Here is a 267762-nt window from a genome sequence, read left to right on the forward strand (position 1 = left end):
TCTCACCAAAAGCAAGTTTGCCTGGTCGCTCGTGTGTTTGGTGATGAAATGGCCGTTTGCTCCTAACGCCGACTCAGAGCGGCTCGTCTTGGCTTTACGCGGTTTTTATTACCGTTTTCCACCAGAAACGGTTACGTACCATCAGGCCCTTTTTCTAAAACCTGCATTCCTAAGGTTTCAAGAGTTGGGTAGAAAATGTCACGTCAGAAGATTATTGATCCCCGATTGGCTAAGGGGGACTCCATTAGAATAATCCAATCCATCATTTATAAAAACAGCACATTTGGGCCGTTTAAGGGCAGAATGTGTCCTTTTAGATTTGACTTTCTTTAAAAACGGTTTCTGTTAGCTCAGGCGATTTAGCACCAACAAATATTTACTGCTTGATCCTGTTTTTGTCTTCGGTTGATGTGTTGAAAGCGCATCCTGTCATGATCATTTTGTCGTCAACAGTGCTTCTACTCTTGTATTTTTGACGTGTAATCTGGCAGCATACGTGTCAGATTGTAGGATTTTCGACTTCCAGCACCAACTCACTGACTGTCGTCATGATTTTGGTAACAACTCGTGACGACTAGTTAGCCTCGGGTTGGATCACTCTAAACTCATTACAGATTGTTTCAAAAAAGATTGAGAGTGGTGAAAAGTCTTAATTGTGAATAATAATTTTAAAAATCTTAGTTTTCTTAGTTGTTTTTTTTTGTTTTGTTTACCCACAAAATATTGCTAAACTCTCATCTCATGTCTGGAAGCATCGCTGCTTCGCTGCAAGAGAGACGGAGGAAGACAGGATTGATCCAAAGATAGAAGAGACGACATGCAGCTGGGGGACAGCTGGTCAGCTGCGTTTTCGCCACTGCTACGGTGTGGAGCGCTGCCCTGAGGACAGCTACCTCACTCTACACACACACACACACACACACACACACACACACACTGCATTTATAGCAACTTCTTAAAACGCCTGGAGTTGTTGAATCCATTGTTTGAATGATACTTATGTGACTAGATTGCTTTCTCCCATTGGCTCATGCATATCTTTACATACATTCCTGACTATCCATGTAGGTTTCTCTTTCCACAGTAGAGGAGGTTGTTTGGAAATGAATAAAAGTTAACTGGAGAGACAACAGAAATGACCACATGTGTACAGGGATTAAAAAAAAAAACAGATGGCAGGGCGGAGAACAGGAATAAAACTGGGACTAAAGACGGAGAACAGGGAGGTCCACCGAGTCCCACTTAATTATGCAGAGGAAGGCGTTTGGTCGTCGACACGCCGGTAAAAGAATATTTAATTTCTCCTGGAAACTGGATCCAATAAATTAGATTTAAACCGATGCACACCTATGCATTTTGTTTTCGTTATTGAAACGGATATCGCTGATGTGTCGGTGAACTCTGGCTCTCTGTGACCTTGAGATCAAGGCAGCTCCGTCCATCGTCTGCAGCGGGGATGATGCCTACCTCCAGCGGTCATTGGACAAGAGTCGGGGTGCAGCCTGGACAGGCTACCAGTCCACTACAGGGCAACACAGAGACACACAGGACAGACAGCCATGCACGCACACGCACACACACACACACACACACACACACAAACGCACACACACACACACACACACACACACACACACACCTAAAAACAACTTAGAGACACCAAATAACTTCACTGTAGGCTGAAGAACCCAAACATGCACAGTGAGAACAGCTAACTCCATGCAGAAAGACCCCAGGCCAGGATTTGACACAAAGAACTTACTTTGCTCCAGTAAATAAAAAAAATATAAACACAAATGTTTAAATTGAATGAAATTTCCTTTCACTTCATTAAATTAATCATTTATTGTGGCCTCTTATTGAGCACATCTGACCATCAGATCTGCTTTTATGTGAAAATATTTTAACTGTCAGCCTGTAAAGATGCTCCATTGTGATGCTTGAGGCCAGAGAGGGGATTATTACTCAGAATGTGTCTTTTCCATACGCATAAAACAAAACGGTTCTAACAGTGACATGGACGTCGGATTTCATGCACCAGATTCATTATTTGCTTTAGATACATGCGCATATTTTAATCCCCGTCTTAATGTGCAAACGTCAGCATGCTAGTAAAAAAAAATGGCGAGCTAAACGGGGTGAAGCAAGAAACATAAATGAATCGGTGCATTGTTTTTCAGGCTATATTCTATCCATAAAACATTCTCGGCACATTAATGCGTCTCCGGCTCTGTAAGGCGTCAGTTGTTCCAAACGGGTTAACCCTCAAAGAGAAGCGAGCGATCTGAGCGAAAAGGGAGGACGACTTTTCCTCTGAGCGTCTGCTTCTTCTCCTGCTGGAGGTCTTTTTCTGAATAAACGGGAGGGTTTGCCTTTGCGGGGCGAGGTTTTGTGCGGCCAAATCTGCGAGAAAGCACAAGTGGAAGCAAAAGGAAGCAGAGGGGAAAGGGTTAGAAGCAAACAGGGGCAAAGGGAAAGGTGCAGAAAGGATGAACAGCGGTGGAATCGAAACAGGAGAAGGAGCGCCGGGGGAGCCTGCAGAACGAGTGTAAAGGGAAAAGACGTGCTATGAGCTGGAGGAGTGTGTGTGTGTGTGTGTGTGTGTGTGTCAGAGAGACTATTTGTTTACATCTCTGCATCCCTGATTTCCGTGGATTGTTATCACAGTGCCACATGGGGCCAGTGCCAATTATATCCGTACTGAGCTCGTCAGTCACGCGCCAGAGACAGACGGAGTGGAAACAGGAAATGGATGGTTAGGGATTCATTAACGTGGGTGTCTTTATTAATATCACAATAAAAACAAAGTCGAGTCGGTGTCGGCTTTGAATGGATCCCTCGGTGAGCGGCTCTTCTGCCGCCCCACCAACCAATTATAATACATTAAATGATGCCGGGTCCTGCCAAAAACATGTAACCTAGCAACAGGCGAGGGACGCCCGCTCAAAACTCCAGAGTGACGACGCCTCTCTCACTCCACATGCATGAAAACGATAAAAAAAACTTCAAAACACAACCCGACAGATGAGTTGTATTTCATATAGACTCATGTCGCCCTGGGCGACTGCCCATATCCCAGGCAAGAAGAGGAGAGGGAAGATGATTTTTTTGAGGTACCGAACCCCCCAGTTTCATATTCGCATTCACCGAACCCCCCCCCCGACCCCCCTCGACACAGAAAATAATTTGTGGTATTCTCATTTATTAATGTAATTATATTAGTTGTGTTACCACCCCCACGCCACTAGAGGCAGTACCAACCCTGAAAAGATGTGACTAAGGAGCAGATTTAGACTATAGAATTCGGTAAAAACGGTGAGTTTTGCTGAAGTAATTAAAGACACAAGTTCAAATTCATGCTGAGAGTGGAACTTCTTCAATCAGTGCTCCTCCGCAGCACTGATTGGCTCAGCAATGTAACGTGATCCTTTGCAGCAAGTGATGGCAAAGCGGGGCATCATCACGACTTTACACAGTGTGTCTTTACCTCCGCGGCAGAGGCTCCGCCGAACCCCTGAGACCGACTCATCGAACCCAGGTTAAGAACCACTGGTCTAAATACTGAGGCAGGATTAAACACAGCGCCAACCAAAGAAAAGAACACAAAATGGTTTCCCTACGCTCAGCAGCAGGTATAGGTACAGTTTATTAAAGCAATAGAAAACGTGTTCCAGAAGTTATTTTAGGTAACGGCCCATTCAAATATCGCAAAAATAAAGCAAAGTTAGGAAACCATGTTTTGTTTTCCCTTTGCTTCAAAACTAATGCAAGAAAGAAAAACAAATCACTTTGAGAGGATGCTGATTGGCCCGTCACGATAACAAACGTTGCTGGATGATAAGTTATCACGATAAACGATAAGATTGTTTTTATGAAACCATTTTCAAGTAGTAATAATGCAGGAACACATTCTTCCAGATCAGTAAACTTTATATTTTACTGCACATTTAACACTGGAACCAGAAGACATTTTAAATGTCCAAAATAAACAAACGAAACAGAAACAACATATGAAATGAATCATGAAGTAAACAAAACCGTCCTTCAAAATAAGGGCTGGTCGAGACCAAATCACCAGACTGAAGACTTTTATCATCCAGTTTTTAGCAGGAAGAGAAAAATGATAAATTTATGCAAGTGAAAATGATTGAGTTTGTTTTAATTTATCATGCGATTAACTGATTTATTGATTATTGTGACAGGTCTAGATGTTCAGTTTCTGTTTCTTCTTCTCAGTCAGTGTTTGTTTTATTTATGTGTAATATATAACGCTTTGGTGTTTTTTTCCTCACACTGAAGTGCACTGAGCTGTGAGACGCAGGTAAAATACGGTAAGCTGGAAAACGCATCAGCAGCTCCTGAGCTTGAATTCGAGGTAAATCAACCGTCTGCTGCAGGTGTTTTGCATGTCACTGCTTAGCTTTTTAGAAGTGATAGAAAAACAGCTCAGGGAATCTCTCTTTCATTACTCTGACATTCAGTAAATAATTATTTGAAGGCTAAATGTGTGTCGCTTATTATGGCTAACACTGGGTTTTGATTTCATGAATATCCTACAAGGTTATTTTATTTGTTTTAGAGTTTTATATCAGATATTTTTAGTATTTTTCCCGTACCAAAACATCAAGTGGATTGGGAAACTCTCTTCTACTGCTGGGCAACATGTTCAGTATAAATCTGGCTGGTAATTCAGTCGTCCAGAAACTTCACTGATCGATCTGTAATCCTCATCTCAGCCCCGTCCTCCTCTGGTCTCTCTCATTAGCTGCAGTTCTTCTCTGATCTCGGCTCGTGTTTCTTTTCAGCTTCCTCACTGTTTTTTTTTTTTCTTTCTTTAAAGGCAGACGTCTGTAGTTGCGGAAATGCCGACGTCTATCGTAAGCTCGTTCGACGAACCAAAACTCTGACGCTTTCATTTCAGCTTCTCTTGCTCTGACCTTCTGAAAGTCGACCGAGTCACCAAGGGAAAACATCCAAAATAATCTTACTAATAAGTCAGGACTGTGGCAGATTACAGCAACAATGGACATCCGATATAATTACAATGAGAGCGAAGAACAAAACAGAGTTGGCCAGCTAAGCTGGGATTGGTTGACTGGAAATGTTTGTTCATATCAAAATGTAAACACATTGGCAGACGGATCTCATTGTTCTGGTCTGTGATACACCGTCACTCCTGTGGTTTCCCTCTTTTTACAGTTTCTTTCACATCAAATGATCTCAGGAGAAATTTCCTGCTCATGTTCAACGTATTTAAATAATCAGTGACTCTTTAAACTTGCCAAGATGAAATCCAAATATCTGCTGATGTCTAAACACAAGAAGCAAACGCAGCTTTTCTCAAGTTCTTGTCCGTGGCAAAACAAAATAAGAACAAAAAAAAAATGGTCCAATTAGATTTAAGAAATGGTGAAAGTCTGCATATGGTTGATGTGCTGCGCACCAATCCTGTGGCGCACTTCCTCCTCGGCGGATCTGAGATGAGCAGCGGCTGGGCTGTTTTTAAATAAAAACCAACACTCCTTCACGACTCGTTTTGGATAATGGTGCGATGAAGCTTCTTAAGGTTTTCTCCATGAAGTATCAGAAGGCCGAAACAGAATTGAGAAGGTTTTTGTTGTAATTTAGATTCACTTTTATTTTAATCAGACTACAGAACATGTGTCCGAAACTTAAGGTGTTTGTTTCTCATTGGATTTCCAAACTATGCTCTGGCTTTTTACGCTGTTATTGTAGAAACGACTTCTTCCTTTCTGAGTGGCGAACACTTTGCCTCTTTCATTGTCATATTCAGACATGCTTTGAGCCCCGAAGATTTTGCTTTCCTCAGTTTTATTTGGTACGATTCTGTTCCAGTTGCACAACAGGAGAAACTTTAAGCTGTTGAAAGTCACACTTGACCAGAGTTAGAAATGGCTGACGAACTTGTGGATGGACGTTTTGCGAACATCCTCCCCGTCATCTATACTTGCTGCCATGTTTAATGTGGCATGAAGCTTTATCATAATTGGAGGGGAAAAAGCAAGAGAGAAACCCATCCATCTCCAACCAATCAGGGTGTGAATGTCGGCTCATCGGATGCAAAAAAACGGCCAGAAAGTCCACAAGTGGTGGTTTGAGAAGCTTTTGAACCATCCTGCCGGCAGCTCATGCATATGAAGCACTCGCATCCTGGCAGCTCTCTGGTGGCGCTATAGCAACAGAGTCAGGAGGACGGCAGCGCTGGGGTACCGTCGCTGTTGGTACAATGTTGTCGATGGTGCTGTGAAGAGCGCAAATCTCTGTCCTCTGCTGTTTATAAAGTGAAGCTCATTCAGAGGACACCTATGTAACTCATAGAGGACCTCAGAGCATTTACACACGAAGAGCAAAGACGCTTGTTTGAAAAAATAATAAATATAAGTATAATTTGAATATGCTCTATTTGAAATGCCTTTTAAATATGTCATCAAGTGGATATACTTATTAAAATTATATTAGAAATTAAAATAAATAAATTTTCAAAAACATGCTTTGAATACTATTTTTAAGAAGTGTATTTTGGTATATGTTCTAAAAGTCTATATATATTTTTGTAAAATATGCTTTAAATTCTAATATAATTTTATAACCACGATCCCAAACCGCAGTGTGTGTCAGAGTCTTGTTTCCTTCCGACGAAAACCTTAAAGAGTACACAACGCAGAGTCCAGGGAACAACGAGGACTCGACTCTCACAGCCAAGGGTTACATCTTTGGTGCCGTGACCCGGATCGTGGTGCTTCAAGATCACCGAGGCAACAACGCCAGCAGCCCCGTTACTCAACGGATTCGTCCTGGTAGTTTGCAATCTGAGTTAACGTGTGAAGCTAAAGCTGCAACTTATTTTAGTGTCAGTTTTATTGTAAAAAAAAAAAAAAAAAAAGGTTCGTGAACTACATTTTGTTTGAAATATTTATTATATTGTGATTATATCCTTCTTTTGTGTATGTAATCAGAATTTTGGGAGTGCGTGAAGATAACTGTTATTTATTTACCTTTGATTCTTCATAGCAACAAATATAGATAATTTCATTTTGTTTGTAATATTTATTGTTATTCTATTTTAATAATTTATATAAGTTTAACTGGAATTTTGGGAGTGATTTAACATAACTGTGCCAAACAATTTATTTATTTAATTATTATTTTTTCATTTACAATTAAACATAAAAAAGGGAGAGTTACACATACAAACATACATTTTATTTTATTTGGCTGTCTACCTTAGAGAAATAGATTTGTGAAAATAATGAATAACTATTCAGTTACCCCAATGAGGCAAATGCCCTCTGCAGCAACATCTGGCCACCTACTTACCTCTGAACCAGTACTGAGCCACAGGTCCGACTCCTCGGGGGTGCCACACACCTACCTACCTGGAGGGGGAACAACAGCTGATGCCAGCAACCAACCACCAGAAGTGAGGCCAAAGTCATCCAACCAACCCACAGGGTTTCATGATCAGCAGCAACAGTACACCCCAGCTCCCCACCGCCATGATGGAGAAGTGCACACACAGCACACCCCCGCAACCCCAATTCTGACACCCTATATGGATCAGTATACTTCTACACCTTGGATTGGCATGCATATGTCTGCAGTTTCACTACCACCTCAGACTATGACAGGGAGCCAAATTATGCAGCAGCCTACTGCTCCAACCATCTATCCACAGCCAGCAGAGCTTTATCAGCCAGTGAGCCAGCACCCCCCTAGTTATGCTGGCTCTCCCACTGTGCCCCAAGCTCCACTGTATTCATTGGCCAGTGGTCCCTGGGGTGTTCCTCCAAATAAGCCCAACCCTCAGTTTATGAATCACGCAGCTCACAACCATAGAGATCCATTCTATGGACACAGCCGGGCTGCGTACGGCGGATTCCTGCAGACCCACCAGGTGAAAAGTGTTCCTGTGTTCACCGGTAATGCTGACAGTAGGATGCTGGTGGAGGATTGGATTCGGGACATGCAATATCTCCTGGAAGCTATTGAGCTCCCACCACACCTGCGGTTTTCCACTGTGGTGCGTCACCTGAGTGGCGAGGCCAGGAAATTGGTCCTGAACCTACCTCTATATGACCAAACCCCTGAGAGGGCTTTTGAAGAACTGAGGGCTGAGTATGGGGACACACAGAGCTCCCTAGATCCACTGGCTGACTTCTACGAGCGGAGCCAAAGACCAGGGGAGTCAGCCTGCTCATATGCTATATCGCTGGAAGCTAATCTGAGAGCGGTAGAGGACAGCCAAAGAGGAGGCAAGCCATTCCCAGACCGGGACTGCAAACTCACTCGGCAGTTTTTAAGGGGTCTTAATGATGAGGAGGTGTACATGAGAATCGCTCCACTTAAGCCCAGGCTCTTAAGCTTCAGAGAACTGCAGGCTGAGCTCAGAGACATGACCAAAGAAACTAAAAAGTTCCAGTCATTCCACAAATCAAAGCGGGCTCACACCCAGATCCAGACTGCATCAGGCAGCAGCCCATCTGTGTATGTGGAGAAGACCACCCATGCAACAGAGTTGTCAGAGCTCACAGAACTGGTTAAAAAGTTAGCTCTTTGCCAAGCAGAGCAGATGACCAAATTGACCAACCTTGAATCAAGAGTTACTGCTCCATTGCCTGTCCCAACACCACAAGTCCAGGTACCCATAGGGCCTCCAATCCGAGCCCAAATCTCAACTGTGACATGCGACAGATGTGGTAAACAAGGGCACATAGCCAGAGTCTGCAGAGCAGTGTTACCAGACCCCAGTCAAGTGAATGGGAACAACCCCCACCCAGCTCAGCCTTTAACCGGATAGAGCCTGTGGTCACCGGGGCAACCATGGGCAAGCAGTCAGACCCCCAGCCACAAGACATAAAGATGACTGATGGAGGAGAGAGCACTCCACTAGTGGGCCCTAGAAACGAAGGTGAGGTGGAAATCAGTGGAATGAAGTCCAGAGCGCTCATTGACTCTGGCTCTCAGGTAACCACTATTACCCACAGCTACTGGTGCAGCCACCCCATCCTTCAAAAACAGAAGTTACAGCCCTCTCAGATACCTATAGAAGGTGCAGCCGGTCAGAGTGTAACCCATCATGGTGTTCTACGCATTAACTTGAAAGTGTTGGAAAAAGAGTTTAAGAATGTGCCAGCTTTTGTGGTTGAGGATTCAGAATATCGCCTGTCTGTCCCTCTGCTGATAGGAACTAATATTCTCCGCGCCTCCAGAACCCATCTCCAAGCAACATATGGCCAACAATTTCTCCAGCATGTCAGAGAGAGTCACCCAGAATGGTACACTTCTCTCCTGGAGGTGAGTGACACAGAACAGTATAATGTGGAGGACAGAGTGGGTCCAGCTGTGTATACAGGCCACAAAATACATATTCCTGGGGGAAAAGAAATGGATCTAATGTGCAAGGTGACTGCCGGCCCGAAGAGAAGAACCTATACAGCACTGATTGAGAGCCACCACTCCCTGAAGCTTCCTCAAGACCTTCTGGTTGCCAAGGTCCTTGCTAATGTGAAAAGAGGATGCACCCCTGTCAGAGTGATGAACCTGTCTCAACATCCAGTCACTATCAAGCCAAACACACACCTAGCAAATGTGTCCCTAGTGGATGGTGTTGTGGATTTCTCAGACAAAAAGCAGGGCCAAAGCCATGAACGCAGGTCCAAAGACACATGTCTGAGTCTGACACAGGTAATATCGAGTTGTTGTGTTGACCTGAGTAAAGCTGCGGTCGAGGACGAGGACCAGCGCTCCACTCTTCAAAAGCTGGTAGAGAGGAATGTTGATGTATTCTCCCAACATCCTCTAGATTATGGTCACACAAAGACGGTGCAACATGAAATTCCACTAGTAGACTCTAAGCCATTCAGGCTCCCCTACCGCAAGATTCCCCCATCACAGTGGCAAGATGTCAGGAAGATGTTAATCGAGATGGAGGTGGCAGGTGTAATAAGGCCCAGTAGGAGTCCTTATGCTTCACCCGTAGTGGTGGTCACAAAGAAAGATGGCTCACTACGGTTGTGTATTGATTACCGTAAACTGAACTCCTGCAGCACAAGAGATGCATTTCCCCTACCAAGAATAGAAGAGGCTCTGGAAGCATTGGGTCAGGCCAAGTTTTTCTCTACGCTTGACCTCACTTCAGGCTATTGGCAGGTGGAGGTGGCAGAGCAGGACAAACACAAAACAGCATTCAGTACACCAATGGGTCTGTATGAGGCCAACCGAATGCCTTTTGGGTTGCAGAATGCTCCATCAACCTTTCAGAGGCTCATGACTTGCTGTTTTGGAGACCTGAACTTCACCCATCTTCTAATATATCTGGATGACCTTATCATCTTTTCTAAAACCTTTGATGAGCATCTAAACAGACTGCAGTTGGTGTTTGATCGGCTCCGGGAACACGGTCTAAAACTTAAACCCTCTAAGTGCCAGCTGATGAGAAAAGAAGTGCACTACCTAGGTCATCTGGTATCTGCTGAGGGAATCCGGACTGACCCAGAGAAGATTCGCAGAGTGAAAGACTGGACCAGACCAACAAACCGCAGGGAGGTGCTGCAATTTCTGGGGTTTGCTGGCTACTACAGGCGGTATGTCAGTGGGTACTCTGTCCTAGCAGCTCCCTTATATAGGCTCACAGGTGGTGATCCGAGGATGAAGAAAAGAAGGGGGAAAAAAGGCCTGGCTTCTGACCCACCATTCTTATGGACGGAGGAATGTGAGGAGGCATTCCTGGCCTTAAAGCACAGACTTACGACTGCGCCAGTGTTGGGTTACCCGGACTACAACCTACCGTTTCTGCTTCAGACAGATGCATCAGGGGAAGGACTAGGCGCTGTCTTGGTCCAGGTTCAAGATGGCATAGAGAGAGTCATAGCCTTCGCCAGCCGAGGGTTGAGTCCAGCAGAGGCAAGGTATCCCGCCCACAAGCTAGAGTTCCTTGCCCTGAAGTGGGCGGTAACAGACAAATTCTATGACCATCTCTATGGGCGCAAGTTCTCTGTCCAGACAGACAATAACCCCCTCAAGTACATCATGAGCTCTGCAAAGTTGGATGCCACAGGGCAGCGGTGGGTCTCCCGTTTGGCTGCTTTTGACTTTGATGTCCAGTACCGGAGAGGACAAAGCAATGCGAACGCTGACGCCCTCTCCCGTATGTCCAATCAGGAGGTCACAGAGACTCTGCACTCATGTCCTCTGCGGGTGAGCACCAAAAAGCCCGAACAGGGTGCAGATCAGTCCATACAAGACCCAGACAACTCCTCAAACCAGAACACAGTGGTCTCAGCAAACTTGGACTCAGAATCACCCGGATCTAGTGAGCCATACAGAGACATGGGAATGGAGTCACTTCCCGCCATGACAAAGCAAGAGATCCGCGCAGGACAAAAAGAGGATCCTGTTATTGGACCTGTCTGGCATTATAAAAGTCGGAATGTGAAACCCAGTCGCAGTGAGAGGGACAGTGGTGGCCGACAGGTCTGTCTTCTCCTGAAAGAGTGGAAGAGGCTAGTGATCAGAGATGGTATTATGTACCGTCGCAGCCGTGATCATCAAAGAGGAGTGGTGGAACAGCTAGTGCTACCAGAGAAGCTGCGTGAGGGAGTTATGAAGGCTCTTCACAATGACTCCGGACACTTGGGCTTTGAGAGAACAGTTCAGCTGTTAAGAGAGAGATTTCATTGGCCTCAAATGTTCCAAGAAATTAAGAACTGGTGTGAGCAGTGTGAGAGATGCTGCCTCAGGAAAACACCAACTTCGGGAGTCAAGGCTCCATTGGTCAGTGTTCACAGTAATGCCCCCATGGAACTAGTGTGCGTAGACTTTTTAACTTTGAAGAAGTTTTGAGAAGTCAAAAGGTGGAATGGAGAATGTCCTTGTGGTCACGGATCATTTCTCACGCTACGCACAGGCATATCCCACTAAAGATCAAAAGGCCAACACTGTAGCCAGAGTGCTGTGGAGAAACTTTTTCTGCCGGTTTGGGCTTCCTGCTAAGTTGCACACTGACCAGGGGCGCAACTTCGAAAGTGCTGTAGTGAAGGAGCTATGCAAATGTATGGGCATCACTAAAACCCATACAACCCCCTACCACCCACAGGGCAATGGCATCACTGAGCGGTTCAACCGCACGCTCATGAATATGCTAGGAACATTAGAGCCACATCTGAAACCCCGGTGGCACGAGCACTTAGATGCAGTGACACATGCATATAACTGTTCACGGCATGACTCTACCGGGTATACGCCATACTTTTTGATGTTTGGCAGACATCCAAGACTCCCAGTTGACATCATCTTTGGGCTCCAGACTGCTAATGAACCAGGAGAATACAGTGCATATGTGCAGAGACTTCATGACTGTCTGTCACAGGCATACGCCCAAGCAAACCAGACCTCTCACCAAGCCAAAAGTCAACAGAAAAAGTACTATGACCAGAAGGCAAAAGGTCAGATTTTCAACCAAGGGGACAGAGTCCTAGTCAAAGTCTGCCATGTTGAGGGACGCCAAAAACTAGGGGACAAGTGGGAGTCGCAACCTTACATTGTGGTGAAAAAGCAACCCAATATACCTGTGTATGTGGTGCAACCAGAAAACGGCGATACTGAAAGAGTGGTCCACCAGAACCTGTTGACACAATGTATGTTCCTCCCAATAGACCAGGAAGAGGCAGGCACAGCAGAGGAGATCATGGAGAACACAGGGGCTATGACAGGACCAGCCTCTGGAGTGACTATGCAGGGGATGGAGGATGCAGAGCCCGAAAAGTTGGAGGAACATGTGGAGGAAGTTGCAAGCGAGACAACAAATAAACAGGTTGAGCAGCCTGAAATGGAAGGAGTGAACATGCCAAATAGAAAATCTAAAGGATGGACAGAACATGCAACAGATGGGGGCATCATTTCAGCCCCTGGACACAGTGCTCAGAGAAGGAACATGCAGAGGAATCGGCACCCCCCAAACAGATTGTCCTGTGAGTCAGAAGTAGTGGAAAGTGAAGACACTCAACAGAAGATAAAGAGAGGAAGGAAGCTGTGGGAGAAAGCTAAAGCAAAAAAAAAAAAGAAGCAATAAACACTTAGAAAATTCCACTTAATGGAGCACATGGCAGCAATTGACACACCACACAGCCTATTTATTTATTTATTTATTTATTTATTTATTTATTTATTCATTCATTCATTTGTTCATTCGTTGTTGTTTTGTATTTAGTCTGATGACTGGGACGCCATCAATTAAACAAGGGGTGAATGTAGGGAAGTGCTTGAATGTGTCGGCGCATGTCAGTGTTGGATTTGCTCTTTGTGTTGTGGAGCTTTGTGGAGTATGTCCTCTGAAGGACACCGTACTTGGCATTCGTTAGTGTGCGCTGGTAATACAACGGCCAGTTTCTGCTCTGCATTCTAAAGGTAGGCAATACTGACCGCCAGCTCCTCAATGTAACAAAATGTTACTTTTAATGTTCAGCTAGTTAGTTTTGTATCATTGTTAGCTTTGTATCATTTTGTCTTCTTTTCTTCTTTTTTATATATATATTCTGCATCTGTAAATCAAAAAAAAATAACTGCGTGAATGAAAGTTGACAAGCAGTTTCTGCTCTGCATTCTAAAGGGCGAAGCCGCATCGCTGTCAGGTGGTCCGAATAAACGGTCACAACCACGATCCCAAACCGCAGTGTGTGTCAGAGTCTTGTTTCCTTCCGACGAAAACCTTAAAGAGTACACAACGCAGAGTCCAGGGAACAACGAGGACTCGACTCTCACAGCCAAGGGTTACATATACTTTAGATAATCCTTTTAAAAATAGACTTTGCATGTATTTGTAAATATATTACAAACATACACAAACAATACTTTTCTGAAGTTGTACTCTGGGGTAATATTTTTAAATGGCTTCCATGTATATTTTAGTAAAGCTTAATAAATATCAAAATAAATACATTTCAATAATATTTGAAGGTACTTCGTAAATGGTGTCTAAGTATATTTCAATGAAACATTCTCCGTGTTCACATACGCTAACAAAGTAATATAATCGATAATCTTCTAATATTTTGTTAAAGTGGCAACAAAAAAAATCAAACAATCCTTATAAGTATCCTGATGATCGTCTGTCTTCAAGTACGCTAAGATTTGACACATTTAACATATTTATTTTTCATAAGGGTGTGTCGTTGTGTGTGTGCGGGTTTGTGCATCGATCCGGCGCCGTACGGCGGGTTTTCTCGCAGTCATTTGAAGGACGCCGGAGCCCGCTTTGTGGCTTCACCCGCCAACCAGTCGTGACTCCCCAGCTACACAAACATGCACAAAAAGCTGCAGCAGCAGCATCATCATCATCTTTCACGCTGTGTGCTGTGAGAGCAGATCATTCATAAACTGCAGCACAATGGAGACAAATGGGAGTAAAGCGTTGGTCTGCTCTTCATTGGCCAGATAACAGTTTGTTGTGCATTAAAATGTCAAGAGATGTTAAGGGGGGGGGGGCTTTTGTTACGTCTGTCAGCTTCCGCCTGCAGGCATCCGGTGGGGTCGGCTGTTATAGAGCGACACATTTTCACACATTTGACTTTAAAATGTATTTCAGTGGGTGAGCTGTGGCATGAGGGCTGACCGATTCTAAACGTTAATGTGCAAAATAATTTCCTTTTGCATCTAAAACGCATAAGATCAGCTTTCCCAGCCGTTTCAGTACAGGAATAAGTGGCACGTCAGACACAGAAGGCTCTCGTTCCCCGAAAAGAGAATTTATTTTATGGAAAGCTTTGAGGAACGAGCCACTTCAAAGACAAAATGTGGTTTTTATTGCGTGTCGATGTGTTTGAGCCACTGCTGGAGCTCTGATAGGTGCGGCGTGTGGTCATACATTAAATAAGAAGGATTAGCCGCGACTGCTGCAGGACCGCTGATGGTGATACTGTTATGGATCCACTAAGAGGGATCCGGATGGATTTCAGCTATTCTGTTATAAAAGTGTGACCCCTTTCAGGGAGGAATCGACGGCTTCCTGATTAATGCAATAGGTCAAAGGTAGCACTGGGGCTATAGGAACAGTCAGACGGACAGACAATAACTTAGTAAGACATTAAAATCTTCAACAAGTTGAGGGGTTTTACAGACCATGTGACTGATGATGAGAATCCACAGTGATCTCTGTCTGCAAATCGTTTTAGAAATGTGAAAAAAAAATCAATGTTATGAGCGTCGTAGCGTAGAAGCGTCATATCTACATTGTGTAAAAATGCCAATGCTGCGACGTTTATGTAACTGCTATTTAAACATCAACGCTACTTAATCTTGTGCAACTCTAAGCAGACACTCAGTCTCCGCTGAAGAAGATTAACTCACCACAGGATGTCAAATGGTTGAAACAGCTGGTGCAGCAGCGCTGCAATTGGTTTCTGATAAATAATGCTAAAAATGAACACATAAAATGATGATAAGATGATGAGAAACACGTAAGGGTTGTGACTGACGATGGAGGTTCATCGAAAACCTAGATTTCAATCAAGCCGTCTTTATTTGTCAAATGAAACCTAACTGAGATGATGAGAGTCTCATTGTCCACAAAGAAGACGGAGCAGAAAATGTTTAGTTTGTGCAACTAAAGCTGAACATACAGGAACTCTACAAAGTATTGACTCGACGACTAAATGCAAACATGAAGGTTTCTGGTTTTTATTTGTGAAACAATTTGAGTACCGTCACATAATTTGACTCAATCTTATAGCTACAGAGCGTTTTAAGGAAGGAGAGAGAAAAAAAAAACAAGGTCCGTGGAGTATTAAGATGCGAGATATGTTTTTATATGACTGATTCATATTAGCAGGACTATGCAAATAATACATAATGGAGGAGGATAAGCTTTAATAAAAAAAAAATCATGTCTCTGAAAGTTGCTCCCACAGAGAGCTTAAACTGATGCGGTTATCACTAAAGACACAGCGGCTGAGCCTGAGCCGCTCTGTGTGTGTGTGTGTGTGTGTGTGTGTGTGTGTGTGTGTGTGTGTGTGTGTGTGTGTGTGTGTGTGTGTGTGTCCGACCGAGCAAAGCAAAACAATGCTGTTATGCATCTGATTAAAATCCTCCTCACAACAAAAAGCTGGAGCTCTTAGAAAGCAGCAGGGGAGGTCGGGGGCACACACACACACACACACACACACACACACACAGAGAAATGAGAAGGGAGAGCACGAGCACACACCTTCCAGAGAACAAAAAAAGTCTTCATCGTGCACGTAAAAATGACAACCCACTTGAGTGACTCATACCCTCTCCTTTAGGTGCAACTCACACACACACGCACGCACACACGCACGCACGGTGCCACGGCACATCAAGTCAAAGTTAGAGAGCGTGTTTAACCTAATCACACTCAGCCATGCGTGATCCTCAGAGGGGGGGAGTCAGGTCTGTTATGACAGCCGATGCGCTGTGTGACGGCCGAGGGGGGTTCAGAGAGCGCCGACCAGCAGCCTGCTTCCAGGGAGCGCGCAGACGGACCACTGTTGCTTCACATCCGCGTCACGGCCGAGAGACGGACATGCGGGGACGGACGGGAGGAAAGGCGACCCGCAGTCAAACCCAACAAGTGACTAATTGTGCGGTTCGTTTCGGTATCGCTGGTACGGCGGGGGAGACGGGGCACGGAGGCGCAGCGGCGGTTCTGTCGGATCCGATCCGCACCATGCGAGAAGTCTCCGAGACGTGCTTTGTGATTCATTGTTTACCTGTGGGGAGGTAACAGTAGTAAGATGGCTGTCTGAATGAGTCTGCGTGAGGCCTCGGCTAATAATGCCACAGGACAGATTCCCACAGTAACAACAACAACAAAAAACAGCTGGACTCAAACACCAACGCTGACTCATTTTGATTATTCAGCCTTCCCACAAAAATAATACAGCGGGAAAACAAAGCCGTGGAAACGGAGGACCAGGAAGGACTTCAGACTTCACTTTACCCTCCTTTTTTAAATCAAAAATTTGTTTTTCACAAAAAATTGGACATATGAACCATCTTATTACTGAACAAACAATGGCAAAAAGAACTGCTCTGTCTATCGATATGATACTAATGCTGCTTTTTTGGCCTGTTACAGATATTTACTGATATTATGGATATTATAAATATTTCACTACCCTGTCACACCTTGAAAAAAATGACCACAATGCTAACTTCTCTGCCTTGGCCCCCCCACAATCCTGCACTGGATCGCTATTACATGACCAGTGATGTCCAGAAACAAACGGCAACAAGGTGGAAATAAGTGTCAGTTGTTCATAATGTCCCATTTGTATTTGTCGGCCGATACGATATGTTAAAAATGTACTAATATCGGCCGACGTTATCGCGCATCCCTACTAACATTCACACTCCTTGCAATGTTTCACATTTTATTTAATTAGCTACCTCTAAATTAAGACCTAAACATACAAAAACAAGGCTGGGCAAGAAGAGCATTATTCAGGAAAGCCTCCAGAGTTGTCATGGCAACTCTGGACGATGTGCAGACGTCGACAGCTCAGGTGGAAGAATCGGTTGGGATGCATGTGGAGGAACTGTTTAGTTGTCGGCTGCATCGTGCTGTGGGGATGTTTTCTTCACAGCGAACGTTTCAGCAGGTCAGAACTGTACGCCGCACTGTTCAGATTTTTTAGGTAAACTTTGAAATGCAGCCACTTACTAACGATAAAGAACGTTTTTACAACCGACTTACTGCTGTGAATTTGGTGAACTGGTTGCTGTGGGAAGCAACCAGCTCGTTCTTTTTTCTTTTTCTTTCCCACATGAACTTGAGACAAAGTTCAAAGTCACAAAAAACTGATTGGCGAACTCCCCTGAAGTCTTAATTCTGACTTTAGAAAGTTAAAGGTTTCTTTTCATCCCTGAAAGCAGTCGTGTATTTACTCCCACAAGTAGGATCCAGTCCTAAAAGGCCTTCACACTTTTACCTGGAACACAGTGAGATGAGACTCTGTAGGAAAAGAAGCTAAAGCAGCTTAGTGTGTCAACAGAACTGATTAGGTTTTTTCCATCAGCCACCATAAAGTGTGTGTATATGTAAAGAAGCAGGTTTATGTATTAAAGAGCAGAAATGATCAAACAGTCGATTAACAGCTCAGATCTTTGGGTTTGAACTCCACGAATCTTGAATATTGTCGAGAAACAAAGCACGGCAGTGGCAGCATCATGCTGTGGAGATGAGGAAGCTGATCAGAAATGAGGGGAGGTTATATAGAGCAGCTTAAACAACCAGAGCTAATATGGACATCTGGTTATGATGTGAGAAAATGAGCAGTACTCTATTTACTACTCTAAGCCTCTCAACTGAACCCCAATTTTAAAACCTTAAAAGCTTGTAAATGCAAATTAATCCTCTTTGTCACTGACACACACGTTGTCTGGTGAGCTTTTGTCTTCTGAAATAACTGATTTATAATTTCAATTATAAACAATGCAATTTTTAATCTCAGTGTGTATTTTTATCATAGTCTGTATCTTTATTTTTTAACAGATCCAGTGGTTTTGAGAAGACTCCTTAAGCCGTAAGCAATAAACTAATTAGTTTTAACTCAGTTTAGATTTTTTTTCCCCCATTTTTAGCTGTATTAATGTTAAAGTTTTTGGAGGTGCAGTGGATCTTTAGGGATTTTACATTGAAAATGGCAGCGTGCTCGATCTGTGTCGCAAACCCAAAAGGAAGAATGAATCGAAACAAATTTTTAAGTTGAAAGTTTAAACATTTTGTAATAAAAAAAAGCAATTGGACTGGTAGAAATGAGTTGTTTTTTCTCTCTCTCATCTTTGCTGCTCCTGCATCGACTCCCCCTTCGTCTCCGTCCAGCAGTGTCGGCTCTCCGGGTTCAGCCGTGTGTCAGCCGCGCGGCGGTCGTTCCATCAGCCGGTGAAACCAGCAGAAGCTGAGCTTCACAGCACACGTGTATATCTGCGCGAGCCAGACAAGGTGACACACGTGGGACAAAGTGAAGCCATGAAGCATCGCCGGGCTGCCGTGACAGATATTTCTCATCCACCACCTGCAGGAGCGCAGATATTCCCACCCCGCTGCTTCCTGTCAGTGTCACAGACACACGTTCAGGCATTAACCGCGCCGTCCGTTCAGGGAGATTAGGTAGCGCTCGTTTTTTTTTTTTTTTTCCTAATCTCTGTGAATCTACGAAGATTTGACATTTCAAGAAGGAGTTTGCGTCGTTTTTGGAAGGCCTCGCATCTCTAAAAACTCTCTTAAAAAGCTCAAAATCCCTCGGGTCGCGTTTGGACATCTTAGTTTAAACATTCAGGGACAAAGAAAATATATAATATAGCTTTTCAGTAGACCTGAAAGAGAATCAGTAACCAGTGTGTGTGTGTGGTGGGAGAAAGTGTGTAGTGGAAGCCCAGCTTACTGTAGATTTGGGAACCAATTTTATTATTATTATTATTATTATTCATACTGTTGTACACCTGCCAACATGAAAGCGAGTTTGAGAAAAATAAATTCAGAAAGTGATTTCAGCCTTCCAGGCTCCTCAGGTCTTCTGGTTCTGGTCTGAAACCAAACATGGAGGAGCAGCTTTCAGCTTCTATGCACCACAAACCTGGAACAAACTTACAGAAAACACACTGAGATTAAAGATGCTGAAACACTGAGTTCCTTTAAATCAAGGCTTTATAAAAGAAAACCCACCACCACCTTTTTAGCATTTGACTAGCAGCAAGTTGAACGTTAATCAACAATTGACAACATGTCATCTTTATTGCCTCTTTTTTAACTGGAGGACGTGACGTTTCCACGGCGTAAAGCACTTTGAGCTGCCTTGTTGCTAAAATGTGCCACGCAACTAAATTTGACTTAATTTGAATAAAAAGCTGGTATTTAATTTCTGACATCATAAATTATGGTCAGGTTCGGGAATCGAACCTGACGTCACAGGTTCGATTCCCGAACCCGACGACCTTCACTGCATGTCTTCCCTCACTCTCTTTACCTACTTTCCTGTCTTAGCACTTTCAAATAAAGGACACTAGAGCCAAAAAAAAGGTTAAAAAGTTGCTAAAAGGTGTCAGAGATCACAAAGAGAGAGAGAGAGAAGAAAAAAGCACAATAATATGCAGGAAGAAAATGAGCCAATCAGACGGAGCGAATGGACCTGCATGGAGAGAACTCCTCTGAGATCAGACTGAGCGTTGACACGGCCATCACAATGCATCATGGTGGGGATCAAACAGAGGCCAGCGATGGCCTCAGCGCATGAGCCGACGCCCGAGGGAGAAAACCGAGGAAGAGGAGGGGAGAGCGCCCTCCACTTAACCAAAAATGTCCAGTCGCAGGCTGTCGTTCTCAAAGTCACTCGCCGTCTCAAAGCGTCGTCGGACAGAGGTGGAGGTGTGGTGGGGAAAACGGGAGAGGACAAGAAAATAGGAGCCAAAAATATTTCAAATGAGTGTCTGTGAGTACACAAAGCATATGTGTGACAGATGGAGGCAATAGGGCGGCGATGAGGTGAGAAACAAGATGGGATTCAGAGGAGGGAGAGAAAGAGACTCAACAGAAAGAGGGGAGGAAAACGAGGCGAGGCGAGGGATCCGACCAGGATTAGGACGTCTGGACTTGTCCCCAATAAAAAGCTCCCCGTCCTCGCCTGGTGTGTGCTGCGTTTTGTTTTGTCAGTGTGTCAAATGTCACTGGACAGCTTACATGTGCCGGCCGGCTGCAGACTAAGAGAAATGTCAACCATGGTAAAAGCGCTGACGTACTTAACTACGTGTGTGTGCTATATTAAGCAGCTTGTGTTTGTCGGTGCAGAAGACGCTCAGTGGCAGCGCTCAAGGAATATGGCACCAAATTGTAGCATAATTAGATATCGCGTTTACCTGCTGTTCATTACATGCCGTCAAATGTCAGCAGAATCAGCAAAACTATGGAGAAGCAGAGTAAGGTCGGTAAAAAGCAGAAGAGGTCTAAAGTTCTACATTTTGGGTTTAAACTCAGATTTAGATTGTGTCGGTAAAATGAGTCTGAAATCGTCTCCACCATGAACAGGAGCCGTCGTGCCACGCTTTTAAAACCGTTAACTATCATTTTAATAGTATGTCTAAAACTCTGGCTATACGGAGCATCTTGTAACTCTTCATTACCCCTCCCCTGCTTGTTGCTGAGCGGTGTCTGTCAGTCTAAAAGACGTCTGGGAGAAGGCTGCAAAGCTTCTTTTCTTTTTTCACAGAGATAAATTTGGCTGCTGGGAGATATTTCCTCTCGCAAAGCCAAACGCGACGCATCAACCTTCAGCGGCTGGCTACCGAAGCAGACAGCCTGACTAATTGACCAGTTTGTACATCTGACTATGTGCTACTATGTAGGTCAGGTATAAAATGCTACATTTAGCAAGTGTTTATTGTTGCTTTGTGAGAGATGAGGTCATTGTAATAACTAGACGTAATCTAGAAACGTAATCAATAGGTTTTATTAGTTTTGCTGGTAAACTAAATGTAATTAGATTTTTTTTTTTGATTGTTTTTGCGATAGGGTTCCATTTGACTGCTTATCAACCGAGTTCATGACATCTTGGTTTTTCTCGTTTTCTACTCTCGTTTGTCTTCCTCTATTAAAAACTTAAACTAACTACTATTTATTCACATTAATACTTTAAACTCTAAAGAAGTTGTATATATTTAAAAATCCTAGAAATAACTCATAGAGCATTTGAACAAAAGTCCTCCGTCTGGAATTGAGAAATTATTTTAAGTCAAGAGAGTAAACATAGTTTAGAAGGTTTGTGCCTTTTTTGGCGAGCTTTAAATGTAAAATTATAAAAGTTTATACAGTTATGTAGTTTGTATGTATTTACATGCATATTTAAATATAAATCTGTGTATGTGTAATTATGTATATAAACAGAATATATTTCAACACTGTAGGCTGCTGAGTCTGAATAGGAATTGACTTTGGCTTCAGCTTATTCCTTCTTTTGGGGGGTAAATTATTGGTCTCTAAAGTAGTGCTTTGTTGTTGTTGTTTTTTTTGTGATATTGCGAATTTACCAAAACAAAGTCAATCTGAACCTAAGCAACATGTTGGACTGCGCCAGCGAACGTCCGTGAAGGCTCGACGGCGTTTGGGTCGTGTGAGCGGAATAAATAATCAATCCGCTGCGTTTGCTTTGGGGATTTCTTTGTAATTGAGTCAAACGACCGCGTGAATCGTTTCGTGAATCGTTTCCGCATCAGAGTTCCCGCCTCGCGGCTCCAGAGCAGGTTCACCTTTTGCTGCTCGTCTGTCTCGTGCGACGGCGGTGAGGCGGCGTGCTGGAGCTGGTCCGACGCTCTCTAAGGAATCTGAAACGTGACGCAGCTTTTACTGATAATCTAACCTGATTCTGTTGTGTTTGAGCACACACCTGTGTGTGAATTACCAAAAGCTTAAACTAAGACAAACAGGAAGACAAATCTTTTTTTTTTCTTTTATTGCACTATGGTGATCTTTAGAAACAGCCAGTGTTTGTTTAAGCCCAGCTCAGGGTGTGTGAGTGTGTTTTATAGCAGACCCTGAGGCGGTGCGCTTCACCCGCTCCATCAGCATCTGAATCACACGCTGAAAATATCAAAAACATGACCTTGGTTTGTACAGGCACGACCCTGCTGTGTCGGACACCTAGTTATTTAGATGCTCCTTTGTTTCAGGAAAAAAAAAAAGACAATAAAGAAACAATTTCTTTATTTTCACATAAGGAGACTAGAGAGCCATTGATTTTTTTTTTTTTTTTACCCTCCAATCACTTAACCTTGCTGAGAAACTGTCTGTAGCGCTGAGGAGTCATTGAACTGAGAGCAACTGAACAAAACGTATGCAGATCTTGATGGTGAAGAGCAAAGAAAGCCTTAAACTGCGACGGCGATGGTCATCGGCGGAGACAAACGTTCATTCGTTTGTAATTTTAACGGTTTTTCTGATTGATGAAATATTTCATCGTGCCACTGAGCTGGAGGACTGCCAAGCCTCGGGTTGTTAATTACACCTCTACCGCAGTCACAAAACGTCTTCAAGGAAAGAACGTGATGCAGATAAATCACACATTTATATTTTATCTGCAGGTTTTCTATGTGGTTTAAGTCTCAGGTCTTGAAGGACCTTCTTAAAATGTTGATTTGGGTCCTGAGAAGCATTTCTGTGTTGATTTAACTCTGTGTTTAATGTTTTGTTTGGGTAGAAACCAATAGACTTTGATTTATATCAAAGCGTTCATGAAGTCATGCAATAGAGCGCTAAAACCTTCTTCCTGTCTCTGATTGGTTGTTTCTGACCGGGAACGGTGCATTTTCTACAGGTAGCAATAGCATCTCAATGAGGAAATGCAGGATTTTGGTTTTTACACAGAAAATAAAAACATAATTTTCATAAAAGCAAAACAAAGTAAATAAGTTTATTTTTACATACACACAGAGTATTATTCATCCTCTTCTGTTGTCTGAAAACCCAACATGCAGTGAAATTGTTCTCTCTTGTTGCTAATGGGAGTCAGTCTGGTCCCTGAGTGAAACTATTAGCTGCTGTTAGCTGAACCAATTGGGATTTGGGTCATTTCCAGATCCAGAGGTTCAGAGGTAAACAGAAGAGATGCAGCAAGTAGCAATGTTTGGTCTGTTTCTTTTTGTTGTTTTTTTGTTCGGCATACTCCAGTCAGATTGTTTATTTACCACAGAGGCGTCCCATGTAGAACTGTGGCTCCGTTTCATTTGGCTCTAAGTTTAAGGTTGTCCTTCAAACTGATTTTCTTCCACCAGTTCCACGTAGCTCCATCCGTCTTGCTATCCGATTGGCTTACCTGAAATACAGCATGCCCTCAGCATCATACTGCCACCACCACGTCTCAAGGCTCATCTGACCAGAGAACCTTCTTCCAGAGGTTTGCTGTAGCTTGTGGAGACGCAGCAAACCGGATTTCGACTCCCTGTTAGCAGTTTATTCTTTTGGCCACTTTTCAGTGAAAGATGAGATTTATTTTTGTGGAAGAAAAAAAAAACCTTCAAAAAAATCAAAAATGTTTTATTTCCCTTCTCCTTCACATTTAAGCAGTATTCTTCCAATGAAATACATTCTAATTGGAATATGACAAAATATGAAAATTTCTAGCATTATAAACACTTTACAAGACATCAAACCCTCAATGCTAACGGTGTGCGGTGCTGCATGTTTAGGTACAGATTCAGTACCATGTAGACACACGATCCACATCACCGAATACCGATACTGATACAATACTTTTTATATAAGTTTGATATATAATCAAACTTCTGACATTTACATGTTTTTGTTCAAATCTAGGACAGAATTTGGACAAAGTTTATTGATGTCTGTAAAGTATTTTAGTAACACATTAAAATGGCATCTGTGTGTTTTTCCTAAACAAAAATGAAAAATAAAAATTATTTGGGAGCAAATCAAAACAATTTTTTGAGGAAGAGAAACTGTAAAGGAATACAAAAATAAGAGAATTTCAAGAGGTAACCTGAGGTATCAATCGCTAGTATCGATCCGATACCGACTTGGTATCGATATCAGCGTTTTTGGATTAATCCGCCTACCTCTACTCAACGTGCTGATGGTTATATGCACAGTAAAATCCAAAAATATGACTGCCGTCCATTCAAACACAGAAGCACTCGGAGATTTCATTAAATGGGGAAGTCGTACAAAAAAAAAAAAGGAAATAAAATAAGAGCAAACCGTGTCAGCGGTCTGTAATATTTTTAGTATGGCGGCCTACATTTCACACTACCTAAAAGATGACAGTGTATGGACAGAGGGGATGTGTAATTATTCAGAGCCAGACCTTTACGTGCTCTCATGCCCGCTCTCCTTGCCTATCTCTGTCTTCCTGCCCTCCCTCTCTAAGGGAGACAGACAGGGGATCCAGCTGCAGGAGCATGACAGATCCACAAATCACTGCCTTGGGGGAGCAAAGAAGGGGGTCGAGACAAATATTGCAGGAGGATGAGAAAGAGGAGGAGGAGGAGGGAGAGGAGAGGAGATGAGAAACTGATGGGCAACATGAGCAGATTAGTAAATAACAAGACAGTGTGGAGTGAAAAATAATTAGCGGCATCTCCAAAGCGTTTGGAGGAGAAGAACGACAAAGTGTGCTGTCCAGCTTTTTGAACTGATGGGAGGAGGATTAAATGAGAATAAGAAACCACTTAAAGACATGAAAAACAGAGAGAACAGATTGTTTCTCTGCAAGAGAAGACAGCAGCTGGATGCAGTGATGTAGTTTTCTGTTCCTTTGTCACCCTCGTGTCAGCCATTTTTTTTCCCCCTACCAAGCCATCTGCTTCCTCCTCAGTGCAGAGCTCCTCGCCATCTCTTCATCTCTCCATCGCTCCCCACTAAGTCGCTCCGTTTCATGTGTTGTTTACTACTTTATATAATCCCCGCCCACCTCCACATCAATCTACACTTTGTTCCCCCCCATCCTATCCTTCTGCAGAGCACCTTAGCAGCCAATTAGCAGCAGGCATGCACTGTCATCGCCCCTCACCTGCTTCCCCCAGGTGGCCTTAGAAGTGCCGGGCCGTGCTAATCGGATGTTGGTCGAAACATTCAAACATGGAGAAGGGCGGGAGGTGGTGGTGCAGGTTGGGACTATACAGGGGCATTTGAAGGTCAGTGCGCCCTCATGCACCTGGAGTGGCGGAGTTGTGCACGGTCTGCTGGATGGTGTGTGTGGCGCAGCATCAATCACTGTTAGACATGGTGGGTGGGCACAGCAACAAGAGATCCGTGCTTTATGAAGCACGGAGAGGAGTCAAACTAAAGAGATGAAGGAAGACAGGGTTGGGAGCAGCTGCATGAATGTCAAAGGCTGTGAGAGGGAGCGTACAGTGCACAAGTACATGTGGCCCTTCTTCACCTTATCGTCAAGTTATGACTACAGATTGCGTTTTTTAGGACGCAATCTGACGGACCCAAGGGAGTGTGAGTGAAGAAAAATGACGTGTGGTTTTCAAGATTCACACATCTAGAAACCAGGGCTGTGCCTGATCGCCGATTACCAATGCCAGTTTTTGTCTGAAATGTTGCTCAATATATCAAGAAAGTTGCTGAATTGGCAACAATAGGATGACTGTTGTTAACTGTAGATGTGTAGACATGACCTGGTCGGCCGGCTTGTCAGTCAAACCTCTCACACGAGAAAACAAAAGCATAGTGGTTGATTTTTAGACGTTTGCCAAGGTTGATGACATCGGTGGATAAAATCAGCTTCACTTGTAAAAATCGTCCGATCATTGATCTCCCAAAATGAACGTAATCGGCACCAATAAATCGACTGGCTGATAAATCGGTGCACCCCTACTAGAAACTGATATTTTTGCAAAAATAACTCAAGCTTGGTCATGCCAGCTGTTTGGACTTTAACTGGGCCATTCTAGAAGATTAATGTTCTTATCTTAAAGTTTTCTTCCATCTCTCCATCAACTCTCTGCAGTTTTGCTGTCCCTGTCGAAGGAAAGGTGAAACGGATTGAGGCCTCTCTTTCACGTATGCATGAAGAACGCCTACATTGTTAGAAAACAAATTCTTTAGACCAGCAAAATACTGGGTTTATGATTCAGCTTTGCATGTGACAAAAGGCTTTGAATTTCACAAATTGGTCACACAAAACAAAACGATGCTCTTTTGACTCGCTGGCCGTCTATCCTGATAAAGAGATGAAGAGTCGAGTTAATTCAAGAACTTTATTAACCATCTAAACATTTCAAACATCGTTTTTGGCTCAACTTGCAAATCACTACAGCTGTTTTCATTTCATACTACAGCCGCAGTATTATGAGATACTCCAGGCTTCTAATGTTCCATGTTTAGCATACAGTACATCAATGATCTCAAAGCCTCGTCTGTGGAAGATTTTTTTTTTTTTTTAAATCTTGTGATTTAGCAGTTAGAAACAAGGAACACGTCACAGCCCATTTTTACCCCTCGTGGCGCCGACGTTCCCGAGAGGCTGCAGACCGCGCCCTCCCCTCAACCACAGCCACACAGTTAATATTCTTGATCAGTTGCCCCTTGCCAAGTGTTGTAATGGGAGCCATTTAGTGAAGGACAATGCCGGCTGCAGAGGTTTTATGATGCTACATGAAGTCAGCAGGCTGAGTGATTCCATTGCCGTCGCCTGGAGAATACGGATGAGGTCATTCCCACACAGGCACAGACACAAGGCCGTACCTCTGCACTAAGAAAACTTAAGCAATGGCCTTGGACGCCCTAGCATAAGCGGTGATGTATGTAAAAGAGCCAAACACACACACACACACACACACACACACCTAGAGACGTTAGCGCAGCAGCGTTGCATGACATGTAACCAATGAAATGAAGTGACAGCCCTGCTGCAAAAAGCACCAACTCTATGTAAGGAGGAGCAGCACAAGTACTTGATGCTTATGCATTTGCTAGCAGTCCTTATATAATAACAGGTTTATGTAACTGTGTTTAATGCTAATGTTCTCCTACAGAGAAACTCCTAATGACATTGTTCCTGTAATCCTGCTCCTACCTGATCCAGTTGGCTCCTGCTGGAATTGGGACCGGCTACGAATGATCCCATCTTACGATGGTTTCACTGATTCAGTGTCTTTTTTCAGTCTCACATGTAATGGCTTAAAAGGGAAGCCGGTCTAATATTTTAGGAGCGCAGCTTTAATCTTGTTCTTGGTTTCATTCGGTGTGAGTGCGATTATGCGGCTGCAGTGTCGGTTCCAGTTGCTGGATCGTGTTTAAGCTGCCGTTGCCGTCCTCCTCAACGTAGATTTTATTTGCTTAGCAGGCTTTGTTAGTTAAGCAAAACCACGGACAAGGCGCCGGAATATAGATCCAGACAGTTTAAGTCTCTTGCTTTTGATTAGAGAAATAGCTGTGACAGAATTTCGACCCGTCACTTAGAGGACCTTCTTTCTCAGATGTGCTGTGCCGTTAAAATTGACTTGTTGAACTGAACTCTGGTGCGGTTTAAATGCATATGTGAATGCAAAGTGCACCAGAGACCGCTCCAAAATACAACCGAAACAAACGCCCAAACCTAACAAACACAAATTATACCTTAAAATACTTTTATACGCACTGTAGAAACCGTATTATCAATACCAAAGAAGCTAACATCCAAAGTCTTCCTTGTCTCTACTCATACAGTAATAGCCAATCAGCATCAAGGAAAATTAGTAGTGCTCTTGGATTGGCTACTTTGCAAAAGCAACATGCAAAGTACCATTATGTCTTGGTTTCAGCTGCCAAAACTGCTTATTCTTTAGAAAAAAATTCAAAATGCTGTATGGAAAACGTCCAATAGGCAGGTTAGAATATTCTACGCTGATTAAATGATTTAAAACACAGTTCTATTTATTTTATTTTTCCACAAAATGCTGCCTAAACCTTGTATCGTCTCAAAATTAGAACCATGTTGTTCAATGACCTGGATGTACCGTTCGCACTCTACTGTAGAGACAGGGTCAGTTTCAGAGGTCGGTTCCAGTCGCTATCTGTTAGTAATGTATCATCAGGTATCACACTGTGTCTGTGTGTAAGTGTGTGTTTTTAGATATGTCTAAAACCAACACAAAAAATGTCTGGTTATTAGTTCCTGGACAGGTGTATTTTTCTGTCCCCTCAGCGACTCATGCTCATTATAAATGAAGCATCCATTTGTGTGATGAGTGGATCTGTGTGCAAATGTATTTAGCAATGCCTTGTTTTTTCCATTTAGAGGGAAGTATTACAAATAGATAACTGGGTTCATTGTAAACATAACCCCACACGTGGAACTACTGCTGTCGTTATCCATCGCACATCAAATTAGACCAACCAGAGGATTACTCTTGTGTAATAATGTCCTTGAGTATGTACACACACACACACACACACACACACACACACACACACACACACACACACACACACACACACACACACACACAGCAAATACTTGACTCTGCTTTGTATTGCTTTCATATCAAGCTTCAGACTCCCAACTTCTCTCTCCCAAAATCTTTTGCATCAGGCTTAAAACTTACTAGGTCATCACATCTCTTTCCTTCCTTTTCCTCCCTTTGAGTCATCCGAGCTCTTTCTTCTCCATTTCTTCTCTTCCTCTCCCCTCGTTCCTTCTTTATTGCGCTGCATCAAAGGTCCTTCCGCTAATATTTCACTGAGTAGCTAATATGCGTAGCCTCTGCCCTTTTCCTTTACTCTGCATGCATACATAAATAATTAAGTTAATGCGCGACGCTCCTCCGTCACACAACCTGGCGAAGCAGGCGTGTGTGTTTTTCTCTGTCCTTGCCCACGCGTGCATCCCCTCCTTTTTTAACCTTCACCTACGAGCAATACTCAAAAGTTGATTGGCTTCGCAAACCTTCGCAGATCTCCTTTCATTATTAAAAAAAAATGTAAAAAATAAAATAAAATTTAAAAAAATCACCCCTCTAAAAACGACGGATCTCTGCTCATTAAGAATTCATCATTCCTGCAAACTGATAAACTACTAATGAACCACAAATGAAGCTTCCCTCTCATTAATCAGCCTGCAGATAATTAAATTACCACTTTTGTTGATCCTTCCAAGGTGTTTAAATCAGTCTGAGATAGTGTTGCCGTGCTGACAGAGACATTTTTCCCCCCTACTCTTCTTAATTGGAGCAACAAAACAGGCCTGAGATCTCGTTTGCAAAGATCGTGCTTTATGCTAAAAAAGGGCAAAAGGACAACTCTGTTTTTATCGGCTACGATCACACTGCAGGTCTTGATGCTCAATTCATTCTTAAAGTTTATTCAGCAATTGGGAGCTGATAGGAATGTCACAAAATCATACCAAGACGAGAAAGAACGCACGACTAATAGCAAGGTCGTTGTGAGGAGCACTGACCGCCACTTCTACAGAGAGGTCTGTTTGGATCTGTTGTCGGAGCCAAAAGTGGTGTGATGCGTTTCAGTGGAGCAGGCTGCTTTCTTAAATTCATAATGATGATTTTCAGTCACTGTTGACGTCCAGATTCACCATATCTGGCTTCTTCTGATGCAGAATCATGACGCGCCTCACGTCAACGGCGTAAACGTTGGGTTAATCGCGACACTGTTCAGACTGCAGACGCTTTAGAAAACTATCTGATTTAGTACCAAATACGGAAGTGGCTCAAGTCGGATTTTTTGGGGGGATGAAAAGATCAGGATTGTGTCATTTAGACTACCTGGAAATGTGTCAAATCTGGGCAAAAACACTCGGATTTGGGTCGCGTTCGCCTGCTGTGTGCCGTTTAAAGATTTGGACCGTGAGTCAACATGTGTAATTGCCGGAGGGTTAAATCAGTCGGCAGAAATGTTTGATCATTCTTTCTTGCTAAATTGCTCAAACTCTGTCAAATTGGATGAGGAATAAATGAAAATATCAGCCACAGATTGTCAGTTGAATTTATGTCTGCGAAGCCCCTATAGTCGTATTTAAGCCAATGTTTTAGAAACTTTAGGACTGATGCTAGATTTGACTCATTCAGGTGAGAGAGGATACTTAGAGAAATGGTGAAGAGTTTCACCTTCTCAGATTAGACACCAGATGTGATGTAACTGGTCGCGGGCCGTTCCTGCAGCGGGCGCCGAGCAAATGCTCGGAGATTAGTAAATGCAAATGGAAGAAGCCCCGGGAGCTGCTTGGCTCAGCCGCTGTGATGAAAGGGCATGTTCGGCTCTCGGATGAGTTTAATAATTCACCGGTTCTCCGAGTTTGGAAGGAAAGAGTATACCTGTACCGCATATGTACTCACACAGACCAACACAAACATTTAGCGCCAGGCAGGTTGCTCTGAATCATTTAAAGAAAACGAGAAGCTTGTCTGGTGGGAATTTGCAGAGATTTAAAGAGTGACGGGAGTTACACGGTTTTAATTGGGTTACTTATGTTTTCTCCATGCATTATCTAAATATCTACAAATTGTCGTAGGTCATTTTTGCTTAAATGGAACAACGAGGAAGCCTTTTAAAAATACGTCAAAACTTAGCGGGCATAAAGTTATTACTTATCGTGTGTGACTTCATTTCTGTTTGAAAAATCAGTGCCAAGTCTAAAGATCCATTAAAACCCAGTGCAGTACGGCCATATTTAAGCACTTTGTGCCAGATTTGTTCCACCCGACCCTGATGATGGAGTCTGGCCTCCAAATGGCTCCAGATTAGCAAGAGCTAAATAGAAGACAAAAAAACTGCATTTATTCAATCATAATATATAAACAAATGGAAACCATGTGCAAAACTCTCACAGCTTGCCTGGTTTGTTACTCTAAATTTAATTAGTGCTGGGCACAAATAAGACTTGCTGAATGCTAACATCTGGTTCCACTGACGAGATTGCCTTCCTTCAGGGCAAATTGTTTGCTGTGTGTGTGTGTGTGTGTGTGTGTGTGTGTGTGTGTGTGTGTGTGTGTGTGTGTGTGTGTGTGTGTGTGTGTGTGTGTGTGTAACATGTTAGTTTTCCAGTTTCACCACACACTCTATAGGTCCAGACTTTGACTGGGCCGTTCTAATGCTTCAATCAAAACCATTCCACAGTACCTCTGGCCTCATGTTGTCCTCACATTGTAACCTCGCCACAGCCTCTGATCAAACTCATCTTCCTTTTGGGCCAAGTCAAGGTCATGAATGCTCTTAAAGGGCCGGTTGCAGCAGAATGTGTTGATAAAACCTGTTAAAATGTAAATAGAATATTGAACATCTTTTCAGGATTTTGTGATTGTTTGCAATAAAAAAGTGTCTGTGGTAGTAATTTTGAAATATTTACACTTATGTATGACGATAAATGCGACTTTTTGATACTCGCCATATCATTTTTATGGATTATAACCTGACATAAAGTACGGCTGAGTAGAAGAAATACTGCCATCTGCAGGTGGGAGTAAACAGTCTCTTAGAGCCAGTGTTTTTTGCCATTTTTGTGAAAAATCTGTAATAAACTCACAATTATGCAGTAGTGTGAAAAAGTTCAGCGATTTGTTGATTTTGCGTGAATTTCCACAATAATTCACAAGAAACTGGAGGGACTAATTGATGCAGTTTGGCAGTGAACAGATAAAAACTGCGTTGAATTGATTGATAAAATAATATTTAAGCACACTGTTATCTTGACGGTTATATTTATGTCTCCCATTAGAGAGTATAGAGGGCCACATAGAAGGCTGTGGTGGGCCAGATTTGGCCCCCAGACCTTGAGTTTGACAAATGTGCTCTAACAGGTTTTCTTCCAGTATTATTATTTAGTATTTAGTTCTTCCTATGAACTTTGACCTGCTTCCCTGAAACCTCTGCTACTGTAACAAAAACCACAGAAGAGAATCCAGAGTAAACAGGCGGGATGAATTCACTGCAAGTCAAAGTGGTGGTGCAGTCGATATGCTAACTAGCATGAGAAATGCTAACTAGCATGAGACATCAGTTAGCAACGTTTACCAACTCTAGAGAAGAAATAGCTCATAAAAAAACAAATAAGTGAATCATAACTTGTATATCTTTGCACTAAACTTAGTTAAAACTTCCTCATTTTAGTTAAAACTCCTAAAAATTTGCGCTTTGAGAAAGGAGTAATTCACATTAAATCTAAGCTAGCTCCTTTAGCAGCTAATTATCCAAACCCTGCTATCCCCTGTAGAGAGTATTAGGATCTTTCATCTTGTTGGGTTTTCTTTACATAACCATTATGTAAAAAAAAAAAAAAAAAAAAAAAGGCAACTCTTTTTAGTGCAGAGTAAACCAGAAGTAAACGGAGAGCAGCAGCAAACTTAAAAAGTGCCAGCTGCTATTCTAATAATAAATCTAAGAGGTGCTTTTTTTTTATGAGCGCAAGAGTTGCAAAATCTTCCCCTTTTAACGTCGCTCTGTTTTACATCCCTCCCTTCATCTCTGTGATTCCGCCGTTTATTATTCCGTTTCTCCTTCATTTGGAGCTCAGCGTGCGCTGCTCAGCCGTCTACCCAGTGGGAGTAAAAACCACTGCCCAGTTTTTACTGCTAGCTGACTGAGGGCATGCGTGAGTGCGCCTGCACGGCGGTTCACTGCATTGTGTGGAAGTGCTGACTAGCAGGACTCTGTTTGAAATGTGTGGGATAGAGACAGAAAATAATGGCCTATTTGGGAGCTTAGCCTTCATTTACTCAGCAAATGGAGAGAGAGAGAGAGAGAGAGAGAAAGAAAGAGAGAAAGAGAAGAATGGAGACGGTGTGAGAAAGAGATTGCGGCGTAAAACTCCGTGCTCTGACATGCCATTTAGCACCAGTAAGGCCGATTCATTAGAGCATGTAAATAACCGGAGCTTCGAATTATACCAGCTGACAAAAACAATTGCAGACCAAGTTAAGCACCCAGAACAAATTGTCCAATTCTCGCGTAATTTGGTAAACACAGAGATAACCAATTGGCATGTAAATGCTTGAATTTGTAAGGAGAAAGTGGTGGGGAGTCGATGTTGCAGAGGAGAATTCAATAATTAAAGCACAAAGGAGGCTTCATATTTGCGTCGCAGAGGGAATGAAGTTATATAAAATGTTTGTGTCATGAATATGAACAGCTACGGTTGAATGCAGAAGTTGTGAAACACCAAACAAAAAGACACACACACCTTGTTTTTCCTCATTGTTTGAATCAGGCCAACCTTTAAGGTCAGTTAGAATTACTAAAATGATTTATTTGGGTTTTTTTAATGAAGTGTTGGAACACTGGAGCATGAGAGCGCACACATGTGCTTTAGAGATGTCAGAGTTTGAGAAGAATACCACACACACACGCACACACACGCACACACGCGCACACACACACACACACACACACTTCGCTTCACGAGTCAGCAACAGATGGCCCCTTTTCCATTCACAAAGAGAATTATAAGATGAGTTGCAGGAATAAATAGGTGAGCAGGAACAGATAAAAAGAGGCAGATCAGAGGCAATGCAGAAATCTGTTCATTCTTTGTGGGTCTCTGCTTGATTTGGAAAAGGAGGACGTTTTCTTTAGACAAACTTCAAACTTGTAGTGCTTTGAAATAACCATAAAGACATAAAAAAAAAAGGAACAGGTCCATATGTTTCAGTCATGCCGCCCACACTGCAGAAGCTGCCTTATGCAATAAATAATCAAAGAAAGATTTGGACAATGTTTTTGTTTACCAACGTTTCTATTTCTGGTCGTTTTATCAACAGAAAGCAGGCTCAGATTAGTCAATTTATGCATTTATAAAATATTTTCTGGCGACACCCTGTGAGAAAGGCACATTTAAAATCCATGTTTTTTCTCCTTACAAATTTCATTTGATGCATATTTGAGATAAAAACCTCAAGTAACAGCAAATCAACAATTTCTAGGATAAAATGAAATCCAAGACAGCTAAAACCAGATTTCTGCAAAGGTCAACAATCGTTCACAAGAAGTCGTACACAATTTTATTTATTAGAGGAAAAATCTTCGCCCCCTGTGAAGAAGTGATGCCAACCATAATTAATGGTTTATTTGTGATTTTATAGATTAATTTCCTTCACCACACTGAGGCCTGATCGCTCCCTGCATCCAGAACCAAAGTGAATTTGACTAAAAAATCTCAACATATTATTCCGAACTGAACTCTGGCTTTACTCATCATTTTATGTGGAAAGGTAAAAAAAAAAAAAACTACATAAGTCCGTGAGCTAACAAGGGACAACCCTAACATATGAATGACATCACAGTGCATCAGGTTTCCCAAATTGTCAATAAATTACAGTCTTTCATGATCTGAAATCGTCCAGTTCTACAGGTGTCTGCAGTGCAAAACACCAGGATGCAACAGAAATAGCAAACCAACACCTTACTCAAACTTTCTGATTTTTCACCCAGTTTAACATCTAACTTCTCGTAACAAGTTGCATTATTCGTTAAAGTTAACAGCTTACACTCTTGAGGATTTGTTTTGGATTTCAAGAGGATTTGAGGCCCCTCGCCTCCACCTTCTTCAAATCAGACTAAATTGGTGTCAAACATTTGTGCAGCAAAAAGTTTTGTTTGTGCTGCTTTCATTTTAAAGATATCAAGAAATGTTTCCAGAGGTCATGAAAGGTCAACCAGTCCCCCTTCACCTTCTTCAAATCAGACAAAATTGGTGTCAATCAATTTGACTATGTTTGTGCCGGTTTGCTCTGCAATTTTTTTTTTTTGTTTGTGCTGCTTTGGCTTTGAAGATATGGATGAAATTTCAAAGGTCGTTTTGATTTTGTAAAAAGTGTGGAGGCTGGTTGACCTTTTGACCTTCAAACTTTCATTCATATCTTCAAAGCCAAAGCGGCGCAAACAAAAATGTCGAGTTGATCGACACCAATCTTGTCTGATTTGAAGAAGGAGTTGGGTTGTGGGGTGACCTTTCATGACCTCTGGAAACATTTCTTAATAACTTTAAATTGAAAATGTGTGCTGCAGAAACGTTTTGTCTGATTTGAATTTGAACTTCACTCAAGTCTTCAGGTCTTATTACGTGGGATATTATAATTTTATATAAGTAAATATTTTGAGCTGTAATAATTATTTCACAGAGATTTAGTTAATATTTGTTTCAAAAACTGTTTACATCTCATGAGAAGCAGAAGACGTTTGGTTCGCTAAGGAGGGAGGTTTTTCTTTCCGAGAAAGATTTGTTTTTCTTCCCTTTGCTTCCACACCGTCGTGAATCATAACCGTTACATTTGATTTGTTCACCAAAGTTCATCTCGATAATTGATCTGGCTCCTTCTCGTTCTTGGATTCGACTAAAATTACGACGTACACGGCAAGCAGAGTGCAGTTTATAAATCAAGCTGTTCATCTTGTAAAGAGACAAAATAATCCGTAAGAAGGAAAGAAAGAAAGAAAAAAAGAAAGGAAGAAAGAAGAGAAAGAAAGAAAGTAGAGCTATAAGGGAACTCCATACTTTGTTTTTCTTCTCAAGTCAGAAACAGGTTGCATTTCACAGAGTACTCAATGCATTAAACAACACCGCACTATTTTTTTCCTTCTCTGCGACTCCTACCTCTTTGCATCTATTTTCCTTTCTACCTCTTTTTATCTCTGTGTACTTGTGTGTGTGTGACTGCAGTCATGTCAGAGTAAGGCTGGCTGAAGCCCTTACAGCAGTCAGCCTCTTTGATGTTGAGCCCTGCCGAATTAGGCCATCACCCAGCGGTGCTCTGCTGACTGCCTGCACCCACACACTGTCTCTCGCACACAAACACACACACACACACATAAACAAGGTACACACATACCAACCAAAACAAATGCATCCTGGCAGGAAAGCACGCACATGGAAAATATAAAGTTTCTGTGCCGCCGCTCGCACAGGACACACGCTCGGCAAAGCCTGGGATGATGCGCTCAGAAATCAACGTCCACAAACATTTCATCACTCTCAACCAACGCTTCACACCCGCTTCTCCTGCGCGCGTCTCTTTAATAAACATAAATGTAAATCCTCACGAGCGCCTCCCCTCTGAGGCTTCTGCACAATGGCGCGTCGAAGAAACAACGCGCACACCGACGGACGCGCGTGGAGGTGAAATGTAGGACAATCGGAGGGAATTTATTCAGAATCTCAGGAGTACAGGCGAGGATGCGTTCCCTTTTTGGGAATTGGCCGCCTTGGAAAGCTTCCCGAACCGGCATGTCGTACTGTATGTACAAAGCGCCATTTTTGCTGGCTGTCACCCTCCGTTGTTTACCGGAGAGTTGGAGTAAAAAGCAAAAGGAAGGAAGTCTGTTGGTGGATAAATAGGTAAAAAGACAGCAATATGTTCTGTAAGGAATCCCAGTGAAAGTATCTTAGCAAAAAGCACAAAACAGAAATAAAAACCCATTTAAAGGCAAAACAAGGCAGATATTTTTAAACACATTTCACATTTATCACATTGCAGCCAGACGCTTTGACCAATTTTGATGTTACATCATGTGATGGATCAGAAGTGAGAGGAAAATGACGATGGCAAAACCTGCAGAGATGTTCACTGAAACCAACAGGCCGGGCAAGGAAGCAGCCAAGAGGCTGATGGTTACTCTGGAGGAGCTGCACCGCTGAAAAGACAGTTATGTAACCATGAGTCTCACAGTGTGGAGGTGCTTTTCTTCTCTGAGAGTTGATGGGAAGAAATCCTGGGAAAAAAATAACCTTGAGATTGGGGTAACGGTTCACCTTCAAGCAGGATAGCAACCCTAATCATCTGGTTAGCATTACAATGGAGTAGATAAAAGAATTATTTGTGTTAGAATGGCCTAATTAAAGTCTAAATCCAATCATGAATCTGTGGCACTATATCCAGCTTGTAGAGACAAACTGACAGACAAATTATGTAAGAAAGCAGGAATATTTTGGAGTCAAACTCCAGGCTGTCATCAAGGAATCCGCATGAAATAAAGAAACTGCATCGACGTTTTAACTTGTGATTATGCAAAAATAATTCAGCCTTGTTGCAATTTTTTTTTTTAACTCCCAACCATAAGTCCTGGCAAATGGGAGTGAAATAAACTGAGCTATAAGAAACATGCCATGTGACAGCTGTTGAACTCAACATTGCAACCCCTCCGTCTATCCACTCCACTTCCTTTTTAAGCGTTTCCTTGACATGCTACGAACGTCAAATGTCTGCAGTGACAACATCAGACGTTAGGAGGGGCTGAAACTCAAGAAGCTTGAGAGATCAATCAATCAATCAAAGTTTATTTGTATAGCACATTTCAGCAGCAAGGCATTTCAAAGTGCTTTACCCATAGCCTTTTTTTTTTTTTTTTTTATCAGTCATTATAAAGCTAGTCATTGTTCTAAATTAAAATGAAATAAAAGATGTATCATACAAATGCCGAATTTGCTGTTCTGCTAAATATGTTTTATTTGTTTTGTTTTGCCCTCCTGAATGAGGAGTCTGGAAATCCCATTTAGCAGAGAAAGATAAGGCTGGTCTGCGCATTACGACATCTATGCTGTAATAAACAAACTCTCTCTCTGGCAGCCTGGAACAGCCCTCTGGTCAAACTGGAGACCAGCCAAGGACCTTTCCATCAATTCACTGCTGGTTTTTTTTTTTATTCTTTCTTTCTCTCTGTCTATCTGCGCTTTTAGTTTTCTGTTTTTCAACTCCCTCTGTCTATTTCTCTCTCTCCATCCACTTAATTATTTCCACTGTTGCCTCTCCAGTATAAGGACGTGGTGCGGGACGGCCTGAGGAGCTGAAACTACTACTTACATGTTACGCAATCGCCACAGAATAGAGTAAAGCGCCACCAATGCTACCTTAGCTCGGAGAAAGTTGCCCAACTTCACGTTTCTGTCCGAGTGAGGAGAGCAGGTGCTTGTCGCAGAAGACAAAAGCCGTCTCGGTCCCACGGCGACACGCGGATACAATTGCATCACGCAGCCGGGCCTCCCCTGCACGCCGCGCCACACACGGCGCGCCGCGTCGCTGCTGCATATCAATTACACGGGGAAGTGAAGATCTATTTCTAATTCAATCAGTCAGCACTGGTGTCACATTCCTCGCTCTCTGGCTTTCTCCCTGCCTCTCCGAAACCATTTCCCGACTCGCCCGATTCTCCGCCGAAGCGTTTCGGTTGAGAGCGCTTGTTTGTGCGCCAGAGTCTGAGTCTGCAACGCCATAGCCTGCTGGGAACAGATTTATTTACGTGTAATTGTTGTGGAGATGACATGAGAGAGAAGTCTGGAGGCAGTTTAAGGTTAAAGTTAAAGACTCGGTGGTCTTCTTTTGTTCAACATCTCAAACATGTAGCATTCTAGGCTTTGGTTTACTTAACACTACTGGCTTTGGGTTTAAGTTTAATCCAATGAATTAGGATTTTTAATTTATGTTCATTAGAGAAACACTTGGTCAAAAACAAAAAAAAAAAAACTGTCACTGCGGTGGTTGGTTTTTGCAAACATTAGTAAATAGCAAATAGCAGCAGGCAGGTCAAAACAGTTTGTGTCCAGGATTTTAGTTACCCTTTTCCTGACCTTAGACCTGGACAAGTGGTGGATGGTCAGCTGTGACGATCCTCTCTGTATCCTATATATCTGCTATTAAGTAGGACTGTTGTAAAAGAATATTTTAGTACTCTATTTTTACGATTAATCGAGTAATCAGATCTCCGTCTCTCTTTGCTCTTATGCTGCTGGCACTGAGCAACAACTCGTAGGCGGAAGTGAGCGCGATACCAAACACAAATAATGATTCGCTAAATAATAAAACATAATTTTACGAAGCTTCGAGGGAGATAAATTTTCCTCGAGGAATTTTAACAATTGAGGTATTTGAATCATTCCAGGAATCGTTACAGCCCTACTACCAAGTATAGAATAATTCATTACCTGGATTATAGAACAAGTTATATTCAGGTTCAAATGAATTTGTTTTATTCATTTTCTATACATTCAGAATCTCGCCTGTCAAGGGGTATTTTTTCTTTTCACCGATTCTTGTTTGCAGTCTCACTCTTTCTTTAATCACCTTTCACATCAATTTTCATCAACCTGAATTTACTTTCACTTAAGTTTACCTGTGGATACAAAAAAATGTTTATAATACCTGCTGCACTCTCTAGGTTTTTTCTTTGCATTCTTGGTTTGATGCAAACTTGATTTTTCCCTTTTTTTTTTTTTTTTATAAAAATCCTCAGCAGTGCTTTGAGGTCATGATGTACCAGCTTCTTTCTTTACTTTTCCCAAAGCTCTTGCTTCCTTGTGAGAAAATGACTCACTCTATTTTCTCTCTCTCTCCGTCTGTCTCTCTTTTAGATCACAACCACTTGAACAATGCAGCTCTATCCCCGCTGGGACCGGCCATGGCCTTGTCTCACCCTCACAACAACCTGGGAATCGGCTTCAATAAGTACACCTCGCTCAAGGCCGTAGGTGAGTTGACCTCCGCAGAAACACCGACGAGCATCCGCTCCGACTGCACTGAAGGCAGCAAATCTTTCCATCTGCACCATTTGGATACATTTGTGAATGCTAACGAATGCAGCTACTGATGTAAGATGGAACAAGGAATGCAGAAAAGGTGGGACGGAGTGAAAAGCTGAGAAAGGGGAAGCCTCCTTTACGGTAACAGGTGTCATCATGGGTCATCATTCATTTCTGAAGGCTCAGTCTGATGCCTGACTTTCATATTGCAAAGGATTATTGCAGTCATGATGTGAATATTAAGACTGAATTCACCCGTTCACAAGAAAAAAATATCCCAGCGTCCTGGTTTTATTACCTGCCTGGTTTTAAATACACATTAATTCCACCTGCTGGAGTTTATTCTAGCTGTTTCCTACAAAACAACAGTGGAGAGCTATTAAATATCACAATTCTTGTGCGTCACGCCAAACACTGCCACCTGCTGGTCAACAAGTGGAAGCAAAAAAAAAAACAGGTTTCAAAAGTCAAGTCAAAAATGTCTCCAGCAGCTCGAGGACATTTAGGATAAAAACTCTACTGGTAAAATATATATTGGTGACATCAATCATTGTTTTGTTTTAAGGGAAATGCAGCCGGTTGAGGCTGAACTACGCAGGCGCAATGCTACTTGAGACGCTATTGGCTGATGTTTGAAAACCAGCCAATCCGGGCGCGACATTCATTTTCCTTGTTGCCGATTGGCTACACCCCAAAGAGCAGAGATCACTGTTAGCTTTTACATGGGACAGTGTATCGATGTATTTAAGGTTTATTTAGGGTTTGAGGCTGTTGTGCAACAATTCGTTGTATCCTTCCTGCCCACAGCTATCGGCATCCACAGCGAGGTCTGTATTTAAAGTTCTGATTTAAGTTGTACATATTCTACTAATATGTGTATGTATTTTATTTAACATTTAAGATTTAGGTTTATTTACCTCCTAGCTTGACTGAGAGATCTGTTGTAAAATTAAACATAAAGCGAATCCTCAAAAATACAACTTGCCTCCTAATTTGTCTAAACAGAGCGCGAAGCTAAAATATCAGTTTAAAAAAAAAATCTAAAATAGGAACATTTAGAAGTACAACCAGTTTCCAAAATTTCACGTCTGTAGCTTCACCCAGATTACGCTTTTGCAGTGAAAGTTAAAAAATGTTATCGGTTCTTACACGTGTTTGACGGATCGGACCTCAACTCTGCCCAACATCAACATGAACACAACCTCCACTCACACCCACTCGATACATGAAACCTTTTTCATACATTTCATGTGTGCATATAGAAAAAAAAAACACTCTTCATCTGGTCACTGCAGACAGAGGAGGGCGTCGTGACAAAGATGGGGAAGGACAGCCTGACACATGTATGTGTGCTGCTCAACATGAGAGCAGCAGAGAAACACATGAGCTGCAGAACCCAGCGAGTCGGGGACAACGTGGTTTTGAAGGGCAAACTGATATAACTCGCTACAGAGATTTAACAGAAGTAAGAATAACACAGAAGTGCAATTAAAGCAGCAAGTAGGAAGAAGGGAAGGGGAAGAAAGACTGAGCGGCGGCTGAGGAGAAAACAGAGACGCTCCCGACTCATTATTCTGCTCTGAGTGAAAAACAAAGGCTGATTGCAGCTGCAGCAGAGAACCAACCACTCCAAAATGAGCGTCAGACACATTTCACCCCAAAACACTTCAAAGTAACAAATCCCTCACACACCGAGGTGCAATATGCTCCGTTCTCGCTCTCTCAATTTCTAAGTGCTGAGCTCAGTCTGAGGACTTGCATGCTCCTCCGTTTGCTACCTGCTCTTAGCAGAACAATGTTACAAATATAAGGACAGACAGCACTGTGAGGTTTTTTTATTATTGTTTTCTAAGCCTTATGCATTACTTTGTACATATTTTTTTCCAATATTCATCTCATCAAGAATACAGAAATTTTTAAAGAATGAAACATATCCATCCCAGTAGATGATGGTCTACGCATTTTAATTCATTTTAGCACCGTTCATAATGTTGTACTTCCCATTTAGCAAGAGGAGTCCAGAGTTGGATTTAGGATCATTTTCTATCCATTACATTTGCTTGTCATGGTTTCCAGTGGAGATGATCTGACATGTCACAGCTACAGTTCATTAGATACATTGTGTATATTTCATACACAAATATGGAACCTGTAAAATACAAATTGGATGGATGAATGCCTTTTGAATTTTGACAAAAGGAGAAGTTAGTTTAGCTAAATATTCACGCTAGTGCCAACTTAGTCACTTTGTCATCTTTTTGATTTAATTTTTACTTGTCCACAAAAACATTTCCATCATAAATAATTCAAGTGTGAAATAAATGGAAAAAATTTTGCCCATGAAGTTTTATATTAAACCAGATTTTAGCTAAATGTTTAGGAAAACTATACTTGAAACTGTTTTTGTTTTAATAGATAAAGTTTTCACAAATCAAAAAGTGTGTTTTAAAACCAGTCTAAATATTTTTTTTTCAGTACAAATGAGTTATAAACCAGATGTTGTTAGCATTGTTAGCAGGCGATGCTAACAATGCTAGCCTAGCTATGAACAGTAGCTGACAGGAGCGTTAACATAACCAAAAGGAAATCTTTATTAGTCCATCTCCGTCTTAATAAACTAACAACTTCCTTGAATACTTCAAAATAAGAGTCTCAGACATAGCTTCATGTTGTAAAGCTTGAAACATTCACCTTTATATCCCAGATTTAATTGTGTTCATCCCCGAGCAATGTATTTTACATTCAGTCAAGAAGATTGTTTCTGAAATTATACAGTTTTTGTTGTTGTTTTTGTTTGTTTTTTTTTAAGATAATGTAAACTGAGTTTATTAACTTTGAAAAGAAAACATAATTATGATTTTATACACATTTTATTTAGAAGTTGAAGGCCAACATTTTGCACTCTTCTCAATGATCAATGAAAACTATTTTGTCGAGGCTGGGAGTTTCTCCTTTCATTCACCCTGATTCAAATTCTCTATCAGATTCAAGTCATGACTCCTGCATGACCCCAAAACGTAAAAATTACTTCTGTTAAAGAAAATTATTTTAAACCCAAATCTGCCTGAATGTCCAACCAAATTTATATGCCGATGAGAATTTTGCTTATATTTCTATTGGTCGATACAAATCAACTTTAAATATGCTTTTTGAACTGTTCAGTTTATTCTAAAAACAACTTTTTTCTTTTTCTTTTTTCACTTTTTTCAACATAATAGAAAATAAAGGAATTGATCAATATCTTTTAAACAGCCAAACTGACCGGCATTTTTCTCCGAATTTTCCGTTGCTGCTGTTCTTCCCCCCCCCCCCCCAATAAAAAACTGTCAGCAAATTACAGCGATAAGAAGCAGCAAATACTCCCCATTCATCTTTTCACACCTGCTTATCGGCTCCCTCACTGGGTAATAAACAAGCCACTGGGTCCAGAGATCCTCACTGTGCACACAAAGTCACGGCTAGGGCACAAAACAGTCTGGATGGGAGAGCCGACCGTTTGCCAGGTGAAACAGCAGGTCCTGTGGACTCAGCTCTTTTGAAATCTTTTTTAATAAAACACGGTTGGCCGGCGGCAGCGCAGATTAATCCTAATCAGAGTTGAGAGAAAGCAGGCTTCAAGATACGTTAACCCAGATTTAATTTTTAGGCAGAGAGCTTTGTTGACGATAATCTGGAGGTAAATCAGAAGGCCTCGCAAAATAAATTTGGTGTCAGGCATCTGTGAGGATAAAAGACAGAAGGAGAGTTTGGCCTGGTGTTTGGTCGCGCCACGGCCAAATATCACTTTAATGCTACTTCGATTAACATGCAAAGTCCTTGAGAAGTTAATGCATCAGTGGCAGAAAAAAAACCCCTTTTCTTCCAAAAGTGGTCCATCAGCTCCTACAATGTGGAACAGCTCACTCAACCTCTCAGCTGGAGAGAAAACTCGGCAGCAGCATGAAGCTCAGTGGACTCCTTCCCATAAGTATTCATGAGAAGCGTGACTATGCTTTCCAGGTCTTGGCGATAAAGACGTCTGTTTAAAATCGAAACTCTCTCAACTGTGATTTACCGCTCAGGCGCATTACAGTCCTTTAATGATAAGTTTTGATAAAACAGATTACAATTAAATTTAGCTTTTTAGAGCTAAATTTAAAGCATATCCGCAAATAGAAGGATTAGGAATCATACCAGGACGTTGTGTGACAACGAAGCTTTGCCAGAAGGAAACCACGGGACCTTGGCACAAGCAAATTTAATATACCTATGTTAATTAAAGAAGTAAGACGAGAACAGGTGTGCTGGCAGCCAGAAAATGTAGGATAACGGGTTGCAGAGGAAGTGAGAGGGTAGAATCCAAACACCAACGTAGCGTATAGAGACCATAGCTGTGGGATCAACATGTTTGTTTTTATTAATGCCGTGACTCTATACACGTGCAGAAACGGTTTGAGATATGCTGACGTGTTATGGATCAGACTTCTGTAAGGAAAGAAGCGATTGCTGAATAACGGGTCCTGTTGCAGTTTGAAGCCTCTTGAGTTCCCACAGGAAGTGTTTTTTTTTGTTGTTTTTTTTGTTTCTGCCTCGGGTCCTGAGAAACTTTGGTTTCAAAAGGAACCAGAAATCATTCAACACATTGTCGGTGAGAATGGTGGGGGAAGTTTTTTTTTTTTTTTTAATGTATCTTTGATTAGTGATTTTTATTCTTTCTTCTTCAACTTTGCATTTCTTCTTGACCTGTGCAGCACTTTGGCTGCCTTTGGTTTTTTAAAGTTCTTCGTGAATGAACGAGTAAATCGAATGTAGCAAGCTTTTTTAAAAAACTTTTTGGAAACAATCTGTAATAGGCTTCTAAAAATCTATATATTAACAGGGAAAGTATGCAGAACAGACACTGTAAACAAACATCTGCCGAGTAATAATCACATCCTGCATACAGAAAATGATTTGAACATAAAGTGAAGTCGTTCTACATGGCGTTACCGCAATGTTATTAATTAGCATTTTACAGATGAGGCACTCTTAGAATAGCTCCTTTAGCATAATGTACCGCATTACAATTAGTCCAAACCGGAGCGTGTTGTAAAACTCTGAAATTCCTTCTGCGGCTCCAGCTAATGCATGTATAATGCAGTGGCTCAGACTAAACCCTGGGGCATTGTTTGAGGCTGCCACTGGAAAGAGAGCAGTAGCTGGTGTTTAAGACGAGCAGAAAATATGTGAAACACGACGTTGAAAAAACAAAAACAGATTCGGGAGAAAGGATGACCAGATGGGAGATTCTGTGAACTGAAGAGGACGTTGAGTAATCCTGTCACAGCGAATCGTGCCGTCAGTTCTCTGCCTGGTGACAACATGTGTGGAAACACTTAAGTGGACAGCAACAGCAGTTGTTGTTTGAAGGAAGGGTGTGTTTAATTCATTATCCCTGTGTGTCCCAGATTTTCCAACAGCAGCGCGCTGCCAGTTCACCTTCAACAGGAACCGCAGCAGTTCGCAGCTCTGCTCACACAGATTAAACGTGAAATCATTCATTTTTCACCAGCTGAACACGAAGCCGTGCATCAATCGGCAGGACCGATCTCATCTAGCCTTTGGCAGCTTATTTGCAATCTGTTCAGTTTTCTTGTAGAAACTTTATTGTAACTTAGTTTTGTTTTCATCAGGGCTTCCCTAGTTTACAACAATATATATATATATATATATATATATATATATATATATATATATATATATATATATGTGTGTGTGTCTATCCTGCTTCAACTGCCACAAAGAAAAATTGAGTCTCAAATTTTGATTGAGAATTTGCTTACTGAGATTATGTTTTTATTTGTGACTACTTTAACTACGACTACGAGGTTTGTGCTTGATAAAATTCTGATTCTTGACTTAATTACGACAACATCTGTGCTGTTTCGATACTTAAATCTATTACGGTCAGAAGTTACAGGAAACACTGCCACTCGTTGTTTGTCTCTTTCGGGAAGAAAGTAGGGCGATCTGCAACAGGACATTTCATTCTACCCATACACGACTTTCATGTTTTGTGCCCACATGATTTAAAGTGATCTATATTCTACTAGTCTGTTCTAAGGAAATGTGGTTATGAGACTCCAATAAATCATATCTGTCAGCAGGAGGTTGCTTAGAGTAGTTCTGTTTTGATCATGGCATCATAATCTGTAATATTTCAGAGAAAGTAAGTGGCCACAATGGGGTTGAGGTGAAAGGATAGAAATATGGTGTAACATAAAGAATTAAGATAGTCATAAATCCAGCTATATCTAAGATTTGACCATTTGTCCTTTGATATAATGGCAAACTGTCGAAGTTACACCTCAGCTCTTTGCCAATGACTGCTGGACCAGCCCCCTCTGTGACTCTGAGCAGACAAACGGATACAGACAATGGATGGATGAATCGATTGACTTGACCGATTTATTATCAAGTCAGTTGTCTGTCTTCTCAACTAATACACAAAGACTTAAGAACGTGGTTAATGAAGGGGTTTGTTTGTGGATACAAAATGGAAGTAGGAAAGGAAATGGCGATTCACTAATTGATCAGTTGATGACCCTCTAGAGAAGGGTCTCTGTACCTTCATCCATTTATTATTCTGCATCAGTAATCATACTAAATACAACCAAAGTCTTTATTTTGTTCTTTTTCCCGTTTTCCCATCATGCAGACACAGGTGTGAGAGACTACTACAAGAGCTACCCAATGGTAGATTACACCCACCGCCAATCCCCTCCGACCTTCCAGCCAATCAACTTCCACCCCAAGGACAAGCCCTTCCTGCCGCCTCCCGACGTCCACGCACCTCTCGCCATCACCATCAACGCCTCCCAGATGCCCAAGCCCAAGATCTCCAAGACCAACACGCACCCGCTCACCTCCAGCTCGGCCTTCAAAGCGTGGGACCCGAGCAAGAGCCACATCCCGCACCCGACGGCAACCCACATGGGCATCAGCGCGCAGCAGCAGCAGCAGCACCACCCCATCCAGCAGCAGCACCACCAGACGCTGCACCAGCAGAACAGTCGGCGCCAGGCCTACTCCAACAAGAGGCAGTTCAGCATCGAGACGTTGCCCGAGCTCTTCTCGCAGCCGCTGGGCTACGGCCACTCGCCGCACATGCACCCCAAGCACAAGGGACTGGCCACCAACAGCAAGACGGAGGTGACGGTGTGAGCGAACAAAGAAACGGGAGTCGAGGGGAAGCGCTCTGATATCCTTTATATCCACAGCTACCATGTTGCGTAGCGAGCAAATATCACATCTGGGATTTTTATGAACTGCAGTTTCCTCAACATTTTTAACTGGAACAAAAATAACAGCGTGTGTGTGTGTGTGCGCGCGGCATTTGTATGTTTCTGAGACCACCGGATCAAAACCCCAACGGATGAGCCGTGAAGGTGACGTAGCAGCAGGTGTCAACTGTGACCCTTTGAGCCTGGCAGCTTTTCTAAATAATTGAGTGGCCTCTTGGTGTGTTGACACACCTCTCTGTATTATCTCCCTCTTGCAACTTTGCCACATTCTGCTCCACTCTGTAGCCGCTCTGCACCACGTCCAAGTGTCCAGATTCCACTCAGAGACTTTTCTTACCCTTAAACCCAAAGTCCAGACTCCGAGGCTATGAGAGAAGCCAGCAGGGAGATGTTTTTTCCTTTTTTTTATCCCCCTGAAAGTTTGGCTTCTCATCAGCTGAAACAATATCATTGGGTTGTCAGCTCTCATTGCCCTCCAGTCTTTTTAAGAGTGAGATATCAGCCTTGCAATTCATACCAGAGAGGAGGGCAGGAGACGGGAGTGGGGGTGGGTGGGAGGCATTCATCTCAATCCAGAGGCAAACGTGATGAGAAGGAATCCAAACTGCGTGCAGACCCACACATGCAAAACGTGCACACGCTCGTCAGATTTTACCGAGAGTCTCTGGCGATGTCAGGAAGCCCGCAGACTCCGCATCTATTCCCCCGGAGACAAACAGAAACACAATTTTCTCTCAAAACTCTGAATTCTCCTAGACTTGTGAAATGAATCAGTGAGCTGTCTCATTGGGAGCTAGAGCTTGATGATGTTTATAGCTGCAAAAGAAGCGACTGATGCTTTAAAATGGGACAGAAAAGTCCAATTTGTCCAGCCAGATCACTGTGAAGAGGAGCTTCACAAACGCGCCAGAGAATCCGTCAACTGTATATCTGGTGTTTCTATTTGGGTTGAGTACATTCTCTAAGATTCCCCTTGCTATTTTCATCTCCATATAGATAAAGTGCTTTGTAAAAAAGTATCTGTACCCCTTGTAGTCACACAAAAGTTATTGTGTCAACAATTGCTAGAGAATAAATGAGACCAAGGAGCACAATATCCCAAGTTTTTAGCTTAAGTGGATGCAGCTGTCGACCAAAACTAAAAGACTAAGTAGGAAGAACATTAATCGAGAGAAGTGAACAAAGAGGTCCAGGATAATCCTGAGGGATATACAGAAATACCCAGAAAATCTGTAAACAGGAATACTAAATTCAGCCTCTATGGAGGAGTTGCAGGTAGAAAGTTATTCTTTAAAGAAAACTTTAAATTTGAAATTTGCCTCAAGCCATTTAGGCAAAACAAATCTAGTTAGATGCTGCAAAAGTCTAGGATTCAAAGTTCACCTTCGAGCTTTAAAACTCTTAACATACAGCCAGAGACACAATGATGATATGAAACAAAACATATTTGTGTATTAGAATGGTCCAGTCAATGTAAAGATCTAAATCCAATTCAAACTTTACCACCAAACTGATTTTTAAAGTCGCCCTCTGTCCAATTTGACTCGGCTAGAGCTATTTAGCAAAGAACGGTCAAACATTTCAGTCTCTAGAAACACAAAGGGGTAGAGTCACCGCTCCAGAAAGAGCACATCAAGATTTCTGATTGGAGCATTACAAAATGTAGAATAGCTCAAGGGGTGCGAGTATGTTTTTGCAAGGTTCTGTATGCATACCTCCTTCCTTCTTAACAACATGGAGTGTTTCTGGGTGTAAGGAGAGAAAGCGCCAGAGAACAAGAGCAGCTTCTCCTGGATGGAGCCGTTTGATGCGAGTGTTTAGTGCTGCTGCTTGCGCTGCAGTTTGCTTCACTCCCTCTTAATGAAGTATCTCAGCACTACATGTGAGTGACTGCTAGCACTTAAACAAATCACTAATGTAATTCATGCCTCGGATGCACACAGCTTACACATCAAGAGAGCTTGCTTGGTCTGAGGCCATGCTTTCATCCAAATGGGGGAAAAACAAAATGAGAAAGTTCCTCCCCCTCCCCCTGCAATTTAGATGTTCGGATTTACGGTTTTCTAATGTGACCTAAAATCTTTTGTTTTTGTGTTGACGCCTTAGTCGTCATACTGGCAGGATTTAAGGAATGCAACATCGAGCAAGACTTGCCTCAATGTTCTGTTAGGTGGAAATCCTTCGTAACATCGTCTTTCGTCCAAAATCTTCATTTCATTTTTGTTGAGCACGCAGCACATTCACATTCTCAACACGTCGCATGCGGACGCTTGATCACAGGCCTACCGTGTAACATTTGATGGCCCCAGATATCCCCTAGGGCCGCTCTTCAGTGTGCAGGGTAGTGATTTACACCAGCAGCTCTCTGAATGAGAACAGTTAATCTGATTGTCGGGATGCTGCAGAGGCAACAGAAAGCACGGAGACCCTTCTTTGGTTAGAAGATTTGATAGTAAGACTATCTACGACTATCAATTATCCAATCAATGCTTGTTCACCTTGTTCTCCGTTTGACTTGTCAAGCATTGCAGTCGGCTGTAATAAAACCATTTTAAATACAGAGCCCCTCGCATTTATTGGCGTCTCTGGTAAAAAATTTATTTCAAGATTTCATGTGGAAAAAGTGTATAAGACCCTTTAATCTGGGTACATTTATTCAGCGAAGAAAAAATGTCAAGAACAAAATCGACAGTGGCCCTAAAAATCCCTTCAAACGAAGCACCAGTTTAATGTTAGGAAGCATCTCTGCCATTTTTGGCATTATGGATACATATTAATCTAACACAATGATTATGAGATCTAAAATTTCTACAGTATGTTTTTTGAGGGGCAACATACACTGCCACCATTTGACATACAATTCATTTCCATGAACAAACCCAAACTGGCAGAATTTGGCCTGAATTTAATGCTCCAGCAAACCTCTTGCACCTGTTGGACTTCTTTAGCCTTTATGTCCTAAATTTAAAATCTCCGCCTGGACATTTTTGCTTATTTTAATTATACGCAGTTCCTTACATGTCCTGTGAGTAAATATATATTTGCCTATTTATCCACAACAACTGGAACTTTGAATATCTAGCAAGTTATTTTCGCAATTTACCGTCTATTAAAATTAATTTCACTCCCTGCTACGTTGGGGCTGAAGTTACCGTAATAATCCGAGATCCGCTGGAAAGCGCAACGTCTCCCCTTTCAGAAACCGTTGGAATTTTTCAGACTGCGCAACGTGTGGCGGAAAAACGGTACTGCATATTTGGCTGGACCGTCGGTGCTCCGTTTAGGACTTAGACGGTTAATTCAGGATGTCGCCTGTGATTAAAAACTCTCCACAGGTGAAAACCAGACCCATCTATTGATGTTCAAACACAGTGTTCTTGATGTTATATGCACCTACTAAAAGCCCTAACAACTTAAAATTGCTTTTACTGCTCTAAGGTAGTTACTGGCTATTTACAAGTACTTCCACTGCTTAAAAATACTGAAGAATGTCCTTCTGATGACTACCTATACAAGTACCTTTTGAATTTGCTTTTTAGAGAATTGGTCCAGCAATGACTCCTCCTCAAACCAATATTCCTAAAAAATAAATTTAAAAAAATGCAATTTTAAAATTTTTTTACAACTCAAGTCCCACTTACTGATTGAATTCACCTTCAGTTGTTATCACGAGGACACCAGATATGCCGCAGTGGATAAGTCTGGCACATGCTTCGGCACATCAGGCATCAAACTGCACCACTTACCATAGTCACACACTATTTAGCTCTTTTTTTTTTATCTTTCCCTCTCTTCTCTCTTTTCGTCATTCCGTCTGCCTCTCTCCCACGCCTTCCCCCCCCTCCCGGCAGACTTTCTTCTGCCGCCCGAACCCCTCCCTCTGTGCATCCATATCCATGAAAGGCTGAGTGATGGGTACCAAGAGCTTGTCTGGTGTTTGGTGCCCACCGCTTCGAGCCGCTATGAACCACGAGAATCTCCCTGGGTCCTCCTCGTGTGCAGCTGACTGTGTGTTGGGAGTCGGCCATGATAGACGACGGTGTCATGGAAAGCGTAGCGGGCTCCAGATCCGCTCCCCACTGAGCAGTCAGACACAAACATGATTAGGCTTGCACAAATGCAGACTGCAACATGAATTTGCAACGTTGTTTTTCGCATCTGGACATTCCGAGAGTGAGCCAAACATTCATCTGGGTGGAAAAATTCCACTCAGACAAATAAGCTAGTTTGCATCTAAAATTTTATTGCGATGCAAATGAACACATCCAGATAAAATGAGCAATGAAGGAAAACTTTAACAAGTGAGAATTAATTAGCAATATAACGCACGCTCCAACTGCTGCAGTGACTTCTCCACTTTACCTCTCCAAGATGTAAAAAACCTGTTAGGCAAGCTGCTGGAGTGCCGCTCGGCGCCCGCTGGCACGCCTTTGTAATAAGGGATCAGCTAAGAATGGGGGGATCATGAATACAAAAGCACCAACGGGATATGCATGGTGTGAATATGCATCAAACGCATCTGTGCTTGTGCTCGCTTCGGCTCTGCGGCGCATTTAATGTGCCGGTTTCTCCTCCGTGGCATCCCTCTTTCCTTTTGACTTTTAGTCCCAGGAGGTGCAAACACTTTTAGTGGGTCACTTCATGTGAAAAAGCTTTTTGGCCTTTAAAACCCCGACTGAGCTGCCACAAATCACTGCTAATGCATTAGAGGAACGGCTCACAAACCTTTAATGACGAGTACCATCTCAGTATTAAGGTTCTGAAGCATCGCCATGTTGACAGACATCATAAAACATTAAAATAAATGGACATTTTGAATTGAAGAACAAGAGGTAAATATACTAATCTTATTCACCGTATGCTTGACTGAAGGATTCAAGTCTGTGTAAGAATAACAGATGAGATACAAATGATTTGTAAGCTTTGTATTAACACTAGCACTGGCTACTAGTTAGCCACCCGTGATGCTAACATTAGCATCCTCTTTGTAGCATCACATTTGCGGTAAACTAAAGGGGGATGCTTCACCGTTTTTAAATAGTCGGGACTGCATCATCGCTAGTTTAAGTTCTTACCCCTAGATCAGGGGCGTCAAACTCATTTTCATTTTGGGCCATGTCAAAAATCTGAATGTTCTTAAAGGGCCGGTTGTGACGGAAGATATTGATAAGACCAGTTTAAGTGTTAAAATATCAATAAATAGCTGTTCCTCAAGGATTTTGAGATTGTTTTAGTGTATTTTTTGCAATCAAAATTAAAGATTTTGTGCCACCAATCTAGAAATGTTTGTAAGGAATTTTTAAGATATTCACTCTAATGTATGATGTTAAATGTGACTTTTTATTCTATCAATTACGGACTATAAAATCAAGTAAGACAGAGGCAGCAGTCACTTAAACTCAATGTGACCAATTTTGAGAAAATTTGCAGTAAAATCCGAAAAAAATGTAGAGATTTTTTGATTTTGTGTGAATTTTGCAGATTTGTGAAAAACTGGAAGGACTTATTGATGTAATTTGGAGTCCAGAGGGACACATAAAAAGCTATGGTGGGCCAGATTTGGCCCCCGGGCCTTGAGTTTGACACCTGTGCCCTAGATAATATAATAGATGATTCTAAACTGAGCAGAAAAACCTTCTTTTTTTTTTTCTAAAAAATACCAAAGGGACAGTTTTTCTTTTCTCTTTTTTTTTTTACTGAATTTGAATTTGAATCAAGTGACAGAGATACACCAGCCTAAAATATCACATGGACTACTCTGACGTCGACTAGAGTATCCTTCATAGAGTAGACCAAAAGTATTGCCACAGTGTTGTTTTGCTTTCTACATCCCCAACAGCATTGTGTATCATCACCCTGGTCGTCATGGGATTGTCAGCCAGCGGTACCTGCACCGTGCTCAAGACAATCCAGAATTTTTTCATGTTGTTTCATGATAGTGGTCTGATCCGCGAAACGCTAGCAAAACAGCTTCGTCCCAGTTTATGTTCAAAAAACCTTTGAAGACTCAGGACTTTAGAGAGCGTCTCCTGCCCTGCCCCGTCTTTCTGCACCTCTCTCTGACAGAATCTGACAAGTGGTCTTCCTTCTAAGTAGCTTATCGGTAGCTTTGATATTAACTGGATTGCCATTGTTTGTAAGTTGCTTTGGATAAAAGCATCTGCCAAATGCAAAGACATGGATTGTTGCCTTCCCTCAGAATTTGCACTAATTTTGCATGTTCAGTCTTTAAAATATTCTCGCCATCCTTCTCCCTTGTTGTGTTTTCTGTTTAAAGACATGTACGCACACGCCTTGTCATTTTAGCTTAGCTTAGCTTTTAATCAGCATGGAAATGGTAATATCAAAATTTCCCAAAGAGAGGGTACCTAGGTATCACCCATAGTATTTGTAGCAAAGTCTGAAAACCTTGGCATTAGAAGTTGCAAAAAACAAAAAAATTTGCATAAGGACAGCAAGTAAACAAGCAATACGAATCGGTAAAGCAGTAACAAGCAATCACCACTCTTCAACCTCTCCTCAACTTTTTGCCCACTTAGATCCCTTCTTAGAGTTTAGGAGCTTATGCCAATGAGTGTGTGGAGCTTAAACAGAGGGGAGCACTGAGCAGAAGAGGAGACTCTACAGAGGGCCTGAGAGGACACAGTCTGGAGTGAAAAAGATGATCTGGCTTGCACGGACACAGCAGATACAGCATTGGCTGTTTTTTTTTTTATCCAGATTTGTCTGCAGAGTCGTGAAGCATTCATCCTGGGTTCTATCTCTTTGATGTATTCGAGCAGTCAGCTTTATAAAAGGATTCTGCCGCCGCGGCTGCAAAGAGAAGTGGCTCTGTACTCTGATCTGCAAATGTTCACAGCAGGATCTGGACCCCCTCGTTATTCTCGTCATACTCTGACAGACCTCAAGCGCTGCGATCTCAGAACGAGCAAACAGCGCAGGATGGTGCGACGCCGGCTCCAGGATTTACAATCAGAGGAGAGAGAAACAAGTCCTTCAGGACAAACAGAGCCTGAGGATAAGCTACCAGCAAAGTCACAGACACAACTTTTCTACATTTTTCTTGGCGCACTTTTGTCGCACGGATTAGCCGACGGTGCGAGCGCCAGCTGACTTTAACTTCTTCCTGCACTTTGGGATATGTTGCTTCCAAGGTGCCAGAATCCCAAGAAATGATCATTCTGACATACTGGAGAGAAACTGACACATTTTAGTGTTGATTTCCCTGTGGTCCAAAAGCTCTGGATTTTTTTTTTTTTTTAATAATAATAATTGTTTTGTGTGCGTTCGTGTGTGTGTGTGTGTCTTCAATTCAGGCTGGACGTCTTTGACTACCTTCAGGCAAAGACTAAATTAAAAAACAGCTGGTGAAGCTAAGTTAATTGGACTGGAAAAAGCCTCTGATGAGCCACAGTTTTGCCTCTGATGTGAACAATGTACAACACTCGCGCACAAGCACTCATGCACGTACAGACAAAGAACTCACATCTACATACAAAGACCACAGTTTTGTGGAATGAAACAGGACCAAAAGCCTTGAATCAGGGGAAACTGAGTACACCTAACTGATGCTTTAACATCCAAAACAGTGGGAATGCTGAGACTGTTTTGGATCGTCAGCTTAGCGTGAGTTTACTCAATCTCTCCTGATGAATGACAGACTATGGCGCCGCTCGCTCACCCACGAGCAAACTGACTGTTGTTTCTGAACGTTCCTCTCCAAAAAATACACAACGCAAGTATTCTACCCAAGGTTATGTGAATGCAACCTGGTAGACATACTTGGGCATCCATGATCCTTAGCAATATGTAGACTATTGTGTACTGTTCAGTTGTTTCCTTGTCCTCTGTCAGTTTTCGTACGGTGTTTTTTCCAGGACTGAGCTCCTGTTAGAAGCATTAAGACGTTAATTTGACCTATATAGAATCGACGAAGCGCTTCCAGATTTTAGACTCATGGCTGCACACCCTCCTAGATCTAAGCACCCCACCCGTCATACGTCACACAATATAACTCCAAAGGTCACAGATAATCTTTTGAATTTCATTCTATGTCATGTATACGGTACAAAGCTCGTGATCTTTGTGAGTTACATTGTTTGGTATAAACATGCACTTGTGTATTTATTGTTAAAGATATTGCATTGTATCTAAGTGCTTTGCCAACACGTTAGCTGAAAAAAAAAGGGAAGACTGAATTATTTCTTGTACAGCTTTTTGCACCTCTGGAAAACTGAAGAAGAAAATAAAGTCATGCTTTGTTTCATGATCATTTGTACTGGGCGGCAATAGGCTGCTTTGGACTGCTATGTACTACTTGTGTATATATATATATATGAATGCCGTACCATTTGTCTGCTGTGAAAGTTATGACTACTCAGCTTATATAAGGGCTTTTTATAGATTTAAAACCAGACAGGCATCACTCTCTGTAACTCAAAATATTCTCTGGAGGTTTTTTTTGTTTTGTTTTGTTTGTTTTTAGAAATGAAGGGATATGAACAAAAATTTTCATGCATACAAAAATGCTGTATAAATAAAATTTTCAACTGACTTACTGAGGTGTTTTTAGGTACTCATGTTATATTTGCCCATGTGTCATGTTTGAATAAATCGTACAAGAAACACCGTATCGATCATACTTGCGTGGAGTACTGCGGCTGCTTCTTTCAAACCATGAGATTTTTGAAATAGACCAAGTGGATACTGTTTTAAAGGAGGGTTATTATGTAAAATCACATTTTTTTGGAGCTTTGCATCATCTTACAATGTTATTGCCTCATCGAAACATACCTGGAGTGTTGCTTTGATTCTTTTGTGCATGTTTGAGAAATGCTTGAGTCTCTCGTGGCAACCATTCAGCAGTGCCTAAACGCCCATTAGTGGTTCTGATGTCAGCCATGTTCTGGGATTAGATAAAAGTCTGAGGTCCCTGACTCAAAGGTTTAGGTTTAAAAGCTTCAATGTGTTGTACACTTAAATAAAAAATACTATTTAGTAATCCCATATATCATATAGAGCCCTTTTAGAAATATCAATAGATGGATATGTCGACAGTCTTCTGGCTGCAGAGTGAATGCTACTTGTTCGTACCACCTTCTTTAAGTGAGAATTTTAGTATTGAAAAGGAGAAGACACAACACAACTATCTAGTATGTTTTGCACAAACCTCTAAAGTGGTAGAAGTTGTGTCTGAATGTTGTTGCATTAATGGGTGAGGCGAAAACTGAGGGTTTTGCAGAAGAGCAATACAGGCATAGGCTTTTTAAATTGCACTATCATCGCTGGAAGGGTAGTTTTTTAGCCTATTTTACCACCATTTCACAACCTAGTAAAGCCATAGAGTTGACAGCCGAAGCTGTCCCCCACCTTTTCCCTCAGCAGTCTATATTCAGATTGAGCAGCTCCAAAGCTGGCAAGGTTATGAATATAGGATCATTTTGAGACCTATTAAATAACTTCTAACCTTGTAAATTTAAATACAGTGGAGATAAAGGCACACATTTTAGCGGCACGCCCGAGTCCCAACATGGTTTATTCATATTGCACAGTACAATGATTGAGTAGAAACTTTAGATCTGAACATATTGGTATCAGCAGACATTTAAATTCAGATTTAATTTATTTCATGATCAGATAGGAGCATCTCCACCAGTAAACATAAATATTCTTGGCCTGTGGAAAATGTTAATTGACAGTTTTCAGGACTCCTCTCAGACATCAGACGTCGAATGAGTCTCTTTTTTGGTGAGATGCTGAAGTTAAATAAAAATTTCTCCATTACGTGGCTTAATGAAAACCAATCTCGCTGAGGACCATTTCACTGTCTTTTTGATTCATTTTTTTAAATTAAAGTATTACGAGCATGATTGACTGTCATTGATGAAAGTCATAAGGAAGATCCATCCTTTGACAAGAGCGAGGTGCATTGTGGGAAGTCCTGTAATGTGGGGATTCAGATGCCTGTAATGATGTCCTCCGTCAATCATGCAGAAAAGACCTCCGGCAGGAAATTTTACACTTTTGAGGTAGTCAGGTTTGATCATCTTCTTTTTTATCAGGGCTGTACCACAGACCAGAGGACTGCCTGAACTATCCAGCTAAGCTACTAGAGCTTTGGTCTGTGTATATTTTCCTTCAGCAGGTGATTTTCTTTCTAAACTTTATAGTTTATCTGATTGTGCTGGTTATCATGTAGCAGGTCTCAGGTGTGAGACCAGTCGGAGATTAAGGTTATGATGAAATTGACAAGTGGTGTGCTCTCTCCTTCTTCTCTAGCCTGTCTGATTTACTAACACAAACATGTTTCATTCTGTTCATTTAACAATGAGTCTTCAGTTATTAAACATTTTCCAGTTACAATCCAAGGTCACAACAAAAATAGTTCCCTTTTCATAGTTAAAATGCTTAAGGGGTAATATTTTTCAAGTATACACATGATAAAATGTACATATCTCAATCATGGTTCTTGTTGTTTTAACAAACATTTCTAGTCACACAGACTGAACATAAATGGCTGTTTGATATATTGCCCTTAGTCACAATGTTGACACAATGGGAAACCCATATAAGAGTGACTTATGTAGCAGACTAGCACACTTATTTAAGCTAACTTTAACATGGAGTCAACTTAGTAATTGCACAATAACCAATATAGATGAACGATTTATCAAGTGAGCGATAAAAGAAATCAGGATGAAGTAAAACCTTGTGCACCTACAGTGCTAGCATAGTTAGCAATGTTAGCATACGCACTCAAAACAACAGCATTCTGTGCACAATGCATCCAAGGTCAATAAAGCCCCGAAAAACACCATTTCACAAACAAACCGTAGGTTAGTAGACACTTTAAGATCACACAGAAGTTGTAAATATTTAAGTTAAATAATTCACTAACCTGTAAAGAACAGGGAAAACGATGAAATCGACATCTGCTTCTTCTCAAGCCAGTCTAAGGGGATACTGTCTTCGCACACCTTAGAGCGCCGGCGTGATGCCCCCTAGTGGCAATATTTAATTACACCGCAATTAATGTCCTACTTTTTCCACTGGGAAATTCACAGTAGTTTACTTTATTATTATAAGGAGTGTTAAGCCAACCAAAATAAGAAAATACCCTAAACAAAATGTGACAAACATTTAAGGGTACCACAATCACTCGACATATACAATACGTTTCGCCTCGTGACCTTAGACACAAATCCCGTATAGACCATCGACAGCTCTCCAAAGATGAACCATACTGGGCTTTTCTGTGTGCATTCTGTGTGTTCTGGCAGGTCTGTGGGCATCATCTCCAGCTGCCACTGATGTCACAGTTCATCTGTGTGTCTCCAGGGTTTGGACCAAATCCATCATGGAGAGCAAAAAGCCAAATGCCACAAACCATGTCCACAATAATTCTCTCTCCATCGCTCCATCGCTGTTCCTCTCCAACACATCAGCCACCGCAGGGTCCGGTACCAGTGAATAAATGTTTTTATTCAGGTCAGAGGACTCTGGAATTTTGTTTTACCGTCATGTACTCAGTCATCCTGCTAATTCTCGCACTGGGACTGCTGTGCTGTTGCAGCAGAAGCGGGAACTCCCAGTGACCTACAGCAGACATTTCCACCAGCCCCAGTGGGAAAACCGCATTGAGCAATCTCCCAGTGAGGCGTGACACCGAGGCACACACCCGGCATACATATAGAAAGGATTCAGCTATAATTGATTTCCTTTTGCAATTGCGATTTCTGCTGTTTTTTCCACGGGACACTGTCAAGGTAGATTGTGAAGGTAGGCATAAGATACTCTTGTGACAATATAAAAGTTGTTTTGTTGTTTGTTTTTTCAAAAAGGGGTGCCAGCCAGGTATCCCAATGAGGATTTGCAAAGTTATTTTACTTTCATATTCATACAAAGTACAAAATATTACATTCATTGGGTAATCATGCTTTGGATTATGTAAATGTTTTAGTGCTCATGTTTTAGCAAACTGAAGAATACTATCAACGACTGGCAGGATGGGGGGAACTTTAAAGAGGACTGTTGTTGACGTTCAAATATCCAAATAGATTTATCTATGATGAGGTCTTTGTTTTATTTTGCTTAGGAAAAGTTTCCAGATCTGGCTAATGGAGTTTTTGAACAGGCGTTATCTTTCGTCCAATTGCTACACCCATTTACCACAACACTGCCATCCTTATCTTCCAACCTAAGCCAATGGACAATGTACTCTAACCAAGCAATGCCATCTTTGTCAACCTAGACACCGCTGACCCAACATCTCCCTTAGTGCTGTCAACCACGCCTGGCACCTCAGAAGCATCAACTTCATTCTCCTCCCAGGAACCCGTGTCCCAGCCCACCACTCAAGTACCACCAATTTTGTTGTCTTCTGAAGTTTCTTTGGTTGCAACCTCAGGGCTGCCCCTCTGCTCCCACTCTAACTGGACTCCACAAGGGATGATCATCGAGGGCCAAACACCAGCTTCTCCATTTACTAAGCAACCTATAATTATCCTGGAAGACGAAGAAGAGCCCGAGTCTCCACAACGTCCACTGGAGTTGCCTTTGGATGAGTGAGTCAAAAATACATATTCTGGCTTATGTTATTAGTTTTGACATTAGTTTTGATCCACCAGCAAAACTGGGTGTAGTTTTTGTGGATGAAGAGGAGAACGCTGAAGGGGCAGTTAGTGAAGGTGGTCTCACATGAGAGTATCTAAAACTGTTGATGTTCATTTCTTACAGGTTTGTGAAAGGTTTCAGGACTCTTGACTCGCTGGATGAGATTCAGAAAAGCCCTGCACTCTTTCATGACTTGTCTTTTTAGAGAAACTGCTGTTGGGACGGGACTTGTGCACACTTTTCGAAGTGTATTTTTTTGTGCAAGGCAGCAAACAAAAGAACCAGAGCATCTCAAACCATATGCTATTGGAGAGACTGATTGGTCGATACTGAAGGAACATTTATTGTGATACTAGAAGTACAACTGGTATTGGTTAAACATTAAGTGAGCTCAGAGGAAAATCAGGCGTGATCAGGGATGTGTCTGAAGGTGTGGCAGAACGAGACGCTTTCTGCCACACCGAGAATGGAAAATTGTGGAAGCAGCTCTATGCAATGAAGCGGATTGTCACAGGCTGACTTCCTTTAAAAGAAGTTGTTCAAACGTGCTACATCTTGTTTTAAAGGTTAGGCATGAATCATTCATCACATAAGACATCCTCTGAATAATATAAACAGATTTATGATCTCCACAGTCCCCATCTGCTCTACAGAGTATTGCTTTGTCTGTCAGACTATTGTTTTGGCAAAGTGCATGACCTTATAGCTCGTATTGATGCTTTGTCCTTTCATCAGATTCATTCCCTCTCACAACAAAGCCCACACTGTGCATCAAACACCGGCAAGAGGAAAGAAGATGAAACAGGCACTTTGGGGGATTAAATGTCTGGAGAAAAATATTTCCAGACCTCAACAGTGAACCAAAACTGACACAATCTAATAGATAATTTGTAATATATTTTTTAAAGTAAGGTTGTAAGAAATACAAGAATTATGTACAATTATACAGATATTCCAATAATTTATTGAATAAACAAATAATTTAAAGTCAGAATAATTAAATAACATAATTCTTTTCTTATATTGAAGTCATATTAAATTGGTTAAATGTTCAATCATTTAATTTTTCTTTGCTTGTCAAACAGACTCTAGCCTCCGACTGGTTTACGTGTGCATTTTGTACAGCACTTTGTCACACCTAGTGTTGTTTTAAATATATTAGTATAGCGGTAGTAAAATGGCAACTCAGCTGTTGATGAGCACTGAAAACACATTTATGATATAGAAGAAATACAAATAAAACAGCCACATGTCAATTTTCCTTAAATGCTTATTCCTTATTCACTTTTTTCATACTTTGAAAAACGATGGGTGCTTTGAATTGTAGCACTTTTGCCTCAGTGGTTTTGCTGCGTATAATAAATTTATTTATCTAATCCATCCTTCCAAGTGAGTTCAGGTGACAGATCTGCAGTTGAGTTGCTGTGCAGGTTAAACAATCAGATGTCAGAGTCAATTTGTCACGATTTACTTCATGTGAAACTATTGCACAGGAAATATGAAATACTTGAATAAATGGTGAAATAGATATGAGTTTTAAGTGGTAATGAAATCAAACTTAGCCAGGTTTGTGAATTTGTTTGAGATTCAAATTCACAAACTGGCACATGTTGGTTATTTGAACACAACACAACACATTTTTTCATGGAAAAAACTGGGTTTTCTCCCAGGTATGTTGTCTTATAAGTAAATTGTAAGTATGCAGAACTTGGCAGATAGCAAATTATAAAATAGCCACTTGAAACTTCACAGCAAAATAAGTAAACAAAAAAAAGGACATTTTGAAGTTGCTTCAAGAAATTTGCAAGGTTGTCCCCCTTAGACAGCTCTCAAACTGTCCCAACCTTCAAGGACATAGCGTTCCTTTAAATGCAGTGAAAATATAAACACATTTTTTGGACATAAAACAGTGTGCTTGTTTTCAATAGAAGTTTAGCTCACATATTATATATCCCAGCTCTGTAAACTCAGCTTTTTTCTATCTTTTTTTTTTTTTTGGTTTAGAGTCCAAATAGTGTCAGGAACAAAACTGTGCTTCCATCTTGTTTTCTGAAAAAGCTATTAGTTAATGCAATCACAAAGTGCCTGTGTTTGCTGACTAGATAGAGTAGAACACCCCTATTTATTTCCCCTCTGTCGATAGGTACTTACATAGATGGCCCTATAAAGATACACTGAGCAGAAGGCGGATCTGGAGCTAATTTTGTTCCAGACGGTGGGTCTGGTGAAACGTCCTCAATCCATCCATCACTCCTCCCATTTCGATGTGGATGGAGCGCTTGCATTTTACCAGCCCACCTTTATGCCTCCCACCCAGAAAAGGGATTTCAACCAGCACCTGACAAAGCCCGATAAGACAACAGCTGCCACTCATTGCAGAAGATAATCACAGACTGAGTGAAGCGAAAGTGAAAAAAGGGGGAAAAAAAAAAAAAAACACCACCAAAAGGCAAAAACAGACGCAGAGGAGGCGAGAGGAGGAGGGAAAAGTGCTGGAAACACTCCCTCTCTGAAGAAATACTGTCAAAAGGAGAATAATCAGAAGAATGAAGCTGTGCCAGATAATACCCAGAGAAGAATGAGGGGGGGACAATAGACGTCTGACAGAAAAGGGAGATGACATTTCAAGCTGCATGAGGAAAGGGAGACCGATGCTCCGCTGCAGACCAATTAGAATACAACGTTAGATGTGGGAAGAGGAAATAAGAGGATGTGCTAAAGGAAAAAAAAAAGAGATGGCTGGAAGTCTGGTGCTGCGGGAGACGGCCAGGCACAAAGCGTGAACCGAGTGGAGGAGGTTGAGCCAGCGAATGCAGCGGTCCGCTGGGGAGCTCACAGCAGGAAGCGGAGCTGTGGAGAGCAGGGAAAGTGCTGAGTCGGATGGTTCAGCAGGCAAACGGCTCGCCAAATATGAGTGGATTTATTTCCCAACATGAGAATCTGAAACACTATAACTTTACCCTTTCTTCGTGTTATCGCTTTATCACTTCAGGGCGTTTCATTGCGATTCTGGACGTCGTTTCAGAAATCAACACAAAGTAGAACCCAACTCTGAAGGCGAAAAAGAAAACATTTTGGAAGTAAAAACTAAAATCTAAAAGAGTATGACATGCATTTATGATCAGCACATACCCAAAAGGATGTTTAGTCCCAATTCCAAAGGTTTAGCACGCAAACCTCCATGAAATACTTTGACGTTTGCGGTTGAAACAACAAAATGTGTGGCCTAATGTTGGCGTCCACATTCAGATTCTTCTCCAAGGAGCTGAAAAATATTGAAATACTCTTCTTATTGAATGGATTTTTATAGTGAAACTACTCCCACTTATCCTGTTATGTAAAATTAGACATAAACGTGTCAAACTATCCATTATGAGTCATTAAATTAACTGGCACAAAGTGGGGAAGCAGTTACTTTCCTATAGGCATAAATCTTTTCTCACTCTCTATTACTGTGGGGATCATTTTTTATAAAAGTGGTAAAAAAAAATTGTCTAAAATCACAGCAAAGTAGGTTTTTCTTCACCAGCTATTCAGATTTAAATTAAAAAAACAACAACACAGCTCTCCAATAAATTTAGTATTATCTTTATGCAGAAACTGCATAATTTCAGTTTATTTTAACTATTTTATTTGGATTTTGGATTTCATGGTTTTGTTTGTCCAGGTGTGATATATTTTTTTCCCTGAATTATCTTGCTGAAATGCCTATTATGTGAGTTATAGCAGGACTTAGCACATAAATAAGCAGCTCAAACTGGAAATGATAAAAGTAATTAGAGTATCTCTCTCCCTCTTGCTCTGCAATCAAAACAACTCTTTCCACACAGCTCAGACAGCCCATTCACTCACACACACACTCACACACACACGTAGATCCATCTGCAGCTCTGCAGGCCTGGCCATCAACAGCTCCATCAATCTGGTCATGTCTGCAACCAGCTGTCAGCACACAGTCTAGAGGGTAACAAGCTGGCAAAATAGGTTTAGGTGTGTGTGGGCGGAGGTGTGTATAACTGTAAATCTGTTGCACAATTAACATGTAGCAGCTGGCAAATCAAAAATGATAATAGATTAATGAAATGCTAGAAAACGGATCACTTCTTGCAGTGTCATGACAGCGTATTTTTCTTCTCACAGATGTGTAAATATCAAAATACAAAAATCGAATAAAGGCGCTGCCGGATTGGCTGCTGTCCAAACGCCAACCAACAGCGGGTCAGGTGGCACCGCGCCCAGATATTTCAGCAAATAAACAAACTAAAACAGGACCCTGATTGGCTTACAATGGTGGTTAAATGTGGTGCGCTGAGCTCGGAGTAGGTTGTGGATGCACGCACACCTCCAAGTTGGACATACGCAACAACCCGCGTCAAAAGAAGACCCAGGAATGTTGTTCAGGCTGCAGTTCAAATGCAAAACGTATTAATGATACTTTCAAATAGATGCTTTGAAAGTATCATGTGGAGGAGAGCAAAGAGGAAGAGAAGGAAAGAGAATATAATGTTAGTATGATAATTCTTTAACCCTTTCTTGTACAGTGGTCACTACAGTGGACAGCTACCTAAAAGCCATTTTTTTGTGGATTTTTATGTTATAAATGCACACAGACCACGAAGTGGACACTAATGCATCATAAAATACACTATCAACTACTGGCCATCAGCTGCAAATGCCAGAAATTTTTTTTTGTTAAATCCAATATGGCCGACAGACAAAAAAAGCATGCCGACCGACCCGGTCCCTCCTACTGTAGACGACTCTAGAAGGTAAAAAAAAAATTGTGACATCAGATAACCCCTAAAGAACAAAACTACTGATGTATTTTTCAAATAACAACTTTGTATTTGGAGAAAATTACAATTGATCACATAAAAAAAATAAATACAAATTTTTTTACAATTTTTTTTCCTACCATTTTTTATGCCTTAAGAAAATAAAAAAAAATGTGGAAAAAAATCCTGACACAAAGGATCATAATTCATGCATGAAAGGGTTAAAAGCCAACATTAAAAAAGACTTCAGGTTCACAGTTTCAAAGCAACTTCTGACTTCTTTAGACCGAATCCTCCAAGAGAACTAAGGCTGAAGCTGCTGTTGGAGGCGCTGAAACCTCCACCCAAATACAGTGTGAAAAGCGCCTGAACAAGTGGGATTATTTGAGAAGCTGGTGCTTCTTTTTGTGTGAATACAACTTTAAAACTAGTGAGTTGAAGTTTGGATGCTGGAGTTTAAACTTCTCCCAGAAAATGCCGTCTTATCTGACTCTGCGCCATCCGACTAGAGCTGTCTTCTATCTCCACCTCTGATGTCATGTCTAACAGGAAGTTCCAGACAGACAGATCAGTAACTTGATTTAGTCGCTCTGATCAGACTCAACTGGTGCTGCTGTCTGAACCAATATAGCACACTGACTCTCCCCCTCAAGCCAAAGCAAACCAATCCCCAGCTTATTTAGACTTATTTAGATTTTGCTAATTTTTTTTTTTTTTTGGAGGGGAGGAAGTTGAAAAGAGGCAGAGGGAGACGGAGGGATCTTTAGAATGAAGAGAAATAGTCAGAACGAAGGCAAGAGTCTGGAGAAATCCGACACGGTAAGTGAGATGGATAGACGAGGAATAAAGGTAGAGGAGCAAGATCAGGTGAAAGATTGAGAAGGAGAACGAAGGCGGTGTCCCATAGAGATCACGGCACTTTGAGATGGATGTCCTCAATCAATCTGCAGCGTCCACTGCTTCATAAACTCAATTAAAGCGGAAGCCTCCCCGGGAGGGAACACTCCCATGCTCCATCTATCCATCTAAATCTCATTCTCCATCGCTTCCGCTGTTATCTGGCAGGAAATCTACTGCCTGGTGCCACTAGTTTTCTGCTGGTTGCCTCTTCAGCGGGTGCGCCCTGCCTCAGTAGTCGCAGGCAATATAACAAAAGGAAATTAGAAAACATCAGTGCCACTCATCTATCACTGGCCCAGTGTCCTCCGTCAACCTCGTTTATCAGAAGTTTGTGTAACTCAGCTTTCTTTGCATATGCACCTCTGCCATTAAAAAAAGAAATCTGATTTACTTTTTTTTTTTTTCAAATGTCGGCTTAAGATTCAATACGAGCAAAAAAAAAAAAAAAGAGCTAATCAATGCATCCTCTTAAAAAGGGAAGGGGTAGAAGGTGGGGAGGTAGGCGGCCGCCGCACATAAATCCTGATGGATTGTCTGGTCACCCAGAATAAAATTGATTAGACATAAGAAGAATTATGGGGATGGGGTGCATTCATGATGATTCTGTGTGTGGCAGCAACATACTAAAATCAGCTGAGAATCAAACGTAGAGTGGATTTATGCGCTTCTGTTTTGTGCTCTTTTAAATTAACTCTTCGGACGTAACGTGTTTGATTTCCAATCGCTAACTGAGGCAGTGAACCATTCATCGTGAACCGATGCAGGCCATTCTCTCTGTCGGCTGAAGATAAATCACAATCCACAGTCTGAAGCGGGTTTTTTCCCCTCCTCTCATACCTTTTAACTGTATTTCCTTTGAGGTTTCCTGAGTGTGTTTTCTTCACATTCAGTCTGAGGTGACCTACTGGGAGTCTGCTGTTTACATGCTGGAGCTCGGTAGAGACTCTCCTCATATACTGCATTAAATTCTTTCTTTTTTTTATGTCTTTCTTTGCTATGCTTTGTTTCCCGTTGCTCCTATATAGCCAATTATTTTCCACAAATATTTCAACAAGCATCCACTGACAAAAGCCTTTATTTATTCAATGTAATGAATCATAATGGTTTGAACAAATTCATTCAGATTAAATTTAGGTCACGATGTAATTTTTTTTGTCATTGAGTGCTAGTGATGGCTGTGGCGTTGTTAGACTAAAACAATGTCTTTGAAAACTATTCACAGCCCTTGATTGTTTTCTCACTTTGAGACACTGCAGTCTCAAAGATTTTTATGTTTTTAATGGGGATTCCATGTGACATTATCAACACAAAGTATTGTATAGTTGTGGAGTGAAAGGAAAAAAATATTTTTCTGAACAATTTTTACAACAGAAAATCTACAAAGTGTGGTTTGCATTTTTATTCTGCCCCCGTAAGTTCATAACATTCATTGCAATTATATCTGCAAGTCTTTTGATTTATGTTTTTACTATCTTTATATATCTACAACCTGCAGTGTTTAATCGTTTTTCTATGTTAAAAAAAAAGCTCTAGTTCTTTTAAGTTGGATGGAGAGCATCTTTGAACTTACAGTTTAATGTCTTACTACATATTCAAATTGGATTAAGACAGAAAATTTCACCCTTACTCGTTTATATGGGCAAGTACTGATACCACTATGATACCGGTAAAAAATAAAAAAAAAAAAAAAAAAAAAGCTTGCTTGGAGAAAATAAATATTATCGTTATATGCTAATTTCATGGCGTAAATAGGTCACACCGCCATCACGCATGCAGCAATATTCAAGTTGTAAAAGGGGAGGCAAACATGGCTGAACGTCATAAAAAACAAAGCAGCAGCTGCTCAACTGGCTTACAGTCTGGACTGGACGGAATTTCGCAGAATTAGCTGCTATGTGCGATAAGGTAAAGATAATACAGTAGCTTCTGTAGTGTTTTGGCTGCTGCGGCTCCCGTACCCGTCGTTACCTGGTTACACGGAATAGACCCTTTTCACAGTGACGTCAGACAATGGCCGCCATAACTCAAACCTGGGTATCTTTACTTCCGGTGTGATTTTGCCTTGGGAACCAAGCTGAAAAATTCCCGCATTCTCATAATCTTAAGGATATAATAAAAGGTAAGTTTAATAATAACAGCATTTAAGTGTTAGATAGCTGTTATTAATCATTGTAAAATCACCATTCTCTATCTGTGTATAAAATAAACAGCCTCAGATCGGAGAGTAAACCACCTAGCAGCAGCTTTAGCCACATTTAGGAAAAAATATACTGTCAGTGCTGTAACGTTTAGAGGTTCACTTTCTGTATTTTATAAAACAGTGTTTACGTGTTAGATAACCGTTATTAGTCATTGTCAATTTACCATTCTCCAACTGTATTCAAAGGAACCAGCCTCCGATCATGAGTAAACCAGCTAGCAGCAGCTTTAGCCAGTTAGGAAACATATACACCGCCGCCTGTCAGTGATGTAACGTTTAGAGGTTCATTTTCTGTATTAATGGAAAATAAAGGACATAAAAATAACTTTAATCTGATTACTGGGTTTGAAATACGAGCTCGTTAGATTATTCGTTACCGGAAAAAGTGGTCCGATTAGAGGAAGGCATTACAAAGCAGCGGCGGCACCGGACATCTCTGCTTATAACAAACAAACCCCTATTTTATGGGATGAGTGGCAACTCCAGTCTATAATTTAAAAATCTGATCAAGATTAGAGCCTAAAACGTTATAGTTCAAAAACAGTAAAAAGTTCTGGTTAAGGAACAGTTATGTCACGTAGTTAGCTACCTAACAAAATTCACTAATGCTAAGCTAACGGTTATGCAAAACAAAAATACCTACCTTCATAGTCAAACAGGTATTGTTCGGTGAAGAATTTCTAGCCTTTGTCTAATTTAGATTTTGTTGTCAGAGAAAATTGGTTTGCAAATCGTGATCTATCTTCAAATCTTATTTTAGGCAAATGTTTTAGAGACTGTGTAAACTCCATGCTTCGGTGTTCTGTCTGATCAACATATGCTGTCAGATATATACATATATATATATATAAATATCTAAATCTCTCTTTCTATATATATGTCTCTATATAGATATATATGTGTCCATTTTACATATATATATATGAAATAGACAACTTTATCGTTACTTACTATGTACACCGGAACTAAGGATACACAGCTTCGAGCCAAAACGGAGGTTGTGTGACGTCATGTGAAAAGGGTCTATTCAGCTCTGCGTCAGCTCGCCGCCAATTTCAACAGAAAAAATTAACCGATCAACCCGAGGGAAAAAACTTTGTGAAACACCAACGTCTTCCCCCCAAAAAACTAAATAACTCGAAGCTTCATGAAAGTCCCAGAACCACTGAGATATATGCAGCAAGAGAAATATATCCTGACCGTTTTGTCAGCAACCGGTTGCCAGGAGACGCAAAGATATGAGGCTAGAACAAGCTAGCTGCAGGCTAGTCACGTCCGCTAACTCTTGAAGCTAAAACTTAATTTACTGTTAGCAGGGTTTTTATGTGACATATTTTGTGTTGAGCATTTTTAAAATGGGAATTTCCTTTTAAAAATATTTTTTAAAACACCTGTACTTTTGTAGATAATGTTTGCGTTTAAAAAAAAAAAACATGAGGGGAAAACACTTTTTAACATCTTGTAAAACTAATGTTTTGTTGAACCACAACTTTTTGTTTTGCTGTTGTTGTCTTTACCACTTACCTTATGTGGAGGCTGTGTCCCATACTTCATATTTGGCACCAGTAAGAATATATTTTTGAGTCGTTTTCGGTCGTAAAAATGGGGATTAGCAGTAGTCCTCCTGTCAACAGATTCCACCATCTAAACTCTGGATCTCAGCAGCTCGTCAGTATTTGGCTTCTCCTGTAATCAATACTCCATCCGTCAGTTTTAGTAGACACCCAAAACTGATAGAGTTGGGTGTCCAAATCTGTCTGTTTTGGGTGCTATATAGTATATAAGCCCCCTATTAGCATCGGGGGTAATAATTTTCTGTTATTAAAACAGTGCTATTAGAACCAATGTATTATTTCCTTTGTTTTATTTTTTAAAAGTTTCACTTTCCTGTGACAAAGTTAACCAGTACTATGTATTTTACAGCACAGCACAAATCATTGTTGCGCAAACGCATATTAATCGTGATTAAACTCTGCCACTCTTCATCTCTGCTTTCTCAGAGTCACTTTGAATTAATATAGCACCATTAAAACCTCTCTCCATAGCTGGAGCAGCAATTTTTACACTCAATTACCACCATTTATCTGACTCATCTAACACTTTTATGTTGCTTATTCACAATAACTAACCTGCTCTCTGCAGTGATTTAATCAAACAGCTCCAACATAAAGAGCAAAGTGACTGACTGATTGACTGCACACGTAAAAGATCAAATGATCTCTGTGCTGTGCGATCTGATAATACTTAAGGTAAGTAAAATGAAAACACACAAAGTTCTTCAGGCTTAAGCAGAGCAATAAAGAAAATACATAAGCAAAGCATAAACCTTGCTATTTAAGTTCTTTCCACAGATCAACTAACGTATAATGATATGATGATCACCCTACACACAAGACATTCCACTCAAGAGACGCTGGAGACCGAAAATATAAATAAATAGACGTGTGTGTAAGACGGCAAGGGATGAAACTCGGCACATATGTTAACATCGCTGCCACACTCTTGGTATTTCAAATAAATATTTCATTAAAGCTACCTGCGTAAATGAAAAAAAGTAAATGCACATTATAATATTTTACCTTTTATGCTTTATTCATTCATCTCAATCCCCAACCACAAATCACTATGCATTCAACAATCAATCAATGATTATTATTGAATATCTCCCTCATGAGAAATCAGAGACCTAAATTATAGAAATGAGTGCTGAGTTTCTCAGCACCAATGCTAATGCAGCTGTAGGCACTTATTTATTAATGTTGACAGTGCAGTTTGTTTCTTTGGCAGAGGGCAATTGCAAAAATCAAACTCATGAATCTAGCTTTTGCTTGTATTTTGTCATGAATTTATCAGCATGACGGGATGATCTTGATCTGAGGCAAAAGGGCAATAAAGCAGGATGGCAGCATAATTATTCTTCAAATGCCCTGAAGAAATACAAACTTTTCTTCTCTACTAGGTTCTGGTACACTAGGTGCCGAATTTCTAAGCAGCAATTTCCGCACATGATGAAAGTGAAAAGCAAACATCCAAAAACTACAAAGACTGTAGAGACCCAGAATCCAAGTTGTTTGAGGTCCAATGATGATTTCAGCAGGAGGGTTAAAAACTGCTGTTGGTCCACCTTGTTTTATCAAAGTTAACCAGGAAATTGTATTACTGCCACACTGCCAAAAGTACAGGTACAGAAGTCTGATATATTGACCATGACAATGGTCAATATATCAGTATATAGGATTTCAACTGTCTTTATAGGATTTCAACTGTCTTTGAAATCCTAAAGACAGTTCCAGACAAACATGGGGGCTTGAAAATGAACTTCAGGGTTATTCTCCTGAGCAAACAACTGCTTGTTTAGACGTACACATTGTAGGATTAGTAGTTGACTACGTTATCATCCAGGATGGAAAGGAAATGATCTATGGCGTGTATTGGTGAAAGTATTTCCCATAATGCTCATGATGAATGAAAAATATGGAGACTGAGTTGAAAGAAGGTAAAGAATCACTGCGAGGAAATTTTTACTTTCCCACCTTTCCCATCAATTGGCCAGCAAACTATACTGAGCTAAACCCATAAAGAACTTCGAGAACATTGTAAAGAGTGTTGAGAACGAGAATCTCAATCGATGAATCATAATTTGTATTGACACACAGAGCATAAAATCAGCCAAGAAAAGCATTCAGACTTTACTTATTTTATTAACTTTCAGCGCTGAAAGGAGACGCTTTACCATTACATCCGAGAAGAGTTTCTAAAAAAGTCTGTGCAGCGTCTGAGGAGGAGGAGGAGGCTAGCTGATTATATGGACTGAAGACACTCCCTGAAATCACACCATGTCTCTGTGGCCTGATAAGTTTCTGTTTCTCGTGAGAAATGGACCTTGGTGTCTAACAGAATCAAAAATGTAACTCTTTACTATGGGCCCTTTGTCTAACAGCATGTGACTCTTTCTCGGCCTTGGTAAAGCATCTCAACAAGAGGAAAATGAGAGACACCAGACCTGACAATGTAGACAAGGTCTGATGGACGCTTTATCTGTTTTTGACCAATGGATAGTCACTACAAGCTCATAAATCAGGGCTTCTGATGCACCAATCTCATGGATGATGGTGTAACTAATAAATGGGTTCCTGTTTTGCAAGATAGCAAACTGTCTTTCAAAGTTCTAGCTTATAAAGATTCAAGCTTTAAGCAAGGAAGCAGCCACCAGTTCGCTTTATCCAATAATGTATATCCACAACAACTCAAATAATATAAAGTTCTACAGCTGGGAAAATGTTGATTAAACAGAAATCATAATTTTACTGTGCTTCATGTGAAATACATTTATTCCCCCCTCAATCTTGGTGTCAGAGCTGGGATGGTTCATGTTAATGCCAACGACAACTGGTAATAGACCAGCTACCCCAGCAACGTCTTAGAGAGGGATTTCTCCCAGTGGTCCACAATCATCAGTGTTACCGTACCACAAAGCCAGGCAAGAAATACAGTGAAATATATTTAATTAAATTCTTTTTTCTTTTTTTTTTTAACCCAGGAGTCTTGAAATCCTAAAGACAGTTCCAGACAAACATGGGGGCTTGAAATGAACTTCAGGGTTATTCTCCTGAGCAAACAACTGCTTGTTTAGACGTACACATTGTAGGATTAGTAGTTGACTACGTTATCATCCAGGATGGAAAGGAAATGATCTATGGCGTGTATTGGTGAAAGTATTTCCCATAATGCTCATAATGAATGAAAAATATGGAGACTGAGTTGAAAGAAGGTGAAGAATCACTGCGAGGAAATTTTTACCTTCCCACCTGCGATAGCTCAGAATTTCAGCAGAATGGAGCAATCTTTTAACCAATTTATTCAACTCTTCATTCTGTGTATTTGCAAAGAGACTCTTTCACTCGTCCCTCCCTGCAGATGTCGTTCTCCTTCTGCGCGCCAGAGTGTGCGGTCGGATAAACCGAGAGGCTGAGTGGATGTTGTTTTTTGAGGTCGGGTTGAGAGGATCTGACTGCTGCAACGAGCCGAGTTGGGCTCCAATTAAAACAACAACACTTGACAGCTGCGGAATACAAAGTCGGAGATACTTGCAGCTCACGGTGTCGCCGTATCAGATTCTCTTTGTTTTTCTTTTCCCCACACCCCACCCCTTGTCTCTCTGCAAGAAGAAGAAGAAGAAGAAGCGTGAAATCATGCAGGTTGTTTACGGCTCCAAAACGGTATGACGAATAGCAGCGGAGAATGCCGCAAAACGATGAATAAGCGTGAAAAATGTGCAGAACAATAGAAAGGGGGTCGGCGATGGGTTGGAAGCACAGTGCAAAGATCTGGATCTCTTCTATACTTGATGTGTTTATTTATGTATGTGAGTATCCGTCCCCCTAGGTCTGTTTCCCTGTGTGTTCTGTTTGTGTCCCCGTCCTCGTTCTCTTGACTCATCTCTAGTTTTTTTTTTTTTCTTCTTCTTCTGTGTGCCTCTGTATCTTTTGCTCAGTGTGTTGTCACTGAGTCGCTCAAGGCTTTTTCAGCTCATAAGTAAAATCAACTGCTCAGCAAAGGCTCAGCTCTTTGTAGTTCCCTGGCTCTTTGCTCGCATCTGAGAAGATATGCAAACTTCTCATGCACCCAGCTGCTAAATTTATCCACTTGAAACAACTGCGCTACAGTTTTGGCTGTTATTACGCTATCGGAGCCGTTTCCAACCCCACTGCAGTGAACAAAGATTGCTAGGTTGTAGATTGGTGTCAAGCACGAAAGGGGGTCTCATGTAGGTTTTTGTCAGCAGGGTCCTCAGCTCACGCCAACTTCACCGGCGATAAACTTTCTTAACGCAAAGCGGTTTTTGTGAAACGTATATGATACAAACCGAACGAGTGTGTTTCTGATTTCATTTCAACTTTACACTCACTGTCTGCTTTTTAAGACACGCTTGGCTTAAACCCGTTTTTGCCTTCAGAAGGACCTTAATTTTTTTGTTTAGTCGGCTTTAGTTCGTTTGCGTATAAAGTTTTGTTCAATTGGGGAGGTATGAATGCGTAATTGAACTCTGACGCAGGTGTAAACTGCATAAAAGCCTAAGTCTCGGTTTGGTTGAAGTGAACTCTAGTGCGGTCCTGAATGCACATGTGAATGCAAAGCAGACTGGAGGTCGCTCCAAAAGCAGGAAGCGGACTATAAGTGCTGGGCCTTCTGGGTAAGTACAAACAAAACAAATGCACGACTTTAGCACCTGCAGGAGAAAACAAAAATCCCACGACCGCTAAAATCAAAGTTTTGTTCACATTTTGTAAAGGAGGAAGTTGAGCTCAGTGACTTCTTCAGAGGTTTCTGTGCCGTTTTCTTCAGTGGTTCTTGGTGCAGCGCCACCACAGGCGAGTGGCTCAAGGACTTGGAGTCATTTTACATGGTTAAGTGTGAAAGCGAACCACATCAGCTGAACATGTAACAAATGTGGCCCCAATCAAACTTAGCATACCGTACTAGCAGGAGTGAAAACACCCATGGATTCAACAAAGTGTCGTAAACATCTGCAGTTACCTGTCATGGTAACTGCAGAATTGTTGCCTGAACACCAACAATGCGAATGTCCGATTCCACCAAATGCCAGATATTCTGTTCTGGATGGATTTGGTGACTGTGGACGAAGCAGATGTACAGTTACAGTATTGTCAACACATATTTTTATTTTTAGAGTATTTTTTTTATTTTAAAGAAATGGGATGTCATATTAACAGTCAGAGAAAATAAAAAGTCAAAAGTGCCAACTTTAAGAACTCTGATCAATTTTTAGAGAAACAATATATTGTACATGAACTAAATTAGGGGTTATAAACTGAGACTTTAGGAGTAAATCTAACTAATATGCAGATAGGAATTTAAAAAAAAATCTTTTTAAACTTCTGTTGACACTGGCAGTTCTTTTCTGCCTTTTCATATTTGTTTATGTTGGCAGACTAACACCATATATTTAATTTCCCCTTGGGCTCCATAAAGTATTTTTATGGACTAAAACAGCTACATGTTTATGGATCACAAAAGTAGCTTTGGATCAACATGAATGAGAAACTGATTACAGAATAAACTCCAGCTCAGTTTTAGAGTGAATTTTTCACTCCTAAGATCAGCGCCAAAATGTTTTTGACTGCTTTTGGTATTACAACCTCTCCCTGAGGCAGAACGTCTTGCCTTTTCCACGCCGGTTTCAAATGCCGTGTTGACTAACTGATATCTGCTGGGACGTTCGGGGCCTTTTCATCGTCTGGTACGATGAGTAATCGTGCCAGTGGGAGAGTTGTTTACGTGGAGAAGCAGCCAATTGAGTTTGCCAGCCCCGACTATTGCGCGGGAGAAAAACCCGAAACCCCAAAGGAGTTGAAGAGAAGATATAGGGCAAGACCAAAACAGAGTTTATGGATGGGAAAGTGTCAATGTGGGATCTCTTGCATTGTGTGAAATAATGAGGGGTTATTCCAATACCATTTAACTGTTTACAGCTCTCTCTTGGCCACCCAGTTCAGCTATGAACTGGGTGAACTGGGCTATGAACTGGGTGGCCCAGTTCATAGCTGAACACCCAGTTCAGCTATGAACTGGGTGGCCATGCATGATCACAATTCATGCATGAATTATGATCCTTTATGTCAGGATTTTTTTTCCATTTTTTTAAATTTTCTTAAGGCATAAGAAAAGGTAGGGAAAAAATTGTAAAAAAATTATTATTTTTTTTTTTGATTACATTTTTTTTAGGTTATCAATTGTTATTTTCTCCAAATACAAAGTTGTTATTTGAAAAAATACATCAGTAGTATTGTTCTTTAGGGTTATCTGATGTCACAATATTTTTTTTTACCTGTAAGAGTCGTCTACAATAGAAGGAGGGACCGGGTCGGTCAGCCATATTGGATTTAACAAAAATAATTTCTTGCATTTGCAGCTGATGGCCAATAGTTGATAGTGTATTTTATGATGCATTAGCGTCCACTTCAGTGGTCTGTGTGCATTTATAACATACAAATCCACAAGAAGCAAAAGAAAATGGCTTTTAAATAGCTGTCCACTGCAGTGACCACTGTGCATGAAAGGATTAATTTACATTAGTCAAACAGTGATTAATAAGTTAAGTTTAGTGCCAGATAAAAAGTACCTTATTAACTGCCTTCTAGCCACTTATTGCTTCTACATAAAGCTCAACCAACTAATTTATAAACTGGGTATAAATCCTAACATGAGTCCTGTCTTTAAATGTTAGCAAATTGTTTATTCCTAGTTTGAAGTGGTGAATGATATAAGATTTGTTTGAGTAAAAAACAGCCTAAATGGGGTAATATGTTGTCATTTTTACAAAATGTGTCATCAGCAGTAAAAGAAAGTTTTAGGAAACTGGTGTAGAAGATTAGGGCAGACTGGATATCGTTAGAGATCTATAGTAATTATGTAAAGTGTCAGTGAGTGTGTGTGTTGCTGTGAATAAATAAATAAGAGCGTCCCTGTGGAATAGTCCTGGTCCAAATCTGACTGCCTGGATTGACATCAGTAGTCAGAGCACACTCCATTAGTTGTTGTTTCTAAGCACGCTTTTTAAAAACCTTGTCTACAATAAGAAGCTGGAGTGGAAATCCATACTTGTACTTTAATCATCATTTTACAGGTATCGTCAGTGAAATATCTTCAGTTTCTTTTTTAGAATACATATTTTTTGTCATCAGTGGCATTGGATCAGTTTTATAACCAAGCATCCCATAAATACTGCTTAACAGTTTATTTTGTGATAAATTATTTTTGTTTATAAAATCTGGAAGTAAATAATTATTACGTTAGTCATGGATTTATGGCTTGTGTTTTGTCCTTACAGTCACTCCGTATAACTTATTAAGGACATAAAACTACATTTCCTTAACGTACACCAGGAGTAGATGGTAAGAAAATACATTTACTTGATGAGGTATGAAACTTACCCCGGACTGCCGGAACAAAACAGCCTTGCGGCAGATGTCTCCTTTTCATAATCAAAACGAGTTGAGAATGAAGGGACTGAAACTGTCGATGTGAAAAAAAATAAAATGAAAAATGCTGTAAAGAAACACGACCTATTTCTAAATCCTTTAAAGCAAAAACCACCTTGATTCCTGCAAAGGATGAATACTGCAACTTACCGCCTAAGAGCATTTGACTCTGACTTTTGAGAATTTGCATTTCTGGTTCAGAAAAATGACCTTGGGTTGACATTGAAGCAGTCTCCTACTGAAAAGGGGCACAATAACTTTTCCACTCGTCCTCTTTTTCTGTGGACTCTTTCACTCTAATGTTTGTAAATCTCCAAACGTGACAATTTTAAGCATATCGTTTGAAATTATTTCCAAATCCTTTAAATTTGTCTTTTCCCCCTCTTGTCTTCTCCACCGTTCTAATGCATTAGATTTTTGTTTCGTAGACTCCTTTAACCTTCCAACCTGACAGCTAAAGTCACTGTTGGAATCTTTTCCTAAAGGTCAAACAACACAGCTTGCCTAAACAGTCAGATAACGCACTTTTAATCTTTGGGGCGTGTGGACAGGAACTGCAAAGGACCCACCTATCAGTGTCTCACTTTGGCCTCCTCTTTTTAAAACTCTGGCCATCTGGGGAAATCATGCCTTTGGAGAGTTTCCACAACTCAACTGCATGTCTATGAAAGTGGACAAACCCCTCTGTCACGGTTTGTGTGCATCTGTGTTGGTGTGGCGTCTCCATCATTTGGGACACTGAATTAAAAATCATCTTCCAGAAACACAAGCAATTTTGTCTTTTCCTTAAAATCTCAGGATAGATTATCTGTCTGTGCATGTGGGAGGTTCAGCAGGAGTTATGGTTTACATCCCTACTATTTTTAACTCGCAGAAGAGGATGTGTGACCATCTGTGTTGGTGTTTTTTGACTTCTAAAATCAAATTATGCTCACAGTTGAAATAGATAAGCTTCTGGTACAGATTTAAAGTAGGAAAACCGTCCTGTCATTTCTGGTGTTAGCTAAAAATGCTAACAATGTAAGCTAGCATTTTCTTAGCTAATTAATATTTCAAACTCTGGTACAAAATGCAGACCTTCTGAAATTCATGTTAGTTTTGAACAAAAACATATTATATCCCTATGATAACTCAGTTTAATATATTATGTTGTGTATTTATGTATGTAAAATCAAAGTGGTAGCATAATGCTACATGGCTCTTCGCTTTATTGATGATTCATTCAATTATTCTGCTACTCTTAGACATACTGACCACAACAGAGGAAAAACAAATCACCAAATCTTATCCGCAAAGGCTTATATGGACAACTTTATTTGTAATCTTAGTTGTGGGAATAGCATGTTTATCTCAAAGTAGTGCGTATATCACCAAGTACAGTTAGCTTCAGTGAGATGTTTGGATTCTATTCAAACCAGTGAAATAAATTTTTAGCCGAAATTAGATTTATTTCACAGGACATTTTAACCAGAGGGCTCCACGTTGGCACAAACGGTACTACTGTTGCCTTGAATCCGGCCCGCAGTCGTTCTGCCTGGAACGACGATCAAAAACAGCTGAGTGGATTTTAAGCTGTTGTGATTACTAACTAGGAAGAGCTCTGTCGTATCTGTGTTCCAGTTTTTTGTTTTTTTTTTCACTTTGGCCTCGTGTTCCCGGAGGAGCACATCATCTTTTAACAGAACAATTTCTACTGTCAGAGCACTTCTTCTCTTAACAAACAAAGCCTCTTCGCAGCTAACTCTCCTGTGTGTACTCCTTGTCATGCATTCACACCATTTTACCAGGTCTGAAATGTGCTCTTACAGTTTTTATCCGCACAAAGAGATCTTTTCAGACCCACTCAACAGCATCCATGTCAGACAGAGGACATGGTGACAGAATCTGCTACCAGAACCTTTGCTAAAGGAATATGGTAGGCTTTATGAAAGCTGGGAAGTAAAAAACAAAAAAAAGAAAAGACAGCTGTTGTAAATGGGATATGTCATATTTTTGTTGAAGGCACGTAGAAGGTAACTAGGAATAATCATAATATCCTGATTATATTGGAAAAAGAAAAAGAAGTAAAATGAATTAATAAATATAGTATTGCATTTATTGTGTCATATCGTATTGTTTATCAGTTATCGTGATAAATTTCCTGAGTTTTTATTCATTGTTGACTTTGTCAGTTTCAATTAACAATGTTCAACCCCCCGCCCCAAAAAAACATTTTCATATTCTCCAGATTCATCATTTTACTATTTTCTTCACTGTTTGTTGTCTGTAAGCATCAGTAAATACCAACACATTGGAAAATGCAGCTACTATGCGCAGATTAGTGATATAAATGGGAATGTTTTTCAGTAGAATTTGTGTCTGTGGGGCTATAATAGCTGTGACACACAATCTAAAAAAAAAATGTAATACCATATTTTCCAGACTATAGAGCGCATCTTATTATAAGCCACATCTACAGTTTTTTTTTGTGTTTTTTTTAAGTGGCTTATAGTCTGAAAAATACGTTAAATAGCTTGTATCGTCACTTTCATTAACATAATAGTACCGCCAAATATTGTGACAAACTTCCAAGTCCATGTTGCCAACCCTACTGTTGCACCTTTGAGATAAACTTTTGATTGACCAGTTGAGGTCAAGCATTGCACCAGTCCAGCGCACAAAGAGCTCTTCTACGCAGGAAGATTTCCAGGTACATGCAAGTCCTCTCCAGCGCACACACTTTCATCCAGATGGCGCAAGCCAAGGTCAGGCCACGCATGTGGAAATAGTGAGTGATGTGGCAGAAGTTCTTGAAGACAGTTCACATGTCTCTGTGTATTTATGCATCCGTGTATTTTATGCAAGGACGTGACGCGTGTCCCGACTCAGTCGCGCGGTGCAGAGGTACGGCTGACCCGGACAGCTGGTGGTTCGTCCCTAGCTGGTTACCCGTGGAGGCAGATGACAAGTTGGGATGTAGAAGGGGAAAAAAGGCAGGAAGGCGTGCAGAGGTGTTCAATGAAAGGGCTGGGTGAAACAGAATGAGTAATACAACCGGGGAATTTTCTTTTCTTTTCCTAAACATTGAAGCAAAATGAAAATGTGGATAAAAATTATGCTACTACAATAGTTCTTGTGCAGAACTGACACCAAAATAGAATAGAAAACCAAACACAGTGTTTGTTCACATAACAAGAGGAGCGAGGACGAATCACATTACGCATATCTAAAAGTTCAGATTATTAAGTGTGCCATTACGTTGTACTGGGATGCAAGAGGTGGGATTTGTTCTTTAAATGTTCTTTGTATTTTTTGAATTTTCGCCAGAGAAACTCAGTGTAGTTAGTATGATATGAATATGATCACAGGTAAAGAAGTCGGACGTGAAAATAAATTTGAGGAGGTTTGAAAAGCAAGAGAGCTGGCGGCTTATATATATTTATATATACATAAAAAAAACACAGGCAATCAAGAATGCCAAGAAAAAGAAGAGAAGGGAGCAAATCAGTCAAAGAGGAAAGGAATGGCATGATATTCAGGGGGAAAAGCAGGAAAGAGATGAAGGGGGGAAGAAATAGAAGCATGCTTGGCGAGACTGAGGCAAGAGAGGCTGAATGGCAAAGAAGATTTATATGGGAAGGCAAAAGATCTAAATGGAGATGAGCTGTCGAGAGAAAAGAAGAGATAAAAAGCAAAAAGCCTACTGCAACAAATTGACACTCATTCAAACTGACGCAGCAGAGATAAGTCCATGTCGGAGCAAGCATGACTGGACAAGAATAATCATCACACTTACTGATGTAGCTTCGAACATTTAGCCAGACTCCTCTGAGACCGAACCTAATTAGATGTAGAGACAAGCATTGTGACAGCACAAGAAAGAGCCTGTTACACACGGTGTGTGTGTGTGTGTGTGTGTGTGTGTGTGTGTGTGTGTGTGTGTGTGTTTCTACGTAATATTTGGACAATTATGTTTCTCTCTCTCGACAAAGTGCGTGCCCAGAAATCTGGTTTAGCTCTGGATAATTTATTAGGGTTATGCAATTCCCAACCATTTGACTGGTTTATTTCAACCTGCTACGCTTCAGATTTAGACTTCCACAGTCACCTCGAAGTGAACTTGACCCACATCCTGCGCAAAGTTAATTATTCCTTTCTTAAAACGACGGGGCAAGCTTCGATAACGGTACATTGATCTGTTAATTACAGATTTAAACGCTAAATGACAAGGAAGCTGTTCCATGAATAAACCTTTCAGGAGAGTTCACGTTAGGTCCTTTCCTGGAAACAATGTCCTTTCTTTTCTTTATCTAATAATCTCTAGTGTTCATTAAAACTCCCGTGACACAAGCAGAAACAAAACTTATTTTTGAATCTTATATTCGGATTAGTTTGCTACTTGAAACCATTTTAATGTGAGGTGACTCTGGATATACCAGTACATGAAATTAACATTTATCAACATATCGAATTAGTTACATGCAATTCAGAAATAACGGTATTATTAAACACACAAAGGCACAAAGATTGGCTGCATTGCTTATTATTTATAAGTCAAAAGACCAACAACTTAAAACCAACAATAAAACAGTAAAGTCTTTTTTGACTTCACTGGTGTTTTTGCTTCGTGGTTTTGCCGCCTCGGTCTCTTTTTCGGCTGGAGTAAGTGTCACTTTGGCTCCAACAGCGATTCTGTTTTCCCATATGTCGCTCCCTCCCTCCACCCCCCCAAAAAAAGAAGAGTTTTACTGAGTGATGCTGAGCATGTCAAGAGGTGTGGAAGAAAGACTAAAACAAAGATCTTTCCTGGTACTTTACACGAAAATACAGAATAAAATCTGTACTTCTTGAGGTCTACGTTGCTTTATATACACGGTTTAAACTCATAGAGAGAAGGGATGCAAAAAAAAAAAATCTATTACTGTATCTCCAGGCAGCAGTACATTTTATTTTATTTTATTTCCCTTTGGGATGAATAAAGTATTCTTGAATTTGAGCTTTGTGCCTTTAAGGTGCGGCTCAGAGCTTGCCAGTCTTGTGCTCACGGTTCCTATTATGTTGAGAGTAAAGTCTCCTCGCAGTGTTTGGCAGTATGTTTTGGGCCAGACGTTTCTCAATAGCGTTGAATATAATCCTGTTTCTATGTCTGTAATTGAGGTTCTTGAAAATCTGTTATTCACTTAAAACCTCAACATGCGCTTAAGTTGCCACCTCAACTGCCCCCTAAAGCTACCAGAGCTCTTCACTGTGCAAACCGGTTTATTTTAATGAACTAGAGTGTGAAATGAACTGTAGAGTTGCAAAGGCTAAACGAAACAAAGAAGTCACCCCTACGCGTCACTGCAGCATGCGTCTTCACAGCAGGACAATGCAGGTCCAATGGTCGCGGCTCTGACCCGGCCTGACGGTGTTCTCGAAAGAGGAGAGAGCGGCAACGTTTGTCAAGTCCTGCAAGGACAACCATGACTTTCCGGCTAGGTGAGTTAAATCGACTTCGTCACCTGGAGAAAGGACAATGTAGGCTGTATGCATTATTTCCTTCCTTCTTTTTGGGATGGATCAGATTGTCCATATCTGTTTTTTTTAATTCTATGATGGGAAATCTACCATTTCTAAAGTATGCCTAGTGCAAAATCTAAATACTCATGTTATTTATTTGTAGCAATGATAGATATAAATCCTGTTATGTCAGAAAGTTTGTTTGTTTATTTCACCTTATACTGCAGTTTTGTGATTTTAAATCTGAAAATTATAAATATGTTTTATGGGCTTTCTTTTCTTATAAATCAGAAAGTCGGTTTTGGCGCTTTTTTATTTTGCTGCTTGTTTGCAGGTGGGCGGTTTCTGGGGAAATTATAAAAGTGAAACTACTGCCAGGCAAATTTTAGCCTTGGATTCCCTGAAGAGGTTTATTGTGTCCTACTAATAACAGTGTATGTAAAGGGGATAATAAGAATTGTTAAAGCTCAATACCCATTTTAATAATCAGACTTACAGGTGCTGGTCATAAAATTAGAATATTGTGATAAAGTTCATTATTTTCCATAATGTCATGATAAAAATTAAATTGTCATATATTTTAGATTCATTGCACACCAACTGAAATATTTCAGGTCTTTTATTGTTTTAATTTTGATGATTTTGGCAAACAGCTCATGAAAACCCAAAATCCCTGTCTCAAAAAATTAGAATATTATGAAAAGGTTCTCTGAACGAGCAATAAAAATAATCATCTGAATCAACAAAGTAACTCTAAACACCTGAAAAAGATTCCTGAGGCCTTTAAAAACTCCCAGCCTGGTTCGTTACTCAAAACCGCAATCATGGGTCAGACTGCTGACCTGACTGCTGTCCAGAAGGCCATCACTGACATCCTCAAGCAAGAGGGTGAGAAACAGAAAGAAATTTCTGAACGAATCGGCTGTTTGCAGAGTGTTATATCAAGGCACCTCAGTGGGAAGTCAGTAGGAAGGAAAAAGTGTGGCAGAAAACGCTGCACAACGAGAAGAGGTGACCGGACCCTGAGGAAGATTGTGGAGAAGGGCCGATTCCAGACCAAATTAAATTTTCATCTCCATAAAACTTTTCAGCAGATGGAAGCATGAAGTGCTCCAAAATCTTCTGATAGCGGCTGCATTGATCCTGCCCTTGATAAAACCCAGTGGACCAACACCAGCAGCTGACATGGCACCCAGACCATCACTGACTGTGGGTACTTGACACTGGACTTCTGGCATTTTGGCATTTCCTTCTCCCCAGTCTTCCTCCAGAGTCTGGCACTTTGATTTCCGAATGACATGCAAAGTTTGCTTTCATCCGAAAAAAGTACTTTGGACCACTGAACAACAGTGGTCCAAAGTGCTGCTTCTCTGTAGCCCAGGTCAGGCGCTTCTGCCGCTGTTTCTGGTTCAAAAGTGGCTTGACCTTTGACCTGGGGAATGCGGCACCTGTAGCTCATTTCCTGCACACGCCTGTGCACAGTGGCTCTGGATGTTTCTACTCCAGACTCAGTCCACTGCTTCCCCCAAGGTCTTGAATCGGCCCTTCTCCACAATCTCCCTCAGGGTCCGGTCACCTCTTCTCGTTGTGCAGCGTTTTCTGCCACACTTTTTCCTTCCTACTGACTTCCCACTGAGGTGCCTTGATATAACACTCTGCAAACAGCCGATTCGTTCAGAAATTTCTATCTGTTTCTCACCCTCTTGCTTGAGGATGTCAGTGATGGCCTTCTGGACAGCAGTCAGGTCAGCAGTCTGACCCATGATTGCGGTTTTGAGTAACGAACCAGGCTGGGAGTTTTTAAAGGCCTCAGGAATCTTTTTCAGGTGTTTAGAGTTACTTTGTTGATTCAGATGATTATTTTTATTGCTCGTTCAGAGAACCTTTTCATAATATTCTAATTTTTTGAGACAGGGATTTTGGGTTTTCATGAGCTGTTTGCCAAAATCATCAAAATTAAAACAATAAAAGACCTGAAATATTTCAGTTGGTGTGCAATGAATCTAAAATATATGACAATTTAATTTTTATCATGACATTATGGAAAATAATGAACTTTATCACAATATTCTAATTTTATGACCAGCACCTGTATATGACAGAAATACAAAATTACCTCAGTGGATAGAAGAATGGAAATTAAAAGGAAAGTCAAAAGGAGAAATCGTGCTTCACCGGTTGCATTTTCTCTTCTTAATAATAACAATAATTTCATTTTACACTTAAAGTCCTGATTAATCAATAAGTCAATTGTTCTCTACAGAGCACTTGGCTTTATGACTGCAGGTTTTCTGGTGCTCCTAAGGGCCAGATCTTCTAGTTGTAAGGCTCTATTTTAACCTGTGATGAAGTCTATGGCTTTTCCTGTCTTTACTTTTTTCTCCTACTGCTCTCCATGCATATATTATTAGCAGTTCCTCCTCAAATTAAAAGTATACTCTCTTTGTTTTGTGTTTGCATCGAAAGTAGGCTTACTGTTCATCTTTCCTGTATGAATCCATTGGCATGGCTGTCACTGCCTTTAGCTTTATGTCCCACTGGATGTCCTCCTGTCCCAGTAGTTCTGTGTTTTCCTTCTGTCTTTCCTTCCTGTCCACTCACACACTGTTGCACACACACCACTCATCCTCAACCAGGTTGTGTTCATGAGTTCGTCCTATTAAAAGAGAGTGGCTCCTCTCAAACAATGGCCAATGTTTGCCAATCAGAGCCAGGGGAAGTGTCATAGCGCTGTCAATCAAGCTTATGTATGCGCTGCTAAATATGCTAATGGTGGAGAAATAACTCCACCATTAGCATCATTTTATATCCGCGGTCATCGGTGGCTATGCTAAATAGCCTGAGCATTTATGACAGGCTCTGATGGCAGGTTGGAGCGTAGCAGAGACCACAAGCAGTGCATTTCTGCACTTAGTGCCGAGTCAGTGACACCTTCAACAAATAGGTAAAATACATATTTTGATCAAATATACATGCTGCAGCATGAAGTCCTATAAAATTTCATTAATTGTGAACCAGTGCTAAATAAATGGAATAAGTTGAAACAGAACTTTTGTTTTTGTTGTTTTGTTTTGTTTTTATTTGAAGGAGATGAAGTGGAGTGAGCTGGATTCCATCTCTGTAGGGGTGACACCTGAACCAGTGCAGGTTCATTAAATCTCCCCTCAGGTCCACAAACAGCCCCAGTCTCTGAACTGCAGAAGAAACTCTCCTGTGTGCAGCTCCTCGCATTTCAGCATCAGGCTCCACTAATGGCTCCTTCCCCACACCACAGCAGGTTAGAGAGACAGTAGAAAGACGAGGCTATGCTTCACTGAATTTCCCCAAGAGAAATAAAGCGTTTTGTGAAAGCGAGAGCCATTGGTAATATAGCTCTTAGGATTGTCTGTTTAACCTAAAAAAAATCTTTCGGTCTGTATTTTGTGGGACACCTTGCAGCAGCTTGGCGTTATTAACTGAACTGTAGGTGAACCCTGCCACCTGGTGGACAGATAAAACATTGACAATTAACAACACAGGTGGGCTAGAAAATCTTTCATTTTCCAACACCTGATGTGAAATAATCTCAACATTTGTGTGTGTATTCATGAACCTCCTCTATGCATGCATGACAACATGAAGTAGCCTAAACAAACTCAATGATTTGATTTGAAGACATTCAACATCTACCAAGCTATGAAGCTATTTGTAACACAAAGAAACAAACAAAGGATTTGGAGAGGCCTAGTCAAAGTTATGACCTAAATCGTATTGATATGTTGTGCTATAATCTTATAATCTTCTGTTGTGGCTAAAATTAAAAGTCTGGCAAAGAAAAACGGGCTGAATTTTCTCCACAGTGAGGTAAAATGTTTATTGGTACACACAAAGAAAATATGCATTCTTTCATTTGAACAGATTATCTTAATTCATCAAAGTACTCGTGAGTCTGCGTTTAAAGCCTACTGAGAATCGCTGGATTTGACAAGAAACACCACAGAAGGAGTTTCAACGACTTTAATTCACAGATAGATTTACAAAGAAATACCAAGGAAAAAACAAAAACCCACATTACACAAACAATACAAAGTGCAGAAATATATAACACTGTTTTGTTCTTAAATAAATCGGTAAACAATACCTATAAATATCTGGTGCAATCTGCAGTTTCACAGGACGGCTAGCAGCAAGCAACGACGTACACCGGCGCGATAAAGGGCGACTTGTTCAGTGATACATTTCAGCGGTCGGGTTGGTGTGTCAGTGAGCTGGAGAGAAGGTGGGGAACTCTCAAGTTCTCCTGGAGCATTTGCGTCCTGATGCAGGAGAGCGAGACTAAGAATGGCCGACCCCAGTGGCTGCTGGGAAAGCGAGGGTGGAAGGTTTGTTTATTGCACGAGAACATGAAGCTTAATGCTGGTTTAGACCCTCGGAGATTCTTACTTCTCGATACTGTGCTCGTAGTTTGTGTTCGTGCAGAAAAACGTTCTGAAAAGACCCTAAAGCCTGCCGTTTAATTAGTGTACTGTGCCCCTCCCGCACTAATTGGCACCCCTGCTAAGGATATTTAAAAAGCCTTGAAACGAATTAATCTTTCATCGCAGGAGAATAATTTTACACCCTTTAGTTTTAGTATGTTTATTCAGTGTAGAACATTTAGAAATATCCCTTAGCTATCTGTAGATCAGGAACTTTGACCACCACAACATCCTGTTTGCCTAGTGGTGAAAACATGACATGACAAAAGGCCAAATTCTCTTCAAAATGGGAACGGCAAGAGAGCAGGTTTAAGTAAGGCAGATCTTGGAAAGTTGGTAAATAGCAGAGTTTAGGTTGTCTCTGCTAAAGCAATAATTAAAAAGGTAAAAGCAACTGGATGAAGATTTGCCATAGTGCACAGTAAGAAATATGGTAAGGGAGTTAAAAGAAAGCCACGTTTCCTTAGCAACCATAAGTCGTGATCTACATGCCAGTCACCTTGGAGGCATCCCAGGAAAAGAGCTTCCAACCTTTACAAACTTAAACATGTGGAGTTTGCTTGACACTGTGGCGAATTTATCAAGAGTTGTGTCTTCGGTTCAGATGGGATTGTGATTAAAGATTAAACGATGAAGACAAAAACTCCTGGCGGATGAATATTTGGATAAGCACTGCATGCCGACTGTGGTGCAATGTGTCGGACTATAGGAGAATCTGAAATATCAGAAGAAGTGACTTTTTTTGGCAGAAAACTGAAATTGAACTAACGTTGGGTAGTTGTGCAGAAGGATGATGAAGAGAATTTGGCCACAGAAACGGTTGATGGGACACAAAACTATCTTTCTTCCAAGGCCGTCTCAGCCTTGAGACTTAAATCCTGTAAAATAAAAACAAAAAACAGAATTGTGGGGTGATGGAACCCTGTCCAATTACCCAAAAGGGGTTCTTCAAAACATCCGGGTCAAGAGTGGCTAACGCTAAAAACACTCCTAATTCCCAATCGATTTCTCAAATTCTTTTGCGTTTCAGAATATTTCTGCTTCGATAAAAGATTAATTTACTTCCAGTCATTTTACCCGGGGTAGCAGTAAGTGTGTGGACGGGAGCTGTGTTGTACTCAAAGCGGTGCATCATGTGTGTTGTACAATAAGATTGTAGAGGGTGTTGCTTTGTGCACTAGATGTGTAATTCATATTATTACATCCTATTTGTTATATAGACACTATGTCAACTTTAAACAGCCTTATGGAGGCTGAGAGTCTAGTTAGGCAGAGGGGGATGAAGGCACAGAGGTGTGCTGGAGTTCAAACACACTCTGGTGGCTGTTAAAGGACTCAAGCAGGTTATTGTTGTATGGTTGAGGGAGCAGGATGCAATTTTAAAGAAAACTCTTCATGTACTGAACACAAACAAAATGGAAAAATATGGAGTAATTTCTATAGAGGAAAATGTTTAAGTTATTCTTATTCCTCAACAACATATTGTGCGTCAACAAAATGAAAATATAAATCAAAACAGATTACAGACACATATAAAAAGAATGTTGATTGGACATAAACTAAAGGCTAACAAACATGAACAAGGTGCAAATATAGAAATGTGACCGACTTAAAGTCAGGATGACTTTACCAAATATGAATACGTTTAAAGAATAAACTCCAGCGATGAATAACATAGTCAAGTGTAATTTAACACTTAATTTTCAATGGAAAATTTTGTTTCAGAGTAAAACCTTCAGGGATTTTGATTAATTTATCCATTACAAAGTGGAATTTAGCTCCTTATTTACATCACATGAAGACTTTATTATGTTATTCTTCATCTTATACTGAGAGTAAATATCAGAATCTGTTTCCTACATTAACTGATTAAATATACATTCTCATTTTTTTCTCATTTTCACATCAGACAATGATAACTTAGGCGAATTTTAAAAAATGTACAGTTTCCAAATGAAGATTGTGTTTATTGAGGGGAAGAAACAAAAAAGGTTATCCAAACCAAGTTGGTTGTATGTGAAAATTGAACTGCATTGATTAAATGCTGTGTTTTTGTTTGTTTCAATTTCACAAATCGCACAAAGACCAAAAACAAGATGCGTCGCCTCTACTGTCAAATCACTGGCATGCTGTAAAATCTCTCGGATGTGAAAAATATTTCCCCCTTAAGTCGGTGGTCACTTATTATGCAGAACGAATGAGAAACAAAGACGGGAAACAAAAGAGTTAAAAGAGATCAGCAACACTGAAAGAGACCTGCAGAACACCGGGCGGCTCCGTCGGGCGGTCAGATGTTTCTCCCACCGTTGATGACGTTGCCTCCGGGCGGGGCGATGTGGATGGAGTCGAGGATCGGTCGAAGGATTTGGCCGAACGGTCTGGAGGATGGGACAAAAGAGATTTTATTTGAAATAATAAAAAACAAACTACATATCAATGACTCCATCACAGAAATTAAACTTTATAATTCACGGTTCATCAGACCAGAAGCCATTTAAATGTGTTGTGATTAAGTTGAAGTAAATTTTAAGAAATGCAGACCCTCCGTTTACTGATTTTAAGTGACGGAGAGTCGAGAAAGAGAGAAATAAATAGAAAGTGTTTGGATTTCAACCCATAACTCATATTATTTCACAACAGTCACAACCTGAGACACTATAAATTGACTAAAATCTGAGATTTTTTTATTTTTTACATTTACACGTTTGATTATTAAAAACTGCATTTATGTGTCCTAAATGAACATTTACCACACACACTCACTCACTGACTCATTATCTACACTGCTTATTTCTGCAGGGTCAAAGGGCGGCTGGTCTCTGTCTACAGGACCATAAAGAACGTGGACACATCATGCAAAAACAATCTGTGCTTGGAATCGAACCAGGGATCCAACTTCCAAGTTGATTCAATTTCGGCTTTTGGGAAATGAATGCCGCAACATTTACGAAAACATTACCAATGGAAATCCCTAAATATACACATGACATGTTTACTTTCCTCACCTTTAAAGGCACTGAAAGTGGAATTGAGCTCCTTATTTACGTCATTTTAAAAATATTCTAACCTGGGTGAGTTGATTTTATTAACGTTTTAGAATAAACTCTCTATACTCGGCTTATCTGAATCGTGTTTGTTCGCATGCTGTCTTTTGTTAAACAAAAAATACCAATTGCTCCTGTTCTATAATTTAAAGTGGATGAAAAAGGTCTTAACAGATTTAAACAAGTTGCAAATGACTAATAATTAATTATCTTATACACATTTTACATATCCTAACTTTCCTAAAATAATGGCCCAAGTCATTGTTTCTTGCCAAAAGTAATTTTGGCAACAACAAAAATCACCACTTTTTTTTCTTTCTTTTTTTTTTTTTTTTTACAAAAGATGTCTTAGGCAAAAAGAATAAAAAATTCAGCAAGCTACTATCTTAGGAAGGTGACAATATACAATGTGTGTTACATATAAATAGTAACATATAATTGTCTTTTTTTTTTATCCCTGTAAGAGAAGCTCTGGGTCCTGTCTGTAGCTGGAAGCAGATCACACCGAATCTGTGGTAAAACTTGTGTCTCAGCTGTGACTGGCCTTGTGACCGAACCAAAACTCCCCTCAAGCCACCGTGTCATTCCAGGAGAATAAACCAGGTCTGTTTATCGTAACTCTAAACCAGTTTCTGTGGAAGCCGGTCACTCACGTGGAGAGGACCTCCGACGGCAGGTCTGTGATGTACGACGGGATGGTCCTGCCAGTCAGGAACTGGGCCACCTCGTTGGTGAACGTGTTGCAGTTGTGCTCGAACAGACGATACCTGTCGCCTCTGAACAAACAAGCAAGAGAAGGTTTGAGATTCATCATCTTGACGCTGAAGTCACGACTGGACCGGGAATAGCTTCGCTGCAAAAGAGGACAAGACGGCCCCCAGGACCTGTATGTTGTTTCTCCCAGAGAGGAGAGGTAGTCCATGAAGATCTCCTCCGTCACTTCGGTCTCGCCCAGCTCCACCACCGTGTCTGGAGGCCCCAGCATCGTCCCTCCCTGACATAAACCACACAGAGAAAAGCGTTTTGAAACTGAAATGCCGCGGGAACAACACCCCGCTCATTTAGTTCTTTTTTTTCCTTCAGGGCAAAACTAAAAGCTACAACTTTGTTGGATGTGGAAACTCATCAATAATTAGCTGCAGCGAGGAAGACGGTACTTATCACAACCATAAACATAAACAACTGTAAAGGGTTAATATCGTATGTGAACAGGATTTTTTTTCTCGTTCATTTCGCTTTGGTCTCGTCTTTCGGCGCTCTTTTAAATGTTGCCATTGAATTTTATGCATCTACTTTTTTTTTTTAAACTTTTTTTATAACTAATGTCATTATCAGCTTCAATCATGTTTTCCATGTGACGTCTATGAAAGTTTAATTATATTAGTGGCATTTAGACTCTGCATGGTCATTAAAAAAAAAACACAATAAAGTATTCTGATTACAGCTACATTTTTTGTGAAATATTTTTAAAAAGCTGTCAAAAAGTAGCTTTTTTCCAATTCATAGAAAAAGCAGAATATTTACAGATTTAATCTCAAGAAAAACACATTAACTGAGTGAAAAACGGTAAAACAAAAACCAAGAGAATTTTTAAATTTTTTTTTATCTCATTGTGATGGTGAGAAAAACTAAAACAATACACAGGCAAGCAAGAGGTCGCGGCATTTGTTTCAAAACAAACAAAACAGTTATGCAAAATTACACTTAAAATTTTGATGTTCAAGTTTAAAATCTGCATTTAAACATAAACTATTGCATTTCCAAATCTTAATACGTAAGCCATCTTCTGTCTTCCATGTGTACACAGGGACTAGTATTGTTGCCTAGCGCCATTTATTTGCTTCATGGGTAAAAACCCTTCAAATAATTTCAGCTGCAAAAATAATAAAAAGAAATTAGAATTCAGTGGGGAAAATTAGAAATGTATACTTATTTACTTATTTTATAATAGTTAATAATTAAATTCTTAAGGAATTAAATTATTTCTTTTATTTTCTCTTAGCTTTTCTTTAAAATTAGAAAGACAAGAGAACATGCCATTTTGGAAAAGCAGATGTGTGTTGGTCTTCATTAGTCAGAAAATTAGACACTTGTTCCTATCGACAGTGAGAGCAGTAATTTGAAAGTTTATGATAAGCCAAGCTGTGAACAGAAAGGGCTCAGGTTTATCTTGCCACCGCATACAGGGAGCAGGGTGACTAAAAGGGAGGGTAAAAAGTCTCTGAAGCTCCCTGTTAGGAGCTGCAAATCTATCTTACCGGTGAACAGCTGGAGATGCCCTCCCCTCCAAAGAAGAACTCATCACCATATGCCACTATAGCTGTGTGCCTGCGAGAAAAAAGCCAAAGTAAATCCAAGTTACAGACTGCAGAAACGTTGTAGCAAGCTATACAGATTTTGCAATGCTCTTTAAGTTACTGCCCTACATGTTGTAGTTGTATTTCAGAGCATACAGTATTCCTACGGTTCAGGAAGTCAGACTCACCATATACCATCCAGCTGTTTACCTGCAACAAGGAGATGATTAGTGACGATAGGAGACAGCATTTTAACTGGTTCTGAAGAGCCCGTTTAAACCAATGACATCCCTGTTCCCATGATATAATGTACAACTACTAACAGTCAGGATTTTAATAAACTGGGAAAATAGTAATTAGACCTGTAAAGTTAAAATATATTATTCACATATTGTCCCCTTTCGGCCATTCTGCAACCGCTATTTTTTTTATTACAATTATTTAATACCAACTTACCTAACATGATAGGACTAAGGCTGCGAGCCATTCCTCTTGACAGGTCGTAGATATACAGTTGAACATTGTACCGAGGTATATTTTTATCCATTACTTCAACTCTAAATTATCTGGTTTTTTATCTCGGTTAGCTGAACTGCAGACCCTTAAACGGTACAGATGAAGGGGAGGAGTTAACAGAAGGGTGATGTCATTACGTCTGCTGACTTCCGCTTTTGTTACTTTCAAAATAAAACTAACCTCTACAGAGAAAGAGGAAACGTTACATCAAGATTAGTTTTTAAAAGAGCATGTAGTTTTACGTTGAAGGTCAATGACACATTTTTCTGTTTTACTTTAACTGTTTTTGTGACTTCACACTATTTTAAGCCTAACAACGATTTGGGCTCGAAGATTGTCATATGATAGTAAATAATAATAATCATTTTAAAAATCGATATTCTCAGCTGACAAATGGTGGCTTTTATCTAAATTGTCTTAATTAAATCACTGCTTAAAAAGGATAGAAAATGCAATCTTATTTTAGATTAAAAAAAACAACAACTAATATTTGTGTAAAAGAAATTATTTTCTAAAACAATATGCTGTTGTTGTTTCATCTTAATCATTGTTAAACTTGTCATTGCGGTGTTATGTGATAGATCATCACATATGGTTGCATGATTTTGAAGTAGAAGAAAAAGGATAAATCGATGGTGGAAGGTGAACCCTGCTCCAATCTTCCAATCAACTCTGACTGGCTTCCATGTCCCTGATAAAGAAAAGTCAACAGTATGATGCTGCCACCACTATGTGTTTCTTGAGCTGTGAATCTCTGCAGCTCCTCTAGGGCTACTATGCTTTTGCTAGGCTTTTGGTAGTTTCTCTAATTAATTCTGTACTTTCCTTACCTATCTATTTTAACAACTTTCTCCAAAAATCATGTATGTCTTTCTTAAAAATTAAAGTAAATACAAAACCCCCAGTTGTGACAGTTGTCTGAAATGCAACAGCAGATGATACTACTTTTTTGTTGCTTATATTTTTATCTTGTTCATTTCATTTTCTATAAAAGTTGCTCCTGGTTTAGTTACAGTCATTTATGATAGATTAGTATTTGGGTAATACTCAACATGAAATATAACATAACATAATTCAACTGTATGGCTTTACAACTTTATGCCTGACCTATTTGCTGTGCTTCTTGATTATTAGCTTTGTGGAATAACATTTGTCACTTATTAAGTAACACACGTAGACCCAATTTTCTAATTGCATTATGAAGTCAACAGGCTGTTTTAATTTAGTTAATTTAATTTTAATTAAATTTAGTATTATACTAAATTGCGTTGGGAGTGGGGAGTGGCCCGCTTTTCATATTTTTTTTTTTATTATTTATTTTTGATGGGGGTTTTTGTGAGAAGAATGCGTAATGTTAGCTGTCCACCATTGGGGGGCGCATCCACGTCTTCTACCGCAATTTGCAATCCACAACATCCTGAACCAGAGGGGGGCAGTAATGTGCTCGAACGTGCGGTGTTCAGACGTTGTCAAAACCAGAAAGAAGAACAGCCACAACCCTCCTTCCTTTCGGACCAAAATAGACAGTTAAGGGTGGAGGAGCTGACATCAACTAGTCAGAAATGGCTGCCACCGGAGTTCTTCCCTTCATTAGGGGGGTAGACCTCAGTGGAAACGACTTTAAAGTAAGAATTTTTGGTTGACTTTGGCTAGTTTTATACCAGTGTTTGTTTACCCGCTGCTTTAGCTGAAGCTAATTCAAGTGTGAGAATCGGCAACAAATGGCTGAAACAGAGGCGTAGCTTAACATTAGGAGCATTGGGCGTTAGCCAGTTGTCAAAATGACAAAGTAGCATTCATGTCCGCTACTGTTGACCTCTTTATTTTTCCCTGCTAAATTGTACTTTGAAGGAAAAAATAGTGAAGAGCTTTCTCTTAAGTTTGTCACTTATTCAACAATTAAGTATAGTTTGGGTCAAAGTAGCCACTTCCACCTGCTAATTTAGCTTTACTTTTAGCTAACTTTAGCTGTGTTGCTTCAGGGTTGCTTGTAACGCGTCCATACGTTTTTTTTACTGTTTTCACAATGCAGGCCAGATATGGACTGATGCTGCAGGTTTAGATAACATAGTGCAGTTTATTGAACTTTGTCAGAGCATGTTGAGGGATTGAAATCAACCAGTGTTGTCATGACTACCGTATGTCCTGACAGCCTTTGTTTGCTCAATGATTGGCCAAAATGTCATAACTTGACCTCATTCTGTGTATTAATTAATTGAGAGAGATCGTATTGATGACAGCAACAACAACTGCAATCAGGCGGTTTCTACATCTGGTACTGACTATTTCCATCGCAGCAGTGAGATTTTGACCCACTAATTCAGGCACATTTAAGGGTTTTTGAGCTTGAACGCTCAGTTTCAGGTCATTCAACAGCATCTAGTCAAATCTGGACTTTGACTAGGTCACGCTAAGGCTCTCATTCTTTCAAGCCATTGAGAGGTGGGCTTGTAGAGAACCTCTCCTAGACAAGGAGAGGGAATTTATCAGCTGCACTGTGGAGTGATTTGAAGTCCAGTGGTACCACAGGGACAACAAAAGTTGCAGGACACAGACCCTTAAGGCAATACGGGTCTGCGTTGCCTCCACAATAATTTGTGCATGTGTGGCATAAATCAGACAGTAAAAAAAGATACAACTTTTGAAAGTACTGCGCTCAGACGAGGCCAAGTTTGATCTCCTTGGTATCAATCTAAATAGTTTGGAAGAAGAGAAAGAGCTTCATTTCCCAGAGTCAAACAAGGGAGTAGAAATTTCATGCCCTGGGGAAATGTAAATAATGTCTTGGCATCCCTGAACCAGAAGCCTGAAGTCGGGTCATGCATGGGTCATGATGAAGAACGAACCAGCCTCCAGAACTCAGAGCTGTGGGAAATCTCAGCAGTGGGCTGAAGATTTAAACTGAGAAACCTAAACTCCGTCTGAGACGCGTTACCTCTCGCTGCTGTACTGGCAATTACTTCCTGAAAATGCAAATCTATTAATTGTATGTAATAGGCTTTATTTCAGATTTTGCTTAGTCATTAAAATAATAAAGTCACTATTAAAACAAAAACGCAGTTCATTTCCTTGCAAGTAAGCCAGGTTACATTATCTGTGTTCTCCTGCTTCTCTGTAACAGACTATAAATACACTCCACAGATTAACAGTGTTTATTTTTGGGTTAAATCATGCAGTTATTGTTTCAACGATACACAGATCTGACCTCGGTAACATCAAGAAGTCGTCACAGATTAAACCAGGTGTTCAACTTGCTGCTTTCATTCATTCTGTCTGATCAGGATTGAAAAAGTTTCTCTGGCCTTATAGAAACTTCCACTCCATATCTCCAGTTCGGGTTATTGTTTTGAAGTCGGTGCTTGTCTTAATTGTGTTTCCAGAGTTTTTCTCCCTAATTATCCTCCCATCTCTCTCTGTTTGCGTCTGTCCCTGCAGGGAGGATACTTCCCCGAACACGTCAAGTGTATGAGCAGCCTGCGATGGCTGAAGCTGAACAGGACGGGACTTTGTTACCTCCCAGAGGAGCTGGCTTCTCTCCAGAAGCTGGTGAGTTATTGCAACTGATTTCGTTTAATCACCCCCAAAGCGTTTATATTTATAGCATTTTTTTTTTTTTTTTCATGCGGTATCACCGTGTAGAAACTATGATCTCTCGGTCTTTCAGTTGAGGGCAGAGTAACAGGTTTTTGCTGAGACATGAAGTGTATTTCCTAGTGTAGAGATTTTCCACTCAGTTGGAAAATCACTACACTAGATTATTTGCAGCCTCGTCTTTGGGAAACAAAGGGCTTGTGGGTTAAGAAGTTACTTATTTGTACTAAATGGATTGTTTTCCCCCCAAAAAGAAGTGACAAATTAAAAAAATGATTAACCACCTTTTTAACAGAATTGCTCATTGTTTTAGAACAATTTCATCTTGTTTTTATTTTATTGTTCAAAGCTCAGCTGAAACAACTGGGAGCTCCTTCCTCCCACTTTAAAAGCTTTTGCCCTTGTAGCTTAATGCAGTTATTTTATTCCTAATGTGCGCTGTGAGTGTTTCTGGAGGGACGCTGTATTAAACCTTTAATGCCTCGTGTTCAGTGAAGAGCGCCTGAGTGCTCTACCGATCCGGTTAGACGGACAGGTTCATTTTTCTTCCTGATCAAAGCGTTGACGTCAGTTTCCATGTTGCTCGATCGAAAGTCTTTGCAGTCCTCGACATTGATCACATTGTGTCTCGTTGTAACCAAAGAACAGGAATCATTTCTCTTGAACACACAGCCTCTTCTGGAGGCTTATAGCTCCTCAAATGAAATATGTATTTAAATGTTTGGTTCTTGACTGCTGCAACGTCCATGTTCTATCATAGTGGATCTTAAGAAAGAATTAAATCTCATATGTATCTGGCATTTTGTAAACATGCCAGAGACATTTCATTGCATACATTCAGAAAATCCTAAAAACTTTTTTTCTGTTTAACAGAAACAATCCCTGGATTTCTGAGACGGTTTAGTTTTGTCATTGTTTAGTTAAAAATATCTCTATATTTAACTGTCATAACTGTTTAGTTACATCTCAGCATATTGAGGTGCAATTAATCAAATTTGTGTTTATTTAGATTTTTGAAAAAGGTCAAATTTTTTATAAAATACTAAACTTCCCTTCTTCTGTTGCTCTCAGGATATGTAAACACAAATAGCAGAAGTCTTTGTAAAACTCTAAATGTTGTGAAATTTGTAATCAGATGATTTTGAAGGAGCCTTAAGAGAGGACAGATTGATGTAACGTGGCCCACTCTGCCTGGAAACATGTTTGAGCTGCTTTTATTCAAAAATAATATCATCTTTGTAAAAAACTAAAGGCAAGATTTTTAAGCAGAGCATTCCAAACAAACAAACAAAAAAAGATAAATGTTTATTTTTGCTAGGCATTATATGCTGTGATGTTTTTTTTTCAGCCTTCTGATTAGACACTTTAAATTTACTGCAATCAGAACGAAAAGGACAAAAGTCTGTGAATAAAATGAGTTTTCATACTAAATGAGTTGTTGTGACAAATAATCACGATTTTGTCTTTGACCAGGATCATGTTTTATTAGCTTCAAAAATTAATAGTTTTCAAAGACAGTCCATGTTTATTCCCTTGAGAAAGTAGACCCTTACATTCACAGATTTCTACATGTTTGATTAAACTCAAAAGAATAAAACATCTCAGCTTTATCCTCCCTGTCTCTCTTCCGTCAAAAGGACCTTCTCACATCCATATTGGCTATTGCTAATTTTGTAAATGACGAGCCCGATCAGCGCACATCAGAGACGCTTTCGGCTGCAGAGGGGAACCTTTGGGCTGAGCCGACCTCTTGTGTACATAAAGAACTATTTATTAACGAGTGCAACCGTTTTATCTCCATTCTTCAGGAACATCTTTCAGTGAGTCACAACAGCCTGACCACCTTACATGGAGAACTTTCCAGCTTACCAAACCTGCGGGTAAACACACACACACACACACACACACACACACACACACACACCTTACTGTAGAAATGAGTCTTGTGCATCTCGTCCCTGTTCAGGCCGTGGTGGCCAGAGCCAACAGCCTGAAGAACTCTGGAGTCCCAGATGACATCTTTCAGCTTGAGGACCTCTCCGTCCTGGTGCGAAACCATCACCTGTTAAACACGTTATTGGTTAGTTAACATGTACGAGTGAAAATATCACTTCTTTTTTTTTTTTTTCTTTTTTTTTTTTGCAGGATCTGAGCTACAACCAGCTGACGGAGATCCCCAGGGACCTAGAGAACAGCAGGAACATGCTGGTGTTGAATCTGAGCCACAACAGCATCGACTCCATCCCCAACCAGCTGTTCATCAACCTCACCGACCTGCTGTACCTGGACCTGAGTGACAACAAGCTGGACAGCCTGCCGCCCCAGATGAGGCGCCTGGTGCACCTCCAGACGCTTATTCTGAACAACAACCCGCTCATGCACGCCCAGCTGCGGTAAAACACACACACACACACCTTTATTTCTCTTCAGTGTGTGTGTGTGTGGAGCTTTTTCAGCTAAACTGGAAGCTGGCCTGTTGTGTGTGTTTCTGAGCAGCCAGCTGCCGGCCATGGTGGCGTTGCAGACGCTTCACCTGAGGAACACGCAGAGAACGCAGAGCAACATGCCCACCAGTTTGGAGGGACTGACTAATTTGGCAGGTAACGAAGCTTTTCTGGACTTGGTGTTTTACCCCGGGTTGTTTCAGCTGCAGGAACTGGGAGGGGGGGCAAAATCAGATCTCCAGGGTAGAATCTAGGAAACAACCTGGTAGGGAGGTGGTAGTTTTGATGGAAGGCTGCTGAGCATTCCCTACTGGTTGAATCTTAGTTTAAACTCTTATCTAGTTCCTTCTAGCTTTAGAAGATAGAAGTAAATTAGTATTTTTGATTGCAGCATTTCAACTAGAGGTGCAGCTTTCTGGCTGACGACTGATCTATAGAAAACCTGACCTGTATATTCTGATTTTGGTCGATATCAAATGCCAAATGCAGTACTCTAATTTAAACCTTGTTTCTTCATGTCTGATTCTAGTGACTTCTATTGCTTGCAGTAAAATAGATTGAGTTAACTGCACAGGAAGATTTAGATAAATTAATTTAATGAAACCTGAATGTTCCCTTTAATCATCTGTGGAAGTGGAGAGAGGAAACAGTCATGATAAATAAACATTTTTGGGGGGATTTAAAGTGTTGTGCCACCAGATATTTTATGAGCTTAACTTTTCAGATTTAGGAGGCAGTTTACTCCTGTTTCAGAGTGTTGCCATTTTGAAGTTATTTCTGGTGTTCCTGCAACAAATCCATGAGCTTCCGTATTTTGTTTCTTATGTTATCTAAAAGCTCCATCTTTACATCCGTCGTCACTCTTTAGATTCAGTTCACGTTCGGAAACATTTTATTGCTCCCAAAGGCAAATCAGGCTGTCCATAAGATTCGGCTTTCCCTCTTTTTCCTGCTTCCTTCCTGAAAAACACAAAATAAAGTCAGGAAATGTAAAAAAAAAAAAAAAAAAAAAGACAAAAAACACACTAAAAAAAACCCTGAAACTAGTTTTAGTTCTGTGACAGTTACCAGTTTCCTTTAGGTTTACTGAGACTCTGCACAGAAAACACCGCAAAGACCCTGGGAGGAAAAACGTTCCGGGTCGCGTTCTGGATGAGCAACCTCAGACATCACACTCGTACCGTCGGGTAAATGTTTGCCGTCTTTCTCGCCTTCGTCCGTCCAGACGTGGACCTGTCCTGCAACGACCTGACCCGGGTCCCGGAGTGCCTGTATTCCCTGAGCAGCCTGAAGAGGCTCAACCTGAGCAGCAACCAGATCTCTGAGCTGTCGCTGTGCATCGACCAGTGGACCCAGCTGGAGACGCTGAACCTGAGCCGAAACCAGCTCACCTCGCTGCCCGTGAGAACCGACGCTACCTCGTGTTATTTTTGTTTGTTTGTTTTTTTACAGTCCAGAGCGCAAACCGCACGGTGGTGAAACGCTTGCTTATGTGTCTCCCATCAGTCTGCCATCTGCAAGCTGTCCAAGCTGAAGAAGCTGTACGTGAATTCGAACAAACTGGACTTCGACGGGCTTCCGCCAGGCGTGAGCAAACTCTGCAGCCTGACGGAGTTCATGGCTGCCAACAACAACCTAGAGCTCATTCCAGAGGGCCTCTGCAGGTGCGCCGCAGACGCAGACGTGGTGTCGTCTCAGAAATGTTGCAACGCTCTCTGAATGTTTGGTTTCGTGTCGTTTAGGTGCGACAAATTGAAGAAGTTGGTGCTGAACAAGAACCGGCTGGTGACGCTGCCGGAAACCATCCACTTCTTAACCGAGTTGGAGGTACAACGTTGTTACAAACGGCCACATTAATGGTGTTTCTGTCACTTTTGACCACATTAATGTGGGTTTGATACGAAGTGCCTCTTTATAAATGCTTTTTTAGGACTGGGGAAAGCAAGAAGTAAACCAGATAAATGGAGCTGACTAATAAATTTGGACGTTGTGGTTGTAAACCAACTTCTGTCAATTAAAACAGGGAAATTCATTGTTTAATTTAACTTTCTATATTTAGTGAGGAAATCTGTTTTTATGACTTGTTTTTTTAACACCTGTTCTGTTATTAGTGTGTAGAACCTCATTTTGCATATTGCTTCATAGCAATATGTTTGCAAAAAACAATATAAAACCGATCATCCTTTATCTTCTTTCTTTATATATATATATATATATATATATATATATATATATATATATATATATATATATATATATATATATATGCTAGTTTTCTCTTTAATTTAATGCAAACGCTGCAAAAAAATTTCAATATCTGAATTTTTCAGGTTTTTTTTCCTTTCCTCTCACAAATTATTCAGTTCTCCGTTCAAGATGCCTTTATTTTAGAGCATTTTACTCACGTTTACCGCAAAACGAGACCAAATCTCAGTCCCGGCGGTGAGACATTTCTCTTGCCGTAGGTCTTGGACGTGCGGGAGAACCCCAACCTGGTGATGCCGCCAAAGCCGGCGGACCGAGCAGCAGAGTGGTACAACATCGACTTCTCCCTCCAGAACCAGCTGCGTCTGGCCGGAGCTTCTCCTGCCGTCGTAGCTGCTGCAGGTGGAGGTGCGTGACTTAGTCTCTGCCTCAAACTTTAACAAAGTTTGTAGGGTTTTTTTTGTTTGTTTTTTTTTTTAAACCTTAAAGCTGTTTATGTGTTGGAAATCTTCCATTTGTATCCGTTTGTCTTCAGGCGCTAGCCCCAGAGATCCCCTGGCGAGGAAGATGAGGCTGAGGAGGAAGAAAGACTCGTCGCAGGACGATCAGGCGAAGCAGGTCCTGAAAGGCATGAGCGACGTCGCTCAGGAGAAGAAGAACATGGAGGTATGAAAAACCGTCAGACGACTGCGTCTGTGAAAAACAAAACCTTCACCTCATTCTGAGTTGCAAGTTAAGGTGAATATTAATAAACTAGAATATTGTTTAAAAGTTAATTTCAGTAATTCGATTTACAAAGCAAAACACGTTTAGAGTCAGATCGCACAGTGGTGTATTTCAAATGTTTACCCCTGTTAATTTAGATAATTATAACCAAAAAGTTCAGTTTCTCGGCATATTAAAATATATATTGCATTAACTTTTATTTTTAATTTTTTTGCACAATTAAGATGAGTGACATTGTAATTTATTGATATAGGTCTGCATGTTTTTCTTAGTTTGAACCGTTCTGTAGTTTTACTGTTTTCGGTTTGAAGGTTTGCAAACTGAAAAATTTAAACCCGTTTTTTCTGTTTATAAAAAGTTTTATTTGATCGACAGCACTGACTTCTTAACGTACATTACCGTACACAAAAAAGGGTTTCTATTATCATTTTAACATATTATTAGTACTGTTAATTCATTGCGTACATGTTTGACAAAAAAAACAAACAAACAAACATGCTTATAAAGAAATCTATGTATTTCGTAGGAAAACGGGGACTTGAAATATGGCGACCTAAAAGTCCGCCGCTGGGACAAGAGCCTGGAGAAACCTCAGCTGGATTACTCCGAGTTCTTCCTGGAAGACGTGGGACAGGTGAGGTTTATTTTTGTTTTTAGAAAATGGCCCCAAACAAAAGCTGCAGGTGAGGAAAAAAAGGATTCTTTCAGCTGCGCTTTGTGTAATAAACTTCCTTTTCTGTTTCGTCTTCCCCAGATTCCCGGAGTGACTGTGTATCAGATCGAGAACTTCGTTCCCCTCCAGGTGGACGAAGCTTTCCACGGCAAGTTCTACGAGGCGGACTGCTACATCGTCCTCAAGGTGACCGTTGGCGCCTGTCGTCCCGTTAGAAAGGAAGACGAACGGCTTGAACTTCTGTGTGACGTTTTCTCCTCCTGCGGACGCAGACCATCCTGGACGACAACGGAGCATTGAACTGGCAGATCTACTACTGGATCGGTCAGGAGGCGACGCTGGACAAGAAGGCCGGCTCGGCCATCCACGCCGTCAACCTGAGGAACTTCCTGGGAGCCGAGTGCAGGACCATCCGAGAGGAGATGGGAGACGAGAGCGAGGAGTTCAGCGCGGTACGTAGAACCCGAAAGCCGACGCGAGCGCATTTAACCTGAAAGCACGCGGCTAACCCGTTAGCGTAGCCGCTACGTGCTGTTGAGATGATTCCTGTTGGGTGCAGGTATTTAACAATGAGATCTCCTACATCGAGGGAGGAACAGCCAGTGGGTTTTACACTGTGGAGGACACACACTACACCACCAGGTGGGTCTGAAGCTCCTTTTTTTTAAAAAATTCTTTTAGTTTTACATTTTATTGGCAACTCTTTAGAAAACAAATCACTCAGAAAGCTCTGAGTTTCTAACCAGTAGATGTGAGATGAAGAGCTGTTCAGTCTGATGTTCTTTGCCCTGATGTTTAATCTCTCGTCTTTTTGTCAGGTTGTATCGAGTTTACGGCAAAAAGAACATCAAACTGGAGTCGGTGCCGGCGAAGGGCTCCTCGCTCGACCCTCGGTGAGAGACACATCGTCGTTATCATTTCAAAACAAACGCAAACTGATGGCAGAGGGAACTTTTTAAACGGCTTTTACCTCTTCAGTTAGTCATTGGCAACAGGAGGGAGGCCAGGGGGAAGCAGTTTTGTAGTTTTCTTCCTGCATTGACAGCATCCACACCGAAGAGTGTTACGCCCCCACCTGAAACTCTTAATTTCTGTTTTTGCAGTTTTGTGTTCCTGCTGGACACGGGGCTGGAGATCTTCATCTGGAGAGGAGCCAACGCCACGCTCGGCGGCACCACGAAGGCCAGGTGAGATAACGAGTCAGAAGAGGGTAACGCACGAGGGAGAAAAAAAAAGTAGTTCTGTGTACCAACGCAAAGATTTGTGATGCTGAAATCCGCCAGGCTGTTTGCTGAAAAGATCAACAAGAACGAGCGGAAAGGGAAGGCGGAGATCGTGACCCTGATGCAGAACCAGGAGCCTCCGGGGTTCTGGGAGGCGCTGGGAGGACAACCGGAGGAGATCAAGAAACACGTCCCAGACGATTTCTCCCCCATCAGACCCAAACTGTACAAAGTAACTGATTCAGTCGCCTCCAAACTCAGGAAATGTTTTATTTTTTTTTAGTGTGGGTAGCGTAGCTTCAACAGACTCCTCTCTCCTGCAGGTCGGCCTTGGTCTCGGCTACCTGGAGCTGCCTCAGATTAACTACAAGCTGTCTGTGGAGCACAAAGATCACAAGATCAAGCTGGACACCCTGCCTGAGCTCAGACTGGTGGGTTCGTCTGCCGGCTCAGCGGAGGTGAAGGAGGAGAACAGACCCGGCCTGCAAATAACAAACTTTGCCCTCCGGCTCAGGTTCAGTCCCTGCTGGACACGAAAGGCGTTTACATCCTGGACTGCTGGTCGGACGTCTTCATCTGGATCGGCAGGAAGTCTCCGCGTCTGGTCCGAGCCGCCGCCCTGAAGCTGGGCCAGGAGCTCTGCTCCATGCTGCACAGACCCAAACACGCCTGCGTGACTCGCAACCTGGAGGGCGCCGAGTGCCAGGTGAACGTCTGCCTGATTGTTTCTGACCATTTGGTTTCGGGCCGGGCAATGCAGCTTAGAAATAAAATGTCCAGTTTTTATTTAGTTTTATTCCATTACCGGTTTTAATCTTTGTTTTTTTGGGGGGTTTCTTTTCTTAAAAAAAAAAAAAAAAAGAGGAAATTGGCTTTTATTTAACTCATTCCTTCTGGGAGTTGTACGACGGAGTATCAGTGTTACAAGAATATTTGTTTAGTTACGAGAATATTGTCATATTAGCAGAAAAAAAAGACAAATTTACCAGGAAAAAAACGACTTAAAATTGCAAGAAGAAAGTTTTATTGAGAAAAAAAAGCTTTTATTAGAGCCATCAGGACCTGACGTCAGCAGCTTAGTTGTTTCTTTTAAACAGACAGTTGTTTGCACAACTGTTTCAAAGTTCCTCTACTGATAATAATTTGATTCTAAAGTATTTATATTAAGTATTTTCTGTAAAATTTCACAAGATTGTTAGCATTCCTCATTTTTGTATGTTGGAGTTCTCCTAAAATATCCTTATTCTTGTATTATTTTGATTCCGTCATACCACTGTATTTTTTATATTATTATAACTTCATTCTCCTAATAAAAAACTAAATAAAAACCTTAACCTGAGCTCAATACTCCATTGTGGAGTTGACATGAATTCAAAGTCCAAATAAAAAGAAGCTGTAACAAGCGTGCCAAACAAGATGGCCGCCTTGGGCATGTTGAAATTACCCTGAACTAAGGAAACGCATTGGTAGAAAAAAAATAATAATTCAGATCTTTCAAAAATGTGATTAATCACCCAGCCCTGAATTAATTATTAATGTGACTTTCAACCCTTCATGTGTTTTAATTCTCCTCCTCCTCGTTAAGGTGTTTAAATCTAAGTTTAAGAACTGGGACGACGTTTTGAAGGTGGACTACACCAGAGCCGCTGAGACTGTGCAGCAAAATGATAACCTGCAGGGCAAAGTGAGACATCGCTTTTTTAAAATTTTATTTCAATACAGACAAGACACGATTTCTAACGCGTTTCCTCTCAGGTGAAGAAGGACGCGGAGCAGAAGGACCAGATGAAGGCTGACCTCACGGCGCTGTTCCTCCCCCGGCAGCCCGCCATGCCCCTCACCGAGGTAAACGCCGCGCCGTTGCCAGGCTGCCGCCCTGTGACCGCTGTGTAAAGATGACGGCTACGAGCTCCTCCCGTTTCTAGGCGGAGCAGCTGATGGAGGAGTGGAACGAGGATCTGGACGGCATGGAGGGCTTCGTCCTGGAGGGGAAGAAGTTCACCCGCCTTCCCGAGGAGGAGTTCGGACACTTCTACACCCAGGACTGCTACGTCTTCCTGTGCAGGTAGGCCACCCTCATCTGCTTTGTCATTCCCGCGTCGCTCTGATCCAGGCGTGTCAAACTCGTTTTCGTTTTGGGCCAAATCAAGATCCTGAATATTCTTAAAGGGCCGGTCGTGGCCAGAACTTATTGATAAAACCCGTCAACAAACTGTTATTGACAAGTATCTGTTTTTGCAGTTTAAGTAGTTCCTAAAATTTTACATCTTTCCATGTTGTTCGGATTTTGCCATTTTTTAATTGTTATTTTGGGAGGGCAATAAAATCACACATTTTGTAGAGCTGATTTAGAAATAGTTTCAAGGAATTTTGCAATATCCTCCTGACTACCAGTAGTTCATTTTTGTCCTCTGTAGAGGACATTTCTAAACTTGAATATCTCCCACCACCTGCATTCTACTGAATTAATTCCTTTTGGTATCTGGAGAGGACATTTAGGGCTTTTCAATGATACTACATATGAAGGGGTGGGACTTTTTTTCATATCTTTTTCTAATACATAAAATTTGTGTTCATCAGTAATAACACATTCTATGGGACGAGACAAAGTAAGTGCATAAAACCTTTTATTACCTTACGAAGAATGTGGGATTTAAAAAAAATGGTGATTGGACAATTTTTTTTTCCTGGTAGTCAGGAGGATATTTAAGTTTATGGGTGACATAAATTGTGACTTACTTAACCAATCACGGACTAATGACTTGACATCAAATAAGCCTGAGGCAGCTGTGTTGTAAAAGTACAAAATACTGCCACCTACAGGTGGGACTTGGTGGTCAGTTAAACCCAATGCTTTTGACCATTTTTGTGGAAAATTTGCAGTTATGCAAAGTGAGAAAAAATGTGGGAATCTGCAGTTTTTTTTCTTTTTTCTTTTTATGTGAATTTCCACAACCACAGGAAACTGGGAGGACTGGTTGATATAATTTGGCACCTGGACTCTTGAGGGCCACACAAGAAGCTACGGCGGGCCAGATTTGGTGCCCCGGACCTCGAGTTTGACCCGTGTGCTCTAATCTGACCGGTCTGTTTCAGATACTGGGTTCCCGTGGAGTACGAGGACGAGGACGAGGAGAAAGAGAAGAAGGGCGGAGAGGCCGGCAGAGGAGGAGGAGGAGGCAAGGGGGACGAGGATGAGGAGGACAAACAGCCTGAGGAAGACTTCCAGTGCGTGGTGTACTTCTGGCAGGGCCGGCAGGCGTCCAACATGGGCTGGCTCACCTTCACCTTCTCCCTGCAGAAGAAGTTTGAGAGTCTGTTCCCTGGGAAACTCAAGGCAAGACGGACCGGACGATCCCAGTTTGGTTCTGGTTCTGGTTCTGGTTCCAATCCGGGCTCTGAGCTCTCGTCTTGTTCTCGCGGTTCTAGGTGGTGCGTATGACCCAGCAGCAGGAGAACCTCAAATTCCTGTCGCACTTCAAGAGGAAGTTCATCATCCACAAAGGGAAGCGGAAACAGAACACCGACTCGGTCCAGCCGTCCCTCTATCACATCCGCACCAACGGCAGCGCACTCTGCACCAGGTGCGCTTCCATCGCCTGTTGGCTTCCTGTTTGGTTGTTTCTTTACCCCTTTTTTTTTTACATGTTTGTTTTCCTCTCCGTCGCTCAGGACCATCCAGATCGGTACCGACTCCAGCAATCTCAACTCTGAGTTCTGCTTCATACTCAAGGTTTGGATTAAAAAAAGAAAAAGTTTGATTCCAGTTGAAGTTGACAGAAACTGAATGAGGTTTTTCTTCAGGTGCCATTCGAAAGCACGGATAACCAGGGCATCGTTTACACCTGGGTGGGCCGGGCAGCCGACCCCGACGAGGCCAAGCTGGCCGAGGACATCATGAACTCCATGTTTGACGACACCTACAGCAAACAGGTTAAACAGAGGCTCCATGTCTGTTAGATGTTGTAATTTATGTATTTAAGTGGCATTCACTGAGCGAACATTTTCAGCCTACGTCTTTATAGGGTTCCTGGATTCAAAGTGTTTTCAAAGTCTGGAATAAGAAAATGATTTGATTATTATTTTCCCTGGTTATGGTGTTCTAGAGTTATTGGGCTTCCTTAAATTCTTGTGAGCTAATGTGAAATGTGTGTTGTTGCAACAGGTGGGAAGATACGTATCGCTTGCATATTCAAAAAAAAAAAAAATCACCCGTCTGTCTGTCCTTTTGATTTTTTCCCATCCTTACAGTTTAAGACGTAAAAGAAAGGGAACACATAATTTTATACTTCCACCTACCTCCTTTTCAAACAAATGGTTATAAAAAAATATATATATGATGATATGTGAATGTGAATATGGTTGAAATAAATAAATAAAAAAAACCTAAAAACACATTTTATTAACTTCCTCTATCAGCTATAATAAGTTTGCATTTAATATTTAGATGAATTACTTATGCATTTTATTAAACATTTATTTATTTCATGGTACATATAATTCATCGTTTAATGATTTAGATAATGTTGTCACTTATGGCCCTCCGTACTTTATAGAAAGCATGAAAACCTTGTCTTTACAGTCTTTTATGTGATGGCCTGTTTTTGTATTTGTTAATTAAAATGTTTAAATTTGTCGATTTAAAAACCACAAAATCATCTGGTAGGTAATCAACGAGGGCGAGGAGCCGGAGAACTTCTTCTGGGTCGGGATCGGATCTCAGAAAGAGTACGACGAAGACGCAGAGTACATGAAGTACGCCCGGCTCTTCAGGTGAGAGCGCCGCCGCAGCCGTGTCGCTTCCTCTACAGTCAAACAGGAACCTCTCCGTGATCACTGACCTATTCTACGGCTTTTCTCGTCCCAGGTGCTCGAACGAGAAGGGTTATTTCTCCGTGTCGGAGAAATGCTCCGACTTCTGCCAGGACGACCTGGCCGACGACGACATCATGCTGCTGGACAACGGCAAGGAGGTGAGCGAGCTCAGTCAGCCCTCAACGCAGCGTCATTGGATCCATTGCTCCCGACTGTTCCTTCAGCATGTTTGGGTTTTTCCTTCCTCTGCAGGTTTACATGTGGGTCGGCACTCAGACCAGCCAGGTGGAGATAAAACTGAGTCTGAAAGCCTGTCAGGTGAGCAGCAGCTTCCTGGATCCGCCAGCTTTTTCACAAACTTTAATGTTTTCTAGTTTTAATTAGGGCTTTAGCGAATATCGTGTATCAATATTCGTGTATCGCAGAATATCGATACACAATATTCTGCTCGTAATACTATTTATATATATATATCACGATATTCAACAAACGATACTACTCGATACGGTCCAATACAGAGTAATTTTAGTGGCATTTTGACTGTTCCATAGACTTTTATTGAATTAATTGAACTGATGGAGTAATAAATGTTGTTTTTGTTATACATTTGCTTTGTTGTGTATTTGGTTATGTAGAAAAGGAACCTTTTTTGTCTTATTAGATTACATTAGATATTGGATAATGTAATCTATTTCATTTCATTATTTAATTGCAACTAGTTGTTTCATTACATGTCATTTTTAATGTACATGTGCAACTGGGTAAAAAATGTCATGTGTGATAGCTGTCATTTAATTAATGTGGATTTGACATAAAAAAAATCGATGAATATTGTAGTATCGATATAATTACACAGCCTTACTTTTAATTTAAATGACCTTGGAACTCATGTAACCTGATATTTTTACCTGATTTCTTAGAGTCTGTAAACGTTTCTCCTGCTCTCCAGGTTTACATCCAGCACATGCGGGCCAAAGACTCGGAGTATCCGCGCAAGCTGCGCCTGGTGCGGAAGGGAAACGAGCCTCACTGCTTCACCCGCTGCTTCCACGCCTGGGGGCCCTTCAAAACCCCCCCCTCATAGGCCGAACACACACACGCATCCACCCAGCCAATCCGCTGCCACGTAGGGGTTTTGTTTAAACCTGTAATCTGAGGTTCCTGTTTTTCCCTCCATCCTGCAGCCAAAACCCACCAGGATTTTAACCCAACGTCCCCAAATCTTCCAGAAAAAAATCCTGGATGCTTAAAGTCTGAGAATGATGGCAAAAATAATGCAATTTTTTTTTCTATGAACTTCTATTTACACAAGCTTGAATTTTACTGTTAAATAAGAGAATTATCTTTTAAAATGTACAGAGGATTTATGAAATCTAAGGGAAGGTTTTTCACCTGACATATCGTCTCTTATTGTGCTGCTTTCACTGGTTTTCAGGGGGACAAGGTGCCGTTCGCTCAGCTTACCCAAGCAGTTTTGAGGCACACATTTAGTTTTTTGTTGATATTTTTCAACTTTGAGGGATTAAACAGGAAATTGAGGAATGTCAGCCTAATTACTTATTACATGTTTTTACGCTTCCCCCGCCCCTTTCACTTTAAAGCGCTCTTCTCTTTAGTTTTGTCACTTTTCTCGTATTAATTTCCCACTGATGCTGAATGCAAAACAGCTCTTTGCTGTGGGTGATTTTGTTTCTTGCTGTTTAGTTGTGAAAATCTAGTTTTACATCTATTTGGCCAAAGACGTTTTCTAGAGGTCAGACTGCAAGATTACGTTTTTTTTTTTTGTTTGTTTTTTCTTGTTTCAATGTGCAATCAGTAGAGCCTGGGACAGGCTGAAACTAAATAACCTTACTGTATTCTTCTGTTGGAGGCGTTTTACAGCAACCAGGCTCAGATCTTCAGAAGACCAGAGTGTTTTCATCATATCACGCGTGTCTCCATGTAAAGAGGGACTTCTGGCTCCATGGAGTCGAATCAAGTTCACCAGATGACTGTAGTTTATCTTGTGATCATGTGACCTGTGTAGAGTGCAGGTATTGGTCCGGGGAAGGGATCAGCTGACTGCAATATGTCTCATACTTTATATTTTTATGAGGTGATTTATATGCCTGTTGGCGTGTGATTCCTGCACATATCCGTGTCTCTAAATGCGCGCGCACACGCTCCTGATGCCACCTGCAGATGCTTTATTTATGTATTTTATATAAAATAAAAACATCACATCAACTTTGTGTTTCTGGTTCTTGTTTAGCATCGAGTTAGAATACAGACCAGGCTGTAATTTTCGTTCTTAAATCTTAAAAATTTGTTTTGACACTCAGAACAGATCCTGCAGCGACCAATACAATCTCAGCATCTGTTTGTTTTAAATCATTTTTAAGGGTTGTAATAAACTTTGTTCAAGCTATCAAAAAAGCTATGCAAAATTACATTATGTATCTGAAAAAAAATATTGTGTGGGCAAAAAATCCTGTAATCCTGTAGTTGCACATATGTGCAACTTCAGTTAAAATTGGTCTTATAGGTGTCCCTGTATCATCCTGAAGTCAGAGAAGTACCTGGTAAGGTATTGTTTATGTAATCTGAAAGATTTTTTTGCATGTCAAATGTCAGCAATTTTGATTGAGGTAGCACATATGTGGTTTACTGAATTTTTTGCCAACATAATGTTTTAATTTATTTTCAGATACATGATTTCCTTTAGTGTTAAATATCTGTGTCATTCCCTAGACCTTTCAAAATGAAACTAAATTGCACAATAAAAATGCATAAACAAATATCAATCGTCCTAACTAAATTTTATAAAATACAAACCATCTTACAATGCCAATCAATTAACACAAAGTTTTACATTTTTAAAGCCGCAGGAGAGAAACATGAATCAAACATAAACCAGAAGTCCGCTTTTATTTTGAAAAGCCTGCCTGGGGTCCAATCAGAAACTGAAATTTTAAGTTAACTTCCGTTGCAATCTAACTCTCAGTACGTGCAAGAGGGTTTGACTGCGAATGTGAGAGGGTTTGATAGTTTGATAGTACGTGTAAGAGAGTTTGTAGGTTTTGGCCTATGGGGCCTCTCATATATGTTTAGCTCTGTTGTTCCTGCCTGTGGTTCTACTGCTGTAGAGATTGAAGCCAGGTTGAAATCAACCAATCAGAGCCAGGAGGCGTGTCTTAGAACCGTCAACGCTTCTGCACACGCTGTTTAATGAGCCAATGGCAGGGAAGCAAATTACCGTTACAGAAAAACTATTTGTCGTCATCAGTGGCTATGCTAACTAGCTTGATATAAGGCTCTAATTAGAGCTTGGACACCCTCTAGTGGTTAGACACAGCCAGAAAGGCTCTATTGAGCCAATTTACTTTGTAGAAATTGTATTTAAGATAATTTTACCGGTAAAAGTACATTCAGACAGGAACGGTTTTAAAGGAAGAATGAACTCCATTTTGAAGTGACTGCTCTTACACGGTGCGACTCTGCTCCCTGTACAAATTCATGGCAGAACCAATCTGTTCAATGATGAACATGTGTAATCTGAGCGTCTCTCAATTTAGCATGTTCGCAGTTATAAATTATGAACAAACGGAGGGTTTCAGAGTAAATACATTTTATTAACATTCACAATTGTTCATCAACCAAAATGCTAAACAGCTTCATTAATTCCTACAAATGGAACTGAACAACTCTTCTCCTTGGCGGGATTAAAATGCTAAACTGTGCTGCATGTAGCATGAAAGGGTTAATGACATGTCCCCTTCAGGACACACACAAAAAAGAAAAACAAAATAAAAAAACACAAAGGTGATTCAATGAGCCTACCAGCTGAGCTACATTAGTGAAGTTGTACTCCAAGCCCTTTTGTTTGTTTTTAGGGCTCTGACCTTGTTGACCCCCAGAGAGTCTGTAAAACTTTAAAAGGGTTTAAAAACACTGCAGATGGAAGCTCACTGGCTAAATGACCCACAATGCACCATTTTACACTTTACAAACTTATTGAACCACTTACATTTCCCTCATCTTTCTCCAAATTTTATTCCTATGCATTTTATTTAAATCCCAGTTTTCAACTTGACCAGATGATCAAAAGTCGAACTTTATTTGCTACGTAAACGGTAAACATCATCTTGTGCTGGTTCCCAATAATTCCTCCAGGTGGTTCCCTTTTAAATCACAGTGTGTGATATTCCTCTTTACCCCCCAAACTATTTGTTATTAAAATATCTAGACTTTTCTCATATAAGCATAAAAACATTCAATAGAGCAACAATCTTAACTGTATAAAACACCTACATTGTTCCAGTACTCGTTTCTTCAATGCCAACATAAACTTTCTCACATCCTGGATAGCCAAAAAAAAAAAAAAAAAATCAGCAGTTCTCGTTGGAATCCAGAAGAATGGAGATGCTACAACTTTCCCCCCCCACAAAAAAATACTTCATTTACCATTTTTTGTTTTAAATTTTTTTTTACCACACTTAAAACCTTGAACCTTCTGTTTTACTGCGATTCCATTCCATTGAGTGGCACGTTTAGCGACGGAGCACCGCGTCCGGCTCCAACCGTGCAGAAACCTCACAGAGTTAGCCGAGTCGCATTCAGAGCGCAGAGGAGGAGGACGTGTCCGTCCGTGATGCTGCCTATGCTGGGCCTTCTGTGTCTGCATGTGTGGAGCAGGGCACTGTCACGTTTCCAAAGTGGTTATGGGTAAGCAGTTTGTTCGTCCAGCAGGAGGAATCTACAAGACTTCCTTCCCTGCTTGTACCAGGTCAGTAAGGGATGGAGGGAGAGATCCTCGGTGGCTCCATGGCAGATGTTTGTGGTCCAGCACTGAAATCCAGAGGAAACCACTCGAGTTGCTCCAGGAAGCTCTTCAACGAAACCAGAGAGAAATCATGAGTGAACATCAACGGGCTGAAGAAAAGACGTCGCTGACAGAAACAGATTCGTGACACTTCAGAAGAGACGGCGGTGTCATTGTTCACCTACTTAAAGACAAAATGGCTGCTCAAAACCAGCTTGTGACCAGCTTTACTCTGACACCCCTAAATAAAGTGCAACTCAGAAGACGTCCAACTAGTTAACACAGTCCATCCGTTTCCTGGAGGAAAACCTGAAGGGGGCAGCAAAGACTTGAGGAAGAGCTTCAACATATGGCAGGATGGGCAACCCGAATAATACAGCTGCAGTAGAACGGTTTAGATAAGATATGTTTGTGCATTAGAGTGGCCTAGTCAAAGTACAGACGTAAAAACAACCCATTAGGGAGGTGAGGCACTTAAATCTTTTTGTTTTCCATCAAATCCAACATGGAGAAATGGGCAAAGCTAATAGACTCATGTCCCAAATGACTACAATTGCATCAGTGTTTTGTTTCAGTGAAGGATTGAATCAGGGAGGCTGATAACACATGCACACCACACATTTCAGATTTCTATTTGTTGGGGGGGAGGGGAGTAAAAAAGTGTTTTTGGAGGTTGACAATCTTTAAAACATGAGGCAATAAAAATACTTTCAAAAAACATTCAGTTTAGAATGCCTCTGCGGTGTGTGAGCTTCTAGTCTGACCACAAGGAGGCAGTAGAGAGCCAAAAATAAAGATGAGATCAAGACATTTCTTATGACTACAAAACCATATTTACTTAAATGTCTAACTTCTTGTAATGCGGGCAGTTTATTTTGTCTATGTCTGTCTTAAAACACACTGCTGGATGGAAATGTGGGAACGTGTGTGTGTGTGTGTGAGCCTCTGAGCGAACCGCTGACGGCGCCTGCCTGGATGGAAACGCAGCGCAGGAATGCGGCGCCCAGACAGAACCGCTCTTTGAAGCTCGACCACACCGGACCGGCTCAATCACAAACAGGTGCGTGCGCAAAGAAAACCCCTCCAGTCTGACGCGTCCGTCAACGAAAGCCAATCTGCGGCTTCAGTTTTTGTAAGCAGCAGCTGCTCCTCACCTCCTCAGTTGATGAGGATGCCAGCGGAGCGTCCCTCCTCCTCCTTCATGTTCCTCAGGTTGTTCTCGGCCTCGTCCACGGTCCTGAAACACAAGGCGCTCCCGATTGGTTTGGGGCCTCCCGAAGAAACGCGAGCGGAGACTTGTGGTGCGGCGCTTACGTTAGGAAGTCCCTGACGTCCTCCACGGTGATCTCCCCGGTGGTGTCCAGGGTGAGGTCGGCGCAGCTGAGAGGGGAGTCCAGCGGCGTCTCCAGGATGGGAGAAGACAGGGTGCAGGGAGACGCCTCCGTTCGCCCTGAGAGGGAGGAATCCGCAGATCGTAAATGATTCACTTTGCACCCGGGCTGCTGATCGTGGTGTGTGGCAGGGAGACACATGCTTGGTGTAAAGATGCGTTTCCGTTGCAAATGTGGGCTAAATTCTGTGATATTCTGCTAAAGTCGGGGGGGAGGGAGGAAAAAATCTATTTCACAATTAAAATCGCATATTAAGTTAAAAAAAAAAAAAAAAAAAACAAAAAAACATGCAGCGCCATCATTCTCCTACCACTTCCTGTTGTCTTCATCTTTTCTGCCAGTAGTAACATCTGGTTGTTGATCACATGACGAGTGTGATGTGAAAAAAGCGTTTCCCTTGCAGCGCTGCGAAACGTACTAGTTTCTATAAAGCTAAAAACACACTTCATCCTAGCGCAAAAACTAACTTTATATCGAAAACAAGCATTTTTTTAAAAATTTCATTTGCCATGTTTTCATTAAGCAAATTTATTGTCGAAATGTCAAATTGCGCAATTTTAAATTTAATAGAAATGCAGCTAAAGACGCAATCTGAAAGTTGCTGAGTGATGCTAAACCAGACTGAGCTTAACTTTTCAAACTTCTAGTTGGTCTTCATTTTAAGGTAACATGACTAATATTTCATTTGCAAAACAAACACAAACAAAACAAAAACCGACCTCTGCTACTCTGCTAAAAGCTTATAAACTTCTAAGTTTGAACTTTAAAAAATAAAATCATCCTAAAAGTTCCATCTTTCATTATTCTCTCATTTAGAAACAAGAAAATAATTGTAGTCATCATAATTGACCTAAACAGTTTTTTTATACATCTCTTGTAAAAATTTAGCTTCAGCTGCATGTTTAAAAACAAATAAGTTATGTGTTGCATTTAGTTTGTTATAGTGCTGCACTTTAAAGCAGCTATGTTTTAAAATAAACCCATCTATTTCTAAAGCATTAATTACAATGATGAATATTGGCTAAATGGCTAAAAATATCACTACACTCAAGCATTTGGAAAGCTGGCTCATATAAAAATGTCAACATTTAAAAACTGCTGTAAAACTGCCAAATAACCAGAAAGTGCAGGGTAAAAAACAGAAAATAAAAGAAACTGAGCCGTTTCCACAACAACCGGTGCTCCCTGCCAGAGATGGGAGAGGCAACTGGGGCATGCTCAATGGTTGCCATGGAGACTGGACAGGACAAGCTTCCCGTCGCCCCCCCTGAGAGGCATGGTCAGGGTTTTGGAGGCTTCAGAGAGTTGTTTAAAAATAAAAACGTTATAATAGATAGGGAAGAGCGAGGGGGCGGGAAGAGAACAAGAGAGGGTGCGATCAGACGTACCCTCAGCCTGACCCGTTTGGTTTCTGTGGGTCCCGTTGGCCTGCGGGTGCATTGTTGTACCATCGCTGTGGAGACACACACACACACACACATATAACACTTAGTTTGGCAGCTAATACAGTAGTAAAGCTCAGTGAGAGTTTAGTTTTTATTTGGTTGTGAAGCATAAGGAGAACAGCAGGCTTAGTAGATTTTACTGACGCCAAAACTATTAGAGATCAACAGCAGCAAAAAGACGTTTCTGAAAGGATCATGTCGTTAACCTTCACATGGAGTTTTATTTTCATGAGGACAGAGTCATTTTCAAACAGCGCCTGCTTGTTCTGACTCTGGTCTGAAAGTTGAAAAACACAGAAAAGAAAATAAACACTTTTCAGCGTCGCTGATCGAGTCTCTACATTGCAAAACGAGTTTTGTGATCGGCCTGGATAAGACCCGTCAACATGTAATTAATCCTCTAGACGAACAGAAGTAAACACTCTCAGTCCTCAGAAGAACACGGATTCATCCAGAACCCAAAGCAAGCGACTCGGCCTCAAAGTTGGGAAAGAAGATCGGTTTCTGTTGTGTAACTCGTGTTAATTACAGTTTTTATCGTTTGGGAAGTGAGCAAAGTAATTGTTTCTGTTTTGCAAGAGGAATTCGTCTTCACTGCTGCTGAACGCATGACTTCAGCCGCTCAGCAGCCTGAATATGAGAAACTCAGTAACTCTCCACCACAAGGAGCATTGGCAACCATTAGTGGTTCATATCTTTAGATATCATAAAGAAAGACTCTGGTTTCTGTTTGTATTGTAGAGACTGACAGAGCAGAGACCTTAGAATATTTAGAAGAAAAAGCAAAAGATGTTAAACACCAACTGACCTGCTGCTGCCTTCGACTCGAGTTTCAGTTTTGAACTCTTGACTACTGACAGTGACTTTCAGCCTACTTGAATCTTCTGGTTATGAATAATGATTCATATTTGGAGAAGAGCCGATTTACTGTCATCACAAAACAAACAGTTCCATTTTTAACCTCTTTAGCCTCTTACACGACGCTGTGAGCACAGATTAGAAGAACAGAGCTGTAGAAAGCAGGTCATTACGATTACACAGCATATTTGCTATAACACGTTAAGCCTTCCTGTTATCTGCTGGAAGTCATGCACTCTCTCTCTCAACTTAAATAAATAGAAAGAATAACAGAATTTAGCTGGTAGCACTTGTGAAGCATTCAATGACTGGATAAAAGTCAGACTTTTCCCAGTTTTAGATGAGTTGGCCTGTGACTGGAGTCAGTTAGGTTGATTTCCTGGTGATCAGATCAGATATTGATTTTAGCTGTGGGACTCAAAATTTTTAATCGAGTTCAGTTTCAGCGTCTGTAAATAAGCGCATTTTAATCAAAAAACATACATCGGCAAAAACATTTTCAATTCAAAAATCCTTTTTGCTGCCAAAGTGTTGAATAAATAGAAATATGAGATAAACAACAAATATATTTACTGATTTTAGTCTCATTCAGATTAGTGCAAAGTGCTTTCAAGTGTTTCAGGAATCCAGGATCATTCATGGATCTTCTTTGAAATAAATAAATAAATAAATAAAACACAAACACTGCGGACGCTGATAACTGCAACATGTTTAGCATTAAGTTGGTATTTCAGGCTATAATAGCTACTCTATTAGACCAACTCCTTCTGCCACAACAATAGTCGTTTCCAGCATCTCGTTAGTTTTTGTCATTTCTGATCCGTCCAAATATATGAAGAATTATTCCAGTAGATAATTAAATGTTTCCTGTATTATAGAGTAAAAGTTTAAGAACTGAAAGCTTCAAAGTTGCACGTTTTCAGAGTGCGTTACCTGGTAGCTGTGGGCTCTAGTGGTCGGTCCAGCTGCACAGAGCAGAGCGGTTCTGTTAGAACCTTGGCAGAAAGGGAAAACCTTTCATATTCTGAAGGGGAGATCAGGTAAAACCCTGCGGAAAACAACAAAACGCACATCAACCTTTGGGGATGGAGGAGGATTCGGCCAGACCGAATCGCTTTCTGTGCCTCTCGGATGTAAACGCGTCTGATTGTTAACCGGCGAAGGATTTTTTTCGGAGCCTCACCCTGCCCGTTTTTGGTGAAGACACAGGACGCAATGCCACTGATGTCCTCCTTGCGGATGCAGTCGTATCGCACCTGGACACACGCAACGCACAATTAGAAGCACACGGTGAAATCTCCTTGGGCGGGACGCGTCGTCCTGCTCCTACCTGAGGTCGGAGGGCGGGTATGGTGAAGATGTGCATGTCTCCGAGGTTGGTGAGGCAGACGAGTGTGTGTTCGCTGTAGTCTTCCTGAGCAGCAGAGTGGAAGAGAACCAAGGCCACTTTCCTCACCCGGCAGCCTTCGTGAGCCGTCAACTTGAACTTGGTCTTGGCGCTCACTTTGGGGAGCGAGAACACCTGCGGGAGGAGGACGGTTAAAAACTGCAACCTTGGGAGCGATGAACGAGAACGAAAGCTCAACTCGTCTTTCTGGCTGCACCTTGAGCTGCTCCTCCGAGGCGATGAGGACAGAGTGAGCGTTGGTCATGTCCGGAGCGATGGCGAGGTCCTGTGAGGCTTCGTACGGATCCGGTAGCGGTTTCCCTCGCCCGTCCAGGATGCTGATGGACACCACGGGCGCTCTGTGCATCAGCTGGATCTCCTTACCCAGCACCGCCTCCACGCACGTGCCGCCCTCGTTCGCTCCACCCCGCTCACACGCGCGGCCCGATCCCACGCCGGGGACCTCCAGAGCGTAGGCGTACACACTGCCCGAGTTGGTGCCGGCCCAAAGCGTGGGGCCATGGTGTGTACCTGACACACACACACACACACACACACACACCGGGTTGAGAGTGAAACATCGAAATACAGTGAAATTAAAAACCATTCCTACCCCAAAAACCTTTGTCATGTTAACAATGATCAACAACACAAAAATGTTAAATGACGCATCGACAATTTGCATCAAGATTTGAAAACTTGCTGCTCACAATCACTCTTCTTCCAATCAGACTCAGCTTGAGCAATTTTGCAACAAAGCGAGAATAAAAGTTTCCGTTTTAAAGACGCGCAAAACTTGTGGCAACAAACCCCAAGAGTCTTGTTGCTGCAAATCCAGCAAAAGTTGGTTCTACTGGTATTTATACTTTTAAATTTCAGTAAAACGTCGAGGTTTTGATGGGATGAAACGTGAGGAAAATCAAAGGATGAGGACTTTCCGAGACGCTCGTCAACCAAATGCAGAAAAATAAATGCTGAAACTATATTTTTAGAGTAAGCAGGACAAACCGTCACGCAGAAATGTGTCAGCGAAGCAGAGACATCTGACCACTCCTGACAATGAGTCGTCCGCTGACCGAGGCTCGATCCGTCGCTGCACAGGAGCCACTTCCTCCTGCTCTGCCAAAGCCGCGTTGGCCTCCTGAACCTGCGGCAGAGACGTCGTTAGCGCTCTGCAGAGCCCGGCTCGGTCCACACGTCACAGGAGGGACGCGTCTCACCTTGCTGGTTGGGGTGGTGATGGCTCGTTTCTTTCCAGACACCCTGCTCTTACGGATGCGTCTGAAGCTTTGTCGAAGGGATTTCTTTAAGGACTTGACCCTGGACAGCGGACCCTCCATCGCCAGCGAGTCGTTAGGATGCAGGGTGCACCTGAGAGAAAGTGGGGAGCAGACTTCGATTAAATTATTCAATATTTACAAATCAAACAACAAAATGAGAGACGTAGACTGAGCTGTTTATGCAAGGATTTGTACATTTGTACATCTTAAAAGTACGCTTTCCAACTTTTCTAGCAGCACACTGGAGATAAAAACAATACAAATGGACAAAAAGAGTTTAAATTCACTAGAATGATATTTTTTACTGTTCTGAATAATGCATTGCTATAGTATTCGACGTTCTACAACAGTGACAAGGTAATATAAAACAGAACAAAATTTAAAACGTCTCACACACACAATACACACCCGACTGGTCTGAGAACAAAACAAAAACTCTCACAACGTCGATAACGTTGCTTAATGTAAAAATATAAGTAAACCTTTATTTCAATTACACAGATCAATTCAGGTCATTGAGCCATTAGGAATAATAAATAATCAAAAGAATCCAAACAAGTCATGTGAACATAAATAACCTTCCTGCTCAGATTAAATCCTAAAAGCTTTCTGGTATTTAGTAAATAGAAATGATTTTGGTTATAATAAAAAAAAGTCTCTTCTGGTTTCAACGTAACTTTTTCCAAAGCTGCTCAGTTTAAATTTCAAGCACCTCCGATGACTTTATACAGAAATCACCTTGCCGAAATTCAAGCACTTTCAAGGACTTCAAGCGCCATCATGATCCCCCAAACGTCGCCTTCCTCACCTCGCCAGCACCGTGTTTCGCCGGTGGTAGTCGAACAGGCCGAACCCGTGACTCGTCCCGAAGGCGATCAGGTTCCACTCCGTGTGCAGCGCCACCGCCGTGACCGACGCGGGCGGCAGGCACTGGACCAGCACCTGCGGCTGGAAGCCCGGCGGGAAGGGTGCGGGTTTGAGGCGCGCCTCCAGCCTGTCGTGGCCCTTCCAGGTGAAGCCCTCCCTGTCCTGCAGCAGGTCCACCACCGACACGTCCACCGAGTGGTCCGACGGCTCGTCGTTGAGGGCCAGGACGATCACCTGTGGAGGGACGGTTTCATCGTTTCAGGGCAAACGGTTTGCTCTGCGTGACGTCAACATGTCCCGCGAGACGCACTTTCAATTAGTCTAAGCTGCATTTTCAAGGTTTTCCTTTGAGGTTCGACGTTTTTTACTCATTTTCTAATTGTCGTTTTGCTCCGGAGCACAAAGGATAAAAGCTTTGAAGGTACAATAAAAGGTAATGTGATGGCTCCACGTTTATCCAGCCTCCCGGCGGTCGGAGCATCACAGCAGATAAACTGGCATTTCCATCATGCTAAGTGTCCTCTTGTAGAGAGGCCTGCAGGGTCTGGTTGAAATTCAGCAACTCCATTAGCTGGAAACACGAGTTTAACCCGTCGGACATGACAAAAACTGACGGCCAGGTCTCGCTCCATCAGTGTTTTCCTTTGCTTCCACTTAGTTCCTTCTGTGAGAAGGGGAGCGAAGGAAAACACTTCCAGATGACAATGACGCAGGACGTCGACATTTTTTCCAGCTTTGAAAATAGATGCGACAAACTTAGCAAATATGAAGCCACAGGGAATGCGTGTTGTAAACAAAGCAAACAGTGTGAGACTTTTCTTTTCAAAAAGTGTCAAACATTAGGAGACTCTCTAAGTGAAGCTGATGTTGTAGTTACAGAGTACTGAACGTGCTCTGCTGAAAACTACATTTACTTATTTTGGTTGTTTTATTTTGTTTTGCCATAGAAAGAGTTGGACAGGTGGGGTGAGGAAGCGGATGCTCACCTGGCCGGCTGTTCCGGCCACCACCAGCTTGCTGCTGTATTTGCACAGGCTGATTTTCTGGATGCCGAGTCTGGGATCGTCGCTGTACGGGTCGAAGCAGCCCACCTGCACAGGCAAAAAGGAAGGTTACAGTCATTCATTCCTGGAAAAAAAACAACAAAAAACACTATAGATCATTTTTAGGGCTGCAACTAATTATTTTATTAATCCCTCGATTATTCTGATTAATGGTTTTTTTTAATGGCACGTTCTACAGATTTTACATTTAACCACTTAAGCCCTTTTTATGCAGAATTTCAGGATGCAAATATACAAATAATCCAATTACTTTCAGAAAAAAATAACATTTTATTGCATAAATTGCTTTCAGTGAAGCTAAAACCACTTGAGGAGTTTTGACTGGAACATATTTACAGACAAAGGTGTTTTCATCTTAAATGCAAAATATATATATTCTTTCTACAGTCTTGGCTTAATTACTGATCTGAAGATGGTCATTTTTTTCCATATTGTCTTTTTTTAAGTCTGTTAACTTCAGTTAACTATTAATAATTTACTAAATTAGTTGACAATTATTTCAATAACTGATTAATCGCAATTAATCCGATTAATCATTTCAGCCCCGTCGTTTTTTAATAGTGGCTTACTGCCATCTAACAATTTGTGACACACAATCTTGAAATTAGCATGGGGAAATCGAGGACTTCTGACACAAACTAGGACAAGAACCGAGTCGTCTCGATCCGATTTCGGCTGCAACCTGAACCTCCTTCCTTCCTCGTTTATTAGCAGCCCCTCCACCCTTAAACATGCACATTAATCTGTCGCTCTCCCACATAGAGACGGCAGGAATTCCTGCAGAATCTGGCACACATGGAGGCAGAGTCTCTGCAAAACAAAATGCTGGAGAAGCTGAACGCAAACACACGTAGACATGCACACAAGAACGGAGGGAGAGAGAAGAGAGAGAGAGAGAGAGAGAGAGAGAGAGAGAGAGAGAGAGAGAGAGAGAGAGAAAAAGAGAGAGAGAGAGAGAGACCATAGGTCTGGTTTTCATTACAGCTGAGAAAAGAGGGAAGGTCTCTTCATCCCATATGAGGGCCACATTCCTCAACATGCAGCTCTGTTACCATGAGACCCAAGAGGAAAAATGCGAGTGTAGCGAGAGAGTTGGAAAGACGAAACAATGCAAAAGGGAAAAAAGAAACAAAAATCTTTCTTTAAAGTGTTCAAGCTTGTATTTTTGCCGTCTTCTGAACTCATCTTCGTTTCACCTGACGTGAGCTAATCCTGCTGACACACTGATACTCGCTCGTGTGGCGACTCATCTCCAAATCCTTTACTTCCCGACTGCTGAAATTACTCACACTCCAAAAACAAGTCAGCTTATTTAAACCACAATCAGATGTTCAAAGCCAAAGTTTTAACTACAAGCGCTGGCATCAAAACGCATGAAAAGCATCCGATGGGAAAACGAGGCCACAGACGTTCAGGGACCGAATTGGTTCCCACAGCTGGTAAAACCGAACCCTGGAGAGAACCCGGAGTCGTCCTTTCGGTCAGTACCTTCCTGAAAGGCGGCCATTCCTCCTCCTGCTGCATGTCGGGGTCATTGCTGGGGTCTGGCGGCTCGTCGCAGTCGGTGTGGAAGACGTTGGCCGTGCCGAGCTTGTAGAGCGGCGTGAGGGCGACGCCTGACGCGTCCCAGAAGCGCACCGTCCCGTCCTCGTGCCTGGAAACGTCAGAGGAAAAAAAAAATCAGAGAAAAACAAAGTCGTGACTGATGAGTGTAGCTCAGCACATCAGAGGGGGGATTTTTCTAAAATAAAACACAATTTCCATCTCTTTTATTTTCTCTTTTTTTAAGATGAAAATGTTTCAAATGTTTCGTCTTTGATCTTTTTGTGGCGGCAGCTTTTCTAGATGAATTTCGCATTTTATTTCTTTGTTTTTCCCCAAATAGAAATGCACATTTCCAGCATAGAGACTGAATCTTCTAGTGTCCATTTGTAAAAAAACAAAAAACAAACCCTCCAAGATATTAGAAGACCTTACGATGCTGATAAATGTTGGGTAAATATTATAATGATAATATCCTCTCTCTCCCTCTCCTCTGATATCTGCTTCCATTTGCAGCTGAGGCATCGTCTACCTGGATAAATATTATACTAGCATTAAAAATACAAGTTTATAACACTTTGAATACATCAGAAAACAACTACCGAACTCCAACAATCCTAATATTGCATAAACAATATATTCACAACATGCTTGGGAGCCTTTAATTTGTAGCTTAACTAAAATAGTAGCACCGACACAAAGAATCGCAAGAGTGCAAAATATTCAACTAAATTTCATATTCAATCTGCTCAGTTTTTACTTTCTTAATGGGCGATTTGTGAAGCTAGTGCATGGAACATGTTAAAAGTCAAAAATCCAGGGCGTACGGGCTGGTTATCAGTCTCAATTATTAGTAAAGCTGTAAAGCTGCAGTTTGAAAACCACTGAAATATCCCGTCGTTCCTGTGGTTTGGTTCAAAGTCCTTCCACTGAGACGCGGTAGAAAGAGCGAGCCAGAGTGGCCGGGGCTTTCCCCGACTTTTACAGGGCGAAAGTAACGCTGCCTTTCTGTCTGTTCTGCTGCTGTGCACTGCCAGACAGCTGGCTGAAACGAAGCTGTTACCAGAAAACACAAACTGCCATGGACTGCCAAGTCGACGCATCAGACCTCAAAATTAAAACAATACATTTCACAGATAAAATGAAAGCAGAAATCTGTTTTTGTGTTGAATGGCAGCAGAAATGCCGCTTCACACTCTGGTTTCTGATTAAATCGATCATTCCATGAAAATCTAAAACCAGATCAAGTCTAACTCCTGGCAGGGTTAGCCGTCCTGACAGTCGGATCGGCTTGTCGGATCCAGTCCGAGGTTCCGGCTGCTCTTGTGGTTGTTCCTCCTCTTGAGCGTCAGAAATGGCGTGGAAAACATGCTCCTCTTTATGCTGCGTGTAAAACTGAGGTTTAGTAAGTGTGTTAAAGCACCAACCCGGTCAAAAGCAGCTCTTGCTGTTTGGGTGGAGGCGCCAGATTCTTTCCTCCACATATGGGCCAGCTCTGCACAAACAGGGGAGAAAAAAAAAGAAAAGAAAAGGAGTTGGGGCAAATTAGGACCCTAAAAAAAGCAGCAGTAATTGTTTGCTTACTAAATTGCCCCGAACAAATAAATGCTTCTGCTTTGTTTTCCCCGTCGTCGTGACGTCAGCTCGAACGTTTACTGCGGTGAACATATTCTCCGCTCTTCTGCTGCCTCCAGTCTCTCTGGTTTTGCCGCACGCAGAACCAACAAAGAGCAGCGATTTGCGAACGCAGCAGCGGCAGCTGTTTGTGTCCGTCTGCGCGAGTCTAATCTGCCACCCATCAAACAGATGATCCAAGCTAAAAGACGGACGGCTAACACCTGCTGTTTAAGGTAGGGACTAGGCCTATTGCAATAAATCAGTTAATCACTCAATAATTTACATTTGCATGATTTGTTTTCATCTTTTCTCTCTGGTTCTACCAAAAACTGGATGATAAAAGTCTTCAGTCTGGCGCTTCGGTCTGAACTAGTCGCTTGTTTGAAGGACAATCTGCATAATTCATTTTATTTGTAGTTTCTGTTTTGTTTATTTTATCCCAGTAAAACATTCATTAGGATTTAATTGATGAATGAGTTCTTGCATTACTATACCATTACCAGTATATTACTCGAAAATAGCCTCAAAACAACATTACTGTTTATCGCAATAACTTCTGGAACAATTTGTCGTCTAGCAACATTTGTTATCGCGACAGGCCGACTAAGAACGCATCGTGTTTGTTTCCTCTTCTTAAATCAGAACTTTAACTCAACCAGCTTAACTTTTACGGGTTTTAATGTGATCCATCACATTAAAACCCCTGAAGAAACAAGGTTTCTCTCTATTCAGATTTCTTTTAAACTTTAAAATAAATCCCAACAGAGAGTTAACCACGCTCCATTCCAACATGTCGGGTTAAGCCGTTTACCTCGGATTCCCACAAAATGATTATCCGGATTACACATCTAACCCACTTTAAAAACCAACCCTGGTGTTTACAGCGACTTGCCAACAGATAAATCTTCCTTTAAGCCTGCGGGGTTTGAAGAAAAGGCCTTTTTCCTCCGCCAGCGGCTCCTCACCATGTGTGTGTGCTGCCGGCTCCGCTGCGCCTTGCCCGCGTTGATTAACCTCTCCCAGAGTTTAGGAGGCACGCTGGAGATGTGGCAGGAGCAGGTGATGGCTGACGAGTGGAGGGGAGCGAGGTAGGGCGTGGGCAGGGTGGGCCACCCCGGGGTCTGCAGGTCGATCACAACCAGCTCCTCTTCCAGCAGCACCACTAAAGCCGACGGGTCGTCGAACTCTGGGAGGGGGGAGAGGAAAAACTGATTGAAGAGGGAAAGGGAATAAAACACATCTTAATAAAATAGAATAGAAAAGTGATCCTGTGTGTGTGTGTGTGTGTGTGTGTGTGTGTATGTGTGTGTGTGTGTGTGTGTGTGTGTGTGTGGTGAAGCATGAAGCACTAATGGCAGCTGCACTTCACGCCTTAATCTTCCTCCAAACTCTAATGGCCTTGCTTCACCAGGTTACACCAACTGCTAGTACATGTTTTGTTTTTATTAAAATAAACCTTTTCCTTCCACTAAACTTTCCATCAATATGTTTGTATCCAGAACTCGAAACAGTTTCTGTACAAATAAAACTGTTGTAGCTTATGGAAGGTGTTAACGACCGTCTGGTGAATTTTTTTTTTCTTTGCCTGGCCTTAGATGATATTTTGATTTTCTGAGAAAATTCACGTAATTTTTTTAAATTAATAAAATATCATTCCGTTTATAAATAATACTGGGTTACAAAAAAATATATTTTTTTTGGAAGTTGTCTATGTTTTTCCAACTGAATTAGGACGATTTTACAATCTAAAGATGACATTTTTCTCAATCAGTTTTATATTTTAATTTGATTCAGGGAAATCCGATCTTCTGACTAAATTGGTTACATTTTTGTGACATTATCAGCTCATTTCCGTTAACATTACTCATCCAAAATGGAAAAAAAAATGTTTCCTAACAAAGTGTATTAATGAAATGTTACAATCTTGGATTTCTGTAAGTCGAATAATAAACACTGATGGGGGTTAGTGCATGCAAATTGAACATTGCGTCTTCATTGTGTAAAATTCTCCGTCTCTTTTCTGTCCTGATGGAGTTTCTCCTCCTGCTCATCACTCACTGATCCCAGATTCTCAGGAAACCGATCCAGATGCGAGAACAAGTCCTGCATTTTGATGTTCATGTTGCGTTAGTTCAGAAAGTTGACCCAATTGAGCAAAACCATTGTTATTTTTGGATTCAGCTCCTCAAAATGACCCTAAAACCCCTGAAACAATTTTTTTCTGAAGTGTAAAATGAGAGCTTCACTTTTAAAATCAGTGAATAAATCCAAGTAGATGGCATTGTAAATTCTCTAATGAGGGTGGGAGCGTCACCTCTGTCCGGCTCCATGTTGTGGATGGTGAAGAAGTCGATGACTCGGGATGTGAAGTCCAGAGTGACGTGCTCTTTGTCCTGCTGGATGGTCAGACAGTGGCGGTCGCCGTAGCTGGCTCTGGGCATCCCCCCGCTGTACAGCAGCACCGGAGAACTGAGACACAAAACTGTAGCGATTACCAGGCTGACTGTCGTTTTACTACAAGTTACTCTCAGGACGGGAGAAGATAAACAGAGACCATCAGGAAAGTAGAGTTTTGATGCATTTCCATGGTCCTGAAGGGCAATATTGCTCACAGTGAAGTTGTGATGACTGGAGCAATTTGACTGTGGATAAATTTACTTCAAAAAGATCCATGGGTTTCAACTCCCTTTTACAAACAAAAAGGGTTTCTGTAATTTCACCCGATTGTTTCAATTAGAAGCCGTTTTGTTTCAAGTACAAAAATCCCTGACCACAAAGCAGACGTTAAAACGCCGACTCTTTGTGCTCCGTTATGGCAGAAATGTGAGACGGTTTCGACATCAAACAAATCAGCTAAAACTAAAACACTCACCCCGTCTGTGAAGTCCTCCAGAGGATTTTGTTGATGGCTTTGCAAGGAAACGGACCTGTGAGGAAAACGCTGCAACTGTGAGAATGCAAACTAAAATCCCTCATCTTTTAGTCCAAACAACAGAAAAATCTCATTTAAATCTAAAACTTCCGCAAAACACGACTGAACTAACAAATGACGTAGCCGCCGCCGCGTCTCTGTATACATTTCTCACCATACGGGATGGTGGATGACGCTGGCTGATGAGTGCAAGCGTTGCCACTGGTAACGGGCCACACAGCGTATCCTCCATCGTTATGGGAACTGACGAAGAGGCTTCCAGAGCGTTCCCACACCAGGCTCTCCAGCTGCTGCAGGAAGGTCACCACAACCACCAGACATGAACACACAGGGAGGAAAAATAATAATGATGATGATGATGATAATGTGACCCAGCTTTGAGCTTTAAGTACCTGCTTGCCGAGGAACAGCTGGTCAGCGTGGCGAGTGCCCAGATCCCACAGGACCACCAAGCCGCGGCTGTAGCCAATCAGAATCTTCCCTGGCTGCTGAGGATGCTCTTGGAGGGATTCAACTGGACCCAACGACTTCCCACATCTGTACTCATCTGGCAGGCTGTGCAGGGAAAAGAAAAAAAAAGGAAAACATCTGTTAACTTTTGCCAGAAAACGATGGGCTTTGAAAGCTGCTCAGGAAATGATGAACTCTGATTACTTAAGCAACCCGTTTAATGTGACCCCTCAATTATAATGTACATTATAATAACCTGGTTTGACTAGGCAGCAAGTGTGTACATATCCACAAACATATGAGGGAAACTATATGTACATTTCAGGATGAAATATTTATATTAGTACTTGGACAAATTGAAGCTTGTATCATCTTTAAAGGCCCAAACATAATGTAAATAAATAATTAAAAGATCCAAATTACCATGACATCCATGATCAAAACAGGATGCAGCAACAACTCTACAGAAAGGGAAAGATTATAGAGTATAAACTCTTAGAGGTGATGAAAACAGCAGAGCTTCTCACTTTACTCCAATTTCCACAAAACAGTTCAAACTCGTGTGAAATGATCAAAGAGCAGAAGCCATCTGTGAGAGACGAGGCTACAACGCAGCCTGTCAACATCGAGATGAAGCAGAGTTGCAGCTTGTGGATCAGACAGACATTCCTCTGAGGCAGCGGAGGAATGTGGAGCAGGACACACCCTCGAGATGTCAGAGGATTCCCTCGGCCAAGGAAAAAGATAGAAGAAGAAGGAAGAGGGAAAAAAGCAGCAGAGAGGGGAAGAAAACCAAACCACTGAGGTTTTCTGGACTCTTCAGTATTGATGAAGCGAAGCCAGCCCGTCCACTCCTCCACCCACACACACACACACACACACACACACACACACACACACACACACAGAGACAAAACATCTGACTGCTGGGATGGAGCTTGCCGAGGAAGATCCTCTCCGCACGCAGAGAGGCAGAAACATTCCTAACAAAACATGCCATTGTCTCCGCCTGTGTGCTCACTAGTATTTTTAGGGAATCCAGCATCCTGTTGCAGAATCCTGGTGATGCGCCATAGACCTGTGTGCGCGCGTGTGTGTGTACGTGTGCGTTTGGATATTCAGCTGAAACACTTCCCCGACCGGAACACCGAGTTTTGGCAGCTGGTACAAAGCATCACTGTCTGAAATCTCCATTCGTTTGCACTTCACACACACACACACACACACACACACACACACACACACACACACACACACACACACAGCTTATCAAGGCCTTCATTACGCCTCAGTCCTGCTGGCTCCTCTCTGCCAGCCTACGTTAATGAGGGATGGCAAAGCAACAATTTTTTAAAAAGGTATCCTAAACTATTTTATTACCGTTGGACGTCATCGACAAACCAAAACCCGATTCTGACAGAGAAAACATCTGTACTCATCCACACGCTCATCTGTTAGCATACGACAACAAATTACAATTTTTTTTTTTTTTTTACATTTTTGGTCAAATAAGGTAAAAACAAGTTTAAAAAAAGGAAGAATGTCTGTCTGTGCTCCGTCAAACCTCTTAAACCTGACCTGACTGCTGCTGCGAGGAACAACACTGATATTTGGATCAGCAGGTGTGTGTGTGTGTGTGTGTGTGTGTGTGTGTGTGTGTGTGTGTGTGTGTGTGTGTGAGACCAGCTCAGCTGGACACGAGCAAAGGAGACTGAACCGTTTAGAGTTTAACAGAAACCATACTGTGATAGACAATGAGGGAAAACAAGGACAGATTGGATAGGATGTTTTAACAGCTAAATATTACTTTGGTTTTCTGCAATGTCAAGAAATTAAGCCTCACTTAGAGGCATGTAAAGAAAACAAATAAGAATGTCACTGAAATAAACATTTCAGCCATTTATTTAATAAAATTATAAATGTGGCAGACGGTTCAGACTACTGGACTCAATCTTATGAATAAAATGTTTAGTGGAAGGAAAAGCAACAGAAACATGAGGAGCTCAACCTTAAAGAGCTACTTCACATGTATTCAGGACACTAGCTACAATGCCACGTTTGTTTTATTAAACCATCTTCAGAGATGTCAAAAGAAGAAATGACTGGATTGTTGCTCAGTGGTTCAAGGTTTCCTTTTCTGTTAAAATTTTATTTTAAATTCATGCAAAAGGAGCCCAACCAAGTATTGAGTGCATGCACTATACAGAACATGGACATACTTTTCAGTATGCTCATATTTCTATATTATATTAGCAGAAGTAAACACTGTGCGTGTACAATAATCTAGAAACTACACATTCCACTTTTTAAATTCACTTTAGTCATATTCTAATGTAGAATAATGCAGCCGACACTCATGTTTTCCTTCAAACCTAAATCTGGACATCAATACATCTTTTTGTATTGAGCTTCATTTATGAACAGAACCTGCTTCTCATTTCTCAGACTGTCTCACCTCTGGGTGACCTGGTCCTGCAGCAGCGTCTGGCTCTCCCTTAACTCGAGGCGGGGCAACTCCACAAAGTAAACGCCCCCTCCTTCTGTTCCGACGCAGAGCAGGTCACATGACTTCAGCAAGAGGAGGACAGTCACATGCGTAGCGCTGACATAGAGAGCAAACAGATATTAAAAATTATAAAGCTTAGACATTCATAAGCTACAGTCCTCCATGGTTTTTCTCCTCCTACCTGCAGCTCTCAATCCCAGGCCTTCCAGGCAGAGTGTAATTATCCACGTGTTTAAGACAGACTCCGCCCTCTTTCTTTGCCCCGCCCACTTCTCTGTGGGGCCCCACCACCAGTTCCCAAAGGTGAATCGTGTTGTCATCCAGCAGCGACAGGAGACGACCCTAAGACACAGAAATAACGCCATGAAATTCATTTGAAAGAAGAATATTACAAACAGAAAGCAAGATGATGCTTTTGTTGTTTGTTTTTTTCCTCCAACGCTCACCTGACCAGGTAGGAAGTGGATCTGAGTTACAGCGGTGGTGTCTTTGTGCAGCCCTGTGAACTCGACTCCAGGAGCCCCGTAGCTGAAAGGTTCTGGTCAAGGAAATCCACAACTCAGGAAGCATTTCTGTGTTTATTTACTTACAATAATTAAAACTAAAAAGCTGCTATTCTGGTGTCTTGAAATGACACTAGAAGCTTGAACATAGCAAGGTAGAAGAAGAAAAAAAAGACAACAAGTCTCTTAATATTAGATGCTTAGATTAATATTAATATAAAAATAGTGATTACAAAAATCGAGTCATGGTGTTGAGTCAACTTCAACCTTTTTGAGCTAATTCTGTTTTAACCAACATCCTGTGAGTATCATGTAAACGGACTGAAATTAGATGAAGTTTCTCTGTCACTACCAGGCATTCAAGTTTTCTTTACCCATAAAAAGCTCACAATTTTTTTACACAAACATACAAATCAGGAGGTCAAATGGAAAATATTCAGCACAATAAACAGTTCAACAGACACGGACTTTGGCTGATTTTAATTCTATTTTAAGTCCATGTTTCAAGAAGAAATTTAATGTTATGCAACTACTAAAACTATAATGTGATCAATAAGCTATAAAGTTTTAGCAGAAATAATATCCTTCTTTTAATGTAAGCAAGAAGATCATATTTTATATTTTAGTTTATTAAGATTTTCTTCTTTTAAATATGATTCTGTAGGACAAGTCATTTTTCTTAATACCTGTGCGTAATCCAATCAAATTAGCCAAAATGCCAAGTTGCCTGAACTTGTGATGGATTGTTTTAAAAGTTGTGTTCAATAGAAAACTCATAATTTTACGTGGTAGGTAGGAAGTTTCAACTGCATGCAGAAATGTATTGAAATGTGTGCAGAAACTGAGGGAATAAGTTTGTAAGCATAAAGTTTAGCACCTACATTTTTGTTCATTTCTGTTTAAACACTGCACATTTTCTTTTCCGTTCAGTTAAATCTCAATGCATCACAGTGCACGACATTGCCAATGACGATCAGACATTTAACATGATGGCAATTATCCGTGTTTATAATTCAAGTCATTGTGATGACATCTCACACAAAGCTGAGCTCGTAAAAGTTACAAAAAGAAAACAACATGTAAAAATCTGGATCTAAATGGATTTGACATTTAAAGCCTTCGATAGAGAACATTACCAAGGTCACGAACTGCACATTCCCCTACGCAGTTCATTAATATAATTATACTCTCCACATAATTTCTATGCGTGAAAAATATCTGGAAACATTCTCAAGGCTCCTTAAAAACAAAAATAGAAACAAAATAAACCAACCACACACTGAAGGTTACAATCCTAACCTGTAAACTCGAAGTGCCTCAGTGCCATAGCAGGGGAGAAAGTGGAGCACTATAAACAAAGATCATAGCAATTATCAGCACTAGATGACGCACACGCCTGAACCCACTCGTCTGTACGTTTGAGAGTGTGTGTAATTAACAGGGATTTTAACAGTCCTCTTTTTCTTAGCGTACTAAATAAAGCAGAGTTGATCAACTTGGGACGACACTTAAAAACTAGAGCTGCACACTTTGAGAGACGTGTGCAGCTCTCGTACTTAAACACTCGGACCCAATGCTTACACAAGCCTGTGGGAATCCAAGCAAGCACAAGTTGCTCATTTTTGTTTTTGCACACAATCATATTGCTGTTTACAAGCCGTTCTGAATCGTTTAGGAAAAAGGCGATGTATTATTAAGAGTCCGTCTTTTCTGCTCCTATTCTGTGCGTTCGGATGGAAATCAACCTCCATTTTCCTCGTTAGTTCCCCTTCTTCCCTCCATTTTGTGTGATACCCATAAGCTAAAAGCTGTTGCCACCATTCCCCAGTGTTTTAACTCTGACCTTACTACTACTCTCTTACCGCTTTCTAGTCAAAAGAGAGTAGTAACCCCTTAGTTTCCACCTCATCTCCGCCGGCTTGGTCTTCTTTTACTTTTAAATTAAATCCCCACCTATTTCGCCGCAACCCGCTGCTGATCCCCTGGAGGCCGATGAGAGTGTTATACTGGGATTCCTGAGTGTTGTCACTTCCTGGCTCTGCGTTTTATTCACCACAACAACACATGCCTCAAACAGCTGGAAGTCGAGGTGTCGGAGGAACGTTTGGGTCACGAACCACAGCTCCAGACAAAAAAAAGAAACACCAAAGGGCGGCTGATGGAGATCAGCAATTAGTTCACAAGAGACTTACGGCAGACTGGACCATTCAAAGTCCAGATTCAGCTCAAATCAGACTCTGTAAGACTTGAAAAGTAAATATCATTAGGGACTGTCCATTCAAACACACACAGCTTGAGCTAATTTGTCAGTAAAATCTGCAAAGCTAATAAAGACAAATCACAAAAATAACCAGCAGCTATAACTGCGGCAAAAGACTTAGACTCACTTTATTGTCATTGCACAAAGACACGACTGTGAATTTGGAAAAGAAATGTCGTTGCTAGGCTACTGGAGTACAAATAATAATGAAAAACTATCAGTGTCACAATAAATTTCGACTCTGAAAACAGTTGCCAGAGTTTTTACATTTGTAATTGTTAACAAAAACGGTATACTTTCACTTGCTCCAGTACATGAAATGCATTGAAATGGTCAAAGGGGATACTTTAACGAGACGCTGTATTTCCACAAGTGGCAAAAGTCCCACCGTCTGGCCTTCATAACCATCTTAGAAACCGAGAGAAACTGCTTCAAAAGGTTCATCCTGTGAAGATATGTTTTTAAAATATCCCCCGTCTATTCATTTTAGTCAAACCACTTCATATCAGCTGGAATCAATGAATGAGATACTCGTATTTGCGGCATGCCAACAAGAACAAAGCAAAAACCAAGAAAGTTGACGGTTTATTTATTTTTTTTATTTATCGGATAGCTTGACAGAAAGCAGATGGTCTTCAGTGGTTGGTTTGTACTGCAGCAAAGTTATGTTGGCCACAGCTCACTCATCACAAATCTATACAGCTCCCAGCACACATCAGACTGGAATGAAGGCAGGGGGCGGGGGAGAGAGGACCACTAATGACTATTTGAGAGTCTGTCACAGCCTTGACTTTTAGCCGACCTGTGGCACCTCTGGCAGGACCGAGACTGCCAGGATCTCCGCTACCAATCGTCTTCATACCTTACAAAAAAATAAAAATAACCCCTCTGGGAGGGAGGTGGCGGTAAAGATAATGAGATATTTTTACTGCCAGTCAGAGAAACATGAAAGCTGAAGTGTGACACATGATTCACGACTCTGGGACACGCACGCACGCACGCTCTCCATCGGTTTCCTGGTTGCATTGTGTCAGAGAACAGCTGGTGGAGGGATTCCAGCCATGATGTCAGCACTTCCTCACAACGATTAGGCCTCTGATGCTCTAACACCTCATTAAATGTCTCAGTTTGTCTGATTTAAGCTCCTTCCCCCACCAAGAGCTGTGCTTATTGGTCAGCATTACAAATCCTCGCTGCTGACACTTCGCCTCCGTTTGTCATCTTGATGCAATCTAGGTTTACAAATTAGACTAGTCTCCACAAATCTATGATCAATTATTCCATCTGAAATATTTGGCTTTGGGCTAAAATATAGGTCATGTTTTTCTGATAAGACAATTAAAATCATTAATTATCTATATTAGAATATTTTAGCAATAAAAAAACAATTGAAAGTTGAGGCATTTCACAGAAATCCAAACAAACAAGTGTCAAATTACAAATAGAGAATGATACAAACACCTAGAAATAACCTAAACTAGTTGGACATTCAATTGGCTGCATTAAGATTTAAGATTATTATGTACCCAATGTGACAAGGAACCCTGCAACACATGAGTCAACAATACAGTCTCTCCCATTCAGACTCCAAACTTTATCCCTATGCAAACACGCCACTGACACAGTGAGTGCCCTAATCCGTCACCCAGACCTAACCAGGTCTTAATCCGCACTCCTTACCCTCGACTTATCCAGAAACTATTAAAACTAGGTGCTAAAATGTAAACAAATCACTTTGAGCCATTAGGGAGCAGAATTATGATGAGATATATGTATATATTTATCTTAAAAACAAACAAAGACAAGTGCAGTTGGCCTGGTGATGCAGAGAGAGAGCAGGGATAAAGCGATTTCACGGTCTGAATACAGACAAACAGAGGGCATTGTCCCCCTTTTGGACTCTCAGCCAACACCCTCGAACACACACAGAAATGTGGTGGAATACCGAGATGGACAGGAAGAGAGGAAGAGGACAACCCCCCGGGACCTAAGAGTCAGTGTACAAGCTGACCACACACAGAAGGACAATTTAGCTTCAAGGGAGTGTGGAGAAGAGTTTCAGGGGCGTCTGGAAAGTTTAACTGGTTTGTTCAAAGTTCCTTAGAAAACAAAAGAGTCATGTCTGTCAGACCGGCCAAACAACTACACCCACCAAACAAACCCATCTCTTCTGGAGATTTCGTTAAACAAGCAAAACTTTTATCAGCTTTATGAAAAGGACTACAGATGCATTACAAAGACATTTGTGAAGCATTTTCCCTAAAGCTACACGCATTTTTCTAACATTGAACGCACTACAAACTGCAAACAGTAAACACAGATTTAGGTAAAATGTTCAAATTGTTTAAAAAGAAAAGTGGAGATGCTGCAGCAGGGTGGTGGTAAAGCACTAAGTACTCGACGAGGCTGTCACAGGTTCGAGTCCCAGCCTGATAACGGCTGCCGCATGTCTCCCCTCTCTCATTACCTACTTTCCTGTCTGACCACTCTCAAATAGGATGCTAGAGCCAATAAAACCTTCAAAATAAAAAGTAAAACCAGTCTCACGGTACGGTGGATCCCCACTTAGTTCAGTATTCGTTGAGTCACATATTCACGGATTTTTCTCTGAGGCGCAACTCCAAATTATTGACGAACAAACCAACTAATCATTCTTTTTTTTTTTCATACAATCCTTCTCAAATATATATAAAAAAAATGCTTTTTATAAATATATCAAACACAACATAAAAGAAATGTTGGCGTTTGAAATTGGGTCTCTGTCTCTTTAAAACGTTCCTACTCTTTCCAACACTCTGCCTTCAACATATCACAGCGTTCCTCCTTATGTTATGTTGTTCATGAGGGAAAAACATGACATAATATAAAGAATAAGTTTTAAAATGAACATTATTTACCCTACTAATAATCTGATTAAAAGCTAAATTTCATCAAACAGTGAAACATAAAAAAAGCCACATCGTCAATGAAACCTAGAAAGCAAACTGCAGGTTCCTTCATGAGCGAAAAGAAAAAGGTAGACATCAAGCTAGCAGCCATAAGCATCCACATTTCTCCACTTCACGTTTTCCCGTTTGATTGTTTTCGGATGCTTTGATTTGTCAGGTCAGATAAATGTTTTCTTTTTCACGCAACAACTCACTCATTCAGCGGCACAGCAACTGGGTTCAAATCGGGGGAGATCACACATCCCCTCTTCTGTAAAAGCAGGCCCCTCCAGCCGGCTGCCAAGTGTTTGTACGTGTGCAGCCATTTATTTATGAGGGCTTGTGGGTTAGGAGCCCGACACAAACCAAATACACAGAATGTGCAAAAGGTTACGACACAAACGCTTGGGAAAGATCAGGATTTCAAGAGTCTTTGTATTACGAGGAATGTAAATTAGGCAAGGGGCCGAGTGGCAGAGACAAAAAGTGAAATATTAAGAGCTAAACTGCAACAAAAACAAACTTGAGTTTGTAGAAAGTAAGAACAAGAAACAACAAAAGGGTTAAGGCTGGGACTACTCAAGACCACATAAAAACATTTACACCATTATTGCAGCACACTTCTATTATTTCCTCAGCAAATTACAGAGCATAAAAATTATGGTGCAATGTATTGAAAAACAATTAACTAGAACATTTTGGTGTTCATTCTGCAAATCTGTCATTGCAGCAGAAAATTAATGTTCTTTAATCTCACACTCATGTCCGTTTGTTGATTGTCCATACAAACCAAAAAATAACAAATAAATAAAAATGACTACAAATGAAATTACTAAAATTAGCCCTTTTTCCACTAGAGTGCCTGACTCCACTTTCAGAGTTTTTCTTTAGGCACTTAACTCATTTTTTTTTCCATCTACATCGCCTGGGTTCCCCAAACACTGAGTGTACTTCAATTTACATTTATATGGGGTATGGGAACAGTCTTAGCTCTACCACAACAGCTAATTTCTTCAGTCGTCCTTATTTTTGCTCTTGGGGGAACAGCCAATCAGTGCCAAGAAAAATAAATGCAGCTCCTGGATTGGCTGCTTTGCAATGGAAGTCAATGACAACATTTCAGAAAGAGCAAGAGCCAAGAAAACCTAAACACTGATGGCCTCAAATCTATCCAAAAGTTAAAAAAGAAAAAAACAAAACACAACATTTTGAGTTTTGGGAACACATTAAGTGGACTGACGAGACAAAAGTAAAAGTTTTTGGAAGGTCCAGTTGCATCCCACCAAGGCAGCAAGGCATTTCAGAAAAAGTATTAAACCATCCAACATGCTGGACGTGCTTTCCTACTTCAGGAACTGGACGACTTCCCCTAATCGATGACACCATCAAGTCTGGTCTTTAACAGGAAATTCTGAGGTAGAATATCCACTCATAAGTTTCTGGTCTCAATGACTTCATTTCTACCGCTGAACGGATTTGGACAGCTTTTGTGAGCGTCCAGATTGACATGAAGCTGCATGAACTCAAACAGGAAGTTGATGCATGAAAACTGTCCAGTGAGGCTGAATTAAAACAAAAACAATGGACTAAAATTCCTCCATTGATATAGAAAATGTATTGCCAGTCATCACGCTTCATGACAAATGTATTCGTCAAGAGCCAGTTATGAGTACAGGAGAATATCACTTTGCACGCAGAGCCAGGTTTGTTACCACAGAAACCTTTTCTTTAACTTTCACTTCTTCATAAAAGTCCCAATCGTCCACTTGGTTCACCATAGTTACTGTAACCTACAGTAAACCAACAATCAAAGGAACTCAGTACTACACCATAAAGTTGCTATTAGTGACCAGCAGAATATACTAGAGGAAATTCATTCACCAAATATTGAACACATCAACTTAGCACATGTACTAATGTTTTCTTGAATTTTAACAGGTTAAATAAAGAAAGAAACAAAAGAAGAAACCTACTGGAAGAATAAACTAAGGCCTAAAACTAAAACAGCTGAACTAAGAAAACGGGAAGAAGACTGTACTTTTTCCATTGAACATTAGTCGGCTGCATGACGTTGCATGAATCATAGTCTGAAAGCACTCCTTTTCTTGGAAATTTTGGTATTTAAACACAAACCGTTTCAGATCAACAAACCGTGGTGTTCTGACCATGGTTTGTTGCTCCCTGTCACAGTAAAAGTGGAAACAGGACACATTAGTAGAAGAGAAACAAAGTTACAATTTGGAACAAATACATTTCACCAAGTTGGACAATTAAGATTCAGTACACGCAACGACAAAATGGGCCGATCACAAACAGCTGCGTACGACCGGAAAGATAACAGAAAGCACCGTCAACCACAGCAATCTCTAAACAGCATGCACCAAAGCTCTGCTGCATGCACGTAAATATTAGCTCATGTTTGGCTGATACTGAGGATTTACGGCCACAGTTTCAGTCTGATTCACCAAGAGCTGAACTTGTATCATGTGATCATTTTTAACCTAAAAAAAGAAAAAGAGCTGGTATCTGATTTGCTGAGGTGCAGACTTTTGAAATCCTCCCGGCTGCAAGCACTCCTCATCCTAGGCAACTGTCCCGGTTGTCTTGGAAACCATTTTAAATGCTCCCTTTATTAAGACTAGACTCAGCAACAAAGCTCTTACTCTGCCCGCACACACGCACACACAAACACACACACACACACAAAGTGGGGTGCAGTGGGGGGTTAACGCAGGGCAGTGCAACATGCATTCCAGGACAGAAGACAGACTGCTTGAGATCGCCCATCCACCCCCGCACACGTTCTCATTCAACACACATACTCACACACACAGGGGGATGAAAGAGGTGGAATCAAAAAGAAAAACAATATGTTGTCCCTTCCCCTCAGCTGAGCCCCAATCTGTGGTCAAAGCAGTACCTCTCAGGACAGAAAAGCTGACAGTGAGAGGAGAAGACAGGGAACGAACAAAGTAGAAACTTGACGATGCAAGTGAACAAAATGATATGAGGGAAAAACAGAGGGTCACACCAAGCGAATACCACAAACTCAGACATGCAGTAGAAGTGTATAATATCAAAGTCAATTAGCTTTCTGGATCTGCAAAGCAGCCAACTCAATCTACTGCACAGGCATCAGAGGCAGGACCACCTTATGATTGGACCTAAATACTTAAAGGGTGTTATGGGAAAAACCAACATCTGTTTTCAGGCAAGACAATGTTGACAGGGAACAACCACAAAACCTCGGGAAGAACGGCCACCGATGAAACTCCTGATAACTTGTTGGTCTACTTTCTGCGATACTGTCGGCTAATAAGCCACAAGGTCAAAATGTCAGTTTTTATGTCTGAAAGAGAGACTGTATTGGTTGTTGCAGTTCGTGAACTCCTTTAGACGCTGCACTAATCTGCGATTGCTTGCGCTGTTTAATGTCTAAAGCATTAATGCAACAAGAAGACGTTTTTTTCTGAAATTGTTTTGAAATACATTACAAGGTTGATATTCAGAAAAAAGGCTAAGCTAAGCAAAAATCAAGCTAAAAATGTACTTTTACACATTTTTAGCATACATCTAATAATTATTCTACAAATAAAAACTGTTGCAATGATATGTTTTAACAAATTCAGCAAAAAAAAAGTTTTACAGCTCAGTTTAAGTTTTTAGACCAAGTTTCAGAGCAGCAAATCACATCATATTAATGAATAAAATGTAGAAATGAAGTTGTGATGTTGCAAATTAAAGGTAAAGCATGTCAACTTACAAACATTTTGAGAAAACTATCACCTTAAAATAGTTTTGTCCTTTAGAAAGACAAAGAAACAACAAAAAAATATGGAAAAATGAAACATTTTCCACCCTGGAAAACTACATACGCTTCCAGGCTTTTCAAGACTGTAGGAACCCCGGATCTATCTTTACCTGCACAGTCTCTGAAAATTACAGCTTTCATCACAGCAGCATGCTTTGCAACCACACATCAACTTCCCAGACAATAGCTCCGTGGGGTTAATTACAGAGAGCACAATGCTCTAGTTAAAGCTTCAGCGAGCAGAGGCTTGGTAACAACTAGCTGGAACCATCTAACTTCTCATGATAACCTCCCTTTGCAAGAGGGAGAGAGGTTGATTTATCTTTGAAATGAAAGTGAAGAAACCCAAAGCAAAGTGTGGGATTTATGTGTTTTGAATGCATCATTGGTGAGAGAACAATACATTGTATTTTTGTTTAAAAGCATTTCATAACAAAAGCCAGCATCACTGGATTAATCTTTCTGTGCTTGCACACATGCCATTTGTACAAAAGTGAATGATTCCCAAAGCCTTGGCAAACAATATGTTTAAGGTCTGAGCTTTACCAAGCAAGTGATTGACCAATCACTTGGTCAATAGCGTGGTCATTGGTTTAGAGTCAGGAGGATGGATGAAGTAAGCAGTACAGGACATGCTGCAAAAAAATATTTAATAAAATAATTACTCCAGCTACCACATGGGTTTAGATATAAAGTACATTTCTGAAATTTGTTTTATTTTGAATAATGTACGGTAATCATGGGTTTCGTCATTTAAATTATTAATATGTGTTTTTTAACTATAAAGTAATGCATTTCCTGTGTTATTACACAAATTAATATAAGAAATTACCAACTTTTCACCCAGAATATTTCAAAATTTTGCAGGTGATTTTTTTTCCCCCCAACATTACTTGTACCAGGTCATTTAAAGCCTTGCACAAAGTACAGGTACAGTATTCATATCATTATGAACCGACTTGTGAAAACCGCATCATTAGATATGCTACAATGCTCTATAACATCTTCCTGGGTTGTAAAAGTCCAGGTTCTGTGTGGACAACTTTCCCACAACCCCAGCAGAGCTGAAACCTCATTAGAGACGGGCTGAGAAGTCAGTATTGTGTTTTATGGCTTTAATTGAACATAGGTGTAAGCTTTACAGTGGAGCCATTTCTCCTCTTCCCTCCTCCCACGTCTTTACAGCCTCTGTTTATCTCCATCCGTCTCTGGGGTGCAAGAGCCTGGTACCACCAGCCTCCCTTTCTCTCTCTCTCTCTTTCTCTTAAAGCTGCGCCTCAAAGAGTCGATTCTCCACTCTAATCCATCTGCAAGCGCAGGCTGCAGCCTCCTTTCACACATGGATAAATGTGGACACACCGACTGTAGATCCATAACCAGCTACTACGAATGCAAATCGAAACACTACTCCTCTACTCTGCATATATCAGATGTTCACATGTACAACTACATGCTACAACTCTATATATGAACCTCAAACCATTCGGGAGTTTTATTTGGTAGGATCATTCTAATCAGAAACGATCCAGTAAACGAACTCTTCCACAAAACCACATCGGATCTCGCCCTGGAAGTGTTGCTCTAGCCCTGACAGCGTCGACTGCAGGAGATAACAAGACAACATCACCAAGTGCACGAGTCTGTGAGCTGTTAGCATTTCTGACATAACTGAAAGCCTGGGCCAAATTATAGTTTTCGTGCAATGCATGTGACGAGCCAAACCAGTGCTTTTCTCTGTGCAGCTTCGCTCGGTGCTCCTAATTATCTTGTGCTGCTCAGATGGATCAGAATCCGGTAGTGTCCCGTGGAACAGCTGCAGGTAGGATAACCCAGAAGAAAAAGGAAGTGCTTTTGTGGAGAAATAAACTTAATACTATTGCATTATATGAATTTAATACGGGGGATCCTCCTCAGATTGGTTAATGTGCACATTCCTGGAGCAGAGTTCACATGTATGACCAGGAAACACGGCTAAATGCTTCAACAACTTTAGTAAACAGTGACGGATCAGTCCCGTTCTCCTCACTTAAGTGCTGCAGACAGTGCAACTTCCCACAGAGTTCTCACACACACACACACACACACACACACACACACACACACACACACACACACACACACACACACACACACACACACACACACACACACACACACACACACACACACACACACACACACACACAGCGTCTCAGCACTCCACCAGACTAATGTTACATAAACGACACTTCTACAATCACAGCTGATCGGCATTTCCTCACAATTTCAAAGGAAAAAACAAAAAACTAAGCAGTGAAGCATCGTCCATGCTTCACTGTTTAAGCAGCATTCCCTTCAACATAAATGGTGAGTAAAGAAAACATCTTATAGCTCAATAGGTCAGCACTTGATAGCATACAGCTGAACACAGGTCTTTGGCTGCATCGCAGAGCTGATGTGGAGATAAGAGGTAGCCTGCTAAAGGGATGCAAACTGACAGCAAAGGAAGGAAATCAGCTTCCGCACTCAGTCTGGGGTTTTTGTTTATGATCCCGAGCCTCAGACATTTAACTTTCCTGGATGGTTTGATCCTAAAATATAATTTTATATTCTCACTAACATTTCTTTCATTAACTTTGAGGATTCTAGTACTTAATAAAATGACAAGTGTGCGATTGGGAGACTCTGATAGCTCAAGGATTCAAGTAAAAATAACTTGCATTGCTTTACAAAAGTACTAATACCTTTTCAGTCCCATTGTAACCAAAACCTTCAATGGGTTTTACGTAATAGATCAACACATTGCACAACTGTTCCCGCGTTTCCATCAATATTTTAAATTTTGAAGTATCGCATTAGAAACAGTTTATATAAACCAGTTGTGTAAAGCTGGAAGACACTTAGTCAACAAGCTTTGCAGACTTAATAAAATGTTGACGCCGTCATTCCATTTGACAATAATACCCTACACTGTGATGGTCTATCACATTAAAATGACAAAATGTATAAAAAAAAGTGGCCTGAGTACTTTTGTACCGAAAGTTTCAGCTGAGGAGCAACGACAATCCAAAAAAATAAATAAATAAAAAAGGTAAACACAGAAACAGAAGCTCACCAGCGATAAAGGATACATTTTAATGGCTCCTGACTTTGTGCCAATGGCCATCAGCTGCAGCTTGGGGTCAAAGGCCAGAGCACTGGGCTGATGGGGGAACCCATGCTCCACCGTCTGGGAGGAGGAAGAAAGAGGAGAGGGGAAAAAATGGCACAAGATGACACAGCAAAGACACAATAATACACCGTATAAACCCGCCTAAAACACGTCCACTTCTTTTTCCAACTTAGACTTTTTCATCAGCGAGGCGTCTAAAAGGGAGGACCGTTTTAATAAAGTCAAAGGAAACTTTTTAAAAAAGGCCACTGAACGGCAGCCCCCGACACTTTATTGCCATGTTCTGCAGACCTTGTTAACTGGGATTAGCATCAATTCACAGGCTTATTTTCCCCCTGTGCCCGCGGCACGGCATGGCAGACAGCTGGGAATGCACTTAGAGCTGCAGAGAAGAAACGAGCAGATTCTAGAAAAAGCGTAAAACACCGTCCCAGGACTTCCCTCTTGGAAGTGGCGTGACGTAAAAGCGTCGATGCTTTCTGCCTTTAGCCGACTGCACACAGATACAGTCGCATCAAAGTTCGCCTCCCGTGGACGGACCACCTCTGTGACGGTCGCAGCAGCTGGTACCGAACAGTAAAACAAGCGTGCTGTTCCAACACAAAGTCTGTGGACTTTAAACACGATACGCCATTGAGACGAGCCGACTATACGGCACTGAGGTGCCTCACCACACACACACACACACACACACAACCACTATCAAAGGCATTTACTTAGAGGGTGTCTCTGCAGACATCTTGTTTAGATGAACAGACCGGCATCCACAGATATTCAATAAAGTCCAACAAGACCAAGAAAAGTAATAAAGTTTGAAAAACAACAAGAATATTCAGAAATGTGAAGAGAAACTCAAGAAGAACCGCTATAGGCTAAAATCTAAAACATCTGTTTGCCTCAATACAATAAAACATAAAAGACATTTTAGACCCCATCACTATTAGTTGGTCTTTCTTTGAAAAATTAGCAACATCAGCTTTTCTGAAGCTTAGAAAGATTATCTGGATAATGTGGGAAAAATCCTGTCTTAACTTTTCTCTTCAGCTGCTGTTCAGACATGCTTGCTAAAAGCTGGATGTGCATCAAAATGTCCTTACTTTGCTCTCATTGCCCTCCACTCTGCAGGCATGGGCATCTCTGCCACTAAATAGATTAGACATGCACATTAAGGGCAGTTAAAGTCCTCCCAACTAGTCAACTAACAATCAATATGCAAAGCAGGAATGCATGACACTCTAGATACTGTCTTCATCCAAATATTGCGTCCACGCAGTCCTTTCAGGTATCGAATGCATCACTATTGCAATAGCAGTTCCAGTTCAATATGTTGAAGGAAAAAGTAATAAATGTGGACATAAGTTTACATGAAAACGTCACCTTTATGATGCTCATGTGAAGCGTCTTGTGAAAGTCTTCCTCCACCTGGAACTTTCGCAATATTTTGCATTACAACCACAAATTTCTAAACAGGGAGTCAATATGAAAGAGAACAAAAGTTGGAACAAATGGTTCTCAAAAAACTTATGACTAAAAAAAAAAAGTTTGCAGTTGTCAACTCAATCTGGAAATGGGTGAAAATATGTGAACCATTTGCAAGGAAGGCACTATGACTTTTACGATTTTTGCATGTAAACAACGGTTGCTAGGCGATCGCCGGTGTTGCAATGAACTAATCGAGATCTGAATGTTTCACCGAACCCAGGCTTTAGAAAGGTGATGACTCCTCTGGACAGAAATACAGGATGTACAGTATTTCACTGGGTTAATCCCACACAGAGATAAACAGGGAGGTTAAGACAAGCAAAGAAACTTTGGATTGACATTACGACGTGAATTTGATTCTACTTGCAAAGTTTGTAGTGCTCATATTTTCATGTTCAAAAGGACAAATTTGAAAGCAGAATAGAAACACAAAGGTAACTTCATACACTGAGGCAGGCGGCCAAAGAGGAGGAGGTCGGGGAGCGTAATGAAAAACAAATGGAGTGCATAAGAGCTTTCCAACTGTGACTAATTGTTTTGATGCTGAAAATGAGAAAGAATGTGCCAAAATCAAATTATGTTGCATTTCCTCAAGTTTTCTTTCTGATCCAAATTGCATGGAGTTTTTTTTAAATGACAATAGTGATCTACACATTTATCTGGCTCCATTCAGTTGAGCCGGTATTGATTAAATAAGTCTTTCGACATGAAATGTTTGGATTAGGGACGCTCTCTGGAGCACTTTCAGTCTCGCCTAATATGAGTTCAAGGCCACAACACTGAAAGTTTGGCTCATTTCTGCACAATATACGAGTACAGTTCAGAGATGATTCTGTTGGCCAAGCTGCAGAACCTCCAAAAATTAATCAATATATCATCTCACTGAACCCAAATTAAAGAAATATCTGTTGCAAAATCCTTTTTATGGACACCACAAGTTTCACAGCAGTGCTCAAGCTATTTATCATCTCCTGCAAAGTCTTTTTTTTAATAGCTTTTTTCTGATGATCACTACACAATACCATTTCAACTGGTCATTATCCTCAATAATAGATTGATTTTTTAAAACTTTTGCCAGTTGTATATTTTATTTTACCTTGTATTTTCATGCTTACATGTGAATGCAAAAAAAAAAAAAAAATTACTGACTAAAATAAAGTAAAAACTTTCAGCAATATGCGAAAACGATCCATAGATTTCAGAGTTTAAGGGAAATTTGGCAACAACCAATAGTCTCCAGTGGGAAACTGGAATTACCCAATATCATCAAATAAGAAGTAATATGTTATTTCAGGTGAATTTTTTTTTTCCTTCGAGTCCCGGTGTTATAATTTTAAAGTAGCATAGATCTGCCGTTTTCCACATTTGAGGCAAAGAACATTACACAATCATTTATTTGACATGTTATGAATTCGGACAGGAATAAATCAGGACTGGTTAAAGTTCTTGATATGATCACTATCAACACCACAGTTTGCTTCAGCTTCACCATCTAAAAGAGAATCCATCGTGGCTGGAGGACATCTGAGTGAAACCGTCTCAAACGCGAAAGACTTTCAACTCAAATCCTTCATGATCCATGTCAAAATCCATCAAACTCACTCATACGATGTGATGTTAAGAGCAGCAGATCAGCTCAGTTCTCTTATGAAGTCATCGATCCAAACACACAAACCAGAAACAGCTTTTGTCCTCCTTCAGCTGGCTTTTTCAAACTAGATTATTATTTGCAATCCTGCAGCAAAATCCACACTTCATTACACAAACGTGTTTTAATGTTACTTTATCTTTGTAAGAGAAAATAATTCAAAACGAGGCAGTTTAAGAAAATGAAGCTGAACTTCAAATTCATAGTCTCACCCTGAGACTGACAGAAGCATGGGACTGTATGAGTTAACGAGAATAGTTTAAATATCACGTGTGTGTGTGTGTGTGTGTGTGTGTGTGTGTGTGTGTGTGTGTGTGTGTGTGTGTGTGTGTGTGTGTGTGTGTGTGTGTGTGTAGCTGTCCCCATCTAGATCAAATCATTAACACATGATTCCTGGATCAAACTGTTGAAACTGCTCAATCTCCTTTATCTGTAATCGCGGATAATCCCCACCAGTGACCAAAAAGGCATGTAATTAACACCACAAGAGTTTTTTTATGTTCCAAACTGTTTTTGCTGTAAACTTTGATAGGAGGTCACATGAAACCACCCCACACTCCACAAACAGCCATCAACAAAGCCCGTCCGAGTCCAGTCTGCACTCAGCCCCATCAATCAGAAGCGGTAATGTCTCTCTGTGTGGGAATCACTACACGTTAACAGCAACACAGAGATGAGAAGCTAGTTTAAATGCTGCAGAGTGATCTCCATCTGAAATGCACCCCGTTTCTAGTAAAACAGACCTTTTTTTGAGGCAGATCTGCAGAAGATGAGGAACGCCTGTCTCCCTCCCCTCCTTGTCCCGTTACTTTACCTTGTTAAAAGCGAAGAGCTCCTGTTTTATCTTTTCTCTTTGCGGGTCGGTGCCCTGCCGACGAAATCTGAACTTCATCATCTTCGAAGAGGGTAATGGGGAGCAAGCTCGACCGGGTGGGACGGAGGGGAAAACGCGGAGCAAGAAAGCCCGGAGTTATCAGCGGCAGGAAAGGCGCAGCGGACTATGCTAAGCTAGCTAACGGACGAGCCCATGCAGGCTTTAAACGCGGGGCTACAGCTGTAGCTGCTGCTGAGACAACTCTTCTCTACCCTCCTCTCCTCTCGGAGCTGTTTAGGTCGCTGAGGGTTTGACCACAACCCCCTCCCTATCCCGGTTCACACGAAACTCGTCATTCTTAACCAATGACGGCAAAGAAATCTGCAAGAAACCACTCAGAAACACCCACGCGCCCGAGAAATTCGGAGAGGAGTGCTCGTTCTGTAACACGGAGCACACCGACTCAGCGGCGCCGCTACAAAACGTGTGTTGGCGGCAGTAAAAGGTACGTTGATAACAAAACTAAGCAAACCCCGGATAAGTAGCCAATGAGAGTTTAAAATCAAAACAACCCAACACACTGAAATAATCCTATGAACTGAGACTGCTCCACTTAAAAAAGTCAAACAAATTTATCAAAATTATATTATCGAAAAATCTTTCTCCTAGTCAGACTAATATTCTTAAAAGTTTAAAATTTTAGGAGATTATTCAAACGATGAAAGACATATTTTTCATATTTCTCGAAAGGTTAACTTTTTACAATAAACCTCATTTGGAATTTAAGGTTCTGAATGAGGTTTATTTAACTAAGTTTCCACTTGTTCATTAGATAACTAATGAACAGGTTGAAGTTTAAAGGAGTTATCGGAGTATTTTATGACAATTTGGCACTTTTATTTTGAATAAATAAGATAATTTTCAGATTATTTGTTCATCATGGATAGATTTTCAGATCCAGATTTATTTTACAACAAAACCAAATTTTACACGTTGAAAAAACAAGCTAAATTTAGTTGCAAATATTTTGAAGGTGAAGATTGAGTCAGCAAGCAAATTATTTCCACCGTTTGAAAGAATCTTCACTATTCAAAACGTTTTATTTTCCCTACCACACACAATGTATTCTTCACAGTTCTGTCTGTTCAATTTGTGTTGTGTTTTATTGTTCAGACATAATGGCAACGTGCCTTTAAATATCTAATAACTCTTGTGTTTAAAAAAAAACTGAAGCATTCCAGTAAGTAAAGGATTTAAATCCTCTTTTTAACTATAAATGTAAGCCTATGTAAACTGAATCATTGTGCGGTTATAGTTAAACATTTATAAATACATAAAAAATGTTTGAAAATCATTTTCCTTTCACTTCATTTTAAAGTAACTTATGATTGCCTGCATAAAACACATTGAGGTTCAAGTTCAAGAGGTAAGGAGACTTTTTAAAGGCAGCATAAAAATATAATTCGAACACACAGAGATTATACTACAAACTTTAATGTCCAGCATTAGTTAAGTACATTAATTGTAGACATTTTTATAAAATATTCATTGTACTAATAGAAATTTATTCAGTGCAAACTGCTCATTAATGTGGCTCCAAACTTTACTCACCAAAATCTGGCCCTATTTAGTGCTATCTGATTAGTTATTTGCCTTTGTTTACATGGAAAAGAGAGAAAAAGAATTGAGTTGGTTGCATTCTCCAGCTTCTATCTGCACATAAACAAGGAGAACACCTCATCTCTGATATATGAGACTGAATCTGAATGCATATTCAAGCCTAATGAAAGACAGTGCATCACGTGAAACCATGATCGTTTGCTAATCCGTCAAGCAAGGCAAGGTGAAACATGTAGGTTATTTAATTTGCATATCTGTTTTAGTAGAACGGTAAACTGCCAGGAAAACACTTTGTACGCCTACAGGAGGAACTTCTTCCTTTTGCTGAGTGCAAACTCACCTCTAATTTCAATAAGTGCACATTTCATCTTAGCTAAAATAAAATGGGAGTATAAAAATATCAAAATATTCAAACATTTTAGAGGTAGATACAGGTGCCCTCATGGGGCACTACAGAAACACTTTCGTGTCCATCCGTGGTGATTTCTGTGCTACAGCAGGGTGATTTCACTTGGTGGCAAGGTGAGTCTCTTCTCTCTGAATGACAGCATGTTCTCCATGTGCATGGCAATGACACGGCACAGCTCCAGGCCCTGGGAAACACGCAAACACAGATTATTACGGACCTTATGAACCCGTTAAAGCGAAAGCAGATTTGTAATCTTTGCGTACTGGTCACTGCTGCAACTTTCATGAGGACATTTACACACACCTGCTCCAGCTGCAGCTGCGTGATTCGCTGGTTGAGCAGGTCTCCGATCATGATCTCCACGTACGGGTAACTGGAGCCTGAAGTTGGTCTCTGGGTGCGGGTCGACTGCACCTCCTTCAGCGGGAAACGTACCATGGCGTCCTAATCGCACACACAAACATGCTCACAAGTGAGCATAACAAGCAAATACAAACACTTCTCAACTGGTTTTTGTTTCTTTTTGCATGGGGTTTAGTGTCTCCAGATGGTGCACATAAAGCTCAGCAAGTGCCAGGAGTTGAAATGGAAACAGTGTTTAGGGAAACAGCGTTCCCTCTGTCACATTCCTCGGATGTTTTGGTTCGGTTTTTGTTTGTGTTCATTTCTTTGTGGGTTATTTGTGTTTTACCGGTCTTGCCATATTTCATTCCATTCTCCGTATTTATTGTTGTTAAGGTGATGCCATATTAGTTTATTCCTTAATCTTTGTTTCCAAAGCTTTTCTTTGTTTTCCATGTATTTTTCTTAGATTATCGTCAGGCTGTTTCTCATGTTCCTTAATTGAATCAGTTCAGTTTATTCTGTATTGATTAGTCGCCATCCCTCAGTCTGCCTGCTTTGCCTTCCCTCACAGCTGCACCCTGTTATGTTGCCTGTCAGTTTATTCTGTTTTCATGCACATCAGTCCATACTCCATGTCCACTTTTGTTCATGTTCTGATTAAAGGTTTACATAGAATCATCAGCATGAACGTCATATTCATTTTGAGCTTTCAGTTTTAGGGTTGACAGCTAAAAAAAAAAAAAAATCTGGGTAGACTGATTGTAAAATGAACTGTTTTAATAATTTACAAGAACTGGGTTTTAAATTTAGCAAGAAGCAAAAAAAAAACATGCATTTTGTAGCTATAAAAAAGTTTCTGCTACAATTCCAGCTGACATTTTTAAATGTAAAAACACAATCATAATAATGATAATAATGCACAAGAGCCCTTACGCTTAGCGGCAAAAATTTGTCTCGTTGACTTGTCAGATATTAATTAACAAATCAGGTCACATGGTATTTTAAAACTAGGAATAGATTTCCCTGACCTACCTTTATTTAAACATCTGGCACCATCTGGACTCCATACAAAACAAGCAAACAAGTACACAACTTCACCAGAAAAGGGGGCTATTTGACTCGTTTTCACGTAACTTGGTAAAAAAAAAATGTATTAACTCCTTAAAAGCTCTAGTAAATAAGCAGTCATCACATCGCCACACTCACCCAATTTTGTAATGTAAAGAATGAATTGACTGATTTTGTGGATGTCTGACTGACATTGTAGATGTGCTAGCCTTTTACTCACGTGGGTGTCCTTGTTAAGAAAGTGCAGTCCGTTCAGGTTCACAGCCAGGATGCAGGGCGCCTGGATAGACGAGGAGCTCAAACTCTGTATGTAGAAGAAAGAGGAGCCAAACATGGGGAAGGCACTGACCAGACCTGAAGAGAAACACACAAACAGACAACCAGTCACACACACAAAAAAATTAATATTAATTATCTTATTTAAAAAAATCAATCTCTTGCACATTTCAACTACTCAATTAGTTTCTGATCTAAGAAGAAATAGTCAACAATATAAGAACCAATCTACGTACAGCTGTCTCTTAGGCATTCATTTTAATGTTAAAGGCGTTGGACACACTGACAAAGTCTTACCGAGGAACTGTGCGCGGGCCTGGTGCGGGTTCAAAGGCTGGACGTACTGCATGTGCTGCGTTACCATGTTCAGCCATTGTTGTGAGCCCTGTTTGCTGTAGAACTGTGAGGGGACACATTCCTGCACCTCGCGGCTAGATACACACAAAAACATCCAGTGGGTTTTATTAGATTACATGTTCTACTGTGTCTGGATATGTGAAGACAACATAGGGACAAGAGGATTCTGTGCTTATTTTTATTCTTTAGTTTATCTAAAAGAAAATGATTCATGCTTGAAAACAAAACCAGGAGAATATTTACAGCGTGGGCAGGTAGATGGCATCCTTGGCACGATGCTGCAGGGCGCCCAGCCTGGCAATTTGCTGCATATGCTGGTCACTGGGCTTACCTTGAGGAACTACACCCAGCAAAGCCTTCAGGTAGTCTGGTAAAACCTGGAGAAACGACAGAACTGAGTGGAAGGCAGTCTCGAAATATTATCTACTGTCAATATTAATAACTGGTGTTTGTTGTTTCTCAGGTAAGGATCTTTATCTCCCAGGCATCAGTAACTGCTGCGTGCATGCACAGTTTCCAATAAAATGCAGATGCCCCCTTTTGTGAGCACTTGTAGTAGATTCTGCTTCGTTCTGACTCCACCCTGGTTCAGTCGTTACTTTGTATGAGCCTGCTGAAGGCAGGGAGAAAGGCCAGCTCTGCTTTTATACGTACGGCAGAGCGGAGCAAGCAAATGAAGCCGTTGCTAGATAGTTTCTAACTTTTCTTTCAGTCCAGCAGACATTTATGTTTGGTGTTTTATTCATTCGTAGTTGTTTAAACAGAAACTGGGCGAGACAAATAGACAGAATGGGGCCTTGTCTGAGCCAGAAAGCGAAGATTTACCGGTTTGTCTACATTCCCGCCCCCCCCAACTAATGGTCATGAGACATAAATCCTGACCAAAAAAAGTCCCTGAAAACAAGAGGCAGAAGCAAGTTTCCTCCATTGTCCTTCCCCTAAAGGAAGACTGCTGCTTCTCCAGCCATTCAAACCGGTTTGGATATCTATTCATCCCTTCTAAAACACCTCGAGATCCCGCCGAGTGAGCTGGAGAGGATACCTCTGAAGAGATAACTTCTCTGGGTAACTTATGACCAGATGGCTGGAGGGATGTTGCTCAGCTCAAACGACAGCACTGTACCTGGTTGTAGTGCATGGTGACGTAAAGCTCATTGTCAAGTTTGAGAGCCAGACTCCATACGACCCGTCTAAACCACAGGCTGTAGTTGGCGTCCACCGGCTCGGCCTCTGTGGCGATGTCCAGGATGTACTCGCGCTTGTTCAGGGGACGCACATTCTGACCTGTGCGAGAGAGAGCAGCACCGTTATCCGATCTCATGTCGCTACGTGATGCAAAAAAAAAGTGTTGAGATTTTTAAGTTCCCCTACAGCAAAACCTCCAGACTTTACCTCTGTGTGTTACCAGAAAGACTGCATATTCATCCAGCGCCTCCAGTCTTTGCAGCCCCATTTCTGAGCAGAGCTCCTCAATCGCATCCAACGCGACCTGACATAAATACGTTCGTCAACATCCGTCCTTCCTCACAGATTTGTTTTTTCCCACTTTTACACCGTGCACAACTATTTTTCACTTGGTCCTAGTAGTCACCTGTGTGAATCTGAGTTACACTTACAGAGCATGTTTTGATTTTCAAGTGCCTCTCAATCCCACCCGGAAGCAGGACAAGTTGTCTCTTTGAGCTGCGCCCAGCCTACACACACAACCAAAAGAAAAAGAAAAAAGAAAAAAAAAAAGAATCAGAAAATCCATCCAGATAACCAAACAACTCTACTGCCATGAGTGAGCCCTCTCTAGCCCTCTGTCATATATTCACACAAAGCACTTAAAACTACAAATATCAACTTTTCCATACAGGATTAGAACAAATCTGTCAAAACAAGCCTTCCCAAACGGCGTTCACTTTTTTCTGATTGTGCTGTGTATCCCTGCAGACACTGTGCAAATTGTTTGACTGCGAGTTTCTGTTGCTCAACGCTCAGCAGATTCAGACAGGCCCTTCTTCAGGACGGGGTATCGGTTTCACTGATACCGTTTGATTTGCAAGAGAATGAGCTGTGACAAATCTCCATGGCCTAAAGCGATGCTTTTGTTTCCAACAAGCTGCAAAGCTTTGAGTAGATCACCAAAGCAGCCATCTTTAAATCTTTACAAACAATAAAATAATCAGGCATTGTTTTCAAATCAGAAAAAATGGTCTTTTTTTAATGACATAATGGAGCAGGTTTGTTAATTGATTTATGACTTTGTTTCTTTGAGAGTATGTACGATTTAAATCTCAAATAATTATCAAAATATACATTCAAGGCAAATAGAAATATGAAAACCAAAGTGATCAGTATAGCTTGTTGGGTTTTTATGTGACAAAGTAGCAAATTGTGAAGGGGAATAAACTATATCTTCACAAAAACAAAGGTGTGCATTTGTATTGAACACTTTTGCGCCAATAAAAATGCAGTGCAAACCTCCTGCCTTCAGAATTAATGTAACTCGTGAATAGATTCAGCTTTTCTTCAGCTTATTCTCAGCATACATCCAGTTGCTCTGTGAAGGTTTGTTAGAAAACAGCAGTGAACGAGCAGCATCATGAAGACCAGGGAGCCCAGCATGCAGGCCAGTCTCAAAGCTTAAAGTAGTTGTCTAAGCATCCACAGGTGTTTGTACTTTTTTGGTTCTCACTTGTGTTTGCATTTGGATTGCTTTTGGGCTGTTTATTATCGTGATTAAAGTCGTTCCGTTTTCCCTGATCTGCTTCTTCTTCAGCTGCGCTGCATTCCTGTGATTAGTCACACCTGATTCCCAAGCCACTCATGAACTCTCCCAGTAGTTTAAAGTCTCTTTGTTTCCTTGCCTCCCTGCCAGATTCTGTGTTTATCGTAGTCTGTTTGCCATTGCCTTTCTCTTTAATGCTCGCTCTGTTCCTGCCGTCTGCCAGCTCTGCATTCTGCTTTACAGTGTTGAGTTTGTTTCCTTTGTTTTTGCAAGTCATTTTATTTGTCAAATGCCACCGATTGGCCCCTCTACACTTGGCTCTTAATGCAACATGAAACATAACCGTCCCAAACTTTACATGTCTCATGCAGCTTTATTCAATCCATCTTCTGGAAGTTGGAAGAATATAGATCAAACGTACTAAGATGTATCCTTCCACCTCAACTCGTCGGCTGGGCAATGGACCACTACTGACCTCAACCCTCAAAATAGTTGGTATGTTTGGCAAAAGAAACAATCTACAGATTATCTTGAACTCCTATAGTAAAACATGGTGGTGGAAATAAATATGACACTATGGGGATCCTTTTTGATCAGCAGTGGTGGGAAAGCTGGTGAGCTAAGTAAGTAAAGAAGAATCGATTATTTCCATTTTACAGATATGTGCTACTTTGTGTTGGTGAAAACAGAGAAAACAGAACTTCAAATTTGAGTTATTTATTTATATTTTAATTTATGCAGCCATATTCGTTCCAGTGTGGCAGTTCATTTCCTCAGTCTAACCATATACCAACATATATGGATCCAAAGACAATTGACAAGGAAATAATAATAAAAAAACTAACCAGTATTGCCTTGATCTCCATACTGTTAGGATACTGAATACGTCCTCCATATTGGAACGTCCTCTTCAGATTCTCCTGACAAGCCTTGGCGATACCTGTCAAATTAAACCAGCAGGTAGTAAACACTTTAATACAGAACTATGACTAACCCTCAGTCTGCTGGCGAAGAACTGATCACAGTGACAACACTGGGAATGGTTCACAACTCATAAAGACCCACGAAGGACCTCTGATCCTTCAAAGGCTGCTGCATCGTAGCCAAGCTGGAAAACTCTGTCGCAGTGGGACGCCAGGTATGACCCTACTGAGCTCATTAAGCAAGTCAAAAAAAAAAGTTTTCTCCTCTGCTTTTCCAGGACTGTGTCCAGAATTCCTCCACCACAGGAAATGTGTTTGTATGGCATCTGCTCTGTGCAACTATCTATGTTCTTGTTTCTAAAACGGGAGGTTTCTGCAGCCCCATCGTCACTTTCTGTCTCACTATGAGACATAACAAGGACTTCCATCAGCTTGTTTTTGCATCGTCAGGTGACTGGTGTTTCTTTACAGAGCATGCCATTCTGTGCAATAATTTCAAAACGGTGTAGCGCTCTGTGTGTATTTTCTGGAGAATACAGTCAGAAAGAAACATCCACATCTTTTAATCACCCTGGGATGATCACATGTATCATGAGCCATATGATCCCCTTCTTTCCTTTTCCTCATCCCTGTTCAGCCCTTAATATGATTTGTCAATGTGATAAAAATCATTTTGCATCGGCTCCCCAGCTTGAAAAAAATTATAACTTTTCTTGGTCTCTCTGCAATCAAGGGTGTGTGTGCGTCTCCTCGCTTGAAGCCAACACATTCCAATCTCTATGTGCAAGGCACTGCGCCTTTTTATACTGAGGTTGTGAATTCTGTGTTTTAGCTGTTTGGCTAGAGATCTCCACCTGGAGCAGAAGCAGAACTGGACGTGTTTTTGTGTTTGCAAAAAGCGTTTCAATAAAGTTCTTGGACAGAGCTGTCAGTCAGGCTGGCATGTAGACAAGCATTCTCCAGATGTTTGGATGGCCAACCATGGAGGTTCACCCCAAGCACATGTAAAAGTACATCCTTTTACATGTGCTCCTCATGTGGAGCTGATATACCACCGTCCATGGTAAATTTTTAGCATCTTTTAGTCTGATGTTAATTAATTAATTAACGCTAATTAATCGGTTGCGTACCTTGGTATGGCATCCCGGGGCTGTCGCAGGCATCCTGCAGAAACCTCAGCAGAAATGGCTTCATGACGTCGGAGCAGCGATGAAAAGCTGTTAGGATGTACAGCAGCCTCCATCCTCTCTGGCAGCTATCCCTGCAGGAAACACACACACACACACACACACACACACACACACACACACACACACACACTTATAGCTACTCAATCACCCCGTCGCTGATGGTGACCTGTGAGGACTGGAGGTCTTACTGTTTGGAACTGGTGTTGGTAGTGACCTGTTTCATCACTTGGCAGTAGGCTTCATCCTTTATCAGACCATGGTCGCTACTTAACTGCAGTGATCAATGGATATATAAATGATGCTCAAAAAAACGCTCCTAAATGCAGTTTATTGAGAATTTATTACAACAACAATTATACCTTTAGCATAGTAGCCACCAGGTCCTGCTCAGTCTGGCCTTTCATTGGAAAGTCTCCCATAAACTTCATAATAGCTGGGAAAAAAATAAATAACATTTTATTTATAAAGCACTTGTGAGGAAAAAAAAAATCTAAACTGCTTCATAAATAACAACGTGGTGGCATCAGGACTGATTCGCATGTGGAAGCTGAGATGATTTTGTCAGAAGCCTGGCAGCAGCGCTGTGAATGCTTTTGCAAAGACTTGTAACATAATCGCAGCAACACAAACACAATGAAACAAAAACATGAATAACTATTTCAAATAATACACAGTGGATGTAATCCTGGTAATAGCCTTGAAATTATAAAAACACAAATGAATTAGAGACGCTAAACATGTGTACCTCAACTTTAATCATAATTAAAGGTTTATTCCAAGGTTCCCAACAGATTCCTATCATCCCATTCAGTTCTGTTCTTACCTATAGAGATATCAGCAGCCACTCTGTTCATCCCACTGTCAGAGAAATCAATCAGAGACTCGTGGATTGGAGACTAAAAGCAAAACATGGAGAAATGTGCCGATGATCAACTACTATTAGCATTGCAAGCTAATAGTAACCAATATATTTTTGTGTATTTTGAACTTTCAAACACTGTGGCAACATCTTCACTGAGACAACCTGTAGAGTACGGTGTTTGTGACTAATGTCATGAGATACACAATGTAATAAGTGCAAATAAACCGAGTTTCATAAAAAGGGAGGCCATGTTGAATTTTGAGATTGGGGCAGCTGGGTAAAACTTGGACTTTATTTTACCTTCTGAGTAAAAACAGAGTGCATAATAAACCACATCCTTCAACTAGTCATGCAGGACCTATTACCGTAGTTTCCCCACGCTTTGAACCATGCAGCTTATGGCCCGGTGCGGCTTTTCTGTGGATTTCTTTTCAACCACCAGGGGGCGTTTTAGCAGGAAGTGAGTCATTGCGAGTCAAAATTGGAAATCAAAGAAGAAAGTGCTAATTTTCATTTAGAACAAGCACATGCTAGCAGCAGCAGGCACAATGGAGAAATTTCTTCAAACTCATATGTTGCCGCTTTTAAGTTGAGGGCTAAAGATCCGGAAAATACGGTAATGATCTTTCTTTCTTTTTTTACTTATCTTTATGATATAACGCAACAAACTGCACAAGTGAGTTTGAGCAGAGTCAGTAGAATCACCTTGGAGAATTTGACCATATCAGCAGGATCCCTGGCCTCCTTCCCTTTTTTGGCTTTCTGATCACTGTGAGGGATAAACAACAGAACAGTCGGTCATATTTATTAATCAGATGTAAAATCGGGGCTGGATTCTTGGCTGAACATGTGTTGGTGTGCATCTGCCTGACCTCCTGTTCCTCTGGGCTTCTCTGAAGTACTTCTTGGCAAACTCGGTCATTAAATACTGATTGCTGTGCAGAGGCAGATCGTCCATTTCCACACTCCAGCTGTCCCCATACATCTCGTTCACGACCTGACGCACACAAAAATAACTCAAAAGTTTAACCCCAAAGTGTATTTGTGCACTGTAGTTTGGGATTATAATCTGAGGACAGAATCCCGGTCTGCACCTCTGTGGAGAGCTCGAGCTCATGGGCAGCTACAGCCGAGCCCATCGCCACAGCAACGGCAGCTGATGCGGCGACCCGTCCGTGCCTGTCGCGGGGCTCCGCACGCTCCGCTGGCAGAAACAGGAAGTCAGGAGCAGCTACAGGATGGACGTAATCGCTGGGAAACACTCCGGACTTTCCAAAAACGGCTCCGAAACGCCAACCTGTTTCATTCGGAGACATGAAGTATATATTTAAAGTCCCCCAAAACAAAAAAGGGTCATGTCAAATGAGCAAAAGGAACAGGAGTGAACTGGAAATATTTTATTTTTTTTACTTTGAGGAAAAAATATAATAAATTTGATTTTAAAAATTTTCTTTGAAATAGAAAACTAGAAGAGCAAAACAGGTCATATGATAGCCGAAAATATATTCATCACATAGTAAAGAGAAACTCATGCCACACCCACCAAACTCTGGTGTGTCCCTCTTCAGCTCCTCTAGAAGCATGACAGTTTTCCTCACAATGCAGCCATATTGTCTTCCTGCACACAAATCCACACACAGACAATGACGACGACGTGTTTTGCCGCAAACAGAATTAAACAGAAATGATAACCAGACTTTTTTCATATTTGTCTACGCCAGGTTTTTCACCAGATTCCAGCCCATCCATGTGCTGCAGCCGGATGATGTCTCCTTTATGGAAACTGAGGTGATTCCTGTTCTCAGTGATGTAATTCCTCACCGCCACCACGTACTCTGAGTCCTGAGAAATTGCACACGGTTAGATTTACTAACTCGGTCACGTCAGAGAGGTGAGGGTTGAGTAAAAATGTATTTGATATTTGAAAATCCTTCCACTTTACAATCATGCACTACCAATAAAAACACTGAACCACCATGTCAGTCCATCGGAAATAATAATGCTAACGGTTCAAAGAAGAAAGAATGCAAACTTATAAGACAGACGTGCAGAACAGCGAGTGAGCGGTGGAAAATGTCTCGCTGACCTTCTTGAGCTCCGTGAGGAAGTAGTCGATCATGTGTTTGACCTGCGGCGCTTTGGCAGAGAACAGAATCAGTTTCTCATTGGTCAAGTTGAACTCCAGCATGTTCTTCGACGGGATGGACACAAACAGGATGTCCGAGTAGCTGCACAGGGGGGTCAAAGGGCAAGAACTCAAGTCAATGTCGAAGCAGGTCAAGATTCTTCTTAAGTGATCTAATTTTTCTATTTCATTGCTTAGAACTGCTTCCAACATATCTGTAATATGCCGTAGGTCTACTCTGATGCAATAAACATGATCTAGTCAAGACCAGGTACTGAAATTATTTCAACTGTTTATTACCGAAGAAGCCAGAATGGCAAGTACACGCATTCATAGATCTTCAGTGTGGAAGTGCAGCTAATAAATTCAATGATTTATAATCAGAAGGCGACAGCATGTTTATCAAAACAGTAGTGTTGGTAGTTTCTGGGTCTAGAGCCTACAGGCACACAATGTCAAGAGGAAAAGACAACAGAAATGACATTAAAGTAACACCTGATGCAGGCCTGGGAATGTTTATAAAGGCTAAATGTCTGAAAGGCAACCTGTCTCAATTAAATGTTTCATTTGCCTTGTTTTGGCATACAGATTATGCTTTTACCTTGTATGGCAGTGATAATTATGTATATGATGTTTTATGATTGTGTTTTACGTTAAGAGTTGCATCTCAGTGAACTACCAGACTTTTGCAACAATGCTTTTTGGACAGGTGAGACCAAAATAGAGATATTTGACCATGTTTGGTGAAAACCAAATACATTCATACGGTAGAAACATGCATTATTTATCAAAACACAATGATGGCAATGCAATGATTTTATATTTTACAGCAACAGGATTTGGGAACTGTGTGGTTATTGCGTAAGCTAAAGGGTTCCAGAGTCAAACATCGGTCTGACTGCTGAAGCCAGGCCCAAACCACACCCTGTTAACAGTGAAGGAATCTTACATTCAAAAAGAATAAAGACATTTTATGTTAAAAAACTCCTTGACCATATGAGAAATTGATGAAGACTTCCAAGAATACCCTAAAATATTGCTGATGAGGGAGTTTTGACAAGAAGCTAAATCATAGCTTGTACATTTAGTCAGTGAATAATAATAGTTTTGAGTCAGATTTGTGTGTATGTACACGAATCGGACTTATTTTTGAATAGTTTTGGACTTGGGGAAAAAAAACAAGTAGGTTTTACTGTGCATTGATGGGAAAAATCCTAGAATTGGAAAAAATTATGTGATTTTCTTTTTCACTAAATCCTGAAAACCTGCAGAAGAAGAACATTCCCTGCAATACTTTAACTCAGGAACCACCCAACTGTCCCTTAGGACAGAAAATCAGTTTGTTCTGACCCACATTATTTCCTCCCAGCTGTCCTCCAGAGTCACAAGGACCATAGATTATCGCAATACACTCGTCACGTCTGTAGAGGTAAAAACGAGGACATGACCTACAGTGTTAGCAGCATTGGTTGGATTATACTATAATTTACAGCTTAGGTGTGGCTGATGCTTTAATGCAACAGATGTTTCTTGCAAACCTTTGCAGATTTCCATCACCAATCCAGAACTTAAGTTCACCTGTAAGGCCTCAGCACCCTGAAGTAGTCTGAAGCGGTCGAGCCGCTCTTCACCAGCTTCAGCAGCTTGATGCCTTTATGCGACACGGACAAGACCTGCACTCCCGTTCCCACGCTGCCCTGAAAAGCACACACACACACACACACACACACACACGCATGAACCGCAGCCTGAATTACATGCAACCGTGGTCCGACACTCGTAAGGGCCAAAAGAAGGAGGGACGCAGACTTGGGGAACTCACAGAGGCGGGGAAGAGGCGGGAGAAGTAGATCTCCCAAGAGTCTTTAGCCATGGCCACCACTTTTTTCTTCACGCTTTCGTCATGCGTTCCTGAAGCCTGATCCACTTTGTTCTCCGCTGTTAAAAACAAGACGGACTCTTCAAAGTTTCATCCGTGTGTGTTTGATCTTTATTTCGTTTGGGGTTTTCTTGTTACCGAAAAGGTCTTTCATCTTCTGTCTTTCTTCCTGAGTGATGCGGACGCAGGCTTCGGAGAAGGTATCGTGTACGATCTGCAAAAGAGAGACGAAAACACGCATTACCTTGCAAGATGCCACCGTCAGCATGTTTCACTTGTCGAGACGGTGTTTGTTTTCTTCCACGTGTCGGTCTAGAAGCTTAGACCGACTTACTTGTGACCATATCACCTTCTTTGACATGTTTGTGGTGTCCACTGCAAAGTTTGTGTCAAACTGTCAAAAATACTCGAGTAACGGATTAAGCAATACTCTTTTGTTATTTTAGAACTAATCCTGCACAACTTCATCCCTGATCTGAATAATTACTTAAAAATCAACAAATCCATCATTGGCAAGAGTTAATTGTTGCAGTGCCACGGAGGCAGAGCAGGGCCAATCTTCAGCGGTCATCGGACGAGAGAATGGAGAACTTCCTGCACGGGTCCATCACAGAGCAACGCAGAAACACGCATGACAAAAAAAAAGAAAACACTCTAATTTATACCCAAGAGCAATTTGGAGTAACCATTTGGACTTTGGGGATAAATAAGAGTCTCTGGAGAGAACTCATGCAAACTACATGCAGAAAAAGGCCTGGCTTTGGACGCAGAACCTTCTTTCTGCATGGTTATTTATCATTAATAATTTGTAATTCTTCAATATCCCACATACTCATTAAAGTATCACATGAGCCTGTTTCAGTTTGAAATGAATTAATCGATGTTCACAAACGTCTTTGACCAACCTGTCTGAAAATTAGGTCCAGGATCAGAGGGTTGTTCAAGTTCTCTTTGGGGTAGAAAACCTGCATCAAAACGAAAGATAAGGACAGCAAGACAAGTAAGTATCACAGAGATACAAAATGTGGTATCCAGTGTTCATTATTCCCATCTCTCAAAGCATTTACTCGCAATGCAAATAAATTGAGAGGAGAGAAGATCCGGAACTCGCCTCCTTCCTCATGAAGAGTTTCCAGGGGACATTAGAGTAGGTGTAATATTCATCACTGGTTCTGCTGTGGAGCTGAGTCTGAATATTCTCCTCCTCCACTGGTAATTCTCTAGAGACTGGAGAGACACACCAATGAAGTCCAAACAGACTTCCTGTTTATGTTAAACTGTGCGAGTGTAAAATGTGCAAAAATATTTTTTCTGTTTGTTTTAATGTCTAGTGTTTGGGAAAGCTCACCTGGCGGATGGGAAGGGATCATGATGGAGCTGGCTGCAGACGCTGCAGGTTGAGGCTTGGCTACCTTGACAGCTTTTACTTTTTCCTCTTCCTTCGGTTGGGAGGACAGAGGCTTCTTCTGCGACTGAGCATCAGGAAATGGCAAGTAGCATTTGCTTTCTTTAGCTAGTTGGTGTTAATATAGCGTTAATCTTGTACAAAGGGTTGAGATTTACCGGTTGCGGGGGATTTGCCATTTGATCTTTAAGGATCTCCATAGCTTCATCATGGGGGTCAGGTTTCTTGGCAAACTTCTTCCCGTCACTTTTCCTGCACGCACAAGAAAATAACGACAAATACATACCGGATTATCATACAATTTCTTTATATAGACTGAAAAATCCCTCAATTAAACACTGTTTGTTAGATCTGACCAATCAGATTCAGCTGGATAAAAAATAATTTAAATCTGATTGAAAGAAAATCCCAAGAAACGAAAGTAAAACAATCTGTTAACTGATTCCTTCTCAGCATTCTTGAAACATGTGAGGATGAGGACAATTTAATTTAATAAGTATATATCTGGGTTGGCATAACCCAGTGCGCCACCTTTGCGTTGGAGACCCAGCAGAGGACGTTGCGCTTGCAGGCTGGTGCTGCTTGATTATGTCCTTGATGTTGTGGCTCGGGTCGATTCGCTCCGTGTTGCTCACACTGGACCGGACCACATCCTCAGGAGGCGGCCCACGTGTCGTACCTGGAGAATACGCCAACAAAATGAGAAAATACCAGAGAATCTTTACGTCTACGTTTGCAGAATATAATAAGACGTACTCGTTTTCCGCTGGACGGCAGCAGGGCTGGACTTGTGCGACTCGCCGCTCTCTTTGGCCTGCAGACAAACAAGAACCAAGACGATATTTGAAAGTTGATGAAATCGGCATGTAGTGGGATGTGCTTACTCACGGGGCTCGGTGTGTGCGAGCGCTGCGGCGGGTTTGCGTGGTGGTGGGGTGGTGGTGTCTGCGGCGCTGGAGCAACGGGAGGGAAGGAAGACAACATCTGCTGCTGGATCGCCATGGCCTGCATGGTCATCTGCTGCGCCTGCACCAGATCGACATTAGGAGTTACAGCTTTGCTGTTCTGCAGAAAGTGAACGTAAAGTTCACTTTGTTTTTTCTTTTCAGCTGCTTTTCAGTTGGCGGAGGCTTAATTACTTCCTCGCCATCACTATGAAGAAATCACCTAGACAGAAACTGTCTGACAACATGAAGTAGGCTAAAATATCTCAGAAAGCAACACATCAGGCCCTGAACTAAAGAGATTCAAGAGCGGACAAGAAAAGAAACGATTAATGTCTGACTGTCTGGCAAGGATTAGATATATCTAAAGTAAAAAATTTTTATAATGCAAGGCTAGTTTGGTAAAGATAATTGTTAAAAAATAGGCTTGTTTACACTCCTACGAAGCTTTTATAGTTAGTTTAGGCCATTGACCAACATTTTCTCTTAACTTTTACAAATCATGATTCTATACGTACTCCAGGATGAAACTCTGATTTGCTCTTTGAAACGTGTTGAGCAGGTACTTTAGATGAAGATTTCTCATTCATCTTGAATAACGGTTTGGGTTTGTCAGTTTTGCAACTTGTCAAGCGTTTTTATCATAACAATCGGCTTATACATTCACAGCAAATTTAATGTAATTCCCCCGTATTATGGCAATCGTTGGGGCTCATCCTGGATATTAATTTACACCTGTGAGTTATACACACACAGGTGTAAATTTGTGTAACTTTTTGTAACTACAGCATGGGGACTAACAGCAACATTAAATGATTCCTACCAGAATGATGGCTTGCTGGTTGATGATGGCTTGTTGCTGCTGAGTCAGCACCACCTGCTCCGGTCCTGAGGAAAACGAGGAAGAAATCTACGGTGAAACAACAGCGATGCAATTGCGTCAAAGTGAAACGCCGAGCGTGCGTTTATTTCACCACAACAAGACACACTGGAGGTTTAGAACTGCTTTAGAAAGGCAGGAATTATGCTTAGAGCCGCAGGTGAAGTCCACCATGCCCACTCGTTTCAGGCCACACATGCTGGAAAGCCACACGCCTCGTTCTCCTTATACCTGGCACACCTGTCACCACAGGTAAGCCCGGGACTGCGGGCATCGCCGGGAGAGCAGGCAGGCCCGGCAGGCCCCCGCTGTAAGGCGACGTGTCCGTTTCCCTGGCAGCTGCTTGGGCGGCCGTGGGCACGGAGGCGGGGGCGCGAGCGGGCAAAGGAGCGGGCGCCACGCGAGTGGCGGGAGTGGGGGCAGGAGTGGGGGAGGCGGGCGGAGGGTAGGGCTGCTGGGGACGGTTGTACTGGTGGTACTCGGGCTGCTGCGGCTCTTCCTCTGGTTGCTGGTGTCGTTCCTGGTGAAGGTGGTGGGAGGGGACTGGCCTGGGGGGCATCATTCCTCCGGCCACTGGGAGCACTGGGACAGCTTCAAGAGCAGCGAGTGGGGAACAAGATCAGAGTCAAGTGAATGTTTCCTACTGCAGGTTTGGAGCACAGGTGGGTGGTTACAGGTATTCAGTGCCTTAATCCTCAGTAAAATAATCAGTCTACATGACAGAGATTTCAATATTTCCGTAAACAGATAAAGAACGTATAAAAGAGTGAACAACTGATGGTGCTGCTTTGGCATGTATTGGGAGTAGATGTTTTACAAACTGAATTGAATTGGTGATTTAAATCCAGTTTGTCCATCTATCCAAAGTGAAATGTTGTCTGTTCTTCTTCAGAAGTTAAGCTGGTTGGATGTGAAAGTTAGTTTTGCCACTAATCCTTATTTGGATGTTTGCAGAGCCCATAAATATGTTTCAATCTAAACCAGCCAATTGCTGCTCTAGTTGTATGTTTGGGGATCATTGCACTGCCTTACCTTCCCAACTATGTTACTACTGAACACTTTTGCAAGGCACAATTAATCCCCACACAGACGGCAATCACTTGTTAACCCTAGTTTTACTTTAAGTTGATAATATATTCAGTTTTCTTCACTTTGTGCATCTTCTGACCACCAATTATTCAATAATTATACAAGACGACTCATGAACGAGTTTTAAGTCGCAAAGACAAAGAAGTAGAAACAAAATGAGAAGAGTAAAGATGGCAGCCCTGGTAGGAATAAGATTATTTTATTAATAAAAATGTGGAAACTAGGAGTGAAGCAATAGCCGTGTCATTTAAAAACACCTGTTGTTGCAGTGGATGGCTACTGATGCATTATGAATGAGGCTGGTGCTCATTGTGGCTCCTAATCGCCAGATTAGGGGTGTTGATCCGTGGACCTGAATCTTTAAGCAACAGCCCTGCAGAGTTTATCAGCCTTTACAAGAAAAACAAAATCACTATAATGTGTTAAATAAGACTAAAATAAAATCAACTCAGCGCATTTTGAACTAGCGAGGAATCTTACTAAAGTCTCAAAGATTCACACCAAGATAAACACCATCAACATAAAAGAAGAGTTATGGACAGAAATGTTAAAAGAAAAAAAATGCAGAGGAAATACTACATAAAGAAATAGCCTGCAGAGTCGGAACAGAAACTACACGGGAAGGTTCAAAGTTTCACCTCCAGGACGAATCCCCGGCGGATAAGGCCGGGTGGGAGTCGCTTGCCCCTCTCCACGGCCTTCCCCTGCGACGCCGACGCCTCCTCCTCCCTTCATCCTCGTAGACAAGGCGGCCTTTTCCATGTTCTGGCCGACAGAGAGGTCATTTGGATCGGGCAGAGCAAAAACAAAAAAAAATTATTCCCCCCAAAAAGAACTGGAGTTTAAACGACACAGAGAACGAGATTGAAAGCAAAGAGACCACGAGATGTAGATTGCTGCATGACTGAGACGCTCGCGAGTGGAGCCGCAGGAACCGAATACGCTCCAGGTGCTACCACACACACACTGTAGGCGATGCTCAACCACACACACACTGTAGGCGATGCTCAACCACACACACTGTAGGCGATGCTCAACCACACACACACTGTAGGCGATGCTCAACCACACACACACTGTAGGCGATGCTCAACCACACACACTGTAGGCGATGCTCAACCACACACACACTGTAGGCGATGCTCAACCACACACACACTGTAGGCGATGCTCAACCACACACACTGTAGGCGATGCTCAACCACACACAGACAAAATGTACACTTCTGCAACACATCTCAACCTTTAAAGTTTGTTTTTTTTTGTACAAAAATTCTCTAGTTTTGAGATCCCCCCCATTGAAGATGCTTTGTGTTGATAAGCTAGCAAGCTGCCACATATGAAAATATGTGTCCATTTCTTTTGTGTTTTTATTACACAATAAGCTGTGGTGAGAAGAGAGTCGTTCACCTGCACGTTAAAGTTCTCTGCCCGCTGTTGCGGTCATATATGGTAGGTCCTTCAGAAACCTAATCATCCTCATCGTCTGCCCCATTCATGCACAAACAGAGACGCCAGATCACATGTTCCACCCGTCCATCAGCACTCGTTTCCATTCACTCTCAGGACTTTAGCTTGCTTTCTCATTTTGTTTTTTTGCTGATAAACCCGTAAATCTATTGAAAATACAGCTGCAGCTTCTTGCCAGTGCTTTTCCATATTTAGCCACCACTTGCAACTTCAACCTGTTTTACTGGGATTTTATGTAAAAGACCAACACGATGTAGCTCATCGTTGCAAAGTGGAAAGAAAACCATAAGTGTAAAAGCTATGTTGCAAAAACTTTAGAATCTACAGGGAACGACATCACGGCTCAAATGAAGAAAGTGAATTTATTTGCGTCGTTCGCAGGACGTCGGTGTGAACACTCACCACGCCGTCGTCTGACAGAACCGGGTCAAACAGGCTGTCCAGGTAGCGGTCCATTCCTCTCTGAGTCTGACCGTCGCTGAACGTGTCTGACTCTGCTGGACACAGAAAAGCAGGCAGGATAATAAAGGGTGAAGCTCCCTTTGAAAAGATTTTAATCAGCATCTCAATGAGAACAGTTAAAGTTTTCACAGGGCTGAGTTTCAACCATAACAAAGTGAAAACAAAGTTAATAGCAGAACTGAGATCACAAAATCTGCAGCTTTACTCAGATTAGCTGAGGCAAAACAATGAATGCACCATTTTGCATGACCTCTATGACTTTTAAGGAAAACATCAAGTCTTCTAGGCATGAAATCAACAAGTTGGCGACGTACTGCGACATGTATCATACTTTGCAGAGTAGAATCCCACAGGAAATATTGATTTTGAATCGAAACTAAAGATCTGAAATCTAGTTAGTTGTACTACTTTATGCTGGGTGAGCGCTGTAAATCACAGGTTAGGGTGACAGTCTATCAGGACATTTCTCCAAACTTCTTCCCCATCACCGGATGAAATCGCCACAAAGGAATCTCTATCTTGAGCTGGAAACTTGGTAACTTGCTTGTGATTTTATTTTTTTAGATTGCAGTATTTGTCAACTCTGAACACAGAAATCTATGCAAGCAAAAAGGAGAAAGTGTAATAATCACCCTTACTTTTACCTAAAAACGTATTTCGTACTAGTAAAAGACAAGTTTCACTGTGATGATAATTCGTTTCTTTAGTTGTGCATAGAGCCTCTTGTAGATAGATAGATCTTCTCTATACTCGTCTTTTTATCCTCGTTCTGTGAACTGCTCAGTGTGTGTTTGTGCACCGTGGCTGTAGTAGCCATCAGAGTCCGGCAGGCTGTAGGCCGGTCTGCTGCCGCTGCCACTGAGAGGAAACGAAGATGGAAGCTCCTCGTCCGAGTCGAAGCCGCTGCCCAACAAGGTGCTGGGAAAAGAGAGGAAACAATCCGCCATATCAAACACATGCTAGAGGTTTTCTTTGCTGGATTTGATGCTACTGAGTGTTTTCTGCAGACTGACAGGCTGGTATTAGCTCTGACTTTCGCTGGGTTATCCGTGCTGATGATAAAGTAGCTCTTCTGCTTGGGAAAGTCCACAGGAAGCTCCAGGTCGGCTATCAGGTCCAGCACGTAGTCGTGGCCGGCTAACTCCACCCACTGGCTCTGCTCCTTCATCAGAACCGAACTCCCCCTCCACCAGTCGGAAACTCCTCTGCAAAACCAAAACAATGCCAGAAGCTCGACTGTTATCTGCAGCATCCTCCACATTAATTAAAAATAAATAAATACACCGACCTCAGAGGAGGGTAAAAAACATCTTATGGAGTTATTTAAATTGTTTATTTATATATGCGACAATATGTTTCAAAAAGTAGTTAGATAGCCATCCCCTCCTGTGTCTGTTCAGTTCAGGCAAGCATCAATATGGGGAAGTAGTTAGGTTGTTACCTGAGCCCAAAAACTGCAAGAACAACCAGTGGAGAAGATTTCGAGGTCCATTAAGGCTGGGATATTTCACAAAATAGTGGTTTCTGGACCAAGTTAAAATGTTAACATATGTTATAACTTGTTGACCAGGACCCTGACCTTTTTGGTATATGAAAATGTCTAATTTTCTGTAAATATATTGTGAAAATCACAAAATCTGGATTTGGAATTTCAGAGAAATACACGAGTTTATCCTTTAATGTTAAAAAATATGTTATATTAATTTTAACATTGTTGAAATAATTAGCATAATCAAACACTAAACACTGAATAAAAGGTATTTTCAATTTCTATCATTCATGACTGTGTAGGAACTTCCTGTTGCCGTGTCTGGGACATAGAAGCAAATTTATCTCACCAGACTTCAACAAATGTTTGATTTTTTTTTTATTTTGTCATGTTATGCTACTGCAAGTGAAGATTAATTCACATCTTTACTACAGGAGCAGGTATACATTTAATAAATATGAAGCACATTGTTTTTCTGAAAGAATGCCCCAAAAACATAAATTAGCTAAGTCCATTAGCACCTGTGACGCAAGATATGTCCCGCTAAATCCTCCCCGCTGGTCCAGGAATGAACGGGACACAGGAAGGATCCTCCTGCAGAAAAAAGTAGCAAAATAAAAATAAAAAAAAAGCTGTGGCCTTATTTTATTTATTTTTCTTCTGAAAAATCCTTTCAGCTCTGTAGAGACCGGATAATGCGTTCACCTGATACGACCTGCTAATGAATAAATCAGTGGTCGGATAATGAGGCTGTAACTGATCTCGCTGAATAATAGTGATGTCTGGTGGATATGGCCTTTCAATTAATTGACAAAAAGCTGCGTACAAACCAGCTGTTAAGAGTATTTGCTTTAACAGTGCATTTTAAACTTTCAAAATAGATGTAAGGAAGTACATTTCTATAATTGCATTTGATTTACTATTCACCTTTTAGACTTTCACGCAGAGTTTTTGTATTTTCTGGAGAAGAAATATAAAGGTTTTCGGTTTGTAGGCGAGCGTCTCACCGTCAAAGCAGTGCACCTGCAGCACCATGTTTGCCTTCTTCCTATTGGCTGTCCACTCTAGCAGAGACAGCGGATAGGTCCGCGCAGCTTCGGGGAAGGAGCCGAGGCTTTGCTGCATCTTCTGATTGGCTTGGATGAGTCTGTGCTGCAGTAGCGCCTGGCAACCAGCAGGGGCATGATCTGACACAAACCTGAGCGACGATTTACAAAATTAAGGTATACGGTAAAAAGCCCGTTTCAGTGGCTTTGTAGACGATGTACTTAGATATGGAGAGCCATTTCAGCCAAAACTAAATAAAGAAATAAATAGGGAAAATGAATAAATAAATTAGTAAAATAAATAAATAAATGAGTAAAACATATAAATAAAAGATTAATTGGCATCTTTATTCCGATTTATATTTATTCATTTATACATTTATTTATTCCCGGATTCATTTATCCATTTTCATTTATCTTTTCCTTTTATCCCTTTTTCATTTACCCATTTTCATGTATCTAGTTTTCATTTATCCATTTTTCAATTTCCCAGTTTGATTTTTTTCCCTCTTCATTTACCCATTTTTCATTTACCTATTTTTCATTTATCCCTTGTTCAATTGTCCCTTTTCATTTTCAAAAGGGAAATAAATGAATTTGGGAATAAATAAATGTATAAATGATTTTACTCATGTATTTATTTATTTTCCCTATTTATTTATTTAGTTTTGGCTGAAATGGCCCTCCATACTATGATAATCTTTTTTTATTTTAAATGTAAAAATTTAGAAAAGTTTAAATAAAAAAAATTTAATATAATTTTTTTTTTTTTTTAACATCTTATTTGAAAATAAAACCTTTTTGGGTTTGGTTTCTCACTTCAGCAGATGTTTCTCCATCTTGGGCGAAGGGGCGAAGCTGGAAACACACGCCAGCAGCAGCAGCCAGCCCCTCTCGGCGTTTTCGAGGTTTGTGTTTCTCCACACCTGATTGACAACCTGAGCCAGGATCTCGTCTCGTAAACCCGGAGACGTCAGGCCCCTTTGGATGACATAATTCCCAAACAGGTTCTCCTGAGCCCCGTTCAGGTGAGGGTCCCCCATAAACCGCAAAACCTGACGAAGCCAGGACAAAGTCAAAATGGTGAACAGGTGGGTTTCTGAAAGTAAAGCATTTTTCTTTTTGGTCAGAATACCATGTTGAAAAGCTCCAGAGCCTCTCTCCTGAGGTCGTCCTCCACTTTGGTTAGAGGAAACTCCAGAGGAACCATAAGCATCCCAAATTTTGGCTCCTGCAACAACAAATCATTAAAGTTTTATAACTCTGAACTGAACACAATCTGACTAATGCAAAAGAGATTTTATCCTTAAAAGGAGAGATTTTCCACCAGTGTTGTCTTGATACCAGACCCAACTTTAGAAATATTCATAACCCTCAAACTTTTGCCGTTTTCTTTTCTGGACTGCAGTCTGTCTGTGGTTAATAATCAGGCTGTCATTTTGTGAGGAGGTTGATGCACGTCTTACCCTGAAGTGGACCTGTACGTAGCGGTAAAACGGGTGGTTGTTGATGTCCAGGGGAAAAGTGAGCTGAGCCTCTTCCTGGATGTGAGGAGCCTGCAGCAGGGCCAAGCAGTCTGCGTGCAGCTCCCTCCTGACTGCGGCGGTGCAGAGAGCCCAAAAAGATCAGTTCACACTCCGTGCACCATCAGGATGCTGACCAGACAGGTTATTTTGGGATTCTTCGAAGACGCCATTAAAGTTCACATTTTTTCACCTTTTTGTTTTATTTAGTAACTACTATCGCTCCCGTCCAGCTTGATCACGCACCCTTAACGAGCTGTCAGAGTCTCAGAGCATAAATTATGAGTAGGTTCATCATGAGACGAACACTTAATGTGAAGGATGAACGTCTACCCACCTGCTGCCGTCTGCAGGAGAGCGCCGAGTTCTGCAGGAATCACAAGATGGGTGACATTCACCACTTCGCGCTTCGTCAGCTCCTGAAAGAGTGGTTCAGCTTTTCTTTTTTGTGTGTGTGCAAAAATTAAAGCAAATGGAACAGATTTACCCTGCACACTACGAAACATTTGGAAAAAACATATTTACTAATATTTACAGTATATTATTTAAATGAAATTCCAGGGGAGCATCCGTCCTACCATCTCTCTCTTCCTCCTCTCTTCTTCAGCTTTCCTCTTGGCTTCAAACTTCATCTGGAAACAGATCACACTTTTTATTTCCATTTATGACAATCGGATGTAAAACAAACAAAACATGAAAATGAATCTTTAGCATTTGTTTTCTAAAACAAAATATGCTCATAAAAACTCATAAAAAGCAAATGACACTGCGTGGGGAAAGAGAGTGGACGCACCTTTATGTATTGCTTGCGGTTGACATACATTCGCACATAAGAGCGGAACCGGACCAGACTCTCCCTCATTTTCACGTAGCGCTTCCTACAGAGGAGAACGACAATTTAAGTCACAGTTGAACTGAGTCAATTCATTTTTAAAAAATGAACAAACCTTTCCAGTTGCCTCCTCACCTTCCTGATATGTTAACACATTTTCATACAAAACTGTACCACAGTTACCGTGAGCTTTAACGTTCCAAAAATACACAAAGTCTTGTATTCTGGCATGTTGAAGTCACGTCTCACCTGAGCAGGTAGCCCCGGCTGTGCGCCTGAAACCCGATGATCTTGTTGCGAAATTCGACGAATCGCTTCCTGACGAAGAACATGCGGGCGTAGCGCTGCAGCGTGAGCGCAGCAAGCTCTCGGCATCGCTCTCGTTTGCACTCCAACAGCTGGTAGACGTCCTCCTTCAGGAACAGCTGCCATTTACACACACACACACACACACACACACACACACACAAAGGTCACCTTCAAATGCAATGCGTAAACTCTCAGAAAAAAAAAAAAGAATGTGCAGCAGAAGAACACGGTGGAGGTGACGTCTCTCACCTTCGTGACCCCGATGTGGAAGGCCCCGGGTCGGAGGGGGCACAGCTTGCTCAGCATAATCACACAGTTTTCTCCGTTTGCTGGAGGCGGCTGTTTGAGTCCAACCAGAGATTTATACCTGAGAGAGAAAGTTTGCCAGTTTGAGAAGAAAAAAAATAAAAAAATAAAAAAACTACACCCCACAACTTTATTTAACGCAGAACCCCTGGTGAGGGTTTTTAAAATCGACCGATGTGATTATTGGACCTCCTCATTCATGCTAATTATACAGCTCTGGAAAAAAAAATGAAGAGACCTCTGCACTGAACCCCATTAAAACCTGGTGTTTATGCCACCGAATACTGACTTCTGAACTCTTCCAGAGTTAAAACATCAGCATTGTTGTTTCTAAATGAACACGGACTTGTATGCATTAATTGAGGTTTGAAAGCCCTGCGTCTTTTTTGTAATTTTGACCATTTCTCATTTTCTCCTAATAAACTTTTGCTTGAAATTTCGGAGACATGTCAGTGGGTCATAGAATAAAAGAACAATGTTCATTTTACTCAAACATACACAGATAGAAAGTGAAATCAGAGAAACTGATCATTGTAAGTGGTCTCTTAGTTTTTTTCCAGAGCTCAATATACATATAATTGCTTAATCTGATAAACGTGGAATTATCTGGTATCTGGAAATTATTCCCAAGAATAAACAAGACCAATGGGGATCCACAAGTCCCTTCCAGATATCTTGGCTACTTTATTATTTTTTTATCATTATGCCACAGAACGAAGCAGCTTGTGAGGAACTGCATTAAAATAAATCCACTGCTGTCCCTCAAATCCACTCAGATGAATTAATTAGAAGCTACCAAAAGTCAATCTTGCATATTCTGATTAGATTTAGACCATGAGAATAAAAAGGACATGTATTTTTTAAAATATAGTTTATAGTAACCTCTCATTTCGTCTGGGAATGAAACACAGCAGAAGTCACAACAGCGTTTCTTTTTTTTTTTTTACTAGTTTTTTGTCGTCCGCTAAACTTTGAACCAGGAGTAAGTCAAACTTTTTCTATCGCACGTCTTCTGTGAGACGTTTCTGACGTCGTAAAAGTCTGACGTCTCTGAACAAGTCGTCAGTTCTCACATTTACATTTTGCAAATAGTCTAGTTAAAACATCTCCTAGGTGCTGCTGAATCTCAGTGGTTCAGTGGTTCTTCTCGTCCAGTACCTGAAGAGAAAGACGTAGAATGGCATTCTGACCGGGTAGCCCTCTCTGCGGATCCGGATGGTCTCCAGGACCCCGGAGTGTCGCAGCTGGCTGCTGACCAGCTCGTCCTCGAACACGGCCGGCCGCTGTTCACAGTTGGACAAACGCACCGGTTCACACGTGAATCCGCCAAGAGCTCAAACGCATACAGAACGTAGACGGCGTACCTTCATATTATTTGGCTTAATGCAGCGAACAAAAAAAGGGTTGCACCTGAAAATGAAAGAATGAAGAGATTATAGAAACGTCGCACACGGAGCTCGTTTTCTTTTTAATCTAGAGCTAATTTGGTTCGTTTGATCCTCGGCTTCACCTCTCCATCTTTTCCACGAGCTCCAGCAGCGATTGCTGGAACTTGCTGCTGACGGTGGGCGGCTGGTACTTCCTGGTGACCGAGCTGCTCTTCCTCATGTGGCCTCCTCCTCCTCCTCCTCTCTGCTGACCCATGGCGTCTGCGTGAGCCAGGAAAAGGTTTGACACCATCTGCAGACGCAAACACACGGCTTTTATTCAACTTATCAGCAACTGGCCTTTGAGTGTACTTTTGAATTAAGCGTCATTTTTGGACTTGCCTTGTTTCTGCTCTGAATGAACAGGTCCAACACTTCCTGTCGAACCTGATCGTAGTTCTTATCAAGGAACTTATAAACCTGGATCAGAGACATCTGGCATTATCAAATGATAAAATAGAAACAGAAAAGTATTCACGCCCCCTGCACATTTCCAGTTTTTTTTTTTTCCTCAAACTTTTGCTTTTTTTAAAGGTGATAAACCAACACAAAGTAGGGCATTACTGCAGTTATTTCATAAGAAAAACAAACAAAAAAAACATGGTTCATGGTATTTTTACAAAATAACATGAATCTAAAAGGTGGAACTTGTATTTGTATTGAGCCCTCTTTAATCAAATACAATCTAGTGCCACCAAATAGAGCTAATATCTCTCTAACTGGTAAGTAGGGCCCGGCCCGGTTCAGAAAAAAATAAAGCTTTTTGGCCTTCATGCAAGATTTTTAGCGGTAAATACAATCAAAGGTACTTTTAAAGCATTGACCCTAAGATCTGAAAACAAATGCACCCAAACACTGTTCAGGTAGGGGTACATAACTTCAGAAAACATAATTTAACTCTTATATATGACTTACTTTGTGTTATGAGAAAGTTATTGTTTGGTTGAAAGCAACAAAAATGTCTGGAGTTGACAAAAAAAAAAAGCTCAAGTGGTTTGATTGCTGAAGGTTTTTTTTTTTTTTAAATACATAATTTTGGTTTGAAATATCTACCAGATGAGCTACGAGCGGCTGAGTACCTGGTAGGTGACCCGACCAGCAAAGTGCTTGATGGTGAACTCTGGGAGCGGCATCTTTGGCTTCACGTACAGCGGATTGTGTCCGTGGTGATAGTGACACTTTTGCAGAAAAGTGTGGTCTGTTGCCTGGCAACAAATTAGCACGACTCACACTTAAGGTCATTTGTATATTTTTGCACATTTTGCACACGGCGGCGCGACGCTCCTCACCTGGGGGAAACAGCTCTGGTCGTCCAGAATCCTCAGTATCCCATGAGGCTTAGCGGCGATGATGTCGATGCAGGGCTGGTTGTCGCTGAACGTGATGTCCTGCCACGGGATCTGCTCTCTGCTGTACTCCTCCTGCAAGAGGGATCACACACACGTTTCAGACGGGGATCCGTTTTACGTCTCTGCACATGCGGTCGCTGCTTTCTGCGAGATCCCAAGTTTCTCGGGAAGTCTGTGTGTGTGTGTGTGTGTGTGTGCGTGTGTGTGTGAAACCGAGCCACTCCACAGGCGCAGCGCCAACTCACCAGTTCCTCCCTGAACACGATCCTGTTGAAGAAGAACTGCAGGTACTCGTTTGCATAATTAATGCAGAGCTGCTCGAAGCTGTTGAAGGCCAGATCCTGTCGCCACAAACACACACAGCAGGTGATTCTTCAGGTGTGATCTTCCCGATCGGACGATTGTTTAGGATCTGATCTCTCTAAAGTTGAGCACAGGAAAGTCAGAGAGCGGTTCGCGGTTCTGCTGAATGAGCTGCAGGTTCCCCAAAACTTGAACAAACCCTTAAACCGTTATATCTTTGATTTTTTTTTTACATTGAGATCACTTTAGAATAAGCAAAGTTAGTCAAGTAATATATTCTACACTGTATAGATTATCTAAAAACCTTTAGTTACAAAACATGAGATTTTTACTTACAAAGAAACTATCCTAATTGTTAGCAAAGCCTTGATTTCTTAACCCGTGTGGCCATTTTTTAATATATATCAATGAGCTACGACAAGAGAATAAATACACAAGTCACAAATACACAAGTCTATGTAATAACTCTTCATTTTAGTATTTTTAATCATATTGTGTCTGATGGGACACAATATTCCCAGGTCATTTAGACCTGGGAGTTATGCACAGCCTGCCCTGAATTTATGGCTTCTGGAAACCGTCTGCCTGGTGCGATAACAGGATCCAAAACAAGCGACCTATTGTGCTAAATTCAGGCTGCTACTTCCTGTGATCAGAGTCATCACGTTGGTTTTTTTTTTTTTCCCACGAAATCTGTGTGGCGACCATGTGTGTAACAGAACGAGCTCAGTTCTGCCGTACTGCGACGACCGCCTTCGCCCTCGGCAGAGGAAAATTAGGCAAAACTCCTGACAGTTTTTTTATTTAATTCTCCGCCAACAGAATCCAAAATCTGCAACACTTGCCTACCTCAAACCCATAGATGTCCAGAATAGAGATGGAGAGGCTGTGTTGGCGAGGGTACACCTGAGCGTTGATCCTCTCGGTTAACCAGTGGAAGATGAGCGAGTACAGGATCTTGGCAACGGCATCTCTAAAAAGTCAAAATGAATTTCTACAGTCAGGAGGGGCTTATGTGTGAACTGCCAGGTCTCGTCACCTATTTTATCTCACCTGGCATCAACAGCATTTTCCACACTCAAAGGGCTGTAGATTTTGTCCCTCATTGTCTCCTGTGGCAGAAAACCGAGCAATAATTCCCATTTAGGGACATGCAAATGTTAACTTCAACATTTTGTGGACACTATTTTACTGCATTTATTCTCCCACTTTTTTTTTTTTTTTTTAGCATTCCCTCCTCCTCCTCGTCTCCATCACACACTTCGCTTCTTGTTTGCTCTTCCGCCTCACTTCTACTTGCCACCTCATCGACTCGGGAGATAAAGAGCGCTTTGAGATTCGAGAGCTTCCTTTGCCAAAGATCCACTTGACCAGCACACACACACACACAGCCTCTCGATGTGCGCACAAATCCAGCCAGAGGAAGGAGCCGGTAGCGCTGACTCCTCTCCCGTTACATGCGTACCTTTGTAATCAGAATTTGAATAATGCAAAAGGCTCTTTTGTTGTGTATATAAGCATGTGGCGGACGTAAGATTTCTCTCTCTCGCCACCATCACTTCCTTCTTTGGAGGATTACAAGTCGGTCGGATTGGATAAACTAGGCTGGCTGGTGGGAAAGCCTTTATTTTTGACTAAACATTTCTGATTTTTTTCCACATGATTTGGCTCATGGATCCAATGTGCAAGTGAAAAACAAAGGATAAAGCATGGATTTCCCCCTATAAGCGTAAGGGGATGGGAGAGTTTGCCTCATATCTCTAACTTTTGTTTGGCTCCACAGTGACAGAAGGTGGAAGCTTCTACCTGAGGATCTACCTGGAGCAAAGAAGAAAAGTGCTTTAACTTTTACTTTACTGCAAAGGAAAACAAAATCAGACTTCTTCCTATTATCTGAAACTATCTGTGGAGATTTTGACATGAGTGGACTTCAAATTTCTCAGAGAAGCACTTAGAAAGACTCAAGTGAAAGAAAAAATGCGACTTTTCTTCCATGTTTTGCTCATGTAGTTATGGATGAGGCATAAAAAGGAAGTCTGGACAAAATCTCCTCTTAGAAGGTTTAAGTGTCTATTTATAAATTATTTATTAGCATCTTGTTACTGTTTGTGTTTCATGGGGTGGAGGAGGGGTGACTGGTTGCGTGGTATCTGTTTTGATTCAGAATGGTGAGGCGCATCAATGAAATGTAAAAACTATTTAGCTACAGCGGCATCGTTTAGATCAAAATAATGTGATGTGGTCAAACGGCCCAGTCAAAGTCCAGACATAATCCAGCCGAGGATCTGGAGCAACACTTAATAGTTGACGTTCACGGGTAATCTGACTTTGCTTTGAGCTACTTTGCAGAGAAGAACTGCAAAAAGAAAAATGTCTCTACACTGGTCGAGACATACCAGATTAAGTCTCGTTCAGGGAATACAGAGCACAAATAAAACCCAATCTTTTTAGATATTTAAAAAATAAATAAATATCAATTATCCTCTTGATTCTGCATAGCAAAGAAGTTAATTGTGAAAATGCCGAAAAAACAGAACAAAGGAAACCAGGTGGACAACAATGGGAGTGGATCAGTGACAGCACTTAGTTTCTGTTGTCTATTTTCCGTGTGTGTGTGTATGCATGTGTGTGTATTAACACACATGCATCTAATTGTGTCTGTGTAAAGGACACTGGGGCCAATACAATGCTTTCATTGTCACCACACCTGTGTAAGCAAGACAACAAGACTACTGCCGCATGAACCAGTCAGTCTCCTTCAGAGGAGGCAAGATGTCAGAAAGTGACAGCAAAACTACAAGGAAAGGAGGAGGACACATCATCTCTAACACATCCGGGAATAAAATACAGACTTCTTAAACAGAAAATTCAACCTGTTTTGACACTGACCGTGACTTTGTACGTAATGGCTTTCTGTAGTCCTTCTGGTGAGATCTGCAGCAGCTCTGCCACCACCCTGATCTCCTGCGCGCTCACCACTGACGCCACCTCCTGGCCATCGGCCTCCAGCGCAGCAAGGAAAAGGGAAAATGTGTTGAGAAATCACTGCAGGGAAATCAACCTTAAATGTGGAAGGAGTTGAGCTGAAGACGAGCTTGCAAGTAAATAAAATAAAAATTAAATTTCATAATTTATTTCTGCAAGTCATCCCAAATGTTTCGACTTAAATAAACACCCGGTTACTGCCTTTTGTTGGAGACTCCGGAGTGTCATTAATCCCTAAATCTGCTTTGAATCACGACGAGCTCAACTGGAAAGTTCAGAACGTTTGAAATCCGAGTCTGAGGACGAGAACGGGACCGTGAACGCAACACGGAGTCTGATTGTCATTTAAAAGCAGAGGAGGATTTAAGTGACATGTCAACATCATTTCATATCAGATGGAAATTGATTCATACATTTCAAGTCATCTTTGAAAATCACCCAGTCATCTTTTAATAATCATGTTTACTCTTCAACTCGCAACTTAATGTCAGCTTAACGGCGGCAAGATCTTTCCAATCGATGTTCTATTGATGACAATAGCAAGAGTTAATCCCATGTGTCATAAAGCTGAAATACAGTTGTTTCTAATAGACTCGTTTGGATTAAAACAAAGTAATTTAAAAAGTAAGTACATACAAAATGCAGAGAGGGTGATAACTGCAAAACAGGTCATCAAGCTGGGGTATTACCTCATGTTTCTGAAAGTAAACGTTGCCCAGGTGCAGTATGGACGCGAGGACTCTAAAGATGGCCGACTGGTCCTCGGGGGTGAAGTGAAGGATCTCCATGGCAGAGAGCAGACGTCGGAAATCATCTGCATCGCTCTTTCCTCTTATCAAATAGTCCCCTCCCTTTATCCAGAGACAGAGTTCAAACTGAAGAGCGAGCTGGATGAAACGATCGGTGAGGAAGACGCTGCGCTGCTCACTGCGTTATACCTGGTTGAGGTAATAGTAGGTTTCAGCATCTTGCAGGTAGAAAGCCTGTTTCTGCTGAGAAGGAAGACCTGCCAGCATCTCGTAGAAGATGTGATAGTTCCTTTCATCTTTGGCCTGACGCAGACATCAACAGGTCATTCCACAGACAGCTAACTAGATAAAAACATCATGCTGCTGTGGCTGCGTCAGAAGTTACCTGGAAGACAATGCGGGACTTTTCCAGCAGATACTGAGAGGTTATGGCACCACTGATTATACCACTAGACAAACAAATACAGCGGGTGGGGGGAGAGGGGGTAAATAATTACACATAAGTAGGATCACAAAGGAGTTGAAGAATCAAAATTTCTCTTCCGTACTCACTCCTCCAGGTAGACCTCTATGTATTTCCCAAAGCGGCTAGAATTATTGTTTCGCACAGTTTTGGCATTTCCGAAGGATTCCAGCAGAGGCGCCGCCTCAAGGATCTACCAGGGGTTCAAACACAAAGCAAATCACACACTTTGATCACAGGCACATAGAAACACACACACACACACGCACGCACACACACACACACACACAGAAACTGTCAGCTAACATTTCTGCACATCCATTCAGAACGAGCCATTCTAAATCAAACATGTCCGTCACTTGTTGGACTGTTGAATGAGACCAAGCAGTGTTAACCCTTTCATGCATAGTGGTCACTACAGTGGTTTTTATGCTATAAATGCACACAGACCACTGAAGTGGGCAATAATGGATCATAAAATACACTATTAACTACTGGCCATCAGCTGCATAGAAATTATTTTTGTTAAATCCAATATGGCCGACAGACAAAAAGCATACCGACCGACCCGGTCCCTCCTTCTACTGTAGACAACTCTTGAAGGTAAAAACCCCCCAACATATTGTGACATTAGATAACCACTAAAGAACAATTCTACTGATGTATTTTTCAAATAACAACTTTGTATTTGGAGAAAATCACAATTGATCACCTAAAAAAAAACAATTAAAAAAACAAACATTTTCCTTCCCTTTTTTACACCTTAAGAAAAAAATTATTTGGAAAAAAAATAAATAATAATCCTGACACAAAGGATCATAATTCATGCATGAAAGGGTTGATTGGTCAATATTAACCAATACTGATAAGCAGTTGTGTAAATGCAGTAGCACTAGCACATATAAGAGCTGTGCTTTTCTACAATTATCAAGAGAATGTGAAGAAACAGAAGTCAAACTTTCATGAATATCTAAGACAGTTTACTCAGACAAGTATAGATTGTTTACAAAAATGCAAAAACTACAAATTATTCTGAAAACTCTATCCCAAGAATCTTAAATTTGTAAAAATGTCCTGGAGTTTTTACGTTTGAGGTTATCAAACTACCCAGAAATCAGGAAGAGGACTTGGGGTTAAACAAAGCAAAGGGAAAGAAAAAATCTCAATAAGATGTGCATCAAGACCTTTAAGCTTCAAAGTGTAAAAGAAGAGAAATAAACACAAGCCGCTGTAACAGTCACTCAAAATGTTGTTAGTCTTCAAGTAGGATTTCTAAAACAAGGACACTAACAACACATCACATATTTAAATCCTAATTAACAGAAGGTAAGATGAGTGGTAAAAGGATGACTACCTCAATCTTTCCTCATGAAACGCCATCATAGATAAAAATAAAAAAAAAGAGGAGACAAACACATGGAGAGAGGGATTACACATCCACATAATTTGGTTTATCAAAGTATATCAGTATCAGTTTGTGCAGGTCAGGATGTGTGTTCATACCTGTTGCACAGGATTTGAATTGTGATCTATTGCAGCCAGGTAGCGAAGCACGAGTTTGGTGGCCTCCGTTTTTCCAGACCCACTCTCCCCACTGAAACACACCGACAATCCACCACCCATTAACTTTTTAAAGACTCTTTAATAGGTGCATAACATATACTTAACAGGCTTTTAAAGACTAAACTGAACTCTAAATATTTAGTTAGCAAGGTAACTAATTAGTGGTCATCAAACTGAGACCCCCAATAGTAATCCTGCTGTCCTTGCGGGATAAAACACAAATCTCTCCAAAACACAAAGAGCTTTTTCTTTACTTAAACACTTCAGTTATTTGATTCTCATTATCGCCCTGTTGGTGCTCGCTAAGCGTTTGGCTTAATTGACTAAGTTACATGAAGACTTCACTTCATCTCACATTAGGCAAAGACTCAATTCCACTTTTAAATTAAAGTATCCGAAACAGTCTCTCACATGCAGCCGGGCCAACACATCCACACGAACATCCAGTGCTGTGCCACTGCCAAGGCATTAGCACTAAGTGCCACCATTACGCAGCCCACGCCGGCGGACGGTAGAACGGTGTGTGTTTTGTGTGTTTAAGGGACTATGGCACCTTCACAACTTTCCAGCATAAGGTTTCAGCTCGCAGCCTGCTTGGCTAAGAATCAGGCCGTTAATGGTCACTGAACACTAGACCTCAGTTAGCCCTTGACACGCACTCGCTGACACACACACACGCACGCACGCACGCACGCACGCACACACACACACACACACACACACACACAAACCGATGGTCCACACACAAAGATTCAGACCTCTGAAAGACAATCTGCTCCTGGCCCAGACCTTGTTGGGCTTCCCTTACAGGTGTCTCCTTCCAAATATGGCTGAAGTGTTCAAGTCGTGTGAGAGGTCTTTTTTTATTGTCAGGTGCTAATTTCTGCTCATTTCTTCACAAACACAAATCCTCATACATCCAAGCATCTGTGCATAAAATAGCAAAGCACTTCCATAGTTTCTAAATGGGATTTACCTTGGAAAATGTTAAACCTTTTTAATATTGTATTACATTACGAATGCATTTTATTGGGATTTTTGTTTTTTGTTGCTAGATCAACACAAATAGGTGTATAGTTGTGAAGTGGGAGCAAAAGTTTCCATAATTGTTACCTTTTTTTTTGTTTTTACATAAAAAAAAATCAGAAAAGCGTATGAGTAAGTAGCCCTATAGAAAGCCACTCCAAATTGGCCCCTCCTATAGAAAGCTTGTGTACAGAACAATTTTCAAGCTTTGCCACAGACTCTTAATTAGATTTAGGTCACAAAAGACCATTAATTTGTTTAAAGTGAATATCACTGTTTAAAGAGAAAGAAGTGAACACATTTCCTACCTGATTATTATGACCTGGTTTTCTTTGGCATCCATCATTTTGGAGTAAGCAGCATTTGCTATGGCAAACAAATGCCTGCGAGACAAAAAGGCAGAGGTAAAAATGTCAACTAACTGAGCACATGTAAAATCAGAAATAAACAAAAAGCACCAGATTATTTCTTTTTTTATATGTTTTCAGCCAGATGCTTCTCCAACTCAACTGCATTAAGGAGGAACATGGGAGATGACTCCTGTCCACACTTTTACCTTTTTGCAGAGATCAGATTCCCATTATGTTCTAATATGTTTTTTGTCATACATTTTAAAGAAAAAGTTTGTTATTGGAACAGTCACAATCTGTACTGCAAGCATACTGGAAAATCCTTGCCTTTTGTTTTTATTTTGCATGCTTGGTATGAGCAGACTTTACTTACGGAGGGTGTTCTCCCAGAGCACGACCCTTGTACAGCAGCACAACATCAGTTCCATAAATGTTGTACATCTTGTAGGGATTCACAGACACCAGTATGCTACCTATGTATGTCTGGATGAGATGAGTAAAGAGCGACATAAGTAATGGAAGTGAAACAAACTTAGACAACTGAATACAGAGATTTAAATAGTCCTGTGAATAAAAGAATGTACCCTGGACCCTTTACTGATTTATTTACTTATTTTTTTGTCTTGTCACATCATTAGATACAGAAAATTTAATTACATTTTCCAATAAAACCAGGTTTGCATGGTTTGGTTTTTCACTCAGAGTGCTTACTCTGGCTATTACTGTCTGATCTTAAAATCTGTTTGATGATCTGATCTGAAAATGAAGGCCTGTCACAATAACTAAAGTTTGTTGACGATAAATTGTCCCAGAAGTTATCGCGATAAACAAATAAACAATAACATTGTTATTTTGAGACAATTTGCCTATAATATAATGACAATAATGGCAAGGACACATTCTCGAAGATCAATAAACTTTAAATTCTAATGAGCATTTAACACAGGGACTGATAGATATTCTAAATATCCAAAATAAATCAACAAAACAACAGAAACAGCAAATTAAATTAATTATGAAGTCTCCAAAAAAGATTTAGTTGAGACCAAAACTCCAGACTGAAAACTTTTATCATTGAGTTTTTGGTAGAAAAAGAAAAACAATAAATCATGAGATTGGAAATTATTGAGTTTGTTTTATTTTATCATATGATTAATTGATCTATTGATTATTGTGACAGGCCCAGAAACATGTAAAAGAAAATGCAAAAACAAGCAAAAAAAAAGTAAAATCTTTATGGAGTCAAAAAAAATAGCACTTTTTAGTCAGTACTTACATAAATAAGCTGTCTGTCAAACCTTCTCCTTAAATTCAGCAAAACAGCGCCCTCATGCATCTCTCTGAAAAAAAAAAACGGAAAGCATGTTTGTCTTTTAGGTTTTCTCAGTATTTGTTGTTTGACACTGCTTAATATCAGAATGGAAGGTTTTTACATTTTTGCCCCATTTTATGTCTGAGTGAAAACTTACTCTAACTGAGTCATGTCTTCCACACCGTCTTCCTCCCTGAAGTCCCGGTGAGTGATTGTGGGCATGCTTCTGATTGAGTACATCTATAATTCAAGTGTATACAGACAGAAATCAGGACATCAAGTAAGAACACAGGCCTGGATTTGACAAATATGGACACTTTGCTGAAGAAAAAAATTTGAATTTACTTTTTTCTCCTGACTTGTGGTTTACCACCCATCAGTAATGTTAGACTGATTTGCAAATCCTTCCTTAAATTGTATTTTCATCTTCAGCAAGCCCTTCAACCAATGCTTGTCTTTCTGCTTCATTGATATCATGCAGGAAATAATTGCTGTTTTATGTAATTATAGTATGGCAGCATTTGTTATAACATTCTAGATTATTACCTTGTCATACCATTGCCCCTGAGGTTCCCCCTCTCTGTTCAGATTCCACTGCCCTGGTCCCTCCCCTTCAGGTCTTTGTCTCATTAGACTCTGGGGGTGTTCAGGAAATTCTCCATCTCCGTACATTGACCACTTGTTGAGGTTCTCCACTGTCCCATGAGGGAGAACCCTCTCTGCCCCCCAAACATCTAGATCTTCTTGCATGACGTCCGCTCCTGAACCTTGTGCCCAGTGCTGTTCAGCTCCAGCTCCTTGGACATGTGGTGATACCACAGCATATGAAGGAAGGCGAAAAGAAGCCCCCTGTAGGTGAGATTTCCGTAAAGCACCAGAAAGGTTAAGGGGTTGTGGAGCACTGGGGGCCCCAAGCCGTGTCATGATATTACCTTCAGGGAGACGATAATTTGCTCCACGAAGGTTTGGGTTCTTTGATAATGCCTTGGACAGGTCAAGTGATTGAGGTGAAGAAGCAGCCTGGGGGCGTGTCATGAGTGTTCCATCTGGCAAGCGGTAGGTTGAAGACCGGAGGTTCTGGTTGCGGAGAGCATTAGAGAGGTCGAGTGAACGTTGCTCAGGAGTATTAGCAGCACCACGTTGCTTCAATAATGATGTGTCTGGGAGATTGTATGAAGCACAGCGGATGTTGCTGTTTAGCAAAGCACCAGAAAGAAGAGGGCTTGTAGGACTTTGAGGCTGATTTTTTGAAAACAGAGACGATCCTTCTGGGAGTTGAAACTTTGCCTTGCGGAGGTTTGTGTTCATCAGAGCACTGGACAGTCCAAGTGAAGAGGTTGCATTCTCAGCGGTCTCCACATTCTCTCCTGGACGTGTAAGAAATGATCCATCTGGTAGTCGATAAGAGGCCTTTCGGACATTTGAATTAAGAATGGCTGAGGAGAGCATGGGGGAGGAAGACACAGGGGCTGGCTCATTTCTCGTGACCAAAGTTCCATCTGGCAACCTGTATGTAGCTTTACGCACATTAGAGTTTAACAAGGCAGAGGACAACATAGAGGAAGACATGGGGGAAGGACCCGGAGCGAGTTCAGCAGGTTCATTTCTGGTGACCAAAGTTCCATCTGGCAACCTGTATGTAGCTTTACGCACATTAGAGTTTAACAAGGCAGAGGACAACATAGAGGAAGACATGGGGGAAGGACCCGGAGCGAGTTCAGCAGGTTCATTTCTGGTGACCAATGAGCCATCAGGTAGTCTGTATGTGGCTTGACGTAGATGTGGGTTCTGAAGAGCATTGGAGAGCACCGAGGGGGAAAGCCTTCCATTACCAGGACCAACTCCAAGGTCATTTGTACCTGTAACTTCCACAGGACCCTTAGACATTGCCAAAGTACCACTTGGAAGCTTGAACATTGACCCTTGAATCTGGGAAGTTCGCAGTCCTCCAGAGAAAAGTGGGGAGCTACCTCTAACACTTCCTTGTGGTGGTGTGATCGAAGCTGGAGCTGGTGATGCTGAAGCTGGAGATAGGTGTTGCTGAAAAGGAGATGTAAAGGAAGCATTACGTAGCTGAGAGGTAAGCATAGCAGAGGACAAGTGTGGAGAGGTAAGAGGAGAAGAGGGTAGAGATGCTGCTGTTTGGGGGGGATGTGAAGGGGGCAGGACAGTTGTATGGAGATTGGCACTGTGCTGTAGAGGAGATGAAAATGAGGCGGTGCGCAAGCGAGAATTCTGCATCAAAGCAGTGGATAAACCCTGAGGGCCATATGGGTTTACCATCTGGGTCTCTTGTGCAATGATTGATTCATCCCCTTGCATTCCTGGTATGGGAGAAGGGATCCTTTGCAAAGGTGTTGTAATGCCAGCATTTTGCAAATAAGGATTATGGAGTGTACGTCCCAAATTAGGGGATTGTGGTAGTTGTTGAGGGAGAACATGAGAACCTGGTAAGGCATTGGTAAGCATGGGAGATGGACCTGGGTCCATTAGTGTGTAGTTATGCTGAGTAATCCCCTGTGATGGTAGGTGGACACCATGAGTAAGATTAGACTGAGGTACAGGAGGCTGAAAGGAAGCTGGCCCCAGACTGTGGGGTCTTACTGATCGATGAGGTAAGGGAGAAGCTGGGTGAGACATATGGTACATGGGAGAAGCGGCGCGGGAGGGCAGAGGAGATCTATGTGGCAGGGGTTGTGGAGAATGGGGTCTACTCTGGAGCCTTCGGATCGATGGCTGTGGAGAAACAGGACCACTCTGTTTTAAAGATGGCTGGGGAGAAAATGGGGGCACTGCTGGAGAAGCTCTGAATGACTGCCTTGATTGAAGAGATGGTTGGTTTCTGGGCATTCGTACTAAAGGCTGTCCACGACCCACAGGTCTGTGGAAGGCTCCTTGGACACTACCAGCTCGTTTGGTTTCCCTTAAACCTGCAGCCCGAGAGCTTGATCTAGCTAGCATGGTTGTTCCAGAACCCATTTCTCCTGTAGGAGAGGCAGGGCCTCTATGTATAGATGACCTAAAAGGGGCTACTTGCTGGGTTACAGGAGGTCCAGGTCTACTGCGTCTTTGTAAATAGGGATTAGCTGGTGAGGGTTTCACAGCTCCCATAGGGACATGGCTTCTTACTCCAGGTCCTCCTCTCAGCCTGCGGGTAGAGGAGCGGGTTGGAAGGGGTTGAGCAGAGACCCGTGATGGTGAAGGGGAGGGGGCATGATGGGGAGAAGCAGGCCGGAAAGACTTTGGTGGAGAACGGGAAGCTTCAGGCTGAATTGGACTCCGCCTTTGTGGAGAAGGAAGAGGTGGAGAAGGAGATCGCCTCATCATAGATGTTTGTTTTCTTCCTTTAAACAAATGTGGTCTCACAGGGGGCAGATGAACTGCATCTGGAGGAGGTTGCTGCCTGAAAGACAATCTTGGGGAAGAAGGTGGACTTTGTCTTTTTCTTAGTGATGCTCGTGGTGAAGCCAGAGGACTAGAAAGTGGGGAATGGGGTCTGATAGTGGAGGGACCCCTGCGTAACCCAATTCCCTTTCTTCCTTGTTTCAAAGATGGTTGAGTTCTTACTGACATCCCTCTCCTATAGTACAGTGGAGAAGAAGGGGGGCTTAATGTTCTCTGCCATTCAACTGGGGTTGTGGGCCGTTGACTTACCATTGAGGCCCGGTGAGTGTGTCTATGTAGGCGAGGAGAAATGTAAGGGTCCGACTGAAAGCCTGATTTGAAGTCCATTGGATGTGGTGAGAAGTGAGTTGAAGGAGGCCCTTGTACCCTTTGTGATCCTGGTCTTAACATCTGTGGAGAGAGAAGGGGACTCATTTTTCGGACTGGCACTGGGGAGACCATTGGTGAATGAAGTGGTGAATACACTGGTTGCTGCATTTGCAGGGCTCCTGGTGAAATTTGCCCCAGCTGAAACATTTGTGACTCCTGTGGTAGAGGTGCTTGGTAAACCTGGGAGGAAAATTGAGGGGGTAAGGCAGGTGGGGACACGTAGTTAGGAGGAACAGTAAAAGGGACATTAGTTAGCTGATGAGAAGGAAGGTACTCTTGATGATTGATCACAGCTGTTGGAAAGATAGGATCTCCAAGAGGAATGGCGGGAAGTTGTTGATTCATGTCAATGGGCAAAGGAGACTGTGCAGAAAGGTATGCTGGGATGGGTTGTTCAAATTGCAAATCTGACAGAATCTCCTGATTATTGAGAGCCAAGGATGGATTGGTAGAAGGAAACATTTGGGGAGAGGGTTGAGTATGAAGAGAAGGTGGTGGCAAAGTTTGAACCTCTAGTCTCTCTTTTCCAAACAACATAACTTGGGGCCTAGGGACTCTGAACTGTTCAGATGGAAATGGTTCAGATACAGGGGAGAAAAACTGCTCCTGTCCAAATAGCTGTCCTGTCTCAGCCAGATTCAGTCCGGGACTCATAGTGACCTGTTGCTGATAAGGGTTGTACATTTGAGCACCTTGCGCATATGCAAGCATTGGGTCATTATATATTCCTGGGACTGCATCATTGGTGTTGCTCATTATCCCATATGGGTTTGGCATACCATAGTTAGAAGCCATGTTGTGGTCAAAGTAATCCACATATTGTTCAGGGTAATATGAGTCATGAAACCCATACATGGTATCATCATAATAACTATATGGGTCTGGCTCTACAGAGTACAGAAATCCATCTTCCCCATAGTAATACTCTGCCCCATCGTGGCCATTGTAGTCTTCATATTCATCATCATAATAACCATATGGGTAACCATAGTCATCTACATCATCATCATAGTAAAGCTCATCGTCATAATAAAAGTTGCCCTCATCATCATAGTAATCATACTCATCCTCCCACTCATCATCATCATCATAGTATAACTGCTCACCATAGGGATCACTTTGGTCATAGTCAAATGGTTGCCTTTCATAGTTTTGTGGTCCCCACCTGTTATGGTAGTCTTCTTCATATCCATAATTATCATCATATTCATAGGCCCCATTGTAATAATGTGTGTGTCCCCCTCTGGTATCCCTGCTAGCAAAGGATAGGTTCTTTTTTGCCCGTCGCCCTGCCCGCCCCCCATGCCGGCCATGACCCATAGAAGACAGGAACCTACCTGTCAACCAGTTAGTTGTTGCAGCCATCCTACCAACCATCCAGCTTTTACTCTTAAATCCCTGTCCCTCTTTCTTTTTGCCAAACATCCCTTTGAACTTCCCTCCTAATCCCTTTGCCTCGGATGCCATTTTATTACCCTTATTTCCCAAGTTGGATAGATTCAGTGTTTTTTTAGATGCAGTTTCTTTAGAGGCATCGTCTTTCTTGTTAAACAAACTGAAACCAGACAGACCAGGTTTTTTGTCAGCAGAGCCAGATTTCCCCCCAAAACCAGCAAAGAGCTTGCTGTTACCAAGAAGAGGTTTACCGCCAGAAGAGGGTTTCTTTTTTTTGGAAAGTCGTAGAAATAGGCGAGAGGTGCTTTTAAGGTTTCTCTTTGGTTTTGCCTTGTCAGCTTGTTTAGAAGGCAAGCTAAAAGGAGAGGACTTCCCAGCAATACTTGACAAGGCTTTGGAGGCTCCTTTAAGGTGAGCTGTTGCGTCTACTTTTTTAACTAAGTTCTTCTTTTGACCCTCTGCAGCCAAGCCCAACATGCTCTTAGAAGCTCCTTTGAGATCACTCATCTGCTTTAGATTTACTGCATCCATGCCTTTTTTCACTTGTGGTTTTCTCTTTGGATCGCCTTCATCTTCCTCATCATCAGGGGAACCGCGTTTAGGTTTCATAGCCATAGCTTTGGATGCTCCTTTTAGAGCTGCCTTGCCTTTTCCCTTATCTCCCTTGGCTGCCTTCTTGGTTACTACCTCTTCTTCACTGTCACCACTTTCCTGTTCCTCAGACATAACCTCCTCTTCTTCTTCTTCTGAACCTTCTTCTGACTCACTGACAGGTTTCTTTCCTTTTCCCTTCTTCCCGTCATCTTTCCCCTTACCCTTTGCCGGTGGCTCAGCAGCCTTTTTTCCACCTTTTTTGTCATCTTTTGTTCCCTTCTTGTCTTCTTTTCCCCCCTTCTTTGGCTCCTCTGGCTTGCCTTTCTTAGCAGCTGATTTTGAGTCACCTTTCTTTGGAGCCATGGTACCTTCTCAGATCCTTCCAAATTAGACGAAGAAGTTCCCAAAAGTACTTGAAAAGCAGGTGAGTATAAAAAAGTCGATGGGCTTTAACAGCATTAACATCCTTCCATGTGCTTCTCAATCCATCACAAGTTTGAAAACCTTTGAAATGCCCTTTCTCCCAGGTCAGTTGCTCTGTAAAGTACCCTCAGACGAACCCCAGCCACTTTCTGTTAAAACACGATCTAGTAATGGAGTCGAAATCTCAGCCATCTGTGCTCACTCGTGTTACGGTTCTCCTTCAGTTGTCAAAAAAAAAAAAAAAAAAGAGTTGTATAAGTTTAACAAGGAAGAAATTTGTCCAGAAAAGTCTCTAGTTTAATCCATTTGTGGTTTGAAGTGTAAAGTGCATCTCCTTTTCAAAAACAAAAGTAAGATCCTGCTCTTTTATGTGTTTGTAAGTAACCTCCCAGGGTCACACAATGAATAAATTATCCTGCCATTCCAATGACAGAGTCAGTGTAGTCCTTTGTCTAATGTTCATTGTAAATCCGGTCCGTAAGCCCGGCAGGGAATCCTCATGGTGGCGGCCGCACCAACTTTGGCAGCAAGTCCCTCTGACAAGGAGAGCAAACGTGAGTGCAGTGGTGTGAGCCTCTGTGTCCTCTTTGTTTTAGACCGTGTGTCCATGTGTGTTTTATCTGTGGCCGTATCCTCCCACATCCACGTCAGCTTGCCTTTGTGACCTCCTGCAACCCTCTGTGTCTCTCTCTGGTTACTGAAACCCTCATTCTAACATTTCTGTCGGGTCTCACATCTTGTCGCATTTTTTTTTTTCTCAATGCATCTGCAATCAGAAACGAAGCCCATGTTCTGTTTGCCTTCACCTGCATGTGCAATCTGAGTGAGCGTTGCCTTTTAAAGCCGCAAAGGGCACCTTAATATAGCAGGTGTACTATCTTGGTGTAACCATATCTACTGGTTCACTTGTGTATGAATAATGCACGCTGGCTGAGCTGTTGCTAAACTGTGTCTGAGCGGCAAAGGTACTCGGAGCCAAAAGATGCCCATCAGTAGCAGGACGGATCACAGCCGGGAATGACGATGTATGACACAACGCTCATCCATCCAACGCTATCAGCTTACACCAATAATGCATGTAGAGGCCACAACTGTCGCGCATGAAGATATAAAGGATTTATATAATAAATTAGCTATGAAAAAAAAAAAAAGAAATTATTATAGCATTGTATGAAAATATAATTGCAATGTAATCATTTATTACATTGCTGCAAATGTAATACCCTATAGTCAGTGGAGTTCACAGACATATAATAGACAGATAATAGTTGCCAATCTATTGCGTTTCTAGAAAGCATAAACTATAAAACAATATCAACTTTTCTAGTAGGTTATGTGCTTTAAAAACATAAATATTGGTATGCGTATCTCTGACTGAACGTCAGGGCTTAACATGGGGTTGGGAACTGATTTTGAGTACAGCTGGGCGTTAGCGTATTGATAAGAGGGTTTGGGGCTCGTTGGTCGATGATGGGTTGATATTCCAGGAGGTCATCTCAGTGGCAGAAATGAATGTTTAATGGGTGCCCTGTGTTCCTCCTACGCAGATAGGATGAAACATTCATCACAGGCTCCTATAAATATATCACAACAGGTCAACCCAACCCGGGCCTTCTCGCGCACAAACAGGAATAAACAGAAAAGATTTGAGTCAAAGGTTGGCAGCCAGGATCCAAAGAGCAGATTTTATTTTACATCTTAATCTCACACATCATCCTTCACTCAGTGCAATCCGTACCAGACCTCTTAACCTTTAAATACGATATCAGTTCATGACGACTATCTTGAATTCGTTTTATTGGGGTTTCAGGTAATAGATCAATAAAAGTATATTGTGTATTAATTATGAAACACAAGAAAATTGAAGCGTCTGAAAGTGATTTTGTGGAACAGGACATCCTGTAGTGTCTTTGAAGAATGTGTGCCATACATGATTCATCACAGAGCCTGTATACAGTGAACAGTGGACAGCAGTGTTCTGCTGTCTCAGGACCAGGCACCATGCTTTTCCATGACATCACCACTTGGTTTTATTTTTAATTTTTTTCCTTTAAAGGTTAAGCTGACAGTCTAATTATTAAATGCTCTATGAACACCCCCCAGCAGTCCACAGGGTTCCACAAACTAGCCTTTGCAAAGGAGTAAACTATTTCCATTGAGTTGCAGTTTTATGAGTTGTAACTGGATCATGGTTGTGATGTCTGAGTCAGCGGTGCACACTGATGCAGAATTACTCAACTCATGTCCACAGAAACTGTGCTGGGCTGGATTATGTGCTAATCACACTGTGTATCATATTAAATGCAAAGGAAGGCAATGTTGGAGAACGGTTTTCCACCACTGTCAAAATGAAAGCTTTGCTCGCAGTGATGGTGTGACAGCAGTAAACCAAACCAAATTCATACCACGCTTTTCCTTATCCTTCACTTCGGGCAATACTTGTCGTCTTTCGCATAAATCCCCATAAAATACCTTTACGTCTTTGGTTGTTTTGTGAAAATACGAAAAGCTAGACGTGGCGAGAAACTTTTTTGACCTCTAATAATTATCGAGCTGAAGTCTGCATCACATTTCCCGGGAGCAGCGACCACAACAATCCGCTACGTATCCTGCAGGCTGGGCATGTAACGGTAGCAGACGCTGGTGTCATTTAACTACAGACGTAGATAAGGGGATATTCATGGCAAGTATGTACAGGGAAAAGTTCAAAAGTTCCTCAATCCACATCAGATATGCTGTGTAGTATTATTCAACAAACACCACATGTACGGGAATGCTTAATAAGCATCTTCTGCTTATGGTCGGACGATTGAGTGAACTGACGCTGACCAGGTCAATGGCAGAAACAGGAGAAGTGGAGACATGGCAAAAAGAAGGTACTGAGAAGAAGTGACATCAAAAAAGAGAAATAAATTAAGCATCTGCACAAAGATGATAGCCAATAGTTGCATCAGGACGACTAAAACTGTGATTTTCTGTTAACATGGTAGTGAGAGTGTAGTCAAGAGATTCTGCCTCCTGATGCCAAGCAATAAGAAGCACAGAAAATGCAGATTCAAGTTTGTAACAAAGACTGCCTAGGATGAAGAACGAACGATGTGAATCACCAGAGGTGACTCAGCAAAATTAAAATGAACTTTTGCCGTTTACAGTCTGTCAGAGGCGAAAAATACTAAGCATGTCTGGGCATGAGCTCCTATGACTTGAGAATATTGATGACTGCACTTGTAAGAATGTAAGGTATTGCATTTATTCAGATTTTGATTTAAATTTACAGACTGAACCACAAATATCAAGTAAGAAACAAGGAAAATTTATGTCATTTTTAAATACTCACTGCCTAGAATAGAATAGGCAGAAGAAATAATTGTGAATATCAGTGCAAGTAATATTAATATCTGGAATGGTGTAACTGTTTGTTGACGTATTCCAAGAATCAATTGCTCACACTTTTCATGTCAGTAAGATATTGAACTTTTCACTGCAATTAAGGTCCATGAAATATTTCTATATTTCTATAGAAACTACAGAAAGTGTTGGAGAAAAAATATTTGATATTTCACAGCATCACTTTGTGAATTGTGAGAATGTGAGGAGGAAGATGAGCGACGTAGAGAAGGAGGAAGAAAGAAAGAGTGATGTGGCTGATAGAGGTCAAGCTTAAGACAGAACATGAGACAGTCGGCTTCACTCAGGTTTCCTAAAAGCCTTTACGCTCCATTCAGGTCTTAACCTTCACTCTCAGATTATCCTGTGACTTGATAATGGAGACGCAGCAGCTCCAAAGCTGTTCATATATCAAAGAGCTGCCTTGGACTTCAAACACAGCTCCTGCACTGCATTGGTTTTAATGTCATGAAGTACGCAGACGTTTGGTGGAAACGTGTCAGAACCTGCTTGAATATTTCAGAACTGGATTCAAAAGTTGCCAATGCAAATTGACACACATGTGATCTAAAGCAAAATGGATTAAAAACATCCAATTGGGACATGACGTAACTGATGGCTGGTCGCCACGTTCGCCAAAAATGCACCGATGTTGCCGACAGTGGAGTTTATGAGGGTGTTCGGTTTAATAGGCAGCTAAAATGAAGAACTTTGTCCCGTTAACTCAGTCATGTTCCACCATCATTGAATCAATGCTATGAATCACCTGGTTTCAATTACATGTTGTGAATTGCAAACCAGAATCAACCTGTTTGCCACAAAGAAACACAACTGTAGGACACATGAACAGTGTCTGGATTTGCAGAATTTAAATAAGGAATGAAGATTCATCCATTTGCTTGAAAACACCAAGCCGAGACAATTGCAATCACATTCAATTTTCTGTATCTCTGCACTGATCGATTATTAAGAATTTTATTTCTGACAAGTTAGGTCTCGTGTGAACAATGTCATGTGGCAGATTAAACTCATTCAATGAGAAAATCAGCTTTTTAATTGCTTACCTTATTCTTCTATGATCAACACTTAGAGATTTCTCATTCATGAAAACGTGACAGCCGCCTGCTTAAGGTAAAAATCAAAGCGCTCAGACCAACAGGGTCCGGTGTGCAGCTCCTCTGACCTCTAGTCCTTCTCTGTACTCTGCCTCTAACGCTTCATGTGAAGACCAAGCACAATTACAAGCATCTGCACACACAATGGACACAAACAGCACGGATACCCCCCACCCCCTGCTTTAGCAAGGACTCAGTATCTGTCTAAACAAATGCTCAATACTGAGCTGTTTGCAAATCAGTCTGTGCATCGGTGTAGCAGCGATTGGGTTACTGAGAAAACATCTTGCACTTCTTTATATCTGTGCAGCGCCAGCAAACAATTTCACATACCTATTGTGCATTAATGGCAGGATTTTGTGTGCACAAAAGCAGACGCATTGTGCTATCGACGTGGAACACTTGTTTCTGCACGTCAGAGCCCAAAAGAGGGATTTATTATAAAGGGCCTGGATTTACAATGACTGGAGAGGCATTTGTGTACCTTATCAGTGCAGCTCAAACACACACACACACACACACACACACACACACACACGCATGCATGCACGCACACACGTGCAGTCGTAGGGTGTGCATGTGAAAAGCCTATTAGGCAAAGGTTGATTGTTTTTTTAATGATGAGATAAATATTTGTGGTTAAATTACATTATTATATTGTTACCTGATACTTTTTTATTTATTTTGTTTTATTGATTATTTTTTTGCTGCAGTTTTGTGCATATTTAGGTCAAAAGCCAGAATGTGTCTGTTGTATGCAAAATCCTTGTAGTGACTAATTTACTGGATTTTTTTTTTTTTTTTTTTTTTTTCTTGACTGGGGTTTCAGTTTAAGTGAAGCGCTCACTTTGTTCTCCAACAGCATTGTGATCTTTCAGTCTATAGGGGGCGCCATCTGGAGGACTGAGATTTATTCTCACACTGTTTGCTACTCCTGGTTTGGCCTGAAAAAAGTCTAAATGATTCCAGATTAAATGGAGATTCAGCGTATCATGGATTAAATGTTTAAAGGCACAGCATGCAGCAGAAAAAAAACATCCTCTAAAGACACACACAGCTGTGACCCATGTCGTAGTTCTCCAGAGCAGATGATAATTGCAATTAGAAAATGATTATTAGAAGAAAATAAAATCTTCTTCTTTTATATAAAAAGTAAATAATTTTTATGTAACTTTATATTTCCAAAAGCAACTATTTAGGATTTAACATGTCAGTGCCACCTGTCAGCGTTTCACCCAACCAAAAGTGGCTTTTAGGTTTTCGTTTAAAAGAAGTAAATATACTTTGTTTGCACAGAAATCCGCAGCACATGATGGATGTGCACAATGTACAGAGAGCAATGTAAGCACAAAAACCCACCAGTTAAAGCTGCATTAGGATAACATAAAGGAAATTCAGTCCGGTCGTTCTCCATCTTTATAACAAAAAGACACCTGCTCTCATGCTGACTAATGGTTTGTACTGAATCCATGCTGAGTATCTAAATGCTGATGATCTGCATCTTTTTATCTGGTTAAATCTGCCTAAGGAAAGTTTAGTGGTTTTACACATGTCTGCGGAAAAACTAACCTCCAAACGTAACGCATTTAGTTAAAACTAAAAAAAAAAAAAAAGCTGTGAAGCAAAAACAATTGTCTTGCTGGTTGAGCTACTTTGAGAGGAGAGCAAATGTACACTTTCCACAAGCTCTACACTGACTAATTTACATTGTATGAGTGTCATATCTTCAGTATTTGCCCAGGAAAATATATAAAGCATTTAGAAAACTGTTCACTTCCCTTCGTGTATTTTTCAGAGACTTGCTTAAAGTAAAGTATCTGACCAAAGTGCTGAATGTGGGAACTGCAGCCCCATGCGATGATCAGAAAGAACCACAAGGGGGCGGAAGAGACAAACATCTTGATGTACTGAGCTGTTGTCAAATCATTTTATTATTCTCAGCCACTTTTCTAAGACATTTTGGGTAATTAGTTAAAAATAATTGTGTAATTATTATAATAATAATGCTTAATTGTATGTTAAAGGATTAGATTTTTCTAGCAGTACAAAATGATTCTTATATTTTTCATATTGTGATCATTCTTGTGTTCATTTTCCTTGACTGACTCTAAAAGCTTCCTGTTGCACATTTAATTTGTAGTTACAATATAATTTAGGACACAAAAACCAGTGTTGTGTCCACATAGACTGGACAACTCACTGAAGAACCCATTTTGGACCGGACAAGTTCAAAAGAGTTCGCAACATGGATGCCTTACTCTTACCAAGAAAAACATACAAATCATTTTTAAGGTCTGAATCTACGTATAATTTTACTCCATTTACTGTCAACCACATAAAAAAAAAGAAATCATACAATGTAATTTTTTGAGATTGTGGTTTTATTTTACTTTTGGGTAGTGAAAACCTTTGATGCAGCTATTTTCTCCCACATCGGATCAAATTTGAAACATCAGGCGATCCACTGAGGCAGAACCTGAACTGCTTGGTTTACATCTGAAACACATCATGCATGCAGCAGTAATCCGACACTGCACATGTCCCCGAACACACCATCCACACAGTTAAACACGGTGGTGGCAGCATCATGCAGCGGGAACGCTTTTCTCCAGCAGGAACAGGAAAACTGTTCAATGTTGACAGGAAAAAAAAAGCATAATTCATGTGTTTGAATTACCTAAAATCCAGATTTAAATCAAACTGATAGCTAGTCTTTAGCTTAAAAATTGTTTTCATAGATGTGTCCCATCCAATTTGACTAAAATTTAGCTATTTTGCAAACGGGTGGGTAAAGTTCGAAGAGAAACACATTGAAGAACTGCAACCTCTGTTGGATTCTTTAAAGTTTAGATTCAGGGAGCTTAACAGGGCTACACTTTTCAACTTTTTGTTATAGTAAAAAGGTTTTCAAAACTTTTACGGTTTTCCTTCTAAGACAAGGATGTCAAACTCATTTTCATTTTGAGGCATATCAAAATCACCTCAAAGTCCTCAGAGGACCGGTTGTGGCAGGTTATATTGATTAAAAAAAAAACCTTTTTTTAAAAAGCTAACAAACTTAATAGATAGCTGTCTCTAAATTCAACAAGTGCATAAATTGAATGATGCTGAACATCTTTTCAAAATGATGTAATTTGGCAGTACACAAAAACTGCTTTGATTGACAAAGTAATATTTAACCCTTTCATGCACAGTGGTCACTACAGTGGACAGCTGTCTAAAAGCCATTTTGTTGTGGATTTTTATGTTATAAATGCACACAGACCACGAAGTGGACACTAATGCATCATAAAATACACCATCAGCTACTGGCCATCAGCTGCAAATGCAAGAAATTATTTTTGTTAAATCCAATATGGCCGACAGACAAAAAAGCATGCCAACCGGTCCCTCCTTCTACTGTAGAAGAGCTCTTACAGGTAAAAAAAAAATAAATATCGTGACATCAGATAACCCCTAAAGAAAACTACTGATGTATTTTTCAAATAACAACTTTGTATTTGGAGAAAATTACAATTGATCATTGTTGGATTTCATATACTAAAAATAAAATAAAAAACTTTTTTTATTTTACAAAATTTTTTTCCTACCTCTTTTTTATGCCTTAAGAAAATCAAAAAGAAACTTTGAAAAAAAAAAATCCTGACACAAAGGATCACAATTCATGCACGAAAGGGTTAAGCACACCACTGTTATTTTTGACAGTCTAGGGAGCCACATAAAAAAAAGCTTTGGCAGGTTGGATTTGTCCCCCGGGCCTGAAGTTTGACATATTCTTAGAATAAACACACTTTTCCAAGGCGCTACTGGTTTAAGAAAAACCAAATCCCACCCTGAAGCCCTACAGGAAGCAATTATCGTTCATAAGGATGAAAGTTTTTCCTCCTTTCTTAAGCCCGACTGCACACGCTCCTGCTTGGCCACGCCGTATGGAGCCGAGCAGCATCAAGTGTCATGCCCGCTCTGCACAATAACACGCCCAGTTAACGCTACCTTTGCTTGCCGTCAGGCTCCAGAATATTCCATCTCTCTCTTTCCGCTTCAGGTTATATCAAGACACCGTCTCTTCATCCACAGGACGGACAGAAGAGACGTCGTCAGGACATATTTGCATCCGCTCGTTCCCTCTCCCGATGAAGCCTTCCACTCAGAACCCCCTCTCCTGGACCGAAGACCTGCTCGTTAATATTTAAAGGCGCCATTGTGTTTGTGTGTGCACGCGAGTCAATGGGAGCCCATATTCTTTGACAGAAAAGTGGCGAGCCTGAGTGGAGCTCCAGCAGCAGGGCGGCAGGGACGGCGGGTGTGTGTGGGGGGGGTCAAAGAGGACCAGGCATCGTGTTCTACATCGTGTTCACCGAAAGGGATCGTTAACAACTTGAGCACAAACACATCCTGACCGTCCAGGAGACGTGCGTAGAGGAAGTATAAGAAATAAAGCAAACATTGAGACTTTCTAAAATGTTTTATGGACTTTATTTCCGTCGTTTTCTCTCCTTATCTTACATGCTGTGTCCAGAATCTGCACGACATTTCTCCCCCATCTTCTTCCGTTCGCCGTTAGGTTCCATATACAAAATAGGAAAGCTAGCTACTCGTCTTTTGCTGTATAGCTACTATGCAGTTCGTTTTCTGTCCAGTCAGAAGCGATTTTACTTCTTGACGACCTGGATGACGTCTTCGTGCTCCATGACGTGCGTCAGGCCCACCCTCTGAGGACTGTACTTGGTGCTGGTTCCCTGAAACGACAGAGAGAGAGAGAGAGCGGACTTTGAGTTAAAGGTGACGGCGAGGAGAAGGAAAAAGACTCTTGTTCTCAACAGACCTGATAAAACACAGAAAGAGAGGAAGTGTGCAGGGAGTGAGAGTTTTTCCTCCTGATCTTTACTGTCATACTTAAATGTTTTAGATCCATCCATCCATTTTCTTACCCTTGTCCCTAGTAGGGTCAGGAGAGGTGGGCACCAGCACGAGAGGCGAGGTACACCCTGGACAGGTCGCCAGTCCATCGCAGAACGTTTTAGATCATTGAACAAATTTACCGTATTTTTCAGACCATCAGCTGTTACTTTTTCCCCACGCTTTGAACCATGCGGCTTGTAGCCCGGTGCGGCTTTTCTGTGGAATTTTCTTCAACCACCAGGGGGCGCTTTAGCAGGAAATGAATCATTGGAAGTCAAAATTGGAAATCAAAGAAGAACGCGCTCATTTTCATTTAGAACAAGCACATGTTAGCAGCAGGCACGATGGAGAAATTTCTTCAAACTCATATGTTGCCGCTTTTAAGTTGAGGGCTTTCGATCTGGCAGTACAGGAGGGAAATAGAGCCGCTGCACGTAAGCTTGGCGTGAACGAAACTATGGTTCTATGGCGGTGGAGACGCGGCGTCCTTAACAGCAGGTTTATTAAGGACCCAGCCCTCTGCTGCCCTCTGCTGTGTCCTTGTGGAAAACTGAGAGCGACGGAGAGAGTGAGGTGCGCTTTGTAGTCCAGAAAATACAGTATTACCCGACAAGTCTAAGTAAATGCATTTGCAAAAATTTAAGGGAAAACATATCCAAGGCAATGTGGATATGCATTAATTAAGCCACAGTGGAGCATTTGTCAGCATGAATGGCATGTTTAAGGTCAAGCTACAGCACACATGTCAAACTCAAAGCCCAGGGGTCAAATCTGGCCCCCTGGACTCAAGAGTGACACATAAGTGAAACCTTAAAGAAAATCGTTGTGCTTAAATATGATTTTATCAATCAAATCAAAACACTTTTTATCTGCTTACTGTCAAATTACGTCAATCAATCCCTCCAGTTTATTGTGGAAATTCTTACAAAGTCCAGATATCCCGCAATTTTTTTTGCGTTAGTGCGAACTTGTGAATTGAAGAGTTAGCATCACTTCAACGTCGGGTTGACGTGATGCTAACTCCCACCTGCAGGTGGCAGTATTTCATTCTGCCTCAGCCCTGCTTGATGCCACATTATCGTCCTGTGATCAATGTGGCGAGTAACAAAAAGCCACATTTACCGTCATACAGAAACGCAAATATTTCTAAATTAGCTCCACAAACTCAATGACGTTTATTGCAAAAACAGAGAAAAGTAAAGCAGACTTACCCACACCAAGGCATATTTGAACTGGCTGGCTAATGTTCTGTGGATTCTGTGGCACTGCAGGTTACAAAATAAAAAAACACTTAAAATCGCTTTTCTCACTACTTATTATGCATGTGTAAATGTTCCAGCTGCCATACTGACCACATGCTCTACTGAAGCTCCTCTCCTCATGATGATGGCTTCACCAAAGTTTGGTCGCTCTAACGTGGAGAGGAAGCATAAGACGGTTCGTTTAGGGATCTACTGCATGTCCAAAGCAAAGCAGAAGTCGTCTAAATCAAGCAGAGTACCTCCTCTTTTCTTTGTATAAATGCAAATAAGCGCCAAGTACTCCCACAACGTCTCCAGGAGGTAATCCAAATTCAGCTTCATTCCACAGCTGGGAACAAAAACGCGACGACAGAGATGAGATTAGTAAATAATGTTGACGCACACGAGTCGATGATGGAAGAGAGATGTCTGACCTGATGACGACACTGTGAGGTCGGCGCGCCAGGCGGTCCACCTCCTCGATGGAGATCTGATCCACCTTATTGTACACCTGACAGCACAGGAGAAACATCAGGAAAAGTCGCGTCTCGCAGCTGCTTTCTAATTTTCAAGCGAAGAAGATCTGGCGTACGTAAAGGCACGGCATGTAAACTCTGTTCCCGACGATGACGTCGATGAACTCGTCTGGCGTGCAGTCCTCCCTGAAGAGCACTTCCGCGTTGAAGATTTCTGAAACGGGAAGTTAAGGACGTGAGCCGGGCGAGGCGAATGGCGGCCGAGTTCGGGAGTTCGAAACGCGCCGCACGGCTTTTGCTTTCCGCTCGCCGTCTCTCGAAGGATACTGTACTCGTGGAGAATGAGCTGGACGAGCTTCTCCGAGCACTGAGTGAGAGGAACGGTGGAGTTGTACGAGAGGCCGCCGCCTTTCTTAGGCTGAGAGAGAAAGAGAGAGAAATGGACATTTTTAATCTCGCGACACAAAACTAACAACCAATCGCGCCTACAGGTTTTCAATTTTCCCAAATTTCCATAGTTTTCAGTCCTTTAAATCCTTGTAAAATATAAAACATACAAGAGTTCATCATGAATTTACGGCTGCTGTTTCTACAGTGGGCAAGATTTTAATGTATAAATCAAAAAGCGCAAGGATGGAAAGAGAACCTCCGTCCTCGGAGCGTTGGAAGATGTTGATAGGCGTTTCACATCTATGTTTGTCATCTTTGACCGTCCAAATCGTGAAAATGGTTTCATTAAGCTGAACGCATCAGTTAAATAAACGGACTCAACAATTTTTCTATTTAATCCAAAGCAACAGATCAGTGTATCAACATCTTAAAAGATAAATAACTCTGTAGAGTCGATCCGAGGACATGGAAGTGATACCTTGAAATAAATATTTGGCTTCGTCCTGTTGAGTCTGATGCCCACCGACTCCAGCTCCTTCTCCAGGAGTTCTCTGCAAAACAAAAAACACAAAGGCACCGATGACGCTCTTCCACGCTTCAAGGCCGTTTCACACACATATTCACACACACACACCTCTGGACTTCTCCTTTTGTGGCGTCCAGCATCATGATGACAACGTCTGCCGTCCTGGCGACGGCGATGACTTGTCGGCCTCGACCCTTTCCTGCGACAAAGTTACCCGTCAGCACAACAACTCTGACAAAAATTAGTACCTTCTTGTGCCTAAAATCTGTGTGAAACTTGTGGCACCTTGAGCAGCTCCCTCTATGATTCCTGGCAGGTCGAGCAGCTGGATGTTTGCGCCTTTGTACTAAAGAGCAGCAATGAACGGCAGAAGATAAAAAAAGAGCAAAGTGACACTTTGTAACTTTTACAAATCACACCGTTTAAAAGAAAGTAACGTCTCCTGGAGGTTACCTCGATGACGCCCGGTATGCAGGTGAGGGTGGTGAACTCGTAGGACGCGGCTTCGCTCTCCGTTGACGTCATCAAGCTGAGGAAGGTGGACTGTACAGAGAAGATCGATGTTAACATCTTAGGAATTAAAAAGAAAAAATAAATCTCTTAACTCGCTAACGTCCGACTGATGACGTTTGCGATGCTTTGATGGATGATTTCAGGAAGATTACTGCTGCGATAAGCATCTAAAACCGGCTCCCAACCCGGGTCACATCCACCTACCTTACCGACTGAAGGGAACCCGATGAGCGCAACGCGAGCGTCTCCTGATTTCATGACATCGAAGCCCTCGCCTTTGGCCCCCGCAGATTTGGAGGGCTCCAGGAGCTGAGCTCTGTATTTGGCTAGCTTGGCCTTTAGCAAACCCAGATGGTACTCTGTGGCTGCAGAGATTAAAGAAAGACAGAAAGAAAGAAAGAAAGAAAGAAAGACAGAAAGAAAGAAAGAAAGAAAGACAGACAGAAAGAAAGAAAGAAAGAAAGAAAGAAAGAAAGAAAGAAAGAAAGAAAGAAAGAAAGAAAGAAAGAAAGAAAGAAAAAAGCATTTAATAAAATAAAAATTGAAGCACATTAATGAAATGGTTTCTGACTTTGTCTTTTAAAAGAATACATTTACAGTACCTTAGAAAATAAACTTGAAATAAGAGAAACTTACATGCATCTTTTTTTGGCAAGATATAGAGGCTCGTTTTAAGTAAACAAATTTCTTAGTATTGATGAAAAAGTTATTTTTCAATTGGTAGATTATTTCACTTACAAGACATTTTTCCCATGTTATAAGTAAATTTATCTGCCAATGGACCTTGTACTTTTTCATTAATATTAAGTAATTATTTAATTAAAACAAGCCTCTATATCTTGCTGAAAAGTCACTTGTAATAAGTTAGTTTTGTCTTTGCTATTTGTACTAGAAACTAGACCAAAAATACACGGCAAGATTTTGTGTTTTTGCAATATATATAATATTGTAACTCATAGATAAAATACACGGGTTACATTATTTAAGCTAAATTCGATAAAGGGCTTCCTCCCACTGTCCAAGGTAATCACTATTAGGTTCATTGATGTGTCTGAATGAGCCATAAGTATGGCTATAAATGCGTGATTGTTCACATTAACAGCTGAGACATAACACTTATTAATCTGTTCATGGGCAAACCTGGCATTCCTACACCAACATTAACATCAAATCTTGATCCTAAGCAGGCATTTAAAGTGCATTTTAGCTTTCCAGACAGCTGTCGGTCCTCATTAGCACAGTACTCTTCCAGTTCCTGGACCTCAGTATAACCTTGGACAGAAACCCACAGCTGCAGCTGGCTCTAAGTTCGCCTGGTGTGCAGCTAGCAGCTAGCAGCCCTGCTCCTTCCTCGCCCTCCTGTTACCTTTGTTTTTCTGTGTCCGAGAAATTTCTTTCTCTATTTCCGAGATTTTCTCCAAAATACCCATTGTAGCAATCCAGGTGTTGTGCAGCCAATCTGTTGGGGAGAGGGGAAAAAATCACAAGAGAAACGTGTCAACTTTGCTAGCCAGCCGGGGCTAACTACAAACCGGTAAGAGCTGAGAAACAGCATTAAAAGCACTCCTTAGACGGGTAAACAAACATCTGACTAAAAAAAAAAACCCACATTGTCAGCGATTTACAAAGTTAAATTAAAGAAGGAATTTACTTTAACAGAGGGTGGACTCAGCAGCATGCACACAGTGCTGGCCGGTGGGGTGAGGAGCACAGTTCCACCATCAAAATGTATCCCCGACCTGTCAAGTCATTGCGCTTCTACACTAAGGTTTACGGCGACGTACAACATTCTAATAGTGCGTTTAGGTACACCTCGAAAACTAGATCATTCTTACTGTCATAGATGTAAAATAAATAAAACAAAAATTTCCGAGTAAAACAAGCGTTATTATCAAATATAATCAATGTCGCTTTTATTTAAGTAACTTTTTAAAAAGCTTGAGGAATACCATAATGTTATGTAAAAACCAAAACGAATGTTTTAATCTTGATTAAGAAATAGTTTGAGTTCAAAGAAAGAAATTAGTTGAATATATTCAATTTCCTGTCTTATTATTCTTGTTTGCCTGGGACTTAGAAGGCAAGTAGACACAAATAAAATTAATCAGTAATACATAAATTAAAATAAAGCAATTATATAAATATTGACAATAGTAGCTGATCTGCAACTAGTTGGGCATTTCATCTTCGCAGAGTTTAATTAAGAGTGCTTATAAATGTGATAATAAATGAATGATCATTATGATGTTATGATATTATCATTCATATAAGTTTGTTGTGCGTTCAGGATTAAATTTAAACTTGATTCCTTTGACTTACTTGAAAATACGATCAACTGTAATTTGGTTTGAATGCACCGTCAAGTTAAAAAAGCGGCCGTAAAAAGTCGTGTATAAGCGCATCCAGTGGCGCCTCCAGGAATCTTGGGCCCCCTGACAAAAAATTTGTTTTCCCCCCTCTCCCCTCGCAGCTGCTGTTACAATTATTTGAGTCTATTTGACCAATAAAAAGCGTCACAATTTTAAAGCCTTACATCTGTCTTGCTTTCTTTGGTTCAGTAATGATAATTAGCACAATATTTACTGCTCATGAATTTAACATCAACAGTCCACATCCAGTATGGATGCTTAAATTTTTTCTATTAGTTTTAGATAACTGAAATGCCTCTCCATGAGCAACAGTGAAAAGCAACGTGCAACTACACATAAAGCAATCCAGACTTCTAAAAAATTCTATGTATTTGCATTTTATTCAAGCTGCAGTACATAACTTTAATAAAAAATATGTTTTTTGTATTTGTTAAAGCTGTCATGATGTCGTAGCAGTTTAGTATGAGACAGATAATCTGTGAAAACAATCAGTCTCCTTCATCTCCTTCCTGAATTACTATTACTGGTTAAAGTAATGCACCGACCAAAACAACCAATCAGAACTAGTAGGATGGTCTTAGCGCTGTCAATCAATCTCATTCACTCACTGCTAAATGTGCTAATGGTAAAAAAAAAATGTGGAAAAAAAAAATTATGTAAAAGTTACATACTGCAGCTTTAATTTAACTCAGGAGAGGACGGGTCAAGAGGAACCCGTCCTCTTGAGGTACAAGAGACAAGTTAAATATATGAATATGTTGGTAATTTTTTAATGCTAGTGAAATGGAGGCAAAAAGCAGTCCGTAGCTAAGCTAATAATGCTAAATGGTCGATAATCTCACAGTCTACCCACCTGTCTTGGAGGAAAACTGGGTTATAAATTAACACTCTTGCCTTTTTCTCTCTCTATTTTGTTTTTGAAAACCTGATTTTATAATTTTTCTTAGCAGCATATTAACTGCCACAGTCGCCTGTAGCTGCATACGTCACGGTTAAGCGCTTCAACCATTTCATGCAGATCCAGGGGGGTTCAGGGCAAAAACGGATGTGTGTTTTTTTGATCTGGAAGGGGCAACATTAAACTTTTTTATTGTACATATTATATTTTTGTACAATAATATTGTATTTTTCTTTGAAAATACAATATGATTAATTTTATATTTGACAGGACCCCGATTTTTTTTTTGTTTTATGTCTATGAACAAAATATAAATAATTAAATTGTGGAAGGGCCCCTGCTAGTCATGGCCCCTAGAATCGTCATCACTTTTCACACCTTTACCGCGCCCCTGAGCGCATCTGATGGGTAAACTCATTTTGTCGGGGGAACTCCTACTCGACACAACACCAGGAAACAGTTCCGTTCCTGTAAAAAGTCCGGCAGAAACAAGGAAACTCGCGATTACGAAACTTGACCCCTTCATACATTACACGGAATTGCGTTAGTCGCCGGCTTAACCGTAACGATGTACTCACCGCGCAGAGAAAACTAGCAACGAGCGATGTCTCCAGTCGTAACTACCTTTATTTTGTCCAACAGTCATTTTTGTTATTTATCGATCCAGCAGGTCTGTCAGAGGTCTTAACTAACGCAGATATGGCTGAGCAGCCAGCAGGCAAAGGACCGTCATCCACCAGCCGACCTGGGTTTGAAGGGTTTCCCTTCCCGGTACCTCAGCAGGACATCTCCGGGAAAGCACATGAGCAAAGTGGGGAGGCCAAAAAGAAGCCGTGTAGAGCCTGTACGGACTTTAAGTCCTGGATGAAGCAGCAGAGCACAGCAGCTGCTGCACAGGTGGGTCAAAGGATAGAGAGATATAAGGTAGAGGTTTTAGTTTTGAGTGGAGTCGTCTTGGGAGAGATGCACAGAGTACACTTTAGTGACCGACCCGTGGGTCAATACTGCAGGACTTCACTATACTTTACATTTCCTGCTGAAGAATCGTACCCCCAACCCACACTACCACCACTTCTCTTATCATGGGTTGTTGACCTTAGAGCATTGCTTCACCCACTTATTATTCCTGCTAAGTTTTGTAACTAAGTGACTTACCTGGGTTTTACCGTCTCTCTTCTTCTGCAGCAGAAGCATGGTTCAGAAACAGAGCAGCCAGATCCTCAGTGCCCACTGGACAGAGAGGAGTTGGGCCGGAGCACTTGGTCGTTTCTGCACACCATGGCAGCGTACTATCCCGATCGTCCGTCTTCCACCCAGCAACAAGACATGGGACAGTTAATCAACCTCTTCTCCAAGTTCTACCCTTGTGAAGAATGTGCAGAAGATCTCAGGAGCAGGTCAGACCACAGTGCACTGCCGTAAAGGCCCATGGGAGCTTACATACACTTGTCATGGACAAGATTATCACCTAAATCTGGCACTATTAAAGCTTCAATGAAGGATGTAAATAACAAAAGTTGGGTACACAGACTCGAATTTGTGTGTTTACTCTTATCCATTCTAGATTTCACAATCAGACACGTTGCAAGTTGCACAGAAACTACAAATTTCTTGTCATCTACAAGATTACGGCAAAACTTCATCTGTATTTTTAACATTCCTCTTGGCATGGCTGGGTGATCTAAAGGGGCATAATTATGTAAAACAGCTTTGAGTCTCATCACATTATTAAGGTATTTTTTTATAACAACTGAAGTCGACATGGTTACTTGATTGCGTTATAAAACGGCACTCTGAGGCTAGAAAACACATAATGCTGCCTCTTTAAAGGAGTTTCCGTTTCGGTCGTCCCAGAAGCTTAATGTCTGCCTTCCTTATCCATTCTTAAAGCCAGTTTACCTGTGTGGCTGGGATCATCGAATATTACATCGATCAGGACAATCAGCTGTGTCACGATGTCCATCACGAGAGCACAAAGTGTAAAATCAATGACGGCTCCAATCAAACCCCATTTCCTCCCTGCAGACTGAAGACCAACCATCCGGATACGAGCAGCCGCCACGCTCTCTCGCAGTGGCTCTGCCGCCTTCACAACCAAGTCAACGTCCGGCTGGGGAAGCCCGAGTTCGACTGCTCGCTGGTGGACGAGAGGTGGAGAGACGGATGGAAGGACGGCTCCTGCGACTGAGCGTGTGTTTGTGTTTGAGAGACGTGAGGACGGGGCGTCAGCCTCCGAGGGGAGACTTGCAAAGACGCTAATATAAAAGAACAGTGAATGATCAATTCTATACTTTGTTGTTTTGTGTTTAGTTTGTGTGACAAGTGTAATTCTAAATTAATAATTATAATAAAAAAAACGATGAAAAACATTTCAATTTTTTCTTTTTTAAAAACAAAATATACAGTTTGGTTCTTTGTAACCCATTCTTCTCCTCTGTGACAGTAGTGTCTGAATATTTTTACTTGAAGAACACAGTTCAGATTCGTTTAGATTGTTTTACCTGCAGGTAAGATTCTGAACAGTCAGAATCTTACCTGCAGGTTGATTGAACAGAAAACAGGAAGTTAACTGGACTAACTCTTTGGTACAAAATTCCTCATAAAGCTTCTCTCATTCCCTCACATCCCAACTTCGACAACTTTCTCCTTATCCAAGCAAAAAATGTTGGATGTGCTACTGATATTAATTAATATACTAACTGCTCAAAACCTCCCTACAGAATCATACTTTAAAAAAAAGTCAAAAGAATGTTTTAAAGCTACATTAATTTAAGCACAGATGAATACATTTACATCTGGCAGCTATCTCTCTCTCTCTCTCTCCCTCTCTCGCCCGTCTTTGGTGCTCGTCCCCGCGCCACTGGGAGCGCGCAGGACCCGTCCCTTCAGCAGCGCGCAGCAGCGCATCCATCCTGCCGCGGAGCCGGGTGATCGTGGAGCCGCACAGAGCGCACACACCGAGAGAGAGAGAGAGAAAAAGAGAGAGAGACACACACACAGAAGATGGACGGAGTGGGATCGTTCGGAGCGGGCCGAACCGGGACCGCTGTGGACCCGATCACGTTCGCCAAGCAGCCGCAGACCATCCTGAGAGTGCTCTCCTGGGTGAGACATGTTCCGTTTGCGTGCTGCATTTCAGCCTGTTATTAGTGTGGCTGTTCATGCGCGTGTGGGGAAAAGCTGGGCAGCGGGGTGTGCGGATAGAAACGTAAAAAAAAAAAAGAAGGTGAATTGCTGTGTGTGTATGCGTGTGTGTGCTCGCTATCGCGCGCGCGCGCGTGTGTGTGTGTGTTCAAGAAATCTGGTGCAGGGTGTTACCAGGGCCTGCTGTTTGGCTGACACCGTCCATAACTGCTTCCACTACAGATGTTTTCCGGGGTACAACTGACCTATTGTTGCCCGGTGCTGTTATTTCCAGGTTACACCTCACCGGGCACCTCTTTAGAAACACACACACACACACACACACAGCAGATCGGATCAGAGAATCAGACATTCAGGCTAATTATTCATCAAATTAACCAAATTACTCACACACTAGATGCTACTATTTTGGTTTAGTTAAACGCTATTTCCATTTTTTATTTTATTTTATTTGCAATGTAATTTCCAGCTGATGGTTTTACCGTACACGGCTGTCGTTTGCCATCTCACCTGTGATTGGTCCGCCAGCATCATTACGCACGCAGGACCACGGAGATGCGTCGTGGTCTGACGTTCGGGTTCTGCTAAGGAGCTCGTCTTTAGCGGCCCAGGGGTTTGTGGAACAATGAAGTGCGTGCAGTGCGTTTCATTATCTTACGTCTTCTGACAACAGAGCGTCGTGTGTGTACGTGTGTGTGTTTTTGTGTTTTTATAGATGAGCCATAACATTTTTCACTTAGATTCTTGTAACCTATAAATATTTCCAGCAGACATATGGAAGATCAGTCAAGATTAGAAATGTAATGAATCCAGAGCCTGCAAAAGGCTGACTGGAGCCCTGGGCAGAATTTAATTTGGGGGTCCACCAAATATTTTTGTGTTGTGTGTTTATCATAGTTGGTTTAAAGTGAACAAGTGTGCCAACAAGATTTTTTTGTGATTTTATTTATTTATTTATTTTGTCAATTTAAGGTTCTCTACAAAGGTTTTACTGCTTTTTGAGCTATAGTAGCTAATTTTGTCAGACAGGTTCTGTTTAAGTATTTTTAATTTTTTTAAAAATTTGATTCCACAGGGATGAAGGCTACTAAGACATAATTTGATAAGATCATAATTTAGTAAGAGGATTACATTTTCACATTGTTCCATGTCTGTTTGGATAGAATTTTTTTTTATTCCTCGATTAAAGAAAATTACTTTTTGCCATTTACTCTAGTTTTCTTTGTATGACATTAGAATTTCCTTCAAAATCTGAAGCATTCAAGTGTGGCAAAAAAAAAAAAAAACGAAGCAAAAACAGAATAAATCACTGGCAAATAAATTTGCCAGTGATTTTCATTTTTGTTGCTTTAAAAAAAAATACGTTAAAGTTTTTCTAAAAAAAAAAAATTAAGATAATATTTAAGTGGAAAGGACAGGAAACTTGAGAAAACTACCGTTTTGAACTTCAACGATGCGTCGCCGTGACGCTCAACGCCGCTTCATCCCACTGATTCACCCAGAGCTCCTGCGCGTCTCTCTGCTCAGATTACATCCCCTCATGTGATGAGGTTAGAATGTGGGCCTGACATTATCCCATTGTGTGTCCTTTCTTCATCATATGACCCAGACGCCCCCCAGTATGAGTGCATTTTTCTCTCTGTGTTGGTGTGTCACATGGCCTTATTAAGCTGAAGACTGCCGGTCAGCTGACGCATGTTGGAGTTTAGGTCCTGAACAAAGAGAGGAACTAGGTGTTTCATGGTAAAAGCTTTAACTCGACGCTGTGAGACGAACATGGCAGTAGCCACAGCAGTCGGCGGCACACTTCTGTTTCGTGTGTTTGGTGTTCAGGGGAGTTTGATTCTGTAGAGGAAGTGAAGCATCCTCATCTTCAGACAGTCAGAGAAGAAAAAAAAAAAAGCCCAACCAGAAATTAGGTTAATGCCAAAGAGGGGCTTTTAGACCACGTTGCATTCAATGTCCCTGAAAAAAAAAAAAAGTTTCTAAGCACTAAAAAGAGAATTTCAATCCTACAATACTGATATTTTTCATACTAAATTTGCACATTTAACTCATCCGCCTCCTGTTCTTCCTGCCTACCACAGATATTCTCCCTGGTGGTCTTCGCCTCCATCGTGAACGAGGGTTACGTCAACCTGGGCAGCGAGCGCCTCCACTGCGTCTTCAACAGGAACGGCGACGCCTGCAACTACGGTGTGTTTGTGGGCCTGGTGGGCCTGCTGGCGTGCTCCTTCTTCTTCCTTCTCGACTACAAGTTCTCCTCCATCAGCTCGGTCAAAGACAGGAAGAAGGCTGTGATGCTGGAGATTGGCTTCTCAGGTGAGAAGAGGTCAAATCGAACATTGCAGAAGGGGACAGGACACACGTGTGGAAGAAGGAAAACCAACGCTGCACGTTATCTTGAATTCATCGTCCTCAGCGTCATGCTGTGGGTCACTAACCCGAACCATAGAAGAAGAAAACCTGTTCAAGTTAGCAAAAATATTTGAGACTACGGCAGAGATTAACCTTCACATTCTTTTGCAAAGAAGAATGGACAGAAAAGTGCAAAGCCAGTAAAGACATAACCCCGGCGATTTCCACTCATAAAAAAAATAAAACCCATGTATCATTTTTCAGTTTCACAATCAAACGTTACCTCGGCTTGTTACATAAGGTCAGAATAATAATAAACATTTAGGTTTGTAGTCGTAGTGCAACTAAATAAAAAAAAGTTTCAAGAGATATTAATCCCTCCTAAGGTCGTGTAAGAGGCAGTAATAGGTGTTGTTTTTCTCTGAAAACAAAGGTGAGCATTATACAAATTCAATGAGAACTTATGAAACCAGACTAAAGCTGAAAGTAGGTTCTCCAAAACATCATGTAAACATTTGGCGAAATGAAACTGTAATCTGGTTTCATCCGTTAAAGAAATGAGAGTTGTTTTTTGTTTTTAATTCCTAAAATATTTATTCTCAGTTCAAGGAAGTGAGAAATGGGAAATAATGGACCGCAGGTCGTTCCTGCCAGGAGCATCAAACGAGTTTCCTTGGCAATAACATTTCTTTGTTCTGCTGGTTTCCTGCAGGTTTTTGGACCTTTCTGTACTTTGTAAGTTTCTGCTTCCTAGCCAATCAGTGGTCTCGGACCAAAGTCGACGATCTGCCTCTCAACCAGGGAGCGGACGCAGCACGGGCAGCAATCGCCTTCTCCTTCTTCTCCATAATCACATGGGTAAGGCTATGAAACCGCGCACGCACCGGAAGAAAAATGCCCAAAAGACTGGTTTTGAAATTGATAAATGGATCCCATAAACTGGGTTTGGAGCAGTGCTGACTGTCTCTTCACCTTTATCACGTCTTCAAGCCCTTGTACAACCAAAGCAAGAGCCGTGTCCATTTGCTCAGCACAAAATCGAAAGTGTTCGCCAACAGGCGTTGCTCCTTTTCACTGATTCTGTTAGTGGTGTTGATGGACAAGATCTCAAGGTGAAGTCTTGGAAAGGATGGTGTCTGGTTTGCTTTTTGTAGATGATGTGATCCTGCTGGATTTTTTTAAAAATCAATTGGAAAATGGTGGACTACTCCCTCCAAGTTATGGATCAGTTTCTGCCTCACGAAGATTAGTTCACCTATCTTTGTATCTCTAAAAACCTACGATCTTATCACCCAACGTTAAAAGCAGCTCTACTCCGTACATTTAACGTGCAACAACAGTGAAATGAGAGCAACTTTGATAGCAACTTAGACTTGCTTGAGGACCAGAGATTAATCTAAATGTTTCCAGTTGGTTTTAATCAGTCTTGCACATCAGCTTTGGGGAATTTTAGTCATTTCCTGTTTCCAGAACAGCCTAGCCTCTGGGGTGTTCGGTCGGGAACGTTTGGGAGTCAGGATTTGCAAATCAGAGCACTGCTCTTGAAATAAAGCAGGACGTCTTTTTATACCTGGCGTCCCATTGTTTGTTTGAAAACAGCAATTTTGATGTCGGCTGGCTTATTGCTTATGTAGCTTATTATTTAAAACAAAAACAAAGATCACCAATAAGCAGGCTTTTGATATCTTTTTAAATAAAAACCTAAAATCTATGTTTTGGTGGTGAAGGTTGATAATTTTGCTAAAAAGTTCAGACATCTCAATCTGTACTGCAAACAGACAGCCTTCTGGTTAGCAGCCAGGCTAAAGTTAGGTGATTAGCATCGACTGTGCTAGTAAATTAAACCAAAAGGCTAAACTGTTTTTTTTTCCTTTAGTATGTAAGTGACTAAGACCATGTTTCTCTGTGCTGACAGTTTTTGAGTTATTTCGTGGATTTTGGGTTGGACAGAACCCAGATGAAATTCGTTTAAGCAAAGCTAAGTCAGCTTAGCTTAAACACTAAGCTAACTTGGTTTCTTGCCTTGAGCAAGAAAACAAGCTAAGATGACTAGCTAGCTAAAGCTAAGTTGTCTTGGCTTAGCTTAAGCGCCTGTTTAAGGCCCATGTTTGGGTTTTCAACATGATAGTAATATTTATCATTTCTTAATAAGACATATTATTTCAAAGAAACTCCAAGGTACTCTCTAAAGAAACTGGAAAACAGAAGACACCAGTTTGTTTACATTTCATATCCGGCATAATTTAGCTCAGCCAGTCGTGTTTGATGGATTTTCTTACGTGGATGAAACCCTGGCTATTGATTTTGATGAGCTCACTCTGACTGTGCAGCATCTTGAATAATTTACTGTACTTTATCATCCCTGCCCCCTCCGCTGCCCTTTGCAGGCTGGCCTAACAGTGCGTGCAGTCCAGAAGTACCTTCTGGGTACAGACATGACCCTGTTCACCACTGAGCACATGGACGGCGCCGCGCCCACCCAGCCGTACCCGTCCAATTCGCCGGGCGGCGGCCCGGCCGAGACCACGGAAGCCTACCAGAGCCCGCCCTTCACCGAGAACAACACGGCCCCCACATACCAGGTTCCCATTTACTAGGACAGACGGACGTGACGGTGGAAGGATTGCAGATGAGAGAGAAAGTAGCTTTCTGTGATTTCTGTTTCAAGTGAAGCTGTTTATGAGTTGATCCGGGGCGCAGTTTTCAGTCGCTGTTAGAAAAGGCTAAAAAAAAAAAGAGAAGAAAATAGTCAGGCGTCTGCTTCTTTGTTTCCTCCTCTCGTTTCCTGACCCCTCCTGAACATTCCAGCTTTATCTGCCTTTTTTCTAGACCTGCAGAAAGGAGTTTCCTCCTGCATCAACGCAGATAAATCGAAATCAAAACTAGAGGAGGGAAAACAGAAGCGGGTCGCAAGTAAAGTGTTTCAAAAACCATTTTGTCAAAGAAAGAGATGAAGTGCTGAACAAGTTCCACCACAACAAAGCTGTTTTACAGGTGCTCTCTTGGAGCTCCTTGATCTTGTTGCTTTCATTCGTTCAGGTGTCCCCTTTTCTTGCCAAACACTGGGAATGCTCTTGTTTTCTTTCTTTTTATATATCTTTTTTTTTTTAAAGCTGCACTGATAACTCCTCCTGAGCTCCCAGCTGGTGATCATCTGCTCTGAATCTGTACGTTTTCAGATGTGGAGATCAACTAAGTGCCATATTGTTCAGAAAGTGACTTAGTGCAATATCTCACATTCTTATGTACTGTAGGGTAGGTACACACTGTACTGTATTGGAGGTAGAGAGGTCATAGTCAGGGCAGGTCAACTGTAGGTTCTGTCTCAAATAACACACTTCTGAAACTCCTGTAAAATCCTTACCCTGGAAAGTTTCTAATACAAACATGCATAACAAATGAGCAGTTCTCGAAATTGAAATGATCAGTCCCAGAATTAGGGTCTTTCTAGGAATCTTCAAAGATGTAAACAGCATCACAGCGGAGAATATTTCTTCTCTGCTTTGTCCTGGTAGATGAATTCTGAGGCTTTATTTCATTCTTGTAGGCAGTTCAGTTTGATTACAACGATAACTCAATTCTCCAATGCAGCGTTTTACTTTTCTGCAGAGCAGAGCAAAATCTGAATCAGGCCTTGGGCAGAATTTTCTTTAGGGGAACCCTTGAGTTTTTTTTGTATGTTTTGTTTTGCGTTTTTGTATTCCCCTCTTATTATGCAGATAATTAGTGAACCAATTATAAATAAATTTTACTTTGTGATATATTTGGTTGACCATCACATCATCTACCTTGAATTATTTCTTATAGGCATTTCTAGTTAAGTGCTCATTTTAATCATTTTCATCAATTTAATATTCATTGATTTTATTCTTATTTTTACATGCAGTGAAGAAACGATAAAACTATAATCTGACATTTCTAGTTGGCACACACAGCTGTCCAAGTGCTTAATTTTTCACATTTAAAAAAAAAAAGATCATGACATAATCCTCTTAAATTTCAAGTGAAAGACCTACACATGTGCTACATGTTGAAGGAAAAACCAAAAGCTGCAACAACATGGATGAAAAAAAAAGAAGTGACACTTTGTTGAAGCAACTTTCGTTTCAGTTTTTGCCTTCAGAGTTTGTGAGCAAACAGTCTCATAATTCATCCGTAGTGGATGAGAATGTAAATGAGGTGTGTAATCTGAGACAGCATCCCATGGTAAGAGCGTAAGACGAGGTGTGTAGGGCTTTTCTGGAGAAACTGGGTCCTTTTATGTTTCCATTTTTTTTTTTTAACGCTGCCAAACTGTCCCGTGTTTGCTATTGCACTGTTAGTTTTCCCAGCATTTTCTTTAGAGGTTAGAATACAGATGAGCTTTTGTTGAGGTCGGGTCAAGTCTCAGGCAAAAGAAAGAAGAATGAATCTAGAGTTGACGTCTGATCCGTCAATCCTCCAGTCCCGCGTTTAGATCCGAGGGGGTTAATCGTGACATGGATTGATGTCGGGAGGATGTGGGTCACCGTTTGCTCCGATGTATATAGCACCATCACTTCTGTGCTGTGGTCCACACACACACTCTTGCCATTCATCGATCTGTCGTTGTGATGAGGGGTTCACATGAGAGCAACTGAGATCATCATGCAGGAGGAGAATAACTGATGTCTGACTTTTTGCCAGATAAACCTTTTTTTTTCTTCCTCCACATGTTTTTGTGACTCTGTCTTGCGCGCTAACTTAGATTGTTTATAATTCATCCTAAATTGTATACTGAAGTTATCCAAAGTCCAAAGTATGAACTCAAGAGGTTTATTTATTTTCAATAAGCAGCACCAAATGTGAAGACTTGGGCAGAATTCTCGTCTAATGGGTTATTTCAGCTATTTATTTATTTATTTTTTAACAGTGGGCTCACACTAATATTTTCTCAAAAGTCAGCTTGGCAAGTTGGACTTAATAACACTTAAACCTTTTGTATAGAGTTCATTAAATATATAAAAATAAGTCATTTTTTAAGTTGGCTCCGAGGCGTTTCGCAGAGCTTTGACAAGCAGGCAGTAGAGTTTAAAAAAAAAAAAGTCCCCAAAAAGAGGAACTCTGGCTCTTCACTCAGTGTTTTTCTCAACACTGTGATCCTGGAGATCACTCATATATTTACACATGTAGCTGGATGAGTGTTTAAATGTGTAAAGCAGTTTCAGGTTGTTGGTATTTCTGCATCAGGAAACATCAGCAGGTCGGTACAAATGAAAGCTGAGCGGAAAAAACTCAAACAAATTTAAATGGACGTTTTGGATTAAAAAAAACCCCACAGTGTCCTTCAGTTTAATATTTTCTGTTTTCATAAAAAAAATAATAAATCACTTTTCATTTATTTTTAATTTCTAAATTCAGATGAGGAAAAACTAATTATCAAACATGCACGGAATCATGTGGACAAGTCATTTATGTTGCGCGTCTGAACCCGACTACTCCCCCTAGTGGTTGACTGACTTGACTGTCACCGTGTTTACAGCGACCTGCCCGCCTGGTGCGTTTGGCCCAATTCAGTGAATTTAAACTCTTAAAAAGTGCGATGAAGACATTTCATGTGGTGGGAAATGATCATAATGATATTATTTAAGAGGGAGAGGGGGAAAAAAAGCATAATTGTTTTTGCTTTAAGTCCCTTTTTGGGTTAATGTAATGAATTTGGGTTGCTGTCAGGTCAGGATGTTTTATCGTTCTCAGTGCTTCAGTCTCTTATTCAGTCAGTGTGGTAGATGATGATTATTATTAATAATTCTAATAATAATAATGATACAAGCATTCTCTGTGTTTTGTGCTCTGCCCTATGTACACTATGTGGTATTGGTTGATTGTAAAAGAAAAGTACAAATAAATAAATAATTTTAAAAAATCGAGCAAAAAAAAAAAAAAAAAACCCTCAGTATGTTCATGAAGTAAATGGAACTCTTGAACTCTTGTGTGATGCTGTCCAGGGTCTGGTTTGTCCTGTGCTACTGAAAAGAAGAAAATATTATCAAAAAGAGTTATTTATTACCTAGACTGCACTCCTTTTTGCAAATACTTTGTGGAGAACTCATTAAACAGGGCCGACGTTGATGTTTTACGCCATCGTTCTGTTGTTTTGTGAAGCTGAAGTGATGAAAAGGCTGTTAGATGTAGTTCAGCTGGCGCCGTCAGTGGTACCAGAACAGTAGGTTGCATGGATTTTTGCAATACACCCGTCCCCTACAGCCCCTCCCCTTTAAAACAAATCTGAAAATAACACGAGGATTCTCACTGACTGACGAACTGGACGTTGGTTTTTGTAGCCCTTTAACATGTTTCTAAGTTGTTTCCTCCTGTTCTGAAGCTGTATGGCCTCTTCAGTGTAAACTCGCTGTGTACAGAGATGTGTGTCACTGTCTGTTACCTGGACTGCAGTCTGACCATCACGCCAATAAAAAAAAGACAAAAATCGCTTTTGGCCTGCGTGTTTCTGTCATTATTTCAGCGGTGGCTACACTCAGAGGACGTGGAGTTGGCAGCAGAGAAAGATTTCTTCATGTTTTTATTGGCTGTAATCAGGGCACATAATTTTTAAATTTGCTTGAAAATAGAATTCTGAAAAATGTGGTGTGAGTGTCTCCACACCATGATGCTGCCATCACCATGTCTGAGCGTCAGCATGCTGTGTTAAGGGGAAGCAATACTATTCAGTACATTCTTACTGTTCAATACATTCTTCTGCAGACAGAGCAAGTTATTTAAAAGGAGACACGAGTCTTGAAGAGCACAACTGAAATTTTGACTGTAATTTTTGATAATCACTTTACATCTTACTTCTACCTCACAATTATGTAGCTGAAATACAATTTTGGATAACGGTTTTCAAGGAACTCAGAAGATTGTGTCCCTTCAAAATGGACGACTACACAAAGATGCAAGTTCAAGGAAAATAAACATAAAAAAAAAAATCCAAACTAGATTTTGGTATGTAAAATACCTCTTCGTGGGGAAAAACAACCCATAGTTTTTCAGAATCATTCTGAATCCACCAAATAATGTTATACCAGCAGGCAAACATGGTGGTGCTACTATAATGGAGCCGCTTTGTTTCTTCAGGATCAGGACAACTTTACAAATTGAATGAAATAATGAATTCTCCTCTGCAGCATCATTTTGCAACATTAATGTACCTAAATTAATTAGCAGCAGCTATCTTCACCTGATATTAAAATGTTTTTAATGGTGTGAAACGTGTATATGCGGCAAAAAGCAAAGTGGAACTACGCGTTTGCTGAGCTTAATATACCAGCTCCTTCTCAGTGAAACGCTGGTAAAAACGTTGTTAAAGGGTTAATAATACAGGAGCGACGACGGAGCTTTTAAAGAGACAGAGGCCCTCAAAGTCAGATGTCATATTTGATATATAGCGTGTAGGGATGTTCCGATCGGGGTTTTTTGCTGCCGATTCCGATACCGATCATCCATGAGGCCTATCTCAGAACCGGCGTCTTACTCCGCAAGCTCAAAGATTTCAATTATTTTTCGGGGTATTTGTTTAGCTTTCTGACCGTCATGCTAATCCGGGTGAGTGTTTGTACTTGTACTTTACCTGCCATCTGGCCGCTCCGGATGTCCTTTTTTTCCTGCATTGAGCCTCGAAAATACAGCCAAACGCCGTCAAGTGCTTGTCTTTTAAATGTCATGTTAGATTCGTTGTGTTGATGCATTTTGACGTGCTTCACCCCAGAGGTAATTTTCCGCCGCAAGCAAACATGTCTCAGAGCGTTATAGTTCCACACAACAGGATTCGTTGCAGCGCGCTTGCGCAGTGTGAAGGAAAGAGATGAGCTGCACACGCAGGCTGCGAAGTGAGAAAAATGTGATCGGTTTTGGTGATCAGCAGCAAGAGACCGTGATCGGGGATCACCGATCATACACTTTTTCACGGAAATCGGCCGATTATGATCGGTGGCTGATCGATCGGCACACCTCTAATACAGCATTTTTATAACTGAAATTGCACAATATTGCACAATGTGCTTGGAAGACATAATACTGCCCCGTTAAAATGAAAAAAAAAAAAACAAAAAAAAAACAAAAAAAAAAAAAACAGTACACATTTAATGTAATGTTTTATATAAAATAGAAAAAAACTAACTTTTTTCTATTACAGGCTTTTTTTCTCTATAAAAATTAATCTTTTTTTTGTTCAGTCCAATACAGCTGGAATATGACAGACTGAACTAGAAACAGTGATGAGACAGATGTCCAATGTGATCAGCTTTATTGGAAGTGGATGGAAAACAGTGCACTGATGTACGATTTCCGGGCAAAACCAGAAACCTCAAAACAGACGGAGAAGCGCTGGCACTTGTGTCGACACATTAAGGTGCTTGATGGAGGTTATGTTTCTTCAGTCAGACAAATCAAAGTAAAATGTGCAATAATTTAAAGCTGGGACTAAAGTCAAACGAGCTCAGTCTCATTTCCCAGTGATTCTTAAGGAGAAGCAGAGGACTGAAGATGAGTTTGTTTCGTTGAAACCTCGTACAGTACAACAGCCCTGGTGATGATCAACGAACATGCCAAGATTACCGGATGGTGATATGAACGGAATGAGTGTGAATGTAAAAAAAAAAAAAAAAAAGTTCATAACACTTTAAATATCAACAGAAAAATTTGTTCCAATATCAGAAGCAGCTTATTTTCTGTCACATCATGACAAAAAGAAAATCCTTGCACCATCAGCTAGCTGACCACCTTCTGGCATTAAGCAGCAAAAACTAAGCAATTAATCTGTTATATTTAAATAAATACGATGCTAATTACTGGAACTGAATTGCTTAGTTGTTTAACCAAGCAGCACCGCTGCCATGCATGCTCATAATGATTCATGTTACCAAGACAAAGTGCAGTTCTCCGTTTAAGTGAAAGCAAAAAAAGCAATGTTAAAAAAAAAAATCAATCATTTGAATTCCTCTCTCAGACCGCAACCCAACTTCCTCCATTATTATTATTGTTATTATTATTATAGTCACAGTTCTGATTACAGACGCTCTCAGTGAGTGCCAGCTGGAGACGTCCTTGAAGGAAGCAGGTCCAAGTGGAAAACCATTTGGACCCACCCATCGATATAATCTGCCTCAGAGGAAGGCCTAAGGCTCCCTCTGTTTGCGTAAACGGCAAACGGGCTGCTGCATCTGCCACGCCTTCACAGAGCTGCAGCTGAAAGGTCGCCCGGAAACAGACGTAAACTGATGGGGGTCAAAAGGGGCGGCGGGGCTAGCTGATGATGCGGCTGATGGACTGCAAGGAGGGGAACTCCTCGCTTTCGGTGATGTGCAGGGTCTTGTGGGAGTTGAAGTCTTTTGGGGCCAGAACCTGTCGGCAGGTGGGGCACACCTGGCAGTCCAGCTCGGCCGCCGTGTTGGCCGGCGTGGCGGGCGTCTGCCAGGCGTTCTTCTTGTTCTTGTTCTTCTTCCCCCCACTGGCGCCGGACTGCTTCTCCAGCGCCTTGCAGTCGGCGTGGGCGGTCAGCAGCTCCTGCTGCTTCCCGGTGTCCGGCAGCAGGACCAGCAGCTCGTTGAAGATGCTGTTGAAGTTGTCGCCCAGCAGGTCCTTGCAGCTGCGGTGGTACTGGGCCGCCGAGATCACGCTCTGGAAGCGGAGAGGAGACGGTTACAGAAAACAGGGAAGCAGTCAGGTGAGGGTTTTTTTTTTAACTTACGAACCTGCAAAAATGCAAAAATATTGTCAAGTATTTTTCCTTTAGTTTCTAGTTTCTTAGTCCACTTAAATTAAAAATAAAACTAACTTACAGGTAACTTTTCAGCAAGATTCAGGAGATTGTTTAAGGTAAATAATTATTTAATATTGATGAAAAAGTTCAGGTTCCACTGGTCAAGTCATTTCACTTATATAATCTATTGAGTACAAAATGGCGAAGGCGCCGACGTTACCTGTCTAAACTGAGCCGAATAGTTTTTGAACTGGTTGAAACTGGACTCGTCGTGGTGGAGATATTTTTTAATGGACTTGATGAGCTCCAGGTTTCTCTGCTGGAAGTCGTCCGGCACCAAATAGCCATTAGTCGGCATTTTTTGGGGTCTGAAAGAAGAAGGATAAAACAAGACAATAAAACAGAAAGCAATTCTGAGGATTTTCAATTATGAAACTGAAGAAGACGAGTTTAATGGTTTTTATTGACTTTCTGGTAGGCTAAAAAAAAATATTTTTGCATGAATATCTTTTGTCAGCATGGACAGCTGCAACTTGCATACAAGTGCAACCTATATATAGGCCTGCCACAATAAATTTTGCTGAGCGATTAATTGTCAAAACAATGATTGCGATAAACGACAATATTGTCTCAAGACCTTTTGACACTGATTTAATGGAAATAACTAATAATGCATGCTATTTCCTGTCATAGATAGATACACTTTATTTTCAAAAGGACACATAACACTGGAACTGATAAACTAAACAAAACCAAAAACAAAAATAAAATGGAGTCTCAGTCTCAATTAAAAAAAACGTACTTAAATAAAAACTAAACAACATAAAGCCAAAGTGAAAATAAATACTGCATTCAACCAAGAGTGCAGATTATGAAGTCTGTATACTATATTGGCCTTCAGTAATCACTAGATTTAAATAGAGAAGACGGGCACATCCAACTACCTAATGCAGTAGTTCACACTGCACGATTTTTTGCCCCCATTTTCTTAGATCGTTGGCTGATCTAAGATTCTCGCTGGTGATTTCGTAACCGATCATCCTGCAGTGTGTGGTGGGTTACGGTGGATCGTCGTGGCCGATCTGATCTAAATCAGGGGTTTTCCTGACTGGGAGCTTAACGCTGAATGTGACAGGTAGCCAATCAGAAAGCGTGGATTCTCCTCCGTGATTTCTGAGGGGAAATTACGAGGGGAAACCCAGAAATGATATGTGGGAACAACAATAATATTTAACATTTCAGACAAAGAATATAGAAATGACAAGGGGAGGAACTGGAGCCAAATTGCTACCGCAGTTGATGAACCCAGCAAGTTTTCAGCTGTTCTTCGTTAACGTGACATAAATAGATTACAATGATTTTCATTCAGTCAGGAGTTTAGCTGACTCTAGCCACATGCATCACAGGTAGATTCTAGTAAAGCATTGATTAATGTCTTGTTTTAAAATTAGTTAACTGGACTTGTAGCCATTATTTTGTGCCCATGTGGCTGGACACCACATGGCACTACGAACCCGATCGAACCGTTATACCTAGGATTTCTGTCGGCTCATGTGTGGTCTCAGGTTTTGAAAATAAGCCGACAACTCATGTAGCGTGCGCTGGACATTACACTAAGGAAATAGGAAGGGAGGGTCAGTGGAGAGCACCGGAGTTGAGCCTTTTTTCATTCAGTGTCATCAAGAGAAAGAAAAAACGGCAGGAAGAGACGATAAAGCTGATAATTAAAATGAGATCGATAGGTTTAATTTATCGTGCGATTCATTGATTTTTTTTACAGTTAGCGGGTGCAGCATATATTCAGGTGTGCTCGATGGTCCAGATATTACAGTAATCGATATTCCTAACAGCTACTCACAGACTGACTGCGGGCTCCACCACGTTGCTGTTGAGGGGGATTCCTGTGAAGCCCGGCGGCGGCTTCGGGGCTGAGCTTCCCAGTCCGGGCGGAGGCATCACCGGGGGTGGGCTCGGTGCTGTGGCTTTCACCGGGAAGGAGGTCTTGAAACCTGTAGCATAAACACAGATTACAGTCGCAGCTCTTCGAACCACCTGAGGAGATGGCATCAGATCTGAAGCGTCCAGGTAGTTTAAGCAGCCTACCGATGTTTTATGGTGTTCGGTCAGATGTTGACGTCCGTCATCAAAACAGAGGCGTGCTTACCTATTCTACGCCGACACCAAGTACTCGCATTTATTCACGTTCAATAGTTAACCAGGACCAAACTGTGTGGATACAGCTGTAATCCACAACATGCTCCAAATGTTACTCATCAGAGCAGAACAAGCCTTCTGTTGGTTTTATACCTTTAGGCGACGCTTCCAGCTGTTTTGACTGATAACCCTGACTGCACTGTGACTGCATGCAAACACACAATGTCAAGATCAAACACTGGGCTACTTCATAGCCCAATGACAGATGAACAACTTGCTTCAGAGCCGCCTGATTTATGAGGTTTGACTGATGAATGAAAAAGATTATGAAGAGCACAGAGGTTTCACCCTCTAGACTTGCAGTTTTATCACTTTGATTATCCAAACTTTCATTTTAAAAAATCCCTTTAGTTGCCGTTTCGGTACACAAAAATTAAGATTCAAGACAAAATGACACAAATATATACACTGACTGAATGGATGGATGATAAAACAATAACGCATGTTGAAAAGGGTGAATGGTGCTGCATTGTCATCGACCTCAAAATTGAGCAAACTGGAACTACAAAAATAAATCTTCTTGATGCAAGAAGAACACGTGTTTGATAAAACAGTTTCTGCAGTTGGATGACGTGTTTTTATTGGCTGTATCAAAACTAGTGTATTCCGCAAAACTACGATGGAAACACTTGTCGCATTACTCGAGTAATTTGATCAACAGTCGGATGTTACAGACGGTGGAAAAGATGATGACAGGAACCGGCAGGAGGACTACAGCGCAGCATGTTTGTAATGGAAACACACCTACTGTTGTTTTGGATTTTGCTCTTTAAGAACACTGCACACATTTGAGAATGAAATAAAGGTTTAACATCAGTTTGACGATAATTTGATATTAAGACACCCCAGTATACGAGACGTACTTGAATGCATCAAAAAAGTCTGGTCAGAGAAACCATTACGGCGGTATAGACTGATTGATTTTTGTTTATTCCTCGCAAATCCATTAAAACTCTTTTAAATGTTTCACGTTTTTCTGCATGTCAACCACAAACTTTATTGTATTTTGGTGGGATTTGCTCTGGTACACCAAAGCTGAAGATATTTGTGAAGCATAAGAGAGAAAAAAAAAAAACACTGGTTTTTAAAAGTTCTTAGCCCTGCATCTAGCCGCATCCATCTTCCTGTTGTCAACTGAAGGAAAGCATCCCCACAGCATGATGCTGCTACCACCATGTTGCTCAATATGGGTGAGTTTTCTGCCACACAAGGCATTTGGAATGTCAAAAATTTTAACGTTGCTGTCAATTTTGCTTCTTTGATTAACGCTCTCATTTGCCAACCAGTCATTTAAAATAGACGGCCGTGTCTTGGTACATTTTAAGATCCTCACACATTAAATTGTTGAACCTAACCCTGATTTATGAAGCTGCTTTATGTCAGTAATGATGGAATTCACTCATACTTTGACTCGGTGGACGAATAAAACCTATTTTTAAAAACTCCAATTACTCTAATGTTCTTTGATTGGTTCGTCTGAGTTGCATCAACGCTGGACTCGTTTTGGTGGCCTTTTCTGTTTTTTAGTGACCTTTTAATATTTAGAAACTGTATAGTCGTTTAGGATTATATATTACCGCTATCAGTAATTCAGATTTTAAATCTCACTTTGTCTGAAACCAACGGATAAATTAAAATAAAACACAATTTAAATCCAGATAACATGAATTGAAGTTTATAGTTGCTTATTCTGCAGACAGAAGACTTTAACTAGGCAACTAAGTTTCACCTGGAGGAGGTTTCTTGGTCATGAGAGCAGGGAATTCCTCCTCTGGCTCCGGCGCCGGAACCACGACAGGCGGCGTTATTACCCTCGGAGAATCTCTGCAAACTGCCGATGTCGCATCAGTGGGACCACTGGCTGACATGCTGGTTGCCGTGACGGCGCTGGACAGTGATTTGCTCCAGGTTTTCTCGGGGACGTTTTCCTTCTGCGCAGCCGTTTCCACGGAGATCGCGTTCACTGGCGCCGCAGTGTCCGAAACGGCGGGCGCCGACGCGGAGGAGGCAGCCAAGTTCTTCTGCTTCTTCTTCTTGCCGGCTTTGGAGAAGGGGAGGTCCAGGTTGGGGGGCGGATTTGCGGAGGACGGGATCGCGGAGGGTTTGTTGTTGGCTCCATTGATGGTGAGCAGGGAAGAGATGTCCAGCATGGTGGGCACCGAGCGGAACTCCTGCTGGGTCATTCCGCTGCTGCCGTCGTCGTCGTCAGACAGAGAGGGAGGCGTCGCCTTTTCTCTTTCCCCGACTTTCTTCTTCTTGCGGGAGGATGACGAGTTTGAAGAAGAGAGGAGCTGAGGCCCTGAGGGAGCGGCTGAGAGAGGAGGCGGAGCTCTAGAAGGAGGAGGAAGCTGAGGGTTCGGTTTGGCCACAGGGGTGCTGTTGGACCACGCCGAGTTGGCGCTCGCCGCGGGTTTGGGAAGCCGAACTTTGGGCACCAGAGCAGGGAAGTCCTCCTCTTGGAAGGAGGAGTTCTTTTTCGGCTGTCCAGAATAAGCAGGGGTCATCGGGGAGGAAACCGCAGTGCTGGAAAGACTCGGGAACTCCTCTTCCTTCAGCGCTGCAGCAGCAGGTGCTGCCGGACCCGGCTTCGCGCTGGAGGGAGGAGAACACACGGGAGACATTTCAGCACAACTGACTATCATGAGATGATGACTTCATTTGGTGAGATGAGGATTACATTGGTGCTACGGCGGAGGCTCCTAAAGCGGGGAAGTCATCTTCGTCTCCTGGATTAGAGCTCTTCATTGTTTTTACTGTTAAAAAAAACAAAAAAAACAAAACATTGAAGACAAAGTTGGTAATCTGAAGAAGAAGATAAAGTTACTGTGATTTTATTTTTATACCTGGAGGCTTGTTGCTTGGTTTGATCGGTCCAGTCATGTGTCTGGGCTCTTCAGGTTCTATTCTCTCTGTCCTCTCGTCTCTACAGTGTTTTGAAGTGTTCCTCTCTTGCATCGCAGGTCGCTCTGTTTGCCTTTGTGTCACCGGTCGCTCTGTTTGCCTTTGTGTCACCGGTCGCTCTGTTTGCCTTTGCGTCATCGGTCGCTCCATCTGCCTTAGCATGGCGGCCCGCTCCGTCTGCCTCTGCATCGCCATCGATGCTCTTAAAGCTGCTTCGACCTGCCTGTCCTCTTCTTCTCTTTCCCTGCACAGATAAGACGAACAGCTTATAAATGGAGCTTTGGAGGTGAAATGTGAAGAGAGGATAGGCTGAGTGCAGCAGGACTCAACTAGGAATGCAAGTTATCAATTAATGAACTAAAGTTGGCTGACTAAAGATTAATTTATAAGTTGCCATATTCTTAAAACCTGAGTTGTCAAGAAAAAGAGGATCAACTGTCTGCACAACATGAGAAAAAGGGATACATTTTTCATAATATGCTGAATTAAATAAAAACACATTAAATTTCAACATTATTTGTGTCTGCTGTATTAAATACTGACTGAATAAACTGTAAATTGTAGTTCTCAAATTATTAAGCTTAGACATAATTATAAAATACAACAAACCATGAATCTCTTAGGTTGCCAAATAGAAAACCAAATGATTAAAAGAATAAAATATTTGAAACCCTTAATTCCCCCTTAACAGAGAGGCATTCATACAGAAGTACCGTATGTGGTTGCTTTTGAAGGAATATTAAAACTTGGCTCCATGAAGTGCATTAACTCACGACAGCCCTCAGAATCAACACTTACTAAGGTGAAACTAAAGGAGTTTTTCCGAGTGTTAATATTTCAAAACAAAACCGCGTAAAAGTGCATTTTGCATCTCATGTCGGACTCTGGACCGTTTCTCTTTCCCGGTTTGGAATGGCCGGCCGCCATATTTGTTTTTACATCCCAGAGATGTAAAAACCTTCAAGATGACCAGCGGCGCCCTCTTCTGGATGGCGGCCAAACTACAACACTAAGTTCTGTAAGCGGAAGTTATTAGTTTATCGAGTGCAACAAATTTTATTATAAAGTATTTTCATCCCTAGACTCAACTGAATAAAAAATTAAAATAAAACTTAAAAAAATAAATAAATTAACACAAGTACATACAAAAAGGAAAAGATTAAGGCACATACGATACTTACCTTATGACACTCAGACTGTGTTAATTAAAAGCCAATGGAGAGGAAAGTGTGTTTTTAAACAAAAAAGTATATTTTCATCTGATTTAAGACCAATCAATGGTATGTAACGTTGATGCAGTTCAGACAAATAAGGGGTGAGATCATTAAGAGATTTAAAAAAGAAAAAATAATAATAATAATTAAAAAAAACATTCAAAACTGAACTGGAAGCCTGTAAAAACCCCCACCAAAACTGGAGGTATGTGTTCTTGTTTGTTATTGCTCGCTAAAAGTCATGTAGCAGCATTTTGTACCATCTGGAGAGGGAAGTCAACTCAACGTTATTTCAACATTATTTGTGTCTGCTGTATTAAATACTGACTGAATAAACTGTAAATTGTAGTTCTCAAATTATTAAGCTTAGACATATCTCAAATCAAAAGAGAGTTGCAGTTCTGCTTTACTCCTATTACACACTGATTTGTGTTGGTATATCATATGAAATGCTGGTAAGACGCAGCACAATATGTAATATGATCCAAGTTTGTGGTTGACATTTGCTGAAGTTCAAGGGAACTTTCAATGGATCCCAGGGCCGATCATGCAAACTCACCGGGAGTACCTCCAGCTCTTCTGGCCCATCTGCAGTCTACCCCGTCCTCCTCGATTATGCCGCGTTTCCTCATAGTCCTCGCCTCCAACCATGCCTAAAGAAGAACACGACTATTCAAGCTCACTGCCTCAGGAACGTCTTTTTAGCTCGACAAGACCACAATGACCCACCGTCGTTCCTCCTCTGCTGCCTCGGAGCGTAGTTGAACTGCAGGTCGATGTGGCGGTTCTGCCGGGCCTCTGCTCGGTTCTTGCTGTGCGCCGCAGCCTTGTGGGCCTTATAGTCGATCTCGGAGCGGAACGCGTGCGTGAACTGCTCCGTGGCGCAGCGTCCTTCCTCGCACAGGTAGTGGCTCTCTCTGAAGTGCTCGCTTAGATACCGGTAATCACTGAGGACAGACGGGTCAGTAAGAAACTCAAGCAGGAATGCGATGAAACACATGCGTCACGGGTGGATTTTCATTCTTCTGCGGACACCTGTAGTATTCCTGCGAGCCGTCCGCGTCGCAGAAATGGCAGAAGTAATGGTCCCTCCGCAGGTGCTTGAGCAGCTCGTCATTGTCAAGGTAACGCTCGTCGCAGAACTTGCAGAGCGGGTGTCCTCGGTGACTCGTGTCGTCCGGATCGCCGTGCGCTCTGTGCCGCGCCAGTTCCTTACGGTTATACCACTTCCGTTCATAAGAGAAGATCTGGAGAGGCGGCAGGTTTTCAGAACACGGTTCACTTTTTAATATATTTGATCTCTGGGTAAACTTTTCACGACCAACAACAGAGCTATACTACAGCCACTTGATCTGATTTTACAACAGAAATACTGGATTTCTCTGGATCAGGGAGGAGCTCACATACCTTGAGATGTTTTGAGCAGAGCTTGCAACAGAAAAGCTCATGCTGCTTCCTCATGTGCTGCTCCAGCTCCTCAAATCTGGAGAAAACTTTAGGCTCAGGACATCGGACGCACTCCGACAGCAGCAGACGCCTGATTATAAACATAAAAACACAGCAAGAAAAAGCGAACTTAAACTCTGAATCCACAGCTTGAAAACTCGTCGCCACCTTGTGACCACAGAGTCACCAGCTGCAATATTACAGCCACTTACAAGAATGCATGGGACATAAACCAGCTTCTTCATCACATCAAGCTTTTAGTCCCTCTGGACATCAGGTATTTCTAACATTCCAATAAGAGTTGTGAAAAAACAGTTTCATCTCATAAACCGTTGTAAAAAGTTTTGTTTGTAATTTTTAGCCACAGTTTAGTTTTATTCAGTCAAATGAGGGTCAGTCTATAGTCTGTTATTATTTCAGCTGCAGCTCCAGTTAGACCCGCAGCTGCATTTTGCACAGACTATATTTGTGTGCACGCTCTGCAAAACTGTGCAATAGGCCGTGCCCATTATTTAGTTGATCCAATGACTCAACCTCTTCCAGTTACATTTACGGTGAAATGGAAACTGTCGATGTTGCTTCGTGTCTATCTGTGTCATGTGACCTGACTGCAGAAAGAGAAAGCCCTTGATTTAGAAGGAAGTGCTCAACAGAGAGCAGCTGAAACACTAGTCTTGAAATATTATGACATTCAAAACTAAATTCTAAGATTATGAAGTATTTTATGGTACACATGCTAATCCAAGCCTTGACATTCAGCAAACTGATCTGCATATAAACATAACCAGCAGAAGCATTACACGAGTTAATGCTCGTTTTGCCTATAATTTAAATATTTCCAGTGAGAGCAAAACCAGAGTCAAATTTCTAGTTTGTGTGCACAAACCTGCCAAACACAGCTGATTCTAACATGGACACTTTAGAGAACAAAGATTTTCTGCTACATTTTCTGAGTTAACAACCAACAGTTTTACATGCACAAAAAAGAGAAAATTGGTTATTCAAGTAAGAAATGTTGATAGCTTGTCTGTTATGCATGTATACAGATGTGCTAACTATCCAGATACTACTATAAAAGAAACAGCTTTTTTCTGTGGGAGAAACTAAAACATCAGTGAAGCCGTTTTCTCCCTCCCACTCCCGCAATCAATTATCCCAGTTAGTCAGGATATATACAGCTACTTTTTCAATATCTTAGTTGCTAAATTATCAGGCATGCAAAACCCTGGTATCTTGTGTTTTAAAGCATTATAATAACCCCAAGGCATTAAAAACAATAAGAGCAGAGTCTTTCCATACCTGTACTGAGAGTGGGTCATTTCGTCAACGAAATATATGTCGTATCTCTTCTCAAAGGGAAACTGCTGATAAGGCAGAGCCTGAAAGGTCTTCAGCTTTTTAACAAACACCACCTGGAAGAGCATGATAGGAAGGGTTAAACTAATGACACCCAAAAAGTTACATTTTATTTTAAAAACAAAAGAAAAAAAGCTGTTTAAGCTTTAAACTAAAAACTTAATATTCATGATGCTACCAATATGGAAGATAATTGATTTAAAAAAAAATTCTGAGGTGAACTGCAGCCAGGACATATTCATTTTAAAATGTACAATTTTTCAAGAAAACACCAACTTTCTGGTAACAGAGAAGCTACCAGGTTGAATCACACAGAGAGAGTTAGGAGACAGCGATGAGTTAATTTCCTTTTACAAAATTTCAGCACTTCCATATTCATGATTATGTCTATATCCTGACTAAATCCAGACATCCTAAATCAGGTTTCACACCTTTGCAGACTCAACTTTTAGAGATTTCCCAGTAAGTGGATGTTCTGTCATGATTATCTATGTTTTCTAGAAACTGGGAAGGAATACAAACCAGAGTTTGTAGTCCAACCTTATGATAAAGGACATACTTGTTTATATTTTACATTTTTAAAGTTAAATCAAGTTACACATCATGAAATACAAATTGTTTAACATCACCTTTTGATTAGATTTAATGCCTTTATATTGTTTAGTGATTTATTTGATGTGTAAACTGGTGTTTAGCTTTTTAAAATTGTTTTAGGCTGTTTATCGTTTTTCTACTTTTTTAGGTTCCCAGTCACCCCAAAAGAATGTTACAATACCCTGAACCCTCATATCTACTGATATTGTCCATTTAAAGCATCTCTGTGTAGAATAAAGCTGCAGTTTGAACCTAACATCACCATGTGTTGAAATCTCTCACGTTTCCTAACATTTGTCCAAAATGTAAATGTTTACTAGCAGGGCATTAGTAATTAGCAAGTTAATTACAATATTAGTGATGTGATACTAAATTAAGACATTGCTACCAATATTAGATTACATTTTTAGCATGTTTTCATTCATTGATAAACACTGAAGCCAATCTGTTATGTAACAGTACCTAACTTGATAAACCAACACATACTGCTGTGCTGATGTTAGCATTACCTGCTTTGCTCGGCGAGTGACAGCTACTAAACGTAATTTAAGCACAATAAAGCTACACTATATCATTTCCTGTCGCAGTTATACCTATTGTAAATTCCCTTAAGATACTATTACACGGAAGCAGCTTTTAATACTTAGGGAGGCTAAAATGACGTTGAGGCCTAGCTAGCTCCAGCCCCGGGCCAGAGTAGTAGAGTAATCCCCACCTTGTCCAGCTCCTCGCGGCAAACGGCGCAGTACTTCTGGTCGCAGAGTACCCTCATCTTGGTGGAGCAGCGGTAGCACACCGGGTGATCGCATTTACCCAAAGCGAAGATGTCGATGTCCTGGCAGCACAAGACGCATGTCTTCTCAGACTCCTTTACGGTTGTTGAGTTCATGTTGATGGTAAAAAGGGAGCTAAAGCTTAGAACTGTTTGGGAGCGTCTCGGCAGTGAAGTGCTTACGTAACGACGAAAGTGTGAAGTACTGCCGGTTATAGCGTCACGTAACGGTTGGAGTGCCACAGATCTATATAGTATATGGATGGGCCGAGGTCAGGACCACAGCACGCTCGTTGCGCCTTTCTCAGATGTGGCATCTGCGCATGCTGTCATGGCTGATCCACGTGTTGTGGTCTGGTGTTCACCGGCACGGTTGGACTTCCGTAAAAACCTTTCACACGCCTCAGTGAGTGTTCTGGAAAACGTTCGGACTCTGCGAGACTACCGGGACAACAGTAACCTGAAGCTAGATATGAACCCAACTAATATAGTACCTTTATAATTTTGTCGACCCCTTAAAGCACACTATTTTGAACAGTTAACGTTTGACAATTTTCTTTTACGCTGCTGAGATTTCTAAACACAGGATAATTTAAAAAATAACTGTTTTGTGTTGTTCTTCAAACTCTGTGATTCCACGAGACATGTCCGAGATCAAGAAGACTCCACGCTTACAAGATGCATCCATCCATTTTCTGTACACCCTTGTCCCTTAGTGGGGTCGGGAGGGTTGCTGGTGCCTATCTCCGTACAGAAAGACCCCAGGCCAGGAATCAAACCCAGAAACTTCTTGCTGCAAGGCAACAGCTCTACCAACTGCACCACTGTGCAGCCCCAGATGCACTACATACATATTTATATTACATCATATAAAGGAAAGGGGTATGGAAAAGAAGCACTACAGTATGTTTATTTATGATTATTGATGAAAATGATCAAATCTGTAATCAGTCCACCAGGTGGCAGGAAAAATCTTTGGTTCATTTTCAAAAACTGCTGTTTACATTGAGTGAAATATATCTTTAATTGTATCTATTGTCTAAAGCTATTCATTGCTTCTAAGGTTTTCAAAGGCCAGTGACTGTGAAGCAGTCTACTTTCTGAAGGTATTTTAAAGATTCTTTCATTTTTATTCCTTATAATAGATTGGGAATATCCTTTATTATCACACTATGGAGAAATTGTATGGGTTTATCAGCAGCATTATTTGAATTACAGCATAATGTACCATTAGACAGAGATAGCGATGGATAATAAGTTTATTCAAAATTACAATAAATGCTTAAACGTGAACTAACTTCTTTAAAATTATATCATGCTCTTTAAGCTGTTCATAGTTTTTCACACTGAATGTCACATTTTCTTTCAATTTGCTCTATAGTAGCCAGAACTGTCAGGCAGCTCTTCCTTTGCCTCAAAAATATTTTAAGGTTTTAATTTGGACTTTGATAGCTTTCCCACACATTTTGTATGAAGTTCTTGTACCTGATCAAAATAGCATATTGCTCAATGTATTTTTGAAAGTGTTACCCTGTTAATTTTGATCAGATGAACAGTTTCCACAATGAGAAATAGTATAGAAAATAAGAGAAAAATCTGAGGGAATATGAATAGTTTTAGAGAAATATGTGTCCAATTTCTAGACCTCCTGATGTTTGTAAATTACTTTGATTTTCACATTTTAAACCTTTAAAAAAAGTATTTGGATGCAGTTGAAGTCTCAGATTATTCAGAGGGGATTATGAACATAACTGTCAACATAATCCTTGTCTAAATATCAAAAGATACTGAAGAAATGGTTAATAAAGTTTCAACAAACATCAGATGTAGACAAAAAAGACAAAAAAATATTCCTCCTTCCTGAAAATTGTTATTGCTTTTACGAAGTCGGTATCAAAGTTTAGGTTTAATGAGAGCTGCTGTACGAATTCATAAACCACATAGACAATCAACCTTAAAATCTGAAGTGAACCAGTTTACGTTTACTGTAGGATCACCAATGGCAATACCTCATTTCCCTGTCTCTGATCTTTATTTCTACATTATCAATTTGACGATGAAAAGTCAGTAAGACTGAAAACCAATTACCTAAAGCAGGAAATCTTAAGACAAAAACAGAAGTGTTGTTGGTTCTTCTATCTTTTCCTCTGTCTCCTTTAGCCTCTTTTAACTTCTTACACACACACGCTGCAGTTTACATAACCATCTGTATGCGTGTCTGCTGGCAGTCATACATAAACAGACTGAAAGTGATTAGACTACCCTTTAGAGAGGGAACAGATTGCAGAGAAGAATAAAAAGCTAAACTCGTGCTGCAAACCTTGCCTCACTTGGTTTCATCCTTAAGGTGAGCTAAGTGTGGCCCCAGCGCTGGACGGTGAATGTAACTCTGTATCTGATCCATTTATGTGACGTGTGGCTTGTAACATTTGATCATTTTCTGGCATTAAAACCTGCTTTTATATACAACCAAATCTCATTATTTCTCAAGGTAATTTACACTCAAGGGTTCTGGTCGGGTCCTGAAACTGGTTAACGAACCTGATGGAGCACAGAAACGAAATGAATGAACTCCAACATTAGAAAATCACCATAAAATATCAGTAGTGGTTTATCATTTGTTTAGTGAAATAATCTTAAAAATGAGGTCCAGTCCGGTCATCATCACAGCGCGTTTCTGTTGTTAAGTGTCCAGGGTTGCATTTCTGGTTGCTGGTTAGCGTCTCTTGTAGTGGCCGCTGCTCAGTCCCATAACTCTGAAGGTGCTGCTGGCAATCTTCTCATAGAGAAGGAACATGAGGGCAGCAGTCAGGACGGTCTGCAGAAGCTTGGCCTCCAGGCCTTTGAACAGACCCGACACGCCGTGTTTCCTGCAGCAGAGAAGTAGGTTGAAAACGGGACTGAAGACTGATGATGACCGTTTAACAGAGAACTAAACAACAAAAGGCTTGTTATCGATATAAAATATTGTGAAAAAAAACCCATTTCTTCTAGTTGTAGCACACAAAAATGTTTCAAATGAGTCAATTATTTATTGATTTAATTTCAACATTCACAGAATAAAATAAAAAAAAATTAATGAAGATGGAATGTATTTGGGCTGCAATTCATGACTGACACAACAGTCTGGTAGACTGCTAGCGAACAATTACGGTGCTTTGCAAAATCGTTGAAACTTCTTAAACTTTTGCATATTTTGTGTGGTGCTACAATATAAATAGAAAAATGTTCTTATCTCCTTTTACACTGACACCCCTAAATCATATCCAGTGCAACCAATTTGAATCAACAGATCAAGTGAGATCATCTGCTGACTGGAAAAGTATTAGTCGTGCTCAAAACAAATTTGGTCCTTATTGAAGAGTGGCAAATAGAAAGTTACCACGGGAAGGATTATAATCTCTTCAAGTGAAAAAAAACGAAAGGAGACATAAATTCCTGCTTCCTATAAATCGTAACCTTGAAGTGCTTAAAAACCAGTTCTGGACTGGTTGTTCCACCCTTTTTCACTTTTCCTGAGAAATTCCTGGTAATTCCCTTGCAAGTTCACACATGTGCTCCATCTCAAAATAATGCAACAAGCCATAACATTAATTCTTCATTCTGAAACGATTTCAAAGTAATCATCGTAGATGTGCGCTGTTTGTGAAAACTCACCTGGCTCTGTTCACCAGTAGACCCTGGAGGGTCTGCAGGCTGGACAGCAGCGTCGACTTTTCTGTCGGTGTGTTGACCTGACCGAACTGTCGTTAGGGAAAGTATGGAGAAAACATACAGTTGGAGCCAAAATGTCCTCCAGTTCTTTTGATGAAGTAATGATGGATATAAAAGTGAGACCCACCCTGAGGACGGACTGCATTGTCTGCAGTGGGTACGTAACAATGGTGGCGACAGCTTTGGCGACCGCCCCGATGATGAAGGCCTCCAGAGACGAAAGCTTAGAGGGTAAGGAAGAAAAGATCGGTCGCATTTTTTTTCTTTATTACCAAGCCTCTTATCTCTAGATAACGTGAGAATCCTGCTACCACCTTCTAAGCTCACCTCCCTGGAAGCCCCTCTCCTCAGCTGCCTCTTCAGACCTTCGTAAACCATGAACTGAATGGCTGGGTTGAGCACCAGCAGCAGGGATGGGAAGGTGCCGTTCCAGAGGGCGCCAACACCTTCTTTACGGACGATCTGCTTAAACGCATCTGCGGAAGTCATAGAGAAGGTTACGCCAAATGGTGCTTCGCAAAAATATTTATGTCCCTTCAACTTTCTCCGCATGTTACAACCGTAAACATCAATGCTGTTTCGAAGCATTTAATGTGGTGGACCGATACAAAGTAGTAATGTGGGTAATTGGGAAGTGAAAATACATTTTTGTTTTACACATATAAATGTAAAAATTATAACGTACATTTCAAGAAAAAGAAGGTGCGCTGGTCAGACTAGACAAAAAGAAAAAATAATAATAATGTTTTGGGGGTTTATACAAACTTACTGCACATCATTCTTGGCACATACAGTGAAATATGGTGTGGGGACAGAAAAAAATTCAAGGTGTGTCTAAAAGTATGTTTGTGCAAAAGCATACCAAACTTAATTTTTTTATTTATACAGAATAAAAGCACATTAAATCTTAACAAAATACACTAAAGTTTGTGGTAGTAATTGAACAAAGATCTGAAAAAGCTCAAGAATACAACTGATTCTCCATGGAAATGTGAACTCAAAGCAAATCCCTTTACCCAGGATACCAGAGTAGTTTGTGGGCCGGATGTCTGAATTGTGAAACTTGGAGCCTTGGAGCTTCAGCCGGGTATTGACCACCCACAGAGGAGTGGTCAGTAGGACGTTTATAACACCTGGAAAACATATCGATAAAAAATTATAAAGCTAACCTCACTGTCTGTTTGTAGACTTACTCATACACAAGAAAGCTTTCTGTGATACAGAAGGAGATTGGTTTACCTGCAACAATGCCTACAATGAGGTCAGTGCTGGGGGTTGACTGCCTGCTCTTCAGCCAGCTGGCCTTCATCCAGTGGAAGCAGTAGAAATAGACAAAGTTGGAGCAGCAAAGACTACAGATGACAGGGAACCATCCTCTGTAGGGAGCTAGTCTGCAGAGAGGCAGCAGAAATGCCGTTTCATTTCTCTCATAATTCAGCTGTGATTTGTTAAAATCATTTCACTCACAGTCCTTCTTCTTTCACAATGTCAGCCAGAATAGCAGGTGTGGATTTGGCCTTCCTGTTTTCATCCACTGAACTCAAAGAAATTTTTTTTTGTCAATATCTAGCATTTAAACTGCGTCTGCAAAGGAAACTACACGTCCACGTCTTACCTTGAAGACGTAACCTGGCAGTATCCAAAGGGAAGAATACTGTCATCGCAGTCACGCTTCCCTAAAACGGACCGAAGTCATTCAACACAAGACTGACCCTTGTACGACAACACCGAACTCAGCTAAGAAATTTACAAATTTAAAGCGACGCAAATTTCTATAGCACAACACCAACTCAAAAGTCAAAGACATAATAATATCTACATATTTATCAAATTAACTTTTATTCGGCTGGGTCAGATGTCACTATAGGTAACTGACAAGAAAGCTTCTTTCATAGTAAATGAAAGAAGCAGTGAAAGTGAAGCTAACTTACCACGGCTCCTGACACAGCATGAACCAAACTCTCATAGGAGAAAACCTCGGCGGTCATTTTCAGCTGTCCTCTTACTCCAAGCTGCTCAAATGATGATAACCTCCTTCTGTTTCACCGCTAAACAGCTGTCAACACGCTCAGCTATCCAACGGCTCGCTGTTTTCCTTTTTTTCTTCACACTTCCTCGAAGCTGCGGCTCACAGAACGGGGTTATGGGTACTGTAGTTCCATGCCCGATTTCAATGCTCAGTATTTAATTTGGACAGTTTATAAATATGCATTTCTCACTGTGTAATATGTATAACTTCCTTTGCAGTGACTACTTTTTGTTTTCATTTCCCAAAGTACTCCTCGCTCAGTGTTTATCTGTTTAATTATACAAATTTTATGCCATTTGTTACCAGTAACTTTATGCTTCTTGTTTTCCTTTGTCAAGTCCTTTTCTGTTTTTACGTCTTTAGCTCAAAGTCATGCAGAATTAACAATTATTGCGGTGAGTTTTTCTCACTCAGTAAAGGTGCTCCTGACCCCAAGCTACTTTGTTTTGAAATATGTCACTCCAGGACAACAGCAATAACTTTGTATTCACAGAAAATAGAACCAGTGGTTCCTCTTCACTGCTGCCACTTGCTTGCTCAGGCTTAGGAATTGCTGCAAAGTCAACAACTAAATGCAAATAGTTGGGTAAATTTAGATGGGACAACTGTGAAATGTAACGAACTGTGTATTACCATTAAGATTGGACTGGACTGTATGTAAATGGATCTGACTAAATCATTGGATAGGAATGGAATTAACTACATTCAATAAAACTGTTTACAAACTGGACTTGTAAAATGTCTTGAGAGGATATTTTTGGTGAATTCACAGTAAACTGGAAAAAATGAAAACAGCCTGACACTGCAAGTGTTTTCACGACAACCACATCAGCAACTTCTTTAGGCATTTATTGTGATTCAATACAATATTCAAATGCTTGTTTAGACGTTGGTAACTGCTTCATACAATCTTGTTTCTTCTTGGGCAGCTTCTGCAAAGAAACTTTACAGTTGCTGGTATGTTTAGCCTGAATGTATTCATAATGTGCAGGTTTCAGGTTTTCTCAAACATGAGAGCAACCAAGACGGGTGTTAATCATTTTTTAATAGACACAGGACTTCTAACAACAGTAGGGTTTTAGTTGGGATTTACGTAACAAGATACATTACATGACAACAAACATGAGTCAAGGAAACATCTGTGATTTTAAACCTCCATGACCGGAGCAGCAACCAAAACGCATTTACAAGAAAGGAGTGTTTTTAAAAAAAAGAAATTGTTGAACATAAAAGTGAAATAAAAACTTCTTTTAAAAGGGACGTTATGATCATGAGGGAAGGCACTTTATTTTCGGCTGCAGTGAGGTAATTAATTTACTATGACTTGATGGTTGACCTGACAAAGATTTGAGAATGATTATTTTAAGTGCATAAAATATCCTTTGACATGATTTCTAACGACACTTATTAATGTTTCATGCTCTTCTAAGCACTGTGTGTGGTCCCTCACTTTTTTAAGCATGCTCAACCTGCTTTTTTTTTGTGTAAATACATTAAACCAAAACAACAAGAACCCATCAGTCTCCGGCCCATTCACTCAGCCACTCCTGACAAACCCTCCTCTGCTCCTCGCTCTCCCCAGTCCTGTGTTGCTTGCTTTGCTTCCTTTTCTCCCCCTCGCTTCTCGCCACCTCTCGTTCCTTCTCCTTCGTCTTGCTGTGCTCCAAAACGGCCTCGACAGTGGCCTCCAGTGTCCGTAGTGAGCGTTGCGGGACCCACTTGGGGTCGACCGTTGGGATGAAGGGGTCTCCGGCAGTGACGAGAAGTTGCTGAGGCTCCAGGGGAATTCGGAGGAGATAGGCATGCAGCATCATGCGATACGGAGAGTCGTCTGCTCCCAAGCTGTAGGTGAAGTCTCCGACGATGGGGTGGCCGATGGCGCTGCAGTGGACCCTCAGCTGGTGGGTTCGACCTGAAAAAACAAAGGTCATAGCAAACAGTCAGAGAGGAAGTTTCTTTATCAAAGAATTTTCTTGAAATACTCGAGGTGAAAGATTTCTGCTGCAACCCATCAAGTTGCTTTTTCAAACTGCAACGACTTCATTTGAATTTAACCCACAATCATTGTTTTATCAATATTAATTTAGCTCTTTTGATTTTGTCTCAAACTTCAAAGTATTTAATGAAAATTTTAGGCAAAAACAAAAATAAATTAGTGCAAAGTTATGAACTTTTCAAACTTTTTACCAACCCCCCCCCCCCAAAAATAACAACAACAAAAAAAACACACACTTGTATTCAGCCTCCCTAAATCAATACCAAACCTACGGGATGTATTTTAAGGTGTCGGAGTAAAAACCACTGAAAGAGAATGCACCACACATTTTAATATTTTTAAACAATGTGTCCTTTTTGCTTCACCTCAAAATTACACATTGTTTTATGTTGGTCTATCACATGAAATGCCAATAATATACACTGATTTGTTGGATTGTGACAAAATGCAAAAAGATAAAAAAAAGACTACTTTTGCAAGGCTTTGTAAATGAAAGAAAAGAAAAGAAATAAGATCAGGTACCAGTGAGCGGCTGCAGCAGAACCTTAGTGACCGGGTCACCGTCATACACCCCGTACTCCAACACTATCAGCTCAGTTTGGGAAGGCTTTGGATTCTCACAACCTGTTGAGTGAACATGAGAAAGTGCTGTAAACCTTTTAAAGCTAGCTGCTGTCCGTACATTTCATGCAAGCTGATTTCAAACCTGTACCTTCAGTTCCTTCGATGCACATCATATGCGTTTTTCCCTCCATGGAGTTCTTGCCGACAGCGAAGTCCAGAGTTCGTGTCTCATTTTCCACCCACCCACGAAGCTGAAAAAGAAACTCACTGAGACAAAAGGGAAGGAGTAGCAGACAGCAACGTTTGTGGGCCGAGCTCTGAAGCCACAACATCCAGAGAGAAAACATGATTCTTCAATAACTTTTAGATCATTGTCTGTATAATCTTCTTTTTTTTTCAATTTATGTATAATATTATCTATCAAGTAAATCTTATGTGAATTAAAACTAACAACCACTTTGATGGGAGGAGGTGACATTATCTTTAAATATGCTACATTTGGTTTTCATCAGTAAAATGTCTGTGATACATTTTGTGGGGGAAAGAAAAAGAAAAGAAAATTTTAACTTTACCCTACACTCCTACCAGGAAGGACGAGTGGTTTTGTTTAAGTTTCATGTTGAAGAAAACATAGCTTGATAAAACTTACAAATAGTTAATAGCTGCTGCATTATCAGACTCAGTGATAAAAGGGCTTGGTGTTGCTATACTTCATGAATGGTCGGACTATATTTCAAAATTCTGATATTTCCCTAATTAGCAATAAACCAACAACAGAACAGAGTTTGGAAATACGTTTTTTTTTGTTTCTTACCAAAGACAAGTAGGCCTTAGTGACAGTGCGGTCCTTAAAGCAGCGGTAAGCCCTTCCGGCAGCAGCTTTATTAAGAGCGACACAAAGAGCTCCGCTGGTGGAAAAATCCAACTGGTGACAAAATCTGTTGGAAGAAATAAAAGCTAAAATAATGCAACTATTTATGAGGCGTAACGAAACTGGATGCATGAATTAATGTGGTTGCTAACCTGAACCCATAGTACGTGCTGGGGTCTGCCAAATGGGGGAAGTGATGGAGAAGCTGCAGCTGCACGGTCTGCTTTTCGTACCACATCTTGCTGTCTATACGGATATCCCAGTGTTTGTCCACAACGATGTATTCGTCGCTCTGGTACAACACACGCAGGCTCTCAATGCTGGCTGGCTCCGAACTCATCCTGCGCAGCTGTCAGTCAATCCAGCCCCGCAGAGACTGGATCGGGACTTCTGACCCAAAGGAGAATAGAAAAAAACAAACAAACAACAACAACAAAAAACAAAACAAACAAACAAACAAAAAAACAACAAGAAAACATATTGAGTAATTACAGTTTCACTTAGAGTTAATACCAGGTTTTTAATTTCTGGCTGCATTAACACTTTGCCTCCATATCAGTCAAAACTCATGTAACAGCAGTCTGAAAGTCGAGTTAATAGAGCAGTACTCAATAAAATGTTTATCCTTTCATTGTGAGCAACTCTTTAATAAATGAATAAGAATGTTTTTAGCTGCGTTAAACCACCATTATACTGTAAAAAGTAAGAGCATAGTGGTGTGGTTTACGAATTCCAAACAAATAAATACATTTCAATGGCACCACCAAGATGCAGTGAAGTTTTAGTTAGCATGTTATTAGCGCTGTTGTTTCACCTTTAAATTATTAAACAATTCACAGTTATAAAGCACGCTCAATACGGACATTTGTCCGGCAATGAAACACGTTGTTACATCGCTTTAAATAATTATTTACCTTACGTCCTATTGAGGTTAAATGTGAGGAGCTTATTTCCAAAACATGTAAACAAAACCACGTCTCATGGATCACTTGTGCGCAGGCGCGTGTTCTTCTTTTCTCGTTTTTGTTAGTCCGTCGGGATTATGTCGCCACCTTCAGGTTATGTAGCCCAATGACAGTCATGTTAAAAATTACAACAAAAAAAAGAAAAAAAAGAGAGAGCGGAAGATAGTGCGAATCGCTCTATTTTATCATTTCTGTGGATCTACACAGAAATGATAAAATAGAATAGTTACTGTCTCCACCTTTGTTTAATAAATAAAATAAATAATGAACATGGAATTAGAATAACATATTATGCAATTCAACCGTCTCCTGTTGTTTTAATTGTTTTGGGAGGTTTGTTCAACAAAAAAAAGGAAGAAAAAAAGAATAAAGCAATTAATCACATCATCAGTATTGTTTCGTATTTACAAATTCATTTGACATATTTTTTTATATTCTGATACTTTAATCTGACATACTTTTCTGTTTGTCCTTAGAATATTGATTATTTTACTTTTATATTTGATAGATCTAATTTTTTAAAGCATGTTGCTGTCCTATCCTGATCCAGAACTGTTACTTTCAATTACTGGCCAGTTTTTGTCTTTTCAAGTCCAAAATAAAGTGGAAGTGTTATATGCTACATTAATGTAATGTTCTTTGTAAAGGACTTCCCAAATCTGCATTTGTAAATTAGTTTTCAAAGCATTTCAAGTGTTTCCTATTCATTTGCTCTTAATTTAAATAACCTATTTTTTTTCCATAGATACAAACATGAATCCCAAAAACTAGTAAATAGTCAGTGACATCAATGGTCAGTAACCTGCTTTTCTAAACTACCTTTCATATTATATTTGTGAATATAGTGTTAATTAGTGGAGCAGAGTGAGTTGTTCATATACCTGGCCTGGTTAGTGCTGGTGGATTTTCCGTCATTTTAGGTTTCAGTAAATCAATGTTATAATTATAACAGATTAACTAAACCGCTTTGTTGATTCTTGGCTCAGTATTTCTGCCCAGTGTCCTCTCTGCAGGTGGTCGCCTATAGATAAATAAAGTTCACGTGATCTCAGTCCTAGTCATAGTGTGAATGACCTCACAAGAGATTAAACACCTGGAAATAATCCGCAGACAGTTGGGACTGTTTGCACTAAAACCCATATGTGTCTGTGAGTTTAGTTGTTTTTTTTTTTTACGTAAGCTCTCAGGAAAAATATAATTCCAATGTCAAGCGATGACCTCACATGGTCCAAAGCTCATGGCAGATTGTTCTGAATCACCAGAGAATATCCAGCACACTCCACCTGCGGGTAATCCCATCACGCTGCAGGTATGGGTCTGTTTCTCCAGCTAAGATGATTAACAGTTATTATATAAGCCATATTTCATAACTCAGTTTGGTTTCCTGTGTGTTGTGTGTGTACATTCATCAGAGCTGAGTTCCTTGTCATCGGTGTTTCGTCTGTCGTTGCGTAATGTTTCACCGCCGCGCTCGTCAGGAGGATGCACCTGCAGCAAAGCTTTGCACTCGCAGAAACAAAGAGCTGCATGTGACTCGGCAGGCCTACGTCAACCCTAGAAATCACAAAAGTTTCAGTTAGATGACAGACGAAGAGGAGAAGATGACAGGCGTCGCACCGTACCAATTCAATCCGCTTACAGAGGATGTAGTTCAGTTCTACCTCAGTCCTTAATGGGATATTCAAGTTGAGCAAATCTCAGACACCAACTGGAACTGGATCAACTTTTTGTGAGAGATTTTCTCTGTGTTTTTTGTTACCTTGCTGTCTAAGGAGAGTCCTGGATGCTGTTGGTGTTGCAGACTCTTTGCCAGCTAAACCAACACACTTCATTTTTGCTTCACTCTTTGGATCCAGGACTTGCTGGATGAATCTTTTGATGCAGCTTTGTAAATAAGGCGTGCCTTTGTAAAGGGTTCACCATGCCTAAGTCATTCCTGCAGGCTCGTTGCGATGAGCCCATCATGATATCGGACTGGGGCCTCCCTCTGCTGCTGGCGCTGCTGCTGCTGGCGCTCCTCTACTCCTTCCTGTACCTTCCTGCCGCGGCCCAGCGAGCCCTGCTGGAGCAGGCGCTCAGCGGCAACAACACCACCGTAGCGACTCTGAAATGAGTGCAGTGATTGACAAGGACACGTTATTTGTCAATGGACATCTGCAGGCTTCTTTGTTATCGTGTGACCATCCCCTGGATCAAGTATGATTTTTTTTTGTTGTTTTTAGACAGATAAAAGTTCTGTTTGTCAGCTAGCTTTCATGTGATGAAAGTATAAAACCCATTAGGGTTGATTTTCCTGAGCTGAAAGTGTGAGGAAGGTCTTTGTACTTAAGTTGTCACAGATTCACTACAAATGCAAGGAAGTGTCAAATGTATTACAAACATGTTTTACCTTAAGCATGGGCACACCAAGGTTTTGGAGATGTTCTCGTTCGGTTTCATTTCCCTCTGAACAGATGAGTCGTTTCTGTATTTGTTTCCCCCATACATGCAATGTGACTTTTTTTTTCTGTTAGTTTGTCTTTGTATGTCGTCGTTTGATCCACCACTCTTCTGGTTATTTAATGGGAGGAATAAAATAAGAAAAAAGACAGAAAATCAAAAGCGTCAATGTTTTTTTGCTCAAAACAGAGTTCTGAATAAAAAGAGGACTTCAAACGAAAATCTGAGCTCATTAAGCAAAAAAGTTGTTTTTGATTTATATATTTTTTGTATTAAACTGTCTTGTGCTGCATATGATCACATTTAAGATATTGGCTTAGTGCGTTACCGTGAAAATGTGTACATTTAAAAAAAAAAAAAAAAAAATCCCTTCAGTTGTTTTTGCAAAATAAACCTGTCCACCTTACAGTGCCCCCTAGTGGAGGGTTTCTGGCCTAACTCATGTAGAGTCACTCAAGGATTTTATACCATGGCTTTCAATTTTTTGAAAGTAGAAGATAATATAAGTTGAGTTTACCAAAATTTCAACAAATCAATCCATCCATCCAGGACTTACATTTATAATTTCATTACTACATTTAATGACTTTAGGAAAGATCTATTCTTGATTCAAAAAGGATAAACATTTCAAACGAGACATCTTAGCAGCTGTTTTAAATTACCTTTATTAAACAATACATGATACTGGAATTTGACAGCGATGCAGCTCTTTAGCTGCAGGAGGCAAAAAGATACAAAGAGTTTCCAGGTTTCTGTGTCTTTCAGCCTGACCTTGCACCAACTATGCCTGCTTCTTTTAGCAGGCGCTGACATCACAATAAATGTGCTAATTGTTTTTTTTTCTTAATTTTTGCGTGACATTAAGTTCCTTAAATTCCTTAATAAAGAATCTCGCTCAATCATGCAAAACCCAACAAGCCAACATTTACAATTAGTCTCAGACCACAACAGTTCACTCAAACGGAGCTTCATTTATCAGCAAGTCCAAATATGTTCACCTACAATGACAACAGCATACTCAAACACAGCACAGGAGTGTTATTTCACATATTCTACGAGGTATCCATGTACTGCAAAGATCTCATAGCCTCAAAGCAAAACATTATTTACATCTCACATCCATGATATCTACAAATGAAAAGAGGATTTAGTTCAGATTTTTTTTTTTATGTGAATAGTATCAAAGGACCTACATGCATTTCTTTCTACAGTATACACAGTTCAGGTACAGGTTTTCAACCATGTGCTCTTTCAAAAAGTGCCAAAAAAAAACAACAAAAAAACAACAACAACAAATGAATGGGAATGAAAACAACTAAACAATAATTTTAGCCTGGTTGTAGAAGACCAAACATTAAACACGGCAGTTTAAAGGCATTTATCATCATTTTGATCATTTTTCCACTTCAGTTGTGCTAAAGCTTATAGCACACGCTGATTATATTCATTTTCAAGTCTGAAATTGAGAATTATGAGAAAAGGTGTGAGAGCAAACAAGCAGAAAGCAGCAGCAGAGAATGCTAAAAAATGATGACATAAAGATTGTTGGCATCATTTCATAACACAAAGTAACTATTCCAAGGATTCCTGTTCCAGTTCATTCTATAGAGTAATGATTTATATCGCAATTTATCAAGTGAGGATAAGGGAATCAAGAGAAATGTTGTCCAAGTGCAACACTTAGGAAACTCAACAAACCAGCACCCTACAGGGATTTAAAAGCACTTAATCATATTTTCAGTTAACCTTTAATTTAACAAAATGATTATTAACTTATTATTAAAGTTTATCACAAAACACAATTTCTTTCAGTTTTATTTCACAGAGCAGTCCTTGTTTAAGTCTCGCTGTTCTCATAAGAGGTTTTGTACTGGAAACAGGAAACATCGAATGTAACATTATTTTCTGTCCAGCTGTAGACTCACTAATTGACTAATGCACTAACTGTTCTAGCGGTGGCATAAAGTTGGTTCAGAAGACTCGTTTTTTTTCATTTGAAAATAATTGTATGGTCATTTTTTGAATGTTTTCTGGTTCTGAAATGTGATGATATTTGTCCTTTAAACTGCAATTCAGCTTTTAGGTTCAAAACATATATGCTTTTTAATCATTTTCTTTTGACAACAAAAGCTTATGACCCCAGAGTGATGGAAAGTTATGAAACTACGAGTGCGTCATACTTTGTCATTTCCCACCATAAAATGTGTGTTCGTATTACATATAAAGTGTACATCCGTTATCTTTTTATACTACTGCATCCAGATCAGACCACTTCTTCTAGAAAACGTTTGTTGTCAGCGAGAATATCTCAGACCTTCTGCATCAAAATCATTATTTTTACATCACAAAAACATGGAGTCAAACAAAATAACTCACACAAACTGTTTTTTTTGTCTTCTGACCGTAACTCTCGACACCAATCAAAGACTCGATGGACACCAGTTGAAAGACATGTGAAGAAACACGATTGCAGAAAATATCACTGCAACTCCTTTTCTTTCTTGCGGTTGTTGAACGTACATAAATGCAAAACGGGTCGATGATTCCCAAAGCAATTGACAGCTGAAAGGAGCACGTCTTTTTCCTGCATTCATTGTGTGCGTTTGTTTGGCTTCGGTGATGCTGTGTCCAAGCATTTGAAGCTGGACACTAATTACTGTCCAGAGTTCCTCCTTGGTGTCCAAGAGGATTTAATTGGATCAGCTCCCCGGTTTTAAGCAGCGTGTTCGCCTTCCTGTCGGTGTTTTGCACTACCTCGACTGTCCCAAAAACAATCTTTCAGTAAATCAGAACAAACAGATCTTGCAGGTACCTGCAGCTTCTATAGTTTTACACCATCCCATGTTAAATATCCTTCTGCCAAGTTTCATTATGTGCTTAAAACTGACTCTCTGTGATAGGCCACATGACAAGATAAGGCAGACAGGAGAAACATGAAAAGCATAAACCATATCAGGATTAATCGAGATAACCTAGTAAAGAAGAAAGTGTAAAGAAAATGTGACGAGACACCTGCAAACAGCTTCCTGTCTCAGCGAGCGTGATTACGGAAAGGAAGAAGATGACACAGTGGCAGGGTACGGTAAATAAAAAGCAGGAGAGGAAGCAGGGAAATCATTCAGCATCATCATCATCCTCACACTCCGCCGTTAATTCCCATCCTTGCTGACATTGAGGATCCACTCCCAAGATAGGTAGACGTTCTTGTCGTCATCAGTGAAGCAAGACTTGACCACATATTGACCTCGGGACATGATCCCCCTAGGCACCTCGTCAGCGGGACACAGGAACTCCTGCTCTTCTGCTCGTGGGCCGTAGCTTCCCATCATGCACACGGCGGTGTTCTCTGTGGGGTAAACACAGAAAGCGTGTGAGCTTTTAAGATAAAAATATATACTTACAGTAAACAAGACAAACCAATCTGAACCTACTTCGTACTCCTTTCTTGTAGGTCACTTGACGATACTTCAGGCCAGACACAATATCTCTGTTCACCTGTAAAAAGTCTTACTGTTATTTCTTTTTAAAATACATTTTCTTCATCCCAAACTGGCTCTAAAGAAAATTTGCAAAATTCAGAGAATCCAGTTATGGGTTTTTGCAAAAGGCTGTGGCAGGATTTGTCCAGCAGAGGTCCCCACAGCACAGTTTCTCTTTGATTTGAGCAGTGCTACACACACACACACACACACACACACACACACACACACACACACACACAGACGCACACACACACGCACACACGCGCACACACACACGCACGCACACACACACACACACGCACACACGCACACACACACACACTTGTTTTTCTCCAACTAATATGCACTCGACCTCCTCTTTTCCATCCACACGCAAACAAACGTGAAGGATCCAGCGTACCTTGAAGTAAACCTTCAGCCTGTATTTGGCTCCTTCCTGTAAGGTGAAGCTGGTCTCCTTCAGAGCGCTCAGCTCTCCTGCACACAGACACAGAGTTACTAGCACCACACAGTCTGCGATAAATACAAAATGTAAATGCACGTGAATTTTCTCTTCTCTTCTTAGTAAACTCCAGAGAAATTAAAACCTGTAAGTGATTCCCTCCTCTTTTTTTTTTAGTCCTTTCTGGCTGTCAGATTTGACTTTTGTCAGATTTAGTGTATTTATACTGATGCAGTAAAAAAAAGAAAGCATAATGGACCGCTGGAGGAAAACACACACACACACACACACACACACACACACACACACACACACACACGCACACCACAATCAGAAATGCATCCACCATCTAATCGCTTTATATCTCAATTTAAAGCCAGTCCAGAGTCCGGAGTGCTCCCTAATGGAGAGAGATAAAGGAAGGAGAGGAGGAAGAGATAAAGGAGATATAAAGAAATGAGGGGATAGAAAAGCAGCAGGGATCTGAAGTGAGGAAGAAGAATGAGAGGGTGGATGATTGCAGCTGCCCAAGACGTCCACCACGTCCTGATTGGTGTCTTCGCATTTAAAAACATAAATACATACACAGACATTTACATTCTGACGTGTAAACGTCCAGAAGTTTTTGGCAGTGACTCAAATATTGGGTTTCATAAATTTAGCAGCTGCAGTTTTACTGAGTTTTAGTTACTTCTGCAAGACGATCAGATGTAGAATTAGTAATTTCCCCCCCAAAAAAAAGAGAGAGAGAAAAGAAATACTCCAATAACAAAGTTTATCATTGCATTTTCACCCTGGACTTCTGAAAAGGAGTCCAGATGAGATGACTCTATCAAGATTTGGAGTTTAATCACTTCATCGTCTCCACTGCAGTTTCGTTTTATTTCGCCCGTCTCCCTCCAATAACCGCAGAGCTGAATCCAACTTCCATTCTCCTCATTTTCTGATTCATCTCCTCCACTTTCCTGGGCCTCAGGAGAGAGACGGTGGAGGGAAAAACGCCGGCCTCCCTAGGGAGCGTTGGAGGGTGGAAAGTAGGTCAGTCGGGGAAGCAGTCTACCTGCTTTCCTCAAGACTGCACGCAGCGGAGCTGATATTCTGCAGCGCAGACGCCGAACAGAACTGATTTTTCCACTAGATGGTAATGCACTGCAAGAATGAAAGAATGACACACATGGTGAAAAGCCTGGCGGAAGAAGGAGGGGAAATCTCAATCTGTGTGAAGCCAAAGCAGATATCTAGATTTTATTAGAACATTTGTAAAACATGATGCAGAACTTAACTCCCAAAAAACACGAGGAAACACAAATTAAAAACGACAACAACAACAAAAAAGCTCTGGACTAAATCTTTTCTGAACATCAGCAGCAAAAACGAGCTGATTTTGGTCTCGTAAAGCCCGTCAACGAGACGGTTAAAAAGTCAAAGAACAGCAGAGTTCAACTCTGGTCATCAGGATTTTTCAGTCAGAACAGAGAGCAGACATTCCTACTGATGGCAGCCTGAGCTGTGGAGCATGTACGACCAGAATAACTACCTATGTAAATAACACCAAAAACGAAAGCATTTGCAAAGTTGTTCATTCTATTTATTTTAAGCAGTGGAAAAAGAAAATTGTGCAGTTTCATTCCAATGAACGCATCTAAAAATAATCTCCAAACATGTTGTGTCAGGTCATATCCATTCGACCTCCTGGTGTTTCCAAGTGTTTTATTCTAACATATGAGACTAACATCCACCTCATTTGGATGAATTATATGATGAATCTTAAGGGTTTTTTTTCAACATAGCATAAAAAAAACAAACAGCAGTGACCTGATAGGAAACCTGACTGACATTCAGCCCGCTCGGTGTCAGGAGCGTTGGGACGCATAGATATGAAGCAATGTGCTTACTCAGCAAAATGGCCTCTGCAACACGAGAACGCAACAAAGTCATCGCCGGGCCTCAGGGGACCAGCAGGAGAGGCATCACAGTCCAAGGATAATGACTCGCACAGCGTCAGTGATGTGTGCCGTATGAATTATCGCCGCATTAAAAGTTCGAAAGCCAACAACTGGCTGTGCCACTACAGGCAGCTTCACTGCCAACGAGTGTTTTAGATGGCAGCGGAGGGATTTTGACCCACTTCTTCATAATCTGAAAAAATGTCTGACTGACAGAAAAGCGAAACTAGAGAAAATCTGTGAAGAGTCTAATACGGGGAAAATGATCCAAAACGATCCAAATCTCCTTTCACCTCAGGTTTGAAAGCATTTTAAAGTGTTTAAATTGGCCTGGCTCCTCTTCGCCATGCCTGCCTCTCTAAGCCAATAGCAGACACACATTGCAATGCCACGTTGCTCTAACAGGGTCGCTAATGACTCCAGCGGAAAGTCCATTTTGTACGAAAGCCACTGGGCTCATCTATCCAACCATTCACATATCTGACATATAAATACATCGTATTTAGTAATGATCAAGTTAACCATTTCAGTGGTTTCACTTTAACAACACAATTCCTTTTTCTACATCATAACGCACATTTTGTGGAATGCGTCTTCTACTGTCACAAATACTGAATAAAATATGTGTTTGCTTAGAGCAGCATCGATGCCATTTCAGTGCTGCATGCAGCCTGCATGGTGATTCCTGACTGTTTGGACAGTTTTTTCACTGGCTCAGTCCATCTAAACTAGGAACGGCCCGTCTCGGAGACATTTCCTTCAGACCCAAGGCACCAACATACAGGAGTATCACAATTATTCATTCATCGTTTGCCTAATCATGCTTCCCGACAAACGGATGTTTTCCTTGCATGGGATAACAGTCAGAGGATCCGTCCTGATGGCTGAACGTACCTCACATCAGGGCCGGCTATCAGCCTGATAACACCTCATGCAGAGGCTGCAGACATGTAATCATTAAATACCTGAGAAGTGCTCTTCTCTCTTAGCTCTCTGCTCCTTTATCCTGCCTCAGTCTGATGTGTTTGATCTGGCATGTAGCATCACTCAGAAAATCACAGCGGAGTTAAAGATGATTTTAAAAAGAGATGTAAATTTTGTCAAGTCAAGTTCTGTCTATAAATTGTTTAATGCTTCTAATATGTAACATAATTTGTAAAGTGCATGTTTAAAGCCATGCATGTTTGTTTTAATGATTGTTTCACAGGATGTAAGTGGTCAAGTAATTTTAATATGAATAAGTCAAATTAAAGGGCAGAATTTGGCATGTGGAGTTGAGTCGAACTTCATTAGTGCAGATGGAGTGTGTGCATAACTCAATACGAGATCAAGTTATATTATGGTTCAGTCGTCAATTGACGCGTCATTTGGCACATACATAGGAGTGCAATGTAGATGTTATGAAAGTCCATAGCACTGCTTGGACTTAATTTAGACACTTAAATGTTTTTCATTTACTTGCAAAACTGTTTCAGGTCATGTGAGTAAAGATATTTACATAATCTATACTCAACTTTTCTATGTCACTTTCTGAATTTAAATAAGACTGAAAATTTTCTGTTTAAGGTTCGGGTGAGAAAACTAAAATGATGTCAAATGACTTTATGGCAGAATAATGACTGTTAATTTTATTACTTTCCCACTTACCACTTGGTAGAATTAACTCTTAAACAATGTAGCTTGATTCAAACATGCCGATATCCTTCAACAAGCTTCATAAAATAGTTTGCTTAGTGTTTTTAAGTGCACCAGTCCCTCCCGCAGCAGAACGTCCCGATAACTTAATGCTTCCCCCTACATCCTCCCAAAATAATGATCAAAATTTAACTTCAGGCAGGAAATTAATTTGTTGAAAATAATCAGGTTTTTTGTTTTTTCGTCTTCTTCTTCTCTGAGTAGCATTTCAGCCCATGTCGGTGCAACTTTCCCTGTGGACAGCGACTGTCACTCACCAGCTCCATCCAGCCTCTTCACAAAGACTTTAGACTTTTGGTTTTGGAAAGATATGCAGCATATATTATACCAAAACTTTGTACATTTCTGGGAAGCAAAACCTGACTTGTTCTTGAACAGAATGATGACTCATGGAAAAAAAAACAACAACATATATTTAACAATCAACCAGATTCATTTTTACATTGTTAATATTTCAAAATCAAATGCTTTAGTTATAGTTCAAGGAAATGAAAACCTAACACAGGGCTTTTGTCTGCAATGACGCTCCTTCAGCTCTAATAAGACTGACGGTCCATATGATTCAGCCAGACTTAAAAATCTGATCTGAAACTAAAACCTGTCTGCTGATGATCGCTCGCCACCTGTCACTCCCTCCGCCTGACGTAGTCCAGGTCTTAGTGCTGCGGAAAAGTCTGGCCTGAACAGAGTGTTCCCTCCATACGGTACAGATTTCCCATCACACACTGAAACATGGTGTAGTCTATCGCTCTGCGTTTGGACTTTTGAAAGAAAGAAAAAAAACATCACAGTGTTTCGTATTGCCTAGCAACCAGCTGACCTTTCCCATCTGCAGTCTGTGTCGTTTGTGAGCGAACGTGTGAATGTGTGCATACGTGCGACGGCGATTGTGAAGAGGCGAATCTCTTAGAGGAATTAAAGGTTAATTTCACCAGTTTGAATTCTGGGAGAAATGACCTCGAACACCTTTTGCTAACTTCGGTACAGACACCAACTGTGCTCCAATGCTAATTAGAGGATTCCTTAACTCTGATGAAGACAGAAAGTCAAGCATTCCTCTGAATCCCTGCAAGGCGTCGTCCAGGAGGAGGGAGATGTCACCGCTGCCGTCCGCTGCGCAAACATTGAACTCTGCTCATTCTCACAAACCCAACTTCAGTCTGATCTGGGGAGGATGTTATGCTGCAGCTGAATAATCATTAAACTCAAGCAAAAAATTATTTAGAGGGATAAATATGAAAAGTGTGGTGTACCTTTGCTTTCTTTCCCCTTCTCCCAAACATGTCGGAGAAGGCGCATTAGTCAGACGAGACCAAAGCCAAACATTTTGGTTTACGAACAAAACTTGATGCGTGGCATAAAACTAACACAACAATAAATAACACTAAACCCGCTATCAATGTGTGGAAGCATTGTGGTGGTAGCATCATGCTGTGGGGGTGGCTCTTCTGAAGCAAAACATCATTAACATAATAGCAAACCTATATAATGGCCATAAATTAAAGAAAAAAAAACAACTTTTTTGCAGCTTTAATTGGGAAGCAGAATACAAACACACAAGAATGTTTTGCAAACTACTCGGAGGTGTTTATTTTACCTCATAAAATCTCAATAAAATGCATGAAAGAGTTCAGCTGTAAGGGATTCTGCCTCGTCATTTGTCAGCTTGTCAACAAGCTTAGATCATTGAGCCAAAAAAAAACAAAACATTCCAACCCAAAGAGCTGAAGATGAGGAGGACCGGGGTACCTGTGAGATCCATGGTGATTGGTTCAGGAGCATCGTCACACAACAAGATGAGTCTGGTCACTCTGACGTTGGGCTCAGTCGGGTCTGACAGGAACAAAGAAACAAGGTTTGAAGGAGAAAACAGTTGAAAATGATGCTTTCATTTTAAATAAACCAACAATAGCTTAAAAGACGTTTTTGCTTTAATGTTCAGCAATCACTATTTAAATCAGTTTGTTTACAACATGTCCAGTGTTTGTACAAAGACTGAAAAAGCCTAGATTTACAGCTCGACATCTCCTCTCTTTGTTTTTCCATTGTCTGATTTGCAGTGATGCCAGTGGTTGTTTCTGAAATGGACATGTTAAAATAACCCAAATCTAATTCATTTTCATTAATCTTGGTATCAAAATAAAGCAAACACTTCCACCAGAAGCATATCTATCACAGCAGTTGTTGTAGTTTCAGAGAACATGAATATGGAACATGAAATAATTTAGAATTTTTTGTCCCTATATTTAGAGTATAATAAACCTGTTAGAAATATCATAAGGAAAGCTACAAACTTTTATAAACCATAGATCCACATTCTCTGTGCAAAGATTGATGCAGCTGAGGTAAACTAAAGAGGTTATAGTAAAAAACATTTTGCCTTTGGCAGAGATTGGCAACTTACTAAACTTATTTTTACATGTCTAAAATTGTTTGTTTTTCATTTTTATTTATCATCCAATTATAATAAAACAGTAAAAAGTTGTTATATTTGACCCCAATTGAAGTGAAAGTATTGGGAATCCAGTGTAAAAAATATAGAAAAATTAAAACAAATTTATTCACAAAAAAAAAAAAATCCAATTGGACAAAAAAATCGGAATTTAGTCACTTCAGGCTGCAGTGTGAAGGCAGCCTTAGATGAAGGTTCCTTACGGCTCAAACTCAAAATGCTTCCTGCTAAAATGCTTTTTTTTATCAGCTTTTATCCAAGAATCTGATGTTTCTATGGATACCAAAATGTGTCTATGTTTAATTGAGTGGCAGTCCAAAAGTTCAAATGTACGCCCATTTTCTGGGGAGAACCAGAGAAGTCAAGCTGTACAGCTTGACTTCTCTGCTCGTCTTTGTCTTTCCATTCTCTGATTCCCAGTAATGCTGGCTGAATGCAGAGCTGCGCGCAGGAGGTCGTTTTGTGTTGCAGCCATTAAGGATCCGCTATCGCAGCCTGCTGGTTCCCGGGTTAGAGATGCTGAGGCGAGCAAGTCTGGTGTTGCTTTGTGTGTGTGTGCGTGTGAGTTATGCCCAGAGCAATTACCCTGTAGTGAGGGAATATTTTTTATGAAGTCTGCAGTAAAGCCGGACACCAGAGTAAACAACAGGTTTACGCAAAGAGGCTCGCTAACCTGGACTCACTGCCTCTGGGCCCAGCAGGGTCTGCTTGTACTTCACCAGACTTTCATCGTCTTTGTCCATTTCCTGGATCTCCTGCAGCGACTTCTGAGCCGGGGGATTGTAGTTCAGGTTCCTGTCCTCATCTTCCTCCTCGATGGCCAAATTACTCTTGTCAGCCAGTAGACCTTTGAAGATGGCAGGAGGATCAATTATTTTGCGTCATACTCGTAACAGTTGGCTTATTATTATCAATGAATCCGCGTGTGCTTCCATATTTTATTTTTATTTTTTATACATAGAGTACAACAGAAACTCTAGAAGTAAGTAAATATTTTTGTCTCGGCTACAGAGCCTGAACAAGCCCAAATGAAGCAAACTATTGGCTCCTTTCTGGTTTATAGCTTCCAGGAGAAACAGAATTCTCAAAGATGTTGCCAAATCCACCACATGGTTGAGGAAAACCAACATAGTTTAAAGATTGTAACGAAAATAGTAAGAACCAATTTGTTGACATAGCATTTGACAAAAACTGTGATTTGTGGTTATTTCAATACACTACTGATTGAAAATAAATGTTTTAAAGTGCTTTTTATTCAATAAATATTGTAATTCAAAAGACGATCTTTACAGCAAGTGAGTGGCCAAAGTCAATTTTGACAACATTACCCTAGCAGACCGGCTTTGCGCGGTGTGCCAAGCGATGCTTGCTTTGCTTCATTTTTATACTTTCATTTTATACTTTGGTTTGAGTTTATTCTTGTTTTTTTAAAGTGAAAAGCAGCCACGGAAAACCTTTAAGGCATTGACAGAAAGTGTAAAGAACCTTTTAATCGAGAACCAATTTAAGCCTTATGTCAAAATCTGGCTTCTTGGAAGCATGGTCAGCAAAAAAATAAATAAAAACAACAACAACAACAAAAAACAACAACAACTGATCCAGTGCCGATAACCACAGACATCCGATCATGTGCTCTGCAAGCTACAATTGTAACTCAACGTTCAGCTCCTACCTGCACCTTCTTTCAGGGCCTGAGCAGGTCAGAGAAATGAAATCAAACAGCAGAGCCACTACAACGTGCCCGGGAAATTCTGTTGTTCCTGCAGAAACGTCAATTAGGTTGACATGAATTGTTTTTGACCAAAACGGTGTGATGTCAGCTCAAAGTGCATACATCGCGGTTCATTAGAGATTCCAGCTGCATGTGCAGAAGCTTAATTATCTGGAGAACAGGAAACGCTCTCTGTGATGTTTCACTGCACTCTAACAGCCCTGTTTAACATCCTCCGGTTCTGTTTTGCTGCTCATAATGAGGTGACACTGTGTGAATCACCCCACAGTTGTGTAGAGACGTAATTTGATGAGTTGGGGGAAGGACAAAAAAAAAAAAAAGTACCGTGAACTCTTCTGGGCTTTACAGCACATAAACCGTACAGACACAAATACCTGCATTCACAGACACAGACTAGAACAGTGACAAACAATGATGACCAATGTTTCTCTAGCTACGGTGGCCCTGAAGGCCAAACCACTAAACACAACCGCACGTTCAAAAACACAACATTAAGTACAACTCTACAAAACAAGAAAGCACAATTGAGCTAAGTTCAAGGCCTCTCGTTCTGGGAAACATCAAATTACATCACAATTGACAGATTAGCACCACAAATCCACTTATTGTCCATTTAGAAAAACAAAAAACAAACAAACAAAAAAAAACAGAGATGTAGACTACAGGTATCACAAACACACAGAGACACAAAAACCCACCTTCCAAATTGGATATGGGAAGCACATGACTTCATAAATGATTCACTGAGTCTGTATTTACATATCAAACTCTGCAGTTCTCCCCCGCTTCACAAACACACACATTTACACACACCACATGCTTCAAACCGCTAAGAGTGTGTGTGTGTGTGTTTTTTTCCTTCTTTGAACTCAAGCCTTCTGACCTGAAAATGAGCAGAATCTATTACTGCTCATCTTGAAAGGCAGAGTCTCTCGTCCTTTTGAGTGCTTTGATACTGATTCTTTTAAAAAAAAAAAAAAAAAAAAACAACAACCGTAAAGGATGAACGTTTTGCCAAATTTTGCAAACTGCAGAGGAAGTTTTTCACCTGGACTCAGAGCAATGAAACAATTTAATCTCCAATCTGGGATTTGATAATAACTCAATAACGTAATAATCTGATCATAACTTGCCTAAACTTATCTGAGTACTTATTTAACTTCCCAGTTCTTCTACTGCATCACTCAGCAGACTTGTAAAAATAATCAAGTCAGCAGTTTCTATGATAATGGACACAATAATGTCTCAAAGCACATGGGATATTATATCATATTCACAAACCAAGACATCGATACTCCTAAAATGAGTGCTGTGGTTATTTCCACGTTATTATTTCCTCTAGCTGCAATCAAAGATAAAAGAATAAAGTAGTGATTATGTTTATCCGTCTTCCCAGTTTTACATAAGCGAATGTTATCTCCCACACATTATTATACAAAAGGTGGAGCCAAGCTGCGATTTTAGCACCACTTCTATGCTAGATTTTACAACACTTATCCATGTGCTGATATTTACAGCTAAACCAATACATTTAGGGAAAAATCAACACGGCAATCTGTTCTGCTTCAGGGGACGTCGCAGAGAGGAGGAAGCACCGCTCAGTTGAGGACAGAAAATTTCACACAAACACAGAATCTCTCAAGCGATTCCCGATTAGAAGTCAAAGATAAAAACGTTCACATTCGGGTTGGGAATGAATTATTCAAGCCGACTCTGTCCTTCCTAGAGTGGCAGGTAATTATTGGTAATAAGGCGAGATAAGCGACCAATTATTTGACTGAACACTAACACATGAAGCTACGGTAACTCAACCGATGTGTAATGAAGGCATGGTTTATTTTTTAAAGTGGTATTTGGAAACGTTTTTAAATTGGCCAGTTATTTCAGCTGAAAAAAAAAAAGCTAGAATTTCACCACTTTTCTAACAGTCATTTTATGCCATTCCAAGAAATATCTCTATGTGTGCTACTGTTTTAAATGAGAGAAGAGCTAAGTAGGTAATATGATCAACCTTCAAAAGCTTGGCAGCCATATTGGGTACGAAACTTAAGAGTTTCCCTAAAAAAAATGATCAAACCAAGAGGCTGGAGACACTGAGAAAACAGCAGAGGACCGAGTAAAGAGTCCTGAGGGACTCCACACAGCCAAACATCATCTGATCAAAAAGCTTAAATGTGTAGCTAATAGGTCCAAACAGCCAGTTCAACAGCATTATCTCTGCTTTCAAAATCAAAAACTGTTTTCAGAAATCCTCCAGGTAGAAATTGGCAGAAAACATAAACCTGTGATGAAATGTATGTGATGACGCATGGCTGCTTTCATTTGCCTAAACTCAAAACTTGGATTTGTTAACCATATTCTAAATGCAACTGAGGGAAATTTTTTTATTTTGTTCAATGTTGTTGTCCGTGACCAGGCTAGCTAACTACTAAGTTGATTAAAGCTAACAGCTACATGACTATGCACTCTAACACAACAGGAATAATTGATGTTGTCCACAGTGATTCTCTTTGTGTGACGGGATCAACAAGACGCAAACCACAAGCAGAAGGTGCAAACTGTCTACACCGTTGCTGTCACCAAGGTTTTAGTGACATGGACACCTTATTATTTTTATCTTGGATTTTAGGATATTTACTTTATCAAAGTTAGCAGTTAAATCAAAAAGCATTTGTCTTCAAAAATCATTAAAACATTAAAAAAAATGTTGATTAAGCGACTTAAACTTCAATTAAATTGCAAATAAAAATGGCCTCCGATTAGCTGATAATATTTTTCTCCACATTGCTTTAGGTATTTGTTAGAAACGTCACCACAGATCTTTTTCTTCTTCCGTCATCACAAAAAGTGGCTTCCACTTCATGATGTGAGACAGTGTCGTAGATGGATTTGCTCAAATCCCACTATAGATATTTCTGCCACTTCTGACTCTGTTGCATTTGTAGGGAAAACAGACAAACATAAAAATAAAAATAAAAATACCAGCTTATCTCGCTTTATTATCCGTCCCTTCCTTCAGTCCTACATTACAGTAAAAGCGCAACATTCAATAAGTGTCATGCACTGCATGTGTTTGCATTTCACATTTTTGATTATTGCCTCTTTTTTTTTGGATCACTTTCTGCTTTCTCTCTCTCTCTCTCTCTCTCTCTCTCGCTCTCTCTCTCTTTTTTTTATTTCGTTGCCTGGCAACAGCTCAAAGCCAGGATGAGTTCCATTTCTTTCTGTTTTTATCAGGACGGGATTACAGGAACAAGGTTCAGCTTGTTGCAGCTGGAACAGCTGCGTTGCTTTTGGACAAACCTTTAGGATAAATTCCTTTTACAGTTTCCCTCCTGAACAGAGGGGAGGCAAAATGGATCTCAGCGTTTATCAAGAAGGCTGCAAAGAAAGCGGAAATAGTCCTCATTTAAAATTACTCCTGCATCCGTGGGGCATCCTAATAAACAAAAGGTTAAATCCTCCTGTCAGCTCACAAAGTTTAAACGCCTCCTCTTCATCTTTTTGAAGAGTGCTCATCTTTTTGTTTTCGTGATTGCTTTCCGTCAGCCGCCTCCATACCTTAACCCAGATAAGGTTTACCGATTCAGAAAAGCGCCTTTTTTCCCCCCCACCTTCATGTTGGGACTCTGCGGGAGTGTGCATGTGTGTTTGTGCCTTGAGCACTGATGTACTGTTTTTTTTTTTCCTTTTATAGTCCTTGGAGTCTCGCTGTCACTGCTCTGCTCTAATACTTTAACGAGACCTCTGAGGAAAGGAAACGCGCGCGCTCGTACACAAAAAGGCCACGCGGCGGAAGATAAAGAGGAGGCTTTTAAGGCCTCTGCAAAGCCATTATCAAAGTTTACAATGAAAGAAACGGCAGTAAAGGGAGACTGATGGACGCAGCATTCGGCATCGCAGGAGAATACAAACGTTTTGCAGCCAGAACGACTTTATAATTGATGTGTAACCTGCAGCACATCTGAGGAAATGTTCAATCTGTCAACGCTAAGGCCCACCACCACACTGCTGAACAGAAAGAGATGAGATTTTCACTATATTTATACACAGTGGAGGGTTAACGACACACTTAGCTTGAATGCTGTTTTGGAATAAATTGTAACCCTTCAAAGGCTAATGTAAGAAATAAATTGTGTTTCGTGTGCTTGTGTGTGTTTTTTAATTGAGCAGTTTATTTGGATGATAAAACCAAAACAAACAAGCAAAAATGTTTGGTTCTTGAAAGTTATTTTGCATCATAAGGAATATGTAATACTTCTGCAGTCATGAAATCAAGCTTCCAAAGCAGATAGATTTCTTTATGCAGATTCACTTATTTAGCATTTTGCATTTTTGTAGATATAGAGGCTTCAGGAACATCAAAATCGTATCAAAAATGATACATTACAGTAAGACGTTTCTTTTTTTTCTCAACTGCAATCACCAAAATTCACCACGAGTCAATTACAATGTAAAAAAAACATTTCAAATGTGAGAAATTAAACTTAAGCTAAAAGCTTTACAACCTGAGCAATGAAAGGTTTCTTTCAGAGGTTAAGTGAAACTGTACAATGTATGGGGTGATGGTCATACTGGGGAGAAAAACAAATACAATTAAAATGTAAACTTGCTTTCAGACATGATAATATAAAACTATGTGGTGAAATTTTACACCCCAAGAAAAGCAGTAAAGCAGAAATGCTTTTATAGCCTCGTTTTTACACCTTGTTTTATAGCATGCTAAAAACAAATGCTAATGGTGAGAAGCCAGCGTTTGCTTTTTGTCCCGCAGCCGATTCAATACAGATGAAATAGTAAAGACGGCATATGCTTTGCAAAAGATCATATTCAGTGTTTGAAATATTTACAATATGTTGGTGGGAGAGGAATTCAGAAAGCTTACTGGTTCCTGCAGTGATCCAATCTGTTCAATGGTTTGTCAGATTAAAATCTAAATATATATGGACACCTTTTTTTAACTGTTTATAGAGAGAAATAACAACAATAATAAAAACGTCAACACCTATCAAATATTTTATTTTTGTAAGTAAGGTGTACCAACATGTCAAAATAGATACAACTTTAAATAAATCAGAACCCAACCAGCTGTGCACCCATACATTTGTATTTCAAAGTTTTCCTGTGACTTTGGACTTTCCAAAGTTTGCAGAGAATCTTGTCAGAATAATGAAAGGTCAGAAAATGCTTCTAATTAGTTTATTAAAACTGTAGAGGGAAGTGCCTGGAAGTGCACTTCTTCCCATCTCATTGCATGGTAATGATGTTTTCTCTTTGGATTTTTCCCAGTTAGAGGAACAAGAACGCTCACTGGAGTCAGGTTTTCTGTCTGGGGAAGTCGGAAACCACTAAGAAACTCAGAGTTCAGTATCCAACCAGGCTGTGTGTGTGTGTACAGAATGCATTTGAGCAACTCTTGATGAACAAATATTTGTTAGATTTTATTTTATTTCCTAGATCCTCGATCCACAGCTGCTACATCTCCTGACTGGAGCAGGTGAGCAGAAGGCCAAGTTTGATGAGCCACTGCACGTTCAATAATTCATAGCAAGACGGATAGTGGTTTTTAATATAAAAAAATGAATAAATCATTTAAGGAAACGACCGTCAGATACAAAAGTGAACTGGTGTATAAACATTGCATGTGATTTGTAGAACGGTTAAATAATTGATTAGCCCGGTTCTGACTAGCTTTTACCTGAGCTACAACACCATGTTTCTCAAAACTAGAACGTAATACCTGCTAAAAAAAAAAAAAACGCCAAAAAACCCAACAACCCTGAATTTAATGCTGCTATTAAGCCTGCTTTGACTTGAAGACGATGCCACTCTTCTGCAATTACCCGTGTTCATGTTGGTGCAACTGAGCCCTTGCGTTCAATCGGCTGCATCGTTGAGCTGAAGGAGGAAACGACTGCTTCCCACAGACACTAGCGGCAGCATGTCCTCAGCTGCTCCGTCGGCCTTGATGAGACAGCAGGTTGTCTAATTGACTGACTTGATTGGTCTCCCGTGTGTGTGTCCGCTCACCCACTCGGCCTCATTTGTCTCGACCAGGTTGACGGAACGGAGAGGAGAGAGGAAGCGGATCGCAGGGTGAAGATGAGTGAAGAAAGAGGCGACAAATAAAATAGAGGGAGGACGAGAACAATGGGAAACTGGGCAGGAGAAGATGTCACTCGGTCTGTTTTCAGGGCGTGCTGCTGCTGCTGCTGCTGCTGCTGCTGCTGGCTGTGGGGGTTTGTGTTTGACAACTGACAGCATCCGGCAGCACACACTCAGTCCTCTGTCTCTGCCAAATGTCCGACGTTTCCCTCTTGCCCACTTTTTCCTTTCTCTTTTTTTCATAACCAATTATTCTTTTTGTTGCTGTTGTTACCAAACCTTTCTTAAAGCTCTGCCCCCTCATTCTCTTCATCATTTCGCGTCCTAGTCGTGTCATTTATCTTCAGCTCATATCACCTCCTACGTTCAAATCAAAATCCACTGCTCCCTCTTCTTTTTTTCCCCAATTTCTTTCTCTTGCCAAGTGTCTGTGATGTTATCGGATGACTCAGATCTACAAAAAAAAAAACTATTTAAACACTGCAAAGATTGCGGAGATATATGTTTTATCTTTTGCGATAAAAAGAATTTGAAACAACAATGAAGCATTAGATTTTTTTTCACGTCATTGGCAATCAATGGATGAATAGATCTCCACTAGTCCTCCATTGACTTGCCATGGGCAATGTTTGTACACCCAACTGTAAGTATGTCAGTGGAATTAATTTGCACCAGACATAAACTGATTAAAGCTGTTGCCAATCTGTTCCTGTTCTTAGAACGAATGGTTGGATTTCTAAAATCCTATTTTACGTGTGGAAAAAAATCTGAAGTGAGATTTATGAAACGTAAGTCGCTTATGATGCGCCCCTGTTTCTTATTGTCTATATGCATGAGGACGAATTTCTAGTGTTGGTTTCTTCTGTCGTGACAATTTGAATTGTCAACAGAGACCCATTGTAGCCTCTTCAAGCATTTGGCATGCCGATGTGAGTGAGTCCTCACCAGGGGCAGATACAGAGGGTGTGCATAGTGTAATATGAGATTAAGTAAAAACACAGTTGGCTCATTGCTGCAGAGTTTGTAGATGAAGTTTCGCAGCAATGGTATCTCTAAGTTGTGATTTTCAACAGTAACAGGAGTAGAAAAATGTCAACTTTACCTTATAACACAACGTCTTTAGATGGTTTTTAGTTGATAAAGGAAGATAAGGTAAGGAACATTCATTTAAATTGAGCTAATTATTTTTTTTTTTTGTGGAAATCATACCACTGGCATTGAAACAGCCCCCAGCATTATGCTGCTACCACCATGCTTGGTACTCAAGCACCTTACAATTTATGACCGGGTTCAGTAACAGCTGCGTCGTTCATGAATGCCAATTCCCAAATCTGACACAAGGAGACAGCATGGGTCAGATTAGGTGTTCCGACATAATGTTGATACCAATCATGTACCAAACCCGGTTTTTGGAAAGAACTAAGTAGGCAAGTATTGAGATTCTGGAAACCCTGTTGGAGAAGAGTTGTCAGAACGGGCAACAAAAAGCATGCGATGTAGCTTCAGCTAACTAAAGTGCATTTATCCAAACATCAATGGGGTTCAATGCATATATTTGAGCTCGTTTATGTAGTTTTGAGTTGGTGGTAGTTGGGGAACAATTTCCAATTAATAGAGATTTGTGCACCAAATGTTTAATGCTATGATTGATTAAGGTTATTTCATGGTGAGTGCATGCAGGCTTTAATTAGGGGTCCTCAAGCTGCGTCCTGTTCAAAGCGCACCCTGAGAAAACCAGATGGCGCCACGACATCGCCCTCTCCTTCCACCACCAAGTGAACCAGAGAACCCTCACACCCCCCGCTGTGATCGCACAAAAGGCAGGTGCAGGGGGGAGAAGAAGAAGAGAGCTGAAATTGGATTTACAATCAAAAGGAATTTTAAAATCTACCTCAGTACAAGTTGCAACTTCATCATTCATGACATTCATCTTCCAATTCATTCCCACTTACACTAATCTGATTCAACAATCTCTCTTCTTCAGATGACCTCAGCTGGGTTTTGGATCGCCCTGCCCACTTTTTATCTCTCTCTCTCTCTCTGTCTCTCTTTTATGTATTTAAAGGAGCAAATGTCACAGTGTGTCACGCTACATGTAGGGGGGAACCCCAGCATTATTTCTCCGTCTGCTACTCTCAGGAACTGCTGCAGTATATCACACACACACACACACACACACACACACACACACACACACACACACACACACACACACACACACCCCCACACACACACACACACACACACACACACACACACACACACACACACACACACATAGCTGCCTTGTGTTGAGTGTATTGCAGACACAGAAGGAGGGATAACCGCTAGATGCGAGAGCAGATGTTGGTGACATCATTTGACTGCTGCACATGCTGCATCAGCATGCTTACACACACGTTTTCATTATAATATGCAAAGATTTCAAATAGAGGAAAATGAGAGGAGGAAAAAATGAATTACATTTTGGCAAACACTTAGCTGTCCACACCCTTAAGATGAGCTTATGGAAGCATAAAAGAAAAAGAAAAAAAATACTTGAATTTGAGTAACTTATTGCCTCACCTCTGTAGCACATGGTCAACCAGAGCAGCTCCAGCACCTGACCCCCGAACTCACACACGTCCAGACCCAGCATGGCTCCCTCTCTCTCTGCGCTCTGTTGAGACGGCCGAACCGGAGAACGACAGAAAACCTCCACAGGTAGCAGCAAAGTAGGAGAGAAATGGACGGAGGAATCCGAAGAAGTCTCAGCAACAGGGTCAGAGCAGCGTTTCCTCCACTGAGGCAGCAATAAAAAACAAAAATTATATATGTGTGTGTGGGTGTGTTAGTAGTTGGAGAGGGTGGAGGTAGAAAGTGAAGAAAAAAAAACTGAGTGTGGGAAACGGCGGCGGTGGAGCAGTGAGGGTATCCTTGGGTGTGGATGTGTGAGTTGGAGAGAGTGAGGAGGGAGGGAGGGAGGGAGGGAGGAGGCAGCAGACATGAGAATCAGCTGGCTCTCTGCTGCTTCCTCTGAAGTTCAGTAGGTGGAGGAATAAGAGATCTGAATCCTTCGTTCTCCAGGATTCACAATCAGGTGTCATTTTACGTTTAGTTTGAACATTTTTTTCTTGGGAGCAAAAACAGGCAGGCAGATGCTGGTTTTGCCAGCAGATCCGTCTGCAGCTGTGTGTGTGTGTGTGTGTGTGCTGCACTCAGACGCTGGCTATTGATTCGCAGACAAGCAGCGACCCCTCCCCTCCTGCATCCCTCCCTCCGCTCCCCTCAGCCCAGCGACTGCAATGAGCTCATCCTTTACCCCCTCCTCCTCTGCTCTCTCTCTCTCCACTCCTTGCATTGCTTCCCTTCTTTCTCCACTTCACTCCAAGTCATGCCTTTGTGCACATCTGTTTTTATTCCACTGCTTCTCTTATGCCATCCACCAATCTCTCCTCCTTACATCCATCACTCTCATCTCTGCATCTCTATATTTCCTCTTCTCCATCTCCCTCATGTCCTCCGTGACCACACCCTGACAACATCTACGTCTGTCTCACATTGATTTTTATTTCTCCCCCCCTTTACACTTTGAACATGAAATTTCTTTCTCTGACTTTTTATTCCGTTCTCCTTCCTCCCCGTCGGAGCGTTGAAAGATGCTGCGGTGCTGCTGAATACAAAATGGGGGTCGCTCTCCCCCTCGTTGGCACCCAGACACACTCCTCTTCACACACGTCTGCACACACACGCCTCATTAATTCATCATTCAGAGGTTATCCAGCTGTCATGTAGGATGCCAATGGAGGTAAATTCACCATCTCACTTAAGCTCTGGCAAACAGCAATCAGATGCCGAGCTCCTCATGCGTATGCCTTAAAACTTTTTTTTTCTTCTCCTATATCGTCATTCTATAAAACCGGAAACTTTTGACGTTATTTTTGGAGGGATTTTATGTGACGGCAAAAAAGAAATGAGGTAGAAGTGGGATGTATAGTTGCAGGTGCAACTCTTGGCTGAGATTTCTTCTTTGTGCAAATTCAGTGAGACTGGATGTGAAGATCACGTGACTGGGTCATTATTATTATTATATAATTATGCTTTCGTGTAAGCTAATCCTTCACAGTTGTGGCTGTGTTTGTGGGGTTAAAGGTGAAGCTCCGCCTCAGTTTTGATGAGCAAAGATGTGTTAGAAGTTCAGTATTTTATAGCCCTGAAGCCCCGGATGTGTGCGAGGTGAGGGAAGAGATGCGGTGCAGTCATGATGCTGCACTAGATGTATGATCAAAAAGATGAGGAAACTTTTCCACACGGGCTTGAAGGAAAAGTTTATGAAAACGTTGCAGCTCTGTGAACTGATAAGTGGCTGAAGGTTTTTAATTATTTATTGGAGCAAAAGAGCTTTAAATTATGATCAGTGTAAGTAAATATAAGACGGGGGCTTTTCTTTCTCATCAGAAAACACCTGTGTGAACATCAGATTAGTTTAGTCATTAAGATTTTAACCCTTTCATGCATAGTGGTCACTACAGTGGACAGCTGTCTAAAAGCCATTTTCTTGTGCTTCTTGTGGATTTTTATGTTATAAATGCACACAGACCACTGAAGTGGACACTAATGGATCATAAAATACACTATCAACTGCTGGCCATCAGCTGCAAATGCAATAAATTATTTTTACAAAATTGTTTCCCCCTACTTTTTTTATGCCTTAAAAAAATAAAAAAAGGGAAAAAAAATCCTGACACAAATGATCATAAATTATGCATGAAAGGGTTAATGTGATTCAAGCAGTGTGTCTGACAAAAGCAAGCTATTGTTCTAATGAACAGCTTTGTGTTGATTGTTTGATTTAATGACAATCAACCTAAAAGAGCTGGTGCCAGAAAAACTTCAACAAAAGATGGATGGATGAAAAAGTGGAAATAACAGAATCCCTCCCCCCCCCACATACTTATCTAGAGCTGTAAAATACCCAAATCTAATTACAATATTTTCTTACAAAACTTTCCAAAACCTTGACCGTTTGAAAATAATAAATCTTATAGATGCATAAAGAATCAGGGAGCAGTATAATACTTCCACTATTGCAGAAGGAACTTTTACTACAGTCACAGATAGTCATTAATATTAAAGTAATTTCTTCAGAAACGCTAAAATAGAAACACACTTACGTTAATTACCGTCTGCGTAAGTTGCCACGGGGCCACAACCAATAACTGGATTGTAAATGTAAAACCTGCTTTGACCATAAGCTGCTTTTATTTAGATATATAAAAGTATAACAGTGGTTCTTTGGGGAATTTAAATCGCTCCTTTCTACTTCCTGTTGCAGGACATTGTAGAAAATGCACGAATGACTCCAACCAGCTCAGATCTTTACTGTTCAGACCAGACCAGATGAGGCATCTGGTTCGGTTATAAAACCTACAGAAATCCCTCCGTCTCCTGGTTCACAGGCAGTCGGCTGGGGGGAATTTCTCTTAATAAAATTCATCTATTCAGATCACCGTTGTCACCATTGCAGGCTCCTCTCCTCAATGCATCGCCATGGTAACTCCGTCGCCTGAGACAGCACCGCTACCTGTCGTTTCCCAAAGCGAGTTGCCGTCTGATGTCAGTCTAAATATCCTCATATAAGGC

General features: G+C 41.1%; 12 protein-coding genes across 15 annotated transcripts; 3 read left to right on the top strand and 9 right to left on the bottom strand.

Moving 5' to 3' along the window:
• Positions 1-86039: 86039 nt before the first annotated feature.
• Positions 86040-92643, bottom strand: desi1a (desumoylating isopeptidase 1a). 2 transcript variants are annotated; one of them, XM_088008221.1, is made up of 7 exons: positions 92467-92643; positions 92199-92220; positions 91972-92041; positions 90598-90707; positions 90367-90489; positions 88926-89047; positions 86040-87547 (listed from the first exon to the last, which is right to left on the bottom strand). In XM_088008221.1, the coding sequence occupies exons 1-6, from the start codon at positions 92555-92557 to the stop codon at positions 88957-88959; spliced, it is 507 nt and encodes a 168-aa protein (XP_087864347.1). In that variant the 5' UTR covers positions 92558-92643; the 3' UTR covers positions 86040-87547; positions 88926-88956. The 2 variants fall into 2 exon arrangements, with proteins under 2 accessions (XP_087864347.1, XP_014829059.1); XM_014973573.2 differs by having other exon boundaries at positions 86040-89047.
• Positions 92644-93680: 1037 nt separating this feature from the next.
• Positions 93681-110429, top strand: flii (FLII actin remodeling protein). The gene is made up of 31 exons (XM_088008222.1): positions 93681-94151; positions 95962-96072; positions 97926-97997; positions 98084-98164; positions 98263-98510; positions 98614-98717; positions 99787-99962; positions 100068-100225; positions 100304-100388; positions 101027-101174; positions 101302-101432; positions 102019-102126; positions 102247-102351; positions 102438-102617; positions 102725-102807; positions 102984-103058; positions 103269-103352; positions 103449-103620; positions 103712-103819; positions 103903-104094; positions 104974-105072; positions 105144-105233; positions 105314-105453; positions 106485-106725; positions 106818-106972; positions 107061-107121; positions 107193-107321; positions 108055-108161; positions 108256-108361; positions 108456-108521; positions 109153-110429. The coding sequence occupies exons 1-31, from the start codon at positions 94089-94091 to the stop codon at positions 109285-109287; spliced, it is 3813 nt and encodes a 1270-aa protein (XP_087864348.1). The 5' UTR covers positions 93681-94088; the 3' UTR covers positions 109288-110429.
• A 1364-nt stretch (positions 110430-111793) lies between these two features.
• llgl1 (LLGL scribble cell polarity complex component 1) lies at positions 111794-147362 on the bottom strand. Its single transcript, XM_014976985.2, has 24 exons — positions 146940-147362; positions 142955-143052; positions 130790-130871; positions 130525-130685; positions 130293-130439; positions 127780-127942; positions 127542-127677; positions 127328-127382; positions 126770-126924; positions 125421-125641; positions 124266-124333; positions 122785-122950; positions 121219-121323; positions 120174-120466; positions 119306-119456; positions 119094-119232; positions 118303-118616; positions 118029-118220; positions 117882-117954; positions 117632-117746; positions 115784-115848; positions 114319-114454; positions 114159-114241; positions 111794-113071 (listed from the first exon to the last, which is right to left on the bottom strand). The coding sequence occupies exons 1-23, from the start codon at positions 147018-147020 to the stop codon at positions 114163-114165; spliced, it is 3195 nt and encodes a 1064-aa protein (XP_014832471.2). The 5' UTR covers positions 147021-147362; the 3' UTR covers positions 111794-113071; positions 114159-114162.
• Positions 147363-148415: 1053 nt separating this feature from the next.
• On the bottom strand, positions 148416-184366 carry LOC106915195 (unconventional myosin-XV-like). Its single transcript, XM_088008223.1, has 65 exons — positions 184146-184366; positions 183953-184016; positions 183050-183159; positions 182635-182709; positions 181241-181331; positions 181092-181097; positions 179827-179930; positions 179660-179723; positions 179464-179577; positions 179215-179376; positions 178430-178543; positions 176594-176652; positions 176390-176513; positions 175483-175578; positions 175178-175309; positions 174968-175093; positions 174231-174308; positions 173972-174141; positions 173826-173871; positions 173620-173744; positions 172405-172522; positions 172096-172271; positions 171808-171892; positions 171593-171646; positions 171352-171433; positions 170958-171088; positions 170627-170722; positions 170311-170546; positions 169453-169643; positions 168967-169039; positions 167970-168161; positions 167756-167874; positions 166897-166991; positions 165663-165789; positions 164167-164526; positions 163879-163943; positions 163000-163137; positions 162868-162925; positions 162643-162790; positions 162270-162363; positions 162055-162178; positions 161818-161933; positions 161612-161671; positions 160845-160920; positions 160650-160765; positions 160406-160524; positions 158789-158930; positions 158433-158544; positions 158246-158320; positions 157797-157999; positions 157575-157699; positions 157408-157471; positions 156664-156736; positions 156200-156273; positions 156029-156111; positions 155781-155911; positions 154573-154667; positions 152631-152708; positions 152407-152503; positions 152138-152298; positions 151258-151391; positions 150955-151088; positions 150602-150735; positions 149272-149412; positions 148416-149152 (listed from the first exon to the last, which is right to left on the bottom strand). Exons 1-65 carry the CDS (start codon positions 184226-184228, stop codon positions 149051-149053), a joined length of 7350 nt encoding a protein of 2449 aa, XP_087864349.1. The 5' UTR covers positions 184229-184366; the 3' UTR covers positions 148416-149050.
• Positions 184367-187070: 2704 nt separating this feature from the next.
• On the bottom strand, positions 187071-191963 carry LOC148157972 (uncharacterized). The gene is made up of 5 exons (XM_088008373.1): positions 189137-191963; positions 188654-188860; positions 187643-187783; positions 187355-187463; positions 187071-187228 (listed from the first exon to the last, which is right to left on the bottom strand). Exons 1-5 carry the CDS (start codon positions 190112-190114, stop codon positions 187071-187073), a joined length of 1593 nt encoding a protein of 530 aa, XP_087864499.1. The 5' UTR covers positions 190115-191963.
• A 7166-nt stretch (positions 191964-199129) lies between these two features.
• drg2 (developmentally regulated GTP binding protein 2) lies at positions 199130-204500 on the bottom strand. The gene is made up of 14 exons (XM_014982640.2): positions 204376-204500; positions 204091-204183; positions 202929-203089; positions 202665-202754; positions 202497-202557; positions 202320-202410; positions 202164-202236; positions 201623-201713; positions 201412-201509; positions 201254-201330; positions 201080-201168; positions 200931-200989; positions 200790-200843; positions 199130-199415 (listed from the first exon to the last, which is right to left on the bottom strand). The coding sequence occupies exons 2-14, from the start codon at positions 204152-204154 to the stop codon at positions 199329-199331; spliced, it is 1095 nt and encodes a 364-aa protein (XP_014838126.1). The 5' UTR covers positions 204155-204183; positions 204376-204500; the 3' UTR covers positions 199130-199328.
• Positions 204501-206454: 1954 nt separating this feature from the next.
• On the top strand, positions 206455-208360 carry gfer (growth factor, augmenter of liver regeneration (ERV1 homolog, S. cerevisiae)). Its single transcript, XM_014982649.2, has 3 exons — positions 206455-206888; positions 207177-207388; positions 208017-208360. The coding sequence occupies exons 1-3, from the start codon at positions 206691-206693 to the stop codon at positions 208177-208179; spliced, it is 573 nt and encodes a 190-aa protein (XP_014838135.2). The 5' UTR covers positions 206455-206690; the 3' UTR covers positions 208180-208360.
• Positions 208361-208685: 325 nt separating this feature from the next.
• On the top strand, positions 208686-217945 carry syngr3a (synaptogyrin 3a). Its single transcript, XM_014982645.2, has 4 exons — positions 208686-209096; positions 211223-211457; positions 212206-212351; positions 213881-217945. Exons 1-4 carry the CDS (start codon positions 208995-208997, stop codon positions 214088-214090), a joined length of 693 nt encoding a protein of 230 aa, XP_014838131.2. The 5' UTR covers positions 208686-208994; the 3' UTR covers positions 214091-217945.
• Positions 217946-219739: 1794 nt separating this feature from the next.
• Positions 219740-232044, bottom strand: znf598 (zinc finger protein 598). The gene is made up of 12 exons (XM_014982639.2): positions 231652-232044; positions 230286-230398; positions 228948-229077; positions 228576-228787; positions 228270-228487; positions 228100-228193; positions 226269-226570; positions 226103-226178; positions 225155-226017; positions 223070-223220; positions 221432-221579; positions 219740-221129 (listed from the first exon to the last, which is right to left on the bottom strand). The coding sequence occupies exons 1-12, from the start codon at positions 231823-231825 to the stop codon at positions 220755-220757; spliced, it is 2856 nt and encodes a 951-aa protein (XP_014838125.2). The 5' UTR covers positions 231826-232044; the 3' UTR covers positions 219740-220754.
• Positions 232045-232949: 905 nt separating this feature from the next.
• Positions 232950-237542, bottom strand: slc25a17 (solute carrier family 25 member 17). 2 transcript variants are annotated; one of them, XM_088008224.1, is made up of 9 exons: positions 237354-237542; positions 237038-237051; positions 236890-236956; positions 236662-236813; positions 236439-236555; positions 235750-235898; positions 235550-235645; positions 235366-235451; positions 232950-234578 (listed from the first exon to the last, which is right to left on the bottom strand). In XM_088008224.1, the coding sequence occupies exons 1-9, from the start codon at positions 237386-237388 to the stop codon at positions 234425-234427; spliced, it is 870 nt and encodes a 289-aa protein (XP_087864350.1). In that variant the 5' UTR covers positions 237389-237542; the 3' UTR covers positions 232950-234424. The 2 variants fall into 2 exon arrangements, with proteins under 2 accessions (XP_087864350.1, XP_014838129.2); XM_014982643.2 differs by having other exon boundaries at positions 237038-237098.
• A 934-nt stretch (positions 237543-238476) lies between these two features.
• Positions 238477-242682, bottom strand: rpusd1 (RNA pseudouridine synthase domain containing 1). 2 transcript variants are annotated; one of them, XM_014982648.2, is made up of 6 exons: positions 241797-242682; positions 241035-241269; positions 240826-240949; positions 240160-240262; positions 239970-240071; positions 238477-239363 (listed from the first exon to the last, which is right to left on the bottom strand). In XM_014982648.2, the coding sequence occupies exons 2-6, from the start codon at positions 241220-241222 to the stop codon at positions 238969-238971; spliced, it is 912 nt and encodes a 303-aa protein (XP_014838134.1). In that variant the 5' UTR covers positions 241223-241269; positions 241797-242682; the 3' UTR covers positions 238477-238968. The 2 variants fall into 2 exon arrangements, with proteins under 2 accessions (XP_014838134.1, XP_014838132.1); XM_014982646.2 differs by having other exon boundaries at positions 241035-241272; positions 241797-242677.
• Positions 242683-244932: 2250 nt separating this feature from the next.
• Positions 244933-265041, bottom strand: LOC106915198 (rho GDP-dissociation inhibitor 2-like). The gene is made up of 6 exons (XM_014982642.2): positions 264706-265041; positions 254977-255150; positions 253601-253684; positions 248169-248245; positions 247718-247781; positions 244933-247632 (listed from the first exon to the last, which is right to left on the bottom strand). Exons 1-6 carry the CDS (start codon positions 264776-264778, stop codon positions 247436-247438), a joined length of 669 nt encoding a protein of 222 aa, XP_014838128.2. The 5' UTR covers positions 264779-265041; the 3' UTR covers positions 244933-247435.
• Between the last annotated feature and the right edge of the window lie 2721 nt (positions 265042-267762).

Source organism: Poecilia mexicana, unplaced genomic scaffold (assembly GCF_051168715.1).
Source record: "Poecilia mexicana isolate PSO_F unplaced genomic scaffold, ASM5116871v1 scaffold_8, whole genome shotgun sequence".
Lineage (NCBI taxonomy): Eukaryota > Metazoa > Chordata > Actinopteri > Cyprinodontiformes > Poeciliidae > Poecilia > Poecilia mexicana.

Bases quoted from the DNA above. Each gene is read 5' to 3' on its own strand.
- desi1a (XM_088008221.1), bottom strand. From the start codon at position 92,557: ATGGATAAAAATATACCTCGGTACAATGTTCAACTGTATATCTACGAC. The intron at 92,042-92,198 runs GTGAGTCTGACT...TTTTTCTCGCAG, and splicing joins AAACAGCTGGATGGTATATG to GCACACAGCTATAGTGGCAT. The intron at 90,708-91,971 runs GTAAGATAGATT...GGTTTATGTCAG, and splicing joins GCATCTCCAGCTGTTCACCG to GGAGGGACGATGCTGGGGCC.
- flii (XM_088008222.1), top strand. From the start codon at position 94,089: ATGGCTGCCACCGGAGTTCTTCCCTTCATTAGGGGGGTAGACCTCAGT. The intron at 100,226-100,303 runs GTGCGCCGCAGA...CGTGTCGTTTAG, and splicing joins ATTCCAGAGGGCCTCTGCAG to GTGCGACAAATTGAAGAAGT. The intron at 103,353-103,448 runs GTGAGATAACGA...GAAATCCGCCAG, and splicing joins GGCGGCACCACGAAGGCCAG to GCTGTTTGCTGAAAAGATCA.
- llgl1 (XM_014976985.2), bottom strand. From the start codon at position 147,020: ATGATGAAGTTCAGATTTCGTCGGCAGGGCACCGACCCGCAAAGAGAA. The intron at 119,233-119,305 runs GTGAGACGCGTC...TCTCTGCCGCAG, and splicing joins TCACCACCCCAACCAGCAAG to GTTCAGGAGGCCAACGCGGC. The intron at 117,955-118,028 runs GTAGGAGCAGGA...GCGTGTGTCCAG, and splicing joins TACCCGCCCTCCGACCTCAG to GTGCGATACGACTGCATCCG.
- LOC106915195 (XM_088008223.1), bottom strand. From the start codon at position 184,228: ATGTACTCAATCAGAAGCATGCCCACAATCACTCACCGGGACTTCAGG. The intron at 174,309-174,967 runs GTACTCAGCCGC...TCTCTGATCCAG, and splicing joins CTGGTCGGGTCACCTACCAG to GTTTATAAGTTCCTTGATAA. The intron at 173,745-173,825 runs GTACGCCGTCTA...AACTGTGAACAG, and splicing joins TTAAGCCAAATAATATGAAG to CGGCCGGCCGTGTTCGAGGA.
- LOC148157972 (XM_088008373.1), bottom strand. From the start codon at position 190,114: ATGGCTCCAAAGAAAGGTGACTCAAAATCAGCTGCTAAGAAAGGCAAG. The intron at 187,784-188,653 runs GTAGAGCCAGAC...CTCTCTCCACAG, and splicing joins AAGATGGATTTCTGTACTCT to ATGTTAAGACCAGGATCACA. The intron at 187,229-187,354 runs GTGAGACCACAT...TCTCCACCAAAG, and splicing joins ATGCAGTTCATCTGCCCCCT to TCTTTCCGGCCTGCTTCTCC.
- drg2 (XM_014982640.2), bottom strand. From the start codon at position 204,154: ATGGGTATTTTGGAGAAAATCTCGGAAATAGAGAAAGAAATTTCTCGG. The intron at 203,090-204,090 runs GTAACAGGAGGG...TAATCTCTGCAG, and splicing joins TCGGACACAGAAAAACAAAG to CCACAGAGTACCATCTGGGT. The intron at 202,558-202,664 runs GTAACCTCCAGG...GCTGCTCTTTAG, and splicing joins GCATACCGGGCGTCATCGAG to TACAAAGGCGCAAACATCCA.
- gfer (XM_014982649.2), top strand. From the start codon at position 206,691: ATGGCTGAGCAGCCAGCAGGCAAAGGACCGTCATCCACCAGCCGACCT. The intron at 206,889-207,176 runs GTGGGTCAAAGG...CTTCTTCTGCAG, and splicing joins GCACAGCAGCTGCTGCACAG to CAGAAGCATGGTTCAGAAAC. The intron at 207,389-208,016 runs GTCAGACCACAG...TCCTCCCTGCAG, and splicing joins GCAGAAGATCTCAGGAGCAG to ACTGAAGACCAACCATCCGG.
- syngr3a (XM_014982645.2), top strand. From the start codon at position 208,995: ATGGACGGAGTGGGATCGTTCGGAGCGGGCCGAACCGGGACCGCTGTG. The intron at 209,097-211,222 runs GTGAGACATGTT...TGCCTACCACAG, and splicing joins TCCTGAGAGTGCTCTCCTGG to ATATTCTCCCTGGTGGTCTT. The intron at 212,352-213,880 runs GTAAGGCTATGA...TGCCCTTTGCAG, and splicing joins TCTTCTCCATAATCACATGG to GCTGGCCTAACAGTGCGTGC.
- znf598 (XM_014982639.2), bottom strand. From the start codon at position 231,825: ATGAACTCAACAACCGTAAAGGAGTCTGAGAAGACATGCGTCTTGTGC. The intron at 226,179-226,268 runs GTATAAAAATAA...TTTTTTTAACAG, and splicing joins ACCAAGCAACAAGCCTCCAG to TAAAAACAATGAAGAGCTCT. The intron at 223,221-225,154 runs GTGAAACTTAGT...TTTATGCTACAG, and splicing joins GACCAAGAAACCTCCTCCAG to GTTTCAAGACCTCCTTCCCG.
- slc25a17 (XM_014982643.2), bottom strand. From the start codon at position 237,410: ATGACCGCCGAGGTTTTCTCCTATGAGAGTTTGGTTCATGCTGTGTCA. The intron at 236,814-236,889 runs GTGAGTGAAATG...GCCTCTCTGCAG, and splicing joins ATTGTGAAAGAAGAAGGACT to ACTAGCTCCCTACAGAGGAT. The intron at 236,556-236,661 runs GTAAACCAATCT...TATGTTTTCCAG, and splicing joins CATTGTAGGCATTGTTGCAG to GTGTTATAAACGTCCTACTG.
- rpusd1 (XM_014982648.2), bottom strand. From the start codon at position 241,222: ATGAGTTCGGAGCCAGCCAGCATTGAGAGCCTGCGTGTGTTGTACCAG. The intron at 240,950-241,034 runs GTTAGCAACCAC...TTCTTCCAACAG, and splicing joins AGCACGTACTATGGGTTCAG to ATTTTGTCACCAGTTGGATT. The intron at 239,364-239,969 runs GTACCTGATCTT...TTGTTTTTTCAG, and splicing joins TCTGCTGCAGCCGCTCACTG to GTCGAACCCACCAGCTGAGG.
- LOC106915198 (XM_014982642.2), bottom strand. From the start codon at position 264,778: ATGCTGGGTCTGGACGTGTGTGAGTTCGGGGGTCAGGTGCTGGAGCTG. The intron at 255,151-264,705 runs GTGAGGCAATAA...CCATCTTCAAAG, and splicing joins GTTGACCATGTGCTACAGAG to GTCTACTGGCTGACAAGAGT. The intron at 247,782-248,168 runs GTACGCTGGATC...GACTTTTTACAG, and splicing joins GGCTGAAGGTTTACTTCAAG to GTGAACAGAGATATTGTGTC.